The following is a 244,110-nucleotide window of genomic DNA, read 5'->3' as shown; positions in this document are numbered from 1 at the left end:
CACAAATTTTCAAGCACCACAGCTTAGAAAACGGCACATGTTTAGCTCGGTGGTTCTCAGTCAGGTCCTCCGGTACCAGTAGTACTGCAGTTTTTCTGTTCTAACAGGAAGTTCATTACAGTCACCTGCTGCTCCACTGTGTAAAACCTCCCTGAGACTGAAACGACTAACACAGCTGGTGAATGTAATGAACTCCCTGGCAGTATAGAAAACAAGCAGTACTGGTGGGACCTGATTTAGAACCACTGGTTTAGGCCGAAGGTCGGCTCGAGTCCCTGGTGTTTTAATTTCTCTCCACTAGAGGGAGACATTGTCACATTCCGTGGATTCCGGGCTACGTGCAGAGGCAAAGTGGTTTTCTTCCCCCACAAGTTCACTGCTTCACTGGTAGTGTGAGGATTATGTCCACGCCAGAGGCTTACACTTTACAATGACTTGAACAGATAGTTTAATTGTTCACAGTCTTCTCTCTGAAAAAGCCTCGATGAGACTCTTGAAAACTTGACACGGGACTTTATTGCTCAAATTTAGCCCATATGACCAAAAGCAAAGTGACGTTTTCTTTGCTCAATAAAATGGCACGACAGCGATCCAAAAACTGCAGGATTTATCCCCCTTCTCTGGTTAATTTACAGATTTCTGCATTGAAGAAATGGTGAAAAAGAAAAAGAAAAAGTGATTGTATCACATTTTTAGAGGCCTGGTTTCGGTATGCTGTGTATTTAAAGTATTTTGCATTACTGGGAGTATATCTTTTACCATCCTTCAACATTTTGATTATATTCTGTTTATTTTCTGAGTAACGTTGCTGTTTTGTTGTGTATTTACAGACATGATTATTGAATTGTGGTAAATGCCCTGACTGTAAGACTGAAGGAGTGTGGGCACTGTGGATGAGCAGACGTCCAGCAGTTACTGAAGTTGTCGTCTAAAGTTGGGCCAAGAATATAGTTTAGTGATTAGAACCCCAAACTATAGTCTCTATCCAAATAGGGGCCAAAATTATAGTCTTTACCCATGTCTGAGCCACACTATTTATTGCTATAGAGGCCCCAATTACAATCTAAGAGGGAACTGTAGTAAATCCGGAAGCCACTTCCAGCAGCACCGCTCATCTAATCATCTAATGCTTTTGGACCTACATGTTGCTGCACTGTGATGGACTGGCGGCCTGTCCGGGGTGTCCCCCCGCCGCCTGCCGCCCAATGGCTGCTGGGATAGGCTCCAGCATCCCGTGACCCAAATTGGGATAAGCAGCCTGGATAATGGATGGATGGACATTGCTGCACTGAATTACCATTTGGAGATTAGGGGGCAGTCAATTTATATGCTGCTATAGGACATTTTTGGGCCCACAGAGGGATTATGGGTAAAAACAAATAGCAGGATTTATATCTAATTATATTCCACATTATTTTCCACCCATCCATTATCCGAACCACTTATCCTGCTCTCAGGGTCGCAGGGATGCTGGAGCCTATCCCAGCAGTCACTGGGCAGCAGGCGCGGAGAAACCCTGGACAGGCCGCCACACAGGGCCAACACACACATACACACACACACACACACACACACACACACACACACACACACACACACACACACACACACACACACACACACACACACACACACACACACACACACACACACACACATTCATACCTAGGGGCAATTTAGTATGGCTGAATCACCTGACCTACATGTCTTTGGACTGTGGGAGAAAACCAGAACACCCGGAGGACACCCACGCAGACACGAGGAGAACATGAAAACTCCAAACAACGGACGACCCCAAGGTTGGACTACCCCGGGGCTCGAACCCAGGACCTTATTCTATTGTATGTAAATTATAATCATACCAATAAATGCACTGTAGCGAATTCGGGGGGGCAACCACAGGAACCGCCGCAGCCGGGACGCGAACCGGTATCTCTCGCACCGCGGGAGACATTGCTAACCGCTCGACTAAAGGGTCAAACCCGTTAGCTAAGGGCTAACGCGTCTATTACTCGTGATCGTTACAGTATATTATTATACTAGTATTATTATATTTTCATATTAAAACATTAGCATAATATAATATTGTTAACAACTAATAAGACACGTTAGCCCCTAGTTAACGGGTCTGACCCTTTAGCCGAGCGGTTAGTGATGTCGTCTTGTGGTGCAGTACACCCCGTATCGAATCCCGCACCGGGCAGGAAAATAACCGGTTACAATATCTTCTGTGCCATATGAATTTATGATACACTAATAATGATAAACTCTACTACACATAATCTGCTTTACTGATACTGTTACAAGGAAAGTCTGTTAGTCAGCCTGTGAAGCACGTAAGTAGTCCCGCTTTGGCTCAGAATCAAAATCAACTTTATTGGCCAAGTGTGCTTATTCATACGAGGAATCTGACTCCGGTTTACAGCAGCTTCTACTACTGGCATATCACCCCCACCCCACCACACCACACACACACACAAAGTTCAACAGCCTTCTGCAGACATATCACTGTAGGCTATTAAAACTGTGCTTAACTCTCTATTTTTCTACTTTTTATTTTTGCCCTTTTTACAATAAAAACCGAGTGTCTTCCCATACTATAAACAGCTCGAACATTTCTCCTGCTGTAAAACAGGCCTGGTGCTTTCCATCCCCATGTACGATGAGACGTAATGGATACGCAACATCAATTCTCTTAAATCAATTTTTAATAAAATATCTCTATCTCGTTTTATCCTCACACCCACAGCGGAAATGAAATGTTTTGGGTGAAACCAAAAAAAAAAATTATTTTTATTTTTTAAACATGGACGTATTGGAAAAATAAATGGAAAGAATACTTCCGTTATCCGTATGAATGAAGAAAAAAAAAATCCACCCGGGAAAAAAAAATTAACCGGAAAAAATTAAGCAGCGCTTTTGAAGTCGATCCGGTTCATTCGAACAGCTGGGCGGAAGTGACGCAGGCGGGCGCGCGCACCCTCACGTCACGTCACGTCACGCTAGAAAAGGCATAGCCAGGCTAGGGGGGGGGGGTTAAGAAAAAAAAAAGAAAAAAAAGGGCAACAACACAAGAACAACAGTTAGCCGTGGGATAAACTCTCAGGACCATCCAATGCAGATATGTCCGGCGCCTCGCAGACGGTTTTCAAGGACCGCAGAGAATCGTAAAAGGTGAGCGCCAACCAACAGTTCATGCGTTTACGGAAAATTTCCCCCCAAAGAGTCCGTGGAGGGGAAGGAAGAAAAAAAAAAAACTCGTCCACGCAAACATTGCCGCGTCATTAAAATTCACCAACGCGCGCCGTGCGTTGTTTCGTGCACATTTTACGCATTTCGAACCCTGCGGAGATGCGACGCTGCGATTAGGCTGCGATCGTCTGCCACGGGTACGTTTCTAGAAAAGTAATCCGCCGGTGCTCCGGTTTTCTTCTACTGTTTTGGTCGGTGGGCTCTGAGCGGAAGAATGAGGAAGTAGTCCAGATAATGGGACTGGAACAGGGAAGGGGAGTCAACTCACGCCGCACGCCCTGCACAAAGTCTGAAAGTCGTCTGCAGACAAGACTTGGAATCGCCCTAATTACTTTATCCCGACCCAAAAAAACCGACTTGCGAACAGAGGAGATGTTGTGATTGGTGGGTCCGCTCGACGGCAGGCAAGCCCAGGGTGCCGACCCGTTTATAAGGCAATTTCACGCCAATTAAGATAAGGTAACAGACGATAAGATGACACTCTGTTTATTCCCGAGCGGAAACTCGTTGGTTACAGCAGCATTATATTACATAGTTATTCATGTAGAATGCACAAGTTGCGGACGACTACGTGTACCCATACATATGTACCCAGAGCTATATCAAGTATAAATACACAAATGCATGAACAACGGTATAGCAAAGTGCAGTGCAGAAGTTCTGGGTATATGGCACAAGTAGATGTGCTATTCTGTGTAATAGTACCAGCCCCCTACACGCGTAATACTTACACCGTCACCATCAATCACATGGAGGTTCTTCATTACTTCAATATGAATATTTATCATATTTTGGAAGCTTTCTAGGCTAATCCATGAAAAATACCAAAATATAATGCTCAATGTGGCGCAACAACTTTATTTTGAACAAAGAATGTTTGCCATCTTTTACTGATGTAACGTTTTGTTTTCTGAGTATGTGTGATTGATCAAATATTTATCATCTGCGTGACATGTCTTTATGCATGCTCAATAATCCAGGTAAGGAAATCACAGAAAGTTGAATCAGTTCATCTGGACACAACGTTTATTGAGAGAAACGTTTCATCACTCATCTAAGTGACCTCTTCAGTCTCAACTGACTGCAGGTATCCCCACCCTTATAAACAACACAGTGGCATCAACGAATGTTGCATCAGTTCATCTGGATACAATGTTTATTGACAGATACATTTCATCACTCAACTAAGTGACATCTTTAGTCGAAACCAGGGGTGGGCAATCTTATCCAGAAAGGGCCAGTGTGGGTGAAGGTTTTTGTTCCAACCAAGCGATTATATACCTGTGTCTCCTTATCAAGTTCCTCAGCAAAGACTCTACTGGTTGATTAGTGGGATCAGGTGTGCAACTGCTTAGTTGGAACAAAAACCTTCACCCACACTGGTCCTTGCTCGATAAGATTGCCCACCCCTGGACTGACTGCAGGTATCCCCACCTCTTATAAACAATACAGTACAATACAGTGCCTAATGACCGAAACCAACGACCAGCTTCATATGTAAATATGGAACTGATGTGCTCATCCTTGAAAGAGGGGCCAATGGCCTGTAGATGGGTGTAGACTGCGGAGTCCTGGCCTGACATGTTAGCTCTTTTGTGTTGTGCCATCCTCTTGGCCAGTGTCTGTTTTGTTTCCCAGATGCACAAGTCACGGCAATCCTCCTGGCACTTAACAGCGTACACTATATTGCTCTGTTTGTGCCAGGGGACCCAATCTTTGGGGTGGTCCAATTTCTGGCGCAGCGTGTTTTGGGGGAAAGCAACTGAGACACGATGTTTGGAAAATACGCATCTCAAGGTTAAGAGTACCTAAACATCTGTCGCAATCTTACAATGCTGTGATTGCACCTAAACATCTGTCGCAATCTTACAATGCTGTGATTGCAACCATTCCTCAATCCTCTGTGAGTAGTACACATGGCCATTGAAACTCTAGTGAATGCATCACATCCGGAGGCTTCCGCTTCCAGTGTGGGGAGATGGCTGCGCGAATTTGCATTTGCAGCGGCCTCACCCAGTGCCGGTGTTGGAAGATGGCAGCGTGAATTCACAGTTATGGCGGCCTCACTCAGTACCGTCCATGTCCACATCTGTGTCTTAAGTTTTGTCTTCGTTTGATGGCTGGGAGAGCTGGTGCTGGATCGGCTGGGAGAGCGGGGCAAGCTAAGCTAACTGCCAGCCCATGGCAGACCAGCTGTTCAGATAACACCGAGAGCGGTCTGGTGGCGGCCTCACCTGGCGCTGACTATGGTGTTTTTGATGTCGTCGTGAGAAGTGAAGGGAGGTGTGTCAAGGGTGTCTGGCTGGGAGAGCTGATGCTGGATCGGCTGGGAGAGCTTGGTCTGCTTGGTGCGGTGGGTACGGGGACCACAGCCCCTGCCTGGAGCTGCGCCCGAGGAGGAAACGCCAAGGGCAGTCTGACAGGACGCGGAAGCGGGGCAGGCTAAACTAACTGCTAGCCCATGCAGACCAGCGGTGCCAGCATTCATCCTGGCTGGCGTTTGTTCCCTTGGACAGTGATTTTTTTGTTTTGTTTTTTGTTTCGTTTTGATACGTGTTAGTTTGGATATGTGTGTTCTTGTAGTTTTTGGATGTGTTTTTGTCTTTGTGTTGTACTGCTGTGGGCTGGGGGAAATGGTATTTCGTTTCATTTCATGTATGCAAGTGCATGAAGTGAAATGACAAATAAAGTGTTCCTGATTCCTGACATCAATTTGCATATGAAGCTGATCGTTTTCGGTCGTTATGCCACTGTATTGTTTATAAGGGTGGGGGCACCTGCAGTCAGTTGAGACTGAAGAGGTCCCTTGTATGAGTGATGAAACGTTTCTCTCAATAAACGCGTACAGATGAACTGATTCAATTTTCTAACCTGGATTATTGAGCATGCATGCACCATCTACAGAGTGTAGATGGTGTACACCCATCTACAGGCCAGCAGCCACTCTTTCATATAGATTATTGTTTACATATATTAGACATGTTCATTGATGTAAAATATTTGTGATTTTGTTCCAGGATATGAATTCCGTCGAGTATGGGGAAATTTCAGATGAAGAGATGCTTGAGAAAGGCAAGTTCCAGTCATTCTAGTCAATGATGTGTGAGGAATGGTTAATGGGTTAGTTTATGAATGAGAGTTGCAGGATGTCAAGGATTTACAAAAACAGCTTTCTAAAAACAATACATAATGAAGTATTTCTGGGAATTTTGTTTTCGTTGAGGTACACAAACATATCAGAATAGAAATTCTTACCTGTAACTTACTCGTTCTATGGGTGTAAAAGGATTTTTGAATGAAAAGATGCCAGCAGATGTCAGAAAAGAAACACAAATAATCAGGCACTTGATTGGTTTCTTCAGCTGTGATGGAATTTTTGAAAGGAAACAGTTGCGTGAGGAAAAAAAATCTTCTTAATCTCATGAAAGGTTCACATCTGTGTGGCATCCTTGCTAACTTTCACAAATAAAATGGTTTATCCTTATTTACCGTAAATCCCTCATTTACAAGTCATGTTCGGAAAAAACAGTCAGTTGTTTCCCTAAACAGCACATTTTATAAGGGCAATGAATGAGTACTTAATGAATATTTAATAAAGGAAGAGAATTAATGCTTTGTAATCTCCAGGGCAAAAACCTGTCCAAGACATCAAGGAGGAGACAGAGGACTTTGCGATTTCTGAGCCAGTTGAAGGGGTTGAAGGAGGATCTCCTGGGGCTGCAGAGGCTGGTAAACGGACATCTGCAGAGATGGGCTGTGACACGACACATTCAACAAGCAGCAAGAGAGTCAGAGTCTCAAGCAAGGTGAATGTTTTTCAGTGGAGAATGTCTGAACTCTCCGGCCGTGGTTTCCATCTGGAAATATGAAAATAGAGCATGGACAATCAAAGAAGGTTGAATCAGTTCATCTGGATACAACTTTTATTGACAGATACGTTTCATCACTCAAGTGACCTGTTCAGTCTAAACTGACTGCAGGTATCCCCACCCTTACAAAACAGTACAGTTGCATGACGACCAAAACCAACAACCAGTTTCATATGCAAATATGGGCGTGACCATTAACTAGTTTAAAAGGCCATGTGTACTATTCAAAGAGGATTTGGGAATGTTTGCAATCAGCATTGTACGATGGTGACAGATGTACTCTTAGCCTCCCCCCCCCCTCAGTTCAAAGATGGTCATTCCCTCTTAACATAGATGGCCTCTTTGACTCCCCGTTCAAACCAGCGTTCCTCCCTATCAAGGATGTGCACATCTTCATCCTTGAAAGAGTGGCCACTGGCCTGTAGATGGGTGTAGACTGCAGAGTCCTGGCCTAACATGTTAGCTTTCCTGTGTTGTGCCATTCTCTTGGCCAGCGTCCGTTTGGTTTCCCCAATGTTTAAGTCACGGCAACCCTCGTGGCACTTAACAGCGTACACTATATTGCTCTGTTTGTGCTGGGGGATAATCCTTAGGGTGGACCAACTTCTGACGTAGTGTGTTTTGGGGTTTGAAAGCAACTGAGATGCAGTGTTTGGAAAATACGCGTCTCAACTTTTCCGACACTCCCACCATATACGGAATCACCACCCTTATAAACAATACAGTGGCATAACAATTGAAAACAATGATCTGTTTCATATGCAAATTGCCATGACATTAACTAGAGTTTCAATGGTAATGTGTACTATTCACAGAGGATTGGGGAATAATTGCAATCGCATTATAAGATGGCGACAGATTCGGGGACGGTCATGCCCCCTTCACATAGATGGCCTCTTTGACTCCGTGTTCAAACCAGTGTTCCTCCCTATCCAGGATGTACTCCTCCTCACCCTCGAAAGAGTGGCCACTGGCCTGTAGATGGGTGTAGACTGCGGAGTCCTGGCCTGACATGTTAGCTCTTCTGTGTTGTGCCATCCTCTTGGCCAGTGTCTGTTTAGTTTCCCTGATATACAGGTCACCGTGATCCTCCTGGCACTTAACAGCATACGCTATATTGCTCTGTTTGTGCTGGGGTACCCGATCCTTGGGTCGAACCAATTTTTGGCACATCTTGTTTTGGGGTTTGAAAGCAACTGGGACATGGTGTTTGGAAAATGCATATCTCAACTGTTGCGACATTCTCGCCACATACAGAATCACCACTGCTTTACGCTTAGGCAGCTGTTGTCCTCCTCTCTTCGATTGGCTGGTTTAGGCATCTTCCTGGCTTTGACAAACGCCCAGTTAAGATAACCACGCTTAATCAAGGCCTGTTTAATGTTGGATTTCTCCCCTTCCCCAGGCGTTCTGTCAGTGGGGATGTTGTCAGTTCAGTGGTACAGTGTCCTGATGACTCCTAGTTTGTGCTCCAATGAATGATGAGAGTCAAAACTTAAGTATTGATCAGTATGTCTTGGTTTACGGTACAAATCATCAATCAAATGTCCCCCATCACCAATTGCAATTACACATTCTAAGAAGGCTAACCTGTCATTTTTCACATCTTCCCTGGTGAACTTGATGTGGTTGTCCACAGTTAATGTGGTCGGTGAAATGTGGTACATCAATTTTAACCCAGGTGTTGTCCACAAATCTGAACCAATGGCTAGGTGGTTTCCCTGGATAGGACATCAGAGCCCTCTTTTCCACTTCCTCCATATGCAAGTTGGCCACTACATGTGAGACTGGGGAACCCATACCACCTCACCCATGCCTCTGCCTATAGTACTGCCTATAATACTTGTATGTAAAGTACATGGTCATTGTTAAGGGTACAGCTGTTGCCACCTTACAATGTGCTGTGATTGCAAACATTCCCAAATCCTCTGTGAATACTACACATGGTCATTGAAACTCTAGTTAATGGTCATGCCCATACTTGCATTTTTTGTTGTTTATAAGGGACCAGATGGCTTGTAGCAACTGCCCTGGTACCCCATACTTCCGCAGTACCCCCCACAGAGTGCCGCTGGGTACGTGGTCGTAAGCCTTCTCCAAGTCCACAAAACACATGTAGACTGGCTGGTCAAACTCCCACGCCCCCCCTCAGCACTTCTGCAAGGGTAAAGAGTTGGTCCGTTGTTCTGTTCCATGGCCAGGATCCGAGGTTCGACAATCGGTCGGAGCCTCATTTCCAGCACCCTAGAGTAGACTTTCCCAGGGAGGCTGAGCAATGTGATGCCCCGATAATTGGAGCACACCCTCCGGTCCCCCTTTTTAAATATGGGAACCACCACCCTAGTCTGCCACTCCACAGGTACTGTCCCTGACCTCCACGTGATACTGAAGAGGCATGTCGGCCAAGACAGCCCAACAATGTCCAGAGCCTTCAGCATCTCAGGGCAAATCTCATCCACACCCGGTGCCTTGCCACCGAGGAGCTTCTTGACTACCTCAGAGACCTCTGCCAGGGATATGGGTGGGGCTTCCCCTGAGTCTTCAGACTTTACCGCCTCCACTGAGGATGTGTTAGCCGGGTGCAGAAGCTCCTCAAAGTGTTCTTTCCACCACTCGACAACATCCCCAATCTGGGTCAACCGTTCCCCTCCCAGGCTGAACACAGCCTGAGTCAAGCCCTGCGTCCCTTTCCTGAGTTGCCGGATGGTTTGCCAGAACTTCTTTGAGGCCAACCAAAATTCCTCTTCCATAGCCTTGCCAAACTCCTCTCACACCCGAGTTTTTGCTTCCACGACCACTGAAGGTGCAACCCTTCTGGCTTCCTGGTAGCTGTCTGCTGCTTCAGGAGACCCCTGGGCCAACCAAGCCCAAAAGGCCTCCTTCTTCAGCCTGACGGCTTCCCTCACCGCTGGTGTCCACCAGCGGATTCTTAGGTTGCCACCTCAACAGGCACTGATGACCTTATGACCACAGCTCTTGCCTGCCGCATCTGCAATAGAGGCTTTGAACATGGCCCACTCAGGCTGCATGTCCCCAGCCTCCCTTGGAATACACGAGAACTTCTTCCGGAGGTGGGAGTTGAAGACCTCACGGACAGGGGCCTCTGTCATACATGTCCAGTTCACCCTGACTACACGTTTGGGTTTGCCAGGTCTGTCCAGCAGCCTTCCAACTCCATCTAATCCAACTCACCACCAGGTGGTGATCAGTTGACAGCTCTGCTCCTCTCTTCACCTGAGTGTCCAAAATATACAGTCACAGATCTGATGATATGACCGCAAAGTCTATCATCGATCCTCAGCCTAAGGTGTTCTGGTACCAAGTACACTGATGAACTACCTTATGGTGTTTGTTATGGCCAATCCATTACTCGCACAGACGTCCAATAACAAGGCACCGCTTAGATTCAGATTGGGGAAGCCATTCCTCCCAATCAAGCCCCCTTCCCCCAGGTTGTCCCTTGTCGCCGATTCTGTTTGTGATATTTATGCACAGGATCTCAAGGCGCAGCCAAGGTGAGGAGTGTGTCTATTTTGGGAACCTCAGAATTGCATCTCTGCTCTTTGCAGATGATGTGGTTTTGTTGGCTTCATCAGAACGTGACCTCCAGCACGCACTGGGGCAGTTTGCAGCTGAGTATGAAATGACCGGGATGAGAGTCAGCACCTCCAAGTCTGAGACCATGGTTCTCTACCGGAAAATGGTGGATTGCTCCCTCCAGGTTGGCGATGAGTTGTTGCCTCAAGTGAAGGAGTTGAAGTATCTTGGGGTCTTGTTCACGAATGAGGGTAGGATGGAGCGGGAGATTAACAGGCGGATTGGTGCAGCATCAGCAGTAATGTGGACGTTATACTGGACCGTTGTGGTGAAGAGGGAGCTGAGCCGGAAGGCAAAGCTCTCAATTTACCAGTCAATCTTCGTTCCAACCCTCACCTATGGTCATGAGCTTTGGTTAGTAACCGAAAGGATGAGATCGCGGATACAAGTGGCCGAAATGAGTGTCCTCTGTAGGGTGTCTGGGCTCAGCCTTAGAGATAGGGTGAGGAGCTCGGACTTCTGGAGGGAGCTCAGAGTACAGCCGCTGCTCCTTTGTGTCGAAAGGAGCCAGTTGAGGCGGTTCAGTCATCTGATGAGGATACCTCCTGGGTGCCTTCCTTTGGAGGTTTACCAGGCACGGCCAACTGGGAGGAGACCCCGGGGTAGACCCAGAACTCGCTGGAGGGACTACATGTCCAATCTGGCCTGGGAATGCCTTGGGATCCCCCAGGAGGAGCTGGGGGCGTTGCTGGGGAGAGGGACATCTGGAGTGCCCTACTTAGCTTGCTGCCACCACGACCCGACCCCGGAGAAGCGGCTGAAGATGAATGAATGAATGAATGTTTATAAGGGGTGGGGATACCTGCAGTCAGTTTGTCAAGTCAATTTTATTTGTATAGCCCAATATCACAAATTACAAATTTGCCTCAAGGGGCTTTACAGCAACACAACATCCTGTCCTTTAGACCAGTGTTTCTCAAACCTCTCCTGGAGCACCACTTGTCCTGCATGTTTTAGATCTCTCCCTGCTCCAACACAGCTGATTTAAATGATCAGTTTGGTTATTAGGCAGCTTCGGGAGCTCATAACGCGTTGATCATTTGAATCAGCTGTGTTGGAGCAGGGAGAGATCTAAAACATGCAGGACAAGTGGTCCTCCAGGAGAGGTTTGAGAAACTCTGCTTTAGACCATCGCATCGGGTAAGGAACATCTCCCTAAAAAGAAAAAGAAAAAAACCTTTAACAGGTAGAAAAAATAGGAAGAAACCTCAGGGAGAGCAACAGAGGAGGGATCGCTCTAGTTTAGACTGAAGAGGTCACTTAGGTGAGTGATGAAACGTATCTTTCAATAAATGTTGTACTCAGATGAACCGATTCAACCTTCTTTGATTTTCTTACCTGGATTATTGAGCATGCATAAAGGCAGAGCATGGACAAATTGTACTTCCGCTTTTCTCAGCTATAAATCTTTTAATATCACTGTGACATGCACATTTATTGTTTAGCAAAATCTCCATAGTATTTTCTGTTGATATATTTTATTACTTTTTCCATTTTACTATACTATATTTTATTACCCTGGCAACACCTCTCCAATCCACACTACAATTTCAGTTGGGGATTAATGAAGTCCATCTATTTTAGATGTATAGTATCAACCAAGACTCAATTTCATTATGAATTTAAATATATGAATTCGTTTATTTTTACAACTCAAAGGGTCTGCTATTTTCTCTGTCTAGGCCAAAGGGCAGCTGACAATGGAAAGCAGTGGACGTGAGCCTCTATGTTTGACTACAACCAGAGAGAGGAAGAACTGTGACCCAGAGAAGTCCAGAGCCTCCTACAGAAAGCCTCTGTTCAGTATCTCCCACAGGATCATAGAGAAGAGGATTACACCAAGCCTGGAGCAGCAGGCCACACAGGTGCAACGGGAGCTGCATAACCACAGCAGTACTCTGAGCCCAAAACTCCTCAATCCAGGGGAAAATGGCCAGTTTGAGGCCTTTCCCACCCCGGGAACGACAGGCCAGATGTCACTAACAGATGCTGGCCTTTATCCTCTGATTGAGAAGATGTTTTTTATTCTCAACACGCTCAACTCAAGCGTGACGCAACTGCACAGCAAAGTGGACTTGCTGTCCCTTGAAGTCATGCGGATAAAAAAGCAGATCAACCCGTCAGAAATGGTGACAGAGTTCCAGCCTCCTCCAGAGTATCTGCTGACCAGCGATGAACTCAATCAGCTGATGGAGCAGACATCCAGTGCTGGAGAACTGGGGTGTCGGTTGCTGGTGCATCTCTTCCCAGAGCTGTTCAAAGCCAAGGAGTGCACCCATGGCTGCATTGCTAGTAAGAGAACTCTGGACTCGCTGCACCTGCAGCTAATTCGCAACTACGTTGAGGTGTGCTTCCCTTTGGTTAAGAACAACAATGTCTGGCAGGAAGAATGCCTCCTTCAGATTAATGACTTCTTTAATCGCTTTTGGGCTCAGAGGGACATGGAGAGCGCCCGATTGCATGGGAGGCAGACAACCGGTGCCGAGATAAAAGCTGAGAATGCTCAGACCTGTCGTTTTATTAATGAAGAGGGTCAGGTGGAGCACATCTCTTTGGACAGCCAGCAAAGTAACCCATCTGTCCCAGACCTTGCTTATGACACACAAGTCACCGAGGACATGGACGAGTTATCCTCCCCTGAGGACTTTGTAATTTTCCTCATACACCGTCTCTTCCCTGAGGTCTTTGAGGAGAGAAAAATGCCAGAGGGCTGCAGCAGTTTCAATAATGTTGGGCAGCTCGTTCTTGACCCTGACAGGATAGAAATGATAAGGAAGTGTATGGAGGCAAATTTTCCTGACGTGCCCGAGGATAGCTGGCTTCAGGTTTGCATCCAACATATGGAAGATGTGCTCGAGGGTCCTCACAGTAATGGCAACAGGAGTGAACCTGACAATGCAAATGATGATAGCTATGACCTGGCCAACCTTCCTGAGGATGTTTCTATCATCAAGGTCCCCAACTTAGGTGATTACGAGAGGCCCAATCGCAGATCCAAAAAATCTCTCCTCACACCTGTGGATTTTGACAATCTAGAAATACCTCCGCCAGACTTTTGTGTGCCCAAGGAGTACCTCCTATCTAAAGAGCAGCTGAAAAACAACTACGACTGTAGCTTGTCCATCGGGAATTTTGCCTCCCGGCTCTTGGTGCTCATGTTCCCCGAGCTCTTTACCTCCGAGAACACACGGAAGCATTATAACTGCAGTGGCTCCCTTGGGAAGAAGCAGCTTGACCCTGTTCGCATCAACCTGATCCGGCACTATGTGCAGTTACTGTACCCACAGGCCAAAAACGATAGAGTGTGGATGTTAGAGTTTGTAGGCAAGCTTGACGAGCGGTGCCGAAGACGCGACACTGAGCAGAGACGATCGTACCAGCAGCAGCGCAAGATTTATGGTCAAGAGTCAGAGCAGGAGGCGGGCGACTTTGTTTGCCAGGCAAACCAGCTCAATCCAGATAGCCAGAGGGAGGACACTGATATTCCCTCTTTACCCCCTGAGAAAAGTAGCAAAGACTTTTGCAAGATCCCCCTGGATGAGTTGACTGTGTCTATGCCAGACTTTCCTGTCCCCTCGGTCTACCTCCTCTCGGACACAGAGGTGCGGGAAATAGTTCAACAGAGTCTCTCTGTTGGGAACTTTGCTGCCCGCCTGTTGGTGCGTCTCTTCCCTGAGCTTTTCACCCAAGAGAATCTGCGACTTCAATACAATCACTCAGGGGCCTGCAACAAGAAGCAGCTCGATCCTATTCGCCTCAGGCTCATCCGTCATTACGTGGAGGCTGTGTATCCTGTGGATAAGATGGAGGAGGTGTGGCACTATGAATGTGTGCCGAGCATCGATGAACGTTGCCGGCGCCCCAATCGCAAGAAGTGTGACATACTGAAGAAGGCCAAGAGATCAAGCACTGTGTCTTAGTCATAACTGTTTTTAGGCAACACTTGTCATGAAATTGCACAGTACATAAGCTGAAATCAGATTGTTGAACCTTTAAAAACTGTCCCGTGTAGGTCAAAGAAACTAGAATCAGTTCATCTGGACATGTTTATTGACAGTATCACTCATCTAATGCCCCTTTTCCACTACATGGGACCGGCTCAACTCAACTCGACTTTTTCATTTTCCATTACTGGAAAGTACCGGCATTTTATAATAAAGTATTCTGATTCTGATTTTGGTAACTGTTACCACTTTTCTGGTACCACCTTTGTCGAGGTTCCAAAAAAACTGGAGTGGGTACCAAAATCAATGCAGACCAGCTACACAGAGGGGGTACTGTTACGGTAATGGAAAACGACAGTCTGCAAGTCGAGTAGAGTTGAGCTGGTACCATGTAGTGGAAAAGGGGCATAAGTGACCTCTTCAGTCTAAACTGGCTGCAGGTATCCCCACCCTTATAAACAATACAGTTGGTTAACGACCAAAACCGGTCTGATTCAAGTTTCTTTGATTTTCTTACCTGGATTATTGAGCATGCATAAAGACATGTCCCGTGTAGGATGAAGCCAAGCTATCAAGGGTATTCATCAGTACCATTCTTGGTCATATTTTACATTTTCACTACAGCAATAGATGCTGTAGTTTAATTAGTCTTATTATCATTGGATAAACAGAAAGCTTCTATTTATAAGCCAAAACTGACATAGCTTCTCTAACTTACCTTGTTGATAACTGTTGTAGCCTTAAAACAATTTAGCTACTAGAATAGTCCACAGTCATTATAATAGAAATGTATCACAACGAGTGATATCTTTACATTGCAATTACTGATGTAGCATTGTGCCACCACTGTTTTAATAACAATGTGCTTATGTTAAACCTTCTTATAGAAGTTTATATTATAAAAACAATTTAACCATGACAATGGATCATGCTAACCTATTTCTAATAAAATTACAATTATAAATATATCAGAGTCTAAGATATTTATCCAAAGTGCCTCAGAGTGCCATTTCTGCATATACTCATTATGGATGGCCAAACCACTGTGCTCTACCAGTTGAGGTTCACGACCTCACAAGAGTTAGGCTGCTTATTGCACATGAAGTAGTGAACTGGAACAAATCTGAATACTTGAGTACAACAGGAGCGTTACCTATGCTATGTATCTTGACAGACAGAAATAGATTTTACCATTGGTGTTCTTTTCAAGACAACATTTTATTGCTTTCCATTTATACCATAAAAAAAACTATTTTTTTTTATCAAATGTTGGTTCCAGGGTTCTACAAAGTGATCCTAACAAGATTTCTTTCAATGCATTCCAAAGAATACATCAATAAGTTATCAGACTATTTCAGAACTGTTTCAGAAAGTGGGGATGATCGTCAGACTTTCATTCTGCTTATGCATATACTCCTTTACTACAGGCCTAGAGGAGTCAGAGCTTACACTTTTATTGATAACCTTTGATGAGGTCTCACCACAAAATAACAGCCAACATGTCTTTAGCACACTATCAATATAACCTCTAGTTTGTCCTCCATTAACTAGTGTACCAGGGACTAAAAAGAAAATGGGCTACTATGAGACTTGAATCAGAAGTTGAATTAAAATTTCTAGCATGTACACCACCCATCAAAACTTTGGGAACGTCTCACCTTTTTTAATTTTCTATGTATTATGTTACTTTTCAATTGAATAAGAACATAACATAAAACAGCAATTTACTAATACTTTGGGTATGTTTATGCAACACTCAGCTTCATGTTCATTGAAGTGTCATTAGTTCACAAAGAAAATTTGTCATTACTCGGAAAATTTAAAGAAAAATAAGGTGTCCCCAAACGTTTGACAGGCAGTGTACAACTCCATAACCAGTGTAGACAGGATACCCAAATTCTCATATTTCATGCCCCTCCTGGCATCTTTATTAAGTACCAAATCCCACAAATATGATTCACAATTGCCTTGTAAAAATCTGTGCCAATGACCAGACAGGAAAAATAATCTCTTCCTGCCCCCTACACATAAATGTCCATCAAGAGTGTTTGATGCAAGTTGTTTTAAGATCATTCAACCACATGCTAGTAATCTCCCGGTGTACGTATGTCAGTGAGGGTACTGTTGCCCTAACGAGCCAAGCAGTGTTATAGTCAATAACGTTTTTTACATATTCATGGTTTAAAGGCCTCCTGCTTGGGGAGCTCTAAAATTTTCCAGCGCCTCAGGGCGATTTTGTACTTCTCCTTATCATTGGATTCCCCTAAGACCTTTCTGAAGATAAGCCTCATCAGCATCACAGTATTCCTTTCGTGGTTCTCTGAAAGTACCAGATCCAAGGTGTCCCCGACTTTCACCTAGATTAAATTACAACAAATTAAGTCACAACAAAGGAACTAGAAACACAGGTGACTGACTGACAAAACTATCTTTGATCACTGAGAATTCTGCCAAGCAAACCTAACTCACCGATTTGCTTTTCTTAATGAGCCTCTGTCCATTGAGCCGAAGTTTGTCACTGTAGAATGCATCCTCAATTTTACTGTTGGAAGACAAAGAAGGGGTTAAGTGTCAACAAGCTGAGCCAGCTCCAAACAACGCATAGCTTCCATATCTTTCAAAGGCATCAACAATGTACCCAACTCACTTGCGTGCCATGTCCAGGCCAGCTTTCATGATGACATCATATCGGACAGACTGCACAAATTTTTCCACATCTTTATAGTCCTTTGGTGAATTTGGGTCATCTCCAAGCTCATCTTCGTAATCGCTCTCCTCAGGGTCTCGTTCGTCCTCATCATCCCCTTCCTCCTGCATTGGCTTGGCGGCTCCTTTCTTCTTATTGCTCTTGAATCTTAGCTGATGGAGGGGCCATCTCCTGAGAGAGTTACTGCCCCCAACAGCAGGCCTGTGAGAGCCCAATATGAGGAAAGCTGAGGAGCCCCAAAGCTGGCGTGTGTGTAAAGTCCTGGGACACCATACGTTCTGCCTCAGTCCATATCCAGCCCATAGCAGCTTGCAGGACTGAAGCCTTCCCAGCTGCCTCAAAGTAAGTGCCTTCACTGACAGACTCTGCATGTCAGCACTCCACCCTGTAGATACATGCAAGTTTCAGAGGTTATAAAGACACTAAAAAGTAATGCAATTTGATCCATTATTGACTGATTAGATATGACTTTGTTGGTATTAAATCTCTTTGCTCATTTGGTATAAACGGGATCCCGGTAAGCCTTAAAACTAGGGCTGGGCAATATCATTTATTGACTTTTAAGTAGGGGCGGCATGGTGGCGCAGTGGTTAGTGCGGTCGCCTCACAGCAAGAAGGTCCTGGGCTCGAGCCCTGGGGTAGTCCAGCCTTGGGGGTCATCCCGGGTTGTCCTCTGTGTGGAGTTTGCAAGCATATTCTCCCAGCGTCCGCGTGGGGTTCCTCCGGATGCTCCGGTTTCCTCCCACAGTCCAAAGACGTGTAAGTCAGGCGAATCGGCTGTACTAAAGTGCCCCTCGGTGTGAATGTGTGTGTGTGTGTGTGTGTGTGTGTGTGTGTGTGTGTGTGTGTGTGTGCGCCCTGTGATGGCTGGGTGGCCTGTCCAGGGTGTCTCTCCGTCTGCCGCTCAATGTGACCGTGAGAGCAGGAAAAGCGGTTTGTAAAATGGATGGATGAATGAATGGACTTTCAGTGGAATTGTAGCAGGAGGAAATTTGGAGCCATATTGTGATACACAACTTGTTTTTTTAAATTAATGATCATGAGGATCTATAAACGAAAACCTCACAAAACAAGTTCGGGAAATATTTGAGAGACAAAAACACACAATCATTGCTTCAAAATATTAAAGGATGCCTATCGCTCTGTCCCCTGTGCAGCTTTGGGACTCTCTGATCACTGTCTGGTTCATCTTCTCCCAACCTACAGGAACAAACTAAAATCTGCAAAGCCTGTGGTTAAAACTGTCAGGAGATGGACCAATGAGTCAAAACTGGAGCTTCATGCCTGCTTTGACTGTACTGATTGGAGTGTTCTTGAGGCTGCAACTACAGACCTGGACAAACATAATAACACTGTGACACCTTACATCAGCTTCTGCGAGAAGGTGTGTGCCCACCAAAACTTTCTACAACGTCAATAATAACAAGACCTGGTTCATAGCAAAACTCAGGCAGCTGCGTCAGGCCAAGGAGGAGGCCTACATGAGTTAAGACAGGATCTTGTACCATCAGGCCAGGAACACAATGACAAAGGAGATCAGAATAGCCAAAAGGCGCTACAGTGAAAAGCTGAAAAACAGTTTTTCAGCTAACAATCCTGCGTCTGTGTGGAGAGGCCTGCAGGATGTCACCAACTACAGGAAACCCTCCCCTGACACTGCAGAGTACCTTCAACTAGCTGACAACTTGAATGTGTTTTACTGCAGATTTGATCAGCCCACTTCCACACCCCTCACCCGCTCAAGCTCAGACATTACACAACCAACTGCACCCCCTGCCATCACCCCTCCTCTCCCCCCTGACTACTCACCAGCACTGACAGTCTGTGAAGATGATGTGTGTCAGCTCTTCCAGAGACAGAAGATCAGGAAGGCACCAGGCCCGGATGGCATGTCACCCTCCAGTCTGAAAGTCTGCGCAGACCAGCTGGCCCCCATCTTCACATGGATCTTCAACAGATCGATCGGTGGAGCTGTGTGAAGTCCCCTCCTGCTTCAAATGCTCCACTATCATCCCGGTCCCCAAGAAATCCTCCACCACTGGGCTGAACAAACCCATTGCCCTTACGTCTGTGGTCATGAAGTCCTTCAAGAGAATGGTGTTGACTCACCTGGAGGACATCACAGGCCCCCTGCAGTTTGCCAACTGGGCAAACAGGTCAGTGGAGATGGGCTTCTGGGTGGCGTAGCAGTCTATTCCGTTGCCCATGTTACCTCCGGCTTGGTTGAGTGTCCCTACAGACATAATTGGCCGTGTCTGCGGGTGGGAAGCCAGATGTGGGTATGTGTCCTGGTCGCTGCACTAACACCTCCTCTGGTTGGTCGGGGCGCCTGTTCAGGGGGGAGGGGGGAACTGGGGGGAATAGTGTGATCCTCCCACGTGTTACGTCCCCCTGGCGAAACTCCTCACTGTCAGGTGAAAAGAAGTGGCTGGCGACTCCACATGTATCGGAGAAGGCATGTGGTCGTCTGTAGCCCTCCCCGGCTCAGCAGAGGGGGTGGAGCAGTGACCAAGACGGCTCAGAAGAGTGGGGTAATTGGCTGGATACAATTGAGGAGAAAAAGGGGCAAAAAAAATTCCAAACCCCCTGCCCCCCCACCCAAAAAAAAAACGGGTTAGTCGAGGATGCAGTCAACATGGGACTGCACTACATCCTGCAACACCTTGACTCTTCAGGGATGTACACAAGGATCCTGTTTACCATAATCCCAGAAGTCCTACTCACCAAACTCACCCAGCACACTATGCCCGCCTCCGCCTTTCAATGGATTACAAACTTCATGACAGACAGGCAACAACAGGTGAGGCTGGGGAAAATCACATCCAGCACCCGGACAATCGGTATTGGCGTCCCTCTGCTCTCCCCACTGCTCTTCCCCCTCTACACCAACGACTGCACCTCAGCAGACCTGTCTGTTAAACTCCTGATATTTGCAGACTACATTACAGTCATCGGCCTCATCTGATATGGATGAGTCTGCATACAGACGGGATGAACAGCTGGCCCTGTGTTGCGGTCACAACAACCTGGAGCTGAACTTGCTCAAAACTGTGGAGAAGACAGTGGACTTCAGAAGGAACCCCCCCCCCATCATACTCAACAGCACTGTGTTGGCTGTGGCTTCCTTCCAGTTTCTGAGTTACAATCTCTCAGGACCTGGAGTGGGAGTCCAATCAACACAGTCATCAAAAAGGCCCAGCAGAGGATTTACTTCCTGCACCAGCTCAGGAAATAAAACCTGTCTCAGGACCTGCTGATCCAGTTTACACTGCAGTCACTGAATCTGTTCTCTGCACTTCCATCACTGTCTGGTTTGGATCGACCACCAAACAGGACAGGAACAGACTACAACAGACAGTCAAGTCGGCAGAAAAGATTTATTGGCGCCGACCCGCCTACCATCCAGGACTTATACACCTCCAGAGTCAGGAAACAGGCAGGGAAAATCACTGCAGACCCCTCACACGACACAACCTGTTCAAACTTTTCCCCTCTGGTAGGTGCTATAGAACACTGTACACCAAATCCACCAGACACAGGAACAGTTTATTCCTCCTCGCCATCACATTTTAACAGTTAACTCACAGTGGCACTGTGCGATAACCCTGGAAAACTGTAATACCCACTGTATTTACAAATCACATATATTAATTTTAGTCTAAAATACAAATGTGCAATATATTTCATGCACTACTGTATATCTTAACAAGCTGTATACTGTACATAAAAAAATCCACCTATTATATGTATGTATATAAACTAACGTCTTTTTTTTTTTAATTTTTTTACCATTTACGATTTATCTCAGCACTCCTTGCATTCTTCACTTCTTTGTACAATTTGTATCCTGTTTATAGTTTAAAGAAACGGTTTCACCTGTATATAGTCATCCCTTGTATATATTCCTGGAGATTGCTGTGTTGTTATTCTGTGTAAGTACATTGAGCGCCACCAAACCGGAGCCAAATTTCTTGGCTGTGCAAACATACTTGGCCAATAGACTATTCTAATTCTGATATTGATATCAGGAAAACTTATCTTCCATATCACTTGGCACATAAAACATTGCACTGACAGCTGGAACAATACTAAAAAAGCTGTAATATTAATACAATTATAATTGCAGCAATAAACACAATAACAACAATTATCTACATTGTGCTTTTCATTTATAATATGCAGCTCAAAGTGCTTTACATTAGAATGAAACAGACAAATCAAAAGTAAACCAAAAGATGCAATGAAACTGCAGTTTAAAAGAGCCTTTTGGGTGTCGAGAGCTGGCAACAGTAATTTGGCTGTATGTGATATTGGCCTATGCAAATAAAATTGACGACTTCATTCAAGGTTAAAGTTGAATGCCTTTGTTAATTTCGTGCACACTTTTCTGCAGCACTATCCCAATAACTGAATCATTTAATAAGTTGCACATTTTCTGCATCTTTCATGTGCATTATTACTGTGTTTATCACTATCCAAGTTAAAACCACTATTACTTTCTAAATACGTCTATATGAAACGTCTCAGCCAGACAAACTCACAGCATCAGTCAGGCTGGTGAATCGTCTTGTCAGTATATCCTATACTCCCAGTAAGTAACTGCTCTCTATTACTCACCGATTGTTAAATAATTGCACATTTTACCTCGATGCAAAACACGTTGTAATGACTGTTTTGTGGTCAACTGATTGAACGTGTGGCCTCACCTTCGCTCGCTTGCTGATTTCTTGTTCTTCTTCCTCTCTTTTTTCTTCTTCCCCTGTTTTTTTCATCCACTTCTTGCATCGCTGTATATAGAGAACTGGATACAGGAAGTGCGCCGGGCTTTGAAGCAAATTTAATATAGTGGCCAAACCGTGTAATTACAACATCACTTGACGCTCACTGGCCCAAAAAAGACCCCCCCCCTAGACTTTTATTGTGAAAGAGTCGTCTGTAAATAAGTGGGTCATTTTTTGTTGGAGGTACATCAAATTACCAGTGTGAAAGCTTAAATAGCCCTTATTTAAATCATAGTTACGTAAAAGTTGTAGTAAAGTTCACTAACAGCCGAATCCAGGGTTATTTTCCTAAGCATAATGACCGCACATCAGAGCCGTCGCACTGGCCCGCGCCGCCCTGCACGCTCATGCATGACATATCCGGTTCCGCCGGTGGTAGGACGATTTACGCTAATTGTCGAAAGACGCTACCTTATGTGTTTCCGTTTCCGGTTGTGCATAACCCACAGAGGTATAATGGACATTATTGGCTTTAGGCAAATCTTTATTGACGATATTGATATTCGCAATAAAACATGCAGTAACAGACACACCGGAAACGCTTTGGACTGCGTTACAGCTCCTGCAGCAAGATTCTGTTATTGTGTCGATAACAAAGTGAAAGAAGTATCCTTCAAGATCTTCATCGAATTTACCCTGCTAAAGAAGTCTTGGACAGATTTGAGCCAACTATGGACTATGCTTGTGTTTTTTGTAATTCAGATAAAGAAACTATATTTCATTTGTTTTTTTTTCCACTCTGCCCATTCAAAGTTAATTTGGATTGATATGCAAGACTTTATAAATGGAAAATGTGGTACTAATGTATAGATTAATGTATTTGATGTGATGTTATGTTTTGTGTTTTATGGGGTGTACAACGAATATTACCTATATAATTCAGCTTTTGGCTATTCTTGGTAAATCCCACATCCACGCATCTAAATGGCCTGACTCCAAACCTTGCTTTCATCGATTTGTTGTTGAACTCCAACAGTATGGCACCTTAATTGAAAACGTGGAAAAACAAAAAAAGCTATGAAGACTTTTGATATTTTAAAGACAGTATATTTTATTTGAACTCTGAGAGGACTTAAAACGAGTGGACTTTGAACTTCCCTTATCTGTACAAATTTGTCCCCCCCCCCCCCCTCTGTATGACAATTGTATACCTGTTTGTTTTGGGGGGTTTTTGTTTGGTTTTTTTGTGAATAAAAGGTTTTTTGTGAAAAATGTAACTCTCACAGTATTATGGCATCTTTATTAATGTCATATTGTTGTCATGTTGTTGATTAAGCATTGTACATTCTACATTGTTCACTTGTATTGCCATATTTGAATTACGGTGTGGAGGTATTGTCGCGGCGAGAACAGGAGAGGACCCAAATGCAGACAGCAAGGACAGGCTGGGCTTGAGCAAAGCTATAATAACACAAACACTTACAAACAGCAGGAGCAGACAGCAGGCAGGTACAGACAGCGGGAAAGCTCACAAAATGAAGTGGCGATCTGGCGACCAAGAGTCTCTGTGAGTGTGTGAGACGAACTGACAAAGAGCCCGAGCAACCAAGGGCGCTTATACATACATACATACATACATATATATATATATATATGTATATACATATATATATATATATATATATCTGTGTATGTATATATTGTAGCGAATTCGGGGGGTAGTTTGGGAGACCGTCGCCACAGCCGGGACGCGAACTCATGGTTCCCACACCGCAAGCGACAACGTTAACCAGTCGACTGAAATGTCCGACCCTTTAGTCAAGGACCAACGTGTCTACTTATCCATGCACGTTACACTGTATACATATACACACACACACACACACACACACACACACACACACGCACACGGCGTGTGCGTGTGTGTGCATAACTTTCTTAAAAGAACACTCGACGGTAGGGAAAGTGCTCAACAAGTAAGGACCAAAATCATCCAGTGAGTCGGGTGAATTCTTTATGAGACAGTACAAGCCTGTTTCATGCCATATGCAATCATAAGCTGTCAATAAAGCTACACGGGAAAGAACATACCTTTACCGCATCATGCACATCACGTGCACAACGTCCAACGGGGAAGGGAGAGGTGCGATATTCAAAAATTCAAAAACACGTGATCGCTAATGGTCCAATTTGGGGGGTGGGGTGGGTGGTTGTCCATTGACATGATTTATTTATAATTACAAAAATAGGATCTTATATCTATGTCTCCTTGACTGAATAGTATGTGTAACCGGTTATTGTCTTGCCGGGGGCGGGATTCGAAACGGGGTGTACTGCACCACAAGGCGACATCACTAACCGCTCGGCTAAAGGAACAGATACGTTAGCTAGCGGCTAACGTGCCTTATTATTAGTTTACACAAACTTATACGTAGACAAAGACAATGCATAGTCGGCCCTGGGTGAAGCCGCTGCAAACGTGAGTGGGCGTCGCCATTTTGCCACACCACCCTCATGTTTACAGAGTTTGTGTGTGTGTGTGTGTGTGTGGGGGGGGGGGGTGGGTGGGTTGTTCTCTTTAACACCTTCACATCTGAGAGCAGCCCAGCATCACCATTCATTTATAGGGGTGTATGAAAATATAGATACCCTTGATGATCATTACTTCCATGCCATCGGTGTATGGTGCGTGTGTGTGTGTGTGTGTGTGTGTGTGTGTGTGTGTGTGTGTGTGTGTGTGTGAATTAATTAATTGCAAAGCGCTTTGAGTGGCTGTTGCAGCTAGAAAAGCGCTATAAAAATGCAGCTTGATTGACGCACTGATTCTTAAGATTGCGCACCAAGGCTTTGCAATGTCGCTACTTCATTGTGTAGTTTCCATCTATGACCACTAGATGGCAGGTGCAGTATCATAACAGGGCTGCACAGAACCACAACAACAGCAGGCGTTGACAGCGCCACATTAGCGATGGCTCTTATTACTCTGATTTATGCCTATTAAGGTGTTTCTTCTATGACATCATGACACTCGTGTCGTGATGCAAATCTTAATTGCCAAATTCGTGCCAGTATTCAGCAGTACATCTGGCCACTGAGTGATTGCACTGGTGATGTTGGGGTCTAAATGCCTAGCTCTAATATATCTCTCTTTGGCTGTTGAGGAATCTTATTCATTTTATCAACCCTTTTATATCACACATTTGAGGGAGCTTTTTGTGGTTGTTTTTTTAGCGATAGACATTTATTGCAAATTTTCATTTTCCAGCATAAGGTGATATTGAATACACTTTTAAAGGCAATCAAATTGTTTATACAACCAATTTGATTATTACATGAACAAGAGCACAATAACATTTTACAAAAGTTAAGTCCACCTTTAAGTACTGCATGTCTCAGTCCTTACACGTTTGTCTATGTAACAGTGTAATTACGCTATGTGAATACATATTTTATTACTATAAAGGAACTTACATCAACATTCAGAGTGACAACAATTCATATTGTCTAATTTCACTTCAAGTGCATAATACTGGTATCACTACATTGTTGAAAAAAGCGGTAATAACAAGATATTATTTGTTAATATGTGTACAATATGTCTCCTTGGATGTAAAAATCTGTCCTATAAAGTTCACATGTTGTCAGTATGTAAACCCAAGTGCATCTATTACCATTAAACTCTGTACGCTCTATGTTTGATAAGCAAATAAGCTAGTTCTCCTCCAGATGCAAAATCAAATGTCAACATCCCAACTCAACAGCGTTTTGTTTTTATTATAGCAATTAAATTGTGGCTTCCTCCCTACTATCTGAATGGACAGCACATTTTGAAATAGCCATATAAATGGAGCAATATATATATATATATATATATATATATATATATATATATATATATATTCAACACAAGCACCCAGAGTTTGGTTGTTTGACAGATGATGCTGACAATGGTTGATGTGGCATCGAACAGCTAAAATTTCTTTTTTGTCAGACGTAAACCTGTCTTTATCTTTTGTTACCATGAGACCGGTGTTAATGCCATCTCCACGTGTTTTTACCACAGTATTCGGCATTTTTGTCACGGCAGTAAATAGCAAAAAAAAAAAAAGTAACTTTAGACTGAATGTATTGGTAACAACACTGTTGTGTTCTTAGTGCACCTCTTCCAAAACCACAGTCACAGCCCCGTTGCGAATCTATGCTGACGATGTGCTCTCTTACTTGGTTGAATGATTGCTTCGAAAAGCATCTCTTGACTTCTTCGGGGTAAACCGTAGGTGTCTCTAAAGCATGGAGCATTTGCTTAACGTTGACCAATTTCGGAGTTTGCTCCTTTAACTTTGCAATTTCCGGATGAGAGAAGTTTAACCGTGCCACCGATGACATATCTAAGGGTTCCTCAAGGATCGCTGATCCATCTGCCATCGTGATATGTGTAAGTGTGACGTCTACGGCAGAGAGGAGTTGTACCTCTCTCGTGCGTATTCCCACTTGCTCGCGCTCTTGATATCGAAGCGAATCCAAGGGGGCAGCCGGGAAACCGCCGCCCCCTGGATTCCCGCGCTACAGTATCGTGCGTTGTCGTGCTTCCGGCTGCGGCGGCTTACCGGCCTCCCCTGAATTCGCTACAGTAGCATGCTTCGTCATGTTTATTGCTGATAACAGAAGGTGAGCCAGAGGATGTTCCCGCTGCGAGTCGACGAAATGATAAAAACTCCTACGGAGACCCGTAGGAGGATGACGACCTCCTCAGGGCAGCTCTGTCTCTATCTGACAGGTCAGTTCCGGTGTTTCGTCTCTTTAGCTTACTTGGATTTCATCGTATGAGTGATGTAGTCGACGTAGATTTACACCTGTACACGTTTTCAATGCCTTTTGAAAAGGTCATTTTTGAGGTAATCGACGCTTAAGTTTCAGCCCCATGTATACAAATGAGTTCTTAAAAGCTATGGCAATGTAATAACAGCCTATGTCGTCATGGTTTTTTTTTTATTGAATGCCAAGTGGATATGTATGTTGGAATGAGTGTACCCTTAAGGATTGACAAAACACATTCAGGATTCTCCCCACTGGCACATCACTCTGTATTGCTTTGGTGATACTTGGGTTCCGTTGTTGTTTCTCTTGACAGAACATAATCCCAATGCAGCATGTGTTTGTTGTTTACATGTCGGCCTGGGTGTCACGTGAGACCTTGCTTGTGTACTCTGCATCTGATGTCCAGTGCTTCTGTATGCTACAGGCATGCCACCATGTTTTGTCAGGTGATCAACTACATGGTCATAAGGAAGTCTCCACGCAGGAGCCGTTTCTGTGAAAGGACCTGTGGTTGTGGCAATTCTCGCTGCAGTGGACAATGAGCACCGGGAAGCAGAGGGCATCCTGGTAGTCCGGAGGGTCCTCATCGTCTGTGGTCAGGCGCTCCGACAAGCAGCGGGTGTTCTCGCTGGGGCTCTCCTGGTCATCCAGGCTGCCACTCCTCCAGAAGCAGCTGCGCTGGGAGCCGTAGCGCCGCGCCAGGGAGAAACGGCTGCCGCTGAAGGGTATTCGGGAGCTGGCGCCGGTACAGATGCTGAGGGCGCTCCTGGAGAAAACTGAGGAGCAACTGATGGCCCGGTGGCAGCGCTCGCAGTTCTGACGGTAGCCGCCGAAGCTCCCGGGGCACTGGGCCAGGTCCATAAGGCCAGCCTCTGAGTAGCTGGGCACCAGCTGCTGGTTGGAGCGAATGTGCCATTCCAGCTCGGTGCTGTCGATGGTGTTGACACGGGGGATACGACGGGAGTACGGCCGGTCGTCGCAAGGGGTCACCGGGAGGTAATCGGGCCCAAAGAGCTTCTCGACCCGGTAGTGGACGTAGGCCGTGCGGTACTCTGTGAAGACTCTCAGAGGCCAGGAGAACGTGAGGAACGAGGCCAGCCAAAAGACGTAGTGAGACAGATACCAGGGGTGGTGCTCCGGGTCAGACAGCACCATGACATACTCCTTGAGGTCAATGTTTTTCAGGTGCATGCCCTCCCGCGCCTCCATGTAGTCGTCAAGACCCTCGTTGTCGGTGAAGAATCTCGCCCGCTGGGTCAGGTAGGAGTTCTCAGACTCGACGTTGGCGAAGCTGAAGCATTTGGTGAACCTTAGCTTTGTGAGGGCGGATTTCTCCAGGCCGAGTAGCTGCTTCGACACGTCCTTCACCCCGCAGTGGCTGTAGTCAAACTCAGCCTCCGCCACATGGGTGTTGACACGTTCGTGGTAAACCTGGGTGCTGGTGTAAGCGTCGCCATTGCGGTAGCGCGTGACCTGACGAGTCCGGCGGACGTAGTGATAGCTGATGGCCTTCCACCAGATGCAAGGTTTGGCTTGCTGCATCCTCTGAATGCGTTCGTAGATCCCCTCCACGTCCACTTTGTGCTGCAGCTCGTTCTTAACGTGACAGTGCCAGCACTCCACCAGGTAGACCACATACAGCATCCCCAGCAGGGCCAGAGGGATGTAAATATAGCCATCGGAGCAGGGGCTGTCGTGGTACATCATGGATTTCCCTTTGAAGGCACTGTCAAAGGTGAGGCGGGTCACCTTGGTGACATGACACCACACCATGGCTCCCATGCAGCCGTACATCAGGACGGAGAGCAGCAGGCATTTCCAAAAGCTCTCCCGGCACAGAGACTTGCTCAAAGACTGCTTCAGAGGCCTTTGCTGTTGGGCCAAAGCACCAGGAAAGAGAAAATGGTGATTAATAAAAGTGCAGTTCTTATCATAATATCGGCAAATTCAGAATTTCATGTGCACGAGCTATGGCTGCGCAAGAAAACACCTGACATGTAACGTCCAATTTTTTTTACCAGAGACTGGAGCTTGGAAGTTTTTGCAAAAATTTCAAATGCAAATAGAGACAGCTGCCAACGGCTGATTATTAACTTTAGAACAAAAAAAAAAAAGGAAACATCTAAGATCAGCCTTCAAGCTGCTGACTCTCCAATGAAGAACAGCATTGCAGTCTTTCCATGGCAGCCTGGCATCCTCTCTCTCGCATGGGGCGTCGAGGAGGGGTTCAAGTAACGGAGAGGGATCAAGTTGAAATCAAAGCTGTGGGCCCCGCTACGCCGAATGGCAGTTTCTAAGGCTGACAAATGACGCACAGGTCTCTAGACAGGTAAGCACCGAGTCAATAAGCCCTGACACACATGTACTCGGATACAGCTCGACCAGAGTCTCCGTATATAGCTAGTCTCCCGGGTGGACTAAAATCCTCGTGGATAACACAAAGTGAGTGGACGCGCTTCCCTCAAAGCACAATGGGGAAATGTGGGGGGGGGGGTCCATTTTAATAACACCGCAGCATAATGAACTAATTCCCCCGCAGCGTGTTGCACGGCGTGTTGCAGCATGTTGAATGTTGCAACGACACCCCTGCAACGCGTTTCATTCTCATACTCAAGCCACGGCTGCAAAACAGTACCTCTTCTCGGGCGTCTTCCTCGAAAACGGTGGTCGCGCTGCTCTCGCTGGCGGTGGCGGCCGATGCAGGAGGGGACATGGTAGCGGCAGAGGCGGCGGTGATGGAGAATGGCGGGGTGCGGGGGGGGGGAGGACAGAAATGATTATCGATACCTCGCCCTGCGGCGTGTCCCCTCTGCGAGATAATAAACGCGGCTTGTCGCGGCGGGCTGCCGCCGCATCGGGGCCACTCGCGCGTCGTTTTTGGATCCGCGAGGCGCTGGAGCGTGCACGCCGGTAATCCAAACCAAAAGAGGGGTTTTTCTTCTTCTTCTTCTTCTTCTTCTTCTCCTGCAGGGAAGAGAAGGAGAAACGTGTCTATCGAGGAAGCAGCATCTTCTCATCGTCTCGTATTTGCCCCTGACGCAGTGCCATGGTGGTAGGTTGGGACGGTGTACATCAGTCAGACGAGGACGCCCTGCCCCTGACGGACCGCCGGCGGGGCTCTACCGCCGGGCTCCTCGCCGTGTTGACATGTGGTGGGTGGGAGCGCTGCCCCGCACTGCATGCAGCAGCAGGCAGCAACTGCCTACCTACCTACCGTAGGCCTGCCTGCCTGCCTGCCTGCCTGCCTGCATGGCACACACACCTACCTGCCCGTCGTCCGCTGTCCGTGGGTCGGAGTTACTGAGCGCACTCCATTCAGCTCACTCACAACCGAGTTAAAATAAGTATTGCCCGTATTAGAAAGAGGGAAGAAAGAGACAGATAGATGGACGGCCAGATGTGTGTGCGCGCACGCACGCGCACACATATCTGTATATGTGTATTTATAATCAGAGAAAGAGAAGTTATTTTCTATACAACGACCACTATTTAAGCCATGATATAAGATAGATAGTCGATATTGACATATTGATCATATATATATATATGATCAATATGTCAATATCAATATATAATATGATCAAGCCATATATGTGTGTGTGTGTGCGTGTGTGGCGAGCGAACGAGAGAGAGACTTTATTTCGTCGTACAGCTACACACACACACACACACACACACACACACACACACACACACACACGCACACACACGCACGCACGCACGCACGCAAACATGCAGGGGCTGGTGGCTGAAGAAATGTTCCCTCTGCATTTCCCCCATCCTGCTGTCCTTCATCCAGGGGCAGCCAGGAGCAGCGGGCAGCACTTCCCCTCAGCCCCCCGGGGACCAGCTCCAGGTGGACGTCCATGTCGTGGTCGGGGACTGGACAGGACAGCGTTCTGCGTGTTCCTATTGGGGTTCTTTCTGATGCAGGTGGAAACCCACGTGAGCATGAGGGGAACATGCGGAGTACACACAGACAACCACTTCGCGCACACGCACACGCACGCACATAAACAGACAGACAGACAGACAGACAGACAGACAGACAGACAGACAGAGATAGATAGATAGATAGATAGATAGATAGACAGACAGACAGACAGACAGACAGACAGACAGACAGACAGACAGAGATAGATAGATAGATAGATAGATAGATAGATAGATAGATAGATAGATAGATAGATAGATAGATAGATAGATAGATAGATAGATAGATAGATAGATAGATAGATAGATAGATAGATTAGAGCCTAAATCTTTAAAAAAATAGGACGAGCAAAGTACTTGGAGAAAAGGGTTGAGACCGACGGAATGTCACCGGAACATGAAAGTGGTCTTGTAACACCGCATATGCCATATCTGACGGATTCAACGAAGATAGAATTGAAAAACTGTAAAATTTTAATCAACATTTCAAATCTCCCCGGTGACACCCTGAGCCAAAGGTGTCCAAAATACATAAAAACACACACACGCAGGTGTTGGGATAATACATCATAACAGAATCTGAACCCAGGGTTGGTCTGTAGATGAAACACGCGCCACTATGACGGCCAGGCGCCATTAGCAAGCGACACGTCACTTCCTGTGACAACACACAAATCATGTTTGCGTCGTTGCCGTCTGCACGTGGGTCCATGGCCGCGTAAATGAACGTCAGCACACGTCATACAGGATAAAGGGAGAATACCAGCTCATTAAAAAAGATACAAAACAACATACATGTGCAGGTATGTGCCATGCAAGAGACTCGCATCCTTCTAGGCAGTAATTAGAACGTACCTACAAAATCTTAGAAAAATACAAAACGTCCTCCCTAAAATCAAATCAAAGTTTGACGGGTTGAAATTAAAACAAGCTGTGTGTGTCACATATCGTCAGTAAGACACTCAAAGTCATTGGCTTTCAAAACTTGGTAGAGGGGGCGTCTGTAGCGTAGCGGTCTATTCCGTTGCCCACCAACACGGGGACCGCCGGTTCGAATCCCCGTGTTACCTCCAGCTTGGTCGGGCGTCCCTACAGACACAATTGACCGTGTCTGCGGGTGGGAAGCCGGATGTGGGTATGTGTCCTGGTTGCTGCACTAGCGCCTCCTCTGGTCGGTCGGGAACTGGAGGGGAATGGCGTGATCCTCCCACGCGCCACGTCCCCCTGGCGAAACTCCTCACTGTCAGGTGAAACTCCTCACTGTCAGGTGAAACGAAGCGGCTGGCGACTCCACATGTATCGGAGGAGGCACGTGGTAGTCTGCAGCCCTGCTCCTCGGATCGGCAGTGGGGGTGGAGCAGTGACCGGGACGGCTCATAGGAGTGGGGTAATTGGCTGGGTACAATTAAGGCGAAAATATAAAATATATTCTCCCACTCATAGATGAGTGGGAGAATATATTATGTGATTTGTTTGTTTGTTTGTTTGGCTTTTCCCCCTCTTTTTCTCCCCAGTTGTACTTGGCCAATCAACCTATTTTCCGAGCAGTCCTGATTTATGCTCCGATCCGGGGAGGGCTGCAGACTACCACATGTCTCCTCCGATACATGTGGAGTCGCCAGCCACTTCTTTTCACCTGACAGTGAGGAGTTTCACCAGGGGGACGTAGCGCGCGGGAGGATCACGCTATTCCCCCAGTTCCCCCTGAACAGGCGCCAGAGGAGGCGCCAGTGCAGCGACCAGGACACATACCCACATCCGGCTTCCCAGAGGCCAATTCTGTAGGGACGCCCGACCAAGCCGGTGGTAACACGGGGATTCGAACAGGCGACCCCCGTGTTGGTAGGCAACGGAATAGAGTGCCACGCCACCCGGAGGCCATGATGTAATTTTTTTCCACATTTCCGCGTCAGACACTGCTCTCTTATTTTACATTTCAACCCATCAAATTATGCCACAATGACAAAATAGTGCAGGGACAGTGAGTTTCATAAATGCGCAGCAACATCCCCATCTGGCGCCATGCCAGTACTTTGCACCTGTGATGACGTGGTGACTATGAGGTTTAAGTACACACTGTCGGGTTTGATATGCTGTACCCAATGCATGCATTCACCAAAATATTGGGAGATTGTGAAATATAAGTATGGAGACAAAACATGAGGATTATTGGGAGTCGGAGGATAAAGTAGTCCGATTAAGTCCTGCGATGTGTCTTTTGTGTCTTGTTGACCAAACCGCTTGCACACCTCCATGCCTCCGACAGGTTCAGTCTTTGTCCCAGGTTCTCTGTTTGTTGCCACGAAGGACACCCTTTCAAGACAGAGATATGAACGTTGGCAATTATTTTGTTGTAGTTTTATTTATTCATTTATATTTTTGAACCCCCCTTCTTTTTCCTCCCCAGTTGTATCCGACCAATTACCCCACTCTTCAGAGGCATCCCGGTCGCTGCTCCACCCCCTCTGCCGATCCTGGAGGGCTGCAGACTACCACGTGCCTCATCCGATACATGTGGAGTCGCCAGCTGCTTCTTTTCACCTGACAGTGAGGACTTTCACCAGGGGGACGTAGCGCGTGGGAGGATCAGGCTATTCCCCCAGCTCCGCGTCCCCCCCCCCGACCGACCAGAGGAGGCGCCAGTGCAGGGACCAGGACACATACCCACATCATGTCTGTGAATGTTCTCATTCATCCAGGTCGTGGTTATCCAAAGGAGTTGAATCAAGTGCGACTGGACTTGGTATATATCCGTGAAGACGTTTCGCCTCTCATCCAAGAGGCTTCCTGAGTTCGTGCCTTTCTGACTAGACCAAGCCTAGCCTTCACGGATATATACTGTAGCGAATTCGGGGGGCAACCACAGGAACTGCCGCGACCGGGACGCGAACCCGCTACTTATCCATACACGTTACACTACCAAGTCCAGTCGCACTTGATTCAACTCCTTTGGATACCCACATCCGGCTTCCCACCCGCAGACACGGCCAGTTGTGTCTGCAGGGACGCCCGACCAGGCCGGATGTAACACGTGGATTCGAACCGGCGATCCCCGTGTTGGTAGGCCACGGAATAGACCGCCACGCCACCCGGACGCCCCTGTTATTGTTTTACTAACAAAAGAACTCGTCTAGATAATGACAAGTAACCGGTTATTTTCTTGCCCGGTGCGGGATTCGATACGGGGTGTACTGCACCACGAGGTAACATCGCTAACCGCTCGGCTGAAGGGTCAGACCCGTTAGCTAGGGGCTAACGTGTCTTATTAGTAGTTTACATAAGTATCTTCTATTTTAAGACGCACCAAGGCAGTGCTGTGAACCGCGTTCGTGCGGGGGGGGCGGGGGGGGTCAAATTCTGCTTAGGGCCCCAGAGAGGCTTGGGCCGGCCCTGGGCAAGAACAACATGCGTGCACACGGCGGAATCCAACGCTTGACACGCAGACTGGACAACTCGACACCGCTGCATCTGACCCGAGAGCTGCTGCTCCGGATTCACTCACCGAGTACATGTTGGACAGGCTGTTGAAGAGCACTTGCCCCGCGCTCACTTTGTTCCTCACGCCCCGTATGGTCCCGTTCTTGCTGCAGATGTTGATCCGCTTGTTGCTGAACAGCATCTCTCTCTTGGCACTGGCGTACAGCAGGAGGTCGTCGGGCTCGCAGCCGCTCTCGTCCGCGGCGGTGCCGGCCAGGCCGTTCAGGTGGCTGTTGGCCTCGCTGGCCGCAGGCGGGCCCCCGCGCTCCGCCTCCTGGGCACCGGGCGAGTCCGTCGAGTCCGACCCGCACCACGTCGCCTCGTCCCTGAACACCTCCGTCAGGACACGGCCGCTGTTCGCAGACGCCACCCGAAACCTGACGGTCCTCCCGGCCTTCTCTCTCTCCCGCTTCAGCTGGGGCCCTTCCATTAAAAGCACGATAGGAGGCGCCTCACGTGTTTAGTGTGCCCATCGGCAGCCATGCTGTTTCCAGCTAAGCCACGGCGGCGTGCGAGCGTCCACCAACAACCTCCCTCCCGAGGTGCCAACACCGAGACGGGCAACGCCGCGGGAACGACAACTGGACACCGAAAGGATTAATTATGAATAGGGTCCTGCCATGGCAACAGCCGAAAATAGGCAAACAGTAAATTGATATCATCACTTTCAATAATTTACCAGGGCCACTTTGTACACAGCAGATACACTTTGGACCCCCCCCCCCACTCCCTCCCATTATTTAGCACCTTCAAATTTGGCACATATTGGTAATGATAGTTGCTGGCACCCTTAGAAGCAGCATTGAAGGTGTGTCAACTTTTACCACAATCTTTTAGAAAACAGTGTCTTCCTGAGGAAAGACCATTTTTCAGATATAAAATGACTCGGTGCTGCCGTTTTAAGTAATTGCAAAACCCAATGCATTTGTAAAGTAAAATAAAAAAAGATTTTCTACCAGATTGCTTATTTGAATATTTCACTCATTGAAACAGGTACAAGGTGTAAATACTCCCTCTTTACTCAGGTGGAGGCCACAGTTTGCAGGTGGGCATAATTCATTATTCAGCAATTATCAAGTGTCCAATAATCAGAGAAGTTACCGTCTGAATACAAACGTTAAATGAGAAGTCACTAGATGTTTTGGGTCTAGGCATGTCACCTTGCATAAACACGTGGTGGTGATGATCTATTCAGCGTTTTGTTTTGTTTTTTTCTGCTGCAAATTTACAACGGCTGACTGACTGGTAGTTTTAGATGAAGACTTGTTGGTTTTCGAGTTGCAGCCACGCTGGAATAAACATTTCACTTTAGCTGGTAGCCAGCAAGCAGCCTGTCTTGTATTGATCCTGGAGATAAATGAATCCAAACCCGTGAAAAGTCCTGTATCGTGCAAAAGCAATCAAACAAACTATGACATGATTACTGTGTACTGTTGCTATTAACACTAGCACCTCAGCTACTGTGATAGTACGACTATGATATTGTACCCGGTTATTTTCTTGGTGGTGCGGGATTCGATACGGGTGTACTGCACCACAAGGCGACATCACTAACCGCTCGGCTAAAGGGTCAGACCCCGTTAACTAGGGGCTAACGTGTATTATTAGTAGTTTACAGTCGTCACCCTCCCCGGAAGCGCGCCCTCGCGCTTTGTTATTCCCGCGCTCCGAAGAGACTTCTGAGGATCTGCACACTTCCGGATCCCACCGCTGCCACCGGTTATTTTCTTGCCCGGTGCGGGATTCGACACGGCGTGTGCTGCACCACAAGGCGACATCGCTAACCGCTCGGCTAAAGGGGCCGACCCGTTAGCTAGGTGCTAACGTGTCTTATTAGTAGTTTACAATATGATTACTGTCAAGCAAATGTACTGCCACTACTACGTCATCTCGAACTTGTGATATTGTTACTATGGTGCCTGTTTTTGACATGCTAATGGATCTGCTAATCATTGTTTCCCTTGTGAGTGACTTTGAATAAAAGCTTCTGCCAAATGGGGAAATGTAAATGTAAAGGTAACCATGCGGCCGAGCCTGTAGTTCCTCTCCAGTCCTGTGAGCGGCAGTGTAGCATGTTGACTAAAGAGCCTCAAAGTGCTGCTGCTGCTGATTGGGCCTTGATGGGAGAGGGGGAGGAGTTTAGCGCTGCTTAGAGAGGGAAGGTTCAAGAAGCGATGTTGGTGGTAGAGAACTGGTCAGGGTCGTGGGGGTTTAAGTGTTCTGTAGAAAAGACAAAGGTTGTGGTGTTTAGCAGGGAGAAAGTAAGAGAAGCAGGTGTAAAGATGTATGGGGAGCACCTAGAAAAGACTTTTCGGTTTCTGGGGGTTTTATTTGACATAAAGCTGGTCATATTAATGAGATACATAACAAATGCAAGATGGTTCTCGATGTAATGAGATGTTTGACAGGCTCAGAATGGGGAGCGAATAGGAGCACTTTCGTGCCTATTTATGTTGCGTTAATAGGATCCGTGTTTGATTATGGAAGTGTAGTGTACAGGTCAGCAGCAAAACCACAATTAACAAAGCTCCAAGTGATACAAACTCAGGCACTGGGATTATGCTGTGGGGCTATTAAGACTTCTCCTAATATGGCCGTTCAAGTGGCAATGGGAGCGATGCCATTGACTCTAAGATATAAGCAGATCACGGTGAACTACTGGGCAACTCTACAAGGGCATAGGGAAGACCATCCCACTGGGAAGGCCCTCAAACCATGTTGGGAAGGTGGGAAAGCAAAGGGAGAATGTTTTGCTTGGGCAGCAAACAAAATGGCTGAAGAAATGGGATTACATGGGAGAAGTTATTGTTCCACAGTGCCATACCCGGTGACTCCGTCATGGTTATTTCCCCCTGCGATATTAGATTGCTATATTCAAGAAGAAATGGAGCGAGTGAAATGAAGTGGTAATTGGGCAGAGATAATGGACAGCAGATTAAACACAATACATCAATCATTCACTCCAATATACACAGACTGATCAAAGGAACCAAAAAAGGAAACACGGGACTTGCTTATGTTATCCCAGAGTTAGATGCACATATCAAGGAACGGACACCAGATCACTTAACAGCATATACAGCCGAGATATTGGCTATTGCATTGGCATTACAGTGGGTAGAGCAAAACCAGCTTAAAAAGGTCATAGTGTGTTCAGATTCATTGTCAGCTCTGGTATCATCACAGTCCATGTCATCTCAATGTAGACCAGATATCATCTACGAAATCTATGAGACACATTCAGACTGCATCAAGCAGAGACAGCTGTTCGGTTTATGTGGCTTCCAGCTCATAGGGGTGTAGAGGGGAATGACATGGCGGACTCACTGGCTAAACAAGCCCTGAAGCAGGATAGAGTCATGAAGGTGACTTTCAGCAAAGCTGAAATTAAAACAATAATATGGAGCAAAATCATGACGGCTTGGCAAAAGTTATGGGACGAGGGAACCAGAATTTTCCCCTACTGATACCCTCCCTCCCAAAAGTGGGAGGGAGGGTATCAGTAGGGGAAAATTCTAGGGAACAAGCCGTCGTTTCAAGATTGAGGTTAGGACACACAGGATTAAATTGAACAGTGCACCTATTGGGGAAGCATCCATCAGGACTTTGTGAATGTGGCTCAGAAGAAAGTGTTGAGCATGTTATTTGTCCCTGCCAGAAATACTCAACACACAGAGAAAAGCTGAAGAAGGAACTCAAAGACATTTGAGGCGAGTACTTAATCTTAAGATTTCATTCAGTATTGAGGGGTAGAAATATAAACCATTGTTTGTGTTCTTAAAAGAAATTGGCACAATGAAGACGATCTAGTGCTATTATTATTATTATTTATTATTAATATTGGGTTTTTTTCCTCTTGCCATTCATCCTTTAACACTCTGGCCCACACTCCAGCACAGTAGGTGGCGGTAATGCGCCTTAAACGCTAGTTGCCACCCGCTATTAAATACGAGAAGAAGAAGACGACGCCGCCGCACGAGGAAACGCGTGGGGACGCAGGATCAGCGTGGAAAAAAAAAAACTCAACATGGGGAAAAGAAGACAGAACAAGCAGCTTTTCACCAGTCTTTCCAAAAAGCAGAAGAAACACCTGAAAGAGTTTGGGGAGGAGCACCCATTCCATGACAAGTAAGCAGCGCCGCTATACTGGAAAGTAAAACAGTACAGCAAGTAAAACAGATACTGGTCGGCTAAGACCAGTATCTGTTTTAGTACCTGCTGCTTTGGTGGGAACCCCACCTGGCTAGAAAGAGGCTGTCAAGCTGTGTAGTGACTCCCAGATGGTTTCAGGTCACCGCATGCATAGTCGTCATATCATAGTAGTTCATCCTCTAAATGGTAATCATATGGGCAGGTGGCCTCGAGACTTCTTGTATATCATTAAAGCCAAGGGTTGCAAGTTGTTAGGGCAAATGTAGGGTTTTAAGAACCAGGTAAGCTGCTGCTCTTACCCCTGGCTTTTGCTCTGCAATGTACTGAGAAATGTGTTTTAATTTATTGGTTTTTTTCCCCCCCCAAAAGATTCTTTGATGGTAGGTTTCCTTCCCCCAGATATGTTGCTCGATGGTAATGCAATCTAGAGAAGCCAAATGAGACCTCCAATGCAGACGTGTAAATGTGACGTGTATTTCTTACAGTGTTAATGAAAGACCCGAGAGAACTCAAATAGTGGACATGGTGAGTAGCATCTACCTCATTCTGAACCACACACACACACACACACACACAGGTCATGTGCGCATGCTTCGGTCGCTTTTGGCTTACAGTCATTCCCTGGAGATCCTAACCTTCACCATAACAGATAACATGCCTAGTCCCAGACCTTACCCTAACTTTAACCTAACCCAGTGGTACTCACTAATTTCCTTAGGAGAGCCACTTATGAGTAAGACCACTCCTCAAAGAGCCACAGAGATTGCAGATATAACTCGGGTGTTTTTTTTTTATCATCACTTTCAAGATATTTACCATCTTTGTGTATGTTTAAAAAGGTATAGTACCATGCTTTCCATCCTTACATCTCTTTTTATTCTCCATTAATAATTACATTGCATTATTAAGATATATAATACGTGTTTGTGAGTTTGTAAGGCTGGGAGTGGAACCCATCTTATGTGTGCATGTACGTATGCAATTATACATAAGCATTATCAACATGAAAAACATAGGCTATACGTCTACCCATGATCCCACGCTGTTACGTAGCCTACATTCTTTGACGTATCTTCAGTATGCTCCCATCTGCTGGATAAGTTATAGCTGTGTTCTTATTGTTATCAGTGGATCTATATGAGGCGCAAAACAAAGTCTCACGAGCCGCGTAAAGAGTGACACTGACCTAACCCAATTGAAGACGAAACCATTTTACACTTAGCTGGAAGTAATTGCAGTGAAACTAAATTGGGGACACCAATTTTGTTCCCCAGTTAGACATACTGACCCCAGTCAACTGGTTTGAGGTCCAAATTTTGTCCCCAGTTGTGGCCTATGACAGAAACACACACAGCCAATTTCCAAGATACATGCTTAATGTGTAAAGTTAAAATTTAGCCTCGAAAAGGGGCGAAGTTTTCTCTAAACATGTCTTGGCGGTAGATGACCAGCTAAATTCAGTATCATCTGCATTTAGCTGGAAGTTTTTTCAGTTTTGCCTCTTATAATCTTAAAAAACCTGTTGGGATTAACTTTATGTTGTGGTTATTGTTTTTTGTTTTCGCTTACCTGCTATTTTGTTGCTTATTTCCCTATAATCCTGTTTTTAAATCATTTTAAATCATTCTTTTTGTCAACAAATGTTATTGTTAAATCACTTTGTGACTCTCTTGGAAAGTGCAGCATAATCAGTGTAAGTCATTGCAATCCTGATATCCACAACGGTTGTTGGGCGTAAAGTAAAAGCTGTGTTCTTCTCTTTTCTGCTGCAGCCATCAAGTCCAGAACCATCTGAAAATAAAAACCAGGAAGAGGAGGAAGAGGAGGAACCAGAAGAGAAGACAGCCTATCAGAAGCTCCTCTCAACTCTTACCCAAACTACTGACAACAACCAGAGTGAAGATGAGGAGAGCTCAGATCATGAGGATGAAGACGATGAGCTGCTTGATGAAGGCGATGAGCTGCTTGATGAAGGCAAGTTGTTGATTTCTAGCATAATGATAAGAAAGTTGACTTTTGGTCAAAGGACCCCAGGGTTGGGTTGGGTAATAATTCTGTATTATCGTTTATGATCTTTCAACGGTATAGTATCAGGATCCATCCATCCATTCCATTATGCAAACCGCTTATCCTGCTCTCAGGGTCGCGGGGATGCTGGAACCTATCCCAGCAGTCATTGGGTGGCAGGCCGGAAGACACCCTGGACAGGCCGCCAGGCCATGAAATTTGGATATTGTCATATGGTTATGCACAATTTTGTTGTCTAAACTAATGATAACGCGGAACTGTTACCTAAAATTTTTCACAAAATGAGGTCTGAAATGTTTGAAAGAGTATTATTTGAAAACTAGTTTTGGTTTGATATTATAATTTACATTGCCAAATAGTTCAGCGTAATGATCCTCCGTTAGATTCTTAATTTTGGTATTTTTGTGTACGTTAGCAGATATCAGGATGTATATTGATAATTTGTCAAATTTCCTGTGATCATTGTGATATTATTTTCCATCTCGCTCAGCACCACCCTTGTAATGTTGTCACCAGATGAAAGTGACGGAGGCGGAGAGGATGATGAGGGAGTTGATGAGGAGGAGGAGGAGGAAGTTGAAGAAGGTGAAGATCTGACTGAAGCACCTGAAGGAGAGGAGGGGGACGAGAAGGAGGGAGTAATGGGAGATGAGAAGGAAGCGGATGAGGAGTTCACAGACAAGGCAAATGAGTCTCAATTCTGTCTGGAGTCCAACTTCATGGGTGAGGAAGAGCAGGAGGGAGAACAAGAGAACAGTAAAGGTAATGAAGGTTTGATTTTACTTACCTTTACTAAAATGTTCAACATTCATGTTTCAGACCTGCCAACATGTACGCATTTCTCGTACTCGGCACGCATTTTGACCCTTAAGTACGCTTGTACAATTCACTGCGCTCCAGGTACGCATTTTGTTGCATCTCGCATTTCGCCGGTTTCAGTTTCTATGCATTCTATGAAGTTGATTCTGCCGCTGAGTCACAGCAATCTATGTAAGTGGAGTGAAAAGCTTTCGGCCAATCAGAGCGCAGTATTTGAACCCACTCGCCCACCTGCCCCTCCTAGCAAATGCTTTGCGCGTTCAATTCAATTCAACTGACAGTCGATGAAGTGGAGGAGGAGTTTCGGCTCTTCCAGTCCACCACCTTGAACGATGGTATTCTGACCAAAAGGGCTGATGACGCTTGGACAGAACTAGGTTTGATGGAGTCAGGAGGGAGGAAACTTTTTGAAAACCTCTCCACTGTAATGCTTGGTGTGTGTTCGATTTTTCACAGTAACGCAGACTGTGAAAGGATCTTCAGCTTGGTCACTAAAAATAAAACACAATGTCGTGCTAGCCTGAGCACAGAGATGCTCAGTTCTCTGGTGACACGAAAAGTCATGATTGCCTCCAAAGGCAGCACGTGTTACAAAGAGACTTTCAGTGACGCAGTACTTAAAAAAGCCAAATCTGCAACCTTCAACAAGTTGCACTAGTTTCACTATGCATTGAAAATTTGAATCTTTTTCGTTGTTTGTTTTTAGCAAACTGATTTTGATATTGATTACTGCTGGCTTTGCACATTTATTTAATGTTTTGATTTATTTATTTACAAAGAATGTCCTCAGTTTACTTTTAGAAGTTTCCATGGGCTATGCCTCCTGTACAACACTTGTACAGCTGTTCCGACACTAAATCTCGATTGGGGAAAGTATATTATGTGTATATTATGTATTATGGTGTCAGGTATCTCAGTGGTGGTGGGTGAGCAATGGTGGAGCATACATTGGTGGTGGGCTGTCAGGTGCGCGCGTGCGGGGGGGGTGGTTGGTGTTAGGGGGTAGTACTCATAAAATTTCTTCAAGGCTGGCAGGTCTGATATTTTCTTTAATCTAAAGTCATTTAAGTGTCGTCTAAAACAGCAATTCCCAAACTTAAGAAGGCTGCAGCCCAATTAGAAATCTGAAACTCTCCCGTGGCCCACCCACCCCTTTAATTGCATGATGAGGTATTCCATCTATTATAATTCCCTGCCAATGACGAGAAATAAGATACTTTCCAGATCAAAAATAGGTCAGATAAATGAAGAATAACACATAATTTAAATCCCAAGGCTTTGTTTTATTAGTTCTGACTGCTTTTTTTGAAATCCAAATTTTTAATCATAAATATTGTATGGCAGTTTCAAACTTAATGACAAAATTGATAGTTAAAAAGTTATTTATTGTAAATTACCTCGCAGCCCACCTGCAGTACTTTCACAGCCCATCAGGGGGCCGCAGCTCATGCTTTGGGAATCACTGGTCTAGAAAGAAGAGTTTGTTTTATTTGTCATTTATTTCAGAAGGAGTATTCGTTTCATTTTGAATGAGACACTTGAAGTCATAATAAATTGTGAATATGATTTGGGGCATGTTCTTCAAGGAAAAACGTTTTTATATGTATGCAGACACTTTCCTTCATCATCTGGACACAGAGCTTGGTGAAGAGGATGTGCAGAAACTTACATCTGGCACCAAAACCAAGACTCAAATAGCGGTATGTACATGGCATTACTTTTTCATACTTCCCTGACAATTTTAAGCATGGTTTAAATGCAGGCGACCTGTTTATTTAAAATTTCAGTCTGACTATTGTTAAAATCTCTTAACTGATTTCATCCGGTAAGGCATTCCAGCCACTTCCAATAAAGCGCAATCTGATATCACCATGTTGGTGGTGTTCCCACGACATCATAATTAATGTTGCTCCAGCACCATCGTGGCAATGGACCAATCGCGTTGTTGTGATGTCATACCTTAGCAACACGGGGGGAAAGACTGGAAAGATACCAAAGCTAACCTAACATAACCTCAAGCTAACTTTAACTTTAACCTAACACTTACTGTACCCTAACCTTAACCGATAGCTAACCTTAACCTAACTGATAGCTAATCCACCCTAACATACAACCTAATCCCACAACCATCTTTTCTCCCCGAGTGGCAAAGGCACAAAAGCGCAACAACGTGATTGGTCAGTTGGAACGATGGTCTTGGAGCAACAATAATTATGATGTCGTAGGAAAATCACCAACACAGCAACATCAGATACACCTTCCAATAGAGTGCCTGTCTACTTTCCTTTTCCTGCTCCCAGTGGCCAAAACTGGGCACTCTGTTATGCTCCACTCCTCTGGAAAGGTTCGGCTCCATCGGCCGGGAGAAAGACACCGGTCTCCCAGTCTTCCATAAAGTCCTGGAGACCCGCTGGAGGTCTCTGAACCAGGCATCCAACCCTCAAGCAGCAGCAGAGGACATCAACCCCCTTCAGCAGGAGCTTTTAGCACTGATGGGATCCTATAAGGACCTCTACTACCCTGAGAGCTCACCTATGACTCAGGGCTCACAGGTTCGCAGTGCCTACTGCCTTCATGTGCTCAACCATGTGCTGAAGGCCAACTCCCACGTCCTCGCTCACAATGCCCAGCTGAGAGAACGGCAAGCTGAGGCCAAGCCTGGGGCTGAGCCACAGGATGAACCCCGAGACCAGGGTCTTACCCGGCCCAAGGTATCTCAAAACATTATTTTTTCTTGTAATGTTTTAACTGTAGTTTATGTATTTGTCAATGTTGGGATTATTTTAGGGGCTCATTAAATGTCTTTTCCTCCTGATGTTCATGTATTGATTTTGTTTACTTCTTCAGCTAACAGCGGTATGAAAATTAGCTGGGTGGCCATTCTGGTTTGGAACAGTGTATATGCAGCTGATAGGTTTCAACTATTTTAGTCTGCTTTGTGTAGCTTTTAAAACGTCACATTTTACATCAGTGATAAAACCCTCAATTGTCAGTGAGTTGAGATAAACTGAATTTCCCATTTGAGCCAAATCTGCATTTCTGAGAAACTCCAGTCAAGTTTCGAGAGCCCCACAGTACTGAAACGGCTCATCTCAGTTACATGAAGTATTCTTTCAGTTTCAGATGCTGAGGACGGTACAAAATTCAAGAGATTTAAGTTTAACAACCCAAAAAATACCACCTTAAAAACTGTTAAAACTGGGGCGTCCGGGTAGCGTAGCGGTCCATTGCCTACCAACACGGGGATCGCCGGTTCAAATCCCCACGTTACCTCCGGCTTGATCAGGCGTCCCTACAGACACAATTGCCCGTGTCTGCAAGTGGGAAGCCGGATGTGACTATGTGTCCTGGTCGCTGCACTAGTGCCTCCTCTGGTCGGTCGGGGCGCCTGTTCGGGGGAGAGGGGGAATAGCGTGATCCTCCCATGCGCTACATCCCCCTGGTGAAACTCCTCACTGTTGGGTGAAAAGAAGCGGCTGGCGACTCCACATGTATCAGAGGAGGCATGTGGTAGTCTGCAGCCCTCCCCGTATCGGCAGAGGGGGTGGGCCAGCGACTGGGACTGCTCAGAAGAGTGGGGTAACTGGCCAAGTACAATGGGGGAGGAAAAGGTCGGGGGGGGGGGGGGACAAATCTAGTTTCCAACGTAAGTGGTTTACCATCGAGACCATAGAACAATCTTATTTGGAGTAGCTAATGTCACCCTCAACACAAATAGCAATATTTTATTTGTTGATGGAAATTTTGATGATAGACATTTATCCGTGACCAGGATTAATGAAATAACTGATAACGTGGAGTTGAAATAAGAAGATGGTCAGTCAGGGCAATCAAAATTGTTTTCAATCAACTTAGTAATCCAGCATGTTAATTCCTTGATGAAAACGGTGACGGTAGGTGTTTGACAACCAGACAAAAACAAAATCATCAAGGAATCAAAACTCTTCTTTTGTAAACAAAAACTATGAGCAGAATGTAAATGATATTTTTCCTCATAGTATTTGATTTACAAAGGTGAGTTTGGATTTTGTTTTTCCCTCGTTTGTTGTCATGTTTGTCTGAACATTTTGTGTGGAATTTTTTATGACAAATAGCTGTTGGCGTACCCCTGGGTGTAATCTTAGGCCTAATCCTTATTTATGTGCATGGCCTACCTAGCCATAGCATTGTGGAATATAATATTTCAGAATACAATATTTCATTTTCTTCATCCACCTTCTTCGCCAGGTGTTGATCCTTGTGCCATTTCGGGATGTGGCGTTGCGAGTCATCCAGACGCTCATCGGCCTGCTGGAGACCAAAGGCAAGAAGATGGACGTCAGCAACAAAAAGAGGTTCAAGGATGAATACGGAGTGGAGACGGAGGACAAACCCCCCAACCTTCACAGGCCGGAGGACTACCATGCCATCTTCTCAGGCAACGTGGACGATCATTTCAGGATAGGTATACTTCAGTAAAGCCTTTTTATTACATTTTTATTTGGTTTCAACCCCTTTGTCGGTGCTTTTGTCCAGAGCAATGCCACTTCCCAAACTTTTTAGGCAGCACACCCCCATCTACATCCCGACTGGGTTGATGCACCCCCCAATCCCCCATGCCTTAAAAAAAAAACACACACAACATAGCCTATTTATAGCCGCATTAAAAGCATCCAGTTTAATCACGCACAAATAATCAGAACACACGCAACCAAATGTCCAAGAGATTGCAAAAATGCGCTCTCACATTCGAAATCAAACTGAATCTACACTGCAACAAAGTTTTGATTGCAAATTGCATCAAAGTTACACACAAAGCCATCACCTTTGAAGAGCAAAGTAAGCAGAGTGTGCAGGGCAAGGACAGGCTCAGAGGCAGGTATATACTATATATATATATATATATGTGTGTGTGTGTGTGTGTGTGTGTGTGTGTGTATGTATGTATATATATATGTATGTATGTATGTATGTATATACGTATATGTATATCATGAGCGAAGATTGGGAAATATTTTGTGATATTTTCAGCCGCATTAAAGAAAAATTGCATTAAGTTTAAATTACAGTTAACCATACATAACATGGCACTTCTGGAAATTAGATCACCAGTAATTTGAAACAAATTGCAATAGTTACACACAATCTACCACGTATAGAACAGCACCATTACACCACCATTCCATTTTTCATCTCGCACACCCCTTCGAGGCAGCTCGAGCACCCCAAGGGGGGCGCGCACCACACTTGGGGAGTCCCTGGAATAAATGCATAACTCTTTATTGCTGACATTTCAAGTAAACTTTTAATAATGTGGGGGGGGGGTGAATGGTCAAGGCATGGTGTCCTTGCATTAGATCTAAAAAGTATTTATTTTTTTGTCCATTGAATGATAACGCATGTTGGCTAACTGCTAAGTAAAGAAATATGAGTCCGTCATTGAGAAAAGGAAGAATGCTGTTAGAGAATTGTAGAAGAACAAGATTTCTCGCTGATTTCAATTGTCGATTATTGTTTTAATTTATTAATCTATTAATCATTTAGTCTATAAAATGTCCAAAATAACGACAGATGACCATTACAAATTCCCAAAGCCCAAAGTGGCGTCTTCAAACTGTTTACTTAGTCTGACTAGCAGGCAAAAAAATAAATAAAAAAAATTCCAAAAGTATACACATTATCATGAAATGAATTGGACAAAAGCAAGCAAATCTTACCATTTGTGCAGCTGGAAACAGCATTTTGTAATTTTTACTTGGTAAGTGTCTAAAACAATTAATCGATTACCAAAACTAATTGATTAATGTCCTGTCGGTTGACCCATCAATTAATCGACTAATCATTTCAGCACTCGTGTGATACCAGGAGCAGATGAATGTAGGAAAGGGAAGTGAACAGGGGCAGAAATCAGTTTGGATCCTCTTCCAATTAGAAACCACGATAAAATCTAGTCACTTTCAATATGGGCATTGAGGGACATTTGGTGCTTTTGTATATTGTACACTTACATAACCAGCCTGTGCTAGTAAAAGTTGAGCTAAAATAACGAGACTCCATCCACATCCCCGAACATGTTTACATGTGCACAATAACCCGATTAAGGTGCTTATTAGTCTGGTTTACATGTGTGAAATAAAACTTCTCTTTTCACATTCCAGTTTACATGTAACAAAAAATTGCAAATAACAATTATTTTTCTTTTTTTGTGTGTTTGATTATCACAAAGTGTAGTCATTTCATTTAAGTGTTATATTTCTAAATCTGATACTGCATCGTACCATTCATTGTTTGGCCTGGAAGAGGAGTCGCTCCTCTGATGCTCTTCTTGAGGTTTCTACCATATTTTTCATCTCAAATGAGAAGCAAACCAGGCTAATATCGGAGTAGTGATGTGTATGTAGGTGAAGTCACTGTCTCTCTCTCCTAATGCCCTCCACCAGGTGTGTCCATCTTGAAGAGGAGCATGCGCCTCTATGCCCCCTTCTACTCCTCAGACATCATCATCGCATCACCACTGGGCTTGCGCATTGTCCTGGGGGCAGAGGGGGAGAAGAAGAGGGATTTTGACTTCCTGTCCTCCATTGAGCTGCTGGTGGTGGACCAGGCGGATGTCTTCCTGATGCAGAACTGGGAACATGTGCTGGTGAGAAACGGCACTTTCAGACTTTGACTGGAGGGCCTCATCTCCTCTGTATGGTGCTTGAGATGCTGCCCTCTAGTGCCTTCTACTGACCACTGCAAAAATCGCTGCAAGTAGCGTGGGGTGATGCGCTTGACCTTCAGATCTTTTGATGCATTTCCTGCCAATTCAAGAACCTCTGCAGTGAGGTATTCAAGAATAGCTACACTGTAAACCACGGCGGTGGCTCCAACTCTGCCATGGCTTGTGGTCCTAGACTTCAGGTGTCTGTAAATACGACCCACTGGAAACAGCAATCCAGCCCTCTGTGAGCGCGAAATAGCCTTCGTCTTGGTCTTGCCGGAGTCTTTCCCTGCCTTTCCACCAGCCATATTGTAAATTGGCAGGTAATTTGTAGTCCGACAAGACAAACGGCACAGGACTCGATTATTTGCTTTGAAATGACTACAACAACCTTTTTTAAAGTAAAGGTGGGAAAGACCATCCCGTCCTTGTATATCCAAAGTGAGAGCTGTGTCCGCATTCTTGGCACAAAGTCAAACACGTTTTCGGTAGGTGTAGCACTCCGCCAAGGTTGTCCCTTGTCTCCGATTCTGTTTGTGATATTCATGGACAGGATCTCAAGGCGCAGCCAAGGTGAAGAGTGTGTCCATTTTGGGAACCTCAGAATAGCATCTCTGCTCTTCACAGATGATGTGGTTTTGTTGGCTTCATTAGAATGCGACCTCCAGCGCATACTGGGGTGGTTTGCAGCTGAGTGTGAAATGGCCGCGATGAGAGTCAGCACCTCCAAGTCTGAGGCCATGGTTCTCTTACGGAAAATGGTGGATTGCTTCCTTCAGATTGGGGATGAGTTGTTGCCTCAAGTATCTCAGGATCTTGTTCACTAGTGGGGGTAGGATGGAGCAAGAGATTGACAGGCGGATTGGTGCAGCATCAGCAGTAATGCGGACGTTGTACCGGACCGTTGTGGTGAAGAGGGAGCTGAGCCGGAAGGCAAAGCTCTAAATTTACCAGTCAATCTTTTTTCCAACCCTCACCTATGGTCATGAGCTTTGGGTAGTGACCGAAAGGGTGAGATCGCGGATACAAGTGGTTGAAATGAGTTTCCTCCGTAGGGTGTCTGGGCTCAGCCTTAGAGATAGGGTGAGGAGCTCTGACATCCAGAGGGAGCTCGGAGTAGAGCCGCTGCTCCTTCCCGTCGAAAGGAGCTAGTTGAGATGGTTCGGGCATCTGATTAGGATGCCTCCTGGGCACCTTCCTTTGGAGGTTTTCCAGGCACATCCAGCTGGGAGGAGACCCCAGCGTAGACCCAGAACTCGCTGGAGGGACTACATGTCCAATCTGACCTGGGAACGGCTGATAATGCAATGATGTGGGAAAGAATGAACGTGAAGACGTAGAGCTTTGAATGCATCAACTATAGCTTTTAAATTTTGCTGTTTAAAAGGTTTTTTTTTTTTTTGCTCCAACCATCTAAACAGATGCTACAGTTAATGTGTCTTATCATGCATGAAACACCACGATTTCTGTCGACAGCATGTACTCAAGCATGTGAACCTGCAGCCACTGGATTCCCATGGGGTGGACTTCTCCAGGGTGAGGATGTGGAACCTGAACAACTGGGCCCACCACTACAGGCAAACGCTGGTGTTCAGCTCCATCCAGGAACCTCAGATCAACAATATCTTTTCCAAGTACTGTGCCAACTACCGTGGACAGGTACTTTTTTTTAAGCTCGAGACAGATTATGGAGTGGTCAATTTCACCATGGACCATAACACTTAATCTTTAACAGTTTAGATCTACCATTGAGTAGACGAACTCTGCCATAATATACTCCAGAATATGATGTGCATTCAAAGGTGAAGTTAGGCTTTGCAAATAGGGGATGCAAGGATGCAAGGGGAGAGACCAAGTAATTGAAGTCCATTTTATTTTTCATAAATGAAAAACTGTTGGTAGTTTTATGAAGGGCTGGACAATAATTCAAAATAATTGTTCATCTTCTTTCAATGGTATTGGGGTGAAATTTGGATATTGTTGTGTTACACAATTTTGTTGTCTAAATTGTTGATAATGAGAATCTGTTCACTAAGATTTCTTACAAAATCAGGTCTGAAATATTTGAGGGATATCATCTGAAATCTAATTTTGGTTTGATGTTACACTTTACATCACCAAACATTTCAATGTGATGCACTTCAGTTGTATTCTTGAATGTGATATTTTTGCATGTGTAAGCAGATATTGTGATATCTATCTATATATAATTTAAAATCCCATATGATTGTTGCAGTTGTAATTATTTCCATGTTGCGTAGTGCTAGTTGTATTTGGCCTTCTAGCCAGTGGTAAATTCTACGTTTGCTGATGTCAACGCAATGTGACTGTTGTCACTTACGCGGTGGATGTAACGCGAATCAACTAACTCAACACTAACATAGGAACACAAAAGCATGAAAAAAATATACATTTTAAATACCAGCAGTTATCCTTACAGAATGATTTTCTTTCAAATATAAAGTTCTAAATGTGTACAGTTAAAGTTTGCTAAGAATCCCATCAGACCAAATGTTCTTCTCGGTTCTTCCTCAGGTTTCCATAAAGAACATTCCAAAAACAGGTTCAATCTGCCAGGTTCTGGTGCAGCTGCCTCACGTCTTCCACATGTTCTCCTCTGACAGCTTCATGGACCAGGATGCCAGGTAATGGCCCGTTCATCTGAGCCATGCTACATTTGCTTTTGTGTGTCATTAGCAATATGATGGACTCCATCCATCCCTGGCAGCCTGCCCAGGGTGTCTCCCCGCCTGCTGCCCAATGACTGCTGGAATATGATGGACTCTACAGAATAAATAAATATATTTGAAATTTCAGTGCCCCCCCCCCCCCCAAAAAGAAACCCAAAACAACCCACTTTTCTCTTTTTTTCTTAGAAAAGTAAACCACACACATGACCACAATCTAACCTTGCTTTGTTTTCTGCATCAGGGTTGTTTGATTTCAATACTTGTCATTCATTGTGTTGTGTTGACTGTGTACATTTCCTCTTTACACATTTCGGTTGGTTGTGAGTTGGTTTCTCTGATCCATTTAAATGAAGTCTTTTTTTTCTTTTTAATCTCACTTGTGCATTGAGATTTCTTGTCTTCTCTGTTTAACAGTCATTCATCAAATTAAACTGAACTAATTCAGTTGCAATGTGTAAAACACTTGATGAGACCCCAAAAAGGTGGTTGGATCCTGCCAACCTCATGTTAATGGTCATGTATCTGTTGGGTTCCCCACTCTCCTCCCTGCAGGTTTCAGTTCTTTGTTGACAATGTTCTGCCTCAGTACAAGGACTCGGTCATGTCCCACACCCTAATCTACATCCCCTCCTACTTCGACTATGTCCGCCTCCGTAACTACATGAAAAAGGAAGAGATTAACTTCGGCAGCATCTGCGAATACTCCAGCAAAGCAGAGGTGGCCCGAGCCAGGCACTTCTTTCAGAAGGGAGACAAACAGTTCCTGCTCTTCACCGAGCGCTTCCACTTCTATAAGAGGTCAGTTGTTCAGACGCCACATTACACACGGATGAAAATTGTCCCCCTCTCCAAAACCGTCCATATAACAAAGCTCATCGCTGCTGGTTTTCTCCAGCACAGAAGCGTGGACGCCGATAATGTTGAAAAGGATTCGACAGCCAGTTTGTTAAAAACACACATTAAAGTCACCAGACATTAAAATCAGTTGAAGTAATAAGACGTCTGCAGAGTCTTAAAATGGGTGAGGATTTCATGTTTATGCATTTCTCTTTCTCTCTCTGTTGTGTCTTTGTGTGTTTGCGGATGCCATTTAAAAACAGACCAGTAGGCTGTTAAATGTAGTTTCTGGTGGCCAGTGACAATTTTAAACTGATGATGTAGAGTTGTACTAAAATAACAATATGAAATATTTAGTGATGGGTGGCGCAGTGGTTAGCGCGGTCGCCTCACAGCAAGAAAGTCCTGGGTTCGAGCCCTGGGGTAGTCCAACCTTGGGGGTTGTCCCGGGTCGTCCTCTGTGTGGAGTTTGCATGTTCTCCCCGTGTCTGCGTGGGTTTCCTCTGGGGGCTCCGGTTTTCTCCCACAGTCCAAAGACATGTAGGTCAGGTGAATCGGCCATACTAAATTGTCTCTAGGTGTGAATGTGTGTGTGTGTGTGTGTACACATGTTTAACTATCCTAATGTGGCCCAAATGTCCTCATTAGGATAGAAAAACCAGAAACCACCTACCTTGTGTGGCCCTTTTAGAGGTCCTCACATGGAAAAGGGTGTATTTTAGGGCTACGACTTGGTTTTAGGGTTAAGGTTAGAATTAGGGTTAGGTTAAGGTTAGGGTAAGGGTTAGGGTTAGGCGTGTAGTTTGTGTGGTTAAGGTTAGGGATAAGGGCTAGGAAATGAATGTAGTCAATGAGGGGTCCACACAAGGATAGTGAAACGTGTGTGTGTGTGTGTGTGTGTGTGTGTGTGTGTGTGTGTGTGATGGCCTGGCGGCCTGTTCAGGGTGTCTCCCTGCCTGCCGCCCAATGACAGCTGGGATAGACTCCAGCGACCCTGAGAGCAGGATAAGCGGTTTGGATTATGGGTGGATGGATGGATATCAAGTGACGATTGCCTACTTTCCATGTTCAGTCCCCCCCAAAAAAAACAGAATAGTGATTTAGCACCTGAAACCATAGCCTTTCCAAAGATGTACTTAAGCTGTATCTTCTTCTCCTTCTGGCTTCTTCATTATTATCCACTACCACAAAGGCACCCATATATCAATTAACACATCAAAAACTCGATTTAGTGTTTCTGATCCCGTTAATGGTCCCAAGAGGCTCACTTTACTCCACTTATTCAGAATGTAGATTACCTAAAGAATTATATCAGTGATTTGAATTTGCTGAAAACTGGCCTTAGGTGCAATGTTTAAAACCTTTACCCCAAGACCTCCATCATTATTTTGGGAAGGGATGAACATATAGTCAGACTTCCCTCCCCGAGTCTATCCAAACAGGACCACACAGCAGTCAGAAGTAGACTGGTGCAGTTGGTACTTAACCAACAGTCTTTCTTTTATAAACCACTCACACAGACTTCTATGAGCCATCTTTTTGACTTCATACGAAGGTTCAAGTGGAGATGGATCAGCTCAAATGCAGACACAAAAAAAAAACACAAAATGAAACTCTGAACAGTTGGTAATTCTACAAACTTGACTTTTGTGAGGTCAAGCAACTGCATTCGTACTAGCCTTAGATTTTCACCACATTTCTACAAAATTTCTCCCTCTGTGTCTCAGATACAACCTCAAGGGGATCCAGAATCTGATCTTTTATGGGCTTCCTACCTACCCCCACTTCTACAGTGAAGTGTGCAACATGCTGGCAGCAGGGGACGCAGGAGAGGAGGCCAGCTGGACGTGCGCCGTCCTCTACTCCCGCTACGATGCACAGAAACTGGCGGCCGTCACGGGGGCGCGGCGGGCCGGACAGATGCTGCACTCCAATAAGACGGTTCACCTCTTCATTACGGGGGAGGAGGACAAAGCCCCCTGACTGTCCAGAGAGCACGGAACTGAAACTATGGTAGATCTCAACGTGAGAGACTCTTGCTGAGCCCGGAACGGCCCCGGTATTTATTGATGCAGACGTTGTGGTGTAACTTTTACCTTGTATGTGTTGAAGCGGGGGGGGGGGGGGGTTTAGGGTTAGCGGGAGAAGGATGCTGAATATGGAGCTGCCAGGCAAGAGGAAAAGAGGAAGGCCAAAGAGGAGGTTTGTGGTGAGGGAGGACATGCAGGTGGCTGGTGTGACAGAGGAAGATGCAGAGGACAGGAAGAGATGGAAACGGATGATCCGCTGTGGCGACCCCTAACGGGAGCAGCCGGAAGTAGTAGTAGTAGAATAACTGGTCTTAATCTGGAAAGTACGTTAGTGTAGAGAGAAGGTTTTTTCAAGCCATCGTCTTGTTTCTAACTTACACAAGGTCCTTTTTGCTATCATTTGATACAAATTTTTACATTTGTAGAAATACCAATGTACGGAGCAATTGTCATAGTTTATGTATTTTATAATACATGTTTTGGTCCATGACCATTTTTCTGTGGTCTCCGGTCGAGTTGCCTCCCCGGTGCAACAGTGTTTTTAATTAATATCCGGTATGTGCCCAGTCTTTCGATGGCGCTATTTTAAAAGTTTTAAGCCCTAGCAATTGGAAGTGTTGTGAGTACTGCTGATGTCAGTTGCAGTCTTCACACCGTACGTGCCCGGCTTGCTTGCCACACAAAGAAAGAGTGTCACACGAGAGAAAAATTGCTCAAAAGCAAACAAATAAATACATTGTAAAAAGCCATTTCCGCTTGTGTAATTATTAACTTCCTTAACTGCTCCAGGAGTGACTTTGGACATGCGGCTGGCACACTTCTTCAGTCGAGAACATGGAAAAGGTGTCGGATAGCCAACCATCCGTAACTACAGTGGCAATGGAGGGCAAGACGCAGAAGCTCAGCCTGAAGCGGGAACTCGGGTTGCTCGGAGCCGTGTCCCTCATCGCCGGGACGATGATCGGCTCGGGCATCTTCATGTCCCCCCAGTCTGTGCTGCTCAGTATCGGCAGCCCCGGGGCCAGTCTGGTGATCTGGATGTCTTGCGGCCTGCTGGCCATGCTGGGGTCTTTGAGCTATGCCGAACTGGGCACCGTGATACAAGAGTCGGGCGGGGAATACATTTACATCCTCCGGACGTCCGGCCCACTCGTTGCCTTCATGTTGATCTTCAGCTCAGTGACGTTTGCGAGACCCGCGAGCATCGCCGGCGTCGCACTGAGTTTTGCGGGGTACGCCGTGGCGCCTTTTTATCTGGGCTGCACCCCTCCGTTGCTGGTGGTGAAGTGTGTCGCTGCAGCAGCAATCATAGTGCTGGCCACAGTGAACTGCCTCAACGTCCGCTTCTCCATGTCGGTGCAGGTGTTTTTCCTGGTGGCCAAGGTCCTGGCGCTGATCGTAATCGTTATTGGAGGCGTCGTGATGCTCGTCAGAGGACACACGGAAAACTTTGAAGACTCCTTCAAAAATACAAAAGTGGGCATCAATCCGATCGGCATTGCTTTCTTCCAGGGACTGTGGTCCTATGATGGCTGGAACAATTTGAATTACGTGACAGAAGAGCTGAAACGTCCAGAGGTAACGAAAACAAAAAAGGGTATCATGTACAAAGGTTAAAACATTACAAAATCAATTATAAATATTATATTATTTTTATATATTATTTGTAATAATAATAATATAATTAGAAAGGTTAAAACATTACATAGAACCGATTTTTTTAATCCATGGCTTTTTCAAACTCATCCACAGACATTATCTTCACAAAAGGGAACGTTATCAAATAAAGAATTTATATATATAATATTTATTGCTTAGGAGAACAAAACAGTTTTTAGCAAACCTGCCAAACAGCCGTTTATGGATGGTGGACGAATGAAGTGACTTAACATGAACAATTTATAGCATGTGACGCTGTAAAGATGGAATATGTTCGCTGTTATTTAGCAAACTGGGGTCTTAAATTTTATCTCTTTATTGGATGTTGCACGTGGTTCATCGCATCTCTGTTAAGGTGTTGCGGTGTGCAAACACATAAGCTTTGGAAGGCCACTGGACCAACATCTAAACGATTAGGAGACGTTTGCCTTTTCGAGTTCCATACTTGCACACCGAGATCTGTGATCAGGGTGGACCCAGGATCTGGACCACAGTAAACATTAATCTGGCTGAACTTCACCCATAACTGTTAAGCCAAGGCATGGGACAGAAACTTGTGAAGGTTTACAAGCATGCCAGTTACAAGTAAACACTCGTTTCTAGCCTTTCTCCAGCCACTCACGTTTTGAAAAAGGTGCAAGAGGAGGGAGAGTAGTGGTGGTGTGAGGGGGGCGGGTGGATGGTAGCAGCTTCTCTCGTGTCAGCCAACTGGGCTTCTGAAAACTATCACCGGGGCAATCCAATGCGTTTCCAGCTCGCAAAATGTGATCAAATGATAGTTATACTACCTTTGAACCCAGACCTCATCAAAAACATTATGGGCATCATCTGATACAGACCAAACCTCACTGGTCACTTCGGAATTGAGAAACTTTTTTTTTTTGGGGTGAGGGGTTCTCCCCAATTGTGTCTGGCCAATTACCCCACTCTTCTGAGCCGTCCCGATCGCTGGTCCACACCCTCTGCCGAATCGGGGAGGGCTGCAGACTACCACATGCCTCCTCCGATACGCGTGGAGTCGCCAGCCGCTTCTTTTCACCTGACAATGAGAAGTTTCGCCAGGGGGACGTAGTACGTGAGAGGATCACGAATTTTGATTTCATCTCATGTCATCTCATGTCATCTCATGTCATCACATCTCATCTCATCATCAGCCGCTTCTCCGGGGTCGGGTCGTGGTGGCAGCAAACTAAGTAGGGCACTCCAGCTGTCCCTCTCCCCAGCAATGCCCTCCCGCGAGTTCTGGGTCTACCCCGGGGTCTCCTCCCAGTTGGACGTGCCCGGAAAACCTTCAAAAGAAGGCACACAGGAGGCATCCTAATCAGATGCCCGAACCACCTCAACTGGCTCCTTTCGACGCAAAGGAGCAGCGGCTCTACTCCGAGCTCCCTTCGGATGTCCGAGCTCCTCGCCCTATCTCTAAGGCTGAGCCCAGACACCCTACGGAGGAAACTCATTTCAGCTGCTTGTATCTGCGATCTCACCGGATCACTACCCAAAGCTCATGACCATAGGTGATGGTTGGAACGAAGATTGACTGGTAAATTAAGAGCTTTGCCTTCCGGCTCAGCTCCTTCTTCACCACAGTGGTCCAGTACAACGTCCGCATTACTGCTGATGCTGCACCAATCCGCCTGTCAATCTCCCGCTCCATCCCACCCTCACTCTTGAACAAGACCCCGAAATACTTGAACTCCTTCACTTGAGGCAGCAACTCATCCCAACCCGGAGGGAGCAATCCACCATTTTCAAGTAGAGAACCATGGTCTCAGACTTGGAGGTGCTGACTCTCATCCTGGCCATTTCACACTCCGCTGCAAACCACCCCAGTGTGTGCCAGAGGTCGCGTTCTGATGAAGCCACAAAACCACATCATCTGCAAAGAGCAGAGATGCAATTGTGAGGTTCCCAAAACGGACACACTCCTCCCCTTGGCTGCGCCTTGAGATCCTGTCCATGAATATCACAAACAGCATCGGAGACAAGGGACAACCTTGGTGGAGTCCGACACCCACCGAAAATGCATTTGACTTAGTGCCGAGAATGCGGACACAGCTCTCACTTTGGTTATACAAGGACCGGATGGCTTGTAGCAACTGCCTCGGTACCCCATACTCCCACAGTATCCCCCCACAGAGTGCCCCGGGGGTACACGGTCATAAGCCTTCTCCAAGTCCACAAAACACAAGCGGAAGTTTGATATTATTTCAAAACATTTAAACAGTAAATCAGTCTTGTTCTCAACCACTCTAGAAAATCAGTGTCTGCACTGCCCATGACAGAGTCATTACGCTGTAAACCTAAAGTTCTCTTTCATAGCATTCGTTTCATTGTCTTACTATGGGATATGGAGACTCCAAAATTGCAAGACAAGCTTATCATGATGACTGACCACCAGCCCTCTTGACGCAGAAGTGAGCGGTTGAGGCAGGTCCGCCGAGGAGCCCATGTCCAGGATGGCATGAGCAAGGCTTGGAGATGTGACATCCAACCTGTAAAACCTTGTGAATGTGAGGGGCAATGACCAGCTAGCTGCAGTGCAGATATCCTGGATAGAGGCCCCCTTAAACAGGGCCCAGGAGGTCACAAGTCCCCTGGTAGAATGCATACAAGTAGGACTCACAGACAGAGCGTGGATATCACTCACACATTTAGCTGTAGCTAAAGCCAAAAGCAAAGCCAACTTAAGAGATAATGTTTTCATGTCAACGTGTTCCCGCGGCTCAAAAGGATGACTGGTTAGGGCCTCCAGAACACAGTCAAATCCCAAGAGGGTGACTTAGGCCTGGAGCTGGGTAACAGTCTCCATGCACCTTTCATAAGCTGACAATGAGTGAGGTAGCCGCAGGCTTCCATAGTTGTTATCTTGCTCGGAGCAGCCAAGTTAATGTGCTAGCTAGCTCGCAGAAGCAGAAATCACTGTTTGGGGACAAAACTACCTATGGTGAAGGCTGTCGGACCGGTATCTCCAGCAACTAGTGCCTGGTGACAGAGGTGTCCACTCCAGTCTGAGGACAGTTAAGCTAGTTAGCTAGTTTGAGGTTTATGTGAAACCACTTAAGGGTGAAGATCAATTTTTGCAGAAATTATAATCTGCTCAGCAAGGTTTCTTGGAACCATTCATGTTTACACCTGCAACGTTGACAAGTTCCACTGCCAAATGTGTACATGCTCACACATAAACATGGGCAAACCTATTTTTTTTATTTATCATCTCTGTGCAGTAAGAAGGAAGAAGTAATATTGAAATAATGGTCAAGTTTCAAATTGTCTTGTCCTTCCTTGCAGAGGGATAATAGTATTGGTGCAGGTTGATGATTGATACACAGTGCAGCCAGGGATATTCACCCTTGTCCAATAAATAACCTTGGTTTTATCCTGCTCAGTTTTATTGCAACATTTATTAGCTTGGATCTCTGCGGGGTAAAACAGTCTGGGCCCCAGTGTCCATGAATTCCTTTTAGAGTATACGGCCACGACTGGTCGCAGAAATGGACCGCGACCAAGCAGGACTTAACCTGAATAGGGAAGTAGGGATCACAGGAGCTGTGTCCTTCATTGCTGGCACCATGATTGGATCTGGGATCTTCATAACACCTCAGTCTGTACTGTCCTCCATTGGCAGCCCTGGGGCCAGCCTTGTAATATGGGGTGCCTGTGGACTGATAGCCATACTAGGCGCCCTTTGCTATGCTGAACTGGGGACAGTTATTCCCGAGTCAGGTGGGGAGTATATCTACTTCCTGCAGACCTCAGGAAAAGTGGTTGCCTTCATGTTTGTCTTCAGCTTCATCACTGTGATGAGACCTGCCAGTGCCACAGGAATTGCACTCAGCTTTGCCGAATACGTGATAGCACCGTTCTACGGTGGTTGTATTCCCCCTGTGCTGGTGGTGAAACTGGTGGCTGCTGGAGCTATACTTTTGCTGACCATGGTCAACTGTCTGAATGTGCGCTTGGCTATGTTCATCCAGGTGCTCTGCATGGCTATAAAAGTGTTGGCTCTTGGGGTGATCATAATTGGAGGTGTGGTGATGCTTTTCAAGGGCCACACCGACAACTTTGAAAACTCCTTTGATGGAACAAATGCCAGATTCAGCTCCATTGGGATTGCTTTTTACCAGGGCTTGTGGTCCTATGACGGATGGAATACTTTGAATTACATAACTGAAGAACTAAAAAACCCAGAGGTATGGATTTTAAACTTTACTTTTTTTCCCTTTTTGACATGTCCAAACTCGACATACCAAATTATGTGCTGAGGAAGGCAACATGTGGTGCAAATCCATTCAATGTTGGATGTAGTTAACAAAACAGCCATATACTATTCTTGATTGTTATAGTTGTAGGCTACTTGAATTAGTTTGAAAATAATTCACAATTGCACTAAATCGTTATTTTCTATACTTTATATTTATGAAAACAAATCATAAGAGCATAAACACAAGTGCATAAAAGTAGTCAGTCACCATTGCTGTTACAATCATGATAAACTATGTAATAATTATATTGATATAGATGTAATTATCAACTGATATGAAATAATTGTATCTATACAGATATAATTATTACTTTAAAATGCATTGCAAAGAATAGTTTTGTCTCGAGTTCACAAACAAAATCAATTTTCTCTATCATTTTGCAAATTTGTCAGTATGCTGTCTTATGGAAACACGTCAGTCTCTCTGCCCTATAAATATCATTTACAACTTCTGTCCATTTATCTTTGTTGGAGGCTCTTTATGTAGCCGTTTTCATGCAGTGACCTTCTTATTAGCTGCTAAAAATGCCTTATGAAAATACTTGTCCTGAAGTGAGTAGTTACACTTTTTATGAAGGCTGTGGTTGTAGCATATACATAGCCTCCTGAGACCCAGGAAAAATAATGATGTTTAATTTCTATTTTTTGTCCATAAAATAAATGTCGGGGTGGTAAAACACACATTGCAAAGAAAAACATGTTAAAACTTGATTTTATTCAAATTTTACAACATGTCCACTGTATTGGACAACCCCCCCCCCCGAACACACACACACACACACACACACACACGTGACATCATTTTAAATGCAGAGTTGTCCTCTTTAAGGGAAAACAGGACTGAATACAGTGGCATGTATAGTATGAGAGATATGAGCAAAAACGCTACATCCACTACAGTGGACAAAAATGAATTGCTGGGTCTCAAGACAATGAACTTTATTGTAAGGACAGATTGCGGATGAATTCATGAGCCAGTGTGCGTTGCATGGCAGAAGGATGAAGTCAACTGCAAAAAAGGGCTTTTTGAATCCAATGTTGAGTGTTTGCAGAGGCTACGAGTTCATGCAAACCACCTGAAAACAGACTAATCTTTATGAGATACATATGAAGCCATAAAAGTGTTCTTCTATGCAGTGACAGATTTTAATAGGTGAATATTAACTTAAGTTTAAGTGTTGCTTTAAAAACTGTCAAAGATTTACAGATGTTTCTGCCTGCATAGTCTTTACCACATCATTCTCTCTGAACACAGCCAGGACCGTGCTCTCCTCTCTTGTCATGACTGCCAAAGAATCGGGGGCCCGAAGATAAACTGGGAAATGGGTTCATGTGGAGGGTTAGCAATGGTTGCAGGAAAGATGATCCGATCTGTTATGTTCATGTCCCCACAGTTTATACTGTTCAACACGGGAAGCCCTGGAGCACGCTTACTAATGATTTTATAGATTTCCACTCTGCACGTACAAATGTCATGTTATATACGTACACACATGAACACACAAAAAAGGAGGTAGATACTTAATAAAATACATCGACTCAAAACATCACCGTAAGCCAACTTAAAGATTTTTGCAGCCCGAAAAAAAAGTTTTAGGCTGAAGCTGCAGCTGCAGCTTATAACACCTACCCCTTTAACGCACCACGTTTACCCCGTCCCACCCCTCGCTTTAACACATATTGGTAACTTCAGATATTAGTAACTTCAAACAACAAAAACAGAGCAAAACACACACAAACAAACAAATATAGGGTGCCTGTTCGGGGGGGGGTGAACTGGGGGGGAATAGCATGATCCTCCCACTACGTCCCCCTGGTGAAACTCTTCACTGTCAGGTGAAAAGAAGCAGTTGGTGACTCCACATGTATCGGAGGAGACGTGTGGTAGTCTGCAGCCCTCCCCGGATCGGCAGAGGAGGTGGAGCAGCGACCAGGACAGCTCGGAAGAGTGGGGTAGTTGGACAGGTGCAATTGGGGAGAAAAGGGGGGGGGGATAAAACAAGAACAAAGCAACACAAATCAAAGAAAACTTCCACATCCTGTAGCCTGCTCTTCTATCCTGCCCCCTCCGACCATCCATCCATCCACCCCATATCCGTTCAATGTGTTATTTTGAAGCACTCGTTTAAACCCATTAAATGTTTTCATTTCCTCACTACAGTCGTTCCATACATGAACTCTTTTGACAGTGACGCAATGATATTTTTCATTTGTCCTCACTAACTGATTTTTGAATATGCAAATTCCTCTCAAATCGTGTTGAGTTTCTGTCATTTGGAAAAACATTTGGATACTATCAGGTAATAGTTGAGATTTTTTGCTCTGTACATGAACTGAACCATTTTGAAGTCGACCAAATCTGTAAATCTTAGCACATTTACTTTGATAAAGAGTAGGTTTGTTGGTTCTCTACAAGTGGTTTTATTTACAATTCTTGGGGCTCTTTTTTGAGGGATGATGTTTGGATCAGTGTTTGTTTTATATGTATTTCCATGCAGTAAGTTCTACATGGAACCATAAAGAAACAGTATAAGGTGAATAATGAAGGTTGATTTAGAGGATTGTTGACTTTATATAGTGTTGCAGTTGACTGACATTTTCGCTTGGATATAATTTATATGTGGCTCCCATCATATTTATTGTCTATTAAGAAATCCAATTTCAGAATCTCTTTCAATTTCTGCCTCATTTATCACGAGTTTCCTGTTTGAGTTAAATGATTCCCAAAGATTATAATCTGGGCTCTCTGCGGCCTCTTGGCAATGCTCGCTGGACTCCCTTATGCTGAGCTTGGGACGGTCCTACCTGAGTCTGGTGGGGAATTCATCTACATACTGCTGATCTACGGCCCATTTCTTGCCTTCTTTGCAGCGTTCACCTGATTGTGAGACCGTTGAGCATTGCAGCGGTGCCCCTGGTCGTTGCAGAGTATGCCACGGCGCCTTTTTTCCAGGGCTGCCCTCCACCACAGCTGATGGTGAAGTGTGCCACTTGCAGCAATTTTGGTTGTGGTCACGGCCAGCATCTTGAATGGGCACGTCGCCATTCGAATTCAAGTGGTCCTCTTGGTGGTCAAGGTGTAGTCATTGGTGGTTATTGTACTTGGAGGGAACTTGATGCTCGCACAAGGCAGCGATGTCGTTGTGGAAAACTTGAAAGTGGAAAATGCATTTAAAGTTACCCAGTGGAGTGTGAGCTCTCTAGAGATGGCTTTCTGTCAAGGCCTGTGGTCCTTTGCTGGCTGGTACAACATGAACTATGTGACAGAAGACCTGAAGAGGCCAGAGGTAAAACTATCAGAAGTGGTGAGTGGGGGGGGGGGGGCTGCTGCTCTGTTTTCCATCCCGTTTGGGTTAATGGATGCAATGTCCATCCATCAATTATCCAAGCCGCTTATCCGAATTCGGGTCATAGGTTGCTGGAGCCTATCCCAGCAGTCATTGGGCGGTAGGTGGGGAGACACCCTGGACAGGCCGCCGGTCCATCACAGGGCCCACACATTCGCACCTAGGGACAATTTAGTACGGCCGATTCACCTGACCGACACGTCTTTGTACTGTGGGGGGAAACCGGCGCACCCGGAGGAAACCCACGCAGACATGGGGAGAACATGCAAACTCCACACACAGGATGACCTGGGACGACCCTCAAGGTTGGACAACTCTTGGGTTCAAACCCAGGACCTTTGTGCTGTGTGGCGACCGCGCTAACCACTGCGCCACCGTGCCGCTTGGGCGCAATGTGATATTTCTTAATTAGTATGTATAATGAAATCTATTATTGGTGTTTGACTCTAATTTAAGTCTAAATAAAAAATTATCCATATTATAATATAAACAACTGGTGGCCTGTCCATGGGGTGCTCCAGCCTTGCACCCATTGCATGCTTGGATAGATAGGCTCCAGCACCTGCGACCACTCTGGCCAGGATAAGAGGGTATAGGTAACGGATGGATGGATAATATAAAAAGGCAGCCTAATCAAATAAAATATTTTTTAGATAAACCCAGTGTATGAAAATCTTTCATAGTTAAGAATATGTAGCTACAGGTAGAGTTTAAAAGGGGATTGTGTTGGGGGTGGGGGGGTTGTTTTGGGGTTGTTGTTTTTTTTTACAAATCTACCACTGGTTTTGAGATTGTAAGAGGTTAAAAGCTGGGTGTGAGGCAGAGGGTTATTGGCTAAACTTCATTTTCCAAACCAAAATATCTCCAACATGTGTCTCTACCCAGATCCCGGATTTATCTTACTACTACAATCCACTATGACGTGAGGCACATCTGCAGAGCGGAACAAACATCAGCTGTGTGTGTTTTTTTTTTTTATCATCTTTTTGACAGGTGAATCTCCCCCGAGCCGTCCTCATAGCCATTCCCATGGTCACCGTGTTGTACCTGCTGGTGAATGTGAGCTACCTGACCGTCATGACACCTAAAGAGCTGATATCCTCCAACGCCGTAGCGGTGACCTGGGGGTGAGTCCCATTGGTTATCAAATATCATCCATCGATAACACACTCGCATCATTTAATGTGCTGTTTGTTTGAAAAAGCAATTTAAACCCACTGATTGGTAACGCCCATAGCCTGACCCGCTCATTAACAGGGGAAAAACAGGAAGGATTTCTGGGGCCCAGCTACCAGGGGTGGGGGCATGATGGGTCGCCTATCTATGTTCATCTTAAATCCATGTTGACCGAAACATATTTTGAACCAAATTAGTGACTGTCACGTACCAACGCAAAACAATTACATGTTTTAAAATGTTATTCATAAAGGGTAATCCACAACAAGGTGCTGTCTATGCAGGGAACCACCCTTAGCCTCACGCTGGTGGCTTTTTGCATGTTAAAATCCTTTACCCAACAACTTGGAGGGGATTGTCCCGCTCACACCATGGTAACTTGTCATAAAAAGAAAAAGTTAGCCGCTGACCTAAAGCTTTAAATGTTTACTAGGCTTGCTCATAAATAAATAAATAAATAAATAAGCGTGTTGCTAGTATGGAGATTTTGTGTTCAGCGTTTGAATTTAGAACAGTGGTTAAAGTTAACCCGAACTACATGTGTATTATACGGGTTTACCGCACATCCTCCAGCCAATCAGAGACCAGTATTCTCAGGGCGTCCGGGTGGCGTGGCGGTCTGTTCCGTTGCCTACCAACATGGGGATCACCAGTTTGAATCCCCCTGTTGCCACCGGCTTGGTCGGGCGTCCCTACAGACCCAATTGGCCGTGTCTGCGGGTGGGAAGCCGGATGTGGCTATGTGTCCTGGTCGCTGCACTAGCGCCTCTTCTGGTCGGTCGGGGCGCCTGTTCGGGGGGAGGGGGAATTGGGGGGAATAGCGTAACCCTCCCATGCAATACGTCCCCCTGGTGAAACTCCTCACTGTCAGGTGAAAATAAGCGGCTGGCGACTCCACATGTGGAGGAGGAGGCATGTGGTAGTCTGCAGCCCTCCCCGGATCCGCAGAGGGGGTGGAGCAGCGACCGGGATAGCTTGGAATAGTGGGGGAATTGGCTAGATACAATTGGGGAGGGAAAAAAAGGGGGTGGGGAATAAATTTTTTTTTAAAAAGTTGCATGGCCCCCCACCCATCCCCCTGAAAATCGTATAACCTAGGCCGTTCACATTAGTGTAGCGTGTGCACAAAACTTCAAATGCATGTTCAGATATGCAAAATTGCAAAGAAATATGCTTTCTGTCCTGTAAGACGTGACACAAATCTGAACGCTATTGCACTCTCGGCACACAAATTCCCTTTCCAGCTAATTATTTCAATTCCACACCAGTTTGGACTAACCGTGGGGTGATATGTCACGGTATCCAGGTTAATGTGTGAGGTGTCTGTGTCAACAGCAATAAAGTGCTCGGGAGCTGGGGCTGGATCATGTCGGTGGCTGCGGCCTTGTCTGCCTTCGGTTCACTGAACGGGACCTTCTTCAGCGGCGGCCGAGTGTGTTTTGTCGCAGCAAGAGAAGGACACATGGTGAGAGTCTCATGTAGTCCCTTTAAGATACACCAAACTGTCAAAAACAAGCCAAACAGAAGAATAAGCTTTACCATATCCGCTCCTTTAGGGTCCCTCCTGATTTTGAGTTTGTAAGATGCACTCAAAAAAATACTTAGCCCATAAGTTAAAGCTGAAGTATTTCACTTACATGTAAATGTTCTGTCCAATTTGATCACACAACTCCAACGTCAAACATGACATTTCAAGAAGAAAAATGTCATCTTTTACACGAGGTAAGGTTAAAATTGTAAGCTAGATCATCCTTGTGCACAAAAAAGCAGCTTTTTAAGGAAATGTAAAAAAAAAGAAAAAAAAAGAAACTGAGTAGGTGTATACACCATGCTTCATATCCAGTATTTACTGATAAAGGAAGTACGTTTTGACCTCCATTTTGTCTTGTGAACCTTGCACCTATTGTTCTCTGTGCGTCTTTAAGTTCGGTTCAGTTTATCATCACTAAACATTGACCTGAGGGGCATGTACATACTTTTACAGTTGTAAATGTTTCATGCAAGGTCACCACTTCCATTTGGTGTGATGACACTGACATAGAGGGGGGGGGGGCCGCATTATACAGGCCAGGGACAGGCAAATTAAATAAATTGGTTTTTAACACAGTCGTATTAGCAGCATTCACATTTTTGTGTGGTCTTTTTATTCCATAGCCAGATATTCTGTCTATGGCCCATGTTCATCGACTGACTCCCTCCCCGGCGCTGATTTTCACCACAGCCATCTCTCTCATAGTTTTGATTCCCGGGGACTTCCAGACTATCGTCAACTTTTTCAGGTAAACGCAAATACACTTTGTCAACGCACAAAAGTCGATTCACACTTTACACTGTAAAGTGTGGGTAAACTTCAGAGTAATGATAGTTACTACTGTAAAGTTTACAGTAGTAACAAGTTTACAGTAATGATAGTTACCGCCATAAAGTTTACAGTAACAATAGTTAATACTGTAAAGTTTACAGTAGCGATAGTTACTGTAAACTTTTACAGTAACTATAGTACAAGATTTAAAGGAGTAGGGTCTTTAAAATCACTGCTCAATTCAAACAATTGCAGAAATCTGGAGAGATAGTGTTCTGAATCAAAGTGTACGGGTGTGAAGAGCAGGTACATTAAAGTCCCAGTTTGATACAAGATCCCCCAAAAGCTGTCCAGCCCTCTTGCATCCTGATAATGAAAAAATAAAATAAAATAAAGCCAAAGTTTTGGATATATGTAGCAGAGCTGTGTTTTCAGTATCAATGAGCTTTCTTGACTTGTTTTTCCCTGGGCTTTTTTTGGCTGTTACTAAAGGGTTTATTCAATAAGGGGGAGCGTGAATAAAGTAATATGTCATGTGAGGCCGTTCAAACAAGAAAAGTATTTGTGTACAGACATTTGTCTGAACTCGGATGATTCGTCAACCTCTTTTCAGTCTTACACCTGGAAAGAATGCGCAATATGTTGGTCTCCATCTGATGCTTATCTTCATTGTTATTGTCAGTTTCACTGCCTGGTTTTTCTACGCGATCACACTGTCTGGACTTCTCTACCTCAAGATCAAGAAACCGGAGCTGCCCAGACCGTACAAGGTTGGCCTTCATACACCTCCCTATGTAACACCATTCACTGCCATTTAAAGTAACCTTCCTCTTCACTTGCTCGTTAAAGAGGTGACAACACAGGAACTGAAACCCAAGACTGATGAAAAAAATATTATATGTACATATATTTTTTCAAAGCTACCCATTACTATTCACACCACGTTCTCGAAACGTTACGGATGCCTATCAATAATTTAATGGTTTGAAACAAAAGTGTTATAAACAATAGAAATACTGCAAAGCACAAAAATCAGATATAAAACATGGGCACGTGTAGAGACAGTCACAATAAGTATAAGTGCAAAAAAAAGTCACTTAAAGTAGGGGGGAAAAACATACAACAATCACCTTCAAGCTACTTTTTCTCACGTTCCACCCCGGCTCTGCTGATATATTGAGTTTTAACTCATTTTTCCCCCCAGTCATTTATATTAAAATAACAACTAAAATAAATGAAGAATTAAACAAGGTGCACCAAATATGCCTGTTGGAAATGTCATTGACAGCCTGATTGGTTGTTACTGGTTGCAAACAAATTTTCCAATTCATTTTTCTTTAAAAAGGAATGTGATGATTTCTCCATTTAAAATGTAATGTGACATTCAAAATCTTAACACACACACACACACACACACACGTGTAGATCCTCGGTTGTTGGTTTATAATAGACTCTCTCTCTCTCCCCCCTCTCCCCCCACAGGTCCCTATTTTGATTCCCATAGTGGTTCTCATCGCGGCGGTGCTCCTTGTACTGGCTCCCATCATAGACGACCCCCAAATAGAGTATCTCTATGTCACCTTGTTCATCTTCAGCGGCGCTTTGATCTACATGCCCTTCATCCATTACAAAGTCTGTCCTGGCGGGCTGAAGAAGCTCACCGTGTTCCTCCAGCTTTTCTTAGAGGTCGCCCCAGCGGACAAAAATCTGTAACACCCAGAAAAGGAAAAAAAAAAAACAACCACTGAGTTTAATGTGTCTGGTTTTAGACGTAGCAAGTATTAAGCAAATGTTTACCTTAGTTAAAGCAGCTGTTTTATATACTGTTGATGGATAGCGAGCACAATGGGTGCAGGGTGCAGGGTGTCCCCACCCCCCCCTTACAATTGCAGTCGTTACTTCAAACTTTCTTCAAACTTTCAAAAGTTCTTTTGTTGACTGACTTTGGTAAAGGTTCATTGTAAAATCGCAGCTCGGGGACGTCCATTGAATGCCATTCCCAAGTGCCAGATAGACTGAGGTCCACCAAGCGCGCCTCACTCCAAAATCCCATTTACATGCACTGGAGCGGCCTGCGAGGAAACCTGCCAGCTGATTCCTCATTGTATTCAACTCGGCTCAACTCAAAACTATATCGCAGACTCAGGGTCCACAACAGACAAAAGACAGAGGATGGGAACCACTGGTAGAAAACAAACCCTCGACAATACATAGAGTAAACACAATAGAATAACATATAAGGAACAAATCAGCCTGGCGGCCTGTCCAGGGTGTCTCCCCGCCTGCCGCCCAATGACTGCTGGGATAGGCTGCAGCATCCTGCGACCCTGACAGCAGGATAAGCGGTTCGGATAATGGATGGATGGATGGAACAATCAGTGTCTTACAAGAAGGCAGCTATACCAACGGTCCCACTGCCGGGATGGGTAGCGTGTGGCACTGAATTTTATATTAGTTAAACCCATGATGATTACATTACCAGAGTCATTGAGCCGGCAAATACATTTATACATGAGATACTGATACGGGGAGTCTCGGAGGGGGAGGGGTTCCCCCCCCCCCCATCAACCACCAACTCAATACTGAGCAAGTTTTGGCTGTGACTGGGCATTTTTCAGATTTCTCTTTTGTGCGATATGTATTGCAATATCCAAGAGTAAAAATACATACAGTATTTGTCAGATGCACTAGAAAATGTTTCTTTAAGCGTTGTCATGATAAAAGCATCTCTTGATAGATACCATTTTCTATCACGCGATAAGCGTTTTAGGCCACCATGACTTGTTGGGTACAATTTACCCAACTTCACATCCTTTGCAATGGCACAACCGTAAAGGTATATGCATGTCAGTTAGGATCGGCGTCACTGATACAGAAGCATAACCTTAAAGGTACAATCCTGAAACCCGGCGTTATGTTTACATTTCTGACCAGTGGTGGCCAGTGGTGGTACTGGTAACTGCTCTGGTGCTGGCGCTCTGCCAATCCCTGAGATCAAGTCAAAATGAACCGTCACCCGATGCTGTCATGTCGGCACCTTCTCCATCACCAGCAAATATCAACATGGCTGGACCTGAGCTTTACTCATTTATGTTGTATCCGTTAGTAAAATTCTTTTCACAAGCTTGTTCTGCCATTTCTACTGGCCCACCATATTTTTGTTTCTTCTTCAACGCCACCTCCTACCTGCCTTTTTCTTTAGGATATGGTCGCTATGGTAAAGACGTAAAACGCCAAGCAGCCCATCAGTCTGCATGGGAAGGTCTCAACCTGACAATAACCACTCAAATCATTCATTCATTCATTCATTCATTCATTCATTCATTCATTCATTCATTTATTCATTCATTAATCTTCAGCCGCTTCTCCGGGGTCGGGTCGCGGTGGCAGCAAGCTAAGTAGGGCACTCCAGAGGTCCCTCTCCCCAGCAACGCCCTCCAGCTCCTCCTGGGGGATCCCAAGGCATTCCCAGGCCAGATTGGACATGTAGTCCCTCCAGCGAGGTCTGGGTCTACCCCGGGGTCTCCTCCCAGTTGGCCGTGCCCGGTAAACCTCCAAAGGAAGGTGCCCAGGAGGCATCCTAATCAGATGCCCGAACCACCTCAACTGGCTCTTTTCGACGTGAAGGAGCAGCGGCTCTACTCCGAGCTCCCTCCGGATATCCGAGCTCCTCGCCCTATCTCTAAGACTGAGCCCAGACACCCTACGGAGGAAACTCATTTCAGTCACTTGTAAATAATCCATTATCCAAACCGCTTATCCTGCTATCAGGGTCACTGCAGCCTATCCCAGCAGTCACTGGGAGGTAGGCGGGGAGACACCCTGGACAGGCTGCCAGGCCATCACAGGGCCCACACACACACCTAGGGACAATTTAGTACGGCAGATTCACCTGACCTACATGTCTTTGGACTGTGGGAGGAAACCGGAGCCACGGGGAGAACATGCAAACTCCACACAGAGGACGACCCCCAAGGTCAGACTACCCTGAGGCTCGAACCCAGGACCTTCTTGCTGTGAGGCGACCGTGCTAACCACTGCGCCACGGTGCCGCCTCAATTGTTTTTGAATTGTCTTACTTATGCCAGCTTTAGCACATATCAAAGAGGACATTTGTTTACATGTACCACTCCAGGATTGTACCTTTAAGTGTTTTTAATGTTAACACATAACGACAAGGTTCGGTCAATGGAATGTGTTCAAAAAAGTGTTTTGAATGCTTTCATACAGCTGTCACCACTTTTTTTTTATTATAGGAAACTAACTAAACCACGTCTGTCATAAACTGCATTCATCTGTTATTCTTATGATCACAGACCTCCAGTCAATATCTATGAAAGCTAACGGCGCTCCAGAAGCCGCAGGCGCTCCTCACACCATGTGGTTGAAACTCACTTTGCAGACTTTCTGTTTTACATCCACGCCTACGCCGTCCATCTCGGCGACTGACCCGCCGACTTCATCCAAGAAAGGCCTAAAAACGTTCCTCTTCCCGGCCTTCCTTCCTCCTTAAATGGTCTCTAGCAGCGATCTGCAGCTAATTTGAATAATCTTATACGTATATCTGCTATGTATGTCAGCTAATACTATAGTGCGCTTACTTAAAAGTCATTATTATCAGTCTGCTATCGCACTCTTTACTTCCTGCATGACATTTTATGCTTTTATGAAGATATATCCTTTTATACCTATATGTGGCAATATAAATCTGTCTACACTTTGATTCTCATATTCACTGCCTCTTGATGATCTAAGACACACTTGTATTAAATGCACTTGACATGACATCAACTCTTAACCATGATGATCCATCCATCCATCACCCAAACCACTTATCCTGCTCTCAGGGTCACGGGGATGCTGGAGCCTATCCCAGCGGTCACTGGGCAGCAGGCGGGGAGACACCCTGGACAGGCCGCCGGACCATCACAGGGCTGACACACATACACGTTCACACCTAGTGACAATTTAGCTTGGCCGACCCACCTGACCTACATGTCATTGGACTGTGGGAGGAAACGGGAGCACCCGAAGGAAACCCACGCAGACACGGGGAGAACATGCAAACTCCACACAGAGGACGACCCGGGACGACCCCCGAGGTTGGACTACCCCGAGGCTCGAACCCAGGATCTTCTTGCTGTGAGGCGACCGTGCTAGCCACTGTGCCACCCCCCATGATGATTACTATAGCAAATGTACTACTACTTTCAATACAGTACTATGAAATGGTTACTGTGTTGCAAATACTAGTCAAGTCAATTTTATTTGTGTAGCCCAATATCACAAATCGTAAATTTGCCTCAAGGGGCTTTACAGCAACACAGCATCCTGTCCTTAGACCATTGCAGTGGATAAGGAACAACTCCTAAAAAAAAAAACCTTTAACGGGGAGAAAAAATGGGAAGAAACCTCAGGGAGACCAACAGAAGAAGGATCTCTCTTCCAAGACGGACAACGTGCAATGGATGTTGTGTTTACACGATTTACACAATACAACACTGAAAGAGGATAACAGAATTATAATGGACTTATAAAATATATGAAGAATATGATGCGGAGGATGCCAAGCAGTGTCGAGACACCACCAGAACAGCCCAGGACCCGAGCCACACGACTAGTACCACCACCACCACCACCAAATACTACTACAACTTCATATGAAAATACTACAATTAATATGTAGGAAATATAGCGACGGGAGAGGGCGGTCGCTCTGACTGTCGGCAGTTCTGCGCATTCTGGGACTGCTGACGTTCATGTTCAAATTGTTGTTTTAGTGATGATTTGGTTATTGTGGCTGTGTTGTTTGTCTGGGGGTTCGACTTGGACTAAGTAGACGACCATTTTATTGACTGACTGACTGCCTGACTGACTGTAGGACCGTGACTCAGACTAATGGTTCAAGACGATGTGGCAGAAAAAAAATACCAGAAGCTGTTTCTGTCACTACCTGTCAATCATTCACTTCATTCAGACGGTCTGAGTGACAGCTTAAAACAAGATTTAACTTCCAGCTCAGTTATTTGCCAGACAGAGAAACTACTGCCGGTGTCCTCCTTTCTGCAGGTTTTCTCTGAAAGTCAGTTATTTTCCACGAACATTGTCCCGGACACGGAAGTCCGGAGCGCTCGGTTGAGTTACTGGATCACGGAAAACACATCTTGACTAAATTTCAGCGGGTCTGCCCTGCGATGCAACCCAACAGCAGATGGTCTCTTTTCTCATGCGCCCTTTAAATGAAATGCTGGAGAACACCGTGCAAATTTTAAAAAGTTTATTAAATAATATTTCCATCAAAAAGGACAAAAGAACAAGTCAATCCATAGTGCAACTTTAGCATTACAAGAGATTGTTCAACAAAACATAAGGAGCATGGGTGGTAGGTGTGTTGATGTATATGTGTCTATATGTGCTGAAGTGTGTGTGTGTGTGTGTGTGTGTGTGTGTGTGTGTGTGTGTGTGTGTGTGTGAGCGTGTGTGTGTGTGTGCAAACTGTACATTGTTTTTGTTCATGTTGAAGTTATGAATTTAAAGTCAAAGCTTGGCTGACCTTTTTGACCCTCTTTCATCCTTGACTCATCCATTCTTTCTCATTACCTTCATTATTGAGTTACACAACACTTTGCTCGCCAGCACTGACAGCATTTTCTCGGTAGCAACTAGTTCCAGTTGTGGATATTAACTCAGTAGGCAATCCATTTCTTGAAGGAAAATTAATGCTGCAAACGTACAACTATTTTCTCCACAGTCATAAAAACCCAGTCAATAAATGTACTTGTAACATTTGTAAATACACCTTTACTGGTATGCATGTGTGGTATGTGTGTGTGTTTATCCGTCCAACCGTTTTTCCCGTCTCTCTGTGGTCCAAGCCCGAGCCCGGTTCAGAAATCACTCGCTGCTCGTTTTCGCTGCGCTGTCTGACATACTTGACTGACACTCTGATCCGCCCTCGTGGCTCTGCTTCCGCGTCGCGCCGTCGCCCCCTCGTTGTAGCTGGTGGTACAGAGCGTGAAGGTGCTCAGCCATCACGTCGGCGTCCTCGGCTCCCTCGCAGCACTTTATCCAGGTCTGGGGAATGGCCTCGATGCCGTAGTGGGCCCCAGCGATGGCGCCGGCCATACAGGCTATGGTGTCTGTGTCCCCTCCCAAGGCCAGGCTGTAAGCTATTGTCCTCTCCAGGCCTCCGTAGCGCTCCGGAAGGCTCTCATGGGGCTGCAGGCAGTACAGGACACAGAAGATGGCGGTGGGGACAGACTGGAGGGCGGCGATGCCATTACCTGTATAGAAAGACAGAATATGCCATGTGGACACAGGGAGGGGAGGGGATGCGGGGTCGCAACAGTGCAAAGTCAATGGGCTGGCTGTTGGAGGAGGCTGTGTGGAGATGAAAGTTTGCTGGCGGGTTTTAAGGCTAGATGTAGTAAGTGGAGGGGCAGGTAAGAAAACCTGAAAAATGACTGGATGACAGCTAAATAAATATCTAAACAAACTAAACAAGGATAGATACTGACCCAGTTCAGATATGACCTCCTCTATGCTGACCTTGCTCCTGTCCATCAAGTCTTTCACTCTGTGGAGGCGATCGCAAAATGGCTTCTCTGCCTCCTTCAGGCTGGAAAGAAAAGCAAAGCTATCAGATTTATTGGCGATTCGTCATCCTCATTTACATTCATTTTCAAATGACACATTCCTGGCTGGGGCTTCCTACTGGCTCCATCAATGAAGAGCACATCGTAAAGACTCAGACCCAAATATCCGACTCAGCACCACTGCAGCATGCCAGTCCATCGCTGTTAGACAAAGACTCAAAATGTCAGAAAATATAGAAAAGTAAGTGACATTCCTAACAGAACTGATTTGATACGATCCAGTTTTAGGCCATTTCAAGACGGCAATCCACCATTTCCTTCTGCTAGCGTTTTTGAAGCGGGGTGCCATGGCACACTAATGTACTGTTAGAGCCTGGAAAATTTTATGATTCCACTTAAAACTGATGATTCATCCATCCATCCATTTTCCAAGCCACTTATCCTAATTAGGGTCGCGAGACGCTGGAGCCTATCCCAGCATTCATTGGGCGGAAGGTGGGGAGACACCCTGGACAGGTCGCCAGTCCATCGCAGGGCAGACGGGTTCACACCTAGGGACAATTTAGTACAGCCGATTCACCTGACCTACATGTCTTTGGACTGTGGGAGGAAACCGGAGCACCCGGAGGAAACCCACGCAGACACGGGGAGAGCATACAAACTCCACACAGAGGACAACCCCGGGATTCGAACCCAGGACCTTCTTGCTGTGAGGCGACGGTGCTAACCACTGGGCCACCGTGCCGCCCTGATTATTCATATATATGAATTATTCCCCCTTTTTCTCCCCAATTGTACTTGGCCGATTACCCCACTCTTCCAAGCCATCCCGGTCGCTGCTTCTTTTCACCTGGCAGTGAGGAGTTTCACCAGGGGGACGTAGCGCGTGGGAGGATCACACTATCCCCTCCAGCCCCCCCCGAACAGGAGCCCCGACCGACCAGGGGAGGCACTAGTGCAGCGACCAGGACACATACCCACATCCAGCTTCCCACCCGCAGATACGGCCAACTGTGTCAGTAGGGACGCCTGACCAAGCCGGAGGTAACACAAGGATTCGAACTGGCAATCTGTGTGTTGGTAGGCAACGGAATAGAGCGCTACACTACCCGGACGCCCCTGATTATTCATATATAAATCAAATTCTTTTTTCATTACTGAAAACAAGCTCTTGCGCTGCAATTTCAAAACTGTACACCAATTCTTTGAGTCAGAGTAGACGGTGGTCTGCCATGGGATTTTGTTCCATTCTACCGTTGCACCATAGAGAGCATCCTGACCAGCTGCATCTCAGTGTGGTACGGCAACTGCACCTCAGTAGACCAGAAAGCTCTGCAGCGGGTCGTCAAGGCGGCCCAGCATATCACCGGTACCCAGCTCCCAGCCATAAAAGACATTTATCACAAACGCTGCCTTCGAAGGGGTCTCAGCATCAGCAGAGAACCCATCCACCCCAACCATGGACTGTTCTCCCCCCTGCTATCTGGGGGGCACTACAGGAGCCTCAGAGCCTGCACTACCAGGCTCAAACACAGCTTCTTTCCCCAAGCTGTTGCCCACCTGAACCTGGCTACCCACTGAATGTCTGTAAATATGTTTATACCCATGCTCTTTTTTTACTTTAGCTTTTGGTCTTTATCTGTATACATCTTCTTATACTATGTGATGGCCTGGCGGCCTGTCCAGGGTGTCTCCCCGCCTGCCGCCCAATGACTGCTGGGATGGGATAGGCTCCAGCACCCCCAAGACCCTGAGAGCAGGATAAGCGGTTTGGATAATGGATGGATGGATAATAAAGTGTGCCGTGTTGGAGAAAAGGTTGTGAAACACTGCCTTACACTATTAATGTTGAGACTAGCAGGTAAACTGTGACATCACAACAGGTGTTAGCTGTTGTGTTTGAAACAACAGCTAACCTGTGACCTGTGAATTGATCCCACACGATCTTTAATTTAGAAATCACAACTATTCAAATTTGACTCTGATTATAGTCAACACCAAACTACCACGACAAGGAAGCAAACAAGAGATATAAAAAAAGCTCACTTTTTTCCCATGTTACCCAGTAATTAGTCATTCTCATACTTTTTACGTCAGTTCTACTCATACTGTATTTGACCTGGTAATTTCTGCATGTAATTAAAAGGGTTAGCAACGCCTTCCTGCTAAGACAGCGATGAACAGGCCAGGTCCGTGTCAGTGCAGCCTTAAATATACACTTCGTGTGTGTGGCACTCACACTCTTGCGTCGTTTCGTGCGGCCTCATCCGCCTCCACCTCCTCCATCTCCGTGATCAGTCTGCCGATGAACTGCTGGGGCACGTCTAGCGCCCCCTGCAGTGAGAGATGGACAGCCAGGGCCTGAAGAACGGCTCCGTTGTAGCCCAGAGAGCAAGAGTGGGTCAGCATGGCTCCCAGCCTGGCAAACTGGGGTTGAACGGGTAGAGACAGAGAAAAGTAGGAAAATATGCAGCATGGTGCCTTTATTTTGTTTTTGTTTTTCAACCACCTATCGGAGTCAACTTCAGGATATATTCGTATTAATAATTTCTCCCAACATTCCAATGTGATTGTCAACAGCAATCAATGTGCAAATACCACATACTGTAGTACAGTCCCATTATCGACAGTTTTTTCTTCTAATGTGGGGTATCTACTGTGCAAATTTATTTATTGGTTTCACTAATGTTGATTTGTCGTGGCTTCTAACCTGTGGAGCACAACAAACAGCCTGAGTTTATCACATGCAGTCCTGCTGCACCGTGTTCATAAGAGGTGCACAGCAGACATTATATGAGAACACGGGCTGATGAAACGTGTTTTCACCCGAGGCAGTAAGGGAACTCTGGACCACTACTGTCCCATGATGCTGATTATGAGGGAAATGCCGGTTGTGCGTGGCGATGAGCTATACGTAACCGTTTGCAGTTCAGTTTTTTTAAGTGGCCTCCAGATTGCTGAATTTGAAAACGGCTTTCACACTTGAGGAAACCGAACAAACTCGCAGGTCCACAAAAACCCTCCAACAAACTCAAGAGTGAAAGCACCCATAGAAAGGTGTGGTGAGTGTCATGGCTGTCAATAATAATAATAATAATAATAATGATGATGATGATGATGATAATAATAATAATAATATATCTTATTTGTGGGCAGCTTTCAGAGCACTCAAGGACACCTTACAGGACATAGTTAAAAAAAAACAAACAAGCAGCACTGTATCAGACAGCATAAAATCAAAACAAAGCAGGGTAGACAATAAAAAGTTAACACAACAGCTAAGTATAAAATCATCATCTGCACAAAACTCAGTGAAGTGTGGATCAGACTGAATATGCCAGTTTGAAAAGGTGCGTTTTGAGATGGGATGTGAAGGTCGAAAGAGAGTCAATGTTGTGAATGTCTTGTGGGAGAGAGTTCAATGGGGGGGGGGGGGGCAGGATGACCGAAGGCTCTAGACCCCATGGTAGTCAAGCAGGCAGATGGTGTAGTGAGTTGGAGAGCGGAAGAGGATCTGAGAGTGCGGGAGGGCATATGGATATGAAGGAGTTCAGAAAGACATGAAGGAGCTAGGTTATGAAGGGCCTTAAAGGTGAGGAGCAGGATCTTGAAGTCAATACGGTATTTAACAGGGAGCCACTGGAGTTGCTGAAGAACAAGCTGTTCTTGCCCCGAACAAGTATGTTTGTGAGAGAGAGAGCGAGACAGAGACAGACACCCACCCGACTCCTTCACTCACCCTCATAACATTACTGAGTTTGGGGAAAACCAGGGCAAAAGGGGCAGCTCTCATGGCTCCCCCATTCCCAAAGGAGCCCCGGCCATTGAACTGGTCCCTGGCTGGCTGGTACACGTCACTGAGCTGGGGGGACGACAGCTTTTTCAGCACGGTGATCACTCCAGGGCCATAACCACGATCCGGAGACAGACTGTACTCCTTACCAAACCTGGAGAGACAAGAGATGAGGGATTCATTTTATATATAAATATGTGTGTTCCCCAACGTACCATTTCCAGGTCTCTGTAACAACACCTGAGATGCAACACACTGATTCTGCTGAGTGAAACTCATACAAGGTGTTTGTTCAGTGATACATGTGTGTGTTTGTGCGTATGTAACCTGCGAGCCATGTCCTGCTCATCAAAGCTGGTCCGGATGAGTAAAGACTGGACCACACAGCGTGCCATTGCTGTATCATCACTGTACTCAAGGATACCTGGTGCGCACACACACACACACACACACACACACACACAAATTACTGAATGCTTCCTCACACAAATTAGTTATAGCAGTACTCCAGCACTGTAACAGCATTTTTCATCAAGTACTTGAGTATTAATAATGAACTTTCATTATTGTTTAGACGAGCGATATGGAAGCTGAGGACAACACTTTTGAATAAAGACCATACTCCTGTACAGGGACTTGCTCAAAGCTGTGCAAGGATCATGGTTACAAAGGTTATTATGTGAGAATGTAAGTGACTGAAACTACCTTCAGTAAGAAAATACAAATATATCACCAATGAACTCCCTGTGTCCATCTCGGCGACTGACTCGCCGACTTCATTCAAGAAAGGCCTAAAAACGTTCCTCTTCTAGGCCTTTCTTCGTCCTTAAATGGTCCCTAGCAGCAATCTGCAGCTAATTTGAATAATCTTATACATATCTTCTATGTATGTCAGCTAATACTATAGTGCGCTTACTTAAAAGTCATTATTATCAACGTCTACTATTGCGCTCTTTTCTTCCTGCATGACATTTTATGCTTTTATGATGATAATATTGCTGTTATACTGATATGTGGCAATATAAATCTGCCTACATTTTGATTCTCATGTTCACCGTCTATTGATGATTTAAGACACACATATTAAATGCACTTGACATGACATGAACCCTTGCCCATGACTACTATAGCAAATGTACTACTACTTTTTCAATACAGTACAATGAAATGGTTACTATGTTACAAATACTACGACAACTTCATATGAAAACACTATAATTAGTATGTAGGAAATGTATTGCCAAGGTTGTCCCTTGTCTTCAATTCTGTTCGTGATATTCATGGATAGGATCTCAAGGCGCAGCCATGTTTGGTTTTGGGAACCTCAGAATTGCATCTCTGCTCTTCGCAGATGATGTGGTTTTGTTGGCTTCATCAGAACGTGACCTCCAGCACGCACTGGGGCGGTTTGCTGCTGAGTGTGAAATGGCTGGGCTGAGAGTCAGCACCTCCAAGTCTGAGGCCATGGTTCGCTAACGGAAAAGGGTGGATTGCTGTTGACAAGCTCATTGGAATGTTGGGAGAAATTATTAACACAGATATATCCTGAAGTTGACTCCGATAGGTGGTTGAAAAAACAAAACAAAATAAAAGCACCATGCTGCATATTTTCCTACTTTTCTCTGTCTCTACCCGTTCAACCCCAGTTTGCCAGGCTGGGAGCCATGCTGACCCACTCTTGCTCTCTGGGCTACAACGGAGCCGTTCTTCAGGCCCTGGCTGTCCATCTCTCGCTGCAGGGGGCGCTAGACGTGCCCCAGCAGTTCAACGGCAGACTGATCACAGAGATGGAGGAGGTGGAGGCGGATGAGGCCGCACAAAACGACGCAAGAGTGTGAGTGCCACACACACGAAGTGTATATTTAAGGCTGCACTGACACAGACCTGGCCTGTTCATCGCTGTCTTAGCAGGAAGGCGTTGCTAACCCTTTTAATTACATGCAGAAATTACCAGGTCAAATACAGTATGAGTAGAACTGACGTAAAAAGTATGAGAATGACTAATTACTGGGTAACATGGGAAAAAATGTGAGCTTTTTTTATAGCTCTCGTTTGCTTCCTTGTCGTTGTAGTTTGGTGTTGACTATAATCAGAGTCAATTTTGAATAGTTGTGATTTCTAAATTAAAGACCGTGTGGGATCAATTCACAGGTCACAGGTTAGCTGTTGTTTCAAACACAACAGCTAACACCTGCTAACAGTTTACCTGCTAGTCTCAACATTAATAGTGTAAGGCAGTGTTTAACAACCTTTTCTCTAACACGGCACACTTTTATTATCCATCCATCCATTATCCAAACTGCTTATCCTGCTCTCAGGGTCGTGGGGGTGCTGGAGCCTATCCCATCCCAGCAGTCATTGGGCGGCAGGTGGAAAGACACCATGGACAGGTTGCCAGGCCATCACGTAGTATAAGAAGATGTATACAGATTAATACTAAAAGCTAAAGTAAAAAAAGAGCATGAGTATAAACATATTTACAGACATTCAGTGGGTAGCCAGGTTCAGGTGGACAACAGCTTGGGGAAAGAAACTGTTTTTGAGCCTGGTAGTGCAGGCTCTGAGGCTCCTGTAGTGCCCCCCAGATAGCAGCGGGGAGAACAGTCCATGGTTGGGCTGGGTGGGATCTCTGCTGATGCTGAGACCCCTTCGAAGGCAGCGTTTATGATAAATGTCTTTTATGGCTGGGAGCTGGGAACCGGTGATATGCAGGGCCGCCTTGACGACCCGCTGCAGAGCTTTCTGGTCTACTGAGGTGCAGTTGCCGTACCACACTGAGATGCAGCTGGTCAGGATGCTCTCTATGATGCAATGGTAGAATGGAACAAAATCCCACGGCAGACCACCGTCTACTGTGACTCAAAGAATTGGTGTAGTTTTGAAATTGCAGCGCAAGAGCTTGTTTTCAGTGCACGACTACTGATGCCTTAACGGCATCACATAAAGGACTCTTACCCGGTCCCTCAGACTAATGACGTCTTCGACCGCATCGCAAAATCCGGTTGGTTCAGCTCCCTTGACCTGCGCAACGGCTACTGACAGGTGGAGCTGGCCCCCAATGTGAGACCAAAGACCGCCTTCACCATCGACCAGGGTCTATGGCAGTTCCGCATCATGCTGTTTGGGGTCTACAACGCACCGGCTACGTTCAAGTGACTGATGGAGAGGGTGTTGGTGGACATACCCTGGAGCTGTTGTGTCATGTACCTCGACAAATTGCTGGTACATGCCAAAAACTTTGATGGAGCCCTGTCCAACCTGCATGAAGCTTTGGGCCGGGCTGCGGCTTAAACCTGTCAAGTGTCACCTGCTGACAGGAGAGATGAAGTTCCTGGGCCACATAGTCAGTGCACATGGCATAGCCACCAACCCAGCTAAGGTGGCTGATGTCTGAGACTGGCCAAGTCCTACTAAGGTCGGTGAGCTGCAAAGTTTCCTGAGCCTGGTGTCATACTACTGCCGTTTTGACCGGGGCTTCACCACCATCACCAGTCCACTCCACTGCTTGACCGACAAGGGCCGGCCATTCAACTGGGACAACACCTGTGCTGCAGCCTTCACCCGACTCAAGACAGCTCTCGCTGAAGCCCCAGTCTTGGCCTAACCCGATGCCCAACAGTCCCTCATCATGGACACTGATGCCAGCAATGTGGGGATTGGGGCTGTCCTCTCCCGCAGGGAGGAGAGATGGGGAGTGTACTGTGGGCTACTTCAGTTGCACCCTGAGTTTGACAGAAAAGAATTACTGAGTCACCCAACGCGATCTGCTGCCATCGGTTCTGGCAGTATGACACTTTCAGCCATATTTGCGCGGCAGCGACTTCCTCATGCTCACCAACCATGCCTCGCTTACCTGGCTCCTGAACTTAAAGCACCCTGAGAGCCAGGTGGCCCAATGGCTAAAGGTCCTTCAAGGGTATGACTTTGAAATCCAGCATCGGGGAGGGCGACATCATGGCAACACAGATGCGCTCTCCCGGTGTCCCTGTGTGGCACTCGAATGCCACTACTACCAGCGGCAAGAGGAGCGGGGCCAGATGATGCTGACGGTAGCGGCCGTCCAGACTGACAGCAACGAGAACAGATGGTTCCCGTTGACCACGCAGCACCTGAGGCAGCAGCAGGAGGCAGACGTGACCCTGGCACTGGTGAGGAGCAGGCTGGAGACAGGGCAGCACTCCGAGTGAACAGAGGTGTCAGTGTTGGGGCCCGAAGTAAAGGCCTAACACTCTCAATGGGGCAACTTCGCACTCCATGATGAGTTGGAGTACCAGAGGTGGCAAGCTCCCAGATGAAGATGCGACTAACTACAGCTATCGGTGCCCCATGTGCTCCGTCCCCAGGTTCTCCAGATGGATCATGGCTCGGTGAGGTCGGGGCACTATGGGAATGCCAACACCCTCCACCGCCTCAGGGGGTGGTTCTAACAGCCTGGTTGTCGACAAGATGTGGAGCTACATGTGCACTGCTGACTCCTGCACCACCCAGAAGGGATTGGCTGAGGCCCAGCACTCTCACACCCCACTGCAGCAGTATTTGGTGGGGTTGTTTTTCTTGCCCTTTTCTATCTGTTTAAGTCGGAGTACTGCTGGCGTCGTGTGCGGCTGCCGCTTCTCCCTCTTCACAGCCCCCATTCCCGTCCACCCCTATATGTTTGTGCTATGTTTATCTGTTGTCTTGTTTCTCCCCGTTTATTGTAAAGCGACTGAGAGTTAGAAAAGTTCTATATAACATTGATTTATTATTGTTATTATGATATAAATGAGCACTCCCGGGGTCATACGGTGTATGGGACACACGTGTTGTCATTAAATAGAGATCCCTGACTCTCGAATCCTTCCACGCAGGCTCGCCGCAGTATTAATACGACTTAACACAGTACTTCTTCTTCTTTCAGTTTGTTCCCTGTTTCTCAGAGGTCACCACAGCGGATTGTACAGTTTTCATCGGTACCCTGTGAGGGCAGAGCACCAGTGGTGGCCGTTGTCAACCCGGGCCTCAGCCAATCCCGTATGAAGCCTCGACTGATCCGGTACGGTCTTGTCAATCCGCATAATGATTTGGCAAAATTTTACATTGGTTGCCCTTCCTGACACAACCACTAACCCTATGGATGGGGGGGGGGGGCACAGGTAAAGCGCTGGATGCCATCCCAGTATTCATGGACTTGCGCCCACTGTCACTATCGAAGTGTGACTGCCACAATTTGCTGCAGCAATCACACATTAATATAGTACTACTATGATATGAATATTATGTACCGCTACACGATGCCAGTTGGTAACATTTGAATTTATCTGCTGATTGATGATAACAAGTCACTTTGGACTTAAGTGTCTGCACTATGAGAAAACGTGAATGCACATGTAAAACAGTTTTTCGCTACACGCAATAGGGAAAAAATATTGTCAACTGCCTGAATATCAACTGTGTTTTCGATGAACGGGGGCATGTGATAGCTGGCAGGCTGGTTAGTATTTCCAACCCTATGACGTCACAGGCGAATTCATGCTTGGATGGCACATTTGCATCAAATCTATTCCAATGTCTGTTGAAACTGCGTGTGCGTAAGAGAAGAGATTAATCGCTATTTGCATTCCCCCCCCCCCCGCTATGTGATATTTTCTTCATGGCATCTGCAGTTTCCTCATTGCACTTGAAGTTTAACCCCTCCGCCTCCTCACCATGTCCTTTTGTGTTGTCATCCAGACTGTTGAGATGCTTCAGCACGTTTTCCATGGGGACCTCCTCGGCTCCCTCAAACTCTCCGCCGATACAGTCACCGAGCACGGCCCCGACCAGCGCGCCCCTGAACCGGGACAGAGACGCCACTCCGCCCGCTCCTATCGCTTTCGCCACGGGCACCGCCATTTATTCAACGATGGAGAGGGAGATGTGTGGTGGAGATGCGCCGCAGACGGAGGTGTAACAGCAACAATACAAAAGTCAACCTGCTCTTCCTGCTTCCTGAAAACGTTTCTGATAGCCGTTTGACCCCGGGAAAGGTCTGGGTAGTTGCACGTAGAGAATGCCTAAACAGATCCGCTTTCTATTGACGGAAACGTCGCAGGTGATTCTATGCTATCTGTTTCTATATTCGGGTGCCGCACATATACCGAAGTACATGAAGTATAGGGGAAATTTTTTTTCCCCAGGTCTGAACAATGTGCGACCTGGTACTGGTCTGCGAAAGTATCTATCTATCTGTCTATCTATCTAGCTGAGCTGGGCTGATGAGCTGGCAGACGAGGTAATGGTTTATTTGTATGTCACATTTCTATTTTTACATAGCAAATTAAATTTTAGGCTACTGGCTAAAATAAGACCTCAATTTAGTTACCAGAAATAGAATCACAGCTAGTTATAATTCCATTTTAACTCATTTAAATCCCAACTCTTGTTGTAATTAATGGGGAAGGCTGTAATTCTATCAATAGTGAATTTCTTATATTGACAACTGAAATTTCATGATATTGTAACCGGTTATTTTCTTGCCCGGTGCGGGATTCGATACGAGGTGTACTGCACCACAAGGCGACATCGCTAATCGCTCGGCTAAAGGGTCAGTAGCTGGGGCTAACGGGTCTTACTAGTAGTTTACAGTCGTCACCCTCCCCGGAAGCGCGCCCTCGGCGTTTTGTTCTTCCCGCGCTCCGAAGAGACTTCTGAGGATCTGCACACTTCCGGATCCCACTGCTGCCACCAATGTAACCGGTTATTTTCTTAACCGGTGCGGGATTCGATACGGAGTGTACTGCACCACAAGGCGACATCACTAACCGCTCGGCCAAAGGGTCAGTCTTATTAGTAGTTTACAGTATCAACAACGCGTATTTTAAGCTAAAACGGCTTTTTTAAAATTTATTTTAAAAAATGATATATTAACTGGTTGAGACTGAATTTTAACTAGTTGTAATTCCGTTTTTGATGCCAAAAATAATATTTGAACTACTGAAATTTGAACGTGTGAAGAGATTTAAAAAAAATAGATTAAAAAACCGAAAGGGGAGAGCGGGGTGATTTGAGCGTGTGGGGAAGTTGAGCCGCCCCTTGTTTCTAGGCAACCGTGGACAAAATTGGTCATGTGACCACACATTTTTGAAGCGTCATCCATTTCACTCACCCTGTGATGGAGAGGCCCGTGGCATAAGTGGTAAGCGCATTTAAGTTAAAAAGAAAAACTGTTTTTTTGCCGTTCAAAGTGGGTTTTTTTTATGTTCAGTGAGTCATGATTCTTTTCAGACAAGTTTGAAAAAAATCTCACACGTGTTAGTGTTTTATGACGTTACAATATGAGGCTATGAGTCATTCCGCGAAACCGGTACAATTTGAGTCCCTCTGACCTTTTTAAGTGTATTTTATATATTGGGTCACCAAAATCCATTTTTAAAAGCTTTTTATATCAAATGTCCCCTTCAATCAAGTGTAAAGATAACATTACATAAATGTTATGTTTATATCAGAAATTATCTTGTTTTTTTCAGTTGACACCACCTATTTTGTCATGTCCCTCATGGCCTTCGAAAGTGTACTTGGGATATGACTAATAAAATTAGAAAAAAGTCCATACATTTTACTATGCCCATAAACATCTATCTGTGCTTTTTTTGCTGGTAATGTTTTTTTCGAAATAAATTGATTATTCATTAAAATCGCCTAATTTAGTTCTGTACCTCAATTACCCTCAACCCCATTACACAAATCGCCCCCCCCCCATAAAAATAATGAACAGAACCTTATGTGAAAACAGGAACAGGAAGTGACATCATAGAAGTCTTCTATACAACATGATGCAGAAACAGGCAAGTGGCTAGCTTCTTTTACTATATTTCAGTCATTTATCTTGTGATATTGTGGTCATCAAGCTCAACGACTCAACACTGTTACATGAAAAAAGATAGAAAACTACTACTTGTGAAAAGTATCTTTGTTATTTCAACAATATATATGATTTCTTAATCTCATGCATACCGTGCTCTCATGGTATTCACCACATGTAGAGCAGCAGCCATTTTGAGAAAAAAAATCACAACCCCATCCCACTCAACCCTGTAACTTGTTTGATCGTAACAGGGTTGTGAGATTGTGAAGGGGTTGTGGTTTTAACACTTTGGTTGTCAAGTTATCCAATTATTTAAATGAATTATTATATTTGATCAACATTCTTATACCACATGCATGTTGAATGTAATAATGTCCACGTTAAAGCTGTGTGTGTGTGCACGTGTGCATGCGTGCATGTGTGTTTGTACGTGTGTGCTTGCGTGTATGTGTGTGAGCACACGTACCTGTGTACGTGTGTGGATGTGCGTAAGTGAAGTATCTTGTTATCCCTTTAATAAGCCTAATAAGCTTATTAGAATTACATAATTGGAAAGGGTTTTCTATTCTTGTCAGACAAAGTTTCTGCCCAGATTACCGCATCTCAGTCTTAGTCAATTGCTCTGAAAGAATGTTTGATTTAATGATATCAATTTAACATCTACAGACATCTATGACTCCATGATGGCACCAACAACAGCGGCAAAAAGGCAGAGGCAGTATCGTGCACGCCTAAACGCCGATCCTGAAAGAAGGGAGAAATATCTGCAGAGTGAACGCCAGAGATGGAGAAAAGATGTAGAGACAGGGAAAAAGAAAGGAGTCAATGACTTAAGTGAAAGAGAACAGCAGCAGAAACGTAAAAAGTGGAAAGCAGCTTACAAAAGAAGCAAGGAGAGGAGAGAAGCACTGAGGAACTTAACCACCCCTCCACAAAGTCCAGCTCAAGCCCCAGAGCAGTACCCACAGCCAGGATCTTCAAGGTTAGAGCCATGAGCAGTTAAGAGTGTTAGAAAATGACTAGGTTGATTGTTAGAAAGAGTTAGAAAATGAGAGGGAGGACAGTAACCTGACTAGCATCAGATGGTTTGTTTCATACAACCATCTGGGAAAGCTCCATTGGAAACTGTTTGGAAAAGGGCAGGCACTTTTTAAAATACTTGGCAGGTGATTGGATGAATCTGTCTATCACCATCTATCACAGGCTAACTTCAACCAATCAGCTTAAACTAAAAAAAATCATACTGTTGTTGTTTGAGAACTAACAGATACTGTTAGCATGATGTTAGCTCTAAACTGCTGGATGATACAAATTTGTTAAAATGGTGGAGGTGGGGGAAGTTGAGCCAGTGGCTCAACTCACCCCCATTTATGATTATTATGAAAGTTTTATTTTACTGTAATTCTACATTGCATTCTTACATTTTATCACCAAAATAATGTGACATTTTGAATTTTAGACCAAAAGCCATCATGCCACGCTTCTATAAACGGAAGACAGACAGGATTTCAACTCCTCTTGTGGATTTGGAGAGAGCAATGGGAGAGGTACAGAATGGGAAGTCCATACGTCAGGTGGCAAGGGACATTAAGATCGACAGGATGACTTTAAAGCGATACATGGATTTGAAACAACCAGGAGAAGTAAAAAGAAGAGGGTATGAGAGAACAGGACATGCCAATCAAGTCTTCGGTGAAAAAAATGAGACAGAACTTGCAGACCATATAAAAAATCTAGCTGCAATGTTTCACGGTCTAAGTGCCATGAAATGTCGTGAACTGGCATTTGAGTTGGCACGACGAAATGACATTAATGTCCCTGCAAGCTGGATCAGAGAGGAAAAAGCAGGTTAGTCTGAGTGTGCATTTATAGAAATGGGGAATATTAATAATTATTTTCCCAGGAAATGCCCACCATTACTTTGCAGCTACCATGTAGAGAAGCGCCCACAAAATGATCATGTTTGATGACTATTGTTAAAAATAGCCCCGCCAGTAAAAAGAAAAAAGTCCCAAATTGCACATTTATTTAGAGATTATAGCTTTAACCTGTTATGTATATCTCAATGTTAACGCATGTTGAATAAAGGATAAACTTTTAACCTTTTCTAGGACGTGATTGGTTCATGAGTTTTAAGGTGCGCCACCATCTGTCATGCTGCACTCCCAAAGCAACCTCTCTCGGAAGAGCCACTGCCTTTAATAGGCACAATGTGGGGGGGTTCTTTGATAACCTCACTTCAGTGATGGACAGGTAACATGATTAATAGACTAGGCCTACCACATTAACTGACTAGATCTGCGACCTCCAACTGCTTTGAGCTGCTCTGATTAATAGCACTCATTTTGAATCTCATTTCAGGTATAACTTTCCTCCACACGTGATCTATAACATGGATGAAACTGGTGTTACAACGGTGCAGACACCCAAGCAGATTGTAACAGAGATGGGGAAGAAGCAAGTGGGTTCGGTAACATCTGCGGAAAGAGGGGAACTTGTCACTGTGGCCTGTGCAGTAAATGCTACAGGAAATGCAGCCCCACCCATGTTCATCTTTCCTCATGTCTGTTTCAAAGACCACTTCATCAGGGGATCACCAGCAGGATCCATAGGTCATGCAACAAAATCTGGATGGATGAATGAAGAAGCCTTTGTCATGTTCCTGGAGCACTTCATACGTCACACAAACTGCTCCGTTGATCATCCAGTTCTGCTAATTCTTGATAATCATGAATCTCACATTTCACTTAAGGCTGGGAAAAATGCAAAGGAAAATGGTGTTGTCATGCTCATTCTGCCACCTCACACCTCCCATCGCTTACAACCCTTAGATAAAACAGTCTATGGACCACTGAAGACCTACTACAATAGAGCCATGGATGGTTGGATGCGTACAAACCCTGGTAAAACCGCAACAATATATGATATTCCGGGACTTGTGAAGGAAGCACTCATGTCAGCAATGACAGCAAGGAACATCATCTCAGGATTCAAAGTGACAGGCATATTCCCGCTCAACAGAGATATTTTTCCAGATGAAGATTATGCCCCATCCATGGTCACAGAAAGGCCAAACACAGAGGAGCCATCCAACAGTGCTGACCTGCCTGTACCATCAACTCATGCCATGAGTCCTGATTGCTCATCAGCAGTTCCAGACCCAGAGGAGCCACCTGCTACTCTGCCTGAACCATTAAACAGAAACATGAATCCTGAACACTCGCTTGTAAGTGATGCTACTGGTTCTCCTGCCCATGTGGGGTATGTGTCCCCAGAAAACATAGTTACAACATACATAGCCACAAGACATAACATGGACTACCTTCTCCAGTCTACTGTGCCAATATAGGGTCGTGTCTAGATGGTAACCCTAGATTTACGAAACTCTCAACGTAACTCTAACCTTTATTAAACCTTTAAATAACTTTGATATATACACAACCTAAGGCAACTTTATAGTCAACATTTCATCAATATGGAATGACTAAGCAAAAATGTACAAATATAAAGGAAAAAAAATAGACAAATAAAAATAAACGATGAATGGGGAAATACATTACGTGTGGGTTAGGTTAAACCATGTTGTGAGAAAAGGACAAATAGTTTCTGAATATATTCCTTTTTCATGAGTTTTAAGGATTCTGAAAACCTTTTTAGGTCACTCTTGAAAATGATAAAGGTGGGGATTTCGAGAATTTACGTTTTTTGTATAAAATATTTTGTTATAATTGTCAGGTTATCAGAAATTCCACCTTTCGATCCTCCAGGAAAATACCAAACCTTAAATTGTGAAGATTAAAAGCTGGTAAGACGATTCCCTCAGACTGGATCCACTCACACCGAGCCACCCATAAAGATTGGGCCACCTTAAAACTGAAACAAAACGATTTGTCCCTAACCTCTTAACTTTATGCTAACCCGCCATTATCCGCCATTGTCAAGCCAAGCGCGCATGTGCGAGAGTTTGGGAAATCTATCTAGAAGTGACCCCAATATCGATTGCGCCACTATTTTCCTTTTTACGGTACAGCCATGCAGTCGGGAAGGGAGTGTTCGGTTTCCATGCGTCCATAAAACCCCACTCTTTACATGGTTGAACACAGATAAATGCTCACCGTTCGACTTTAAACTCGTCGCCATGTCTCAAAAATAAGAGGTTCAAAGTGTCTCCTGGAGAAGATTTCTTGTTTTTGGCCTAGCGTTGGTGGCAGACACGATACAACAGAGGGTAGGTGGGTGGGTGTTGTGAAGCGCGGCGTTTGCAACATAATTGAAAAAAACATGGCGGATTCTGAGGAATTTCGACTCAAACGGGCCGAGGTATGGAAAAGCATCTTCGGGCAGCTTTCATGCGTTAGAAATGAACTCCGCAAGCATGGCAACGCGATGATCTGTTAACCGTCGAAATGTGTGGGTTCTCTTGAGGGGGGGGGGTTGCTTTGCAGAGATGTGCAAAACTCGGGATTAGCTTACCGCCACCATGCTGGCTTGGCTTTCTAGATGGGTTTTTTTCTTTCTCTCTTCTTGTTGCGAGACGCTGATACCTCAGAGCTGCTCCAGCAGCCCCGAAGGGAGGAAGAGGAACCACGCTGGCACGAGTGGCTCATGCATCATGATGGGGGCGAAGGCCTCGCATGATGGGGGTGCAGGCCTCGCATACTGACAGAAAGGGAGCCATCCTCCTCCCCGTTGTTCTCAACAAGCCACTGTGCTCTGCTTTTACATTTTTGAATTTGAGGAAACGTAATCTGTGCACCGGCTGACTTGTTTACTTGTGGAGCACTTTTATTTTGCAATCGCGTCCCAATCCGCTGTAAGACGGTGAAAGCTGGGCAGCTGTGCAGAGAGGCCAGCGGGCTCAGCAGCGACTTGTCTGTCGCGCCTCTCGCGTCATTCATCCCTACATTTACATTTACTCGTCTGGCAGCTCCGAAGCCGTTTACAAGACAGTCCGCCAATGCCTTGTGTGGTCGTGTTGTTATCCCACGTTAAGTACACCGAGAGAGCCACGACAGCCGGAGTCACATCCCATGTAGTGCAAACCTACATGGCCAATAAACATGATTCTGATAACAGATAACTTCCAGTGGCATCACAGAGCGCTACATGGTAATCATGGTAGTACTATATGAAGTAGTAGTAGTAGTAGTAGTGGTGGTATATAAAAGCACTATATAAAATGCAGTGCAGTTACCATTTAGTAGTGGTAGCCGTGCCCAGTGGATTTGGTGTTAAAGGCACCTTAGATCATCAAGAGATGGTGAATGGTTGAATCAAAGCGGATTTGTCACCACAAAATGTAAAGTGCAAGTACATCGTCAGCAAAATGGTTAACGCTGATAACGGTGTTGAAATAACAGCATAATACTAATGGTCATTGTAGTACTATAGTATTAATCTTATACAGATGCATACTAACAGCTTTCTCCATCAAGCTGTTTTTTGCTTTAAATGTGACTAGTTTGTACGAACATCATCTTATAGACTTGGGCACATCCCTAGTGATGTAACCCTGTGGTCAGCGGGTAGTATGAATCTTTATACATCAGGTACTTTTCACCCAGCTGGCATTGACCAGACACCGGGTGGGTGTTTTATTTATTTATTTTTTTTAAACAATTGCCCGTTTAATATGGCTGCAAAGAACATCAAATCAAAGCCAGAATGTTTTATTTTAGACTGTGTGGACAGGACTGCCATTGCAGGATAACATGGGTAATGTAATATCACACTATATACATGACTTTAATTAATGAACTGCATGGGTTTGTAGTTCTGTCACACCCATAAAATTTCAAGGGGAAACATTTTATTGTGTAAAACATAGGTCATCAGACCCAGATAATACTAGATTTGGGTTATTTCAGAATCAAGTTTATTGGCCATGTGGGTTTGCACATACATGGAATTTGACTCGTTTCGTGGCTCTCTCAGTGTACTTAACAGAATAACAACACAACAACGCAGCAATCTTCAGATATATACACAGGGTTTGACTTATACAGGCGAATTAAAAGAGGTGATAAAGTGCATGGTGCAGAGAACATATCACAGATGGTGAAATAGATGTTAGCATGTTACTTACATACATGCCTGAGGTAGATGGACATGACAGCACATACCAGTATACGTACAAGGTACAGTCCAGTATACGTGGTTGGATTTATTTGACAGTGTTAAGCGTTCATTTGAATGACAGCCCGTGGAAAGAAACTGTTTTTATATCTGGTTGTTTTGGGGTACAGTGCTCTGTAGCACCTACCAGAGGGGAGGAGTTGGAACAAGTTGTGACCAGAGTGTGATGGGCGTATTTACCTGATAACGATTACTCCTGAGGTGGTGCATGCTCTGTGTAGTTGTTAAAAATAATGTTGATCTACATGTGACTGATATTACTGAAGTGTGTAGGTAACATTTAAATTTCCAGTAATGGCAACACCCTCTGGACAAGATTATAGGTTATGGGACTATGGGCAGCAGTAGTTCAGAGGTAGAGCAGGTCATTTGGTAACTGGAGGGTTGCCGGTTTGATCCTCAGCTCCTCCTGACAGAAATGCTGAGATGCCCCAGATTAAGACATCTAACCCCTAACTGCTCCTGATGAGCTGGTTGTTAGCTTGCATGGTTGACACCACCATCGGTGTATGAGTGTGTGTTTGTGGGTGGGTGGGTGAATGTGATGCATTAATTAATTGTAAAGCGCTTTAGAGTGTTTTAGCTAGAAAATTGCTATATAAAATATAGTCCATTTTAACTGTCCCTTTGCATCCACAAAACACGGAACCATAACATCATTAAGTTTGTCTCGCAGTTCTTCAGATTTATGAATTGTTGAAAATAATCAACTTAAGCTTCCAAATGTTAAATTTGCCATGTGTCATTATGGGACACATTACTATTGAACAAAAAAACAAAGAGAGACAACTGTTTTGGTTTCTTTGTCCCCCTTCAGCATGAAGAGCGCCTTTCCAGAGTATTTGATGAAGTGATGGGTTTGGGAGAGTTCGCCGACTCCTCCAGGGGCTCCGCCACCTCTTCCAGGAGTAGTGGACACGAGGAGTCAAAGGTGGTCGAGGAAGGGTCAAGCCAGGAGCAACCCAAACAGGGAGAGGAAAATGGAGACGGCAACAGGGAAGACGAAAGGATGGCCGAGCCAGAGGGAGAGACAAACTTTCCTTGCCTTGAATCCCCTTCCCCAGATGAGGGCTCCCCATTCCTCATGGGAACCAGCGAAGACAGAAGAGAGGAAAGTGGAGGGGCAGAATTTGATGAAGGGCTAGAAGGGCTTCCTGTGTACGGGGCTGAAGAAGAGGAAGACGAGGACTGGCACTTTGCCCTGCCAATGGGTACCCTGGAAGATGCTGATGCTGACAATAGCGAAAAGAGAAGCACCCAACTGGAAGACAAGAACACAAGCACCAACAAGCCTTTAGCTAGCACGCAGCGAGAGGAAGAGAGAGAGAAAGATGGCGAGAAAGGCGGAGACGGCAACGGGTCTACCAGCGTCTCCAACTCGTCCCAGGACCATGCCTCTGAGAACTGCCAAGGTTAGGCTGCATCCACACAAGAAATGTATATATCCAAGTATATATGTGTATCATCAAGGAGGGACGCAACTGCAAGAACATATTGTAAGTGTCTGTTGAAAGGGAATTGGGCCGGTGGCTGCTAGTTGGAGCTGAAACAAAACTGCTTAGGCAGGTTTCTCCACAGAAAACATTTAAGAACGGTGATAGCCCTGGGCAATATTAACAAAATCACCCCCAATAATTTTGACCGAATACCTCTATCAATGATAGGATGACTCGGTGCTTTCATAGAATATTTAGACAAGAAAATATTGATAAATGTTCATTGGTAATGTGGATAGATGACCAAGCAGGTTGAGACATTCGTTGTTCATTTCACTCAGCTAGACAGTTGAATAAGTTCTGAAAATGGTCTAATTTTACTGTAACGCAGCCTTTAAGACCAGGGAATGACAACATTTAAGTTATATCCCCATCTAGTCTCTTGTATATCCATATATTGCCCAGCTCTAAGCAGTGGGAAATGAATTTCAGTGGAAGCTATGTGTTGACTAGAGCTTTAACTAAAGCGCTTCCCAATGAGAAATTCAGTTATTTCAACCTGAATTTAAGATTTTTCAAATACTTTTCTCTCCCACAAGCCAACATCTTTGATAATGATTTTTTTTTTCTGTTCACAAATAGACACAGATAATAGAGCATGGCTGCCACTTTTGCTTTATTGCTTCAATACATCTTACAGTTTATGCAAGACAATGTCATGAGCAACATTCATCTCCAGTGGCAGCAGCCTATCTGTCTTGCTCTGCAGGCTGTTGTAAGTTCAGAGAGATTTGGTAGACCGAATTCTTCTTCTTTCCTTGTCCGTCAGGAAGAGGCGTTGAGAACCAGTCAGCAGAGAAAGGAGACAGCCAGCAGGCAGAGGTGAGGATCTGGAAGTGAAACCAGTCCGGTCCCTGCGGTCTGTGATCTGTTTGGACAAGGGCTTTTAAATTTCATTTGCTTTTTTTTTTTTGCTGTGAAACTTGCATATTGAATGACTAAAAAAACTGATTAATTTGGACAAACTTCTTTTTATTCCCAGGGGTCAGCTGCAGCTCCTGTGGTGGACAGTAATCCTCCCATTCCTCCTGTCATCAACATTAAAGACGAGCCAGTCGACGAAGGCTACGACGCCGCTTTGCTGCCTCAGAGCTCCATCAGACAGATTAAAGAGGAGCTGGAACATCAGGAGGTTGGCATATCGACTAAAATGTCCCTTATTTCTCTATTTAGTTAGTGACCACCCGTCACTTCTTTAATAGTTGACAGTTATGTGTGAAATGTGTATATTGGACATTATGCAAATTTGTTTTGTCTGTCGTCTTTCCAGGACGAGCTCCGGATCAGTTCTGTCTACTCTGTAGGAGGAGGGAATACCTTTGTTTCCCCCACTGGTAAGTACGGTGTTGTTTTTTTTTTTCATTCGTGTTTTTCTCTCACCTCATGAAATCGCAGCTCCTATCTGCCATAGTTTTGCAGCAGCTGTATTGTCTTCTTCTCACTTCCCCTTAACCCTCGACTAAATCCTAAGACTGTAGCTCAGTATGAAACTTGTGTAATAACTGCACATTTTTGACTTACTGACAATATATGAAAAATAGCCACATATGGGCATAATCTATTTTAAGCCGTCATATTTTCAAGCTGGCGGCACGGTGGTTAGCGCGGTCGCCTCACAGCAAGAAGGTCCTGGGTTCGAGCCCTGGGGTAGTCCAACCTTGGTGGGTCGTCCCAGGTCGTCCTCTGTGTGGAGTTTGCATGTTCTCCCCGTGTCTGCGTGGGTTTCCTCCAGGGGCTCCGGTTTCCTCCCAAAGTCCAAAGACATGTAGGTCAGGTGAATCGGCCGTACTAAATTGTCCCTAGGTATGAATGTGTGTGTGTGTGCGTGTGTATGTGTGTGTGTGTGTGTGTGTGTGTGTGTATATATATGTTGGTCCTGTGATGGCCTGGCAGCCTGTCCAGGGTGTCTCCCCGCCTGCCGCCCAATGACTGCTGGAATAGGCTCCAGCATCCCCGCGACCCTGAGCGCAGAATAAGCGGTTCAGATAATGGATGGATGGATGGATATTTTCAAGCTGAGTGTAAGGAAGGAAGTGTTGATGTGAAGGTGTCTGGTGTAGGTCTGATATAACTGAAATGCAGGGATTCCCTGGGTGTGTGAAAGGGGGCATTCCGGGGAAAAGCTAGAATCGATTTGGCAGTCTGAAAGTAGGTGTTATTTTCAACAATCCTTGGGTTGAAATGCCAGAAAATCGCAGAATTTTAAACTGAAAGAAGTGAACTGCATTGTTGATAGCACTTTTCTAGCTGCAGCAGCCACGCAAAACACTTCACAGTTAATGCCTCACGTTCAGCCATGCACACGCACATTTCAAGAAATCCATACTTTTATACAAATCAATTTCGTTAAGTGCCAACTAAGTGTTTTTAAAAACATCTGCTGTTTCTTCACACAATTTCAATTCCAGTACCAGCTCCTGGCCCAGTCCCCCAGCCAGCAGCCATCTTTATCCCTGGTAGAGGTGCTGTCCTGCAACCTACAGCCATGGCATCGCTCCCTCTCAGACCTCAACCTCCACCCGCTGCTTCACGTCCAAATCTCGTTCCAGCACCTCTGGCCCCTTCTCAGCCCCCGGCCTCCAGTAGCATACGCTGCAGTGGCTGCTTCAAGGTACTACTGTTAAAAAAAAATAAACGCATGCTAGTCCACTCAGTTTTTTATTTAAAATGGTTTCATTCTTTATTTGGGCAGCAGGACTGTAGAGAGTGAGACTGTTAAGGACCTTTGGTGAGTTTAAATTCTGGTGCCAGTACACATGTGGCTGGAGAGGTGGAGTGCTTAATCACCAACAGTCTGACGGTGAAATTAATTCTGGTTGGGGCGCCCCGGTGGCTCACCTGGTAGAGTGCGTACCACATAAGGCTGAGTCCTTACCGCAGCAGCCCGGGTTCGAATCTGGCCCAGGCCCTCTCTCCCCCCTGCCTTTCCCGTCTCTCTACGATCACTATCCAATAAAGGCAGAAAATGCCAGGGTGTCTCCCCGCCGGCCGCCCAATGACTACTGGGATAGGCTCCAGCATCCCCGTGACCCTTATTGGATAAGCAGTTTGGATAATGAATGAATAAATTCATTCTGGTCCCTGATGGATCTCCACTTCACAGCAAAAGGGATATGTTTTTCTGAGCCATCTATCTAGAAAAATTGAGCTGTGGAAAAAAAACAACTAGGCTCCATAATCCCCTGGGTTTCCTGGTTAAAGATGCTATATGTATTATTCTAGCTTTCCGAAAGCACAGTATGACTAGTCGAAAATCAACAAGACCTGCTGGTAGCTGCTGGTAGTTACTGAATTTTCAATTTTTTTAGTACAAATGAGTTGGTACTACTCATCTTCCAACCATGTTGGGCAACTAAAGTCATTTTTACCTTTTCTGAATGGCTAACGCTTGAGGGTGGAGTAAAGTGCTGTCTGTCAATAGAGAGAGGTGGGATTAAAAAACAAGAAACCTTTGTAATTTAGAAGCAAAGAATCAAAACAAATGCAGCCAAAGACGAACGCTCAAGAGTTTTTCTTCAAAGTCATTCGTGTTGAGTGATGTGCAGTCAGCGTGGTGGTGGAAGTGGTTGTGTGAATAATGAACGCAGTAGAATTTGCAGACCACTTGAAGCCTCCCCGTTTCCTCTGTCTGAAAGGAGCTTTCCGATGTTCTGAACAGCACTTCAGTTGAAGCATGCTGCAGGCCTTAGCCTAACCTCTTAATGGGGCAGCCTTTGATAACATGGGTCATTGCCACCATCTCACTCCGGGCGGGGGGGGGGGGGGGGTTGCACCTCTTGTCTCTCCAAATGCGCTCGTGTTTTCATTCCTTATTTCTGTCTGACAGCACACATTGTAATTTAACTTAAATCACCACATCAGTTAAACATAACACCAACAAATTTCTCACTTGATCTAGGTCCTGATGAAGGGCCAGACGGCATTTCAGAGAAAAGGGTCCACCCAGCTGTTCTGTTCCACAATCTGCTTGACTGGTCACTTGCCTCCCACCAGCAAGGCCCGAGCCTGCTTCCAGTGCCACAAGTAAGTTTCTCTCTCTCTATCTGACAACCTTTCCTTTTTTTAAATTTGCTGTTGTGTGTTCTCTGCGGGGCGGCACAGTGGTGCAGTGGTTAGCACAGTCGCCTCGCAGCAAGAAGGTCCTGGGTTCAGGCCCCGGGGTAGTCCAACCATGGGGGTCATCCCGGGTCGTCGTCTGTGTGGAGTTTGCATGTCCTCCCTGTGTCTACGTGGGTTTCCTCCGGGGGCTCCGGTTTCTTCCCACAGTCCAAAGACATGCAGGTCAGGTGAATCGGCCGTACTAAATTGCTCCTGGGTATGAATGTGTGTGCGTGTGTGTGATGGCCTGGCGGCCTGTCCAGGGTGTCTCCCCGCCTGCCACCCAGTGACTGCCGGGATAGGCTCCAGCATCCCCGCGACGCTGAGAGCAGGATAAGCGGTTCGCATAATGGATGGATGGATGTTCTCGTCGGCTGTGCCACTGACCACCTGCTCTTTCTGTTGTTTTCCGTTCAGAGAGATCACCCTACCCAAAGACATGGTGATGATCCCATTGGACTCCAACACCTACATGCATTTCTGTGGCCAGTTCTGTCTGTCCACGTACAGGAGGAAAGCAGCTGATAAGCCGATAGAAAAACGAATCGAGAAACCACCTGAGAAACAGCAGGAGAAACAGACGGAAAAAGCCTTCTGCAGTGTTTGCAGATCCTCCAAAAGGGTGAGAGACCCACAAATGCTCATACACAGCCACAAGGGAGCTTAGGAGAGAAAAGGACGTATTTTGAATACATTTTCTGAGTTTGTTATAAACCAATTTAGCAATCCTGCCTCGGAATACAATGGCAACGTACCGATAATATTTACATCAGTTTCTGTAAATAGTTTTGTCTTATGATTTGATTTGATCAGTACTGCTATCTGTGCATAGTAGGGGTGGGTATCATCAAGATTTTAATGATACTACTACTCTTATCGATACTGCTTGTCGGTCCGGCACATTAATGGTTCTCTTATTGGATCGTTTTGTTATTGGATTGTTTTCAAGTCTAAACCCTGGTCTAGTCTAATAGACCTGCAGTGGACGGGATAGGGGGAGACGAACAGGATAGGGCAGCGTTTCCCAACCCAGTCCTCAAGGAACCCTGTCCTGCAGATTTTCATTGTAACCCTGCATAGGTAGCCCTGCTTGTATTTATTCAACCAATCATCTCACAGCACTTGATTATACAAGGTGTGCAACATCTGACATAATTCATTGCTGATTGGTTGAATAACTACAAACAGGTACCTATTCAGCGTTGCAAAGAAAATCTGCAGGATAGGGGTTCCTTGAGGACTGGGTTGGGAAACACTGGGATAGGGGATAGGGGGAGATGAACAGCTAGCAAGGCAGTCAAACACGCTGCATCTCGCCACCTGTATATGGTGTACTTTAGGTAAATGTTTTGAAAGGTTGCTTGTGTTTCCTCCTTTGCAGGCAAATGTGCTGTTGCACTTGTGGCAATGAGCAGTGTCTGCATCTACCCTAGTAAAGGACAACCACATTTAAGTGGGTTCTGTTCTTGCTGCCATTGTTACTCACTCTCTGTCTGAGTGTATGAGAAGACAGAGGCAGTAGGCTCCGGCCCCCAAGACAGTCTCCGGGGGACCGAAGGGGAGAGATCTGGATATCGGAATAGTAAAAAAGCTCCGTTATGAACAGGGTCTGAGAGAAAGAAGCTGCAAAATACCCTTGGCGACATTTATTTAGCCTAAATTATCAGGAAATCTTTCTTTAACCTCTCCAATACTGATAGCATAACCATCAATGTCAGAGCTTATCGATACTCTGGTCTTTCGTAATTTAGAACCAGGGCCCATATAATAGCGGGGCTCGGGGCACATCCCTAATGCATAGTGTGTTGATAATCAAGCAAATGGCGATATAAAAGCATATCGTGACGTCTTTTGCGGTACACGTGATACATTTGCACTGTTTCTCCCTCTGTCTTAGATTGAACACGAGGTCAGCCATCAGGGTCGCATCCACAGACTTTGTAGTGATGGTTGTTTCCTGGCATGGCGGAAGATGCGTCAGCTGGCCATGAACTGCTGCGAGGGCTGTGGTCTGTACTGCAAGAGCAACTCGGGCTCCTGTCAGACCCTCACCATCGACAGATCACAGCTCAACTTCTGTAGTCCGACCTGCATCAGCACTTATAAACAGGTGTGTGTGTGTGTGTGTGTGTGTGTGTGTGTGTGTTTGCATGTACATACATGCATACGTTTGTCTCCTACCTAGTTATACTGTTCTGACATGCCATGAGACATGAAAAATGGATGCGTTGGAGTCTGCAGGTGTGAGGAAACTGATTTCTCTAAATTTCTGAGATATGAAACCAGATTCATCTCTAATGTACGATGGCTTTCATTGGTTTATGATGTCTCCAGTGATGTCTGTGGTCCCAGCTGTGTGTCTACCTACCTCATAGTAGTGCAGGGTGAATTGGGACATGTAGTGGGGCTTGCAGAACTCCTCCAGCTTGCTGCTGTGTAGTAGCTGTGGATCATCTTCTGCAGGGACAAAAGGACTGCGTACACAATGGAGAACCTATAGAAGGCATCACTTGGAGGGGCTATTTTAGATTTGGGGTTAAGACAGAGTGACAGGTCATGGGAAGTGTTTTAGTATGGCATGTAGTAGTCAAGAAGAATTATTAGAAGGTGTGTGTGTGTGTGTGTGTGTTTATGTATTCTTAGGGTAACATTTTGGGCAAGGCATTTGCTGAGCTATCAAAGTCAGTGTCACATCCCCAATTTTGACTCCAGTATACAAGTCTGTGTTTCTTTTGCAACAGAATTTCTCCACTAGTGTTGAGAAATCAGGGTCTTTAAAGGGGTGAGCCTTAAAGGACTATTTATCATGCTCTTTCGATAAACTCCATCTAAATCAGACAGGCTCTATAAAACACGATCTATTCAGATGCTGTTGTCAAGAAATGTGGTTGCCAGGGAATGAATCTCACCGACAGACCACAGTAGAGGCACAAGATATTTTCCCACCATTTACAGTGGGTTCAAAATATACTCTGTATTCCTCTCTGTTTTAATTTGTTATACCGTTTCTGTTCTCTTGCAGACCTGCAGGAAGATGACTGAGTGTGCCAACTGTCACAGGGTAGTTCAAGTCTCCACCACTATGATGGAACGAGACCAGAAGGGCAAAATTCAGCTCTACTGCTCATCTGTTTGCATAGAACAGAGCCGCCCACCCAGGCACACACTCACTGGTAGGCTGCACGCAAAACACACATACACACACACACACACACACACACACACACACACACACACACACACACAGGGATGTACAACATGAGCATAATATCATATCCCACTAATTTTGTCATGGTCAAAATATGCTGCACAATACTTTTTACTGAAAATGGTGAGGCTTCTGGAAAAACCAAAATATTACACATGACACCTTTAATCTGTTTAATTTTAATCAGGAGATAGATTAATTGTAAGTTGTCCAGCTTTTAGTAGTACTTCTTTGGTGTGCACAGTAGGGCTGGACCCAAATAAGCAGCTATTCGGTTATTTGTTTGTTGGGTAGGTATTCGGTTTTCAATTTTGGGATTTGGATATTCGTTTCTTCTTTTTTTTCCTATTTTCTTTTTTGCTAAATGTAGGCTATCAATAAAAGCAAACTGCAAAATTTATCGTTTTTAATTGCACTGTTAAAATGTGGAAATATAATATACCGTCTCAGCTTTGGGCGCATGACATCCCTCCCACTCACAGTAGTGAAGTCATGCTTCAGTTCCCCCCTTGCCGTTTAAGGGAAGACAAAATGCAGAAGACCTCAGTTGTGCTGGAGTTATTATAACTACACTACCGGGGCGTCCGGGTGGCGTGGCGATCTATTCCATTGCCTACCAACACGGGGCTCGCCGGTTCGAATCCCCGTGTTACCTCCAGCTTGGTCGGGCATCCCTACAGACAACAATTGGCCGTGTGTGCGGGTGGGAAGCCAGATGGGGGTATGTGTCCTGGTTGCTGCACTACCACCTGCTCTCTTAGGTCAGGGCGCCTGTTTGGGGGGGAGGGGGAACTGGCGGGAATAGTGTGATCCTCCCACGCGCTACGTTCCCCTGGTGAAACTCCTTACTGTCAGGTGAAAAAAAAGCAGCTGGTGACTCCACATGTATCGGAGGAGGCATGTGGTAGTCTGCAGCCCTCCCCGGATCGGCAGGGGGGGCGGAGCAGCAGCCGGGACGGCTCAGAAAAGTGGGGTAGTTGGCCAAAGTAAATTGGGGAGAAATAGGGGGGGGGGGATCTAGAAAAACAATTTGTGCTACCTTGTTCTATTTATTACAGTTCGTTTCTTTAATTTTCATTATTTACTGTTTTGGTAATTGGTAAAAACAATAATTGTGTTTCTGAGTGATTTGTGATTGTCAGAAAAATGTCGGAGTACTGGTAGTCCCTGGGTTACAAATGCCCGATTTATGAACCGACCTCCGTAAAGCCTGTTATTTAAAATAAAAAAAATCGAGTCACACACAATGGTTCATACTAACAAACAGGCGGACTACTTTGTGCGACGCTCAAAACACTGCGCGTTTTAGGCAGTTCGTCGGCCCGAGGGAGAATAACGCCACGCCATCGTCACCATCTTAAGTCGGATCGTGTAAACATTGTTTGCGTTGTGTTTGGACTTATTTTTCATGTGTTTACCCTCGTAATCACGGCTTTAAGGCATAAATCTGATGCAAGTGACGGTGATGCACCGAAGGAAAGGAAAACCATCACAACTGAAACGAAAGTGGAAATAATAACGCGTTCAGAGAGAGGTGAAACGCTCTTATCGTTTTTTCACTTACCCGGTGAGGCGAGCCCCAAGCGGGCTCCCATTTCCGGCGTCAAACAGCCGGCCTCCGCCAGTCGCAACACGCTCTGGGGGCGTTTGAAATGTAATAAGTGTTCCTTTAAAGTTTTTATACCTATACACTCATTCTCTCTCTCAATTATAAATACTGTACTGTACTGGTATTTATTATTATTACGGCATTATTATAGTTATGATGTTTTAGGTAAAGCGTATACTGAGACAAACGTGACTAATTGATGCTAGATGTGAACTGTACATAACTGTTCCGACTTACATACAGATTCGACTTACGAACAGACTGAAAGATGGAACTGGTTCGTAGTCTGGGGACTTCCTGTGTTACACTGTTAAGCCTGCTATTGCAGTGCTCATTGAAAGTATTGTTGTTATAACAGAAATAAACGCGTTTTGTATCTTTGTTTGATTTGTTGGGTTCAGGTTGTAAAACGTTATAGACTTGGCTGATAGCTGATGGAGTTTGGAGTTGGAGTTGGGCCCCGCCCACTGTGCCTAGTGTATAGGAAGGGTTAAATGCTGAGGACAGATTTTGTTTCAGTGTATGTGAGTACTAAGAAATGACAAAGAAAAAAAATTTTTTTGGGGGGGGGCCCCTTTTTCTCCCGAATTGTACTTGGCAAATTACCCCACTCTTCCAAGCCGTCCCGATCGCTGCTCCACGCCCTCAGCCGAACCGGGGAGGGCTGCAGACTACCAGATGTCTCCTCCTCCGATACATGTGGAGTCACCAGCCGCTTCTTTTCACTTGACAATGAGTTTTGCCAGGGGGACGTAGCACGTGGGAGGATCACGCTATCCCCCCACCCCCCCGAACAGGCGCCCCGACCAAACAGAGGAGGCGCCAGTGCAGCGACCAGGACACATACCCACATCCAGCTTCCCACCCACAGACACGGCCAATGGTGTCTGTAGGGACACCCGACCAAGCAGGAGGTAACACGGGGACTCGAACCGGCGATCCCCGTGTTGGTTGGCAACAGAATAGACCGCTACGACAAAGAAATTTTGAATAGATATAAATCTCAAATCTTAAATTTGTCGAAGCTAGTATGCCGTTTCTGTGCTTCTACGCTTCTGCTTCACAACACTTTCTTGGGCGTTGTCTCGGACTTGGAGCCTGTTATCACGAGCATTTATGTAGGTCTATAATTAATCAACGATAAGAAAAAATGTCACAAGTTATGTCACAAAAAGTGCATCGATAGGCCCTTGTTCGGCCAAATCCCTCGGGATTACAAACATGCATAAACCACACCAACCCTTTTGGAAAATGTTTGTCATTAGATAAAAATACAAAAACCAATTCTGTAGAATAACACAATCCTTAACAATTAATGCCTTTAATTAAACCAAAAGACACATGTTGCAGCGCTATACCATCCATCTCAGCTGAGAATGGAGAAATGTCTGGCTGAGTCCTTCCCAAGTCATATTTCTTGCGTGCGCACACACACAAAGAGCTGAAGCTGTTGGAAGCTCCAGATCCCAAAAAATGGTATTCGGGACAGCTCTCGTGCACAGGTGTGTGTGTATGTGTAGGTTAAATGCATCCCCTTTATATTAGTTTGTTTTCTATACTGTGCATATATATCTTTTGTCACTTGATGTTTTTAGCGATATGTGAATTATTGTGCACACAGAGCACAAATTGATACAGAAACACACTTCTTGCCCTCTCGGGTTTTTAAATGTCCCCCTTCTCTCTTGCCTCCTCAGATGCTGCGTTCCCCTGCTCCCAGTGTCGGGTCATTGCTGTCCCTCAGTATCATCTGGCCATGGTGGACGGCACAATCCGCAACTTTTGCTCCTATGAGTGTGTCAATGAATTCAGGGTAAAGACGATGACAGACTGGATGTTTTAATTTCTTTGTTCTGCAAAATGGACGAAAAACTGAAAGAAAATCCTGTGGTGTGACATTAAAAGTGGTCACTATTCACGTGCACACTTTGATTGACCAGCAAACTGGTGAATCACTTTACATGTGATATGCTATTGTTGAACATGAAAAAACATACACATATCATACATAAATATATTTAGCAAGACGTTTTCGTCAACTACCTTTTTCAAAAAAACAAAAAAAAAGACCTATGGTAGTGTTGGTATGATGCTGAAAGCTGATTGGGGAGGCATCTCAGCTAATTGTGATGTAGCATCTGTAAAGTTAACGTCTGACTTCACAGCAAAGTAAACCGAAAGAATTCACAAAGTTGAGTAAGTTCTATTCGTCTCATGTCTCAGTATGGGAATGTGTCATGCGTGACCTCATCAGAAGCTTCAGTAACATTACGCCAGTCCTAATTGGCTGGCAATAGTGATGCCTATGTCAGAAGGGGATGGGACCCTCCTTATATATTGAGCTGACATAGCATCAGTCGTCGTTCAAAAACCTCTTCTCACAGAAGCTTGTCTACAACTGTGCTATTGGGTGCTAAGCTAAACTCGGGTCACCGGGCACTTCGTCCCCAGCTGTACAGTTGCACACTAGTTCACAACCACTAGCAATACTCATCTATGACTAGCCTTATTTTGAAATAGCAATACTTTCGTTAATAAAGTAGTAATACTTTTCTCTAATAAAAGTAGCAATACCAACAGGTAGCAATACCCCAAAAAAGGTAGCAGTACTTCCAGAAGAGTAGCACTACTTTTGGCACTACGCTAGCGAGGAAGATGGCAATATCCTATTTAGCAAATTTAATAGTGTCTTTAGCCCACTAGCTAACCATAGCTATAGCTGACAACCCCAGTGGAGCTGGAAAAAGTCCAAAACTTTGTCCCTGCTGCAATAGAATATACAGCTGGGACATTCACCCCGTGTGTGCGGTGTGTCAGGGCCTACTCCATGCTCAGGCTGCCTTAGCCTCCACTGAAGGTTGTATCCACTGCACTGCTTTCCCCTGTAAACTGCTCCGCTGCCGGCTGGCCCGCCAGGCTAACCTGTCAGGGCGAGACCCGCTTATGTGTGGAGAAGCGGATATTTCCAAGGGCCTGGCCACCTCACCTGGGCAGAGGTAGACCCCCCCACCCCACCCCCCCACCCCCCGTGTTTTCCCATTGCAAGAGAGGGACAAGAGTGGGCTTTGCTGCTACTCGCACCTTCCTGGAAAGATGTGGACGATGATGGGGAAGAGTCAGCTGACTCAGAGCAGGAGGAATCCATCCACATGTGTCTACCATTCGGTCTGTTCCTAAGCCCAAGAGTGTTTGTAAAATGCACTGAGGTGGCAGTAGCCCCCGCTCAGGGAGAGAGGTATTCGAGTGGTCACGTACATTGACAACTGGCTAGTGGCAGCCCCCACTCACCAGGAGGTGGCTTGTCACACAGACGCTCATGCACTACACTTGGTAAATCTGGGTTTTCAGATAAACATAGAAAAGAGCATGTTAACACCTGCTCAACGCATTACTTTCATTGGGCTCAATCTGGACTTTGTCCAAGCCAAGGCCTTAAAGAGTGATGACTGTGCAGACAAATCTAGCACAGGAAAGTGGTCACCACAGATGCCTCTCTGGTGGGCTGGGGTGCCACTCATGAGGGGAGAACAGTGAATGGGAGATGGGACCCTCACATACGTTCTACTCATATAAATTGTCTGGCACTGCTGGCTGTTCACTTGGCTTTGAAATATTTCCTCCTTTGGCTGAAGGATCATCATGTTTTAGTGAGGAGAGACAAATTCTACCCTTGTGGCTTACATCAAACCAGGGGGGCTCAGGTCCCCCTGGTTACACACGCTGGCACACAGACTGATAGTTTATAGCAGTGTGCACCTGCAGTCACTGAGAGCAACTCATGTGCCAGGCATTCTGAATTGCAGGGCAGATCTGTTATCCAGGGGCAACCCACTGTATGTGGACTGGAAGCTTTACCATGAGGTGGTGAAACTGATTTGGTTATGGTTCGGTCAGGCAACCATGGACATTACGCAACAGGGGAGAATACGCATTGCCCCTTGTTCTCCTCTCTACAGTGGCCTGCATTTCCCTCAGTAACTCTCATTCCTCGAACTCTAGCCAGAGTGAGGGTGGGCGGTCTGTCGATGAACCTGGTAGCTCCACATTGGCCGGGGAAGCACTGGCTAGTGAAGATTTTTCAACTCCTGTATGGCCTGCCATGGTCATAACCACTACGCAAGAACCTGCTGTCTCATGCACAGGGGGAAATACCCCCCCCCCCCAGAGTGGCTAGCTCTCTGGGCTTGGCCCGTGACTGGTTCAACCTGAATAAAGTAGGACTCCCTCACAGTGTTATTGACACTATTCAATGTGCCAGAGCCTCTTCATCTAGGTCTATATATGAGCATGTGTTTGAAAGCTGGTGCTCAGAGTCACAACCTGTTCCTTTTCAATGTCCTGTGGCAGTTATTGTGTAATTTTTACAGAACCTCATTGAGAAGAGTAAGGCTTTCTCAACCATCAAGGTGTACCTGGCAGCTATTTCACCCTGCCATATTGCTTTTGACAGAAAGACGGTGGGTCAACACCCTTTAGTGTGTCGTTTCATGAAGGGTGCACGTCATAAATTGCCTACATCTAGGCCACTGGCTCCATCATGGGATCCCCCCCATTACACTAAATGCTATCTCCTGTCCCCCTTTTGAACCTTTGGAACAAGTGGATCTGAAAATATTGTCCTTGAAGTCTTGATGCATGCTCAATAATCCAAGTAAGGAAATCCCAGAAAGTTGTATCAGTTCATTTGGACACAGTGTTTAGTGGAAGAAACTTTTCATCACTAATCTTAAGTAATGAAACTTTTCTACCACTAAACGTTGTGTCCAGATGAACTGATTCAATTCTGGGATTGTCCTTGAAGACGGCCTTATTTCTTGCTTTAGCCTCAGCTAAATGCGTAGGTGAAATTCATGCACTTTCTGTGTATCATGCTTGTACAGAGTTCTCCCTGGGGAGTACTGAGGTCAGTCTGTAGCCTAACCTAGCTTTTGTCCCAAAGGTTATAGGCTCGTGTTCCCCTATAGAACTGGCTGTCTTCTATCCCCCGCCTTTCTGCTCTGGGGAGCACCAGCATTTAAACACTCCAGTTGGTGCACTGCAAATTTATTTGGACAGGACCCAGGGTTTTAGAAAGGGCGACCAGTTGTTTGTGTCTTGGGCAAAACCACACGTAAGAAAGCCTGTGTCTAAAGAGCATCTTTCCCACTGTATATTTGGGGCTATTGCCCTGGCTTATATCAGCAAGGTGTCCAGCCTCCTGCTGATCTACATGAACATTCCACCAAGGGTTTAGTGACTGTGTGGGCTCTCTTTAAGTGAGTTTCTGTTCAGGAGGTATGTGTGGCTACATGCTGGGCCTCGTCCCACACATTTGCTAGATTTTACAAGTTGGATCTCAGGGCTCCAACTCTGGCACGTTTGGTCCTCAGTACTGGCTCTTCTCAGAGCGTGGCTGCTTCTCTGTGAATTGCCACTAGGGAAAGTTGTCTTCTTCACGGGCAATCCGGGAGTCAGTATTTTTCCCATAGTGAAAGAGAACTTAAGGTTATAGATATAACCCCGGTTCTCTGATTAACATGAATGAGTGTCTGACCAGACGACCCTCCTTGTTGTGGAAGTGAGGAAGAGGTGAGCTTGTTTTGAATGATGACTGACGCTATGTCAGCCTAATATATAGGAAGAGGGTCCCATCACCTCCTGACATAGGTGTCACTAGTGCCAGCCAAATTGGTGGCGTAATGTTATTGAGGCTTCTGATGAGGTCACACAGGAGGCGTTCCCATAGTTAGGCATGAAATTAATGCTAATCAGAGAACCGGGGTTATATCTATAACCTTAAGATAGCGAGTTGAAGCACCAGTACTGAGACGAACAAAAATGTACTAAGGAGTGGAAGTCGTCTTTTTTGTCTTGACTCTGCTCTTGACTTTTGCATTGACCGTGCCATGTTTTTTTTTCCCCCTTTGAATCTTGCAGAAGGCGATGCACAACTCCAAATCAGACCTGACCAACGGAACGCCCACCACCACCTCCTCCTCTTCCCTCAGGGACCTCTCCCATAGAGACACGCTAAAAATGATGCCCTCGGGCGGTACCGGACCGGCCCCCGGTTCAGCCCGTCAGGAGCTCTCGTCCTCTGTCTCTCTCCCGGGCCGTCATCCAAGTCATACCTCTGTTCCCCCCTTGGTGCCTCCCTACCCTGTTCTGTCCTCCCCTTCTCCCTCTCTCTCTCCCTCAGCACCACCAGGCCAAGCCCAAATCCAAACCCAGTCCAGGCTTCCTCCTGGACAATGCCTCAGGCCAAGAGATGGCGGAGCGAATGATTCCTCAAGATTGACCTGCCATCAGTGTGTCAAACAGTTCATCACCAAACCTCTGCTGTTTAGTTACCAGGTAAAAAAGCTGAGGTTGTCAACACACACACACACACACACACACTTCTCACCTCTTCTCTGTATACTTTTTCATACATTTGCTCTTAAAGGCATAGCAAAATCTCATTGCATAGGCTTTCAAAGTTTTAAGTTTTTTTCCCCATTAATTACATTAATGAATCTTATTTGGAACACTAGATGGTGTATGTTAATCAATATATTTCATTGTTGCATTATGTATTGTGTCAGTAGATCTACAGTTGCCATTTTCTCACCATCTGTTTCAAGTGTGAATAAGGTGTTTAGTGACTTGACAGTGTTTATAATTATAAAAGAAAAATGTCAAAACTGGATATAGTGGAGAACAGTTGTTTGTGTATTTATTTTACACTTGAATACACAGCTTATCTTTCCAGTATGGACACAAATGGACAACAACTTTTTCTGCCAACCTGCTAATTATATAATGTAACCAGTATAGACCTAAGACTGAACTTAATGCTGCTAACATGACGCTGCTGTTTTGTAAAGACATTCAGTCGCACATTTCACTCTGTATTAATGGCCTAAGCCTTTTATTAACTCCATCACAAAAACAATGTTACAAACACAACTGCACCTTCATTTATTCCCAGCCTTAAAAGTCAGCCCTATACATTTTGATAAGGATGATGATGAAAATACATTTGCCCCCAGGGTCGTATGTCATTGTTCTGCAGTAATGCGTGCTGTGAGCAGTATAAAATCCAGAAAGACATCTCGGCCCCATGTGAGCACTGTAAGGTGGAGAAGGTCATCTTCGATGTGGTCACCTACAACCAACAGGACCTGTTCTTCTGCAGCGAGAGTGAGTGACAGCACTGTGACCCCAACCGTGTGCTTTTTTCTTTCTTTCTTTTTTTCCCCCTCTCCCTTCTAGAAAATATGCAGTAAAGGCTCAGTACGCTTAACACAAACAGGTTCAAACGACACTTTCTGCAAATACGTTGGACACAAAGTCATTTCATACCTTTTGCAAACACGTTAAAGTTGAAGGTAGGTTGATGAGTTGTGCGTCATCTGAGCAGCTTTTCTGACCCCGCTCCATAAATTCACTGACTTTTTGCAATCACAGCAAGAAAAAAACAAACTTGCATACAGGCAAATACTCTCTTGAGATTTTCTGCAAAGCTGTTCGTGGTGAGCTACATGGGAGTGTCTACATGGTGGTGGAAGTGGTTGTGCAGTGAATTAAAAAACTGAACTAAAAGACCACGTGACCTGTTTTCACACCTAAGCGCGCCTTTCTGGGTAATCAAGTTCCCTCAAGCTAACAATGAAGACTGAACAAATCTTTTTAGTTTTTCTGTAAACGTTCATCCATCCATTATCCAAGCCGCTTATCCCAATCGGGCTCGCGGGATGCTGGAGCCTATCCCAGCAGTCACTGGGCGGCAGGTGGGGAGACACCCTAGACAGGCCGCCGGTCCATCACAGGGCTGACACATCCACACCTAGGAACAATTTTTAGGCGTTGTCCACACGACAACATTTTTTTGATAAACTTAGCTTTTTTTTTATCCTGTTTGGGGGGTCCGTCCACACGCAAACGTATTAAATACTGCTTCAAACTCTTTTGGACTGTCGAGACAGGTGGTTTCGAAAATAATAAGGCAAGTGTGTGAAGCAATTACAGTCCACTTGGGTCCTGTGTACATTCAACTGCCTACAACTGAAGCCAAAGTGCAGGAATTTGTCGCAGGATTTGACAGAAGCCATGGCATCCCTCAGTGTATTGGAGCAGTGGATGGGACTCATGTCGAAATAAAACAGCCATCAGCAAATGCAATGGACTACCTGAACAGAAAGGGGAGGTTTTCTCTAAATATCCAAGCTACTTGTGATTATAAGTTTTCATTTATTGATGATGTTATTAAATGGCCGGGTAGCATCCACGACGCCCGTATCTTTGCTAACTCAATGCTGAACACCCGTTTGAAAAATGGCACCATCAACGCCTTCCCCAAACCAAAACCCATAGTTGAAACTTGCTTTTGATTTTTCTGGTTGAATCTAGTTTATAGGATGTTTTTCTGTAAATCTTTAGGACTGCATATATGTTTGCATATAAATCTTAAATGGCCTGTACGGTATTTCGAGTTAAATGGTCATACGTGTCGGGTTAACTACACCAGGTACTAATAATATGTCTCCCCCTCTTTCTACTTTTCTCCCTTATGCCCTTGATCATCTCTCTCCTCGATCCCTCTCCATCTCTCATCCATCAGGCTGTAAGCTTTACTTCAAACACGATCTGATGTCTCGTGAGAAAGAGCACCCCTTTCGTCCCTGCAGCTACTGCTCCTGTTTCGGGGAGAAGATGATCCACAGCCACTACGGCGGCAAGCTGGAGGAGTTCTGCAAGCCCCACTGCATGTCCCAATTCACGGTGCACTACTATGGGGTAGGTAGACACACAGCTGGGACCAGAGACATCACTGGGACATCATAAAACAATGGGAAGCCATTGGACGTTAGAGATGAATGTAGTCTGGTTCGAATCCCCGTGTTACCTCTGGCTTGGTCGGGCGTCCCTACAGACACAATTGGCCATGTCTGCGGGTGGAAGGCCGGATGTGGGGATGTGTCCTGGTTGCTGCATTATTGCCTCTGGGCAGTCAGGGCGCCTGTTCAGGGGGGAGGGGGAACTGGCGGGAATAGCATGATCCTTCCACGCGCTACGTCCCCCTGGCGAAACTCCTTACTGTCAGGTGAAAAGAAGCGGCTGGCGACTCCACATGTATCGGAGGAAGCATGTGGTAGTGTGCAGCCCTCCCTGGCCTGGCAGAGGGGGTGGAGCAGCGACTGGGACAGCTCGGAGGGTGGGGTAGTTGGCCAAATGTAATTGGGGAGAAAAAGGGGGGTCGGTCATCAAAAAAAAAAAGAGAGATGAATGTAGTTTCATATCTCAGAAACTTTGAGAAATTGGTTTGCTCACACCTGCAGACTCCAACGCATAAATCTTTCATGTCTCATGGCATGTCAGAACAGTAGGACTAGGTAGGAGACAAATGTGTGTGCATGCACACACGCACAAAAGTCTGTAAGCTGTGTACTGTAGGGTCAGACAGGGACGTGTGTAGCAATGCTTTGCTCTGAGCTGTGCTACCATTTAGGTCAGTGTTTCTCAACCGGGGGTCCGCGGACCCCTAGTGGTCCGTGGTGTAATTGCAAGGGGTCCGTGAAAATAAAATATCTTTAAAAAAAAGATCCTATGACATTTATAGAAATAGGATTATTTTACTCAAATGTGACTGAGACCTTTATCTACTTAAACTATAAAGGGTAACAGGACTTTTTTCTCTAATTACATCTGTTTCACAAGTGTAATTTATTGTATTTTAATAAGAGATCTCGCTCCCGTTTGCATTGTTAAAAGTTACTGCATAAAAATTCTGTTGTTACATATATCTGAAAGTTACTGAATACATATTCTGTTTTGTTACATATATCTGAAAGTTACTGCATAAGAATTCTGTTTTGTTAACTATATCTAAGTTACAACTGAAAGCTCTTATTTTTACCCCAAAGAGTGAATAAATGCTATAATGCAATTTAAAATGCAGTTTCTACTGTTTCTATCAAATTGCAACCCCCCTCCCCCAAGATCAGGTGGAGGGGTCCTCAGGGTAGATCAAAAATACGCAGGGGGTCCAGGACCCCAAAAAGGTTGAGAACCACTGATTTAGGTTGCCACACACCTGACTGCATGTGCCAGTATCATGAAGTGGGCACTGAATGCACACACACTCAAACCCCCACACACACAGTATGCTTTAAATGGCTCATTTATCTTTTATGTTTCTCTCATCTATTTCTACTTTTTATTCAGTTTCACTTCCTTCCTCTCCATTTCAGATGGCTCGGTGTGACACTTGTAGGAAGCAGGGCTACATGGCGGAGAAGCTGAAGTGCTCCGGTTCGGTCCGAAACTTCTGCACCCTGCCCTGCCTTCTTCAATACTGCTACCAACATTTTAATTCCAGCCAGCAGATTAGCAGCAACGGTTCAGGCACAGGCCCTGCGCTGCCAGCAGCACGTGGTAAAGTCTGAGCACTCTCTCAAAGTCACTTTTACTTTCACCTGTCAGATCGCTCATGTTCAGAGTACAACAACATAATTTAACCACATGCAGCTGAGAGATGCTGTCAGCTTTGCTGTCATATCATTCATCAGTCAGATTCATGTTAGAACACTAACATCCTGTGAACAGGCTTAAACCTCTCCTGGATATTTTATTACCTGGATAACAGAAATTAATCTACTTAGACATTAGAAATACGGTTAGGTTAGGGTTTTTCTCTTTGCTGAAGGATAGAAGTCAGGATTCAAATGGCCTGTATTTTTAAGGAGCCTTTACCTGTATTTTTCTCATCATCCCCTCCACACACCCCTACTCCACTAGCTCCAACCCAGCCCCACCATTCCTCCACCACGAATTCCATCAACGCTGACGTCGTCTCATTGGCCAGCAGCTCCGCCTCCCAGCCCCATGTGACCGCAGACACTGCCCTTACTGGTCAGTTCAAATACAGCGCTTGAAATGAGATGAATTTTCCCAGTTTTTTCCGTTACTGTCCATGGATAATCCTTAAATAGTCTGGAGGGAAGCGTCACAGTTTAGGCCACCAGTCAAGTGCTTGTGTTTGGCTGCCACCTTTAACTTTTCTTAATTATCATTAATTATCATTTCTTCCTGAAATTCTGTTTGCTGAAGGCGAATTTGACCAGACTGTAAAACACTCACCTGCTAGAGGCTAAATTTCCATGTCAGTGTAGTATCCATTATTAATTTCCACAAAGACAGATGTAATAAATGTTAACATAAATGTTCAGAGTTGGTTTTAATATGGTGTTGCTATATTCTCTGATCACTTCGTAGGAGCTCTTCCAACCTCCAACACCCATGGCAAGAACATAGACAACGTGAGTACTGTTGGTTTCTTTAAGTGTGCCTTTAAAGGGCTTGAGATGAAGCAGCACATGACAGACGTGGTAATGTTATAAATGTGTGACATCATGTTTCAGTTAGCCTGAAGCCAATAATAAGAGACCAAACAACTGATTATTGTTGAGATCCAAATAATTTAAATGGGTATAAGATCATTTCCAGGGGTCGATTTTAAAGAAAATTTCTAGTTGTACATCGGGCAACCGAGAGCTCATTTTAGGTCATCCCAAATAAAACTGAGCCAAACACCAGTGAGGACATCATTCAGTAGTAAACAGTAGTGATGCACAGGTAAGGGTGTGTTAATATCTGCACTGCCCGACCCGCTAAAATATGCGTTAATTAACCACCTGGACCCAACCCGACCTGCAAACCTCCATATTTAGCCTAGGCTACTGCAAAGTAAGCAGCGTTGCACTATTTCATAATACACTGATAGCAAGGCATGGCCTATTGTATTTTAGCCTAATAGCATCAGGGTCTAGGGTACTAAATAAAAACGGCGTCAGAACAAATCTAATTGGGGGGCATTAGGGAGCCGCGGGGGGACACAAACTGCCATTGGAGAACCCAATCTATGATGTAAATGCTTGATAATATATGAGTTTGCCGTCAACAACCAACACACCAAAACATGCTGCAAAGTCTGTCTCTTACACACACTGCAATGTACACGTCATGAGAATATCATCTGAAATAGACTACATACTCCACCCTTACCAAATAAATTCAGACACACCCAAAAATCATTCAACACTTTGCATAATAATTATACTCTCTGAAGTGTGGTGCCAGGACAGACTTAATAATAACAGCACGTTTAGTTCTGTACATTTTAAATTCTCTGAAGTCATCTTGCAGTATATCTAATAGTTCGTCCAAAGTGTTGATGGAAGTGTGGCTAGCAACACAAGTTACAGTCCAAAGTTCCCTCTGTTTTTGGTCATCATTGATCATGCTTCCCTTACCAGAAACTGTCAGTTTTGTAAACGACCTAATGCTAACACAGTTTCTGTCTCCCACTTCTGGACAAGAAAAGGGCTTGTTGAAATTGGCTAGACAGAGGCAATGAGCTGCGAAGGATGTGCAACAGCTTAGGGCAATGAAGGATAGAGATGGAAATGTGCTGACGTGAGGAGATTGTGTTAAGAAGGTGGAAGGAGTACTTTGAGGGACTGATCAATGAAGGAAATGAGAAAGAGAAAAGGTTGGATGACGTGGTGATAGTGAATCAGGAAGTGTGGTGGATTAGCAAGGAGGAAGTGAGGGCAGGTATGAATACCCGAAGATAAAGAGGGCACTGATATGGTTGGCTTTATGGATAACTTATTTAAAAGTGCGCTGGACCTTCCCCGTGACAGAGACCTCAGAATTGAGCGGGCACACCGGGCATTAGCACCGAAGCCCAACGCCCCACAGACAAAGCCCCGATCTTTTGACTAATCCGCCGACCAATTTGTGTGTTCTGCCATCTAGCGACGCCGCCATTACTGCGGTGGCAAGTAGCAGTGTTTGCTACTGCCTGCTAAGTGACAGCAGCATGGGTAGTTGGATTGACGACGTTAGACAGTGGCCCCCAGTTACTGATGAAGGTACCTTACGGATGGCGATCTTAAAGTTATTCAAATTGTACATATTAGTTAGACATCGGTTCGTTATATAATGTTATTCAAATTGAATAATTTGAATAACGTTCGATAACTTTATTCAAATTGTACATATTAGTTAGACATCGAGAAGGAGAGGGGGAAGGCATGCCCAGAGGCAGCTAGAGAGGAGGAAGGGTAGGCGTGTGGAGGTGAGAGTCGGAACTTTGAATGTTGGCACTATGGCTGGTAAAGGGAGAGAGCTGGCTGATATGATGGAAAGAAGAATGGTTGGCACACTGTGTGTTCAAGAGACCACGTGGAAGGGTAGTAAGGCCAGGAGTATCGGAGGTGGGTTCAAACTCTTCTACCATGGTGCGAATGGGAGGAGAAATGGGGTAGGGGTAATTCTGAAGGAAGAGTATGTCAAGAGTGTGCTGGAGGTGAAGAAAGTGTCAGACAGAGTGATGAGTATGAACCTGGAAATTGAAGGTGTATTGCTGAATGTTATCAGTGCATATGCCCCACAAGTTGGGTCTGAAATGGATGAGAAAGAAGAATTCTGGAGTGAGTTGGACGACGTGGTGGAGAGGGTACCCAAGGAGGAGAGAGTGGTGATTGAAGCGGACTTAAATGGACATGTTGGTGAAGGGAACAGGGGTGATGAGGAGGTGATGGGAAGGTATGGAGTCAAGGAGAGAAATGTGGAAGGACAGATGGTGGTTGATTTTGCGAAAAGGATGGAAATGGCTGAGGTGAATACATATTTCAAGAAGAGGGAGGAACACAGGGTGACGTACAAGAGTGGAGGAAAGTGCACACAGGTGGACTATATCTTACGTAGAAGGCGCGATCTAAAAGGGATTGGAGACTACAAGGTGGTGACAGGGGAGAACGTAGCTAGGCAGCATCGGATGGTGGTCTGTAGGATGACTTTGGAGACCAAGAAGAGGAAGCGAGTGAAGACACAGCCGAAGATCAAATGGTGGAAGTTGAAGAAGGAAGGCTGTTGTGTGGAATTCAGGCAGGAGTTAAGACAGGCACTGTGTGGTAGTGAAGAGTTGCCAGATGCCTGGGCAACCACTGCAGAAATAGTGAGGGAGACAGCTAGGAAGGTACTTGGTGTGTCATCAGGACAGAGGAAGGAAGACAAGGAGACTTGGTGGTGGAATGAGGAAGTACAGTAAAGTATACAGAGGAAGAGGTTGGCAAAGAAGAAGTGGGATAGTCAGAGAGATGAAGAAAGTAGACAGGAGTACAAGGAGATGCAGCATAAAGCGAAGAGAGAGGTGGCAAAGGAAAAGGTGTATGGTGAGTTGTATGACAGGTTAGACACTAAGGAAGGAGAAAAGGACTTATACCGATTGGCTAGACAGAGAGACCGAGCTGCGAAGGATGTGCAGCAAGTTAGGGTGATCAATGATAGAGATGGAAATGTGCTGACAAGCGAGGAGAGTGTGCTGAGAAGGTGGAAGGAGTACTTTGAGGGGCTCTCAAAGTCCTCTCACTCTCTCGTTTGTGGGTCCTATCCTCTTCTCTGATAGTAACATGCCCATGAACACTAGTTTGTCCATCTCAAACTGACACTTCTCACCATTTAAGGTCAAGCCGCATCTCTCAAGTCTTTCCAGTATGGCGTGTAGTCGCTGGTCATGTGTCTCACGATCCGGTGCGTGGACGATGATGTCATCGGATAGGTTTGCAACTCCTTCGATGCCAGCCAGTGCCGTTGCCACTTCATGTTGGTACTGCTCACTCGCAGACGAGATTCCAAATATGAGCCTTTTGTAGCGGTATGTTCCACTGTGCACGGCGAATGTTGTTATGGCTCTTGACTCTGGTGTGAGCTCCATTTGATGGTAGCCCCATTTTAGATCGAGTTTACTAAACACAACCGAACCGTTCATGTCATTTAACAGTTCATCTACTGTCAGGATTGGAAATCTTCCCTGGATGATAGCCCTGTTTGCCATTCTCATATCTAGGCATAGTCTGATGTCAGTATCTTTTGCTTTGGGAACTACTATGACTGGGTTTACCCACGGTGTTGGGCCCTCAACCTTTTCGATAATGTCCATGCTTAGCAGCTCCTCTATCTTCTTGTCGACTGCCTCCCTCAGATGGAACGGTACTCGCCTCAGTGATTGTGCTACGGGTTCCACGTCGTTTTCGATGTGCAGACTGATCTGTTTGGTGTTGAGCTTACCAACCCCTGTGAAGAGCTTTGGGTACTTCCTCTTTACCTCTGCCCTGATATCAGTCACCGCTGCTACATCTACACCCACTTTTAGCACACCTAGCTCCATAGCTGTCTCTCTCCCCAGTAGTGGTATTCCCTGACCCGCTACTACTGTGAACTCTGCTTGGGTTTCCCTTTTCCCTATCTTCACCTCACATGTGAACACTCCCTTCACTGGCAGTGATTCCTTTGATGAGTATGTATACAGCTTTTTATCTGAAGGGGAGGACTGACACTTAATTTTTTCTCTCTTTAGTCCTTCCCATGTGTTTTCATCTACTATATTGGTCGTAGCCCCTGAGTCAGTTAACATTACTAAAAAATGACCACCTTCTCAATATCACACAGCAATATGAGATGGAAAAACAACCCTTCGAGTAAAGAAATGTACACTTTTGCAAAGATTGTCGATTTTCTAAATCAATTCAGTTAACGTTAATTGATGACAAACTTTGACATAAAATGTACGTAGCTAGACTTATTGATGGTCTGTCAAGTTTTCCATGGTTAAAAAAATCACTTCCGCTATTAAACATAGGGATGCCAGTTAACAGAGCAATTAACGATAGATATTTTCACGATAACGCCAGTTAGCCGGTTGAATTCATTTATTATGTGCGACCACCGCAGCCCACTTACGTTAGCTAACTTAACGTAAGCTAAGTAGTGTTAGCTTAAAGACGTGTTTCACCATGTCAGACTAGGCAGCTGCATGCTAACGTTAGTCATTGTGAGATGAATATAGATTGTGCACTGTTAACCAAAACCTACCGTGCTGTTTTTATTGGGAACAAAGTCCTTTCTGTTGGTATTCTTAATCCACTTCTGGCGAACATCTTGGTCCTCTGCACGGCCAGGGAATCTATGTAAGCTGTATGGTCTCAGACAGGGGCAATCTTCATGATGTAAAGGCTTGTGTATTTCGCATTCAGTCTTTTTCCAAACTTGAAGTTTGCCACTACTGTTGTAGCAGCCGAGAACTGCACAGCTTCTTCCCGACTTCCTAGACATCGTTGTCAAATGTAATGTTAAATAATGTTAGAAAGATAAAAGTAGAAAATTGTACACTTCTTGGCACAGCTTGCATTCAAACGCGCGCATATTGTAGGGAAGCGCCACCGCAGTAATGGCAACTTTTTAACTTCCAGTACTTTGCCGGATTAGTCTAAAGTGATCAAGTTTGGGAGTTATCAGACGAAAGAGGAGGTGTTCCGGAGAGCCTAGCAAAAAAAAAAAAGAAGTGTTCTGCAGCAATACCTGCTGCAGAACATGACTTCCCCCCTGAAGTGTTTAAGAAACACAGTGAATATGCCGAAGCCAAGAAAGTGTTGAAAGAAAAACAGTTTCAGACACCGTGCCCTGCAAGGATGTGGGTCTTTTACGATGACGGCGCCGGCTATACAAGGATGCGATGGAGGCAACGAGGGATATGGCTTCACGAGGATTCCCAGTGACTGTGGTGAAGTCTTCCACCGTTCTGGATCAGGAAGAGATCGGGCTCCCATCTACCTGGCAGATGGCAGGAAGACGTTGCAACCAGGGTGGAGATCGGGAGCTCGACTCAGCGGAAGGTGGCACACAGCCCAAGAAAAACCTCTGCTCTCAATATAAAGAAAAACTCCAGAAATTCAGAGGGCGAGCCCCCACAACAGGAGACTGATGGTCTACAGTTTTGGCCCAAATGCAGATAGGTTTGATCTGATTCCTAAGTGCTATGCCTCATCTTGGTTATTTACATAGTTACATATAAATCCTACTGTTGGGCGTCTGGGTGGCGTGGTGGTCTATTCTGTTGCCTACCAACACGGAGATCGCTTGTTCGAATCCTCGTGTTACCTCCGGCTTGGTCGGGCGTCCCTACAGACACAATTGGCCGTGCCTGCGGGGGGGGGGGAGCCGGATGTGGGTATGTTTCCTGGTTGCTGCACTAGCACCTCCTCTGATTGGTCGGGGCGCCTGTTCGGGGGGAGGGGGAACTGGGGGGGGGTAGCGTGATCTCCCACGTCCCCTTGGCGAAACTCCTCATTGTCAGGTGAAAAGAAGCAGCTGGCGACTCCACGTACATTGGAGGAGACGTGGTAGTCTGCAGCCCTCCCTGGATCGGCAGCGACAGCTCAGAAAATAGGGTAATTGGCCAAGTACAATTGGGGAGAAAAGGGGGGATAATTTTTTTTTTAAGAAATCAATCAATCAATGAATAAATAAATAAAACCCTACAGTATGAAACACTTAGGTAGCACTTTTCCTTCAGCTGCACTCACCGGAAAATTGGTCGAACTTTATCCAGAAGAAGAAAAAAAATATATAATGTACCAACAAAAAGGCTTCTGGCGATTATCACTCACTAACAATTACCAAAACCAACTCTTTAGTAAAACTTTTTCCTTGCAGCAGCTTCTCACAATTTTCACTCTCAAAACAGGAGACTGGTCTGATCTATCTAGCCATGATAGAACGACTCGACTAAAACTCCAGAGGCAGCGCCATCTAGGGGAATGGAGAATTACAACACTTTTGGCTCTACATTTTAGATGGGTTACACATGAAATGTGAGCGAACAAAGTTGTTGAAATGACACTTTACGGTTGATCAAAAATTTAAAGATGAGGAATATGCAGTACCAGCTACTGTCTTTTAAGACAACAAGCAATATGTTTTGTCTTACAAATGAAACGTTAAGAAACACTTTTTTTTATAATTTGTAGACCTGGTGCTGAATTAATTTCGCTAATACTACTGTGTGTCTACAGCTTGTACAGTTCTCCAAAGGATGCCTAAAATGTTGCATCTTGGTTGCTCGATGGAAATTCCAGTTGTCAGAGACGACATGAAGACGACCTTTTAAGGCGATCCCTGGTTTCAGTTCCATTCAAATGTTTTTTGCTTTTTTGTCAAACAATACAAAATGTGTGTGTGTATGTGTGTGTGTCTGTGTGTGTGGATGGATGGATGGATGGATGGATGGATGGATCCAGGCCAGTACCCAGACTGATGCCATGCGTGTACCGGTAGTCCGTCGGCGTCAAATGAAGAACAAGTCAGTCCTATGTCGCCCGTTCACCTTGGACCAGGGAATCCTGTGTCAGCTGCCTGCACCACCCAGCGAATCAACAGGTAACAACATTTGGACAATCTTCGTCATGTCAAAGGATTTTAGCCATGACAGAAGTCCTCTATTCTGCATCCACAGTACAGTGCCACTGGGGCCTGTTCTTCCTCAAAATGTTGCAAAGTGAAACCCGGTAGACATATTTTTACATAGAATATATTGCTCTTGAGTTGCTGCTTGCTGAACTTGTATATTTTCAAAGTTCCTCTCAGGAGAGCGGCAGCAGTAGTGTACCGTGCATGCAGGAAAGTGGGTCCTCTACATGGCATATTGACAGCTGTTCAGTGAGAAAAGTAATGTCTTTACTTGTGTTGACACGCTAACACATTTTCCTTTTGAGAGTGTGACTATGATGGGAGCAGTCTAGTTTACAATCTTTAGAGCTATTTCATGACTGTTGATTTAATGGTCTTAGACACAAACTACAGGACCTTAATGGATAGGACGGTCATCTGATATGCCACAGAACCTTTTTAGTATGTTGTAATGGAAGTAATGGCTGGTTTTCTGTATTAGATTCAGAAAGCAATTGTGTTCATGTGGCGAGAGCAACACATGGGTCATTTTGCTGAGTGTTCTCACAGTACTGAGATGGAACATACCACTTTTCTGATCCACTTTCAGTGCATCAGTCAGCACTCGCAACAGTATTGTCAAAAGTCAAGTGACAGCAGTTTTAATTTTACTGAAGGAGCTATCTGTGCTAGTCTAGATTTGACAGGCACATCCATTCTTTGTCACAAGCCTCTGCTACATCTCTCCATTCATTCATTCATTCATTCATTCATTCATTCATTCATCCATCCATTCACTGCTCACAACCGGCTATTTCAACGATCGGTTCAGCTCAGCTAGCCAGCCCCTCGCGGCCCGCTGAGTCGTCCGCCGAACCATCCACATCTGCATCTCCACTGCCAGTGCCGCAACCTGAGGGAGGTACAGGACCGTGTGCAGGCCTCCCAGCACGCCTAATAGGACGCCATTTCCTGGGCAAGAGGGAGACTGGCAACCCCAACTGCAAGGTCTGCTCAAACCACAAGAGGAAGAGAGAAGAGGAGGAGGAGGGGGAGATGAGGAAGAGAGGAAAGATGGAGGAGAAGTTGGGGGAGAGCAAGGAAAAAGAGAAGAAAACAGAGGAAAGGGAAAAAGAGGCAGAAGACAAGAAAATGAACTCAGGTGGTGAGAAACACGAGGAGAAGAAGGAGAGCGGAGGGCAGGAGAAAGGTTGTGAGCAGGAGAATGGAATAGGGAGGACACAGACTTTGTACTTTTGTAAGACGTGTCCTGGAGAGCCCAGCCTGTGTCCCGTGCCCTGCTTTGAGCTCTACCACACCAGACTGATCTACAGACCAGTTCCTGATCTGGAAACACCAGGTCAGCTTTCTTAATTCTAAAAATAATATCAAATTCTCATTTTTCTTCATTTATTATGCTAAACTTAAAATGGAAACATTAAAGTACAACCCACTGTTCCCAACATGACAGTATTGCTGCAGTTTGTGTGTTTATGCGCTATTGTGTGCATGTGTGTATACAACCAGTTCTCATCCTATGGCATCATATCTTGACACTGCAAACATAGCATGGATAGATTACACAAAAGGTAACCACTACTTGGGGCGTCCGGGTAGTGCGGCGGTCTATTCCGTTACCTACCAACACAGGGATCGCCTGTTCGAATCCCCGTGTTACCTCTGGCTTGGTTGGGCGTCCCTACAGACATAATTGGCCGTGTCTGCGGGTGGGAAGCCGGATGTGGGTATGTGTCCTGGTCTCTGCACTAGCGCCTCCTCTGGTCGGTTGGGGCGCCTTTTCAGGGGGGAGTGGGAGCTGGTGGGAATCCCCCTGGCGAAACTCCTCACTGTCAGGTGAAAATAAGCGGCTGGCGACTCCACATGTATCGGGGGAGGCACGTGGTAGTCTGCAGCCCTCCCTGGATCGGCAGAGGGGGGATGGAGCAGCGACCGGGATGGCTCGAAAGAGTGGGGTAGTTGGACAGGTACAGTTGGGAAGAAAATGGGGGGGGAAATCTCCCCCAAAAAAAAGAAGGCCCACCTTGTTTCATACAGTCACTGAAGAGTATCTTCCACGTCACCATATCGACGCTTTGTCAATAGCGTTCCTATGTGATGACATGGGATGAGATTGAGTTTCTGTTTGTTTGTGTGTGTGTGTGTGTGTGTTGCTGGGGCCACACTGAGAACTAAGGATGCACGATATTGATTTTTTTTTCGCTGGTAGCCAATTATTTCCATGGTCATTTCGGTAGATACAGATGGCAATTATTGTTGGTGTCATTACAGTACCACCATGTGTCCTAGTTTCCACTGTCACTGTGATTCTTGGTGCCGACGTGTATAAAACACTGTTTTATTATCTGTCCTGATTTATTACTAAACAGTACACTGTTCCCAAGTGTCTGCAGTCACTGAAGGAGATGAACACAAATTACCTCAGCTTAAAATGGGAGAAAACATCCAACATTTATTTTGGTATAGCATTTTCAGACATCCTTGCTTTTGTATTATTCCTGCAACAACAGATTGGCCCTTAAAGCTTCTGTGTAAAATGTCACTGTCACGCTGTTGCTCCAAGTGAAAACTACCTTTTGTAAACATCAAAAGGGGCAAAATCTGCTCCCTTTATTCATCACAATTTTTTATTTAGAAATGCACATAAAGTTAGATATTAACAGGTGTCTGGGTAGCGTAGTGGTCTGTTCCGTTGCTTACCAGCACAGGGACTGCCGGTTCGAATCCCTGCATTACCTCTGGCTTGGTCGAGCGTCTCTACAGACACAATTGGCCGTGTCTGCGGGTGGGAAGCCGGATTTGGGTATGTGCCCTGGTCGCTGTAGTAGCGCCTCCTCTGGTCAGTCGGGGTGTCTGTTGGGGGGGGGGGGGAATAGCGTGATCCTCCCACATGTTACGTCCTCCTGGCGATACCCCTCACTGTTAGGTGAAAAGAAGTGGCTGGCAACTCCACATGTATCTAAGGAGGCATGTGGTAGTTTGCAGCCCTCCCTGGATCGGCAGAGGGGGTGGACCAGCGATCGGGACAGCCCGGAAGAGTGGGGTAATTGGCCGGATACAATTGGAGAGAAAAGGGGAGGGGGGGGTCCAAAAAAAATGTTAGATATTAACTTTGTCTCTTCATAATATGCTAGTAATATGACAGTAATATGCTAGTAATATGACAGTAATATGACAGTAATATGCTAGTAATAGGACAGTAATATGCTAGTAATAGGACAGTAATATGACAGTAATATGCTAGTAATAGGACGGTAATATGCTAGTTACTGTCATATTAAAACGGAAATACCAGACACTGCAGACTTTATTAGTCTCTTCTCTCTTTCCATCAATGCTTGTCATTGTAGTCGGCACATAATTCATGCGTCATCATATCGATGTGACATATCCGGCTTAATTTTGACACTGTTTACATAATATTAACACATTTTTAAACAATTATCGGCCGATACTGATTAACTGACAGGTATATCGTGCACCCCTACTCTAGTAAGAATGTTTTTAAAGTGTAAACGCTCTTGTTTCTTGTTAACTAAATGTGACTGACTCATGACAGGGGTCGAGTGTTTGTGACCCAAGTGTTTCTCTTTCGCAGATCCTTTCCTGGTCGCGCAGGCCTGAGGGGTTAACCCGGATATCACACCGGCGGGGCTGATGGAGCAACAGTACGGTTAACCCCCTCCACTGAACTCAACCGCGTTGTCCAATTTACTGCCCCAAAACCCTCAGGAACTCCCATTCTCAGCGAGAGTGCAGTAATCGGAACAGTATTTATGGACGATTTCACTACTTGTCTTTCTTGTTACATGAACCACCTGTGAATACATTTTTGGCGCACACTGTGAATGCATTGCTACACACTGGCAGGGGACATCCAGGCAATTTTCACACCAAAGATGCATTAAAACCAGCAGATAAACTAGAGGTAGTATGATTCAAGTTAGCAGTAGTCTATTTCGCCATTCAGTAGTTCAAATCTTTGGCGACTCGGGGTCGCAGTGAGGTGTCAGCTCTCAAGCCACCAGAGAAAGTCTGCGGTGTGAATTTGTTGGGTCATGTGTCTCTTTTGTGTGGTTTCTAGACTTTCTATACGCTCACATCAAGGACGTCGGTGAAGGGACAGACAGGTTGACAGAAATGGTGGACTCGCGCTCCTGTTCACCCACAACAGTACTGTATTTAATAAGGAAACCAATGACACCACATTGATCAGTTAATGTGTGTTTTTTTTTTTTATTAACGTTTAGTTTAATTTGCCATTAAAGTTTTACAGTGATTTCCACGTCAGTAGTGTTGGCTTTTGTGTAAATTGTGTGCATGTTAGTTAGCTTCATGTTATGTTGAGCTTTGGTTCAGAATGGGTTTCTGCCTTACCTCAGATGGTCCCCGTTTGACTCCCGCTGGTCTGATGTTGTAATCCCGCTACCGTGGAAGAGATGACTTTTGGATTGCCGATTGAAAGAAACCTTTAAAAACCTTTAAGAGATCGGGTCGCACATAAACAACTGTTGATGTTTGTATCAGGATCACTTGTGCCTTTACAGAAGCCTGGATGCAACACGTTGATACTTTTTATTTGTGTGTGTGTTTGTTTGTTTCTGTCCTTGACTTTGAGGATGGAAACTGTGTGAAGGTGAAGGTGAACTGGTCAGCGCTTATCTCTACCTTGGGTGTATTTACTGAATTTGATATGAAGAGATGAGTGCATGTTACTGATGGGTCTGATACGACGACAAAAAAAAAATGGGAAAGAAAGTATGAAACGTGATTATTGGCTGAATTTCCCTTTCTTTCCTGATGGGGGGGGGGTATCTTTTGTACCTATAGTCATTTTGTGAACAAGGGCTGGGTTCAGCTCACAATCCCTGAGGTGGACTTTTTCAAAATTCTCATTGCTGAATAAAAATGGGACGAGGTTGTTCATGTGCTCCGTATTAAGGAAGGCCCGCCCGGGTCGGCACGGTGGCCCAGTGGTTAGCGCTGTCGCCTCACAGCGAGAAGGTCCTGGGTTCAAACCCCGGGGTTGTCCGACCTTTGGGGGGGGGGGTCGTCCCAGGTTGTCCTCTGTGTGGAGTTTGCATGTTCTCCCCGTGTCTGCGGTGGCTTTTCTCCGGGTGCTCCGGTTTCCCCCGCCATCAGAAAGACATGTTAGGGTTAATACACCTGTCTGTGCCCATAAGCAAGGCACGGCAAGACGAAGTGGGGTTGGTCGCCGGGTGCTGCACTGCTCCTACCTACACAGCTAGGCTGGTTAAATGCAGAGAAAGAATTTCCCCACGGGGATTAATAAGGTATCTCAAAATCATAAAAGAAATCTTATGTGCGCGGGTCATTATCGAACCTTGCGGACGAGTTTCCTTTTTAATTTGTTTGCTATGTTGCCAAATGTGTAATGCAATGTTCAAAAGGATGTGCTAATTGTTTTTGCGGGTTTTCAGGGGTGGTATTAAAATATTTTTATTTCCTCTTGGCTATTCCTGTTGTGTATGAAGCGTGTGATTAAACTGATATTGGGATGTGAAAGTTGATGTGGGATTCAGATCCTGTTTTTTTTTCCCCCCCCAGAATATTGTCACCACTCCAAATAGGAACGGCTGATGTGTTAAGTGGGAAAATGCAAATAAATTTGTGAATCCTTGTTCTCTTGATGTGTTTTATGACTGGAACGTGATTGATATACATTTTAGATGACACTGTGGCTAAGTTATGAGGCGTAATAAACATCCCGTTTGATAATATCCGTTTGCAGGAATGCCGACCATGGAAAATGAGTGAAAGTACGCCGTTAAAGTCATCGGTACACCTCATCAAGTGACGCCGTCAGTGTTTCTGCTTGGCAGCGGTTTACCCCATGTGTGTGATTCAACTACATTCACGTGAAGTGTACTTCCATAATCGGCACTGCAGCTCATTCAGTCCATATCATGTTTTCTTCATTATTGTTTCTCGCTTCCACGTGCTGAAGAAAACGCCGGCCCTGGCTGTTGGAGTCGTGTGTCATGATAAATCGTTCTACCACTCAAAAATGCACATGTTGCTCAAATGATGATAAATCCTCACCTCTAGTGACTCATCTCAAGCTGTTGGGAGTGATGGATTATATTTACTCCCAACGCTGCCGTTAAAGGTCGTGGTAAAGACGAGTATGGAAGTGACCTTGGCTGACTATTTGAGGAAATTGGATCTTTTTTTCAGGAACGATAACCTGGATTTTAATGGCATGGGAGTGTTTCTGTAGCATTATCTCCCTTTAAGGTAATTATTTCTAACAGTATGTGGATTATTGAAACATGTTAAAATCCCTTTATTTTACTTTTCTTTGCGCATCATTCCTTGTTCCTCCTGTCTGCTTGTGTTTCTCCCTACCTGTCCTTCTTTTCGCTCCCGTTTCCTCTCCGTTGAAATTATCCTAAACCTGGTCGCCAGTCATTTTGACCACTATTTGATTGAATTAAAAGTCTTGAGCAGCATCTGACGGGGGACAAATAGTGTCACCTGGGTATGTTATCTGAAAATATTAACACAAATCTGCATTTGCATATTGTGGTTGGCCCACCCAAGTAAAGCCTGTGTATGAGGAACACCGTTTTATATTCGGCACGGTGGTGCAGTGGTTAGCACGGTTGCCTCACAGCAGGAAGGTCCTGGGTTCGATCCCCGGGCTAGTCCAGCCTTGGGGGGTCATCCGGGGTCATTCTCTGTGTGGAATTTGCATGTTCTCCCCGTGTCTGCCTGGGTTTCCTCCGGGTGCTCCGGTTTCCTCCCACAGTCCAAAGACATGTAGGTCAGGTGAATCGGCCATACTAAATTGTCCCTAGGTGTGTGTGTGTGGGCCCTGTGATGGACTGACGGCCTGTCCAGGGTGTCTCCCCGCCTGCCACCCAATGACTGCTGGGATAGGCTCCAGCATCCCCGCGGACCCTGAGAGCAGGATAAGCGGTTTGGATAATGGATGGATGGATGTTTTACGTTCCCCCTGGAGAAACCTGCAGCTTGCAGGGGAAAAACAAATGGTCGGCTGCTCCACATGGACATATATGTGGACATGGACATATATGTGTAGTAGTCTGCACCCTCCTCAACTAGCATAGATGTCATGCAACAACAGGGCGTTAGGAGTGCAGGAAACTGGATATGCAAAACTGAGAGAAACGGGAGAAATAAATAAAAAATTTAAATCAAGACGTGGCTGTCGTAAGTATCAAGCAACCACCCAGCACCTCTCTTTCTTTCTTTTCTTTCTTTTCTTTCTTTCTTTCTCCCTCCTCCAGACACGTCTCAGGCATCGCTCAGTCCTCCAGTCAGAGAGGAAAAGGTGAAGTTGGTGATGGTGCCGGTTGCAGTGCCAGTTTTCATTCCTGTGCCTATGAACATGTACTCCCAACACACGCCTGTTCCCATGGCGATGCCCTTACCGGTGTGTGTTTCTATTTCCTCCTCACACAAGCTGCATCTTGTGCAAACCCTCGTTTTGACCAAGATTTACATTTACCGTGACTCATCTGGCAGACGCTTCTGTCCAGACCTGCAAGAGAGTCAGCAGTCAGCAGATAGAGTTGAATGTTACCAACCAGCATCACAGAGCACTTCGTAGTAGTCATATCACAGTACTATATGAAGTAGAGGTAGTACATTTGCCATGTACTAATCATATCACAGCAGTACTATATGAAGTAGTAGTGGTAGTACTTTTGCCACATAGTAACCACATCCCAGCAGTACTATATAAAGTAGTAGAAGTGGTACATTTACCATGTACTAATCATATCATAGTAGTGCTATATGAAGTAGTACTGGTAGTACATTTGCCACATAGTAATCACATCCCAGCAGTACTATATAAAGTAGCAGAAGTAGTACATTTGCTACATATAACTTAACTCATAGCCGAGAGTTCATGTAGTGCATTTAGTGTGACTGCAGCTTAGATCATCAAGAGGTGGTGAACAGGAGAATCAGTATAAACTAAGTTTATACTGACACACAGTATAACAGACATATAAGAGCATAAAATGTCAAGTGAAGGTAGAAGGAGAGCAATATAACGGCTACCAATGATATTTCTGTTTGAGTAAATAAGGGCACAGTAGTATTAGCAGTCACCAATAGTAAGTAGTATTTAGATGATTCGTATAAACTGCAAAGTGCCACTAGAGACCATTAAAGGATTAAGGAAGGCCTGGAAGAGGAAAGGTTTTGGGGTCTGTCTTGTATGGAAACAAGCAAGTCTGTAGCTCTTCGATCTGGGTGAGAGTAAATCTGAACTACGGGGAGCCACAGAATAGTAGATCCTGCCAGAGGTAGGAGGAAGAGGGCGGACAGGAGTGTACATGATAATACAGGTTTAAAGGTAAGTCAGTGCAGTTCCTTGAACCGACCAGTATGGCGACAAAAAGGTTTTGAACTCTTTATTTGGGCAGCAGCAGGAAGCCAATGTCAGGACACAAAGAGAGAGGATTGATGTGCGTGTACGACAGTTCGTATCCTCGGCTAAAACGGTATTCCACCTATTCACAGTTCTATACTTCCACAGGTTCCAGTTCCCATAGTGATACCTCGACAAAACAAGGAAGTGAAAGATGCTGCTGTCCAATCAGAGCCCTGGAATGCGGGTGGGGAGGAAGCGGAGAAGAACAGTGCCATTACCTCTGCAGGTGAGGTCTTGAAAATACGTAGTCTTGAGGTCCTGAAAAAAGACACAAGGATTTCACACCTATGAAACATGACTCGGGAATATGATACTTGTCCCGCAAGCTACTTATTTCAGGAATTTGCTGTAGTCTGGTGGTCCTCTCGTTCTACACCAGGACCCAAGCTTGACCTCAGCCATTAAGTTGCGGTCTAATAGGTTTTATTAAACGACTTCCCCCTGTCTCGGCTGTGCTGCTGACCCTGTCTGGATGTCTCAGATTGCCCATCCATTGAGAAAAGAAGCTTCATTTCCTTTGTGTGTGTGTGTGTGTGTGTCTGTCTGTCTGTCTGTCTGTCTGTCTGTCTGTCTGTCTGTCTGTCTGTCTGTGTGCACGCACTCCAGACCAGGACAGTAATAACAGCGGAGGCCTGAAGTCAGAGGTGGTCAGCTCTCCGAGTCTGGAGGATGAGACAACTCGAAGGGAAGGTCTTACAGTACAAGCAGTGACCGAATGTAAAGAGGAGGGCATGGACTCTGACCAGAGACCCACAAATACCCAGGACAAGGGGAGCTCAGACACAAACGAAGCTCCGGTGGATACCCAGACAAAGGGGAGTATGGCGACAGGTGATTCCCCCAGCACCAGCACCGAGTATCAGCCCCTGTCTCCTCCTATGATGGACTTGGAGGCCGACTTTCCAACTGGTGAGCTCAGAATCAGACATCAGGAAACACTTATCTTCCAGTACACTGTATGATCATGAAATGTATGTATTGTATTGTAATGTCATGTATTGATAACGTATTGTTATTGATGCTGTGGAACAACGCTGCACAACTTACAGCTTACAGACAAACACACTTACATACAAATGGCACAAGGACAAGAAGGATTGCAGAGGGTGCATAGAACATACAAACCAGACAGACAACAAACCAGACAACCAGCTCAGAAAATGAAACTCTTTCTATGCAATATGTTTAATATTGCACATAAATGATGTGTTAATGCAGTAGCGTTCATAACTGTGACTTGTACAAACCTCGTGACTCGTCTTTTCATGAGAGAAAGCTGTCAACCTACTACTACTACTACTACTACTACTACTACTACTACTACTACTGCTTCTACTTTCGGCTGCTCCCATTAGGGTCACCACAACAGATCATCCGTTTCCATCTCTTCCTGTCCTCGGCATCGTACCAGTTGACATGTTGGAGTATTGGTTTGGCTTTAAGAAGAATCCTTAAAACAATCGGTGTATGAATAACAGAAGCTGTGAGGTGGCCTGTAGCCACATTTAAAAGCGCTGGTTGGGTGTGAAGTGTTCAAGGCTCAGCATTTTCGGTTTTCCAAAAGTTGTTCCTGTTCGTGTGAGGTTATGTAAGAGTGTCCTCTTGTGGCGAAATTTGGCATGCTGGGTTGCTTTGAAAAATAAAAACCAAAAACGCTGAGCATTGGAAGTGTTCCAGCCAGGTTAGATGATGTAAAAATAGCGATGGAAATGACAGAAATTACGCTATAACATGGACAGACCCAGTGACGACAGATATATAACATACATCACACACTCTCTCACTCACTGTTGTGTTGTGTTGTGTTGTGTTGCAGAATTGTTGGATCCCGAGTCATCTGCTCCACAGCGAGGAGTGAAGAGACCCAGAGAAGGCTTCTCTTATCGGAAAAGGGTACAGCCACCATCAGTCATCCAGCTTCAGTGAAACTGGATCCCTAATTTGATTATAAGTCAGCTCCTCTGTTGGTTTGCCGAGCGGTTTCAAACAGATCGGCATGTTAAAATCTCATGTTAAACTTTAGCTGTTCAGGGGCGTCGGGGTAGCGTGGCGGTTTATTCCGTTGCCTACCAACGCAGGGATCGCCAGTTCAAATCCCCGTGTTACCTCCGGCTTGGTCGGACGTCTCTACAGACACAGTTGGCCGTGTCTGCGGGTGGGAAGCCGGATGTGGGTATGTGTCCTGGTCGCTGCACCAGCGCCTCCTCTGGTCAGTTGCCTGCTCGGGGGAGAGGGGGAACTGGGGGGAATAACGTGATCCTCCCACGCGCTACGTCCCCCTGGTGAAACTCCTCACTGTCAGATGAAAAGAAGCGGCTGGCGACTCCACATGTATCGGAGGAGGCATGCGGTAGTCTGCAGCCCTCCCCCGATCGGCGGAGGGGGTGGAGCAAGGGTGATTGGCCAGGTACAATGGGGGAGAAAAAGGGTGAAAAAGAAAATTAAGAGAAGTTCTTTTGTATGTGTGTGTGTGTGTGTGTGTTTTGTGCCTGCATGTGTCTGTTGTGTTCCCCTCCAGGGTCGAAGGCGTGCTGGATCTTTGGACCGCAGTGCCATGGTGTCTATGGCTCGCTCCAAACTGAACTATCAGTATGGGGTCAAAGCCTGGAAGAGCTGGGTCCAACAGTGCAACAGACACACAGAACCACAGGACTGTCAGTAGACCTCCTATTCTATTCAGTTTTGTTATGCTGTGCTATATTATTATAGTCTAGTCTCTTCCTGTAGCCCATTCGCAGGTGTTTAAGGAGGACGTCCTCCAGTGGGACTCCACAGAGCTGAGCTACGGTCTGTGTCGCTTCATCAAAGAGGTCCGACGCCCAAATGAAGAGGTCTACACACCTGACAGCATCTTCTACCTCTGTCTGGGGATACAGCAGGTAGATATATATATACACACAAACACACATACACACACACACACACACAATCAGTATGAGCAGGAAAGCAGAAAAATGTCAAAATGTATGTACTTCTGACATATTACCCGTTTTACGGTTTTCACTTATTCGATAGGCTGAATTTCATCCTAACGTCACTATAAGCAGGAACCATTGGTCTATTTATTTACTCATTTGCATAAAGTTATTCCATTCCATTATCCAAACCGCTTAATGTATAACCTGTTTTTCCTGTCCACTGTTTTATTCCCCTATCTGGGATTTTCTCTTCTTCCTGCTTTTCCCCCCATCTCTCTCGCTCTCGCTCTCTGTTGTTTTCATTTTATGAGCTGGATTAGAAAAAGATGATTGTTTGAATATCACTTGTTGGACTGAAATGTAATCTGAATAAATGTACTTTTAAAAATCAAATCTCTCTCTCTCACACCTCGCTCTCTCTCTCTCGCTCTCTCTCTCACTCTCACTCCCCCCCCCCCTCTCTGCTTCATGCTTGGCAGTACCTGTTTGAGAAGGGCCGTATCGAGAACATCTTTACTGATGAGCTGTACAGCCAGTTTAGCACAGAGATCACCGACATGCTGCGACAGTGGAAGCCTCAACTACTACAAAGTGGTACACTCCCCCCCATTCATCTGTCCCCACACATAACTCACCCCCTACTTTTCTCTCTTTTCCCCTCCTCAGTTTTGTTAACATTTGTTTGCCTCATGCATTTTGTTGTAAGCTGCGCTTGACTCCCATTGAGACTGAACTCAGTAGATAATTTCTCAATCAGTTATTAATTGTAAAGCTGTCCTGTCAAAGGCGTGTGACTTATGGGTCACATGACGAGACGCTGTCAGATTCGTATCGGGTTGTGCTGTTATGGGGCCTTGGTAAGACTGGGTGATATATTGAATATTTCACATATGTTCGTGATGATATTGTTAATATGAAAATAGGCAGCACTGTGAAAATTGCGGTCATCTTAAGGTGCTTTTCCATCGCAGCCAATTGAGTTTCCTGAAGACCGGGCCAGTTGTAGTGCAAACACTCCTTGTCTTGTAAGTATTAGAAAGCTGGTAGAGTATTAATCTCACATAGCCAGACGTCCATCTTGTCAAGGCCAGTGACATCATCGGCGGTTTTCATTTCGGTGGCATTTCAGAGACACACAGAAGACTCTTGAATATTATGGCTGCTAACTGAGGGTTATCCCTACAACATATATTATATAGAGGTAATGATAAAAATCACTTGAAGACCATCGACCTGAGATATAATTCACAAGGCAGTAAATTCTTATGCTCTGGAAGACCACCTAAAATTTTATATTTAAGTTCGAGAATTGTCCGAATCCCCCCCCCCGCTTTTTTCTCCCCAATTGTATCCATCCAATTACCCCACTCTGCAGCGATCAGGACACATACCCACATCCAGCTTCCCACCTGCAGACACAGTCAGTTGTGTCTGGAGGGACACTCAACCGGCCGGCACGGCGCAGTGGTTAGCGCGGTCGCCTCACAGCAAGAAGGTCTTCGGTTCGAACCCCGGGGTTTTCCAACCTTGAGGGTCATCCCAGGTCGTCCTCTGTGTGGAATTTGCATGTTCTCCCCCATTTTCGCGTGGGTTTCCTCCAGGTACTCCGGTTTCCTCCCACAATCCAAAGACACGTAGATCTGGTGAATCGGCCGTACAAAATTGTCCCTAGGCGTGAGTGTGTCGGCCCTGTGATGGACTGGCGGCCTGTCCAGGGTGTCTCCCCGCCCACCGCCCAATGACTGCTGGGATAGGCTCCAGCATCCCGCCACCCCAGTTGGGATAAGCGGCTTGGATAATGGAATGGAATAGGACGCCCGACCAAGCCAGAGGTGACACGGGGATTCGACCCGGCGATCCTTGTGTTGGTAGGCAACGGAATAGACCGCCACGCCACCCGGACGCCCTTTGATTTGTATTTTTGTTTGTAAACTTATATATACACTACCGTTCAAAAGTTTGGGATCACATTGAAATGTCCATATTTTTGAAGGAAAAGCACTGTACTGTTCAATGAAGATAACTTTAAACTAGTCTTAACTTTAAAGAAATACACTCTATACATTGCTAATGTGGTAAATGACTATTCTAGCTGCAAATGTCTGGTTTTTGGTGCAATATCTACATAGGTGTATAGAGGCCCATTTCAAGCAACTATAACTCCAGTGTTCTAATGGTACAATGTGTTTGCTCATTGGCTCAGAAGGCTAATTGATGATTAGAAAACCCTTGTGCAATCATGTTCACACATCCGAAAACAGTTTAGCTCGTTACAGAAGCTACAAAACTGACCTTCCTTTGAGCAGATTGAGTTTCTGGAGCATCACATTTGTGGGGTCAATTAAACGCTCAAAATGGCCAGAAAAAGAGATCTTTCATCTGAAACTCGACAGTCTATTCTTGTTCTTAGAAATGAAGGCTATTCCATGTGAGAAATTGCTAAGAAATTGAAGATTTCCTACACCGGTGTGTACTACTCCCTTCAGAGGACAGCACAAACAGGCTCTAACCAGAGTAGAAAAAGAAGTGGGAGGCCGCGTTGCACAACTGAGCAAGAAGATAAGTACATTAGAGTCTCTAGTTTGAGAAACAGACGCCTCACAGGTCCCCAACTGGCATCTTCATTAAATAGTACCCGCAAAACACCAGTGTCAACATCTACAGTGAAGAGGCAGCTGCGGGATTCTGGGCTTCAGGGCAGAGTGGCAAAGAAAAAGCCATATCTGAGACTGACCAATAAAAGAAAAAGATTAAGATGGGCAAAAGAACACAGACATTGGACAGAGGAAGACTGGAAAAAAGTGTTGTGGACGGATGAATCCAAGTTTGAGGTGTTTGGATCACAAAGAAGAACGTTTGTGAGACGCAGAACAAATGAAAAGATGCTGGAAGAATGCCTGACGCCATCTGTTAAGCATGGTGGAGGTAATGTGATGGTCTGGGGTTGCTTTGGTGCTGGTAAGGTGGGAGATTTGTACAGGGTAAAAGGGATTCTGAATAAGGAAGGCTATCACTCCATTTTGCAACGCCATGCCATACCCAGTGGACAGCGCTTGATTGGAGCCAATTTCATCCTACAACAGGACAATGACCCTAAACACACCTCCAAATTGTGCAAGAACTATTTAGAGCAGAAGCAGGCAGCTGGTATTCTATCGGTAATGGAGTGGCCAGCGCAGTCACCAGATCTGAACCCCATTGAGCTGTTGTGGGAGCAGCTTGACCGTATGGTACGCAAGAAGTGCCCATCCAACCAATCCAACTTGTGGGAGCTGCTTCTGGAAGCGTGGGGTGCAATTTCTCCAGATTACCTCAACAAATTAACAGCTAGAATGCCAAAGGTCTGCAATGCTGTAATTGCTGCAAATGGAGGATTCTTTGACGAAAGCAAAGTTTGATGTAAAAAAAATCTTATTTCAAATACAAATCATTATTTCTAACCTTGTCAATGTCTTGACTCTATTTTCTATTCATTTCACAACATATGGTGGTGAATAAGTGTGACTTTTCATGGAAAACACAAAATTGTTTGGGTGATCCCAAACTTTTGAACGGTAGTGTATATATATATATATATATATATATATATATATATATAATCAGTGTGCATTACAGCAATGTGTTTATTTCCAAGTTTGCATATTTGATTGTATTTCATACAGGCTTTTTAGTCAAAACGTGCTTCTTCTCACAACACAAAATAATTCTGCTAAGCTATTTCAGAGAGAATGTATAAATATGAAGATATATGTTGTGTATCGCCAAACTTTTCTAAAATATCACGATATATATGTTTAGCCATACCCCCCCCGGCCCCCCCGGCCCTAGGCCTGAATAGAACAGGGAACTGGATATTTGAACTTGAGATGAAAAGAGGGGGACAAAAAGGAATGCTTTGATTTGATCGTCTTACTACTGAGCCCCACGTCCCTTTGACCCTCACCTCCATCACCCCCACCCATAGGCTGTGTTGTCTCCTCCCGTGTGGAGGAGGCCTTCCTGTGGGATTGTAAGCAGCTGGGTGCCTACTCCCCCGTGGTGCTTCTCAACACGCTGCTCTTCTTCTGCACGAAGGCCCTCCGCTTCACTACGCTGGCCCAACATCGATGCCTCTCCTTCGCCAACTTCACCCGCCACTCCAGACCCTGCGGCCACACCGCCAAAGCCCACTACCTCCGATACCAAGCAGCCAGCGTTAAGCCACCCAAGCGAGCCCGCAGTGAGACGGGTACAGTCCATATGATCTTTTTTTTTTGTTTTATCTTAAACAAGTGTATGAAGTGTTTCAACGGATGAGCAGCTGAAAGTAGTAGTAGTAGTAGTAATAGTAGTTGTAGTAGTAGTAATAGTAGTAGTAGTAGTAGATGTACAAACCCCAATTCCAATGAAGTTGGGACGTTGTGTAAAACGTGAATAAAAACAGAATACAATGATTTGCAAATCCTTTTCGACCTATATTCAATTGAATACACTACAAAGACAAGATATTTAATGTTCAAACTGATAAACTTTATTGTTTTTTGCAAATATTCACTCATTTTGAATTTGATGCCTGCAACACATTCCAAAGAAGCTGGGACAGGGGCAACAAAAGACTGGGAAAGTTGAGGAATGCTCAAAAAACACCTGTTTGGAACATTCCACAGGTGAACAGGTTAACCGGAAACAGGCGAGTGTCATGATTGGGTATGAAAGGAGCATCCCCGAAAGGCTCAGTCATTCACAAGGATGGGGCGAGGTTCACCACTTTGTGAACAACTGCATGAGCAAATAGTCCAACAGTTTAAGAACAACGTTTCTCAACGTACAGTTGCAAGGAATTTAGGGATTTCATCAGCTCCAGTCCATAATATCATCAAAAGATTCAGAGAATCCGGAGAAATCTCTGCCCGTAACCGGCAAGGCCAAAAACCAACATTGAATGCCCGTGACCTTCAACCCGTCAGGCGGCACTGCATTAAAAACTGACATCATTCTGTAAAGGATATGACCATGTGGGCTCAGGAACACTTGGGAAAACCATCGCCAGTTAACACAGTTTGTCGCTACATCTACAAGTGCAAGTTAAAACTCTACCATGCAAAGCCAAAGCCATATATCAACAATATCCAGTAACGCCGCTGGCTTCTCTGGGCCCGAGCTCATCTGAGATGGACTGACGCAAAGTGGAAAAGTGTGCTGTGGTCTGACGAGTCCACATTTCAAATTGTTTTTGGAAATCATGGACGTCGTGTCCTCCGGGCTAAAGAGGAAAAGGACCATCCAGATTGTTATCAGCGCCAAGTTCAGAAGCCAGCATCTGTGATGGTATGGGGGTGTGTTAGTCCCCATGGCATCATGGGTAACTTGCACATCTGTGAAGGCACCATTAATGCTGAAAGGTACATACAGGTTCTGGAGCAACATATGCTGCCATCCAAGCGATGTCTTTTTCAGGGACGTCCCTGCTTATTTCAGCAAGACGATGCCAAGCCACATTCTGCACGTGTTACACCAGCATGGCTTCGTAGTAAAAGAGTGCGGGTACTAGACTGGCCTGCCTGCAGTCCAGACCTGTCTCCCATTGAACATGTGTGGCGCATTATGGAGCGCAAAATACGACAACGGAGACCCCGGACTGTTGAGCAACTGAAGTCGCACATCAAGCAAGAATGGGAAAGAATTCCACCTACAAAGCTTCAACAAGTAGTGTCCTCAGTTCCCAAACGCTTATTGAGTGTTGTTAAAAGGAAAGGTGATGTAACACAGTGGTGAACATGCCCCTGTCCCAGCTTCTTTGGAACGTGTTGCAGGCATCAAATTCAAAATGAGTGAATATTTGCAAAAAAACAATAAAGTTTATCAGTTTGAACATTAAATATCTTGTCTTTGTAGTGTATTCAATTGAATCTAGGTCAAAAAGGATTTGCAAATCATTGTATTCTGTTTTTATTTACGTTTTACACAACGTCCCAACTTCATTGGAATTGGGGTTTGTATGAAGCCTTTCAAGGCATTACTGCAAATTTAAATTTAGCTGAAGACAATCAGAGACAGTTTCTGTTCACGCTGTCCTCCATTAATTTGGAAATGTGGAAAAAGTTACTAAACAAAAAATATAAGTTAGCATGACAAAATGGTGGCCCAGTGGTTAGTGCTGTTGCCTCACAGCAAGAAGGTCCTGGGTTAGCAATGTGTTAGCAATGTCTCCAGTGATGACAGGGTGTCTCCAAAATGTGTTAAGTGCTTCGCATACATGTTGCTGTCAATTCTAGAATGTTCTAAGACGAGTCTCCAGGAGGAAGAGGGAGACATGGAGATGCCAGAAAACATCTCCAACCCACTACGCTGTCCCGTCAGACTCTATGAGTTCTACCTCTCCAGATGGTAAGGCGCACACACACACACACACACACACACGTTCATATACATGCAACTTGCCACCCGACCCTGTCTGACCCTGAAAAACCACGGTGCACACCCTGCAACCGCCATACAGCTTGTGCAGCTATGGGGCCTTAAAGGGAGGGTTAGGCAAAACATTAAAGATGCTTCATGTAATTTCACTCGAATGCTGACCTCTGACCTCAGCGATGTGGCTAACAAAAACAATGTAAAGCAAACAAAACAGGGCATCCAGGTAGCGTAACGGTCTGTTCCGTTGCCTACCAACAATGTTCAAACCAACCAGTTCGAATCCCCGTGTTACCTCCGGCTTGGTCAGCCGTCCCTACAGACACAATTGGCCGTGTCTGTGGGTGGGAAGCCAGATGTGGATGTGTGTCCTGGTCGCTGCACTAGTGCCCTCTCTGGTCGTTCGGGGCACCTATTTAGGGGGGAGGGGGAACTGGGGGGAATAGCGTGATCCTCCCACGCATTACGTCCCCCTGGTGCAACTCCTCACTGTCAGGTGAAAGGAAGCAGGTGACGACTCCACATGTATCGGAGGAGGCATGTGGTAGTCTGCATCCCTCCCCAGATCGGCAGAGGGGGGTAGTTGGCCAAATTCAACTGGGGAGAAAAAGGTGTGTGGGGGGGGGGGGGGAGCAAGACAAACATGTTTAAATAGAGGGGTCTTGGAAACACGACATCTTCCATTTTGCAACACTGTCACATATTTCCTGCAGTTGCTACATAGTTTCCTGAGGGAATGTGTGCCAAGTCGTTGGGGTGGGGGGGAGGGGGGTACGTCAAGCATCCAGAACTACTCAGCCAGCTCAGCTTCTGTGCTTCTGAATGCGGTAATCAGGTCATTTGCTTTGTTTCAGTCAGTAACATGTTGTCGTCACCCCAGCTGATGTTTACTTGTTGTGTTACGAGGCAGGAAGGCCGAAATATTACACACAGCAGCGCTATGAGGAGACGACTCACAAAAGGCCGCTGGTTTGATTCCCAGCACGGGGTGGTGCCAGGGATGAAACACGGCATAGTGGATTGTATTTCAGCTGAAGCTACATAGTCTCAGTCCATGGTGCCAAATATCACTTCCTCAGTGGCCATGACCATGCACTGCTTCCTGTCTGATGAAAGGTGCGAGGTGTGTGTGTGTGTGTCTGTCTGCAGCTGCCCCCCCCCCTCGTATGCACATACACACCACACACAAAAGACCTTTTATGCTAAACAGAAGTAAAGTTTTATCACTATTGACGCTGGTTCTTTTCTGCTCTGCCTCTTCGCATGCTGTTGTTTTCCAGCTCCGAGTCCATGAGGAAGAGAACCGATGTGTTCTACCTGCAGCCTGAACAGACCGTTCACACAGACAGGTTAAAGCCTTCTCTTGTAGCCTCAAGTTGACTGGTGTTAAGCCCCAAATCCTTTTTTTTTTTTCTGTAGTAAATATCAGTCCTAGGATCTGTATCAGCGGTTCCATCCAGAGTCTTTGTGGCCGGGGAAGCAGATGCCTGGGAGATAGTATGGCAGTGCAACGTGTCCCCCCCGTAATTCTGTCACATCTCTAATTTGGGTAATGGTAATGAAAAGAAAAGGGCAACAACTTTTTGCTCTGTCGCTGTGCGCTGTGTAAAAGGTTTCACTCAGGATGTGGAGTTCTTAATTGCGATCTACCTGGTTGACCGTTGACCTGTTCAATTCTGCTCTCAAACATCTTGGATGCCATTTATTCTAAAAGCGTTTCTGGGGTGTCCAGGTGGTGTAGCGGTCTATTCCTCTGCCTACCAACACGGGGATCGCCGGTTCAAATCCCCGTGTTACCCCCGGCTTGGTCAGGCGTCCCTACAGACACGATTGGCCGTGTCTGCAGGCGGGAAGCCGGATGTGGGTAAAGGTCCTGGTCACTGTACTGGCGCCTCCTCCGGTTGGTCGGGGCGCCTGTCTGGGGGGGGGGGGGGGTAGCGTGATCCTCCCACGCGCTACGTCCCCCTGGTGAAACTCCTCACTGTCAGGTGAAAAGTGGCGGCTGGCGACTCCACATGTATCGAAGGAGGCAGGTGGTAGTCTGCAGCCCTCCCCCGGATCAGCAGAGGGGGTTGGGCAGCGATCGGGACGGCTTGGAAGAGTGGGGTAATTGGACGGGTATGATTGGAGAGAAAAAAGGGGGGGAGGCGTTTCTATGGTTCCTATGGAAGAGTTTTATTGACCAATCACAACACAGCCAATCAGAGACTTGGTTTGAATTTGATGTTTCAATGCAGTGAATTATTTTCCTAATTTGCCGGTGAGAGCAAACGTCTGCAAATACAGGTAGACTGATATCAAGTGTCATTATAGGGGTGCTTAAACCCCTCATTTGTTCTGGTGTTGTTTTCTCTCTCCTCTCTGAAACGCACAGTACCCGCTGGTTTACTTCTGAGCCGCTACAAGACGGCATCTTACAGAGCATGCTCACGCGCATCCTGGCTGTCCGAGAGCTGCACCAGGGCCAGGGAGCCGCTCGGCAGCTCGTCTCACCGTCGCCGCATGCTGACGAAGGCGGCTCGCGTTGACGATGCGACGTCGTGGTCGCACACATCCAACCAGCACCACCACATCTGTTCACGGGCGGAGGAGAAAGAGCACGTCATTAAACAGTCTTCCCTGCATCGGTGGTGACCTTTTCCAGCGAAGGGATACGACAGCCACGGTGCCAGATTTTCAAAGACTGGGGTGTTTTTTATATATATATATATATATATATATATATATGTGTGTGTGTGTATATATGTGTGTGTGTGTGTGTATATATATATATATATATATATATAAGCAATTACCTCAGTGTCTATTCCCATAAAGACAGCTCACCAAGGCAGACAAGGAATATGAGATGTCGGTGGTCAGATGCCGTGTTGATAACAACACACGTCCAGTCGAGCTGGAACGGCGTGCACGCCGTCGGATGTTGTTCAGCAGGGAATGAGAAGAGGATCCTCTTTGCATCAGCACTTTGATATACAAATATGGCTCTTAGTATTACTCGTGGTTGTAAAAGAGACAGCTCACGGTGACACAGATCTGTGATCACAACCATTTTTTGCCGGTTGCTGGAGGCCTCATTAAAAGGCCTGTACCCCCCCCATGTGCCCACAATCCCATCTTTTTCACCATTGTTCCCTCTAATGAGCTCTTTCAGTGCTCATTTGAGAAGTTGATGTAAGTTGCCCACATCCAGAATATCAGCACTAAAGCAGGCGATCATTACAAAACCGTGGAAAGTAAAACCACGAAGCTCAGCTTCAGCTTGCGGCTCACGGCACCAGGCGAACCCTGACCAGGGAAATGCAGACGGGTTGATAATTATTTGCCTTCAGAGAAATTCTACAATCCTGTTCCAGATGCAGCATGGTGGCACAGTGGACCTTCTTGCTGTGAGGCGGGGTCGCCTCACAGCAAGAAGGTCCGGGTTCGAGCCCCGGGGTAGTCCAACCTTGGGGGTCATCCCGGGTCGTCCTGTGCAGAGTTTGCATGTTCTCCCCGCGTCTACGTGGGTTTCCTCCCACAGTCCAAAGACATGGAGGTCAGGTGAATCGGCCATACGAAGTTGTCCCTAGGTGTGAATGTGTGTGTGTGTGTGTGAATGTGTGTGTGTGTGTGTGTCGGCCCTGTGATGGACTGGCGGCCTGTCCGGGGTGTCCCGCCTGCTGCCCAGTGACAGCTGGGATAGGCTCCAGCATCCCGCGACCCTGAGTATGACAGGCGGTTTGGAGAATGGATGGATGGATGTTCCAGATGTCTTTAACACAGAAGCTCCTAATCAACAAAGTCAGTTTTCCACCCCGGGGGGGGGGGGTTAAAAGCGCCTCTGTATTCTGGGGGGTTTTATTTGCCATTTCTGTTTAAATTTTCTTCTTTGCTGCTTCAACTTTTGGCAGAAAATAGTTGGATGGAAGCGGAGGGGTCCCCTAAAGCAAAACGCTGTTCATCATACGTGCCTTTCATCCCTCCGGCCTGTCGTCTCTCCGGGGTCTCTTTCCCCTTATGGTATCTGTGCCATCTTTTACTCCCTTCTGCCATTACTCCCCCGTACGTCTTTTTTTCTTCCCCATTTGCCCTTTGACCCTGATCTGATGTAGGGGGGAGAACCGCAGTAGGGAACTCTTAACAGCAGTTAACGTAATAAAAAACTATTAATGTGAGAAAAAGTGAGCGTAATAATTTGGTCGTTTCTAATTCAATAGCTGCTGGTTGTTTTTTAACCGTTGTCTGAACCCCACTGTGTATTTATTACCAAAAGCACAGCCGGGGTTCAGACGAGTGGAAACATCGTGTCAATTTTTTACATAAATCATGTTGGATCAGTTGTTAATTTGAGAAGGCAGCCACTTTTTGAATTTAAGGGCGTCCGGGTGGCATGGCGGTCTAATCCGTTGCCTACCAACACAGGGGATCGCCAGTTCGAATCCCCGTGTTACCCTCCAGCTTGGTCGGGCATCCCTACAGACACAATTGGCCGTGTCTGCAGGTGGGGGAAGCCGGATGTGGGTATGTGTCCTGGTCGCTGCACTAGCGCCTCCTCTGGTTGGTCGGGGTGCCTGTTCGGGGGGGGGGCTGGGGGGAATAGCGTGATCCCCCCGCGCGCTACGTCCCCCTGGTGAAACTCCTCACTGTCAAGTGAAAAGAAGCCGCTGGTGACTCCACATGTTTTGCAGGAGGCATGTGGTAGTCTGCAGCCCTCCCCGGATCGGCAGAGGGGGTGGAGCAGAGACCGGGACGGCTCGGAAGAGTGGGGTAACTGGCCAAGTGCAATTGGGGAGAAAAAGGAGAGGGGGGGGGGGTACAAAAAATACTTTTTGAATTTGGATTTCTTGTGATGGAAGAAGATGGGGATGGGATGAGTCACAGGACAACAGTCCAGATTCAAGCTTTGGAAACACTGCACCAGCCTTGGCCACCACACACACAGACACACAACTCTTGGTTATCCAAAGGAGTTGAATCAAGTGCAACTGGACTTGGTATATATCCGTGAAGACGTTTCGCCTCTCTAGCTAGTCTAGCTTGGCCTAGCTTGGTCTAGTCAGAAAGGCACGAACTGATGAAGCCTCTTGGATGAGAGGCGAAACATCTTCACGGACAAGTCCAGTTGCACTTGATTCAACTCCTTTGGATAACCATGACCTGGATGAATGAGAACATTCACAGACACACAACTCTTGGTGTTAAACAGACAGGAAATCAAACATCTGACATGTTTTCACATCAACCGTTGAAGTGTTACATAATTCGACCCGGAAGTCGTAACCCCCACTTGTTGTAATAGCCGTCAGTTGACGTAATAAGTTCTTACATCGACCAGCAAACGTTAGTATGTAACCATTCGAGATTTTTATTACAGAACCGGCACTTGATACATTGTAGAAGACAAAGTGGCCACATGAAGGGTTTTATTCCATTGATCGTTTTCTGAACCTTTGGACCTGCAGCGTGCAGGAAGCACAGATCCCACAGGCGCCATGCAGGCCGTTTTATTGCCCGTTTCTGTCCCCGCCTGTCTTCAGCTAGCAGCAGCATGTACAATCCAAACCACAGTATCGTGACCGTGACCTTCATGTTTCTTTGTTAGTTTTTCTTTTTTGTGGCTGTCGTCAGTTTTAACTTTGGACTCAGAAGGTTGCATTGAGGACGTTTTACTGCAGCTCTTTATTGCGGCTCAGTCGAGTCTGGTTGAAATCAATATTACATTTTAGATGGATTAACGGACAAAAAAGAGAGACTGGGGGCATCCGGGTAGCGTGGCGGTCTATTCCGTTGCCTACCAACATGGGGATCGCCGGTTCGAGTCCCCGCGTTACCTCCGGCTTGGTCGGGCATCCCTGCAGACACAATCGGACGTGTCTGCAGGTGGGAAGCCGGATGTGGGTGTGTGTCCTGGTCGCTGCACTAGCGCCTCCTCTGGTCGGTCGAGGCGCCTGTCCGGGGGGCAATAGCGTGATCCTCCCACGCGCTACATCCCCATGGTGAAACTCCTCACTGTCAGGTGAAAAGAAGCGGCTGGCGACTCCACATGTATCGGAGGAGGTATGTGGTAGTCTGCAGCCCTCCCTGGATCAGCAGAGGGGGTGGAGCAGTGAACAGGACGTCTCGGAAGAGCGGGGTAATTGACCGGATACAATTGGGGAGAAAAAAGGGGTGGGGGGGAAGGGAGACTAATTCACCTCCTAGATTTTATCGTTTGGATGGATATTATTACCACAACCCGTCACGGCTGTTGGTGCCGAAGGGAATTAAGCGTTAGGGCTCATCTTGGACTTCCCACCTGAAGAGAATTATACAGAAGACAAAAGTCTTCATCAGACCGAACGGAGAGATTTAGATCTTGCGCTTTTGTGCACAAAATGCTGCTTGGGTGCAAATTGAAGATTGTAAGATGGCGGGGCACCCCGGTGGCGAGGTACCACATAAGGCTGAGTCCTTACCCCAGCGGCCTCGGGTTCGAATCCGGCTCGGGCCCTTTGCTGCATGTCATCCCCTCTCTCTCTCCCCTGCCTTTGCCGTCTCTCTCGACTATCGCTATCTAATAAAGGTGGAAATGCCAAAAAAATAATAATTTTGAAAAGAATGTAAGATGGATGGATGCTTACTGGAAATGTACTGTTGAAAATGTAATCCAGCTTCTGAAATACTGAGTTTCCTGAAATACCTATTTTTCTTCAGTCGTGTGTGTGTGTGTGTGTGAGCGTGAGCGTGAGCGTGAGCGTGAGTGCTGCTTAAGATCTATCGGTGTTCCTGTGCCGATAACATGCGATTGTACAGATTTTTGTCTTTGGTTTTAGGTCTCAGGGTTCATTTTTGCCCCAAGTTCAAAACAGTCGAGATTTTTGTTCGAGGCCTGTCATGTCGAGTGCTGTCCAAACCTTCTCTAAAGTCCCACTTCAACACGTCATACTGTTGTCTTCTTTATCTCTTAGACATTGGCTCCGTCTACCTGGCGTTTTATCAGCAAATCTGGTAAAAAATCAACACGGAGGTAAATGTTGTCCATCAGAATTACATGCAAAACTTGAAATCTGCTTCAGTTACTCTTTCACTTTGTTGTTACCAGGTTAGATAACTAAAGGGAATACCCCCCCCCCACCGGTGGTGTTAAAGGAAACGGTGTCTTACTTTTTGAACATATATAATATATATACAGGTATAGCCCAAAATGTCTAGAAGGGGAACGACCACATCACCAAAAGCCAAAATATGGCTTGTGATATCATTATTGGTGTTATGGAATTTTAGTTATTGGCAAATTAAATCAATTTATTAAATAACGGAACGTCCCCCCCCCTTTCATTTCCTGTTCTGTAATAAACCCAAAGGCATGTTGAACACTGTATGGTGCTTTTGTTCTTCCGTAAGGAAAATAGACAAGTTGATTTGTGTAGCCCTGAACCAGTTACCAGTTACAGAAAAATTTGCCAAATCTTCTCTGCCAATGCCAAACAGCTTATTTTGCTGTTGCTATTGACTCTTGTTTTGCGCTTCTGGTACCCCAGGTGCTGACAATCAGCTGCCTGATATAAGATTTATTGCCAAGAAGCATTGTTACAACAAAGAAATAATCTACCAGACACACATTTCCTTACTTTTTGTGCGGAGTTTATATATATATATATACACACATACACACACACAAACACCTTTAGTAAAAGGGCTCAGTGCAGCCCTTCGTGAAGCAGAATTGCACAATATTTTTGAACTTTGAAAGATTTATTAATTCACAATAAATATAAAATAAGTATCTTTGTTTTCAGTGATATTAATAAATTTGCTTCTTCATACATTTTAACCCCCTCCCCACACCCCACCCCCAAAATGAGAAAGAAAATAAATCACTGCAGATTTTTGCGGTGAACATTTGCCATTTTCCCAACTCTCTAAAGTATAATGAAATCTTCCATTAGGATTTCAATCATGGCAAGAATTCTCTTCACATGCACTCCTGCATGTGTGTGAAGCAAAATAAAACAACATAAAGAGTAGTGAGCGGTTGTAGAGAAGAAAAATTGGATTTTTTATTTTTTTTTGCGTGAGGTCTTGACTCAAGAAAATGTCTTTGGACACCTATGATGACCAACTAATGATGGCACTTACGAGCCTAACATGGAAATGTATCTATGCATGCTCAATAATCGAGGTAAGAAAATCACAGAAAGGTGAATCAGTTCATCTGGACACAACGTTTATTGAGAGAAACGTTTCAACACTCATCTAAGTGTGAGTGTTGAAACGCCCCCCCCTCAGTCTCACCAGACTGCAGGTGTCCCCCATGGCAATCCTAGGATGGGATCCCCCGGCACAAACAGTCACTGTTAAGTGACAGGAGGATTGCCATGACTTATACATCAGCGCTGTTCAAGAGGATGGCACAACACAGAAGAGCTAACGTGTCAGGCCAGGACTCCACAGTCCACACCATCTACAGACCAGTGGCCCCTCTTTCAGGGATGAGGATGCCCACGTCCTTGATAGGGAGGAACGCTGGTTTGAATGGGGAGTCAAAGAGGCCATCTATGTGAAGAGGGAATGACCATCCCTGAACTGGGGGGGGGGGCCTGAGAGTACATCCGTCACCATCTTACAATGCTGTGATTGCAACTATTCCCCAATCCTCTGTGAATAGTACACATGACCACTGTAACTCTAGTTAATGGTCAAGGTAATTTGTATAACAAACCGATCCTTATGCCACTGTATTGTTTCTAAGGGTGGGGATACCTGCAGTCAGTTGAGACTGAAGAGGTCACTCAGATGAGTGATAAAACATTTCTCTCAAACGTTGTGTCCAGATGAACTGATTCAACTTTCTGGGACTAATATGAAAATGTGTATAATGGATATGATTTATCACACCTCCCCTAAAAGCCAACCTCCACGGACTTCTTCATACTGTTCAGCTTTCTAAACTCCTCTACTAATCTGTCATCGCAACCGTGTGTGTCATTACATTGGTAGTAATACACTATTCCAGTTCATCTCTGATCTGCACGAGAGAGGCTCGTCTTAAAATGTCCAAACAGCTGCCAGGATTACTCAAAGCTGATTTGCCAGAGGGGAATATATTGAATAACGTGATTCCACTCTGCTTATAGATCCAAATCAAAATTTAATTTTAGTCAGAAATGTCCAATATCCCTGCAATGGCAAGACCTGAGGTTGATGCTTGGATGTTTTGAAAAGTTGGGAAGGAGAATACCATCAAACCAGGATGCCAAAGTCGGACAAATAAGAAAACACCTCGGGTGTCTTTAGCTGAAAACTGAGGTTCTTCATTACATCGTAAAGCCATATCATTACGAATAACTATCATAAAAAAGAAAGACAATAAAGACGGGCACTCGCTTACGTTGTCGGCCTGCTCTGCAGCTACAAAATCATATGGCGTGTTTCCACAAGGACACTTTGACAGAGAAAGGGCACTGAACTGTGGTCAGCCTGATTATTCCTTCCATCTGAATTAAATCTGAATGCATAATGGCGCCGGAAAGGTGCCATGATGTCAAGTGAAAAGACCATAGCACACCTCAGTGCACTTAGACAACTTGCACAGGAAATTATTCATGTCTATTGGTACTTGACAGGCATGATCAATTACCCTGCAGCTGACGTATTTTAACCACCACACAGTGAGTGCAGTCACTACCAATATAGAAGTCCATCAGTCAATACAGAACCATGCAGGGCCAGCCACAGTCCCAATCATAGCAGGCTATATATCAGCTTAACCCCTACCGCCAATTCAAACAAACACTTACTGGGAGATAGAAACTGACAGCAGACTGGAACTGCGATAACTAGAGAAAATACCGAATATCAGTTCTGAGCTTACAACTCATCTCTAGAAGGAAACAAGAAGGGGTCAAGTAAATATGGGAATTAAATATGAGGGATTCATAATATTAACCAAGTTGGGTCTTGGTCTAGTAAGCCCTTGACTTGGCCCTGCGGGGATTAGTATAGACTAATGGCTCTTTCAGTAATAGAAACTAATAATAGTAAACCAATCCATATTACAACTACAGCCACAGCATCCCTTCCTCTTCGCACAATGAGAACACGAATAGGGGTGAGACCGAGTCATGCCAGCGAGGAACATTTCTTCAGAGATGACAGTGTGAACCGCATTAAACGCCACAGGATTTCAGAACAGTGCCACAGATGGGAGGTTAGGGTTCATCTTAGGGATAGGGTTTGCCTAATTCATGACACATCAATGACGCTGTTCTGAAAACCACCGCATTTCAGGAGATCTGTGATGGTGTAGCCGGGAGAGACCACCGAACAGCGGGGTACAACATATTGTCAGACCAGGTGCTCAAAGAACACATTCAGCTTCTGGTTTGAAAGTTGAATATTTCCGAGTTTCCAGTTTTCTCGAATGCATTGTTACTCCCATGGACCAACAAGGACTAGACGTTGTAGGATATAAGGAGTAAAGGCTGAAATACTGGAGTAGAAGGAAGTGAAGAGCCATTTAGACCCACTACCCAAAAAATAATGTCAAATGTATAATTCTCATTTTGCATACTACTAGTTAAGACTAACATCTGGGTATAACATGGTGTTGGACAGCCCAGGGATGTGGCCAACTCCCCTCCAACTCAGTCAATCCAACTTTTGAAGCTGAAAAGCCATATTTTGTCCACTAAACAAAAGAAAGCTCTTTTCCAAATAATGAATAAACTACCAAAAATGAAAACTGTCGTATGAGATATAAATGGGGCTTCATTTCACTATCAAGACAACTGCTTGGATAGGCTCCAGCATTCCCGCGACCCTGGGTAAGGATAAGTGATTTGGATAATGGATGGATGGCTGGACTAATTCCAAATTTTAAATGAATTAGCCCAATCCTTGATCTAACCCTGCTGCTGTTGTCGTAGTCTGGAAACAACTACATCCCACATCTCCATCTTTCAAACACTATACACTAAACTACATTCATATATAGAGGGAATCCAGTAACTTAAACAGCCCTTTGTCATGCATTGCATTGAAAATAAACTTCAAATATAAAAATGAAAACATACAAAAATATTAATGCCATTAATCTATGTTACATAAGAAAAAAATAAATTGACTGGATTCTGGATGTATGCCAAGCCACATGGGAGAGTTAGAAGTCTGTGAATAGTAAAAGCTCTTGTTTGCATGTCGGGGTTCAGGAGAGCGGGGCGGGGACTCTGTTGGTGTCGGGAGCGCTGAGGGCTGGCTCGGGGTCAAGTTCAAAGCTGACGTTGACGAAGGAGGCCCCTGAGCCCTCCGGCTGCTCCACTGTAGGAGCATGAAGAGGCACGAGGTTCTCCTGCTCCTGCCTCTGCTGCTCGTCAAATTGACGTTCTGCCGCCTCGGACAGACGGTTCTCCTCCTCCTCCTCCTCCTCCTGCACGAGAGAGCCAGAAGGAAAATGCTGGAGTTAGATCGTTAATGCACTGTTGTTGTTTTTAATACAAGACAGAGCTACGGACTCTACATGCATTTGTTTCATCCAGACTTGTTTATATGCTTCTCTCTCTCTCCAATGTGTGACTGATGGTTTTTCTTGTCTCTTCTCCCGTGTATGTGAATGGTGTGATGTGAGTCTCCCCTGTGTGCTTGTGTAGTCTGTCCTCCTGTCAGGTCTACATTGAATGGTGGTCATGTGGCTTAGGTCCTGGGCTGTTCCGGTGGCATCTGGACACTGCTTGACATCCTCCTCATCAAATTCGTCATATATTTTATAAGTTCATTATAATTCTGTTACCTTCTTTCAATGTTGTGTTCTGTAAACTGTGTAAACACAACATCCATTGCATATCTGTGTGTCTTGGGAGAGAGATCCCTCCTCTGTTGCTCTCCCTGAGGTTTCTTCCTATTTTTCTCCCTGTTAAAGTTTTTTTTTTTTTTTTTTAGGTAGCTGTTCCTTAGCTGATGCAAAGGTTTAAGGTCAGGATGTTGTGTTGCTGTAAAGCCCAGTGAGGCAAATTTGTGATAATGGGCTATACAAATAAAACTGACTTGACTTGAAGTCAGACGTTTACACATACCCTAGCCAAATACATTTAAACTCAGTTTTTCCCAATTCCTGACATATAATCCTAATTAGCATTCCCTGTCTTAGTTCAGTCAGTTAGGATCACTACTTTAAGAGTGTGAAATGTCAGAATAATAGGGGAGAATGATTCATTTCAGCTTTTATTTCTTTCATCGCATTCCCAGTGATAAGCGGTTTGGATAATGGATGGATGGATGGATGGATGGATGGATGGATGAACCTGAGGACATTTCACCTTTGTCCCCATGTGCAGTTGCAAACCGTAGTCAGGCTTTTTTGTGGCAGTTTCGGGGCAGTGGCTTCTTCCCTGCTGAGCAGCCTTTCAGGTTATGTCAACATTGGACTCGCTTTACTGCGGATATAGACACTTGTACCTGTTTCCTCCAGCATTCTCACAAGGTCCTTTGCTGCTGTTCTGGGATTGATTTGCATTTGTTGCGCCAAAGTACGTTCGTCTCTAGGGGACAGAACGCGTCTACTGCCTGAGCGGTATGACGGCTGCACCATGGTGCTTATACTTGCATACTAATGTTTGTACAACATTAGTATGCAAGTAAAAAAAATAAATTTTCATGAACATACCACGGTCATACGTGGCACCTTCATGAGCCAGAGGATGAACCAGACTTGTGGAGGTCCACAAATATTTTTTTTAGGTCTTGACTGATTTCTTTTGATTTTTCACATGATGTCAAGCAGTCTGAAGGTAGGCTTTAAAATACATCCTCGGGTACACCTCCAATTGACTCAAATGATGTCAATTAGCCTATCAGAAGCTTCTCAAGCCATGACATCATCAAAGACACAGTCAACTTAAGTGCATGTAAACTTCTGACCCGCTGGAATTGTGATATAGTGAATTATAAGTGAAATCTGTCTGTAAACAATTGTTGGAAGAATTACTTGTGTCATGCACAAAGTAGATGTCTTAACCGACTTGCCAAAACTAGTTAGTAAACATGAAATCTGTGGAGTGGTTAAAAAAAAAGAATTTTGATGCCTTCAACCTAAGTGTATGTAAACTTCCAACTTCCAACTGTATCAGCCTTTAACAGGGTCAGGACTGTTTGTTGGAAGACAATGAAACTCTCTGGTGAGACAGTTCATTTAGAGATTGTGCCCATTTTCTAGCCTTTACATTACTTGCTGTCGCCGTTACTTCTTATGATTTGACAAACTTGCTGTTATTCATAATTTCTAGAAACATCTCAAATTATTATCACTATCTTTTACCTAAGCTTAGACCTTACGCACAATAATAAATTCAAAATGCACAACACTTGAGTGGTCTACTGCTCGATGTCTTTTTTTTTTTTTTTTTAGACTCCTGGAAAACCTGAATAAGTTGAATACTAAATTAAATGTTCTAACAGGTGAACATAATCAACAACAACCATTATATTAAGCTGTCTTTATGCATGCTCAATAATCCAGGTAAGAAAATCACAGAAAGTTGAATCACTTCATCGGTACACATTTATTGACAGAAACGTTTCATCATTCATCTAAGTGACCTCTTCAGTCTCAACTGACTGCAGGTATCCCCACCCTTATAAACAATACAGTGGCATAATGACCGAAACCAACGATCAGTTTCATATGCAAATTGCCGTGACCTTTAACTAGAGTTACAATGGCTATGTGTACTATTCAGAGGATTGGGGAATAGTTGCAATCACAGCATTGTACTAACAAGCTGACAACATCCCTACCAACACAGCGGCCAGGGAAGGGGAGAAATCCCACATTAAACAGGCCCTGATTAAGCATGGTTTACCTAACTGGGAATTTGTCAAAGCCAAGAAGACCCCCCAAACAGTGCACCAGCTGATCGAAAAGAGGAGAAGGACAACAGCTGTCTAAGCGTAAACCAGTGTTGATTCCGTATGTGGCGGGAGTCTCGGAAAAGTTGAGACGCAACGCATATTTTCCAAACACCGCGTCTCGGTTGCTTTCAAACCCCAAAACACACTGCGCCAGAAATTGGTCCACCCCAAGGACAGGGTGCCAGGAGGATTGCTGTGACTTGTCCATCGGGGAAACCAAACAGATACTGGCCAAGAAGATGGCACAACACAGGAGAGCTAACACGTCAGGCCAGGACTCCGCAGTCTACACCATCTACAGTCCAGTGGCCACTCTTTCAAGGATGAATATGTGCACATCCTTGATAGGGAGGAATGCTGGTTTGAACAGGGAGTCAAAGAGGCCATCTATGTGAAAAGGGAACGACCATCCGTGAACTGGGGGGGGGGGGGGGGCTAAGAGTACATCTGTCGCCACTTTACAATGCTGTGATTGCAAACAGTGGCAAATGTTGTTTGTCACTGTATTGTTTATATGGGTGGCGATACCTGGAGCCAGTTGAGACTGAAGAGGTCACTTAGATGAGAGATGAAATGTTTCTCTCAATAAACACTGCATCCAGATGAACTGATTAAAGTTTCTGTGATTATATTAAGCTGGCACAAATCCCCTACTGTTTGTGACTGAATGCTTGAAACTGGTGTTGTGTTTTCATAAGTAGAAAATGTCTGTGTCCACGCTTGTTTCTGCTTATGTCCTTTTTTCATGGTGACTATGCTGAGGTTTATACATCAGGCATGACAAGGTGTATGCATGTCTGCTACAGTACCTCCTTCTTCATGCGGTAGTACTCATCAATAGCGTACTGGTATTTTGGCGAAGTGATGCCAAACAATGATGCCATTCTCTCCCCCAGGTAGTCACACACTGTTGGGGAAAAAAAACAAGCACATAGGTGCATTAGCAGGAGGGATAAGACGTGGTTAAGTTAATCAAGTCACCCAGAAATCTAAGAATATGTAAAGTCATTGCCCTAGGCAGTATAGAATGACAGATGCAACCAAGGCCTACCGGAGATAGTGGAGGTGGCTGCTCGCCACATATAAAACCAGAAATATGGACCCCAGGTCAGCTTGGACTGAAACATATCACAAAGCAACAAACAACACTGACCACACATCCACTTTTAGACAAGAAAAGGGCAATGCAAGGTAACCGCTCTAATGTCTTGTGATTAAACCTAAAGGCCTCTTCTAGACCATGTCCTCATACAGCAGCAGTTTGGTGTAGTGTTACAATAGACCACAACTGCTGGTACAGTAGCTGCCCTGCTTAAGTTAAGTGAGTGCTTTCTATAGCTCACACAATTTTCCATTTGAAGAGGGTTATGTCATGGGGTGAATCAAAAATGCAAACTGGTCAGAGGATCAGCTTACCGGGTCCACAGCCATGAGGTCTTTCTTCAAAGGCTCCTCCTCTTCCTCCTCATCTGTGCTGTACTCTTCCATGGTCTCTCCACTGGCAAAGTAGATTGTCCTCCGGGGAACCTTCCCCTGTCGCTCTCCCCCTACCTGCTCTCCCATCTCCACAGTCTCAAAGTCATCCATCCCTTCCAGGTTCTAATAAGAAAATTATGGAAAAAGCACATAAGTATGATTTCTCTACCAAACAAAATAAGACTTCTGTACCAGTGTCCTCTTGACAACATCATTATAAACAAGTTAACACCACAGAAGAGACATCATAGCCATTATTATTACTATACTCCAAACAAACAGCAAATTAGATTTCTTTACTGTAAAATTTCAATGCTGTAAACAATAGACATGATTTTTATTTTCATCATCATTACAATGTTATTGTCCTACACCAACAGAAAAGGTGGGTAAAATTACTAAAGGTAAAATTTCTGAAGATTTACAAACTTGATACAGATGATTCAAGGGACTGTATTTTTTTTAATTGCTCTCTGTCCTTTTTCAGTCCCTTACGCTGCAAAAAAATTTCAGCAAAGCAATGCAGCTGCCAAGTAGTTAACAGGCCGCTACAAATTATCTAGGTTAGCTACGACTGATCAAATCCCATTGAATGCTATCTAAATATGTGTGCAGTATGCATATCTGTGTACCCATGTGTACATGTGTGGATGTACATGTAAATATGTATGGATGTAAACTTACATTTTAATGTAGAAACCGTAGCAACAGATTTCCTCAAGCAGGACAATAAAGGATCTATGTCGTTACAGTCTTGACATTTTGTGGCATTAGTTGGCATATCTATAAAACGTTACCAAAGCTCAAATCCTACCGTGTTCAGAAAGTTTACCCACACTGAATGGTTGAGTACTGCCCTTCCAAGAAACTGTTGGAGGGCTCTGAGGGCACCGTGGTGCGTTTATTACGTTGCATGTCTACGCTACTGTACATGTTTACGTTAGCTTTTGGGCTACGGAAGTAACAAGTAAACAGAATACTAACCGCTTAAAGTGACAGATAAACAAAACTTAACAAAACAAAGCAGGCTTCAAATCAAACCTTTTCCGGCTCCATAGTTTGCCCCACAGAAACGTTGACATTAGTAAGGTATAAAGACAAATCTGACATCTCCAGCTGGTAAATTCAGTCCGTCTTGGGGCACCTGTGTAAATCCACCGTGGGCAACACGTAACACTTCCGGTAACACTTCCGGTCTGGCTTGTCAGCTGTATGTATTTGAACAAACCGAAATTAGAATAGAATACAATTATAATGTAATAAATTATACCATATCTGGTTAAAAAACGCATTAAATTGTCATATAGGGAAACTTGTGATTTATTCAATCAAGATAATGGTTTTGATTTGAGTCCCATGTCTACATTGTGGCAAATCACAATGCCACAGTGTAGCTTGATTTATACTGGACAGGGTTTCATCTCTGCAAGGGAAGGGTTACCAAACTCTTGCATTTATACAAAGGTACAATAACGCTCGAAATGCTTTGATTGATACAAAACTTTTCAATGAGATATTTCTCTTTTTCCCCCCATTTTATATGGTGTGTTGAGCATCATTTTGATAACACTCCAATTCAGTTCTGTAGACTTAGTTATCCACCGAACCCAGCCAACGAGAAAGCCAGAGAGGCACTTTATTTTGTCATTGTACAGTTTTTCAGTTACAATGAACTTTGTTCTCTGCATTTAACCCATCCTACTGTATAGGAGTAGTGGGCAGCTGCAGCGCCCGGGGACCAACTCCACTTATTCTTTCCATTGCCTTGGCCAGGGGCACAGACAGGAGTATTAACCCTAACATGCATGTCTTTTTGAAGGTGGGAGGAAACCGGAGCACTCGGAGGAAACCCTTGCAGACACATGGAGAACATGCAAACTCCACACAGAAAGGACCTGGGATGGCCTAGGGTTCGAACCCAGGAGCCAAGACCTTCTTGCTGTGAAGCAACAGTGCTAACCATTGGACCACCGTGTTGTCCAGGAGAATGCACAAGCCAGTGTATTCTTAGCACTGGTCATTGTACAGGTTACAATGAAATTTGTTCTCTGGATTTAACCCATCCTATTGTAGAGGAGCAGTGGGCAGCTGCAGCTCCTGGGGATCAACTCCAGTTCTTCTTTCCATTGCCTTGGTCAGGGGTACAGACAGGAGTATTAACCCTAAAATGCATGTCTTTTTGATTTGTGGGCACTATGACTGGGAAGGGGAGAGAGCTTGCTGATATGATGGAGAGAAGGAAGGTAGATATATCGTGTGTGCAAGAGACCAGGTGGAAGGGGAGTAAGGCCAGGAGCAACGGAGGTGGGTTCAAACTCTTCTATCATGGTGTGGATAGGAGGAGAAATGGGGTAGGGGTAATTCTGAAGGAAGAGTCTGTTAGCAGTATGGTTTCATGCCATGAAAGAGCTCTACAGAGCCGATGTTTGCTTTGAGAATGTTGATGGAGAAGTATAGAGAAGGTCAGAAGGAGTTGCATTGTGTCTTTGTGGATTTAGAGAAAGCATATGATAGGTTGCCGAGAGAGGAGGTGTGGTATTGTATGAGGAAGTCAGGAGTGGCAGAGAAGTATGTAGGAGTGGTGCAGGGATATGTATGAGGGCAGTGTGACAGTGGTGAGGTGTGTGGTAAAAATGACGGATGAGTTCAAGGTGGAGGTGGGATTACATCAAGGATCAGCTCTGAGACCTTTCTTGTTTGCAATGGTGATGGACAAGTTGATGGATGAGATCAGGCAGGAGTCTCCATGGACTATGATGTTCGCAGATGACATTGTGATCTGTAGCAAGAATAGGTTGCAGGTTGAGGAGAGCCTGGAGAGGTGGAGGTATGCACTGGAGAGAAGAGGAATGAAAGTCAGTAGGAGCAAGACAGAGTACATATACGTGAATGAGATGGAGGACAGCAGAATGGTGAGGATGCAAGGAGTGGAGGTGACCAAGGTCCATCCATCCATCCATCCATCCATTATTCAAACTGCTTATCCTGCTTTCAGGGTCGCAGAGATGCTGGAGCCTATCTCAGCAGTCATTGGGCAGCAGGCAGGGAGACACCCTGGACAGGCCTCCCGGCCATCACAGGGCTGACACACACATTCATACCTAGGGGCAATTTAGTATGGACGATTCACCTGACCTACATGTCTTTGGACTGTGGGGGGAAACCGGAGCACCCAGAGGAAACCCATGCAGACACGGGGAGAACATGCAAACTCCACACAGAGGATGACTCGGGACGACCCCCAAGGTTGGACTACCTCGGGGCTCGAACACAGGACCTTCTTGCTGTGAGGCGACCGCGCTAACCACTGCAACACTATACCACCCGGTGACCAAGGTGGATGAGTTTAAATACTTGAGGTCAACTGTTCAAAGTAACAGGGAGTGTAGAAAAGAGGTGAAGAAGAGAGTGCAGGCAGGGTGGAGTGGGTGGAGAAGAGTGTCAGGAATGATTTGCGACAGAAAGGTACCAGCAAGAGTTAAAGGGAAGGTTTAAAAGATGCTAGTGAGACCAGCTATGTTATATGGTTTGGAGACAGTGGCACTGACAAAAAGACAGGAGGTGGAGCTGGAGGTGGCAGAGATGACGATGCTAAGATTTGCATTGGTAGTGATGAAGAAGGACAGAATTAGGTAAGAGTATATTAGAGGGACAGCTCAGGTTGGACAGTCTGGAGACAAAGCAAGAGAGACAAGATTGAGATGGTTTGGACATGTGTGGAGGAGAGATGCTGGGTATATTGGGAGAAGGATGCTGAGTATGGAGCTGCCAGGGAAGAGGAAAAGAGGAAGGCCAAAGAGGAGGTTTATGGATGTGGTGAGGGAGGACATGCAGGTGGCTGGGGTGACAGAGGACGATGCAGAGGACAGGAAGAAATGGAAATGGAAATGGAATATCCACTGTGGCGACCCAGAGCAACCGGAAGTAGTAGTAGTAGTAGTAGTAGTAGTAGTAGTAGTAGTAGTAGTAGTAGACTTCGTTATCCAAAGCACATTTCAATTAATAATTTTACTGTTTTTTCTATGGGCCTTTTTTGTTTTTTTGTTGAAAGATTTCTCTAATTTTTGACTGGTTTTCAAAAAGTAGTGTTTTCAGCCACTAACTTGAAATAAGTTAAGAATATCTGAAATAATAAGAAAGCATTTTCATTATTTGAGACCATATAGAACTCAAAATATAAAACAAATATACTTAAATGTGGAAAGAATTAGTGTAAATCAAATCAAAATTAATGCTCCTCTGTTCATTTCTGATCAAATCTTCTCTCTAAAAATGTCACTCGTACTATTACTACTACTACTACTTTCGGCTGCTCCTGTTAGGGGTCGCCACAGCGGATCATCCGTTTCCATCTCTTTCTGTCCTCTGCATCTTCCTCTGTCACGCCAGCCACCTGTATGTCCTCCCTCACCACATCCATAAACCTCCTCTTTGGCCTTCCTCCTTTCCTCTTCCCTGTCAGCTCCATATTCAGCATCCTTCTCCCAATATACCCAGCATCTCTCCTCCACACATGTCCAAACCATCTCAATCTTGTCTCTCTTGCTTAGCCCCAAACCGTCCAAACTGAGCAGTCCCTCTAATATGCTCATTCCTAATCTTGTCCTTCTTCATCACTCCCAATGAAAATCTTAGCGTCTTCAACTCTGCCACCTCCAGCTCCACCTCCTGTCTTTTCATCAGTGCCACTGTCTCCAAACAATACAACATAGCTGGTCTCACAACCATCTTGTAAGCCTCCCGTTCAAGTCTTGCTGGTACCCTTCTGTCACAAATCACTCCTGACAGTCTTCTCCACCCACTCCACCCTGCCTGCACTCTCTGCTTCGCCTCTCTTCTGCACTCCCCGTTACTTTGGACAGTCGACCCCAAGTATTTAAACTCATACGCCTTCATCACCTCTACTCCTTGCATCCTCACCATTCCACCGCCCTCCATCTTATTCATGCATATGTCCCATGTAAAAATGTCACTTGTACTAACAAACTGGGGGGGAAAATTATATATATATTTTTTACAACACTAGATGTTGTTAAACAGGTGTTATCCAGCCAGGCAGCCAACACTGGGGTCAGAAAAAATTGAATCTTTCCTTTTGAAAGCAATAGGAATAAACAAAAACATTTAGAAAACCACTAGATACATAATTACCACGAGGTTAGGGTCAGATGCCTATAGGTGTCCATCTTCACCAGGAGATTAGGTGCCTTTGGTTTTGCACAATTGTTTGTTGGAATTTCAGATTTTGGAATTTAATAATTAAGAATGCTTTTCTGTTGGAATTTAATGGGATGTAATCACAGGTCATTGCCATTTGAATAAAGAGGCCAAAAAACTTGCATAATCATGAAGGCTTTGCTTTCATTCGGATCGGCCAAAAATAAATGGATAAACGCACGCTAGGTGGCGGTATTTCCCATTTGGTGACGGAGTACCCTGTCTCTCCGGCCGTCTCCCCCAACCTGTGACTCCGGTGAGCGGGATCGGGCCGGTCGCGTTTCGGTCCTCGTCAATCCGACTCCCGAAGATGACTGCGAGGAAGTCCGGCTCCCGGCTGGAGACCGAGATAGAGCGATGCCGGTCAGAAGGGCTGTGGGATAAGATACCGGAGTTGGTGCGACAGCTCTCGGCCAAACTAATATCAAACGGTAAGGGATACGAAACTTGTTTCCCCCGCCGGTGTTGGTTCATTCAACCGTCCGCGGCCTCCACCCTAATGTGAGTCCTCGGTGTTTCCTGACGGTATCAAGTCGCGGTTGAGCGCGCCCCCCCTGCCCCCCTCTTTCCCTCGAGCCGCCCGAAGCCTTTTAACAGAGGTCGTTAAAGACAGTCGGCTCAGCTCACAGTGGTGATACTCGCTTTTATAGGTTGACAAGTTATTATGTTTTCAAGAAACTATGACAGCTGTAACACAAGTTTTATCCCCTTCCTAACTCAAATAGTTCCCGTTTTGACACTTCGGGGGGCAGACGGCTTCGCTAGCTTGGAGTAAGGCTAGGCTAAGCTACACGCTATTGCTAACTGTCAAACCGGTCGTGACGCTCGGTGACGGTGAATGCAGCAGTAATGACAACGGTGTGATATCAGACGATCGTCTGATTGAAATGATGTGATAAAATGATCCGCTGACAGTGGCGCCGTCGCAAAAGTGTCACAATGAAACGTGTTGGAATCATGATTGTTAGTTCATGTTGACATGTAACCATTACTGCGGCAACCCGACATTGAAGCACCGTCTCCCAGCGGCGCCCCCAGGTATCGTTCATAGCGGGGGGTCAGATGGGGTCACTGAGCATTTTGGGGTGACACACCAAAACCACAAGTCACAACTGAATTTCAGGAATTCTTTTGTGCCGCTGTGGGGTGTATAGGCTAGTTGAAAACTGTCATTATGAGCGTTAAGGAATTGCATACAGAGATACTTTGGTTTTTTATTTTACGCTTAGTGTCACTAATTATCTGATGTGCATAGACTAATACCGGTACAGTTAGCATTTTGACTTCCACATCCTGTATCTGTATATAAATGGTAAATGCTCAGTGCTCAACAATATATGCCTCACATTCACACACACATTCATACGCTGATGGCGGAGGCTGCCATGCAAGGCGCCAACCTGCTCATCAGGATTAGTTCGGGGGTTCAGTGTCTCGCTGGAGGACACTTCAACATGCTCTCTGGAGGAGCCGGGGATTGAACCAGGAACCTTCGATTGGTAGACAACCCACTCTACCACCTGAGCTGTGCCCCCCCCCCCCGTTACATGTTAGGCGATTCATTTTTCTTCAAATAGCATGGTTGTCCCTTTTCTTAAAAAGACAAGTATACAGCTTTAATTTGAAGGAATACATTGATTGTAAGGAATAAAACATTTGCTTGGAACAAGCCTACTCAAGTTTGAAAAACACCACACAAAGGCGTCCAGTTATTTTCAATACAGTTTTATTCGGCTGTTGCTGTGTTTTTGTAAACGAAAATATTAAAACAAAAAACAAAACAATCATGGACAAGAATATACATGTTACTATGGCCTACTCACAACCTATTCATAGCTCTACTTTAGTAGGCTACATTCTTTCAATACAGCTTTATTCGCCTGTTGCTGTGCCTTGTGGAAAACACATCCACAAAATCATGAAGATTTATGGCCCTAGCCCTTCTAGACTCTAAACTTAACATCCCCAAATTGCTCAATCGCTTGTCATTCATTGTATTTCTCAAGACAGTCTTGATTAACTTTAACACCGAAAAATCGCACTCACATGCTCTAGTGCTCACAAGTAATGCAAGTGCAATTTTGCAAATTTTAGACATCTTGGGGAACACCTCCCAAATATGGCTCAAGGAAGACTGTGAGCTCTATTAATCTGGTAGCTGTTTCCAAGCCACTAGTTTGCTTCCTGGCCCTGTGATGGCCTGGTGGCCTGTCCAGGGTGTCTCCTCGCCTGCCGACCAATGACTGCTGGGATAGGCTCCAGCATCCCCCTGACCCTGAGAGCAGGATAAGTGGTTTGGAGAATGGATGGATGGATGGATAGTTTGCTTCCTATCAAGAATTCGCTTATGGTTAGGGGTCTCATATTTTGAGATCTTCAGTGCTGCATTTGTATTGTGAGGCAAATGGAAACGCTACATTTTTCTCACAAAATGTGGGACTGCAGGGATTCAATGCTTGTATAACTTGCATTATGACAGAATTTTCTTTAGAAATTCTTCACTTCAGAGAGAAGCACATCAACAGCTGGAATGAATGAACCTGCCCAATATGACTCCTTATCTGTGTTGACCTGTCTTTGAACTGTTGGAGTGGAAATGTAATTAATACCCTTCAAGTCTAGAGCTTGGTGTGACCTGACAGCCTGGAGGTTAATACTGATGTTGCATTGCTTGGCATGGGTCACAGTATTGTCTCAAATCCCATTAAAGAGAGAGCCATCTATAACTGTTCAATCTGTCAACAAGAGACTCAACAACGGTAACGGCCGTGCCCAAATTGAGTGGTGGGGCTGTAAAATATCAGACAGATGTTTTATCTCACCAAAAACGTTGGTGAATGTTACAAGGAGGCCAACAAACTTTAGATCTATTTGTGCTAATAGACCTCTTGCCTCTACAGCTCTCTCTCACTATTTCTTTCTTTGGATATTTCTTTCAGTTGACATATGATGGCAGGCAGTCTGTCCCTCACCCAGACTCAGACCCATGTGAGCTCAGTCGGAATTGAAGTCCAGACTAGAAAAGAGGTTTACATTGCATACTGTGCTGTTTTTCGAGTGAAAAATGATGCACCTCGGGCCGCCGTCATCATTTCCTATGGCGGATCTTTGAAATGTTAGCTGAATACATAGTTTACAGTTTTACTATTACCAAACAACTAGCAACAGCTAGCAAAAAACTAATGTAGTTAATGCTGTTTATAAGTCACAAAGGGAATATTTTATATGCAGAAAGCTTTCATTTGACTGTTAGTTGAGTAAAGGAAAGACATACAACCTGCATACTGATTCCCGCTTGCTGTCGCATCCCAGGATAAATAGTCAGCACAGCATCAGACTTCAAAACTAATTTCTTAGGAGAACCCAGTGACTTTTGTATTAGGTTATGAAAACACTCCTCAGTGAAACACAGTCCCTCCAGGTTTGTAGGCACGTGAGCCCGATGTCTGTAAATAAAATCCAACCATTTCAGCAGAATAGTGGGATTGTTTGGTAGATAATGGAAGGAAGCTCTAGGGTCTGGTTTACATCCAAAAACTGCACACTCTGTACCATGTTTGCTGTCGAAACTTTTACTATGATAATGCAAACTCACTCTCTGTACTGGTAAGCCTGCTTTGTGCAGGAGGATTCAAGTTTCTTTGCCCGTCCTGCGTTTACATATTAGACAGCGATTGGCTTTTGGATTTGTGATGTACAAAATCTAGTTTACCTGAGGTACATTTGAATGTCAGATTTCAGGGAAGTGCAGACAGTTCCTCCTCCAGTGGAGGAACGTAAAACCCCCGTTCTAGTGACAAACCTTGCACAGATACCAATCAGTATAGTCAAGGCCAGACATTTTAGGTGACACAAACATGAGAAAAACATTTTTGAGTGGAGGGATACTTTAAGCCCCCCCATGGTGGTGAACATAAGTTAATGGAGCCTCCGATTTAATGCCTGCTTGCACACCTGTGTTCTTTCCACTGATGACAGAAGCATCATCATATGCTTGCCCTACTAGGTCTTTTCTGTAGTCAAGGCCATACTTCTGTAGTATTTGTACAATTTTCCGTTAAAATGTTGCAGCATCCAGGCACTCTGCTGCTTCAAAGTTGAGGAAACTTTCACATATTGACCCATTGTAATAGTATCCAATTACAAAGGACACCTGTTCCTTCTTGCTAATGTCTTTGCTCTCATTGACCATAATGCTGAAAGCCTCACTTTGTGCAACTTCATTAATTATTGATGAGTCGACCATTTCAGCCAGGCAATCAATTGTTTTGTTTTGTATACTATGTCCAAGGTATGCTGCATTTCTTTGACTTGTCATTTTTCTTTTGACTGTGTGATCTTGCTTGGCTAGCAGCTCCATAATAGAGAGGAAATTTCCTTTATTCTGACCTCAGTTTCTTTATGTGTTCTCTGCCCGGTGTTTTGTATAGCTGTGAGGAGCAGGGTTTATGCAACGGTTTTAATGTACTCTCTATTTTCCCTCACTAATTTATTGTATTCTGCATTTAAAGAGACTGAGAGAGAGCATTTGCTTGCAGTCGTATTCTGGTAAACACTGCATCACCTGAGAAGGAGCGAGTAATGTGTTGGCAAGCATAGCAGTAGGCAGAGTCTTTGTTCTTAGAGGATTCCTGCCATTTATGCATGCTGTACCACCCTTTCATGAGGCCCCATCTTCTATCCCCCTGTAGGGTCCAAGGGAAAAACTTCAGAGGTAGCTGTTTGGGCCCCTCTGTTATTGACTGGGGTATATCTAGGATGAAATGAGGCAAAATCAGTTATTCTGATTTTAAAATAATAATAATAATAACAACAACATGAGTAGCTAGCCCCTCTCCATAGTAATTACCGATTACATTTGTAATATCGGCCTATAGACAATTCTATTCAGACTATTCAAACTCAACTACCAATAAATATGATTCAGAAGGCGTTATGTGATTATACCATGACTCGTAACTCAATGGAGACACGCTATAACCGTACATTTATCAACATAATGTTATTCTAGCCATCCATTTTATTATCAAGGGCACATGTCTGTGAATGTTCTCTTTCATCCAGGTCATGGTTATCCAAAGGAATTGAATCGAGTGCAACTGGACTTGGTATATATCCGTGAAGACGTTTCGCCTCTCATCCAAGAGGCTTAATATAGAGGATAAATATCTGAGTTTCATCATCAGCCAGTCAAACTAGCTTGGTCTAGTCAGAATGGCACGAACTGATGAAGCCTCTTGGATGAGAGGCGAAACATCTTCACGGATATATACCAAGTCCAGTTGCACTCAATTCAATTCCTTTGGATATCAAGGGCACACCGTCATAACTTCACCTGTTGTTTCAGGAATGGTTTGAATAGCTCTAGCTGAGTCCTGGCTTGCTTAGTTGTCAAACTCTGTGACTTGTTGCTGCCTGTTCTGCACTTTCATGCCATGCTGCTTTCTGTTGTTCTTCACTGTGCTGTGTAACTGATGCTGCCTGTGTCCATTCCTCACTGTCATGTTCTGTCAGGCTCTCTTGCTGTCTCTGCTTGTTCGTTGGCTTGCTCAGTGATGTTATCATCATCTTCGACTGCATCCTCACTAACATTAACCCTCTGTTGCTGCTCCCGCCGGCTGCGTCTCCCCTGAACTACTTTTCTTCTTAAAGAAAGAAGGGATATCCGTGGACTTTCTCTTCATTGTCTGCAACTTGACATAGTACAGCACAGTGACTAATCGTAGCTAGTAAGCTAACGCTATACCAGCCCATAACGTCAACTAGCTAGATACTCTGGCACTACTAAGTTCATCAAGTAGTTTGAAATTATGTTGGAAAGCTACAATAACACTGTATGCTGCAGAGTAACCTTAAGGCATAAACTAGCTAGCTAAGCCCCCCCACTACATAATTTAACTAGCTAAGTTAGCTAGGTAATTTGACACTGTAGTAGACTTATGGACATAATTCACCATAGCTTGTTGTTTGTATGTAGTTGACATGCTTAATTTAAGGGCTCAGGATGTGGCCATGGTGATGCAGCACCATGTGGTTGGGCGGGTTAATGTATATAAGGGAATAAACAACAGATTGGTGAGCCTCCTCAAAAATCCTCCGTAGCAGGATGAATACGAGACAGTCAAGGCTCACCTGTAGAAAACTTCTGAACTTTCTGATGCTGAGTGGGTCAGCCGACTCTTCTCCCTACAAGGCCTCAGTGATGGTAAGCCGTCTGAACTCATGGACAGGATGCTGGCTCTCCTGGGAGAACACAAGCCCGATTTTCTCTTTGTCCAGCTGTTTGTGTGACAGCTGCCTTCTCAGATACGGGCTGTTGTGGCCAACACCACCATCACTGACTGCCGTGCTCTGGCTGAGGAGGCTGATAAGGTTTTCCTGGCTGGTCAACAGCACTGTGCGGCCGTGCTTTTTCCTGCCCAAGCATTTTCATCACTGCCTGGAGACACAACAGTCGCCGCTGCAGCTCCTCAACACGATTGTATCAGGGTGGCCATGCCACACACACACCCCCCAGCCACCCCTTGGCAGCGCCATTGCCATCTCATTTCATCATTGTATAATATTTAATTTTATGTTGCAGTTTAATCCTCTTACTCATCGGTGTTTCTGATTAAAAGCTAAATTATAGTGGTCCAAATTGGACAAAACATCAGGTGAGAATGCTTCTTCTGTTGCATATAACTGATGTGAGTAACCTGACTGAATTCAACTACTAAGAAGTGCCACGTGGGAAATATTGCAGTGTTTCGAAAAATGTGCATAAGGACCGATCTAAAGAACAAAACTGGGCCATTACATCATTGAGGGGAAAAATACAAGCTAAAACATTCTCTACGGCTGTTAATTGCAAAAACCCTTATCCCCATTACGTGTACTTTGAGCAATGACAAAATTTAATTTAATTTATTATATGTCCTTGCAACATTTGGTTTAGAAATAAGTCACTGTAGCTTTATATCCTTTAATAGACTTATGTAAGCCTGAACAATAACCAGCAGAATTGATTTTGAAGAATAAAAATCTTAAATCTTAAAACTTGAGAGAGTCTGCCCTTGACTACCATATATTCACAGAAAGCATCTGACTGTAGACTTATAGTATAATGATAAATTGTAGTCCAATTTAATTTTGGTGTGAAAGACCGTCAGGAACTCAGTGCAAAAAAAAAAAAACGCACAAAAAACAACAACAAAACACCTTTGCCTGTAAAATTTGAAACAAATGAAAACTATATTTCCCGTAACAGAGAAATATTTCTTCCTAATGTTGATAATAAATGTGTTTTTTCATGGGAGTATTACATGTATTCAAAAGAGAAAATATTTTTTCCTCTATGAATGGAATAGTAATGACTTAGTTGGAATTGTGCCGGTACCTTCATTGGGCACATGGGCACTACACACAAGGATCAGTTTAAAGAGTTTAGTAACAAAATTACTGATCAGCTCACCCTTTGAATCCCCCACAAACACACACACACACACACACACACACACACACACTGCGCACACTCTTATGTGGACACATATACATGTACACAGGGGATTCAGAGGTTTGGTATGGCTACACCTAATCCTGTCCGGTATGCTTGTATGTGCTGCAGTGTTTACTATAAAAAGATTTATTTATGGTAGTCCAATTACACAGGTCCACCACCTGCTGATTCCACAGATTAAATCCAATCACACGTCATATAATCACTAGTTACGTGGCATGTGCATAGTCTGTTCCACTAGTTGATTAAGGGGTCTGCCTTCCTTTCCCCTTGCGTCCACTGGCACGAGTGACTTAAGAACCAGATAAAGCCAGGCTCCAGAAGTGCCTGTGCAAAAATTATACTAACTAATAACAGCAGTGTGGATAGGCTTAGATCAATCCTCTGCTAAAGTAAGTGTGTGTTTATAGGGGTGTGTGTGTTTTTGCAAGTGAATGAATTGGTATCGGTGAATGTATGCAAACTCATAGCAGGAATTCAACTGGATGGGTGGCACACGTGAAGCATATAAGACGTAACACAAGTTCTGTCATTACGTTTAATTGCGGAAGGGGAGTAAAATAACTTATAGAACGATAGAACTTCTCTATGCAGTGTGCAAATAGCAGATGAGAGGGGTGTCTGGGTAGCGTAGTGGTTTATTCCGTTGCCTACCAACACAGGGATCGCTGGTTTGAATCCCCGTGTTACTTCCGGCTTGGTCGGGCGTCCCAACAGACAATTGGCTGTGTCTGGGGGTGGGAAGACAGATGTGGGTACGTATGTGTCCTTGTCACTACACTAGCGCCTCATCTGTTCGGTCGGGGCGCCTGTTCGGGGGGGGGGACTGGGGGGAATAGCGTGATCCTCCCACACGCTCTGTCCCCCTGGCGTAACTCCTCACTGTCAGGTGAAAAGAAGCGGCTGGTGACTCCACATGTATCAGAGAAGGCATGTGGTAGTCTGCAGCCCTCCCCCGGATCGGCAGAGGGGGTGGAGCAGCAACCAGGATGGCCCGAAAGAGTGGGGTAATTGGCCGGGTACAATTAGGGAGAAAAGGGGGGAAGAAAAATTAATAGCAGATGAGAAATGAACAAAGGTCTGTGTAAGTGATCAGTATCAACTCAGGTTTACAAACAGATATTTGACAGTACTGCCATACAGTATTTGCGCTTGAGAATATTGCACTGTTAAGAAAGATAGTGACAGAAATGTGTACACATCTTGGGACTACTCCCCTAAGCCTTGGGTATAAATAAAGTTTAAAATCAGACTCCTGAATACTAACTCTACAACGATATAGAAAATCATGGCTCATAAGAGAGCTATTTTTTGCTCTATTTTTTTCCCCAAATATTATATAGTGTTATTTTCTGGAGGGAAGAGCTTGGAGTATATGGTGGGCAGGATGAGGGAGGTCAGCAATGATCTTACCTGCTCATCCCCAGGGCCGAGGACAAAGAGGTAGCAGAGGGTCGGCAGATTGCAGCCGACAGTCTTCAATGCTAACGAGATAGTCTCTGTGCGGTGAGGTGTCTGATCCACACTAGGCAGTTATGGGGGACGAGAGGATGGACTCATTGGTAGTTGTGTAGTATTGGGCCATCATTTCCTGGGGCAGGTCAAATTCATCTTCTGTCGAGTGTCCTCCAAAGTATGCTGTCATCTCCATGGTCCATAAATTTTTGCAGCTGCATATGGAAACCAGCAGTTTTACCCGGTTCCTATTTGCTGACTTGTCACCGTCGCGTATGAAGCCAGTCAGTGCTGTTTCATCAGTTAAACTCAGAGGCTGTACTGTGAGAGTCATTGGAGGTCTTGCAGTCACACAAGTATGCACTTGTTGGATTCAGATCATTTTTGATGGGTTCAAGGACTACAACATAAACGTGCTAAACTTTGTGTGTGTAGATGACCTTGGAGAGCTGTTGCTGGGGGAGTGTAAACTCCAGACATATCTGAAGGAGAACCCCATCAAACCGGGAGCCAGCCCTAGGGGACCACGGCCTAAACTGGTTGAGGTCAGGAAGCATCTCACTGCTGCCCTGGACAGAGGAAACCTCAAGGTAAGGAAGGATAAAATAGTGAAATACCCACCTAGTTTATAACTGAGGACCACTCTAAAGCCAAGAAACACCAAGAGGAAACTTAAAAGTAAGGAAGGATGATGCCCCAGACAGAAGAAACTTTGTTGGGACACTAGCATATAACAGAGACAACTTTTTTTCATATAGCATTGATTTTGGCAGGGATAGGTTTCTGTGGGAAATGAATAGCTGTTTTATAAGTGTAAAGGTTTCTTCATCATAAAGATCACCATGTATTGATTTGTGAATATTCTGCTGTACTTCTCTCTGTCTCTCCCAGGCTGACTACCTCCAGGAAGCCAGTTTGCTGATGGCAAAACTCTGCTATGTGGAGGGGGACTACAGAGATGCCCTAGGTAGCCCACACGCACTTTTTCCCCCCACTAATATTAGGGCTTATCTTTTACATTTTTAGAAGAGTTAAAGATATAACAGTTTATGCTATTGGTAGTGGACTTTTAAATAAAAAAATATGAAATGTGAATGTTGCATTGCAGTAGAAACTGGTTACACGTTTTATTGTTTTCACTTCTTTCATCTGTTGAAAACGTGTTGGGAATGGCAGAAGTAAAGCATCATTGGGTGTTTTGTTTCCTCAATTGATGTATTGACAGGTCACTACAGCAAAGTCAACCTGGATGAATTACAGCTGCAGGGAGCTCCTGTCTACAGACTGTCAATAATAGCTGAAGCCTATGCTACTAAAGGTAGGGTTTTTTAGGCACACACAATAGGGGTTGGGGGGAGAAACGTATTCAGTGCAAAATCCCGATACTAAGATGACTTTAATATTACAGCATTTGCTCCGAATCACAATGACTCTAATCTAATCTAATTCACTTCTTCAGTCAGACTGAAGAGGTCACTTGGATGAGTGATGAAATGTTTAAATATAGCATGCGCAACCCCCCCCCATACACACACACACACACACACACAAAACGCAGGGTTTGAAAACTCATTATTATCTTGCTCAGACCTCAGACATTCCACACGCTTCTCTTCTATCCCCTTCACTTCACATCACCTCACCTCACTTCACCTCCCTGACATTGATGGTAGTCTGCCTTCAGCCCTCTAGTGACGTTTGCCTCCACACGGTGGCAGTAGAGGACTGCTTGGTAATCTGATTTGAGTGCACATAGGGAAACCTACATGATGCAACTCTGTTCAGCCCAATAATTGTGTAATTTATCCCTCTGAAATACCTATATCTTTATTATATAACCCATCCATCCATCATCTAAGCCGCTTATCCTAATTAGGGTCGTGGGATGCTGGAGCCTATCCCAGCAGTCATTGGGCGGCAGGCGGGGAGACATCCTGGACAGGCCGCCAGTTCATCACAGTGCCAACACAGCCACACCTAGGGACAATTTTGTATGGCCGAGTCACCTGACCTACATGTCATATGTACATATATTTATATAAGGCACATATACTATAGCAATCAAGAAACATCATAAGACTACAGACTTCTACATGGACACACCATGTTATATATAATGTCTATAATAATTTTAGAATATATTTCTGTTCTATGGTAATTGCACAATTTTTGTATGTAACAGAATATGTTTTATATAAGTCCACTGTTTTAACTCATGAGACCAAGGCCATTCATTTATTTTGGCTGTGAGAAATATGCAGAATATCAATTATTGACTACAGTTTTAATTAGCCAGACAATTTTACTAACCGAATTAGAAAGAAGACTGCGAAGTCAACAGTTTGAGAGATAGTAAAAATTGATGCTCTGTCAGTTGTAACATTTATGGGACATACTGGCAAATGGCAGAGATAAAAGATTTGAATATACCTCACATCCTTGTCCTTGTCATGTTATCCTCTCTCTCGCTCGCTCTTTAACTCTGCCTCCCTCGCTCTCGCTCCACCAGGATTGTGCCTAGAGAAAGTCCCGGACGCCTCCCCGTCTTTGTCTAATAAGAATGCAGCTTCTCCCTCGATGGCCAATAGGGGTGTGTGGGAGCGGGACCAGGAGATCATCACCTGCTATGAGAAGTCTGGTGACATCGCTTTACTCTACCTGCAGGAGGTGGAGAAGGTGTGTATCCGTCAGTGTGGAACATGTGCATATCCAGTGGACTTACAGTTTATTTTTTAGCTTCTGTCTCCATGCAGTGCTATAGCTGTGTAGTTGAGCGTAGCTAAATATATTTGTGCGTGAGTGATATTTGTGCGTGAGTGTGTGAGAGAGATACCAGTGTTTCAAGTCAGTTCCTGGACCAGTTCCAGCTTTAGAATGATGTTCACAGTTTCTGTCCTCCACATTGTGTAAACCACTGAGTCAGTTATTGACATTTTGGCAAGAGAGCCAAAGCCAGAACCAGTACTACCAGCTGTTACATTGTGTAATCTTGAAAAATTGGTCTTGCTTATTTTATCTGTACCCACTGGTATTCATGATGGGGACAGCAAGTGTCCCAGCAGAGAGTTTAGACGCTTAGTTAAATGTCACTATTTTCTGTGGTTACTTTAGTCTCAGGTTTCACACTTCCCTCTTATCGCCTAACCTACTCTGTAGATAGATACCAAGAGTCATTTATCTTGGGGTTGCTGGGTCATAACCTTAATGAAATGGTGTTTTATGGTAAAAACAGCCTCTCTCTCTTTTGGCGGTCATTGACGTGAAAAGATTTGGGAACATCATCAGATCATATCACCCCACAGTGCTTTATTTACCCCACCCATTACAGAGATTTGAGAAGGCTGTGAACATACCAAAAACATGATCTTAGGGTTTCACGTTCCTTGGAATAATTTGGAGAATCTTTCTGAGGGTTCTGAGAAACGGTGAAGTAGGTCATTTAAAAAATAATCTATTGTCTGTGGACGAAGAGTGAGCGGAAAAGGCGGTCTTCACTTATTCTCTGCTTTTATTCAGTCAGTGAGTTCGGACCTGGTCTCGAGTGAGCTCCTCCACCTAAAGAACACCACAATCTCTCTGAATGCTTTATTTTGCCCGTCAATTATGTATGATTTGAAAAATAATAAGAAGAGCCAACATCCAATGGAGTTTGCATAAGGAACCAACAAAAGTGAATAGAGAATATACAGTGGATGTAAAAATGCTACACACTTCTGTTAAAATGGCAGGTTTTTGTGATATAAAAAAAATCAAACCAAGGTAAATCATGTCAGAACCTTTTCCACCCCTAATGTGAAATTGCCACCTATGAAAATAAAGTGAATAACATTCAAAAACATTTTAGGGAGGAAAAAACCCCAACATAAAACTTAGAATAACCTGGTTGAATAAGTGTGCAGACCCTTTTATAATTGGGGATGTGGCTGTGTTAACCAGTCACATTCAAACTTACGTTAACTGGTAGTTAGTAGACACCGGCCATCAATTAAAGTGACTCTGATTAACCCTAAATGAAGTTCGGCTGTTTCTGTAAGATTTTCCTGACATCTTCTTGGCTTCTTGTGGCAGGAGTGTCGGAACAGCTGAGACACGCATTTTCCAAACATCACGTCTCAGTTGCTTTCAAACCCCAAAATACTGCACCAGAAATTGGTCCATCCCTAGGAGCGGGTCCCCTGGCACAAACAGAGCAATAGTGTATGTTGTTAAGTGCCAAGAGGGTTGCCGTGACTTGTACATCAGGGAAACCAAACAGACGCTGGCCAAGAGGATGGTGCAACACAGGAGAGCTAACATGTCAGGCCAGGACCCCACCGTCTACACTCATCTACAGGCCAGTGGCCACTCTTTCAAGCACATCCTTGATGGGTAGGAATGCTGGTTTGAACGTGGAGTCAAAGAAGCTATCTATGTGAATAGGGGATGACCATCTCTGAACTGGGGGGGGCGCTAAGAGTCTATCTGTCGCCATCTTACAATGCTGTGATTGCAACCATTCCAAAATCCTCTGTGAATAGTACACATGGCCATTGAAACTCTAATGGTCACGGCAATTTGCATATGAAACCGATCGTTGTTTTCGGTCGTTATGCCACTGTATTGTTTATAAGGTTTGGGATACCTACAGTCAGTTGAGACTAAAGACTGAAGAGGTCACTTACATGAGCGATGAGACGTTTTCTCTCAATAAACATGTCCAGATGAACCAATTCAACTTGCTGTGATTTTCTTACCTGGATTAGTGAGCACGCATAAAGACATCTTCTTGGTTGCATCCGACTGCAAAAGTCATGGCCCACAAAGAGCTTACAAATAATGAATGGGATCTCATTGTTGAAAGGTATCAATCAGGAGAAGGGTACAAAAGAATTTCCAAGGCATTAGCTATACCATGGAATACAGTGAAGACAATCATCAACAAGTGGAGAGAATATGACACAACAGTGACAGTACCAAGAACAGGACGTCCCTCTAAAATCGATGAGAAGACGAGAAAATTGGAGACTGCCAAGAGGCCTACGGCAACATTAAAGGAGCTGCAGGAATTTCTACCAAGTACTGGTTGCTCCTACATGTGACAACAATCTCCTGTATTCCTCATTTGTCTGAGTTATGGGGTTGGGGTGGCAACACGGAAGCCTTTTCACATGAAAAAAAAAGCCCGGCTAAATTTTGCAAAAAGATATATCCAGTCTCCCAAAACCATGTAGAAAAAAATGTGTTCTGGTCTGGTGAGACCAAGGTTGAACTTTTTGGCCATAATTCCAAAAAGTATGTTTGGCCCAAAAACAACACAGCATCACCAAAAGAACACCATACCCACGGTGAAGCATTGTGGTGGCAGCATCAGGCTGTGGGGCTGCTTTACTTCAGCCGGAACTGGGGCTTTAGTCAAGGTGGAGGGAATCATGAATAGCTCCAAATAAAAAAATAGCTCCAAAAATTTTGGATCAAAACCTTCAGGCATCTGCTAGAAAGCTGCAGATGAAGAGGAATTTCACCTTTCAGCACAACAACGACCCAAACCATACATCCAAATCAACAAAGGAATGGCTTCGCCAAAAGAAGATCAATGTTTTGGAATGGCTCAGCCGGAGCCCAGACCTGAATCCAACATAAAGTCTGTAGGGTGACCTGAAAAGGGTTGTGCAAGGAAGGTTTTTGCAAAGAAGGGTGGGAAAATATTGCCAAGTCAAAGATGTGCCAAGCTTATAGACTCTTGCCCAAAAAGACTTGAGTACTAAGTCTTGAGTAATAAAATTAAAAGATGCTTCAACAAATTGTTCGTTTAGGGGTGTGTACACTTGTGCAACCAGGTTTTTGTAAGTTTTGTATTTTTTGCCTAAAAGGTTTGTTTGTTTTTCATTTTGTTTTTATAGGCTGCAATTCCACATTAAAAGTGGAAAAGCTCTGGCATGATTTATCTGGATTTAATTTTTTCTGCCATTTTAACAGGGGGTGTGTAGACTTTTTATATCCACTGTATAGTAAAATATAACAACACATGATTACATACATACACGTATTTGTTATTCTCTTTTTTTGTTTATATTCTTTTTGTTCTTCATTCCCCCACACTTTCTCTTGCCTTCTAAAGACCTTTGCACAATACTTCAGATATGAAATAATTTACTTTTCTATTTTCTTTTCTGCCCAACATTTTGTTATTGAAAGGACATGTACTCTCATGTCAGTCTCACCACTAATCCCCACATCCTTTCTCTCCTTGTGTCGGTCTGTGTTCCCAGGCTTTGTCTGCGGGGATGCAAAATCGCAGTCCAAAGCCCGGCCCCACGGCTCAGGACCAAGAGCTGGGCTACTTCCTGAAATGGGCCTGCAAAGAGCACATGTCATTCACTTCAAAAATGGGTGAGAGAGTGTGTGTGAGAGAGAGAGAGAGAGAGAGAGAGAGAGAGAGAGAGAGAGAGAGAGAGAGAGAGAGAGAGAGAGAGAGAGAGAGAGAGAGAGAGAGAGAGAGAGAGAGAGAGAGAGAGAGAGAGAGAGAGAGAGAGAGAGAGAGAGAGAGAGAGAGAGAGAGAGAGAGAGAGAGAGAGAGAGAGAGAGAGAGAGAGAGAGAGAGAGAGAAAAGGGGCACAGTGCAGCACAGAGAAAGAGCAAGGGAGAAAAACGAGGAAGAAAGATGGAGAGGCTGAAGATGTGCATGTTGAGAAAAGGCGTGTGACTCACTTCAGCGGTGCGTAGGAGAGAGATGAGAGTAGATCTGAATCCTTAGCCGTCTGTTCAGGACATGTCCAAGGACAAGTCGGCATTTGAAGAACGGTAGACTCGCTACAGGGCTGCAGCAGCTATCAAAGCTCCGCGCCGTAGAGAGTGCCTTGTTTGAGCGTCACAGAAGTGCGGGGTTGGAGGGGGGCAGACCGAATTTCCGGTCTTGTGTTCTGCGTCGGTGTTTCTCTGAGACCAAGAGTTGTGAGACATGGAGTGCCAAGGAAACTGAGAACCAGTTAGAGCCCTGACTCTCTTAAGACAACTCCTCATCTCTCAACTAGAGAACCGTGGAGGGAGAGAGAGGACGTAAAGATAGTGTTGGAGTGCAAACTCACTGTTGTGCTAGAGAAACTACTTCTTTTCTCACATGTGTTACTCAGATTTCTTTCCACACCGTGTCATGTCACTGCTTTGTCATATTTTAAGATATAAACCCCACACTGGATTCATTTTAAAATAACTTCATCTTGTTGCTAGTTTTCACACATTATGATACGCAGAACTTGAAGCTTATTGACAGAACTGAGTTCACTGAGCATGTTGTATAGTTGTGTGTGTGTTGTTGTGTTTTTTTTTTCCATGACTGTTCAAACCGTGTAAACATTGTTACTCTTCCCCCTACGATGAACTCTGCTCCCAAAGGTTCCGCATGTGGGAGGACCAATAGTACGTACCAAAGCAGCCCTACACCGTAGTTCTGCAAGCAGTAGGTCTGTAGAGTAGTGCTGACTAATGCCTAAAAAGCTGCAGTCTCTTTTTTTGGCCCCTGGTGTAGTTCTGTAGTGGCGTATGAGATCATCTGAGCCATATCCTTTACATTAGTTTTAGTAGTCTCCCTGTCCTTTTAAATAAAATCACACCAGTTGTAGACGAACAACACGCAAGCAACAGAGTGGTCTTGTTGAGACCTTGTAAGGCAAAATACCTCCTTTTATAGATTAGTTGTGGATTATTAGCACTGCATAACATTTTGTAAGAGTAAAAATGTTCCCTGGTCAGGAGGGATAATCCTTAAATAACTTAATCCTTGATTTAGAAAGCATGTATTCCTATAAGAGAGGTAGACCTCCAAACTCAATGTTTTCCTATGGTTGGTCAGTCTGCTCATGTCGTCATGCAGAAGCTTCTTACGCTAAACATAATGCGTGTACTGACTAGGAGTGGATGGCACGGTGGCGCAGTGGTTAGTGCGGTCGCCTCACAGCAAGAAGGTCCTGGGTTCGAGCCCCGGAGTAGACCAACCTTGGGGGTTGTCTCGGTTCGTCCTCTGTGTGGAGTTTGCATGTTCTCCCCGTGTCTGTGTGGGTTTCCTCCGGGTGCTCCGTTTCCTCCCACAGTCCAAAGACATGTAGGTCAGGTGAATCGGCTGTACTAAATTGTCCCTAGTTGTTAATGTGTGTGGGTTGTGTGTGTATGTCGGCCCTGTGTGATGGCCTGGCGGTCTGTCCACAGTGTCTCCCCGCCTGCCGCCCAATGACTGCTGGATAGGCTCCAGCATCCCCGCGACCCTGAGAGCAGGATAAGCGGTTCGGATAATGGCTGGATGGATGATTAGGAGTGTAAGAAAATATCGATACGCTCGAGTATCGCCATACTATCTTTCGTGACACTATTGATTCTCAAAACCACTATCGATTTTTAATTGCTTACATGTAAAGGTTTGTGACAAACATTTTGTGTTGTGTGTAACCCCACAACCGCTAGATAACAGTGTTGTAATCTATCTTCAGCCATTTGACTCTTGCAACAACGTAAACTGGGACAGGAAGTAGCATAAGCACAAAGAACACAGGCCTGTGAAATCGCAATATATCGCCTTTCTTACAGTATGACAATATATCACAATATATTGACTCGTAACCCCTGTATCGTGATACATATCGTATCGCCAGACTCCCGCTAATACACAGCCCCTCCCTAGTACTGATGCACATGCAACCAGAAACAAAACACAACTCTGTGTGTATCCCTTCCACTCACTCCTCAACACGTAGGAAGAAACTAAAGATGGTGGTTAATCTATGCATTGGTATGTTTGATGAGACATCTGTTACACACACACACCCCACACACACACACACACATACACAAACAAGCAAACCAACAAACACAACCAAGTATCTGACAAGTGTTCTTGCTGTTTTCTGTGTATTAGTAACTCTCCTGTGCTGTCTGTGGTTTCTACAGCAACCTGACACGGGGCGTGGGCCGATTCCGAGAGATTCTACGCGCCGTGGAGACCAGAACCACCCAGAATCTCCGCATGGTGAGAAGTGGGAGGCGGGCAGGGCAGAGGAGGGATTCATTACAGGGATTGCCTTTGTTGTCGCTGTAAAATAAGCCTGCCAGTTCTTGGATTACATTCATTTTATTCCTTATTAATAAATCATAGGTACAAACAGTCATGTAAATAGTAATCTTAGTTGAAGATGGTCATGCCAGTACTCATTTTATGTTCCTTGTATTGAGATAAATTGCTGTTGTTATTCCAACTGTATATTCTGTGGCTATCAGAGGGAAAAGAAATTGATCACAATACATTGAGCAAATAGATATCGATGCATCATTCATTAATGGGCCTCATGTGGGAGAGAGACAAGGTAAAGGGAGGGAGAAAATGAAAATGTGTCACTGAGGAATAACCTTGTTAAGTATCACATGACATTTTGAGTACATTGTTGTTTCTTTAAAGCGATATCACATCACTTGTGTGTTTGTCTGTTTGTAGACCATAGCCAGGCAGTTGGCCGAGATCTTGCTCAGGGGGATGTGTGAACAGAGTTACTGGTCTCCTCTGGAAGACCCACCCACTGTGTCTCCACTGACGATCCCACACGACAAGGACATACTCAAACCAAGAACTACAACCTCAGCCGACGCCCAAGAGTCTACTCTGGAGAGAAGTGTGTGTGTGTGTGTGTGTATGTGTGTGTGTGTTACACTGGGAATATATTGCAATTGAAAATGGTTCCAAAACACCTGGAAAGTTGAAGGTTGCTCCTATACTTTCCTACTAGTATCTTACACTACTCTCTTTTCTCTTTTTCATTCCTCCTTTATTTTCACTGCTCTCTCATCCCTATGATCTCCATTTTCCTCCATCTGTCCACCTCTCTCTCTCTCTCTCTCTCTCTCTCTCTCTCTCTCTCTCTCTCTCTCTCTCTCTCTCTCTCTCTCTCTCTCTCTCTCTCTCTCTCTCTCAGTCTGTTTTGTCCACAGGAGAATACAGAGGAGGCCCTGCTGTTGCTGCTCATCAGTGAATCCATGGTGAGACACACAACACACACTCACACACAATGGAAAAAAATTCTGTGCCCCTTCTTTGAAATACTCCTATACAAGAACAGAAAAGCACAAGATGTGGGTGGATGGGTTGTATAAAACTTCTCTGCAAAGGTGCTGAATTGAGAATTGATCTCTCTGATCTGATGTACTTTTTGGACAACCCCCCCCCCCCCCAACAATTCTACTTGGCCAATTACCCCACTCTTCCGAGCCATCCCAGTCGTTGCTCCACCCCCTCTGACAATTCGGGGAGGGCTTTAGACTACCACATGCTTCCTCCAATACATGTGGAGTCGCCAGCCGCTTCTTTTCACCGGACAGTGAGGAGTTTCGCCAGTTCCCCCTCCCCCCCCGAACAGATGCCCCGACTGACCAGAGGAGACGCTAGTGCAGCGACCAGGACACATACCTACATCCGGCTTCCCACCCGCAGACATGGCCAATTGTGTCTGGAGGGCCGCCCGACCAAGCCAGAGGTAACACGGGGATTCAAACTGGAGATCCCTGTGTTGGTAGGCAACGGAGTAGACTGCCATGCTACCCGGATGCGATGTACTTTATGACTTCAGTCAAATCTGTATTTTCACCAACTGTTGGGGGTACAGGCTTCAGAGTCAGCCATCTAGTACAGCACCCCGAGAGCCAAAGAAATATCCTGGCACAAGAGCCACAGTCTCTATGTCCCCTTCAAATAAGGTGTGAGGTGTCTGCACTATTGTCCAGCTCCTGCTTCACGTCTACCTAACTAGTATTTACCTTCATCACTGCTTCTGACGCGACTCACCAGAGAGTTATTCAGACATCTTCAGACAAGTTCTATAATGACACTCGGAACACTGGATCAGAGGCAAACAGGCAGACATCAGTGATGTAGCTCATCTGTCCAACCCCCACTGATTGCTACTCCCTGTGATCAAATGCTACAGGTGGGAATGAAAGGCAGCGTTCTTTTGTTTTATGTAGACTATATAGTTAGACTGTCTTTTGTGTTATCTCTTTAACGATTGACTAAAGTGAACCTAATAGTACATTACTGGTGATTTTGTTTTGAGTCTTCTTTTTTTGTCTGGTAGTTTGCAAATTTAATCTACTGTTGTGGATATCCCAGTTTATTTTGCCTAATCTTGTGAGAATTTAAGACAATTTTAAGTTGGCTCAAACAATTTCAAACCTGTTAAAGATTAATTTTGCATGGAGTCAGTTATATTACTACTGAACAGATTGCAATTTATTTGAGCAGTCCCTATTACTAGGAGAAAGGCAGTCACTCTTCGATTTCTGCCTCAGCGGATGCGAAGAGGCAGTGCGGACAGCGGTGGGTTCACCAAATTAACCAGAGGAGGAGGATGCAAGGGCATTTTTACAGTCTCATTGCAGAGCTGAGGCTGGACCGTGAATGTGTTGACAAATAGCAGATCTATGTACTGTGGCAAACCACAGTTTTCCCGTGCCATCATGACCACTACAAACCCATCCATCCATCCATTATCCAAACCGCTTATCCTGCTGTCAGGGTCACGGGGATGCTGAGCCCAAAAGTGAAAATAAAGTTGACAGATCACAGTATTGTTGTAAATTGTGCAGAAACGCAGTCGAAAACATGTAGAAAGTGGGATTTTTGTTGGATTTGAATCAGTCTTTATAGAAGTTTTACGCCTTACTCTGGCATAAAAATAGACTCGACGTATGAAAAAAAAAAAAAAACAGGACAGGATAGCGGGGCTCATCCATTGGTAGACGTGAGTCGCACCTCTTGCAGAACTGGTATGAATTGGAGCATTTGCTAAAATGGAAGCATATGTTCTGTCAGACGGACGACTAAAGAACACTTAAGAAATGAGGTGCATCAGTGTTTCTATGATTTGTGCTTGCTTGTGTGTGTTCTATGCTAGCCTGCATTAGGTATCTGTCTTCACCTAAGTGTGTGTGTGTGTGTGTGTGTGTGTGTGTGTGTGTGTGTGTGTGTGTGTGTGTCCGTGTCCGTGTCCGTGTCCGTGTCCGTGTCCGTGCATGTACACATATTCCAGGCGAACCGTGACGCTGTGCTGAGCAGGATACCAGAACATAACAATGATCGTATCATCAGCCTCCAGTCCGCCTCTGTGGTGTACGACCTACTGACCATAGCTCTGGGGAGGAGGGGGCAGTATGAGATGCTGTCTGAGGTGAACATTACGTATACATACCAGGCATAACCAGCTGACTGTAGCTTCGAAGGGGATATGACAGGGGTTTACATTGTCTGGGCTAATCTTGGGAGAAGTGTTTATCTCAACCTGTACTTTATTACTCCCCATGGTAGGCTAATATCCTCTTTTGTGTGGCCTATTGCCACTGGGAAGTGACAAGTCAACTCGGCTACAGAACATCACAGTAGGGCATGATATCGGTTTGATATCATGCTGAAATGCCAGAGACACTTCAGTAGGGCATGTGATAGCTGACATGGGTGTTTGAACTTAGGCCCCTCAGCTGAAGGACATTCCCTCTATTTGCTAGGCCACTCTGTCCCTGTTGTACAATCTGGGGAATATTTTTTTCCCCTCCCCTTTTCATCCCAGTTTGGCATGTCTAATTCCCCAATGCTGTTTTCCTTGTTACAGCTGGTTTACTTTTTAATAAAATGTATTTTCCATTGTTTCCAGTGCTTAGAGCGGGCCATGAAGTTCGCCTTTGAGGAGTTCCACCTGTGGTACCAGCTCGCCCTGTCGCTGATGGCGGCAGGGAAGTCAGCTCGGGCAGTTAAAGTCCTGAAGGAGTGCATTCGACTGAAACCAGATGACCCCACCATCCCGCTTCTGGCAGTAAAGCTTTGTATCGGACCTCTGCACTGGGTGAGCGCTACCAAACAAATACTTAACCCAAGCACGGGTAATCGTCAGAGGTGAAGGAAACGCCTTTAGTTAATACACATACACTTGACGCACAGCGTGGTTTCCGAAAAATTGCTGGTATGAGTCCCAGCATTGACGGTGCCCAGTAGTGCTTGAGTACTTTTATATTGTGGCTTGCTTTCTCTCAGCCAAGTTTATTTCAACTGAAAACCCGAGAGTGCGAGGTAAATATGTCAACACAAAGTTGAGACATAGACACTGAGTGACTGCCTTTATCCGGGTTCTGTATTGGCCTCATCCATGATGATTAAGCCTCCGTCCGCAGGCTACCAGTGGCCACTAAATGGCTTCACAAGCCTGAAGACAATGCAACCTGTGTGCCTGCGTCACCATAACTTAACCCAGCTATGGGAGGTGCTGAAATGTCTGTGCAGACAACATTATCAGATACCATCATCCAAAAGGTGTGGCATCGCACCGAAAGAGACGTTACCGTCTCATGATGCCCTCAACTAGTCTGATATCCTATCGGTAAGGCTGGCGGCACTGGAATCGATTCAACAGTAGATGGCTTTATCTTTATCGACGTGCCCCCGTCACTGCAACGCTGCATCCAATAAAGGGTCCCCACAGGCCTGGAAAAGTTCCGGATTCATTTACATGTGTTTTCCAGGCCTGGAGAGTTTGATGAAGTTGTGGAAATTTCTTCTTCTTTTTTTTTTTTTATTTGCTCTTGGTCCAGCAAAAGGTTTAGTTTAGGGTGCTCATAGGTTCATGTTGAGTGGTTTGTTTTTTTTATGGATTATGACAAATCTGCACATTTCATGGCAGAATGTGTCTCAGGTTTCAGTTCAGGTTTATGGCATTAGGATAAGAATCAAACCTTGATATGTAAACCTAAAAATAACTAACGGTCTTGGAAATGTTGCAGTAGGTCGTAGAGAAGCCAGGGGAAAATCCTTAAATTTGACTGGCAAACGTGTGTGGGGAAATCTGCCAATAATCACCTCTTTCTACTGACCCTCATATTCTCTCTGACCTTATCTGTCTCTTTGTTTTTTTCCTCACCCTACCTCACCCCCGCCCTCTGCCCAGTTGGACGAGGGGGAATGTTTTGCTAAGATGGTGATAGACATGGGAGAGAAGGCAGCAGAGTTCAGAGCCAAAGGATACCTGGCGATCGGCCTGGTCTACAGCCTCAAGGCTACTGACGGTATTTCTGTGTGTGTGTGTGTGTGTGTGTGTGTGTGTGTGTGTGTGTGTGTGTGTGTGTGTGTGTGTGTGTGTGTGAGAGTGTGAGTGAGAGTGAGAGTGAGAGTGAGAGTGTGAGTGTGAGCTCTTGCGGTCCTGTACAGGCATATAGGACGGGAAGAGAATCCTCCTTTGCTTCAACAGGAGGCTATTTTGGGTGATTGGGTTGAATTTTGGGTGGAGTCTGCATTTGATCAAAAGTTAATGCACGTGCGTGGGTGTGTGTGCGTGGCCAATTTAAGCAGGCATCCGTTTATGGTTCTGGTCCCTCGTCTGGTGTTTTGTAAGACGGCTACATGATGTCTTGACGAAGCTATATCCCAACAGATGTTGTTTTATCTCAAACAAGTGTTGCTTCTCATGCGTTCTTTCTGTGCCACATCCTAAGCCTGATTCCTGTCTCTCTCTACCCTGTCTGTCTCTTTTTGTTGGTCTCACTCTGTAGCGCCCTTACGAGGCACACAGGAAGAGTACCAGAGGAAAGCTTTGGGAGCCTTTCAGAGGTTGGTACGGAGCCATCCTTCTCTCTCCTCATCCAAAACGCCATACACCCACAGTGTTATTCCCACAGGCTGTGTTGTTTTTGCAGGCTGCTGCACAGGCTGAGCAAACAAGATGCTGGTCGATGTTTTTAGCTTCCTTAGCCGTCTGTTTGATTTAGTCATGTCGACTCAAATCTAATATCTCTGATTCTAGGTCTCCCTCTCTGTCTTTCTGTCTCTGTAGAGCTCAGAGTCTGTCTCCTACTGACCATTTAGCAGCATTTTACTTGGCACTGCAGCTGGCTGTGTCCAGACAGGTGACATACTTGTAAAAATACATCAGATGATCTTTTTTCTGTCTTTGACTTTGCTTCTTTTATGCATTTTAATGGATGCTTTTTAATTTATGTGTATATTTGTGTGTATAGATCCCTGAGGCGCTGGGCTATGTCCGCCAAGCCCTGCAGCTCCAAGGAGACGACGTCCATTCCTTGCATCTGCTGGCCCTCCTGCTCTCCGCACAGAAACACTACCACGACGCCCTCAACATCATAGAGATGGCCCTGTCAGAGTACCCCGAGAACTTTAAGTAAATGGCATACAAGCACAAAGGAACACCTCTGCCATGTGCTCAGCGTCACAGTTTCATTTTTACTTCTTGAACCAGACTTACTTGTTTCTGCTTCACTGCGTTCAGCTTCAGCATACCCTCAGTGTTTATGTAATTGAAAAGTAGGACAGTTGTTTATACAACTTGCAAGTGTGTTTGTATATTCATGTAACAGTAAGTTTATGTGTGTGTGTGTGTGTTTCCCAGTTTATTATATACCAAGGTGAAGCTGGAGAGTCTGTGTCGGGGACCAGAGGAGGCACTGCTCACCTGTAAACACATGCTGCAAATCTGGAAGAGCTTTTATAACTTGACCAACCCCAGGTAAAACACACACACACACACACACACACACACACACACACACACACACACACACACACACACTCGTCAGTACATAATGGTGTGGCAGGTATTGTGTCAGCCAGGGTACTTGGTAGGCAGCCCCAAAACACTACACCGGTCTTAGTTACAGTGCCACCAGACACCGCTCATTGTGAATAAAAGGTTTAACTGGAAATGATCCTCTGTTTTATATTGTTGTGGAGTTTTAAGTGGGCTAGGTAGAGCTCTCATCTGGTCAGGGTGAAAACCAGGATAGAGTTGAATGTGGCTGAAGGGCGTAAGACATTTGAACGGCTCACAAGTTTTCTCTGCCAAACACAGCCTGAGGAATATGGGTTTTAGGGAGCCAAAACCTGGCTGAGGCCCCAAATCATTTTTGTTTTTTCTCCAAGTTATTGTACATATATTTGGTAAAAAATAAGTTTTGATACATTCTATGTAACCGCTGCCTTTCTGAACACTCAAATTCAGCATTTGAATTTTTGAAAAAGAGACGTGGGAATTAAAATCATAGAAATAACCCAAGCAGAGAAAAACAACACAACATCCACACAGGAACAGTCGCTAAACAACAAAGAATATAAAAACCCAGAACAGCAGAAAACAATAGTCTTGGGAGTCCAGGTAGTGTAGTGGTATATTCCGTTGCCTACCAACACAGGGCTCTCCGGTTCAAATCCCCCTGTTACCTCTACAGACACAATTGGCCGTGTCTGCGGGAGGGAAGCCAGATGTGGGTATGTGTCCTGGCTGCTGCACTAGCGCCTCCTCTGGTCAGTCGGGGTGCCTGTTCGGGGGGGGGGGAACGGGGGGAATAGCGTGATCCTCTCACATGCTACGTCCCCCTGGTGAAACTCCTCCATGTTGGGTGAAAAGAAGCGGCTGGTGACTCCACATGTATCGGAGGAGACATGTGGTAGTCTGCAGCCCTCCCTGGATCGGCAGAGGGGAGGGAGCAGTGACCGGGATGACTCGGAAGAGTGGGGCAATTGGCCAAGTACAATTGGGGAGAAAAGGGGGGGGGGATCTTAAAAAAAAAAGGAAACAATAGTACTGAGAGTAATGGAGAGATCAGGGAGTGTCAGCTATCGTCTGGAGAAAAGAACCCTGTAATAAATCTGCTGTCTCCACCCAAAACATGTAGGTTTTTGTGGAAGCTCAGTCTATGTGAACATGTTTTAATTACGTGATATAATAAAGAGCAAATTTCCACAATCTTACTTTATCGCCATCACCTTTGCGTGTGTGTTGCAGTGATTCGGGGCGTGGCAGCAGTCTGTTAGATCGAGCCATAGCAGACAGACGACAGCTCAACGCCATGACCCTGCCTGACTTCAGCGACCCAGAGACTGGTAGGTAGATGTACACACCATACATACACACACACACACACACACACACACACACACACACACACACACACACACACAGGGGCTTAGGTCATCATCCTGCCTGTCTTAAGCTATTTTAAGACTAACACACACACACACACACACATATATATATATATATATACACTACCGTTCAAAAGTTTGGGATCACCCAAACAATTTTGTGTTTTCCATGAAAAGTCACACTTATTCACCACCATATGTTGTGAAATGAATAGAAAATAGAGTCAAGACATTGACAAGGTTAGAAATAATGATTTGTATTTGAAATAAGATTTTTTTTACATCAAACTTTGCTTTCGTCAAAGAATCCTCCATTTGCAGCAATTACAGCATTGCAGACCTTTGGCATTCTAGCTGTTAATTTGTTGAGGTAATCTGGAGAAATTGCACCCCACGCTTCCAGAAGCAGCTCCCACAAGTTGGATTGGTTGGATGGGCACTTCTTGCGTACCATACGGTCAAGCTGCTCCCACAACAGCTCAATGGGGTTCAGATCTGGTGACTGCGCTGGCCACTCCATTACCGATAGAATACCAGCTGCCTGCTTCTGCTCTAAATAGTTCTTGCACAATTTGGAGGCGTGTTTAGGGTCATTGTCCTGTTGTAGGATGAAATTGGCTCCAATCAAGCGCTGTCCACTGGGTATGGCATGGCGTTGCAAAATGGAGTGATAGCCTTCCTTATTCAGAATCCCTTTTACCCTGTACAAATCTCCCACCTTACCAGCACCAAAGCAACCCCAGACCATCACATTACCTCCACCATGCTTAACAGATGGCGTCAGGCATTCTTCCAGCATCTTTTCATTTGTTCTGCGTCTCACAAACGTTCTTCTTTGTGATCCAAACACCTCAAACTTGGATTCATCCGTCCACAACACTTTTTTCCAGTCTTCCTCTGTCCAATGTCTGTGTTCTTTTGCCCATCTTAATCTTTTTCTTTTATTGGTCAGTCTCAGATATGGCTTTTTCTTTGCCACTCTGCCCTGAAGCCCAGAATCCCGTAGCCGCCTCTTCACTGTAGATGTTGACACTGGTGTTTTGCGGGTACTATTTAATGAAGATGCCAGTTGGGGACCTGTGAGGCGTCTGTTTCTCAAACTAGAGACTCTAATGTACTTATCTTCTTGCTCAGTTGTGCAACGCGGCCTCCCACTTCTTTTTCTACTCTGGTTAGAGCCTGTTTGTGCTGTCCTCTGAAGGGAGTAGTACACACCGGTGTAGGAAATCTTCAATTTCTTAGCAATTTCTCGCATGGAATAGCCTTCATTTCTAAGAACAAGAATAGACTGTCGAGTTTCAGATGAAAGTTCTCTTTTTCTGGCCATTTTGAGCGTTTAATTGACCCCACAAATGTGATGCTCCAGAAACTCAATCTGCTCAAAGGAAGGTCAGTTTTGTAGCTTCTGTAACGAGCTAAACTGTTTTCAGATGTGTGAACATGATTGCACAAGGGTTTTCTAATCATCAATTAGCCTTCTGAGCCAATGAGCAAACACATTGTACCATTAGAACACTGGAGTGATAGTTGCTTGAAATGGGCCTCTATACACCTATGTAGATATTGCACCAAAAACCAGACATTTGCAGCTAGAATAGTCATTTACCACATTAGCAATGTATAGAGTGTATTTCTTTAAAGTTAAGACTAGTTTAAAGTTATCTTCATTGAAAAGTACAGTGCTTTTCCTTCAAAAATATGGACATTTCAATGTGATCCCAAACTTTTGAACGGTAGTGTATATATATATACACTCTCTACCACGCTGTTATTGACAGACTGATTCCACCGACTTCCCAGCAGGGAAGAAACAACACCAGCCATTGTTGTAGTTTATTCTTCCTCCTCATTATTCTGACTATATTGTTCATCCATCTGTCATGTTAACATTGAGGTTTTCAGAGACTGTAGAAACAATTGATTTGCTGTCACAACATTCTTTTGTTTAGCTCTCAATCATGATTTCCCTCCAGCTTTTTCCATTTAAAAAACAACAACATTTAGACCAATGGTTCTCTGCCAAGCCCCAGTAGCCACTAGTTAATCCCCATATCTCAGTCTGTCTTCATCAGAGAAAGAACATTGTGGCAAGCATCAAGACGAAATATGGCTTAATGGTTTAATGTAGTCTCGCTTTTATTAAAACAAGCGTAGTTCACATCACCAGACTTAAAACTTTGGGATAAAAAAACATTTTGAGTTCGTTCTTGCTGGTTGAGAACCATTGATTCTTGCCTCTGTAATTAATCTCAGTCGTTCTTTCATTTCTGTTTTGTAACTTTATTTTTCCTTTTTGCCTTTAGTCTCTGGTTGTTCCTCTTACTCAGGCTCCGAGCCTGTCTCTCCGACGTCCCTGTCCACCTCCTCCACCTTCTCCTCACCTCTGCCCTCCCCCACCTCCCCACTCTTCACCTTTCTCCCCCCTCCTCTCCCTCCCCCCAGGCGGCCCGCTCTCCCCACTCCCCTCTCTCCGCCTTCTCCGCCTCTGCCCCCCAAGACCCAGAGTCACTCCTTTAGCGACCACGCCGCCCTGCACCGGCTCTCCACTGGTTGTAATAGGAGTTGCACCTCTAGCTGGCCAGTAGCATGGTGTGGAGTAGTGGTACCTCTGACCGACAGTAGAGCTTGTTGTGTGTTTGACCCGACGGATGTTGAAATAGACTTGAGTTTTTTTACATTCCACTAACATGGTCAGTATTTGGCACCGTTAAGCTGTCTAACCCTCAAACAAAGTTCACCCCCGTGCCATGAAACCCGTTATTGCCTGTGTGCTGCACCACACAGAAACACATGCAGAGACCATGAGAAAGACAAAAGAGAGACACTCAGGGAACGTCGGATTTTGGCAATATCCGAATTTCCAGATTCTGAATTCTGAAATTATACTGAAGACACCGGGACATCAAGTGGGAAAAACAGGGTTGCTTTAAAACACAGAGTAGTAAACTAGGACATGTAGGTTAGATCAGCTGTTTTGTTTTCCTCAACAAGTAACTCGTAAGTAACATTTTGTTAAGATAAAATTGGTCTTAGGTAAAGACATTTCATATATGCTAGAGATAAACCAAGACATATTGAGTGCTTCTTGTTTTGGTCTTTGAACACCTTGCTTTTTTTGCCCACTACATTTATTGTAAAAGAGCCATATGGTCCACGTCCCTCTGACACCCATATCAAGGTGGGAGCATGATGGAGCATGAGTTGTATGTGAGGTGGGTGATCAGAGCACATATTCGTCAGATGGAAATCATATAAAAGACAGGTTGTTTTTTTTTTTTTAAAAAAGAAATTTTTTTTTTGTCTTGCTCATTATCTCTGTGACACCTCAGTTTAAGGCTTTGGATTATTACAAGATGGTGGTGGTTTTATTATCAGATTTGGAGTGGGGCACGGATATTCTTGAGATGATGTTATGAGAACTGAACAGGTTCCTCCTTAATGATCCCAGATGCGAAGAAAAGCAGCCTGCACACATCACTGCAGCTTCCTGTAGTCACATCTCTCTGCTTTCTGCAACACCACCTTTCCAACACCACCCCACTCTTCCGAGCCATCCTGGTTGCTGCTCCACCCACTCTGCCGATCCGGGGAGGTGCTGCAGACTACCACATGCTTCCTCTGATACGTGTGGAGTCGCCAGCCACTGCTTTTCACCTGACAGTGAGGAGTTTTGCCAGGGGGGCGTAGCGCGTGGGAGGATCACGGTATTCACCCCAGTTCCCCCTCCCCCCCAAACAGGCGCTCTGACCGACCAGAGGAGGTGCTGGTGCAGCAACCAGGACACACACCCACATCCGGCTTCCCACCCGCAGACACGGCCAATTGTGTCTGTAGGGACGCTCAACCAAGCCGGAGGCAACACAGGGATTCGAACCGGCGAGCCCCGTGTTGGTAGGCAATGGAATAGACCGCTATGCTACCCGGCCGCCCGATATTTGTTTTCTAATCACGCCACTGAGAACCTCTGGTGTGATGTGTGCTGGTATATGTAGGCATGAAGAACAACTCTTTTGGTGGGAGAACATCGATGTCTCCATCAAAATGAATTGCACTGAAGCGTTTGTAGTTTTAAATGAGTAGACGGACTACCAGTGCTGACTTCATGTGATATATGCACATGCAGATTATTAGTGATGAAATTTTCCTTTTCAAACTTTAGACTTGAGTGGAAGTACCTCCATTGGTTCACTTAGGAATGGCATGTTCTTTACTGTGATTTACAGTCTCCCTTATTTTCAGGAGTCTGACTTCAAATGAGATTTTTCGGTCTCAGACTCCTTTCTCTCTCTCATAAACTATTTTCATTAACCACCATCTTTTTTCCCCCCATTCATGTCTTTTCAAGTCGGCCTTCAGGATGCTAAAAATCTTGGTTTATACTCCATGTTTTCAGTTTGTAAGTAGCTGTTTTACATCTGTCTTTTTTCCATCCATCCATCTATCCATCCATCAGTGTGACCATATGCTGACACCGCCTTCACCTTAAGCACCAGATATATGTACCATTCCTTTATGAAAACAGTATGTACATATACGTATATTCTGTTAATTTCTCTTAGCTCCTTCCCCTAAGAGTTTTGCTTCCCTCCTTGCTAGCACACAGTTTGCAAGAATACATTGACTCGAGGGTGCCTCCAGCCAAGAAAACCAAGTCTGTACATATAGTAACACGTTATTTCAAAAGGTTAGGGAGGTGTCGAGGGTTAAACATTTGCATGAAGTGATGTCATGGGGGTAAGGTGAAAGCTTTGTAAAGGAGAAGTAGAGGAAAATATGTTGGCCGGGATAGCGTAGCGGTCTATTCTGTCGTCTACCAACACGGGGATCGCCAGTTCGAATCCCCGTGTTACCTCCGGCTTGGTTGGGCGTCCCCTACAGACACAATTGGCCCTGTCTGTGGGTGGGGAGCCAGATGTGGGTATGTGTCCTGGTCACCGCACTAGTGCCTCCTCTGGCTGGTCGGGGCGTCTGTTCGAGGGGGAACTGGGGGGAATAGCGTGATCCTCCCACACGCTACGTCCCCCTGGCGAAACTCCTCACTGTCAGGTGAAAAGAAGCGGCTGGCGACTCCACATGTATCAGAGGAAGCATGTGGTAGTCTGCAGCCCTCCCCGGATCGGCAGAGGGGGTGGAGCAGCGACTGGGACAGCTCGGAAGAGTGGGGTAATTGGCCAAGTATAACTGGGGAGAAAAGGGGGGGAAAATCCACAAAAGAAAGAGAAAAACAAGTTGAATAGTTATTGTCCCTAAGTGGCTTAGCGTGTGCCGAGGATGAGCACGCGGTGCAGGTTTCGTTGGTTGACAACACAGCTTTCAGTCATCTCGACCGTGTGTCCAGGCACCGGTACTGTAAACACAGAGGTGAAACTCCTCCTCATCTTCTTTAGGCACAGCGATTGTTTAAAACATTTTTTTTTTAAAAAAGCACGTTTTCCCCCTGATAAATCAGTATATTTCTGCGATTCAGTAAGAAACATAAGTAAATGCATCACTTTGTAAAATTCAAATAAAAGTTACAGACAGACTACTGTAGGAAAGTCCACAAGAACCTGTTAGCAAACTTGCAGCTAATTGTTGCGAAATGACTTGTGAGAGTGGCCTTGTTCCACCTGGAGATGTTCTACTGTATTCTAGAAACATGCAGGGGATCAGCTGACTCGTGTTTTATGTCGTGGCACAAAATGGCACAGGTGAAAACAACCCATGTGAAAATAGGCATCTTTGTTGGCCGACTCATCGCGCTGTTTCGCCAGCTGCTTGACTGATCGCCTGGCTGGGTAATTGGCTAACCGGCTGCCTGAATGAGTACTTGCTTGCCTGACTTAGCTGTGGGCTGTTGTACTGACTGGCTGACCGGCTGGCTAGCTTGATGAATGGCTGTCTGATTCGCTGGCAGGTGTGTGGGTGTGTGTGTGTGAGAGAGAGATTTTGTGCATATGTTTCAGATTTTAAGACGGATATATATGTAAAGATTGGACACTTTTCTCATTTTTCTAAATCCACTTACCAGCAACACTCCATCTCTCTCTCTCTCTCTCTCTCTCTCTCTCTGTGTCTGACTCCTGCAGTCAGAAACACACACACACATATGGACTTTGTTCATCTTTATTTATTGTATATCTCCGATGCATTGGGGTTCTCTCCACACACACACAAACACACACACACACACACACACACACACACACACACACACACACACACACACACACACACACACACACACACACACAGATCAGTGTGCCACTGTAGAGATAGGGAAGAGTGTGTTTGGGGTTTAAATGAACCCATGGGGACCAAAAATAACGATAGAATTTTACATAAAAGGACAGGAAAGTTTTCATCATCATTATTACTATTCTTATCAACATAACCAGCTAAAAGTAGAGCTATGTATAACCCAAACCAGCTGCAGATTCTATTTATACACAGAGTTAGTTTACATATAAAATTTTAGATAAATCATTCTAGATTTAATTAGTTATTTATTTTTGGACCCCCCCCCTCTCCCCAATTGTACCCGGCCAATTACCCCGCTCCTCCGAGCCGTCCCGGTCACTGCTCCATCCCCTCTTGCCAATCCGGGGCGGTCTGCAGACTACCACATGCCTCCTCTGATACATGTGGAGCTGCCAGCCACTTCTTTTCACCTGACAGTGAGGAGTTTCGTCAGCGGGGGTACGTAACACGTGGGAGGATCACGCTATTCCCCCCAGTTCCCCCTCCCCCCTGAACAGGCGTCCCGACCGACCAGAGGGGCGCTAGTCCAGCAACCAGGACACATACCCACATCCGGCTTCCCTCCCGCAGACACGGCCAATTGTGTCTGTAGAGACGCCCTGCCAAGCCAGAGGTAACACGGGGATTCGAACAGAAGATCCCTGTGTTGGTAGGCAGCGGAATAGACCACCACGCTACCCTGATGGCCATTCTAGATTTATTTTGTTCATTTTTTAAGCTGTCATGGACCAGAGCAGCCATCATAAAAACAAGCCCACAGTAAACGCGTTGTCCTCCACAAATGATTCAGCACTGCCTTTAACTACCCTAGTGTTGATTAAGAGTAGGAGATTCTCCCTATTCAAGGCTTGACTGTAACGGCAGGCATGTTACTAACGCAAGTTCCTGAGAAATTTGTGACTAAAATTTAGAAAAATGAGACCAATCCATAATCCAGCATGTCCTTTTTCTGAAGCTATAGCCATGTAAATCATATACAGCGCACTAAGCTTTGCTTATTGGCGGCACGGTGGCCCAGTGGTTAGCACCAGTGGCGGCTGGTGCTAAAAAAATTGGGGGGGGGGGGTAATTTACCTTGGCGCAGCTCACCTGACAACTGCTTTAATGTCCACACAGTCACAGAGTTATTAAGAAGGACAATTTAGCCTATAGATTTTATCAGGGTTCGTAGACAGTGGATGATTGACAGTCGAGACGAGGCGTCGTGGTGGGTGTGAACATGATTGACAGCCATGAGAATTGTCCAATCACATTAGATCAAAAAACATTAAAACAATACCAATTCGCTGCCAATACAAGTGGGAGTGTCTGGGGCGCACAGAACTGTGCCCCATGGAAAATCTGATGAAACCAATCAGACAGCAGCCTCAGGTCACCTGCTCGCCACAAGCTTGAGGGCTTACATAAGGTCTCGTTTGGCCGGCGCCCCTCACCCAGGAAGTATATGTCTTCAGACAGAAATCAAGCAAATACCATTTGGAACCAATATTTAATGACTGCTGACAGGCGCTCACAGACTGAAAAGCAATTTTATTTCATAATTATTTGCATTATACAACTAAATTATATTTAACATGTTTAAGTAGATTTTCATCTCTTGATATTTGAAGGGGCAGCTCCCCAGCACCCTGCACTGGCCAGCCGCCACTGGTTAGTACTGTTGCCTCACAGCAAGAAGGTCCTTGGTTCGAACCCTAGGCCGTCTCAGGTCCTTTCTGTTTGGAGTTTGCGTGTTCTCTCCGTGTCTGCATGGGTTTCCTCCGGGTGCTCCGGTTTCCTCCCACCATCAAAAAGACATGCACGTTAGGGTTAATACTCCTGCCTGTGCCCCTGAGCAAGGCAATGGAAAGAACTGGAGTTGGTCCCCAGGCACTGCAGCTGCCTACTGCTCCTATACAATAGGATGGGTTAAATGCAGAGAACACATTTCATTGTAACCGGACAACTGTACAAAAATAACCCCAAAAAAAACCAGAAATAAATAAAGTGGCTTTCTTATTACATATTCTATCTACAGTTGCTCAGAAAGGTCACTTTGCTTCTTATAATTGGTTTTATTCAAAATAAGACACAGATGTGCAGTTGAGCACTACCCATAGAAATGCACGTAGCGCAGTGTTGCTGTGCTGAAAAAGTGGTGTTAATGCCCCTCTGTGTAGCATTAATCTGTGCATTTGTGTGATGGTGGTATTTACGCATGATGAACAACAGAACTAAATTGATTTAGTTCTTGACTAATCTAATGCTGCACTGTGTTTGATTTTGTGGAATGATGTTATAGACTATTGTGGCAGGGCCACCAAGACGTGCCATTTGAAACTGACTCTCTCTCTTTCTCTCTCGCTCTCTCTCTCGGTCTTGTCTATCTCTCTGCCTCTCCCAGGTTCAGTTCATGCCACGTCCATAGCAGCCAGTCGTGTAGAGCAGGCTCTATCAGAGGTGGCTTCCTCCCTACAAAGCAGTGCCCCCAAACATGGCCCCCTGCACCCCTGGATGACCCTGGCTCAGATCTGGCTGCATGCAGGTACAACTTGCACAAAACCCATGTACCTTTACAGGCAGCACATACATACATGCAGTACGCTGATTCATCCATACATATCTTGGACCATCCATACATAAACGCATTTACACTTAATGTTTGCATAAACTATCTTACACATACATGAGTGTACAGACATGCAGGAAAATTTTTCCTGTCAAATTGCGTCTCCCCCCCCTTTTTTTTTCTCCCTGATTGTATTCGGCCGATTACCCCACTCTTCTGAGCTGTCCCGGTCGCTGCTCCACTCCCTCTGCCAGTCCAGGGTGGGCTGCAGACTACCACATGCCTCCTCCGACATGTAGCGTCGCCAGCCGCTTCTTTTCACCTGACAGTGAGGAGTTTCACCAGGGGGACGTAGCACGTGGGAGGATCACGCTATTCTCCCCAGTTCCCCCTCCCCCCAAACAGGCGCCTTGACTGACCAGAGGAGGCACTAGTGCAGCGACCAGGATACACACCCACATCCGGCTTCCCACCCGCAGACACGGCCAATTGTGTCTGCAGGGACGTCTGACCAAGCCGGAGGTAACATGGGGATTCAATACGACGAGCTCCATATTGTTAGGTAACGGAATAGCCTGCCACGCCACCCAGTCGCCCCCACTTTTGGTCAGTGTCTAATTTGTGTCGAGGTATCACAACCAGTCTTTGTACCCAAACAGTGGTGTGATTTATATCTTAAGACGGTGGGGAGAGTGGAGATTGAGCCTTCTCTCTTGCTTTGTCTGCCATCTTGTCCTAGTGTCTATGTTCCCACTGTTCAAACAGAGGAAAACTTACTTTTCCTCCCAAAGGAACGTAAACTGTTCCCTCTCCTCACCTTATGTACAGCTACCTGAACGACTGAGGTGGATTTCTGGTCAGTGTTTAACAGGAGGTAATACTTTTTGTACAGCCAGTGTATGTGACAGGCGTACACACAATCACAACTACAAAAGCATATGCAACAAATGTCTGCGTGCACGCACACATACACACACGTCAGCGTTTCTGTTCGTCTGGCACAGCATCCTGTCCGGGGGAATCATTTCCTGCCTGGTAACACAGCTAATATAATCATCCAATCACAGGGGAGACAGATAGGCAGACAAACTGCCCACTGATCAGCCTGTTTCTCTTCTCTATGAGATTCTGTTTCTATTATTCAGTCTTCATCCTGTTTCTCCCTTTTCTCTTCCTCCATCTCTCATTCTCAGCATGCAGCAGTTTGCATAGAGACTGTATGACATCAGCTAGGATGTTGAATGTATGTCTTATTCAATTATTCAAGGGTTTCTGTTTATTAAAAAACTAGAAAAATGTTAATTTAGTTTTTCTCTTTCTCCTCTGCTGCTTCTTGCCCTATCTTGCTTTCTCTTTCACTCTTTGCACTTTTTACCCGGTCCACATCTTAGTTTGCCAGGTATTTAGTATTACCGTAGACATATTCAGTTTATTCTCTCAGCTAGTCAAGCTTTATTTGTAGAGCACATTTCATACAAAATATGCTATTTAATGTGCTTTACAAAAGAACAGGGGGGAAAAAAATCATTGAAATGTGCATGGAATAAAAAATGTGCATCTATATATGTATGTTTGTATGTTCGCTTAAAACTCCAGAAATACTCATTGTACAACAAAAACAAAGGTATCTTTAGAATCAGCACTTTCCAAGGATTGCACAGTTCGAAAAATATTTCAAAAACCAAGTAAAAAGTTTGCTTTATTTGAGAAAGAGGCATTCCAACGATGCTTTGTGGAGACTTGCGGCAAATTCTTCCAGTGGTCAAGGGAGGCACTACACCTAACATTGTCAATGCTAGCCTGAAGGCACACAACGTGGTTTACCCTGACACATTTGAGCACTGAGCAACTAATACACACATTGGCAAAGAAGCGTGATGAATGGATTGAAAATTATGACATTTGATAATTTTCGTTAATAAGATTAGTTTATTGACCTTTGTTTATCACATGTATCATATCATACATTATCCTATATTTCATCATCGATTATATCGTAAAGATCAAATCATGTTGGTTGTTTTGGTGAGAACATTTTCCCCAGGCAACGCCAGATACTTCTCCTAGTAGAATATAAGTATACAACAGATGGGAAGGATAACAGAAATCATCAGAGGGTGTTAGCTCTGGCTTGGTCGGGCATGTCTACAGACACAATTGGCCGTGTCTGCGGGTGGGAAGCCGGATGTGGAGTAGGGTAATTGGCCATTTACAATTGGGGAGAAAAAAAAGGGGGGGGGTCATCAGGATCAGGAAACATTTATTTATTTCATATTTAGTACTATGTACACAAAAGAAACTAAATTCCATTTCCCCCAGCCCACAGCAGTGCAACACAAAAACACATAGCCAAAAACCTCCAAAAAACACCACCACCAAAAACATACAAAAACAGAGAGAACGAAGCAACAAAAAAAAAACAGAGTCCTCCCAGTGCAACACAGTCCAAAAACTCCACCATCCAGAGAACGAATGCCAGCCAGGATGACTGTCAGAACTGCCAGTCTGAATGGGTTAGCAGTTAGCCTAGCCTGCCCCGCCTCCGCGTCCCGTCAGACTGCCCTCGGTGTTTCCCCCTTAGGCGCAGCTCCAGGCAGCGCCGTGGTCCCTGGGCTTATCGGATGCAGCAGACCTGGCTCCCCCTGCCGATCCAATGCCAGCTCTCTGGCCAGACACCCTCGACACACCTCCCCCGCACTCCACACGATGACACAAACGCTGACAGAAACACTGCACAGTCAACTCAACGCTAGGCGAGGCCGCCGCCAGACCACCCTCGGTGTTTCCTCTCTGGCAGGGCCGTGGGCTAGCAGTTAGCTTAGCCTGCAGTTCAGGGGTTCAAATTCAGAGGGTTAATTTGAACCCCTGATTAGGATATGAATGAAGTGTATGTGTGTATGCATTTACACAAGTTTACTGATGACAGTGCTTGGACAGGAAGGCGTGCAGGAAGATTATAAAAAAAGGAAATCTATACATATATACATACGTAACATCCTCTCCGTCTCTTTCTATAGCTGAGGTGTACATCAGCATGTCCAAGCCCGCTGAGGCCACGGCGTGCACGCAGGAAGCCGCCAATCTCTTCCCCACGTCCCATAATGTGTTGTACATGAGAGGCCAGGTGGCAGAGCTCCGGGGCAACATAGATGAGGCCAAACGCTGGTATGAGGAGGCCCTGTCCATCAGCCCCACACATGTCAAAACCATGCAAAGACTGGTAAGAGACGCACATGGACACACTTAAAACACATGCTTACATACTTATGCACTCGCACAAATCTATAAAGCCAACACTTGTCGGAGAGGATGCTGCTCTTTGCATGATAATGCTGTGCCGAGACTGCGATCTATAAAAATAGATATACACACACACGCACACAAGCACTGCCCTTTCCTTGTTCCTCCGTCCTTGTGGTTGGTCTCCAAAGAACTCAACCAATCTTCTATCCTCCTGCAATGCCCATAGCTTCCCAGGAGGTGTGTGTGTGTGTGCGTGTGCGTGTGTGTGTGAGTGTGTTTTCATTTTGCAGTAATTACCCCTGTTCCTCTGGGAGAGTCTTAGTAGACTCTCTTGGAAGACGGGGCGATGTCTCCGTCACTTTTCTCCCTCCTCCCCATAATTCTCTCTCTCTCTCTCTTTAAACCTTCCCGTCCTTCTCTCCAAACTTGCTGTCTTGCTCTCTTCCCTCCCTCCCTCTTTTTATTGTCTCCCCCTACCTCTCCCTGTATGAATATGACTTGTGTTTCAGGGATTTCTTCTCCTTTCTTCCTTGTGGTGTCTCACTCTCTTTTGTTTTATCTCTCTCTTTATCTTTAATAAAAAGCGTCATTGTAATACACAAAGACCATATGAACTTAATTCAAAGACATAATTAGCTCCTCTGTTCTTTTGTTCTCTTTCTATCTCCGTCTCTGTGTCTCCAGGGACTGATTCTGCACCAGCTGCAGCGGTACAGTCTTTCAGAGAAGGTTTTGAGAGATGCCGTGCAGGTCAACAGGTACATGTGTTTGCGTGTGCATGTGTGTGTCTACTTCTGAACTATATTTTCCCATTTAATTTTTTTCCCCTATAGCACTCAGTGCAACACAGTTCTGTCTCCTGTCCCCCGCAGCACCGCCCACGATGTGTGGAACAGCCTTGGGGAGGTGCTGCAGGCTCAGGGCAACGCCACGGCCGCCACAGAGTGTTTCCTCACCGCCCTGGAGCTGGAGGCCAGCAGCCCCATCCTGCCGTTCACTATCATACCCAGAGCACTATGAAGAGGACATGCAACACATATATATATATATATATATATATATATATATATATATATATATATATACACACATACACACACACACACGCACACTTACATATACATACACACATATACATGCATACACACATGCACCTAAACACTTTAACTATTGTAGCCAGGGTTGACGTGCAGAAGACAGGTATATAGACTGTAGCCACAAGCAACACATACATACTATGTATAAAACTCATGTGCACATGCTGCTCATACTCGCACTCTCTGACACACACATACACACTTGTACTGCCATACCTTCTGAAACACAACTGAACATGATAAACCAATGCTAACGGCATGTAAAAAGCTTTGCATACAGTTCAGACACACATGCCTATTCCGTGTTACCCAACAATGGGACTGTTGCCATAACAACACTGATGCCCCATCCAGAATTCCCACAGTGCTTTGGCCGTGACCCTTGACCTCCGATTACATTGCAGCTGATGTCATTTTGGAGATTAGCCCCCAGCATGCCTGTTACAGCTACCTTTCCGCAGGGTGTGTGCGTGTCTGTCTGTGAGACAACATGTAGCTTATGTACATTATTATGCACTTTTTCAGTGTGCCTGTTTCCGTGTCTGCGCATGTGCCGCCGTGTGTATGTGTGTGCTAACATTATGCCTGTGTATATTTGGACATGATTTGTACATACGTGTATGTGGTATGTTATTTTGTTACCTTGCTTTCTGTAAAGATGAACAAGAGATTATGACCCAAGTTCCTACTCGTACTGTCAATCCAAAACCCAAGTTTACATGTTGTTGAACTGTTACCAGTTCATAGAAATACAGTCTTCTCTGTTTTCTGTCCCCTTCTTTTCCTCCGATACAGCCTCTTTTTCTCTGCTCCCCAACTCACACCGCCTTTCGCTACATACTCCTCTTTCACACACACGGGGGCGGGGGGTAGATTTTCTAGTTTACTTGAAAACTGAAAACATCACTGGTTATCTCCTCATGCTCTTACACATACACACCCTTCCTCTCACATAATAGACACACACTGCTGTCTGTGTAAATGACCTTCAGTTACTGTAAGCAGGATTTCTCACACCAAATCTCTGAGAATCTGCTGGAGTTCAGACGGGCGTCGCCAACCGATCACCGAGATACCAAAACATTCACGAGGTCTAAATGCCAAAACCCAGGCTGTGTTTACACCGGCACAGAAAATCTGGTCCGCAAATTGTACCGTTCATTGAACAGCGGATAAATGTTCTTATAATCTTTTAATTTTTATTTATTTTTTATTGTGAAGAGTCCCCCAGCAGGGTTTAAGTTGATCTTTTTGAAAAAGATGCCTGCAAACATACCCAGGATCCTTTTTGTAGTGATCCAACATTTGTCTCGTAAGTTGAATCAGATTTATTGTGTATAAACTTTGCGGAAGGCATCATTGGTTTCCAGTTGCCAGACATATTTGCAGTCAAGATGGGTAGAAAAACACAAAAATACCCCATTTTCTATAGTGTGTAAACGCAACCCCAGTGTGTTTGGATTGGTTTGTGTCCTGTCAAACTATACAACCAGATGAATATTTGCTTTTTTTGTTTGTTTTTTAACATGAATTTTGATTTATAAATACAGATGATTATTGTTGATATGTATTTGATAGTTCTATGTGGATTATTGTTATTTTAGAAAGTAAATGATAATTTTATCTTCTGGAGAACAATGTTGGCGAGATGCTGTTTGAGGAATCAGAGGATGAACTGATTTGATTGGTTGAAACCATCTAGATAGGCGGGAGGTAGAGGATTCCTTTCCCGGGACCAAGGAACTGTAGTTATGGGAAAGTGAGAAGAATAAAAGTGATTGAAATAAGAACTGAATGACTGTTCGTTTTAATGAACATGGGCTTTTTTTTTGTGGATTTCCCCCCTTTTTTCTTCCCAATTGTACTTGGCCAATTACCCCAATCTCGAGCCGTCCCGGTCGCTGCTCCACCCCTCTGCCGATCCGGGGAGGGCTGCAGACTGCCACATGCCTCCTCCCATACATGTGGAGTCTCCAGCCGCTTCTTTTCACCCGACAGTGCGTAGTTTCGCCAGGGAGACGTAGCGCGTGGCAGGATCACGCTTATTCCCCCCCCCCAGTTCCCCCTCCCCCCAAACAGGTGCCCTGACCGACCAGAGGAGGCGCTAGTGCAGTGACCAGGATACAAACCCACATCCGGCTTCCCACCCGCAGACACGGCCAATTGTGTCTGTAGGGACGCCCGACCAAGCCGGAGATTCGAACCGTCGGTCCCCCTTTAATGAACATGTTTAACACAACACTTCTCTTTTAAGGCTAATTTATGCTCCCTTTACGTACGTAAACAGGTACGTCCGTTTCTAACGTTCCAAACGTCACCGCCCACATACTTCCCATGCGTGTTTTACGCTGGCTGGTTGTTAAGCAATACATCCACTAGAGGGCAGTTCGGAGTTAAGTTCAGAGCTTGACTCGGGTGAAGAGGGATCGACGCCGTACAGCGTTGTTGTCTCCTCGCCAGTGTCGTTTGGGTGGCTGGACCAACCAAGAAGCCGCATGCAAAGGGTTAGCAGTGTGCATAAACAGGTGCCAAATTATCTTGTTGTGCAATTCATAATTTTTTACGGAGTCGTCGAGAAAACATGCCGTCCAACTCACTCCCAATTCACGCCCAGTCTCCTCCCAACTGTTCTTTAGCAGTTGTTCGTCTCTGTGCCCAGGCGAGGTAACGGCGTAACCCGCGCAGCCTTCCCAAAAGCTCCGCCATTTCTTCGTCTTCTTTGTTGTGCGTTGCCGGCTGGTCGCGCGTGAGCTGTTAACTGCGATGCGCAACACTGCCCCCACAACTTCCGGTGGTATTTCCGGTGGTACTGCTCCGCTTGTGCGCGGCTCCGCAAGCTCCCGGAAAACGTGCAGAAATACGAACGAAACGAACGCGGAGTACGGACAGAAGGCAGGCTCCGTCCGTATAGACGCGTTTGAGCATAAATGAGCTCTTACTCCCCCACAACGTCCTTGTAATTACCATCTGATTACTTTGTTTGGCTTAGCTTGAAAGAATTTTGTTATATTGATGTAAACTACTAATAAAACACGTTAGCCCCTAGCTAACGGGTCTGACCCTTCAGCCGAGCGGTTAGCGATGTCGCCTTGTGGTGCAGTACACATCGTATCGAATCCCGCACCGGGCAAGAAAATAACCGGTTACATGGATCATAAGGCTGACGGCTGGGGTAAGCTGTTTGACGGCGAGTGCTGAGAGGAGGTGAAAAGTACAACTGCAAATGAAAGTGTCTTATCTGGTGTTTCCCCGGGCTGTGACCTCGGGTCAGCTGTAGTGTCAGTTACCCTCTCAGGTGTGTAATGGATAGGTGCGTTATTCTAAAAGATGGGTAGGTATCTGTTACAGCATTGTGTGGTACTGTATAGTGCACGCTACTTCGTGCGTGTGCGTATAGTATGTCATTAACAGGTGTGTGTTACGGATGTGAGAGTCATGGGTGTTGGGTGTGTTAGGGTGTAAATGTTTGTCAGAGGAGGATTAGTATGCCTGTTGCCGCACTGACAAGCTTTGTCTCGGAGCGTCAGGATGACGCCTCTAGCTGCAGCTCTCTCTCTCTCTCTCTCTTTCACCCCCCCCCCCCCCCCCGTGGGTCACACATTCAAACATCCCCGGGGAGATTCTCTTTTCTCATTAACAGTCATTCCCTTCAGGGAGGTCACGACCTTTACCGAGACAGGACACTGGGGGGCTATTTAAACCCTCTCTGTTGCTGCCCTACCTGCTGCAGAAGTGGTTGTTAAGTCGGTATTCATTAAAAGAGATATACAAACGCATGCCACTGGCCTCGCGAGCCGCTGGTGTAGCGACATACATTTGAAAAGAAAAGAAGAAGAAGAAAAAAACGCTGCAAACTTAAATATCTCCATTTTTGCCCGCCGATGTTTCGACGGGTCGGGGTCCGTCATTGTCGAGCTCAAACTGTGTGAACGGGCGTAGCTCATTAGGACACGTGTTCAGTTAATTAGCAGGTGTCCATCCACCCATTATCCGAGCCGCTTATCCTGCTCTCAGGGTCGTGGGGATAATGGAGCCTATCCCAGCAGTCATTGGGCGCCAGAATATTATAAAGTCATGATGTTACACTCCAGTACAGTAGGTGGCGGTATGTATCGTTAACGCTGGTTTGTAGTCCACCGGAAGACGGGGAAAAAAAGTAGGGACGAGAAGCTCCCTACCTCTTGGGCGAAAAAAAATACTAAACACATTAGATAAATGAATTGCTTAACTGCTGAGAGACCCCTAACATGGAGGCTGTTATTGTCATCATCTGATCATCGATCTCGTAAGTTTATTTTTGTGTCAGCCTTTCCTTGTTTATTTATTTTACCCTTTTATTTTCTTTTTCACATTGTATTATATTTAGACAATCACTCTTTATGTTTTGACTCTCCCCTGTACTGAAACGCTGACGCATTGTATCGTTGCAATTGTAAACTACTAATAAGACACGTTAGCCCCTAGCTAACGGGTCACGTTAGACTCGTTAGCCCCTAGCTAACGGGTCTGACCCTTTAGCCGAGCGGTTAGTGATGTCGCCTTGTGGTGCAGTACACCCCGTATCGAATCCAGCACCGGGCAAGTAAATAACCGGGTAACCGGGATTCGATACGGGGTGTACTGCGCCACAAGGCGACATCACCAACCGCTCGGCTAAAGGGTCAGACCCGTTACCTAGGGGCTAACGTGTCTTATTAGTAGTTTACACAGATGTGAACACTGAATGGAGTGTAATGGTTTTCAAATCCTGGTAAATCAAACATCCTGTAAGGTTGCCCAGGGCACTTTTTTAAAACCTCTACAGTGGATCGAACCCACAGGACTGACATCATCGTCATCGTTGTCGGAAAATTGGCTTTGAGGGGGAGGTTTTTTTTTTTACAAATAGAAAAGAGGTCATCAGAAATTTGTTTTTACTGCTCCGGTAGTTTTTCCAACTTGAAATTAACAATGTGGGCAAATCATTGGCCCTCATTCATCAATCGTCCGTACGTTCAAATGTGTTCTTACACACCCAAGATTGATGGCGGTCAAAAGCAAGGCCTGATGGTTATTTGTAATTCCTTCCCCCTAACATCTATTGCCTACCTCTTGCAGCAATCACCTAGGCTTGCAAAGACGTCAGTGTTCAGGGGTTACCCAGGTTCCACAGTGGTCTCTGAGACAAGTTACAGGGCTAAAAAAAAATCCCATGGGTGTGTAAGAACAAATTTGTACGTATGAATGAGTAGGAGAGAGTGCATAAAAATGAATGAGGTCCATTGAGTGCGCGGAAGCTTTGGTTTGGCGAGTAGTTACGTAATTAATGTGGATGGATTTTCCTTTGTGGGGGTGTTTTTTTCTGTTTTCACATTGAAGTGGAATTCCCCTGCTGTATAACCACGTTTCGGTCAATCATCTTATCTAAGCGCTTATTGTATTTGATTCTGCACAGTGGACTATATGCAAAAAGAGACAGAGGATTCAATAAGACACATTGACAGGGGTTAGGGCTTGCATGTTATGAATGCGGAGGCTGATTAACATGGATATAGGATGTCTGCAAACACCAAACCCAGCAAACAAAAAAACGTCCCCAGCATGTCCCCTAAAGGTCCTCTCCGAACGTCCGGTAAATGTCATTGCATAGGGTTTTCATTACGTCCTGGGGACATTAGTGCGGGATGTCCCTGAAACGTCCTGAGGACATTACAAGGACGTTAGGGGAAAGTCCTCTAGATGTCTCCATAACGTCCCGGGGACGTTATTGCGGGGGCATTACAGGGACGTTAGGGGAACGTCTTCTAGACGTCCCTGGGACATCACTTGGATATTATTGCGGGACGTTAGAACATTAGAGGGACGTTACAGGGAAGTCTTCTAGACGTCCACGGGATGTCACAGGGAATGTCCGCAATAATGTCATGACGTAATGAAAACCCTACACAATTACATTTACCATGGACCCCGTGGCATCCCGTGGACCTAGGGATGTCACGGGGAACCTTCAGGGGACGTACTGGGGACGTTTTTTGTTTTCTGGGAAGTCGGGTAACAGTCATGTCCCGTCAATGGGAGCTAACTTTAGGCCTGCCCCAAACCAATATTGCCTCAGTCTGAACAGTCCCCCATATTACCCGTTCTGAGTTGCTGGTGCCGTCACAGTGGATTCGCGCACATTGTAACAGACTTGGGAATAGACCGTCTGCTAAATGGCTGCTGTATGGAAATTGTACCTGTTCTATTCTAGCTATATGTTTCAATATTGCTGAAATGTGTGTAACATTTTAGCATGTGGCACAGTTTAGCATTTATCATTGTAGCATGTATTGTTTTCGTTAGATTTGAAACAAATACATATATCTGCTTAATGTATTGGTTTTCCTATAGGCCTCAATTAATGCTCAAGTGTCAGCCATGCTTCAAATAGAAGCTTTTTAACTTTTGAAACACTAAAACTTTGAGCATCTTGGACTTCTTTTTGTTTTTGCACATACCCACAACCCCTTGGCTCCTTTGTTTGCGAGGGTTTTAAATTATTTATTTTTTTGCTACTTTATTTTATTATTTTTTTACTATTTGTTTTCACGTTTTTACCTGAAATATTTGTTAAAAAGGGGGGCGCTGTCCAATTAGTTTTCATATATCAAGTATATGATAGTACCACAACCCTTGAACTCAGGACTCCAAATGAAAATGGATGGAGTATTTTTGAAAACGGCACACAAAAATTTGCTCAAGGTCTTTTTTTCAGTCACTTTCAAAATAAAAGTTGCTCTTATCTGGCATGCCTCGTCGTTTATGTTTGTAAAATCTGAACACTGAGGGCAAATGATCCTATTATAGCCTTGCAGACACAAAATTCTTAAATATGTACATCACTGAAAGACGCTCACTGAATTAAACGTTTCCCATTATCAGTCCAGAGTTTAGTGAGATGACAGTGTTGTCCCCCAAAGCTAATTTCCCCTTAGACCTGAAATCCCACTGGACAGCCATTGTCCCTGTTGTCAGTGATTATAATGCAAGTTCAAGTTTAATAACATGGGGGGGGGGGGGGGGACCTGAACTGAACTCTGCTGTGCGCCGTCAGAATAGCGCTGCATAAGCCCTAAATAACAGAGGGGGAAAACTGAGAGGACACAGGAAGTAATTAACTAAAACAAGGAAGTATTCATTTGTGGTGGCTCCAGGCAATGGGGTGAGGTTGTCATCAAACCACTCAGTCCTTGAAATCCTTTGGCAGGGAAACATTTTCAAAGCCAGAATCTATACTATATTACCTAATCTAGCCATAGTAATTTACATTTTCTCATTTAGCAGACACTTTTATTCAAAGCGACTTACAAAAGACTCGGCAATTAGCAGATAAATTCAAATCTTTCCAGTTGGCGTCATAGAGTGCTACTTAGTAATCATATCTTAGTACTATGCGTTTTAGTAGCAGTGTGAACATTTGCTACACAGTAATCATGTCATAATACTACTTTAAGTATTAGTAGTAGTACATTTGCTACATAACAATCATGTTGTGTCATGTCGAGTGTATTTAGCGTAAGGATGCTTTAGATCATAAAGATCTATTCGATAAGAGAAGTAAAATACCAAGTAAATAGACAAAGCCGCAGTTGCTGAGCTAAAGAAAAAGCCATTTTCTGGTAGGATTTTTTTTTTTTGTGGACTTTCTCTCCTTTTTCCTTCCTATGTGACATGTCCAGTTCCCTGTTCTTTTAATACCCCAGCATTTCACAATCCTTATGGTGGTTGTGGACTACCACACCACCACCGCCCAATACATGATGGTGTGGCAGACACTAGGGGCTATGCCTCTGTGTTTTTCCTCATTCCTGCCACAATGGCGGCCTTTGTGTATCAGAGGGAAGACTTGGCTTTGTCTTTATGTATCAAACCAATCAACAGTTTCTTTTCATCTGTTAGCCAATGAAGAATTCTCCAGAAGAGTGTAATACGTTAATTCCCTCAGATCCACCTGCAGCTGTACAGGCACCCCACCACATGTAGGGGTCCCCATTCACAGTGGTGGGACATATTACTCCTACCGGCCAGGAACATTGCTAACTGTGTTGTCTGTGATGCCCAGGGATAATGCTCAGATTCAAACCATGACCTCAGTGTTTGGACACTAGTCCAGGATGCCCCCCGAGCGCCATAATCTAGTATGCTTGTAGCTTAAAGCATTCTACATGCTTTAAATGAACTAGTTGGCACAACTCATCGTCCAACCACATTGGACAGTAAAGTCGCTCACATCATTTTCTGAAAAGTAAAGTCAAGGGTGGCGCAAGAGGCTGTCCGTCGCAGACAGGGATGGGACTTTAAAAAGGAAGTCTTTGTAAAGGCGAGGAGCAGTCAAGGAAGAGCAGTTGTTGATGCTGATGAACTGTTGTCTATTTGTGGGATATGACTTTAGACAGGAGAGGGATGCACTGGTGATGTTGAGGGAGGATTCAAGGCGGGAGTGAAGAATGGTGTGGTTGATGGTGTTGAAAGCTGCAGTGAGGTCGAGGAGGATAAGAATGCTGAGGTGGCAAGAGTCTGAGGAGAGGAGGAGATCATTGGTGACTTTAAGGAGGGCTGTTTCTGTGCTGTGTCGTGAGCGGAAACCAGATTGAAATGGTTCGAACAGGTCATTGCAGATGAGGTGAGCTTTGATTTGGGAGGCAACGACAGATTCCAGTATTTTTGACAGAAAGGGGAGATTGGAGATGAGCCAGATATTACTCATGATATTAGGGTTGAGTCCAGGTTTTTTGAGGATGGGGTGACAGCAGCCAGTTTAAGTGTATGGGGGACTGAACCAGAGCTGAAGAGGAGTTCATTATTTCTGTGATGAGTGAAGAGATAGCTGGGAAACAGTCGTTAACAAGATTGGATGGGATAGGATCCAGGGAACAAGTGGAGCGTCTCATTCCTACATTCCTATGAGGTTGGACAGCACCATTTGGGACACAGGGGAGAACTTTGACAGGGGTTGAGTGGTAAGGCGGGGTGCAGATGGGGATGTGGAGAGGGCAGGGGAGGTGGTCTGGTTGCTGTTTATAGTGTCAATTTTAGTTTGGAAAAATTAAAGGAACGAATTGCACTTGTTAACTGTGAAGGAATTGGAGGTATTGTCAATGGGTTTGAGAAGTTTGTTTATTGTGGAAAAGAGAGCCTTGGAGTTGGTGGAGCCAGGGTGTATGAGGTGTGAGTAGCAGGCGGACCAGGCTGTGATGAGAGCGTCTTTGTACTGTTGAAGGTAGTCTGAGATGCACTGTTAAACCCGTTTTCTTGAAGAGTCTTTCAAGCTGGTGCTTGTGGGATTTCATGTGATGGAGTTCATGAGTATACCAGGGAGCTGAGTGTGTGAATGAGAATATTTTTGGTTTTAATGGGGGCCAACTGATCAAGACAGGAGGAGAAGGTGTCATTATATTAATTGACAATATCGAAGGGATTATTGGACAGCGGGGGAGGGGAGGCAGACATTTTACTGGCAAGAGAGGCAGAAAGAGCAGGGGATTAATAGGTTTGAGATTTCTGAAGAATATTTTGCATTTGACTTTTGGGATGGGATAGGGATGTCGGTGTCCATGGTGACTGCCAGGTGGTCAGAGATATTGAGGTCGAGGCTGGAGAGTTTGGGAGACCAGTGGAGCAGACCAACTCCAGGATGTGACCACGACTGTGAGTGGGGAAGTTGATATGTTGTGTGAAGTTGAAGCACTGTACCAGTCCCAGGAATTCTATGGCAGCTTTAGTGTCCTCAACGTGAACATCGAACTCACTCAGGAGGAGAATGGAAGGTGAGATGGCACATAGCTGGGTCAGAAAATCAGAGAAGTCAGAGAGAAAGGAGGGGTTTGGCTTGGGGAGGGGGCGGTAGATAACGGCAGTGACCAAGGGAGTGGGACCAGAGAATTTGAAGGCAAGGTGTTCGGGGGGGAAAAAAAGGCGGCATGAATGGATGGAAATGTAATGATGTGATTACAGTTGGGAGGAAGATGGAGGGAGTCCCACATTTGTTTACAGTCGACAGCCAGTTAAGAGACAATAAGACCATTTTCCTCCAGAGGCAAGTTGAGATCAGATGGCTGAGAAAGAAATGTTTCACTCTACATTTACTACAGCCCCCACCTGCCTACCCCCCCACACACTCTCTCTCTCTCTCTCTCTCTCTCTCTCTCTCTCTCTCTCTCTCTCTCTCTCTCTCTCTCTCTCTCTCTCTCTCTCTCTCTCTCTCTCTCTCTCTCTCTCTCTCTCTCTCTCTCTCTCTCTCTCTCATCCACTTGTGTGCGGGTGGGAAGCTGGATATGGGTATGTGTCCTGGTCGCTGTACTAGCACCTCCTCTGGTCAGTCGGCGCCTGTTCGGGAGGGGGGGGGGGCACGGGGAAATAGCATGATCCTCCCATGCGCTACGTCCCCCTGGCGAAACTTCTCACTGTCAGGTGAAAAGAAGCGGCTGGCGACTCCACATGTATCGGAGGAGGCATGTGGTAGTCTGCAGCCCTCCCCGGATCGGCGGGGGGGGGGGGGGGGGGCAGCGACCGGGATGGCTCGGAAGAGTGGGGTAATTGGCCAAGTACAATCGGGGAGAAAAAAGGGGGGGTGTATGAACAGGGCAGGGGAGGGAGGGAGGGAGAGAGAGAGAGGAAGAGTCATTTGGAAAACCCTGTAATATAGGTAGAGTGGCGGCTTACTAATAAAATTGCCGCCAGGTATAGTATAAATACACAGCAGACAGTTACACAACTCCAACTATTCTGACTAATTCTGTGTGTGTGTGTGTGTGTGTGTGTGTGTGATTTAGAGAGGGATTGATGTGCATCATACTGAGCGGAGACTAAAATGGTGCTACGACAAACGTAGAGGATGAAGAGACGAGGAGAGAGAAGAGGAAAACTGGGGTTAAAAATCGATGCGGGGTCTGACAACGCCTCCTCCCTTTGCCTCCTCTCTCCTTGTCTTCCTCGCACTCTCGGTCTCTCTCTCTTTCCTGGAGTCAGACTCGCTTTATGTGCCAGGCGGATGTTGAATGTGCTGTACTAGTGCAGATCTGATGAGATATGAAGGTCACAGGTGGGAACTGTTCTGGTTGGTCCGATAGTTGATGGTTTTGGTTTTGATTGACAGTGTTGGGTCCACCCATGAGAACACTGGAACAGATGGCGGTCGTTGTGGGCAGGATCAGCGATGGCCGAGAGTGGTGCAGGCCCTCCAGTCATGCCAGCTGTTTGATTAGAATAAGACTTGGCCCCGTGACAACCACTTCACATAGTCAGCTCTCTAGAAGAGGGAGGTTGTGGTATACGTCCCCAGAGAAGACTCGTCTCTCGCACTGTCTGGTTCAGCGAGGTATTGAGTACCTTGCTTACGGGAAGGCAGAGTATGTGAACTTTGCATCTCCGCATTGCTTCCGCTTCCTCTTTGCATCGTCTTCAGTTCGATTCATTGTCGTCTCTTGAACCGCTCCATCTCTCCGCCGTCTCCGTCCCCTGGGTCTTCGCCCTCTCCGTGAAGTGGAAGTCTGACGGGAGTCTGACGCGCGACCGCTTCCACGCAAAGTAAAATTTTATGAATAACGTTGATTTTGGCCATTGATTTTCCGAGTACGCTGCCTGGTAAGATCAAACCTGATCTGATGAGTGCTCTATAAATAAGTCCTCAACTCCCACATGTTTTTTTTTCTTCTCTGCCTTTACCTCTTCTCCTCATCCTTCCCATGCCCTCTTCTGTTGCCTAGCAACGCCTGCTAATCTGGAGATGGACCTCGATGAAAGAAGTGAAACCCACCGCGCTCGCACGCATACATGCAGAATGTCCTTGTGTCAACTGTGAAGGACGGCTGTTTTAAACAAGTACAAAACATCGCTGACCTTAAAAAACCCACTAACCACTTCATCTATAACAGAGAGCCCATGTCGGAAGAACAGACTTTATTGGACCTATTTCAGGGACACACTGTAAACGATGTCCTCGGCCCTGCCCCCCCCCCCCCACAAAAAAAAACAGTACTCAAAACTTCTGCACGGAATTTACACGTCATCTAGAAGATCCTGCAAGATATCATACCTTATTATACATCCAAGGGGAGAATGTATTCACATTCATAAAAGAAGAAAAAAGTGACCTACATTGATTGGGTAAGGGTATTCATCCCTTACACCATGTGTAAATTGGCCCAGGAGAAACCAACACATCTTCCGTATCAAACGGCACGCCATCCGTCCGTGTTCCTCTTCACCGGGTGAATATTGTCATTTCAGAATAAAAGCTCTGAAGTTTTGTGTGTACAGTCATGAAACGACGTTGTGGCTATTTCCTGTCATTTGGGTGTTGTGTGAATAAAAGTGGACAAAAAAGAAAAATCAAGATGTCTTTAGTGTTTATTATAATGTGGAACAAGGTAAACATGTTGGAAGGGTTTCTGCAGAGGTGACCCACAGCAGTTTAGGGCCCGCACGGACCCCTCTTTATCTCAACACTGTCGTAGCAAAGGTCTCCAGCATTGAGTCCACAGTATACGGTATGTTCAAGAATGTGCCCGCGCATAATTCTGGACGTTTGCACTACCGTGTAGCAAAATCCACACAGAAGAGTTAGCCAGCTGGCAAGAGTCAAGACTTCACACCGCGAAAAGCCCGGAGAGTGTGCCCATGATGTTAGTAGAACTTCTGTTTGACTAATAATCAACCTCCACACGTGTGTTTGGTGTTTATGAAGCTATGCCATGAATCATTTTGTCATTGTGCGGGTGCGCCGTCACCGATCTCCCTCGTTTTTCCTCTGTTGTAAGGATGTTCAAGTGTGTTCAAACCAGTAGGACCCCCCCTCTCCAAAAGGGACCATGAGACATTATTATGGTGGCCTCTCATGTGGCTGAATAGGATAAGCAGTCATCTGTGTCCGTTGTAATATACACACACATTATATATATATATATATGTGTGTGTGTGTGTGTGTGTATATATATATTATTATCCAGTAGTGAGTCAAGTAAATTCTTTATGAGACATCTTTATGAGGTAGCTTTGTAGACAGCTGATGATTGCTTATAGCATGAAACAGGCTTGTACTGTCTCATAAAGAATTTACTCGACTCACTGGATTATTTTGCTCCTTGTTTGTTGAGCACTTTCCCTCCCGTTGAGTGTTTCTTTTAACAAAGTTATATATATATAGAGAGAGAGAGACAGACAGACAGACAGACAGACAGACAGACAGAGACAGATGTAGGAAAAAACTTTTAATACATCTATATTTCTATACATATATATATATATGTGTGTGTGTGTGTATATATATATATATATATATATATCAATACAGATGCAGGAAAAAAGTTTTCATACATAGCAGTATAAGCCTGTTTCGTGCATCGTGCACTCATCAGCTGCTGTATTGCTATGTATTAAAACTGTTTTTCCTGCATATGTATTGATATTCCACTCCTTGTTAGTTGAGCACTTCTATCAACACCATTGACGGTTTCTGGGGAAAAAAAACCCCGCTATATATATATATATATAACACTTTGTTAAAAGAAACACTCAACGTAGGGAAAGTGCTGAACAAATAAGGAGCATTATGGCATGAAACAGATTTGTACTGTCTCATAAAGAATTTACTTGACTCGCTGGATTATTTATTATGAGTGTTGGTTTTTCAAATCAGTGGCGGCTGGAACTAAACATTTTGGGGGGGGGGGGCAATTTACCTTGGCGCAGCACACCTGACAGCTGCTTTAATGTCCACACAGTCACAGAGTTATTAAGAAGGACAACGTAGCCTATAGATTTTATCAGGGATCGTAGACAGTGGATGATTGGCAGTCGAGATGAGGCGTCGGGGTGTGAACATGATTGACAGCCATGAGAATTGTCCAATCACATTAGATCAAAAAACATTAAAACAATACCAATTCGCTGCCAATAAAAGTGGGAGTGTCTGGGGCAACACAGAACTGCGCCCCGTGGAAAATCTGAAGAGACCAATCAGACAGCAGCCTCAGGTCACCTGCTCGCCACAAGTTTGAGGGCTTACATAAGGTATCGTTTGGCCAGCGCCCCTCACCCAGGAAGTATATCAATCAATCAATCAGATTTTATTTGTATAGCACTTTTCATACAAACAAATGTAACACTAAGTGCTTCACACAATAAAATCTCCACCCCACAAAAAAAGAAAAAAAGTAAAAGTACCGGCAAATTTTATAAAAGTAAAGACAAGTTTAAAACTAAGTTAGTAAAATAAATAAAAGTGCCATAAACATTGATTAATTAAGAGTAACAACAGAGCAGAATATATAAAAATAGTAAAATATATAAAACATTCAAACACACACACTATGAATTTAGCTGTAGGCTGTTTTAAAAAGTAAGGTTTTCAACCTGCTTTTAAATGTGTCCAGTGTGGGGGCCTCTCTCAGGTCCTCAGGCAGGGTGTTCCATCTACTTGGGGCGTAAATAGAAAATGCAGCTTCCCTTCCTCTAGACCTAGCTGGAGGGATGGTTAAAAGACCACTGCCATTGGACCTGAGAATTCTTGCTGGTTTGTAAGGAATTAACATCTTTTATATAGTGTGGTGCAAGGCCATTTAACGCTCTGTATACAATTAAAAGAATTTTAAAATCAATTCTAGTTTTGATGGGGAGCCAGTGCAGAGATCTAAGAACAGGTGTAATGTCCTCATACTTTTTAGTTCTGGTGAGAACACGTGCTGCCGCATTTTGAATTAACTAGTTGGTGCACAACTGATTTTGGGAGGCCGGTGAATAGTCCATTGCAGTAGTCTAGTCTACTTGTCATAAATGAATGGATTAATTAGTTTTTCAGTCTGATATTGATAGAAAGCCCCTTAGTTGTGAAATATTTTTAAGATGGTAGAAGGCTGATCTTGTGAGATGATTGATGTGGCTCTTAAAATTTAGATCACTGTCTATGATTACACCAAGATTTCTAGCTTCACTTTTGCACTCCAGAGACAGAGAGCTGAGATGAGCTGTAATTCTCTGTCTCCGAGTCTTTGCACCAAAAATAAGCATTTCTGTCTTGTCTTTGTTAAGTTGTAAAAAGTTATCTAACATCCATAGATTAATGTCGTCAATACACTGAATTGGGGAATGTATGGGATCTAGGTCATCGGGAGATAGGGATATGTACAGTTGTGAATCATCTGCATAATTATGGTAATTTATTTTGTGTTTCTGTATAACGTGCAAGTGGGAGCATATAGAGTTTGAATAGTTGTGGTCCAAGAATCGAACCTTGGGGTACCCCACACATTATACCCTCTTTGTCCAAGGAAAAGTCTCAGATAGGCACAAAGAACTGCCTGTCCTGAAGGTATGTTTTAAACAATTTGAGAACCGGGCCAGAAAGGCCGACCCATTTTTCCAATCTCTAGCAAAATATCATGATCAACAGTGTCGAAGGCAGCACTGAGATCCAGGAGCACAAGAACAGATAATTTATTAGAATCTGTGTTCATATGCAGATCGTTCACAACTTTAATAAGTGCTGTTTCTGTGCTATGGTGCGATCTAAATCCTGACTGATAAATGCCTAGAAGGTTGTTAGATATTAAATAGTTATTAACTTGAGAATAAACTGTTTTTTCGAGGATTTTGCTGAGGAATGGTAAGTTGGGGATGGGCCTGTCATTGGCAATAACTGTTGCATGAAGATTACTCTTCTTCAGAAGTGGTTTAACAACAGCTGTCTTAAGTGCTGCACGAAATATACCTGCCCGAAGAGAGTAGTTAATAATTTCTAAAACATCATGTGCTAAGCAATTAAAAACATTTTTAAAAAATTTAGTAGGTTGAGGATCCAAGCAGCAAGTGGACGACCTGAGCTGCCTAACAATATTGTCTCGACTTTTAAGGTCTAGAGTGTCAAAGTGAGACATGGCGCCAGTGATATTTCTGGAGAACTGAAGGGTAGGTTCATTACTGGATCTTGAGGCACTAATGTTCTGTCTAATGGCAATAATTTTGTTATTGAAGAATGTAGTGAATTTTTCAGTGGACAGCATCTCTGATGGGTTTGGAGATGGTGGATTAAAAAGTCGGTCAATAGTAGAGAAAAGCACTTTACTATTGTTAATATTTTCATTAATGATTTTAGAGGAAAAAGACTTGTCTTGCCTGTTTAATTTCTTTGCTGTACTTGCTCAGTCTATCCTTGTAAATTTCATGGTGAACCTGAAGTTTAGTCCTTCTCCACTGTCTTAAGCTGCCTAACAGCCACTCCGTTTCTCCAGGGGGCTTTTTGTTTTTCTGTTTTTAGTTTTCACAGGTGCAATGTTGTCAAAGATATTTCTTATTTTTAAGCTGAAATTGTTCACAAGATCCTCAGTTTGTGATGACATGAACGGTGACAACTCATTTAGTTTTCTGAAAGGTTTCAATTGTATCATTGTCAATGAAGCGTTTTATTTTTTATCATTCGAGTGCTCTTCTGTTGTACAGGAAGAGCAGGCACATTAAAAAATACAACAGTGATCAGAGATAGCAACATCCATGACACAGGGCACCGTAATATTAAGTCCTTTTGATATGACTAAGTCTAGAGCATGCCCCTTATTGTGGGTGGGTCCGGAAACATGCTGAGTGAGAGCAGATGCCTCCAGTAAGCTAATTAGGTTTCTAGCACTGGGGTCTGATTGCCAACATGAACATTAAAATCGCCCAGGATGATGAAACAATCATAATCAGTGGAAACCATAGACGGTAGCTCTGAAAACTCACCAAGAAAGCCATGTTTAGATTTTGGTGGCCGACGACAGTAATTATTAAAATCGTAGCAATACAACGTATTCAGAAGACATGAATTTCCTGAGGGGGATTTCCTTGCAGCTATATGAATCAGCGAAGACAGCAGCTATTCCACTGCCTTTCTTATGTATTCAGACAGAAATCAACCAAATACCATTTGGAACCAATATTTAATGGCTGCTGACAGGCGCTCACAAACTGAAAAACACTTTTATTTCACAATTATTTGCCTCATACAACTAAATTATATTTAACATGTTTAAGTAGATTTTCATCTCCTGATATCTTAACTGGACCTGAACAGAGACAAAAAACCCTCTTAACTTTACCGTCTCAACAGAATATTACAGTTGTGAGAGCTTAATTGTTTGCTGACTTTGTGATTTCTGTTCCCCAGATCTGCAATAACCTCAACATCTGGAATATCCAGTCAAGCCATATATGACAGTGATGGCATTTGAAAAACCAACACTCCTCCAGGGATGGGGGAGCACGTGACTCGAATTAGTCATTTAAAGCTAACATCCCCTTCAGAATTAGGTCTCAAAAAAAGACCAAGTCCACTGTGAACATGTAGTTTAGGTCAACGGTGAAGTGTCTGACAAAAAAAAAAAAGGGGGGCGAGAGATCTTAATTCATGATGTTTTATTGGAAAAACAAAATGTAAAGACTAGCATGTACAACTTGGAATGCAGATCAACTGAACTGAACAGAACAGTTGGACTGGGCCGGGCCTTGCCCCCCGCACACACATCCACGCACGCACGCACACATACACACGCACACACACACACATAGAAACGCTGCAAAGCACCGGCCCCGTGCCCACTAAACTGAAATCAACACCCTGTAAAATTATGACACACAGGCAACGTTTGAGGCAATACATGCGGACGGAAACATTTCCTTTATAAATAGAAACATCCACAATTCATCTGTGACTTCTGTTCTCTTCAGTCTACATGTGCTGTAAGGTTGTGTTTTTTTTTTCCAACTCAGTTTTCAATCGACTACCTGGTTGAAAGCAATACTGACCACTTATACTGCCTCAAAAATCACCTTAGTGTCAGCTCTGGGCCTACCCAATTCCCTCCGACAGTCTAGAAGTCACCCACCTGCCAAGGGGCTAATAATCCAGCCCCCCACCCAACTTCACCCCTCCCCCCCGCCAAAAAAAGGTAAACACACAAGATCAAAGAATAGAGCAAGTATTCTGACATGCCAGACACATAGAATCTAAAATGAGTTTTTTTTTTTATTTAATCGAAACGTTTTCTTAAAAATATCTGTCATTTAGTTCATTTAGACAAGCAAACTGCAAAGATTTCACTGGTTCATTCACTCCCATCTCGTTCTCTCGCTCTTTCTCCCTGCAGAGCCTCAACCATTCCCCACTACCCCTCCCTTCCCTCCCTCTCCACAACCTAAGGTCTTTTGAGGACCGCCGACAGTTTTCCGCTGTCAGCGCTGCCGCAATAAACCTGTCTCAAGCTGCATGCATGAAGAACAGAAAAAAAAGGAAGTTAATATATGAAAGGTGATTGGCCAGCCCAAATAATCATGACATCACGCAGATGGAACCAGGAAGCAGGGGAACAGTTGCCAAACTATCTGGCTGCAGATTGGCTGCTCAGCTAACAAGTAGTAATTTGATTGGGCAGCTCAGGGCTGGGGGCGGGAATACAAGCCAGTACATGCAGATTCATTTACTTTTTTTGCATTTTTAATTTTTTTTTTAACTCGTTTATATGGACAGATTTTTTAGTTTTTCAACATTCAGTTTAAGTTTTCTATACAGAAACGGCATGAATAAATGTAGATTTTTGCAATAAGAGGTAAGTAAAACATTTGACTGATTCTTTGTGTTTGAGGGCCACCTCATTTGGCGGTCATCATCTGGACAAACTCTGTAAAAACAAAGAGGGAAAACAATATTAAGAACAGTGTTCAAAATATACAGCTAAAATTACTCATGGCATCAACAATGTTCTTGTTTTGTTTTTTTTACTATTCATCAACAAAATCGGTTATCACAACTTTTTGGTGTCTGTTTATCAGTACCACAAATTGCCTGTTCAAACGTTTTGACCCATTTCTCTACATGGTGTCATGATAGTACTCAAACTGGCATTTGCCATCAGCTAACAATCAAAATTTGCCCCTTTATTGGTGTGAAAAAGAAAAGGTGTCTACTTAACTGCACCATTTTTAAAAAATTATGGTGTTTTTAATTAGTGCCAGCCAATCTCTTACAAATGTAGCTACCATGGAACAACAGTCTGCCATTAATAGTGTTTGAATGCGTGTATACAATTGTGCACACACTGTGAATCTGTTTGTGGTAAGGCTGGTAAATATGCAGTCTTGTTTTATAGTGTAAGCCCATTTTAGAAATATCTAGAACAGATCTGGAGTTGGATTATTACTGGGGTTGGATTGTTACTAAGTGGTCATTACTCCGCAGTCCCTCCTACCTTCATAGTTGACCTGTCCGTCTCCGTCAATGTCAGCTTCTCTGATCATCTCGTCCACCTCTTCGTCTGTTAGCTTTTCCCCGAGATTGGTCATCACGTGACGCAGCTCTGCTGCACTGATGTAACCATTACCGTCCTAGCCAAGGGACATGTTACCAGGTTAATACATGTCAGGCTCCGATATCTTTTTCCCCACACCTTCGATGTCACACACAACTTTTATTAGGCAACAGAGTAATACAGTTTGTTAATTCATAAGCACCTTATCGAAGACCCTGAAGGCCTCCCTGATCTCCTCCTCACTGTCTGTGTCCTTCATCTTCCTCGCCATCATTGTCAGAAACTCTGGGAAGTCAATGGTCCCATTGCCTAGGAGACAGGTCATGTGTCAGTGGTGAAGGAGAGACATGTGACCATATAGATGGAAACTTATTTCCTTCGTGATTTGCTAAAAGAGCGGCCAAGAAACCCAGACTTCAGATTTAAAAGGTGCCATGTTTAACACCATTTTACTGAAGCATAATTTGACTAGTAAATGTTAGCAGGGGTCAGTGAATTGTAGCAATTTATAAAGAGTAAATGACTTGTGCCCCCCCATTCTGCATTATTCAAAAAACACAGGACTGGAGGTTTGTCTCGTTTGCTTTGATTTGTTGTCATTCAAATCACTGAACGACAGTGGTCAGGATTCTATTAGGATAACACACAACACCTTTAACACTGAAACCCTGGTCCAACGAGGCCCCAAGTGGAACCATCTTTACCATCAGCATCCACCTCGTTGATCATGTCCTGGAGTTCTGCCTCGGTGGGGTTTTGACCCAGTGACCTCATGACAGTGCCCAGTTCCTTAGTGGTGATTGTTCCATCCCCATCCTTGTCAAAAAGGGAGAAGGCCTCCTTGAACTCTGAGGATGAGAAGAGAATATCGGCAACAGCACATGACATATCAGATGGCAAAGTCAATGTCTATTTCTCTAAGACAAGAACCACTGAGTGAGAGTGTTGATGTTCAACTTAAAAACATAAAATAGCAAAACATTTTCCTTCTATTTGTTACTTACCAGCAATCTGCTCTTCTGTTAACTGATCAGCCTAAAAAAAGGACAGAAAGAAGTCAAAATTACTTCTCAAGCTTTAACGTTGTTCATAGTTGCTTCAACTATAAGGCAAGATCGAAACAGGTTGCAAGACTATTGGTGATGGGTCCCCACTTTAACATCAACATGTTTAAAAGACCCTGCATCACAGCATGGAGACGTTAAACACAACTGGTCTTACTAATAACTAGCTGAGATCAGCTTTCAAACTACTACAACCAGTATGACCAAACTCATTTATGCATCACTGGATAACGCTGCTCAACCCAGCAAGTGTTTTTGATGCCAATCAACAAGGCAAACATAAGCACCCATACAAATATACGCTCTATGCCAAGTACTTTAAGCAAATTTTCAATAACGTATGTATGTTTGCACGTGTATGACATTCCACCTGAAACTCCTCAAAGTGGATATCTGTTAGGTCTGCCACCAGCTTCATCGCTTTAGGCTCTGCAGCCTTCACACCTCCCCCATCCAGCCTCAACCCCCCACCTCCTCCGTCTCTTCCACGTCCTTTGTGATGCTTCATATCTATCCCACCTCCTCCTCTTACTGCTGCTACCCCCATAACCCCCATTTTGATACTCAGGCCGTCCAGCGCCCCCCGGACCATCACCAACCCCTCGGCCAGGCACTCGGCCCGGTGTGTGTTCTGGGTTCCCTGTTTTTTAACCTCTTCCACCTCTGCTTTGGTTGTCTGCAGGCAGTTCTTTAAGTTCTGGAGCTCCTTAACTAAGCTGTCCATGCGGCTGGATGATGAATCCACCAGCATCTGAAGGAAGGTTTTGTAGTTCCTCTCCTGCTGCTGGAGGAGTTCCTTGTAGAAGTACTGCTGTTCATTCAGGAGGTCATAGACCATGGACAGGCTCACCAGTCCATCTTCAGCAGGGTAAAGGACCGCTTTCTTAGGTAGCATGCTGGCTGGCAAGACAGGTTCCGTGATAGGAAGCAGTTCTGCGATAGGAAGAATTTATTGCTAGATAAAAAGGGAGGGATAGCTGCCCGTCAGCCCGACTTTACAGGTAATACAGATGGAGGAGTAAACGGACAGGCAATAGTTTTCACAATCTCTGAATGGTTGGATGAACAGACGGATGGTGAGAAAATTTCTTGCTGAATTGGCAGAGGGATTTCTCCTTTAGTCCTCCTGGATGTTTATATAGTAGGGTGGATGCAGAAATGGGCAGAAAAATGGGTGAACTTGTCCTTTAATCTCCCCAGGTGAGTAGAGTCAGCGGATCAATCAGTGGATGGAGGGACGATGGAAGCCTTTGCAATTCCCACCGGATGGATAATAATAATTAGATGAGGGGGATGGCAGCCATCACTATCGCTCCAAAGCTGTAAAAGGTCAGTGGTTGGATCACGACCTCTTTCAAACCAACGCATGAGTCAGAAGACCCTTGACGTCTCTGCTTCAGGATAGTAGGATGACTGAGAAAGGTCCGTCCGTTGATGTCCGTCTGGCCACCTGCCCTTCTGTCTGTCTGCCAATAAATCCGTCTATGTAGCTGCTTAACTCTCTTCATCTATCACTATCTTGCAGCATTCTGGGTTAAAATGACCAGACTGCTCTTCCCTCGTTTCTGTCTGACTCCAACTGAGTATGTGAGAGAGACTGACTCACTCACTGTCTGTATGATAGAGTGACAGTGAAAGGCTTGGCTGTCTGTCCACCCTTGCGACAGATATACAGTCAGCAGAGATGGACAAAGGGATAGAGACCGTTGGATTAAGTTATGTGTCCACCTCCTGCAGTAGTCGGGACGGGCAGTATTAGATGTCAGTAGAGGGAGAGTCTTCAACACCGTCTGATGGAGTGCAAGTGTCACAGGGAAACTAGCCAGGCCAGGGGAGGTCATGGGAGTGCACGTGTCTCAGAAGTTATTTAATGCATGTGTGTGTGTGTTTTAGAGTGAGCACGTGCTAATCTGCGGTCCATCATCTCATTGCTACAGTTGCTGCTCCCGGTGGGGGTGGGAGGTGTTGGCTGGCCAGAGACAGCTGACCCCACCACCCCCTCAAGCATCGTGGGTCACAACCACACACCTCAAACCGTCTCCTCTGGCTTGGTCCCTCTCCATACAGGCTGTACGTCACTCCAACAGGCATAGGCTCTGTGATGCACATGCCAGATTTCACTAGTTCCTTGGGATGGCCCCTTACAACACAAGCCTCATTTCTATGCTTTTTAAAATACGTTTTGAGTGGAGTGGTAACTTGCCCTTTCTCTAAATCTTGGTGCAGACGAATTGAATTTTTAACTGCTGTCCTCCACAAGCCGCTTCCTTATTTGCATAAGCAACAAGATGGTCCAAGGGTACAACAGGGAAAAAAAAAAAAACAGTCAAACAGATCCTTCACAAAATCCAGCCCCTGGTCAGTAGCATCATAGTGTCTTTCCCCAACCTGTCATTATCATCCTTCCCACGTTCCTATGAGCTCCTCTTGTCATCTTTTCTCTCCTTCTTATAAATCCTTCTAAGAGTTTCTGAGCCCCATGGGCTGACTTGCAATAATAGCACTTGACAGAAAAGAAGATGAAAAAAGGACAACGCCACAATCGACACACATTCGCCTAAAAGAAATTCAGCTGGCATGATGGATCTCTTTACAAAAGTACCAATTATAGCCTCATGTTGAAAAAATATCAAGTTAGTTTGCCCAGGGTAAAGAAATTGGCCCTCAGAGCATCAAAGTTGTTAAACTGAAAGGCTAAATCTGAATGACTCATGCCAGGAAAACAAAACACCTGCCTTGAATGTTGTCAGAAAAAAAAAATGGTACAATAATTCTTTTCTGTAGTAGGCTGTATCACTACACATTAATATACAACTTCTAAAAATCCTTCATTGGTATAGTCACGGAGAACACAGGAAGACAGAGGGAGGAGACTAAAATGCCCAACCTGCAGGTCATTGGTACACGAAAAGATAATAGTTCCCAACCTGGGATGGGGATTCCAAGCAGGGTCACAAGATGATGTGGAAAAACTAACAGACACAAAGGCTTATAGGATATAGACAATGAATATAGAAACATAGGTTTGTGTCTCTGAGTACTGCTGTTAAATAATGATGCTCATAAATGTTCTCACATCACCGCGTTTAGGTCAAAGACTATGTCAAAACCTAGTATATGGCTGGACCGTGTATGGTCAATGTTCAAAATTCTGGCCATTTTGTTACGGGGGATAGTCTGGCAGGGTTGGGTACCAAACTTTGTACTTTTAGGGTACCGACCGAATTACGTAGGTACTACCGAGTACCGATTCACGTTAAATCAACCAATGCCAAATTTCGGTACCTTGGGAGCGGATTGTGAATGAAAATAAATGTGGGTAAGATTCCTTGAGCCTTCGAAAAATCCCTTCTATTTTACCGCAAGTGCGCATCTGGGTGAGTATACGAAAGAGAAAGAGAGAGACAGCAAGACTACGTTACCCCTCCCCTAAACCTACAGCTTGTACTAGTCCAACACAGTCAAAGCTATGGCAAGCCGATAATGGTCGCACGGGTGGTTACATTTTCCCCCAAACTTGACGCAGACAACGCTTGCTGCGATATTTGTGGTACGAAATGCAAAGCTCACGATGCCGTACAACTGGCGCTGTGGGCTATGCGTTGCAAATTGTGGTCACTCACTCATGGACGACCTGAGAGGGACGCTTTAGCAGGCGTCAGTAAGCGTTTAGTAGGATGAAAGCACGTGCTCGTTAGTCTTCGTATATTAACTATATACATTTCAATGTCCCTTGGAATAACAATCTAACTAAAATGGAAGGAGTCTGTCCGTCTTTCGATTTTCTTGACAACCGTTCATCTGATTGACTTCACACTTTGTGGGTGCGCCGTGGGTCTGGACAGTTTCATGCTTGTTTACTTTTTTTTTTTGGGGGGGGGGGGGTTTCCTCAATTGTATCCAGCCAATTACCCCACTCTTCCGAGCCGTCCCAATCTCTGCTCCACCCCCTCTGCCGCTCCAGGGAGGGCTGCAGACTACCACATGCCTCCTCTGATACACGTGCAGTCGCCAGCTGCTTCTTTTCACCTGACAGTGAGGATTTTCGCCAGGGGGACGTAGCGCGTGGGAGGATCATGCTATTCCCCCTGTTCCCCCTCCCCCCTGAACAGGTGCCCCGACCGACTAGAGGAGGTGCTAGCGCAGTGCCCAGGACACATACCCACATCTGGCTTCCCACCTGCAAACACGGCCAATTGTGTCTGTAGGGACGCCCGACCAAGCCGGAGGTAACATGGGGGTTCGAACCGGTGATCCCCGTGTCGGAAGGCAACAGAATAGACTGCCACGCCACCCGGACGTTAACTTATTTTTTTACAACTGAATTACATTTTTGTTATTACCAAGAGCGTAAAGTGCCAAAAAAAAAGGTACCGTTGAGTACCGGTACCAAATTCCAGGTACCAGTAATGGTTCAAATGTGAATGGTATGTGAATGGTACCCAACTTTAGTCAGTGGTAGTGTCTATAATGTGAATTCCTGGATATTAAATGTTCATCTGCAATTTTCTGTAGTGGCCCCAGTAATATTTGTTGTTAAGTGTACTGAAGTGGCATATCACATAACACAGATAAGCTACGTTCTAGTAAAAAAAAAAAAAATTCAGTTGGAAGAACAGTACTTCCCACTCATATCTTGGGATGTTTGATTTGAAAGAGAAGTTAATTAGGATAGTTATAATTACAATTAAATTATCCGGTAACTCCCCCTCCTCTTTCATGTTTCTAAAGGCGGATGTCTTGTTTTTCTGAGACTCACTCAGTATGGAGTGTTTTGTCAGAGGGATTGTTGTTTGGGGTGCTTGAACTGTGCACTCTCAGCAGATGGACGGCTGTTTTCCCTCCCATTCCGCTCTACACTGGACTGTCACAGTGCGTAACCAGGTGTGTAAAGAGCAGCAAAACATTCTGCTCTTAGCATTTCGGTTGTATGCACGAGCAGCAATGCATTCCGTTCGTTGGCGTGCAATTATTGTGGAATGAGCCGGAACCGCTGCGCCGATTAATTTTTAACTTCCACCCCCGTGTTTACCAGTGATGTTGCTGGTTGGCCGAGCAATCGTGTAACTTAAGTGACATCGTTGGTCACCTGATCCAGCTGCCCAATCATGCAACTTGATCACTCAGTCACTCCGAATTGGTCGCCCGCGGACGTTCGCGTTTGTAGGGTTGGCCCGGTCAAAAACTGTTAAGACACACTGAGGTAATAGATCATTACAGGCCGTACTAATGATGCGTAGCCGAGAAAGAGGGACAGTGTTCACTTGTGTGTGTGTGTCCTACTGTCTTCTGGGGAAAGTAACAAACTGTTAACCTACTCCAATAGCCAGGTCGAATTCCTCACATGGTGCTGTAATGCTTGGCAAGCCAGGCCACATTTCTAAAAGACCGTGTGTGTGTATGTGTGTGTGTGTGTGTGGAGACAGATGGAGCATATGCAATGGAAGGCCCGATGGATGAATCGAGGGGAAAACAAACATTTGTCATTGGTAGCCTATACTGTAGATTGTATTTGAGTCAATAAACAAGCAGGTGTTCTCTTCTGAATAATCTTTCGACAAATATCCACCCCTCTAGTAAAAATTAACAGCCATTTGGAACGATCTTGCACTCAGCTAAACAACATCAATCTTTAACACAGTCTACAACACTTGCATAATACATAAGATATTAATAATGCACTGCCTAATATAAAAGGCACGGTTGAGGGGAAATGTTTCATCATGAATGAAGGACTGCATTTTTGCAGTACATGCATTCTTGCTGCGATTGCATTTAGCCAAATGAAGAGGGCATGGAGGTACGACCGATTTAGCGAGGCCTTTTCGGTTAGTCCATACACAGCCAACGTGCAGTTTAGCTTTATAAACGGAGCAGCAGAGAGCAGTCTTCTTCGCCAATTTATAGTCACAACATGTTGAAACTAAATTTGTCCCTGAAGAGTACCGACTGGAATTGCATTACATTGCCAGGCAACATGTCTTATGGAGTCTTCTAGGAGGCTCTGGGATCTAATCGTCTCAAGTGATGCAACTTTTTGGGTATAACAAGCCTGGGTGGATACACTCAGGTAGCTACAGCAATCACAAAACAACCAGCTATGGTGTAGCCATGGTAACTAATCCATCCTCCGGGTCGCTATAGAAACTGAAGCGTCAGGAGCCTTTTAATGTGACAGATTGAATGTCCAGGGCCAAAGTTTTAACATCTATTAACTGCATATCCATGAGGAAAGGGAACCAAATGGTCTCCGTTTGGTTATAATCGCCAACGCTGGTCATCTTACTGGTCACGAACAGAAAGTAATAATTTAGCACAATTTGCCTTGATTCAGTCTACATAGAGTTACCACAAACAAAGTACTATCATAGCTGTAAACCGTCATTAAAAATAACCCTATATTTTGAATTTATTAAACTATAACATTGGGATAAAATGACATCATTACTGGTTGCTGGTGGCACAGCTCTACAACCACCGCCATAGCTGGGGTGGTTCTGTTAGAAGTGTTACCCAATCTACTAATAAGAATGTTTACTTGACAACTACAAATTCGAGTTGGGCATACTTTATTTTGCTGTAATTTGGTAAAAAGTGAACAAACAACATTTCCTGATCCAAACTGGCATTTGACTGAGCCAGATGGACACTCAACGATGGGCTATATATAGCCACGTTCTATAAAAACCCAAATGAAACACATTTGCTCATGTAGCCATGTGTTGGGGAAAGACTGCACCGAGATAAACTTAAGAAGGCTATTGGTATTTCTTTTTAATCAGTGTACCTTAAATGTCATACTGTCTGTTACCAGCCAATCACATCTTACAAACACGAACCTGAACTGACAACACTGAGTCTACCGAATCAGATTACAGTATTCGTCACAGGAAAAAGTAGAACTATGGCTTGGTCAGCAAGTTACGGCTAAAAAGTTTTGTAACGACAGAAAAGGTCCACGCCAATCACAGACTGCCAGATGTAAGTGAATGTAAACAGCTCCTTCCAAAAAGTCAATAGTGAAGAATCCAATTATGAATTTTGTGATGCCATCACAAAACAAACGGAAAGTTCCCTTTAGGGACACATTGCATATCTGCCTTATTAAACATTTTACAGTTATGTGCCAACAGTTCTGACCCAGAAATGTATTCATATCCCTGGAAAATTACCTTGGGGACAGTAACAACATTTACCAATTCATTGTCACACAATGTCAGCAAAGTGGCTCCATGAAGTATCTTTTCATTATAAGTGAGTAAAGGCTTAGCTGTATTGTTTTCAGTGGTACAGAAAGACCATGGGAATAACCATTTTGGCAGATTGTCCTTTTCCATCTTGTCAGGATAAGTGTTGTACAGGCAGATGAGATGGAACAAACTGTCGGATAGCGATATTGACTTTTCTTTTTGATGTTTACAACACCATTCAACCGCTTGCCAGTGTCCTCGTTGACAACCTCATCGCCACACAGGCCTGGCCTTAAATGGAAATAAATACTTAACACCATGACCAAATTCTGGTTATATCGAAAAGTGACGCAGTATGTGCAAGAACAAAACACCACGTCACAAGGCATTCAGCACCAGTTTAGTTTCACTTGTCATTTTGATCTTTGGACAACATCAGGCAGTAAACTGCCACACAACTAACTAACCATACACGCAGAGCCATAATGTAATGTTGGGGAGTGAAAGCCATGTCTTGTAGCCGACATCATAAGGATCATTAAGGTCATGCTCGTTCCCCATGGGTTCCAGTTTGTGGTTCCTGCTCTACTGACGTCTATGGCAGAGTGCTCAAAATCTAGCCATTTCTTAGGAAGTATAATAATTGTATACCCACTATTCAGTTTCTGCTTAAATGCATCACAGCCCAGGGTGGAAGTCAGTTCTGTGAGAAATTAGTTCCGTCACATTCAACACTTCCTTTCCTACAGCCTTTCATGTTGATATCACAGAAGGTGGATCAGTTCATCGAGACACAACAATTAGCGGGAGAAACATTTCATCACTCTTCCAAAGTGACTTCACTGGTCTCAACTGACTGCAGGTATCCCCCCACCCTTACAAACAGCACAGTTGCATAACACCCGAAACCAATTGCTTTCATATGCAAACCGCCTAGATCATTTACTAGTTTCAATGGCCATGTGTACTCGTCACAGAAGATGGGGGAATAGCTGCAATCAAAGCATTGTAAGATGGCGACAGATGTACTCTTAGCCCCCCCCCCCCCACACACACACACACACACACACCACCCCCTCGGTTCAGGGATGGTTGTTTCCTCATCACATACCTGGATACCTGCAAGTCAGTTGAGAATGGCAGTCACTTGGATGAGTGATCTCCCACTAAACATTGTGTCCAGATGAACTGATTCACCTTCTGTGATTTACTTTCTGGATTATTGAGCGGACATAAAAGACTTTATTTTGATAGATTTTATAAGTGAGTATCAACTGAAAATATGGTTTTAGCAAAAGAAACCATTTTCAACTGCGACCTAGAACTACAGCTCAGTTAGGAGCAGCATTCCGTTCATCTGGACCAGTCATTCCTAGAGACGGGGCTGCGACCCACAGGTGGGCCGCAGGAGATTTCATTTGGGTCGCCAAATAAATTGGCCGAATTTCTTCCATAGTCCTTTAAGATTTATATCTGCAGTACACTTTTGAGCCAAATGAGGAGGCTTGTTGGCATTTTTCGATCGCACTCAGTTTTCACCATAATTACCCAATATTGCGTGCCGCGCTCTCTTCTTGTACAGACTGGAATGCAATACTAAAAAGCAAGCAGGCCCACCTATCACATTAGCAAGGTGTATGCATAACTGGATATTTGGAGTAGGCCTAAAAAGATATTCAGGATAAGTAAATAGCGCATGATAAGCCTAACGAGACTTGACATGGAATAGACCTGATGTGGTTAACAAATTGATTGTTGACTGTTCGAATTGATTTGACTGTTTGATAATAGCTGCACTTAAACAAACCTACAAAAAGGTTCAACAAGAAGCATGGTTTTGATAGTACTGAATGTTCGTATTGTTCTGATAATTGTACTTATGACATCGAATCTAATATGACAGGTTAGCGTACTTCCAGTTTGTTTTACTGATGAGGAAAAAACGAGAGCCAGTTAACTCCGCCTAAATGAAGTTAACTGGTCTCATTTATAAAGTATTTAACACATATATGTTTTCAATACCACATGCATAAAACTAAGTTGCGATTTATTGAACGCATATATCTTTGAAACGGCCGGTTTACCTATTTAAGGTAATATAAGGTGATGTGGAAATGGCGGTAAAAATGTTTATGCCCAAATTCAGGACTGCTGGACTGCTCCGTTGGCACGTGGACACTGCTTGGCATCCTGTGCATCATGTTCTTCATAAATGTTATGTCCATTATAATTCTGTTATCCTCTTTCAATGTTGCATTATGTAAATTGCGTGAACACAACATCCATTGCACGCTGTCCGTCTTGGGAGAGAGATCCCTCCTCTGTTGCTCTCCCTGAGGTTTCTTCCTATTTTTTCTCCCTGTTAAAGGGTTTTTTAAGGAGTTTTTCCTTATCCGATGAGAGGGTCTAAGGACAGGATGTTGCGTTGCTGTTAAGCCCACTGAGGCAAATTTGTAATTTGTGATATTGGGCTATACAAATAAAATTGAATTGAACTGAATGTTGATGCCCAAATTCGCTCTTCTCACGAGTTACAGATAAGGCCTATTGTGAATTGGGTCATTAGGGTTGTCATTTTTTTTAAAAGGTGGGTGTTCCAAGTTTTTTTTTTTTCCCCTGTTCAAGATTTTTTTTTTTTTTTAGGGACTTGTTCCTTATCCGATGCGGGGGTCTAAGGACAGGATGTTGTGTTGCTGTAATGCCCCCTGAGGCAAATGCCTAATTTGTGATATTGGGCTATACAAATAAAATTGACTTGGGTCCCCAGAGAAAAAGTTTGGGAAACACTTAAGAGACGGTTAAACTGGGGGGGGGGGGGTATATGTATATATAATGCTGTCTATAATGAACGCTCCCCTGCTCATTTCTGACCAAAGCTCTCTTTCTAATAATGTCGCTTGTAATAACAAATTGTTAAAATACCAAACACACCAGATGTTTTAACCACATTTTTATCCACCGCCGAGTACAGAAGACAGTCCGAGGGGGGAAAGGGGGGGGGTTAACAAAATGGAATATTTCATTTGGACAACTATTGCATAATATAAAACCCAACTGTTGTTCGGAGGAGACAGTTACCAGATACAGATATCACCCCCCCACCCCACCCCCCTCTTTCCAGTAGACTTCACTGGAGTGGGTAACGTGGACTGGGACCGAGTGAGTTCAGAACGCTTTTCTATCGAAACAGCAGAATTTAGAAGGGGGGGGGGTTTCTACTGTGACGTTATAATTCGGAACGCTTTTCGGCCGGTGCACCCGCACGCGCAATACTCTCCTTTCGCCTTCCCGCACCGCTACAGCGGCAAGGCACGGCACGGACACCCGCCCGCCCGCCCGTCCGCCCGCGAGGCTGTCACGTTAGCCGCCGAGCTAAGATTAGCAGGCAACCGGCACCGACGTGCGCGCACCGCGAACGGGTCGGCACCGCCGCCGACGGGTTCCGCTAAAGCCGACCGACGGACGGACCGGCGTCTGCGCGCCGACGAAGCCGGGCTCAAACCCCGCAGTCACTGGTTAGCCGCCCGTGCTAACCAGCGACCCCCCCCCCCCCCCCACCTTGTAAATAACGTTTACACGGCACAGCCTCCGCAATGGAGGCGGGCGGTGTATTTAGTCGGCGCCGATGTTCGGGCAACATTTCACGCGTTTTCCTTTCGCAACGCCATTCAAACACGGTGCACTTCGGAGGCGTACGTACAGAGGCGGCCGATGTTGCACTCACCATGTCTGCTAGGCGCCGGCGCTGTCGGTCCGCTAAGGCTAACGGGGGGGTACAGGAGATGGACGGCTGCCGCTAACACCGCACGGTCGAGCTAAGAGAGGGTGGAAAGGGCCGCACAACTGCCGCGTATAACGCTGTATTCCTCCGCACGAGAGGAAAACGCTCCGCCCACAGTGGTTCACACACTTCCGGTTTCTTTTTTTCTTTTTTTTTCTCAATTCATCGAATTTTATTACCTAAGGTTAAGGAATAAGAAGAACAATACGTCCATCCATTATCCAAACCACTTATATAGCCGGGCAAAAAAAATACAAACAAACAATAAGAAATTAAATAAAATACGCTCTTAGTACACCGTCACATCAAGTTTAGGCGAGTAACTTACTTATTTTCTTGCTTTTCTAGATCTTGAAGCACGCACATGATGACGGTACACGCGACATGGGGCTTTTCTATTTTCAAAATTCAATTTTAGAAATACAGATGTAACCGGTCACTTTCTTGCCCGGTGCGGGATTCGATACGGGGTGTACTGCACCACAAGGCGACATCGCTAACCGCTCGGTTGAAGGGCCAGACCCATTAACTAGGGACTAACGTGTCTTATTAGTAGTTTACACAGAATTTACCCAATCAAATAAACATGTGCAACATATTGTCGTCCAGTCCCTGAGTGTCAACAACAAAAGAAGGCACCGCTGTATTCTTGTCTGAGATATCATCCATCCATCCATCCATTATCCAAAACGCTTATCCTGCTGTCAGGGTCACAGGGATGCTGGAGCCTATTCCAGCAGTCATTGGGCGGCAGGCAGGGAGACACCCTGGACAAGCTGCCAGGCCAGCTATCTCAGGTCTGAGATACCATGACTTGGAATATGTCACTCACGACCTCTATTTTCCATTCACCCACCAACACATCATCTTTTTGATTGAAAAGACATGTTTTTGGACTGCTCGTGTGTCAGAGAGGAATGTAGGCCTACTTCATGTGTCCATGGTTCCTTTTCAGTCAGGGAAGCTGAGAGGATTAGGATTACACTAAGGACATATCAATCAATCAATCAAGTTGCATTTTATATAGCGCTTTTCTAGCTGCAACCGCCGCTCAAAGTGCTTTACAACTTCTGGGGCTATAAAATGGATGACTGTGCACTTATCATTAAATCACAAATCATTAAATGTATACACCCTTGTGAGAGAGAAGCAAGCTAAATAAATTGACATGATATCCATCTTTACATCCAGTGCCTCTCTTAATAATAATTATGATGATGATAACAATAATAGAAAGTCTTAGCTCCTTCCTGAACTCCACACAACAGCCTTCCTTCTTCAACTTCCATCATTTGATCCTTGGGTCTGCCTTCACTCTGTTCCTCTTAGTCTCCAGACATCCTACAAACCACCATCCAATGCTGCCCAGCTACGTTCACCACTGTCACCACCTTGCAGTCTCCAATCTCTTTCAGACTACACCTCCTGTATAAGGTATACTCCACCTATGTGTACCTTCCACCTTCCTCCACTCTTATATGTCACCCTATGTTCCTCCCTCTTGAAATATATATTCACCACCGCCATTTCCATCTTTTTTGCCAAATCCACCACCATCTGTCCTTCCACATTCCTCTCCTTGACACCATACCTACCTAATACGTCTTCATCACCTCTGTTCCCTTCACCAACATGCCCACTGAAGTCTGCTCCAATCACCGCTCTCCTCCTTGGGTACACTCTCCACCACTTCATCCAACTCACTCCAGAGTTCTTCTTTCTCTTCCACCTCATACCCAACTTGCAAGGCATATATGCTAACATTCATTAATACACCTTCAATTTCCAGCTTCATACTCATCACTCTGTCCGACAATCTCTTCACCTCCAGCACACTCTTGACATACTCTTCCTTCACAATTACCCCTACCCCATTTCTCCTCCCATCCGCACCATGGTTTGAAGAGTTTGAACCCACCTCTGAACCCACCTCCGATGCTCCTGGCCTTACTCCCCTTCCACCTGGTCTCTTGCACACACAGTATATCTACCTTCCTTCTCTCCATCATATCAGCCAGCTCTCTCCTTCTAGCAAACATAGTGCCAACATTCAAAGTTCCGACTCTCACCTCCGCACTCCTACCCTTCCACCTCTCCCGCTCCCTCTGGACATGCCTTCCCCCTCTCCTTCGCCCAACAGTAGCATAGTTTCTATCGGCACCATACTGGCCAACAGTACTGGTGGCGGTCATTGATAACTTGGTCCTCGACCGATCTGGTATGGAGATCTGATTTATGATCCGCATATTTGATTTGGCAAAGTTTTATGCCAGATGCCCTTCCTGATGCAACCCTCTACATTTATCCGGCCTTGGGACCAGCACTAAGAATGCACTGGCTTGTGCATCCCCAGTGGCTGGGTTGTCCGTTGTTACATTTACAGTAAAATTAAGCTTAACACTTCAAGATGGAAAATGAACCCCAGCTTCCAATCCAACAAAATTGTCTACAGACACAATGGGGATGAAAATTGACTAGCCGGGCTATTTCACTATCATCTCCATATCAAAAGTGCTATATAAATACATTTATTATTATCTTTATTATTAGTTTATCATTTCCATTAATGCTAAGCGGCTTGGATAATGGATTGATGGATGGAATTGTTTTTAGTGGGGACGATATTGATCTGAAAATTATGACCCACAAGCTATTTACATTCTCACACATAGTTCCTGAAATGAAGCACCTGCAGAGCCGCAAGCCACTACGTGAATACTATTAAGAGAAGGGAGAGGATAAATGTCAGCTTAGAGACAATGCCTTTAAAGTCCTGGGACATAAGCTGACAATATCTGAGTATTACAGATAACGACCTGAGTTCAAAGCCTGCAGCAAATGCCGCTGTTATCCAAGCACAAGGTTGGTACAGTTAGCATAGGACGTCCGCTTTAGTAGTCAGATTTGAATGGGATAGAAGGGAAGAGCTTGTCTTTGGCCCGAGCCTCAACTTCATTTCTTTTCAGGGGGTACGGCACGTAGACAAAGGCAGTGGATTTCCTGTCAGACACAACATGGATGCTATGTTTGAGTTTAAAACAGCTAATCAATATTACACTTACAAGAAGTCAAGAATCTATAAGTTAGAATAATCGTCTGGTTTGACTATTTTGGCAGGCAGATGGGGGAGTGCAGGTCTACACAGCCTGGTTAGATACTTTAAAAGTGTAACTAACATACCAGTCAGGATACCAGTCTGTCCTCATGCCTGTTAGCATTAGTCAATAAATATTTACACGCCATAGCTTGTCAACAGCATAATGAGGCTTTTTACACCATCCCATCCAAACAAAGCAGGGTATTAGTCTGTGGGCCAAACCCATGACCGAGTGAATCACATGAACCAGTCTAACCATACCACACCGTCTGCAGTCTGACCACTGAACAGACAGGACGGTTTATGTCCTTCATTCACAGCTGGAACACAATGCAGCATTTTTTGGCAAATGGGTCAGCTGAAAACCGCTGGCATGTAAAGATCATGGGAAAATATGTAAACATCACCAGAATTATTGACAACTCCAAAATCTAGTTGGCCAGGACTGATTTATATTTTGATCAAAATTTTTTTTTTACTGATTTACTCTGTCAGTGTGGTACTCAATCAATGCTGTTCCCACACGAATTATCAAAGGTGTCTAAAGAAGAGAAATTGATAAAGTGCGTAATGTATTGTACTTGGGTAGCCATAGTTTGGTGGGGGGGGGTTGATTAGGCCTTCATGGGCAGATTAGAACAAACCACAAAATGTCAGAAAAGTTGTAAGAATGTACTGTATAAGAAAATAGATATGCTAATATGCTTCCTCCTCAGTGTTAAGATACTTTTCATGTGACTTTCCAGCTATCTGGGCACTTCCGTTGAGAGATTATGGGGTAACCCCTCGCATGCAGCTGTAAATCAGGTAGACTTTCAAACGCTTTTAGGCCAAACAAATAACACACGAAATATTGATCCGACGATAGTCGAACGTTTTGACGACAGTGAACTTCACCCTTGGTGCATTTTTACTTGCACATGTTTAGACGCCGGCACCGCTCTGACAGCCGCCGAACCTCCGGCTCTGGCGGATTACTTTTTTGTTCTATATACACACACCCGGGCGGAAGGATATCCTCCGATCGCCGCCTTTCGTTACATTCTGAGTCCTGTGAAGTTGGGGTTCTTTTTTGAAAGACGGTTTCTGATTGGACACCATAGACCCGCAATGTGCCGCTGGCTGTATCGTGGCTTATGATTGGCCACGCTGGATCCGCAATGCGTCAAGCCACGGCGCGGTGGTGATGACGGAACAAGAAGCGAGTGGATGGATACGTTTCAACCGCAGACGGCGGCCATTTTATCAGGTAGCGCTGCCCGAGCGTTTTTTTTAATAAACTTTATTGAAAACCGTATCAAATACAAAACATAAAGACATCAACAACTCAAGAACCAGGGGTACAGGCAAAAACGAGTCATTCAAAAGGTCAAAACTCGGCACCAAATTCAGTTCAGGCTGCTCCAACATCGGTCCAGCGAGTTCACAAATGAATCAGTCCTCATGACTTTACAGTTCTTTGAATGTTTTATGGTGTTCATATATTCATTGAGTTCATTTTGAAAAACGGGGGGAAATGGTTTAGAACCACCGAATTTGCTCTTGTGGGTGTACTGTTAAGCAAGTAAAAATACAAGATTTATTTTAAAGCATTTTCCTTCACATTGTACCTTAAAATCAAACATATCAAAGAAAACATCCTTAAAACAGAAAGGAAAACCAGCAATGAAGTATGTTTGGATGTACACTAGAGTGTCTGACCACAATTTCTTTGTATGAGAACAATTCCAGAACACGTGAAACATTTTCAATTGCATTTTTACAAAATGAACATTCAGATTCAGTGTCTTTTTTATACCTCTTAAGGGGAGGTTTAATTCCAACGTAACTTCTCTCACTTTATTAGTAATAAAATATTTGAAAGGTAAGGACCACTCATTTCTCCAAGGCACACTCTCTATTATACCATTCCAAAATGGGATTATGTAAGGAACTGTGACAGTCTTTTTGAAATAAAGCCCTAATTGGTCTGTTTTTATTCTGATGCTCTGCTGAAAAGCACAAATCTCCCACAGGGGTATCAGATAATTTGACTTTGAGTAAGCAGCCATGGGAAGTAAATACCCCTCAGCAGTGTTATAATTCCAGAAGGAATTGCATCAAAAACGATAGAATATTCCTTAATTGTTATGGGAATTTGATATTTCCTCAGAAAGTCTGAGTAGTTGTACAGCAAACCATTTGACTCACGAAGTTGACCAACAAGAATTCAACTGTTTTTGAACCAGTTTTCTAAAAAATAAAGATTTGTTTTTGTAGAGAATATCCTTATTATTCCAAATGTAATATTTATGCAGTGAGGAGTTATGTTTAAACTCGAGAGACCATGCCAAAAGCACCTGCTTATGAAAGTTTGATAATTTGGTTGGGATTTTACTAATATTATAGTTGCACATTAAAAGAAACTCCAGGCCACCAGTTTTGGAGAACACGAAATTTGGGATAAAGTTCCATAAAGATGATGGGTTATTAGTGAATTGTCTAAGCCAATTAATTTTCTATTTGTTATTTGGAGTTGTGAAATCCAAAAAAATTCAGCCCCCCACATTGATATGTGTTCATCATTACTGATTTTTTTACAAAATGAGTTTTGTTTTTCCAAACAAAGTTAAACAACATATTGTCGAGCCTTTTGGATAATACATTATCGACATCCAAAGAGAGAGCCAGATAAGTAAGTCTAGATATACCTTCAGCTTTTAAGAGGAGGATTTTCCTCTCAAGGATAACTCTCGTTGTAAACATGTTTTTAGTTTCTTTTGAGTTGTTTCAATGAGTGTATTAAAATTCAGTAGACATCTTGTATTTTGTTCTTTGGTGATAACTACGCCCAGATATGTTACCTGATAGCTGATCCTTCACAGACATATCACATACAGAGGGAACATCAGGTTCTTTTATGGCCATTAGTTCACATTTTCGTAAGTTGAAATTGAGACCAGAAGCTTTTTAAAAACATCAAATATCAACCAGGTCAAATGTATCATAAAACATTTTAGATCTGGGTTGAAAGACACTGATCTCCTTGAAGGCCATCGGTCTAACATGTTATTCACAGCTATATTAAAATATCCTCCCAAAATTAAAGAGGCATTGGGGTATTTGGTCAAACAGTATGAGATTTTTTCATCCAAGGTATCAAAGATAATGTTATTCTCCACCGAAGAGTTGCATCCGTAGATGTTAATAATTATTATTTTAAGGTTATTTATGGCTATTATCGTTATGAGAAAGTGGCCTGAAGAATCTTTATTGGTCTCTATAATATTCCCATTAAAGCTGTGTTTAAGGATTCCTACCCCAACTGAATGTTCTGATCCATGAGCTAACCATATATAATTTCCCCACTGTGATCTCCAAAAGTTAGTCATTAGATGTTGAGTGACATTCTTGGAACAAACAAAATCCACCATGTACTTCTCTGCAAGCAACAATAAAGCCTTGCGTTTCACTCTATTTCTAAGACCCCTGGCATTTAATGACATCAAAGAAAAAGACATATAACAATATCAGAGAAATACTCTGATACCTCAGTCTCGCCAAGGCCAGAAGGAGCACAGAGTATTAGATACATGATTTTTTATAGGGTCAGACAAACAACTTGCATATCAGGGTGGAATGTGGTTTTCTGCTGACACCAGACAAAGGCCCTTCCATTTGCAGGTGCAAGCTACTTCCCCTTCTGCCATGGGAAGGTCACTTACCAGCCAGCTTTGCTGTGGGGAAGAACACTTCTAGACTAAGGTAAACATGGGGCAAGCAGCCACTGTCTCAGCATCAAGGACGCACCGACAACAGCGGAAGGGTCAGTTGTAGGCAAAACACAAGTCGTACGCAAAAACATGCGAGTACTACGTGACGTCTAACTACAAACAAGTGGCTCTGTTTGTCCCAGTACAAAAGTTACAGCAGAACCTGTATAAGCTTGTATTTTTCCATTACACCAGCTATGCAGTGTGATGCATTTGCGAGGGCAGAATAGTAAAAAGACATTCACACAGTGGGAAAAGACAGCAAAATAACTCTGTGAATGCTACACTGCTGCCTCAACCTTAAGATTCCCTCAAGAAACACCACTAAAATGAATAGCCAGGATGAAGAATGTCAGTCTCTGGAGACAAGGTCCCAAGCCTCAAGTCACAAGTCCTCTATGGGTTCAGGCAGGTCATCTGCTAGAGCTGCAGCCACAAGGGCTAGAGCTAAAGCTGAAGCAGCAAAACTAAGGTTCTCTTACGCAGAAAAGGAGGCAGTCATGTTGCGAGAGAGAAAGCTTTGATAGAGACACAGCAACAAAAAGACTCCGCTGAAGCAGCCCAGCGTAAGGCAGAAGTAGAGGCAAACCTTTATGTGTTAAAGCCACAGAAGGAAGCTATAGCAGCCATCTACAGCGGCAGCAATGTTTGAAGTAGCAGCAGATTTGGAAGAAGTTCATCTTGGTGAACTATGAAGACCCAGTAACATGCACCACTGAGTACATAGAGAATCATTCATTTGAACAACATGCTCAACAGCAGCTTCAAGATGCAGCGACACAGCAGCTAACTTCTCATGATAAGGCTCAACAGGGCTCAAATCGACCACCTCTTTGCAACAGTGCAGTAAATTCAACATCAAAGCCTCATGAGGGTGCAGATGAGCACAAACCCAATGAGAGAATAGGCTATGCATCGCTCCCCGTCTCTCATGCATTCTTCCCAAAGGAATACTCACTTGCAACTCGTCGTACCCCCGACCTAGCCCAGTATCTTGTAAGGAAAGAGATGGTGAACTCTGGGCTCCTTGCCTTTGATGACCCTCCAGAAGATGACTGGGCGTGGAGAGCATCTTTCCAATCAGTTACAAGGGAGCTGAATCTGTCTGACCAGGAAGAGCTCAACCTCTTAGTCAAATGGCTCGGGCCGGAGTCAGCAGCACAGGCAAGGCGGATAGGTCAGTGCACATTCGTAACCCTACAGCAGGTGTCAACGTGATACGGCAGCATTTAGAGAACTGTTATGGATGCCCAGAGGTGATCGAACATGCCCTACGGAAACGGCTAGAGACCTTTCCATACATCTCAAAGAAAGACACGCACCAGCTCAGAGAATTAGGTGACTTGTTACTGGAGGTAGATGCTGCTAAATCGGGCGGATACTTGGCTGATTTGGCATATCTGGACACTGCAAGAGGCGTTAATCCTGAAGTCGAGAAGCTTCCTTTCAGCCTATGGGAGCACTGGATCATGCAAGGCTCCAAGTACAAGGAAGATTATCATGTCTCCTACCCACCATTCAGCTTTTTTTTTGTGTCAGATTTGTATGTGCTCAGGCAAAGAGCAGAAATGACCCCAGTTTCGCATTTAATCTCTCCACTACCCCCCAATCTACACCAAAGTGGAATTGGCACCTAAACACATTCCCAGCACAGCTGTGTCAGTTAGAAAAAACTGAGGTCACTGCTGCAACATCTGCCTCAGCGTCTAGCTCAGCTGCCAGGACAGACAAGCCGAACAAACAATGTCCTATACATAATAAACCTCAGCCGCTGTCAAAACGCTGTTGGTTCTGAGGAAGACACCTCGATGAGAGAAAAACATACTTAAAGAAGAAATCCATTTGCTTTCGATGTTCTACATCCAACAAGCACATTGTGAAAGATTGCAAAGCAACACTTAAATGCAAGGAGTGTGAAAGCAACAAACATACCTCAGCCATGCATCCTGGCCCGCTCCTTAGTCACTAGGTGCACTGGCAGCTGAGAACGAGCAAGGCAGGTACCGGGAGCAGACAAAACCCCCTTCCTCAAACCCCTACAGTCCCATGAGGTAAATGTTACCTTCCAACTATTAGGCATTAGTTATATGATATATCCTTAAGAATCGTTTTTGGCAAAATACATTGATGAAAACATGCCCACAGGCAGAAAGTTGAAAAGAAAGACAAATATATATCTACTCCTGTATTTTCACAATGTGTGTCTGGTGTGTGGTGTGTGTCTGTGTGAGAGTCTATAAACGGCCAAACTAAAGCACTTGGGGCCTTGATTCTTTTGGGAGGTTATTGGGGATGATCAGGGGCACCTATAAAAAAATAGCAGAAAATTAAAATTATGCATAATTAATTATGCATAAATATGCAAAATATGCATTTTTCTAAAAATGGCTAAAAAAGCACCTTTCTCGGCATTTCAGATGATTCTGAGCATATTTGATTTTTTTCACCTATATAAAAAAAATTTCGGGGACTTAGAAATGTTTTGGCATTATGCAAAATATATGCATTTTTGCAAAAATGCACTTATGATCCTCTTTTTTTTTTTGGAGGTGGTAGATATTGTTCCAGAGAGGACCAGAAAAATAGCAGAAAATTAAAATAATTATAATAATTATGCATAATTATGCAACATATGCATTTTCTAAAAATGGCTAAAAACCACTTTTCTCGGCATTTCAGATGATTCTGAGCATTTGGGGGGAGGGAGTTGGAGTGGGGGGGGTTTAGGGGCAGGGGGAAGGCGGTTAGCTGGCAGGATGAAGAGGAGGGAGATTTAGACGGGTGGATAACCAAACCGCTACATTGTAGCGGGGTTCTTCTAGTATCTATATATATATATCGCAGCCCATGGTTCTGCAGGCCGGCTCCCTAGCCCTGTATTTTTGCCTCCTCCCTGGCTCCCTCTGCGTTGTGTTATTTGATCGGTGTGGTGGGAGTCAGGAGAAAACGGACAGGAGTCGGCGTTCTTTGGTCCGAGCAGTGCAGAATCTATTGTCTCTTGGCTGAGACGTCTCAAAAATAAAACATTACAGCATAAACGATATCACCTTCGCCATCTTACACCCACATCCTCTTTGCTTGATGGCGCCCCAGCCATCAGATTGTAACAACACTTGGCAATGACACAAAACACATGACTTCAAGAGTCTTTTTTTCTTTTCTTCCTAAACCAAATAATAACACACAGAAAAACCAAACAAAAAAAAACATTGTGGTGTGTGTGAGTGAGAGTGGAATGTAGTGAATGCACCATGGCTTTGTGGAGCTCAGTTATGGCCCACCAGTCTTTTTGCTTTGGTCCTTTGCCACAACCTCCATCCTCGTTCCCTTTTTTGTTCATCAGTTTCTGGCTCCACCACCATTCCTTGCCAGCACAACCTTTTGGGAGGACGTCTGTCTCTCGGGGGATTTCTCCTATTTCTACCTACGATCTCAGCAGGGATATCTTCTGTTTCTCCTGGAGTCGTCCTTTGGGACTCGCCTTCTCCCTCTTCCAGCTCCCCTTGACCCACTGTGCCATCCACCCCTTCAGTCTGGTCTCTGCCTGGACCCTCCTCAAGGTCCTCCGGCTCGCCATCTTCCACTGCTTCGGATTCACTGTGTGAGGGGCTGTCTTCTGTTTCTCTCTCCCCTCCCTTAGTCGGCTCTCGTCGGGGCCCCCTCGGGAGAAACATGCACTGTGCCAGCAGGTTCTGGTGGACCACTCTCTCTCTCTCTCTCTCTCTCTCTCTCTCTCTCTCTCTCTCTCTCTCTCTCTCTCTCTCTCTCTCTCTCTCTCTCTCTCCCCGTCTTCAGACCGGACCACATACACTGGGATGCCAGGCTGTTGCTTAATGGCCGTGTAGGGCTGGCGCTCCCATTTATCACCAAGCTTCTGCCTGCCTTGCTCGTGACATATTTATACCAAGACCCGATCCCCTGTCTTGAACACATGGCGCTTTGCTTTGCGGTCGTAGAGTCTTTTCTGCTGTTCCTTGGCTTGCCTGGACATCTGGTCGGCCTGGTCATACGCATATTTCAGAGAGTCCTGCAGGGGTTTGGGCATATTCAGTGTACTCACATGGCTCCTCATTCTCAGACAGTCCAAATACAAGGTCGATTGGAAGTCTGGGATGTCGCCCATACATCAGAAAGTAAGGAGTGCATCCAGTGGAGTCATGACGTGTACAGTTACTATATGCGTGTGTCATGGCCTCTACATACTCATGCCAGTGGGACTTCTGGTGTGGATCTAATGTACCCAGCATGTCCATCAGAGTCCTATTAAACCGTTCTGTGGTTCCGTTCCCCTGCGGATGATACGGACTGGTATGGGTCTTGACGATACCGTTGATCTTGCACAGATCTGTCACCACAGCACTCTCAAAGTTGCGACCTTGATCCGCATGCAGTTTTGCAGGGAACCCGAACCGACATAACAAGTTCCTCCACAGCACCTTTTGCCACCGCGCTAGCCTTCTGGTCCTTGGTGGGGTACGCTTATGCAAAACGAGAGAAGTGGTCGGTTACGACTAGCACCTTCTCAATCCCTCCTATGGACTTCTCCAGTGTCAAGAAAGTCTATGCAGACAAGTTCCATCGGGACACGGGTGTGGATACTGACCAGGGGGGCTCTGAGACCTGCCGTGGGAGTCTTCCTGAGACAGCACCTCTCACACTGTTCACGCCACGCTATGACGTCATGGAACATCTTGGGCCAGTAAAAGCGCTCCCTCGCCTGAGAGAAAGTACGCTCAAAGCCAGGGTGCCCAGGGTCATCACGGAGAGCTGTTTTCGCCGACATCCGCAGCTTTTCCGGCAGCACTAACTGCTCTACTGAGCCCCGTTGACCGTCTTGGACTCTGCGATAGAGGATGCCCTCCCTAACCACCAACCTCTTCCACTCTTTCCGAAGAAGGCGCACCTGTGGGGCCGCCCTTCCTTCAATCCGGGTCACGGCACCACATGTAGCCCTTGGTTCTGCAGGCCGGCTCCCTAGCCCTGTATTTTTGCCTCCTCCCTGGCTCCCTCTGCGTTGTGTTATTCGATCGGTGTGGTGGGAGTCAGGAGAAAACGGACAGGAGTCGGCGTTCTTTGGTCCGAGCAGTGCAGAATTTATTGTCTCTTGGCTCTTTCGTCACCTTTAACATATCAAAAACGTTGTGACCTAAAATGGCCACCACGACCAACGACGGCAGCCCAAAGAGCTATTCAACCAGGCGGAGCAACAAGCCGAGCGCCCCCAGTGGCTACTCCCAGATTACCTCGTAAATTGAACCAGGAATGAGACGTCTCCAAAATAAAACATTACAGCATAAATGATATCACCTTCACCATCTTACATATATATATATATATATATATATATATATATATATATATATATACCCACCCCGAATCCCCAGTGGAGCCCATGTCCACTGAACACCCCCCTCCTCTCCCACTCTGTAACTACCGCTTATGGGCAAAATGGACCCACGCACTATGAGGAACCGTCTATCTCTCATTTTTAGTTATTCCCTTCTCTTTAGCTCTAACTGCTTTATCCAAATGCTAACTAACCTCTTAAAGTTTGTAAATGAACTATGTTATATTTGCAACCTGTACACAACAGTCAAAGGGGCACACAACAAATAACCGCATGCCTGGAACCCATGCTGACGAATGGAGAAAATATCAAAGGAGTTGAATAATACAGCTGCTGGCAAAGTAAAGTCCGTGATGGGTTGAACGTCCCTTGTAAGCAAATGACATTTCAACTGTCCATTGCTTTGGTGCATAAATGTCATTGTTTTCCCAATCCATATTAAGCCCACTGTCCACATTAATAAAGATGAACTTTTATCTTAGCGATGAGAATGGAACGGAGGGGGGGGGGGGCACGGCGGCACGGTGGCGCAGTGGTTAGCGCAACCGCCTCACAGCAAGAAGGTCCTGGGTTCGAGCCCCGGAGTAGTCCAGCCTTGGGGGTCGTCCTGTGTGAAGTTTGCATGTTCTCGCCATGTCTGCGTGGGTTTCCTCCGGGGGCTCTAGTTTCCTCCCACAGTCCAAAGACATGTAGGTCAGGTGAATTGACCGTACCAAATTGCCCTAGCTGTGGTGTGGTGTGGTGTGGTGTGGGGGGGCCCTGTGATGGACTGGTGGCCTGTCCCTGCCTGCTGCCCAATGACTGCTGGGATAGGCTCCAGCGACCCTGAGTGCAGGATAAGCAGTTTGGATAATGGATGGATGGATGGAAGGGAAATGAAACACAGTCCTATCCAATGGAAAAGGATAAACAAAAAGGATGATCGTATTACCTTGTGTGAAAGTGATATAAAATAGACTAATCAGTATTGCCTCTACACTCTCTGATGGAGCATTCCATCGGCAGGTCTGCCTCGATCATTCAAAGAGATTGGACAAACTTGTCCACTCCAGGTGGACTTTGGAAAGTGAGAGACCTCTCAGTCACCAGGAGCCGCGCCGGAAAGATGGCTCTGTGCTTATGGGAAATAGGAATGGATCTACCACAGGTACAGGGGCAGTGGTTCGCATATTCATTCCCTGGCGTGTTCTGACATACAGGATATCTGTCTGTCCTCTCGACCCGCATAATGCCTTCAGAAAACCGGGACTCAAAAGACTCAGATGGACTACGAAGACGAAAAACAAGATGCCCAGGAGAAGAACGCTAACCCAGTGAAAGCTGAGGAGGCCAAGCTGAAGGCCAAGTACCCCAGCCTGGGCTGGAGGCTCTCACTTCCTTGTGAAGAGTCGACAGAAAGTTTTTATATATTGTGGCGAATTCGGGGGACAACGCAACCACAGAAACTGCCGCGGCCGGGAAGCGAACCCGTATCGCCCGCACCGCAGGAGACGTCGGTAACCACTCGACTAAAGGGTCAGACCCGCCAGCCAGCGGCCAGCGTGTCTACTTATCCGTGCACGTTACAGTATATAAATATTTTTTTTGGGTAGCTCCCCGATTCATGCTCTCGTTCAGTTCGTAGCGGTAAAGCTGTTTGCCAACTGCCTTGAAAAAAAAAACGAAAAATAAGAAAAACTGTAAAAGTCGTTAAGTTTTTCAAGGTTTTTTTTTTTTTTTTAGAATCTGGAGCCACACCCCTTATCAGTAGGTGGCGGTAGTGCGTCATTTTGTTGTTTTCCAAGCAATAAGAAGAGGGGGGGGGGGTGGACAAGAAGAAGCAGTTCAAGCGGTCAAGCGGTTCTCCCACCAAACAAAATGGGGAGGAACGGCGGCCTGAGCGGCTTTGACCGCGGGATGAGAGCCGATGCCAGTGTCTCACAAACGGCGGACCTCCTGGACTTTCCACGCACCACGGTCTCCAGGGTTTACAGTGACTGGAGAGGAAACCAAAGCACGGCCCTGAGCATCCAAGACGAGATCGGGATAGTCAGTCCGAAACCACGCCGGATCACGACACCACGGAAGAGGAAGAGCGCCATCTCGCATTTTGCCAGCAGGGGTCGCTCGACCTGCAGTAAGTGCGTCAAGACTTGCCGTCAATAGGAGACAAGCGCCGAATCACTTTGTTTTTTTGACTGACACAAGGGAAGCACAGAAAGTTGAATCAGTTCATCTGGACGCAGCGTTTATTGAGAGAAACGTTTCATCACTCATCTAAGTGACCTCTTCAGTCTCAACTGACAGCAGGTATCCCCCTCCCCCCCATAAATAATACTGTAAACTACTAATAAGACACGTTAGCCGAGCGGTTAGTGACGTCGCCTTGTGGTGCAGTACACCCGGTATCGAATCCCGCACCGGGCAAGAAAATAACCGGTTACAATACAATGGCATAACGACCGAAATTAAGGATTGGTTTCATATGCAAATTGCCGTGAGCATTAACGAGTTACAATGGCAGTGTGTACTATTTACAGAGCATTGGGGAACAGTTACAGTCACTGCATTGTAAGATGGTGAGAGATGTAGTCTAAGCCGCCCCCCCCGGTTCAAGGATGGTCGTTCCCTCATCACATAGATGGCCTGTTTGACTCCTCATTCAAACCAAGTCAACATCTTAAGTTTCAAAGCTGTTGCTGCAGTGTCGTACTAAGTGTCTTCATACTGTCTGCATTTTATGACCTCGTGCTGCGGGGCCTGACTGACTTCTTCGTCAAAGTAAAACTCAAAACGCCGAAAGTCGCTCACTCAAAGTCAGAATTCGAGCTCAAGTTTAAGAGTTTTCAAGCCGTGTTTCTGCAGTAGGCCCTAGGTCTTGGGGTTGTATTGCAGATGTGGTCATTGTTGGGCGTGAACTATTTTGAACCAGACTGATACCCCACCAGACTTACTATAGGATATGCAGA

At 44.9% G+C, this 244,110-nt stretch overlaps 11 protein-coding genes across 12 annotated transcripts; 5 read left to right on the top strand and 6 right to left on the bottom strand.

Moving 5' to 3' along the window:
• The first annotated feature begins 2,754 nt into the window (after window positions 1-2,754).
• Window positions 2,755-15,618, top strand: bend3 (BEN domain containing 3). The gene is made up of 4 exons (XM_056296373.1): window positions 2,755-3,174; window positions 6,270-6,324; window positions 6,880-7,058; window positions 12,401-15,618. The coding sequence occupies exons 2-4, from the start codon at window positions 6,273-6,275 to the stop codon at window positions 14,636-14,638; spliced, it is 2,469 nt and encodes an 822-aa protein (XP_056152348.1). The 5' UTR covers window positions 2,755-3,174; window positions 6,270-6,272; the 3' UTR covers window positions 14,639-15,618.
• Window positions 15,619-15,867: 249 nt separating this feature from the next.
• On the bottom strand, window positions 15,868-22,188 carry mtres1 (mitochondrial transcription rescue factor 1). Its single transcript, XM_056296121.1, has 4 exons — window positions 22,076-22,188; window positions 17,310-17,754; window positions 17,132-17,204; window positions 15,868-17,019 (listed from the first exon to the last, which is right to left on the bottom strand). The coding sequence occupies exons 1-4, from the start codon at window positions 22,152-22,154 to the stop codon at window positions 16,837-16,839; spliced, it is 780 nt and encodes a 259-aa protein (XP_056152096.1). The 5' UTR covers window positions 22,155-22,188; the 3' UTR covers window positions 15,868-16,836.
• A 5,182-nt stretch (window positions 22,189-27,370) lies between these two features.
• LOC130126548 (transmembrane protein 151B-like) lies at window positions 27,371-29,621 on the bottom strand. Its single transcript, XM_056296120.1, has 2 exons — window positions 29,544-29,621; window positions 27,371-28,780 (listed from the first exon to the last, which is right to left on the bottom strand). The coding sequence occupies exons 1-2, from the start codon at window positions 29,619-29,621 to the stop codon at window positions 27,371-27,373; spliced, it is 1,488 nt and encodes a 495-aa protein (XP_056152095.1).
• An 8,685-nt stretch (window positions 29,622-38,306) lies between these two features.
• utp25 (UTP25 small subunit processor component) lies at window positions 38,307-53,636 on the top strand. The gene is made up of 12 exons (XM_056296072.1): window positions 38,307-38,446; window positions 38,956-38,995; window positions 40,243-40,444; window positions 41,015-41,260; window positions 42,929-43,017; window positions 43,618-44,028; window positions 45,545-45,761; window positions 47,737-47,939; window positions 49,476-49,658; window positions 50,535-50,644; window positions 51,242-51,487; window positions 53,254-53,636. Exons 1-12 carry the CDS (start codon window positions 38,346-38,348, stop codon window positions 53,507-53,509), a joined length of 2,304 nt encoding a protein of 767 aa, XP_056152047.1. The 5' UTR covers window positions 38,307-38,345; the 3' UTR covers window positions 53,510-53,636.
• LOC130126220 (histone H2A.Z-like) lies at window positions 47,977-48,307 on the bottom strand. Its single transcript, XM_056295628.1, has 2 exons — window positions 48,113-48,307; window positions 47,977-48,021 (listed from the first exon to the last, which is right to left on the bottom strand). The coding sequence occupies exons 1-2, from the start codon at window positions 48,305-48,307 to the stop codon at window positions 47,977-47,979; spliced, it is 240 nt and encodes a 79-aa protein (XP_056151603.1).
• zmp:0000001267 (b(0,+)-type amino acid transporter 1) lies at window positions 53,537-68,014 on the top strand. Its single transcript, XM_056296339.1, has 8 exons — window positions 53,537-53,551; window positions 53,982-53,991; window positions 54,383-55,134; window positions 63,817-63,950; window positions 65,335-65,464; window positions 66,154-66,278; window positions 66,984-67,071; window positions 67,784-68,014. Exons 1-8 carry the CDS (start codon window positions 53,537-53,539, stop codon window positions 68,012-68,014), a joined length of 1,485 nt encoding a protein of 494 aa, XP_056152314.1.
• Window positions 68,015-72,582: 4,568 nt separating this feature from the next.
• On the bottom strand, window positions 72,583-89,430 carry adprs (ADP-ribosylserine hydrolase). 2 transcript variants are annotated; one of them, XM_056296005.1, is made up of 6 exons: window positions 89,292-89,430; window positions 78,017-78,113; window positions 77,636-77,843; window positions 76,136-76,323; window positions 73,819-73,919; window positions 72,583-73,584 (listed from the first exon to the last, which is right to left on the bottom strand). In XM_056296005.1, the coding sequence occupies exons 2-6, from the start codon at window positions 78,082-78,084 to the stop codon at window positions 73,196-73,198; spliced, it is 954 nt and encodes a 317-aa protein (XP_056151980.1). In that variant the 5' UTR covers window positions 78,085-78,113; window positions 89,292-89,430; the 3' UTR covers window positions 72,583-73,195. The 2 variants fall into 2 exon arrangements, with proteins under 2 accessions (XP_056151980.1, XP_056151979.1); XM_056296004.1 differs by lacking the exon at window positions 89,292-89,430 and adding an exon at window positions 83,374-83,665.
• Window positions 89,431-89,734: 304 nt separating this feature from the next.
• Window positions 89,735-140,721, top strand: LOC130126721 (zinc finger MYM-type protein 4-like). The gene is made up of 31 exons (XM_056296338.1): window positions 89,735-89,831; window positions 92,464-93,058; window positions 93,912-93,964; window positions 94,125-94,274; window positions 94,413-94,476; window positions 95,551-95,753; window positions 97,041-97,165; window positions 97,658-97,862; window positions 99,138-99,350; window positions 100,263-100,413; window positions 103,755-103,870; window positions 107,974-108,390; window positions 109,068-109,218; window positions 110,639-110,814; window positions 112,269-112,452; window positions 112,816-112,929; window positions 113,293-113,336; window positions 120,162-120,300; window positions 121,142-121,669; window positions 124,412-124,441; window positions 127,602-127,747; window positions 128,864-128,984; window positions 129,365-129,667; window positions 130,575-130,651; window positions 131,277-131,412; window positions 131,486-131,637; window positions 132,156-132,267; window positions 135,641-135,904; window positions 137,931-138,042; window positions 139,350-139,418; window positions 140,444-140,721. Exons 1-31 carry the CDS (start codon window positions 89,793-89,795, stop codon window positions 140,595-140,597), a joined length of 5,343 nt encoding a protein of 1,780 aa, XP_056152313.1. The 5' UTR covers window positions 89,735-89,792; the 3' UTR covers window positions 140,598-140,721.
• A 5,180-nt stretch (window positions 140,722-145,901) lies between these two features.
• Window positions 145,902-154,569, bottom strand: fam177a1 (family with sequence similarity 177 member A1). Its single transcript, XM_056295958.1, has 5 exons — window positions 154,453-154,569; window positions 153,352-153,534; window positions 152,987-153,053; window positions 152,745-152,842; window positions 145,902-149,458 (listed from the first exon to the last, which is right to left on the bottom strand). Exons 1-5 carry the CDS (start codon window positions 154,519-154,521, stop codon window positions 149,237-149,239), a joined length of 639 nt encoding a protein of 212 aa, XP_056151933.1. The 5' UTR covers window positions 154,522-154,569; the 3' UTR covers window positions 145,902-149,236.
• A 4,305-nt stretch (window positions 154,570-158,874) lies between these two features.
• ttc7b (tetratricopeptide repeat domain 7B) lies at window positions 158,875-199,408 on the top strand. The gene is given in 23 exon segments (XM_056295743.1): window positions 158,875-159,059; window positions 168,017-168,171; window positions 168,473-168,548; window positions 168,807-168,899; window positions 170,091-170,257; window positions 173,830-173,908; window positions 173,911-173,950; window positions 176,498-176,576; window positions 177,039-177,129; window positions 177,132-177,213; window positions 177,514-177,577; window positions 179,623-179,760; window positions 180,241-180,429; window positions 181,525-181,642; window positions 182,126-182,183; window positions 182,407-182,479; window positions 182,591-182,751; window positions 182,980-183,096; window positions 184,372-184,469; window positions 193,135-193,275; window positions 196,317-196,519; window positions 197,227-197,300; window positions 197,415-199,408. Coding segments are annotated over 23 exon segments (2,565 nt in total). The 5' UTR covers window positions 158,875-158,938; the 3' UTR covers window positions 197,563-199,408.
• A 15,619-nt stretch (window positions 199,409-215,027) lies between these two features.
• calm1a (calmodulin 1a) lies at window positions 215,028-229,037 on the bottom strand. The gene is made up of 6 exons (XM_056296460.1): window positions 228,910-229,037; window positions 217,936-217,966; window positions 217,636-217,779; window positions 217,134-217,240; window positions 216,872-217,007; window positions 215,028-216,304 (listed from the first exon to the last, which is right to left on the bottom strand). The coding sequence occupies exons 1-6, from the start codon at window positions 228,910-228,912 to the stop codon at window positions 216,276-216,278; spliced, it is 450 nt and encodes a 149-aa protein (XP_056152435.1). The 5' UTR covers window positions 228,913-229,037; the 3' UTR covers window positions 215,028-216,275.
• Between the last annotated feature and the right edge of the window lie 15,073 nt (window positions 229,038-244,110).

Source organism: Lampris incognitus, chromosome 16 (genome assembly GCF_029633865.1).
Source record: "Lampris incognitus isolate fLamInc1 chromosome 16, fLamInc1.hap2, whole genome shotgun sequence".
NCBI lineage: Eukaryota > Metazoa > Chordata > Actinopteri > Lampriformes > Lampridae > Lampris > Lampris incognitus.
This window is presented reverse-complemented; position numbering and strand designations above follow the sequence as displayed.

Coding starts and splice junctions, on each gene's coding strand:
- bend3 (XM_056296373.1), top strand. CDS start 6,273: ATGAATTCCGTCGAGTATGGGGAAATTTCAGATGAAGAGATGCTTGAG. Junction 6,325..6,879: donor TGAAGAGATGCTTGAGAAAG/GCAAGTTCCAGT, acceptor TGTAATCTCCAG/GGCAAAAACCTGTCCAAGAC. Junction 7,059..12,400: donor GAGTCAGAGTCTCAAGCAAG/GTGAATGTTTTT, acceptor TTCTCTGTCTAG/GCCAAAGGGCAGCTGACAAT.
- mtres1 (XM_056296121.1), bottom strand. CDS start 22,154: ATGCAAGAAGTGGATGAAAAAAACAGGGGAAGAAGAAAAAAGAGAGGA. Junction 17,755..22,075: donor AAATCAGCAAGCGAGCGAAG/GTGAGGCCACAC, acceptor ATGTATCTACAG/GGTGGAGTGCTGACATGCAG. Junction 17,020..17,131: donor TCATTAAGAAAAGCAAATCG/GTGAGTTAGGTT, acceptor AATTTAATCTAG/GTGAAAGTCGGGGACACCTT.
- LOC130126548 (XM_056296120.1), bottom strand. CDS start 29,621: ATGTCCCCTCCTGCATCGGCCGCCACCGCCAGCGAGAGCAGCGCGACC. Junction 28,781..29,543: donor AGGAAGACGCCCGAGAAGAG/GTACTGTTTTGC, acceptor TTGGCCCAACAG/CAAAGGCCTCTGAAGCAGTC.
- utp25 (XM_056296072.1), top strand. CDS start 38,346: ATGGGGAAAAGAAGACAGAACAAGCAGCTTTTCACCAGTCTTTCCAAA. Junction 45,762..47,736: donor GGACGATCATTTCAGGATAG/GTATACTTCAGT, acceptor GCCCTCCACCAG/GTGTGTCCATCTTGAAGAGG. Junction 50,645..51,241: donor TTCATGGACCAGGATGCCAG/GTAATGGCCCGT, acceptor TCCTCCCTGCAG/GTTTCAGTTCTTTGTTGACA.
- LOC130126220 (XM_056295628.1), bottom strand. CDS start 48,307: ATGGCTGGTGGAAAGGCAGGGAAAGACTCCGGCAAGACCAAGACGAAG. Junction 48,022..48,112: donor TTGAATACCTCACTGCAGAG/GTTCTTGAATTG, acceptor AGTGGTCAGTAG/AAGGCACTAGAGGGCAGCAT.
- zmp:0000001267 (XM_056296339.1), top strand. Junction 55,135..63,816: donor AAGAGCTGAAACGTCCAGAG/GTAACGAAAACA, acceptor TCTTTTTGACAG/GTGAATCTCCCCCGAGCCGT. Junction 65,465..66,153: donor CAGCAAGAGAAGGACACATG/GTGAGAGTCTCA, acceptor TTTATTCCATAG/CCAGATATTCTGTCTATGGC.
- adprs (XM_056296004.1), bottom strand. CDS start 83,560: ATGGCGGTGCCCGTGGCGAAAGCGATAGGAGCGGGCGGAGTGGCGTCT. Junction 77,844..78,016: donor GAGCAGGACATGGCTCGCAG/GTTACATACGCA, acceptor TTGTCTCTCCAG/GTTTGGTAAGGAGTACAGTC. Junction 76,324..77,635: donor AACTCAGTAATGTTATGAGG/GTGAGTGAAGGA, acceptor GTTCAACCCCAG/TTTGCCAGGCTGGGAGCCAT.
- LOC130126721 (XM_056296338.1), top strand. CDS start 89,793: ATGGCGGATTCTGAGGAATTTCGACTCAAACGGGCCGAG. Junction 93,965..94,124: donor GAGACAGCCAGCAGGCAGAG/GTGAGGATCTGG, acceptor TTTTATTCCCAG/GGGTCAGCTGCAGCTCCTGT. Junction 132,268..135,640: donor GAAGCCTCAACTACTACAAA/GTGGTACACTCC, acceptor CCCCACCCATAG/GCTGTGTTGTCTCCTCCCGT.
- fam177a1 (XM_056295958.1), bottom strand. CDS start 154,521: ATGTCAGATTTGTCTTTATACCTTACTAATGTCAACGTTTCTGTGGGG. Junction 153,535..154,452: donor AAACTATGGAGCCGGAAAAG/GTTTGATTTGAA, acceptor TTTTCTTATTAG/AACCTGGAAGGGATGGATGA. Junction 152,843..152,986: donor AGCCACCTCCACTATCTCCG/GTAGGCCTTGGT, acceptor TTTCCCCAACAG/TGTGTGACTACCTGGGGGAG.
- calm1a (XM_056296460.1), bottom strand. Junction 217,241..217,635: donor CAACGAGGTGGATGCTGATG/GTAAAGATGGTT, acceptor CCTGTCTCCTAG/GCAATGGGACCATTGACTTC. Junction 216,305..216,871: donor CGGACAGGTCAACTATGAAG/GTAGGAGGGACT, acceptor TTGTTTTTACAG/AGTTTGTCCAGATGATGACC.